The sequence below is a fragment of the Trachurus japonicus genome, chromosome 8 (genome assembly GCF_045865225.1).
Source record: "Trachurus japonicus isolate A0001 chromosome 8, Traja_1.0".
In the NCBI taxonomy this organism is placed as follows: Eukaryota; Metazoa; Chordata; class Actinopteri; order Carangiformes; family Carangidae; genus Trachurus; species Trachurus japonicus.
The window spans coordinates 1,652,659-1,896,451 of NC_140914.1; the positions used below are offsets into that span (position 1 = coordinate 1,652,659).

Sequence of the window (243,793 nt, forward strand, 5' to 3'; positions counted from 1 at the left end):
ACAAGGCGATTGGATTTCTGGCAAAAGCTCGCCGCATCAGCTTACGTAAAAGCCAGTGAGACTACGTGATGACGTATGTGATTGTTGAAGGGGCGTCCCAATTCGGAGGGGTTAGGGTTAGTCAAGGGCTAGGGGTAAAAAAGAGAAATGTGATTGGGCCTTTGACCCCTACGCTCCCCGCTGTGAGGGGGCGGAGCCTGCAGTCACCTGTCCCTCTGTGTGGTTGCAGTGGACGGCGTGTGGTCGGCGTGGACGCCGTGGGGCCCGTGTAAAGGCGACAAGGCCATCACCTGCAGGAACAAGGTGGTGGGACTGCAGACCAAAGAGCGGCAGTGTCTCCGCCGAGCGCACGGCGGCGCCATCTGTCCCGGGGTGAAGCTCTCCGACCTGCGGTTCTGCAACGACGTCAGCGACTGCCCACGTAGGTGACGCACACACACACACACACACACACACACAGTGGTGTAGTCTATATGTATATGTGATACTCAGGTATACTCAGTATACTGAAAATGCATAAATACTTCAGTATACCCAGTACAACAAAACTAGAGCAGTGTAAAAGAGAGTAAGGACACCACCATTGACTCCCGTGGTAAGGGTTTAAGGGTTTAAGGGTTTAAGGGTCTAAGGGTTTAAGGGTTTAAGGGTTTAAGGGTTTAAGGGTTTAAGGGTTTAAGGGTTTAAGGGTTTAAGGGTTTAAGGGTTTAAGGGTTTTGCCCCCTAGTGACAGGATATGGGTATTGCAAAAGCGCCCAGAAAACTCATTCACTCCAATGTATGTGTGTTGCCCACTTGCTTGTAAATTGATGAAAACGGCCGTGTTTTTGTTTTTAGGGGTCTTGGTCATATCAGATTATACTTAGAATTTGTTTATTACAAAATGTAGATTGAAACATTCATGTAGATAACTGTTTTATTTTTTTATTTTTTTACTCTCCGTGTTAATGTTTATCTGTAAAGGATCCTCAATGATGCTATTAACGTGGGTGATCTATAAATGTCCTTAAATTATTGAAAACACCACACTGCTCATTCACCAACAATGCAGAGATGTCAGTTCTTTAGTAAAACCCATATTCCTCCACCAGGAGGCGCTGCCATTGGACCGATGCTGTCCTTACTCTCTTTTACAGAGCTCTACACAAAACTATCTAACTAAAGTAAATGTTAATGGTTCTCAAAGTGGGAGGGTTGACAAGGTTCAAGGGGGGGCCACAACTTTTTCCTAGAATTTTTTAATGAGTGACTGACAGACCCGTGTTTCAGACCAAACACTCTATAGAAGTGATTGCTGTCGGAAGATACAACTATTTAAGACTTATAATAACACAAACATTCACCTTACTTCTGCTTTAAGTCACCTGAGAACTATTTTAATTGGTGGGAAAGGGGCGGGCTGTGTCACCTGCTCAGTTTACAGTCAGTACGTTTACGTACATGACACTTGAAAAAACCGAATTATTGCCTTAATCCGACTAGAACTGGACAACTGAAGTGCATGTAAACACCTTAGTCCGACTGAAATCGGAGTTGGAGAACTCCGATTAAGACACCCAGATAATGCAATTGGAATTAGATTTTCTCCGTCATGTAAACACCTTAGTCGGAGTATAACTGGACAATGCATGTCTGCTGCTCCACAACAGTAGAGACGGCACCAAGTGGAGCAGAGAAGCCGCCGAACCCCGCAAAGTAAAGAAAAAAACCCAACGTCAGCGCTGATTCAATGCATTTCACACAGCACCACCAGCAAGAGTGTTTTATTTAAAAATAAATTAAAAAAAGAGTGAGAGAGAGAGAGGAAAAAAGGAAGCCTGTATCCATCCTCAGCGTGAATCCGGCCCAGACTGGTGCGTCTGGTCGGGAACTACAGTTGAGAATTTATTATTAAGCTTATAAGTTGTTTATATTCAGTTTGAGGAGGTGACAGAAAAGTCAACAGGACAGGAGGCGTATTAACCCACTGAAACAACGGGTGACACCATGAGGGGGCGATGGACCCGTCAGTTATTACATTTTCTCAGTTGCATGTAAATTAAGACAAGGACAGAAGTCCGACTTGACGCCAAAATCTAATTTTGAGCCGAGCTGGATGAAGCTCTGCATGTAAACGTACTGACTGACTTCTCCTCAGGTGATTAACATCAATGACAGAGCAAAGAGGTGACAGCCAATCACATGCTTGTGTGTGTGTGTGTGTGTGTGTGTGTGTGTGTGTGTGTGTAGTTTCGGGCACCTGGAAGGAGTGGTCTGAGTGGAGTCTGTGTCTGCCCCCCTGTGGAGAAACCTCCCAACGCTCCCGGACCAGAGACTGTGAACCTAAATACACCGGATACAGGTGAGTGTCTGTGGCTCCGCCCCCCTTCTTTACCTGGCAGCCAATCCAAAACACTACAGCTATTCAGCCGCTGGCCCATAATAGAAAAACAGGACCACAGACCATGATGACACATTTATGTTGGTCCGATTGTTTTTGTTTGAAAATGGATTGGCAATATACAGCTCTGGAATAAATGAAGAGAGCACTCCCAAAATGATCAGTTTCTCTGGTTTTACTATTTATAGCTGTGTGTTTGAGTTAAATTCAACTTTTTTGTTTTTGTTTTATTCTATCAACTACCGACATTTCTCCCAAAATCGTTGGGATTATCGTTACGATGTGTGTATTTGTGTATTTGTGTATTTTCGTATCTGTCATACACAAGAGATTACGGGCGGGGTGTGTTAGTAGCGCGGACTCGTCTCGCGGTGCCGGTCAGTTTGAGCTAGTGATGTGCGGATCGATACTGAAATATCGATGCTTCCGCTACCAGGTCTGTGTGCTCTAGAATCGATTCTCAAATGAAAATATCGATACTTTTGATACTTAAGTCATTTGTGGTTATGCATATCATTAACAGGAACACAGTGGAAAGTAACTAAACTATTCAGATCTTGTCTAAATGACACGCGGCTGGTACTTTTTCTTCCGCCTGGGTAAGGGCGAAATGCGTAAGCACAGCGGCAAAGGAGTCATGTGTGGAGCTATTTCAGCTCCACAAACAGTGAAGACGAAGTCTGTAATATCTGTGGGAAAATTATAAATAATATTATAAATAAATAAACAATTTTGTTTCTTATTTTCTTATTTATTTTATGGTTTTATTATTTTACTTATGTTCTTTTTTAGTGTTTGAAACACCATTTTCACATATTTTGTATGATTGTGTCCTCTGTTTGGTTTTTAATGTTGAATTAGCTCGGCTATATTGTAAACGAGGCTGCTACCTCAATATACTTCAGAGTTTAAAATAAATACATACGTTACTTTGATGTCTTGTATCCTTAGGAAGCTATGACTTGAAATACACTACTTTTTTTTTTTTTTTAGATTTACCAGGCACATTAGGTGCATTTGCACAAAGTATTGGTATCGGATCGGTATCGCCAATACCAGCCTGAATTTTACTCGGTATCGGATCGGAAAGAAAATTTGTGGTATCGAACATCACTAGTTTGAGCTGTTTGAGCCTCCACTCTCTCTGTACAAGTTCCAGCTGCTTTCCTGTTAGGAGCGATATCGCCACCTACTGCTTTGGAATGCACATGACATTGTTTGAGACGGGTTTGTGGTTTCATGTGGACGGAGTTATTTTTTATCACACCGGTGGTGTGGACACAAATCTTTTTTTTAACCGGGGTCCATAAAATGATGTAAAAAAGTTTGAGAACCACTGCTCTAGTGTGTGTGTCACCTGCGGGCTCAGTGATCAGGTGTGTGTGTGTGTGTGTGTGTGTGTGTGTGTGTTTCAGGACCCAATTCGGTCAGCAGGGTCTGAAGGTGGCGTTCGTGGGGACACCGCGGGTCGACTGTGGCCCCGCCCCCGACGGCGGCGCGGAGGAGACGCGGCCGTGCCTCAACGCCCCGCCCTGCGACAGCTGGGCGTGACGGCGGCGGCGTTCACACTCACTGGACTCTGATCTGTGATTATTGCTTATTGATTCATTAAATGATTGATCAGAGGTTGTTTGCTTTTTTTATTCAATAAACTTCAATAAAATCACTGCCTCGGGGCTTTTATTGTGAAAGTCGTCTTAACAGGAAATGGCGGCAGTCCATCAATAATCAACGTGGGATGAAGCACTATGGAGGAGTTTGTATTTGGTTCTAAAAGAGTCTGAATCTACGTTACCACTTGTTAGCAGAGATGGACAGAGTACTCCACCCCAGTACTTCAGTAAAAGTACAAATACTACTGGTCAAAATGTACTCCGTTACAAGTAAAAGTATCTCAGTCCACATGTTACTCCAGTAAGAGTATTACAAGCAGCAAATTTCAGTATAAAATAAAAATATAAAATATAAAATCAATGAAACTGAGCTTAACATGTCAGCATTTCAATAAAGATTTAACACAGTAACAGATGGAACAGGAAAGCCATAAAATAAAAAATATATAAAAATTTAAAATTTGAGGTAAAAAATTCAAATAAATAGATATTTGATACAAAGAACATAAATTAAAATTTACAAATATAGGAAATTAGGATCATATACAACAAACCTCACATTAGTTTTCTGGGGTCTGATGAAGGGAGAGATCAAATAAATGTTGATATAAACGTGCATTCTTGGACTTAAAGCAGAAGTAAGTGGTCCGGTCGTTTTCGCTAATGCTGCGTTCCAGGCAGGCTTTTGAAATCGTAAATTACAGCTTCAAGTCACAACTTACGACTTTGTAGCGTTCCAGACAACCCACTCGTGTTTCTCCGACCTGTTTTACCTGTGAAAGTCACTATAACGGCCACTCGTAACTTCTGACCCGTGAACTCGTACCAGATCGAACTGGTACGAGTTCACGGTCGGAAAAATACGAGTTTCCTTGAACGCACCATAACAGTCCTCGTCCCTACGTCGCCACATTCACGGCGTTCCTTGGCTGCACACACAGCCCTGCATGCCGTTCTCTCTCCTCATTGGATAAAAACTGTAGGATACGATAAATGTTTTCTCCGGGGCTCAGAGCAGAGCAGAGTGACTGACAGACCCGTGTTTCAGACCAAACACTCTATTTAAGTGATTGCTGTCGGAAGATATAACTATTTAAGACTTAGATTAACACAAATATATCACTTACTTCTGCTTTAATGTTTTTGAGTGAGTCACAGAAAATAGAGAGCTCTTTTAAGAAAATAGAAACCATAGATATATATGGCGGCTAACGGAGCTAACGGAGCTAGCGGCTAACCATAGGGCTGCTAACGGAGCTAGCGGCTAACCATAAGATATATATGGCTGCTAACGGAGCTAGCGGCTAACCATAGATATATATGGCTGCTAACGGAGCTAGCGGCTAACCATAAGATATATATGGCTGCTAACGGAGCTAGCGGCTAACCATAGATATATATGGCTGCTAACGGAGCTAGCGGCTAACCATATGGCGGCTAGCGGAGCTAACGGCTAACCATAGATATATATGGCGGCTAACGGAGCTAGCGGCTAACCATATGGCGGCTAGCGGAGCTAACGGCTAACCATAAGATATATATGGCGGCTAACGGAGCTAGCGGCTAACCATAGATATATATGGCTGCTAACGGAGCTAGCGGCTAACCATAGATATATATGGCTGCTAACGGAGCTAGCGGCTAACCATATGGCGGCTAGCGGAGCTAACGGCTAACCATAGATATATATGGCGGCTAACGGAGCTAACGGCTAACCATAGATATATATGGCGGCTAGCGGAGCTAACGGCTAACCATAGATATATATGGCGGCTAACGGAGCTAGCGGCTAACCATAGATATATATGGCAGCTAGCGGAGCTAACGGCTAACCATAGATATATATGGCGGCTAACGGAGCTAACGGCTAACCATAGATATATATGGCAGCTAGCGGAGCTAACGGCTAACCATAGATATATATGGCAGCTAGCGGAGCTAACGGCTAACCATATGGCGGCTAACGGAGCTAGTGGCTAACGGAGCTAACGGCTAGCAGTTAGCTCGTCAGCTGCTGCTGCTGCTGCTGCATACGCATTAATACAAAAGGATCAGATCACAGACATTTGAAATTAATCAGTACACTTCAATTTCTGATCACAACAAAATAAAGAATAGTCTGTCTGCATGTCTGTCTGACTATCTATCTATCTATCTATCTATCTATCTATCTATCTATCTATCTATCTATCTATCTATCTATCTACCCGAGACCCCCCCCCTCTCTCTCTCTCTCTGAGTCACCTGATCAATTATCGATTATCCATAATAAGTAAATAAATGTGATTAGTTTAGTTCTTTGTTGTGTTGTTTCAGGTGATGCTGTCACTCTGCCTCCACGTGACCTCAGGTGTTGTTGTTCCTTATTATTACTTTTTTTTTTTTTTTTTCCTGTACAACTTTTCCCGCCATGGTCGGTGACGTCATTACGTGCGGGTATAAAACCGCTGTGAGCAGGGTTCGAACCTGCGCGGGGAGACCCCATTGGATTTCAAGTCCAACGCCTTAACCACTCGGCCATCACAGCTGCTACAGGTGAACCGGAAACAGGAAGTAGCGGACCGTGAGAACACACACCTGCGTCACGTGACAGGAGTTTTACCTTAAAGTCCCAGTCTGTAATTTATTTGTCTTTTTTATGATCAAAAATCAAACCTGTCTTTCATAAATCCGTATTTCACTGAAGTGGAATCACAGCTGCATCCAAATGAAAGCTTTACAAAAAAAAGGGTATGCAGGGCAATTTTTGAAGGCTACAAATGTTAATGTTTATTTAACTATATATTTAAATACTGTTAATCTTATTGGTTCTGGTCCTTTTTTGGTTTAGTTTTGCTTTGATGTTTGTTTGTTTTCTTGCTTGTTTGTTTGTTTTTCCACATTGTAACAATGTTGGGTAGCTTTATGTTTTGTTTTGTTTTGTTTTTGTTTGTTTCTTTGTTTTTCTCTGCTATTTAAAAATGTATTTACTACAATATATTTAAATACTGGTAACCTTATTGGTTCCGTTTTTTGTTGTTTGTTTGTTTGTTTTTTTCCTTTGGTTTAGTTTAGTTTGTTCATTAGCTTGTTTGTTTGTTAGTTGTTGTTTTATGTTTGTGTTTTATGTTTTATACGGTAAAAATGCTGGGTAGCTTAATTTGGTATGTAGGACAGGCATTAATATCAGCATCATGCTTCTGCCTTTTCAGTCACTATTTTGTCGATAATGTTTTGTGTGATGCGACTGAATAAAGAATTTCAATTCAATTCAGTTCAAAGCTTTCTGGTTCCTTAGAATGAGTTGTTAGAAGTCGTTACAAATACATAAGTGGGCGACGCACTGAACCGAGGCGGCCATAGACTAGAGCTTTATGCAAATGAGAATGACTGATGCATCCTGGGTAATTTAGGGGCAGCACCCGGCATTTTTAAATTGCACTCAGTGGCTTTTTGTGTTTTGATGGAGCGTAGACTAACTAACAATCAATGTGAATGTTTTATTTTGTGTTTCTTTTGTAGCACTATGTCTCATAATTATTTTGACACCCTCTTTGAAACCCACCGTTCACGCTATCTTGAAAAATGACAATGAATGAATCTAGCGGTATGCTCCTTTAGCCTCCCACAGTGACAACAGATTGGGTCAGTTGGGTCAAAAAGGAAGGAAGAAGTAAGGACGAAGTGAAGGAAGGAAGGAAGGAATGAAAGAAGAAAGGAAGGAAGGAAGGAAGGGAGGGAGGGAAAAGATTCGGTCAAGGAAGGAAGGAAGGAAGGGAAAAAGGAAAGAAATATGGAGGGAAGGAACAGATTCGTTCGAGGAAGGAAGAAGGGAAAGAAGGGAGGAAAAACGTAAGGGAAAAGGGATTGTGGAAAGAAGGAAGGAAGGATGGAGGGAGGGCACAGATTGGGTCAAAAAGGAAGAAGGAAGTAAGGACGAAGGGAAGGAAGGAGGGAAAAAGGAAGGAAAGAAAGATGGAGGGAGGGAACAGATTCATTCAAGAAAGGAAGAAGGTAAAGAAGGGAGGGAAAAGGGATTGTGGAAAGAAGGAAGGGAGAAAGTAAGGAAAAGGAACAGACTGGGTCAAAAAGGAAGGAAGAAATAAGGACGAAGTGAAGGAAGGAAGGAAGGAAGGAAGGGAAAAAGGATTGTGGAAAGAAAGAAGGGAGAAAGGAAGGAAAGGAACCGACTGGGTCAAAAAGGAAGGAAGAAATAAGGACAAAGTGAAGGAAGGAAGGAATGAAAGAAGAAAGGAAGGGAGGGAACAGATTCGGTCAAGGAAGGAAGAAGAAGGAAGGAATGAAAGAAGAAAGGAAGGAAGGGAAAAAGGATTGTGGAAAGAAAGAAGGGAAAAAGGATTGTGGAAAAGAAATATGGAGGGAGGGAACAGATTCGTTCAAGGAAGGAAGAAGGGAAAGAAAGGAGGAAGGGAACAGAACGACAGGTTTGCTTGTTGACACGTCAGAGCTGTGATGTCACCGTGATGTCACCTGTCCACTGGCTCCGCCCCCTCACGATGACATCAGAGACCAGCAGGTGGGCGTGGCCTCGTCACACCTGGGGAGGAACTTTTATGTTTTATTGTAAATGTTGTAATGTTTGCTCCCTCCCCTCCCTCCCTCCATCCCATCATCCCCTCCCGTTGCTAGGACACAGTTGCTAGGAGACGCAGCACAGCAAAGGCGTTTTCAGTACAATATAGACTTTTATTTTATTAGTTCACTAAAGTTGAATATGAAATAAAAAGCAGATTCGGCTTTTAAATGATTCACAATTTCAGAATAAAGTCGAGTCGCAGCGGGTTTTTCTTTCTCTCCGTCACGTCGACAGACAGGAAGTGCGTCGTCGGTCGGTCGCTCTGCTCTGCTCCTCCACAATAAAAGCCCCACGAGCGAGGCTGCTGCTGCTCCTTCACAATAAAAGCCCCGACGCTTCACTGTCCAGTTTGATTGATTGGATTGATTATTGATTATCAGAGTGAAGACGACGTCCACACTTCCCAATGTCAGACGTGATTCAGACCCGACCAAAACTCAACTCAACGTCCCCCCCCCCAAAAAAAAAAACAAAAACCAAAGAGCGGTCGTCAGGGGCGACGGCCGAGCTGCTGCTGCTGCCAAAAACAAGCCACAACAGGAAGTGAATTCACAAACAAAACAGAACAAAACCAACCAACCAACCAACCACCAACCACCGTGGGAGGGAGGGAGGAGGGAGGGAGGAGGGAGGGGGGGCGGAGCTAAAAGTTCAGCTTCCAATCAGCAGCAGAGTCCAGAACGCGTGACATCATCATCATCATCATCATCAAATCACCAGAGAGAGAGATAACCGCCGGGGGGAATGTTTCATATTTCACTTTATTATTATTATTGTGTTTTCTTTTTTTTTCACCTTTATTTTCATCAGCAATAATGGAAAAATAGAACCTTATACAAACGTCTTCAATTCTCTCAATCTGAGACAAGCAGAGCGCCGACTGCCCCCCCCCTTTTACCCCCCTCCCTTTCCTTTTCCTTTTCACCCCCTCCCCCCCTTTCCCTCCCTCCTTTAACCAACCAACCAACCAACAAAACCAATCACAATCAGGCGTCACCAGCAGCTCGCTCGTCGTTTTGTTTCGTGTGTTTGTTATTTTTTCCACATTTGGCACTCGCTCCTCTTGAGGAATCATCCTGGACTTTTATTTTGAAGGAATTTTCTTTTTCTGTTTTTAGTGCTGCTGTTGTTTTTGTTTTTGTCGTCATTCGTCGTCGTCGTTGTTGTTGGAGCGAGGGGACGCGGCGTCCATCCATCCGTCCGTCCGTCCGTCCATCGGGGACGTTGGCGCTCCGTCAGTTTAGTGCTCGGAGGAGAAAAAAGAAGAAGAAGAAGAAGAAGAGCAACAGAAACGTGAAGTTTTTTTTTTTTGTTTTTTTTTCTCTTTTTTCTTTCCACAAAGTCACAAAGTTCCGTCGGTTCTGATCCACTCAAAAGTCTTTTTTAAAGTTTCTCGTCGGGTTTTTTTTTGTAAATCCATGTTTGTTTCCCTCCTTCCCTCCCCCCCGGCGGCTGCAGCGGAGGGGGTCGGGGGGGGGCAGCGGGCGGCGGCGGTGGCGGCGGCAGGTCGGTGTGACGTCATCGTGATGTCATAGATAGGAGAGCCCGGCTACAGCGAGAGAGGTGCATTGTGGGAGGGGGAGGGGCTTAAAGGTGAGTTTGGTTTTATTTTGAAAAGGGAAGAGGAAGGAAGGGGAAGTGTCAAAGTCCAAGTCCACAGGCCGTTCAGAGAGGGGAGGGGGGGCGGGGGGAGGGGGGGGGTCGTCATGGTCGCCTGCTGGGTCAGAGGGTGGTGTGATGTCATCGTCTCTCGCTCGCTCACTCGCTCACTCGCTCACACGTCTCTCTCTCTCTCTCTCTCACACACTCGACTTCGTCTTCGACCGACACAAAGACAGAAGAGTTGGTTCCATGGGGCAGTTTGTGTCCTCATTGTTCACTGGTGTCGATCTCTCAGCTCGCTCTCTTTTCCCCGACCGGCAGCGCTCTGAAACACAACGTTTTACACAACATTTATTTAAATATAATATAAATTTAGATTTATAGTAAGTGTGAACAGGTGAAACATTATATAGTCTACTTGCCAACAATGAGTACCCAGAAATGTTGAGTACCCCAAAGTTTTATGTTAGAAATATAGTATGGGATAGTATGGGTCCCCAGTATTCAGAAACTGCCGGATGCTAACTTATATATATTGGGCAATTAGCATAACTGACACAATTAGCATAAATTAGCATAATTGCCTATATGGGCAATATTTAAACAAAATTGACTTGGCTGATCTGGGCAATATTAGTGTGGTTTTAGGGGTTATACCGGAAGTTTAGTTTTGAAATCCATAAAAATCGGCCCACTGGCGGTTTAAATCTGGTCCCTTCCGGTTTAGACAGCCATTTTGAATTTTGAAAATGTCAGAAATGGATTCAGCATCATCAATAACCCCTAAAACCACTCCAATATTGCCCAGATCAGCCAAGTCACTTTTGTTGAAATATTGCCCATATAGGCAATTATGCTAATTTATGCTAATTATGTCAGTTATGCTAATTGCCCAATATATATAAGTTAGCATCCGGCAGTTTCTGAATACTGGGGACCCATACTATATATTTCTAACATAAAACTTTGGGGTACTCAACATTTCCGGGTTCACAATGGGGCCCTATGGGCTGGCAAGTAGACTAATGGGGATTACGGCAATGGGCCAATTTGACAAAATGTTGAACTATCCCTATAATCATAGCAGTAGGTTCGTTACCTTTAATTGTCGGTGCAAGCTATTTTTAGAACGGCGGAGCAGAGCCGTGAGCTGCTCAGAGCTACGCTATGGAGGCTCATTATGGGATTTCTTTGGTTTCAAACTCATCAAACTCATCAAATACACAATCCAACAACTCCACAACGCTCTGGTGGACAAGTTGTGAGCTGCACATTCACCACGCTATGAGATAATAACACAACGTTACCACACAGAGTTGTTTTAGAGGGAAATTCATGCAAAACCACTGATGCACGTTGCCTTCAGGGACAGTTTTTCATCAACAGTCTCTGTATTTACCTCTAAAACAACTCTGTGTGGTAACGTTGTGTTATTATCTCATAGTGTGGTGAATGTGCAATTAAAGGTAACGAACCTACTGCTATGACTATAGGGGTTATGGCAATGGATTAATTTGACAAAAATGTTGAACTATCCCTTTAAACTAACAGATTTCACCATGAAACTTCCCAAGTTTATCACTTAAATTAAGATTTATAGTTTTTGTATTACAAGTTTTGTCTAATTTTATGTTTAAATATGTAAATTAGGTAATATCTAATTAAATATGCACTCATTTGCATATATTTTCAGAACAGAAATCTGAACAATTGATAAAACTACTTTGTAAAAACTTCTGACTAATATGTCAATAAATGAGAAAACACTGTCACCAGCCCTAAAACATCTAATGTCTCCATGTTTGTAGTAATAAAATGTTGTATAAATGAGGCTGTGAATGATATATCAACAATCCCCTCTGTAAAAACCTTCAGGATATAGAAAGAGATCAAAGTGGAAGGTTTGGTGTTTTTTCTGGTATGTGTAACAGTGGAGCAGCTGTTTGTCCGTACGACCCACTGTCGATAAAGTTCATTCAGAGAGAGTGTGTGTGTGTGTGAGTCTGACCAGGCCTGGCTCTTCAGCTTGCGCAGCTCCTTGGTGGCCCACGTGGCCAGGGTCTTGGTCTTGGTGGTCTTGGAGCGCCGGCCCTCCGTCAGCAGGTCGTTGATGAGCGGGCGGATCTCCACCAGCTTCATCACGTCTTTACCGAACGCCGTGCACAGGTCCCTGAACGCAACACAACACACACAACACGTCAGTTCATCATTATCATTATTAATCAATAAAAAACCCACAACATTATTTCATTGAAGGTGCAGAAACAGGCGACAGGTCGTAGCTGCATCGTTCAAGTCAAACACAAAACTAACTGGAACAAGATTTGTTTCTTGACTAGCTTCAAGTGTACATTTTCTTCCACAGACAGCGTCAGATGGCGACTCAAACATGCGCCGAGAAGTTTTGCACCTGAACACACCGAGCGTCAACTTGGGTCTCGACTCCGCCAGACTTTGAATTAGATCTAGTTTTACAAACATGTCGGCTTGTTGGAGACTCAAACATGCACCCAGAAGTTTATTTACTTCATCTGACGCTGTCTGTGGCTTTGAGGGATGGAAACAGCCTAAGCAGCAGAACTTCAATCCGCTCCCATTCATCGTTGCCGTGGCGACGCGGGGACAGACACAAGTACCGCACAACAGGAGAATTAAACTGAAAACCTTCTGATTCCTTCTGTTAGACCTGAATGATAGGAACATACAGCCTGAGGTGAATTCGCCTGGAATTGTCCTTTAAGTTTTATTTTACTAAGCTCCTGTGTATAACATGGTTACGGTTTCCTGCTCGTCTTCTTAAGTGACTCGCCCACTGATGATGTGTTTTTAGTGCGTTTTAACACCGCATTTCCTCCTCTTCTCTTCAGGCATGGTCAGCAGGATAGGTAGGCTGCTTGTCAAACGGCGTGTTATAGCCGTTGCTAAGCAACCGGACAGCGGCGTGAATGTTGATCACGGCACTAAACAGCTGTTTTCTATTGCGGTTCTAGGTATAAATGGTCATATTTTTATTTTTTTTTATCCCACAGACTTCAAAATTCACTAGATGATTAATGAACCCATTTTAGGAAAAGTCATGAACTGAGAGAAGTGCAGGTTTTGTTTTAACAGAGTTACACATATTTAAAAACACCAGGGGGGTAAAAATGACCCCTTGGCGGTTCTAGTGTTAAACGCGTTGGCCGGTTCAAAGTTGCGTTGGGGAACCAGAACCAGCACGGTGCCGGAGCGCTGCCAGAGTGAAACGGCTAAAAGAGACAGTGACAGACAGAGTGTGACTGACCCGATGAGTCCAGCAGCGTTGGCCACCACGCCGTCAGAGTGGTCCTCGTCCTCCGCTATGTGGTGGATGAAGGAGAGGATGAACTCCACCCGCGGCTGCACCAGCATCACGTCCGCTGAGGAGGAAGAGGAGCTTCATCATCATCATCATCTTCATTATTATCATCATCATCCTCCATACACATACAGCGGGGAAAATAAGTATTGAACACGTCAACATTTTTCTCAGAAAATATATTTCTAATAGAGCTATTGACATGAAATTTTCACCAGATGTCGGCATCAACCCAAGTAATGCACACATACAAAGAAATCAGAACATTAATGTCCATAAATTAAGTTATGTGTAATAAAGTGAAATGACACAGGGAATAAGTATTGAACACATGAAGAAAAGGAGGGGCAAAAAGGTATGGAAAGACAAGAAAGCAGCTGGAGTTTGTCATCCTGTCTCCTATCAGTGCAAAGTAATATCTGCTGGTTTAGTCCTGATTGATGCCTTTTAAAAAGGTTTCTCACCACCAAGGAGTCAGACAAGAAGCATTGCATGATGGGTAATAGCAAAGAGCTGTCTAAGAGCTGTCTAAAGACCTACGCAACCAAAGATTTCAGACAGAAGAGTCAAAACAATAATCAGAAAGGTTCCCTAACAGTCCAGGACACTGGTGGAGAGCTTCAGACAGACCTGGGATCAGCAGGTACAGTTGTTTCAGAGAAAACAATAAGTAATGCACTCAACCGCCATGGCCTCCATGTCTTGCATGGTGTGCGTGCATGGATGTCAATAGCTCTATTAGAAATATATTTTCTGAGAAAAATGTTGACGTGTTCAATACTTATTTTCCCCGCTGTATACACATATATATATATACACATTGTTAATCTGTTGGGTCCCGCAAAACCAGGAAGCCGTTGTCGTGGCAACAGCCTGAAGCTTCCCGGGTGAAAAGGACCCGAGTTTTATCTGCGACGTCGTAAAATCGTCCTGGTCGGACTGAAGCCAGGAGGAGGAACCGACGTCACGTCACATGACACACAGAGAGGGAGGGGGTGTGTGTGTGTGTGTGTGTGTGTGTGTGTGTGAGTGTGAGTGTGAGAGACAGAGTGTGTGTGTGTGTGAGATACAGTGTGTGTATGACAGAGTGTGTGTGTCTTACGGTGCACGTTCTCCTGGTCTCCCTTCAGGCCCTGGATGATGCCGGTGTAGGCCTCCAGACATCCCTCCCTCAGCTCGTTCAGGTAGTCCACCATGTCGTAGTCCGTCTGAAACACACACAGGTCGGTCGGTGTGTGGCCACTAGAGCAGGGCTTAAGACTAACTTTTTTCACTAGGAGCACAGTGGCCCCTAACTTAAAAGTATGGGAGCGCAAGCAGGAAATCTAGGGGCGCACATCAAAATCGACTTGCAAAGTAAATTTTCACATTTCCTCTAATTTTCACTGTATTACTGATAAATACTTTGATACATGCAGAAACTATAATGTTTTAAATTCACATTTTATTGTGAAACAGTTTAATAAAAAATATAAAGTTAATGTTTAGGCACACCACTTGTGGTAAACTCATCCTAGAACCCCCTCCCTTGGGGGATAAGGTGCCTGTGTAGGCCCCTTGTAATTTGGCCTCTTTTGGCGCATTTCCACTAGCTCGGCTCGGTACGGCTCGGCGCGCTATTTGCGTGTTTCCACTAGCACGTAGTACCTGCAACCAGGTACTTTTGGTATCACCTCAGCCCTGGTTCCAAGCGAGCCGAAGCGTTACTAAAACGTGACGTCAGCCGACTGCCTTCCACTGATTGGCCGATGAGTGTCGTCACTGGAAGCGACGACCGACAACGGAAATGTCCCTGCTGAAGCCTGAAGCCTGTTATTACCAGAGAATTTCTAATATTGAGACTGGCTCTGTTATTACGTGACTTTATTAAGTTTTAATATTTTTTCATGCGAGAAAGTAACTGTTTAGATCCCCATGTGCGGTTAGTTTATCCAAACGACGGCTGTTTAGAAGTTTGCCCCGATGTTTTTGGGAGAAGTGAAGCTCCAGGTCCGAGCAGCGACCGCGACATCACAGAGGCAGCAGCCCGGCTCCTGACGTGCTCCGCCGGCCAGCCTACCACCGTCACCCCAAGGAGAACAGACCGCTAATTAACTTACCCGATGGCTTTTAGAGGTTTACCACCGGCTGGTTAAACTCTTAAATGTTGGTCTCATTGATGAAATCTAACAATTGTGGCTGTAGCAGCAGTGTGTTTGTGGTTAGAAAGAAGAGCATCACTGCCTTGGGGTCTGAACGCACAGAAAACACCACATTTACATCAATAAATAAATGTTTTACAATGAACCAGGCCGATCTCAGAGCTGGTAGACTCTCCGGTAAGGCATATTGAACGGTTAAATGCCGTTAACGGGACGAGAGCAGTCAAAACGGCGGTTTAAAGCTAGCTACAGTGAGGGTAGGTTCACTTCCTGTTTACAAAGTAAAAGCACCAGTTCTATCGTAATGGCTTTCCTTATGATAAAAGGCAACAGGTGTTTTATTTTGTGAAAATAACCGGAAGTGCGTTGCTCACTACGGCTAGCTTTAGTAACGCCGACTTCGTTGAAACAAAATTGTAAACAGCTGGTATTTAGTCAGGTTTTCAACACGTTGGGGATCTAAACGACTACTTTCTCGCCTGAAAATGTTTCAAATGTTGCTAAAGTTATATATTTACAGAGTTTAGAGCGTTGCTCGGCGCCGTGTAAATGACGTCACGGCGGCACTAGTGATACTCAGTTGTAATGGAAACACAACCAAACCGAGCCGAGCCGTATCGAGCCGAGCCGAGCCGAGCCGTATCGAGCCGAGCCGAGCCGTATCGAGCCGAGCCGTATCGAGCCGAGCCGAGCCGTATCGAGCCGAGCCGAGCCGTATCGAGCCGAGCCGAGCCGAGCCGTATCGAGCCGAGCCGAGCCGTATCGAGCCGAGCCGTATCGAGCCGAGCCGTGCTAGTGGAAATGCGCCATTAGTCTGTTGACCCTGACTGAGCCACATGTGCACGGAGTCCTTCGCATCAAACTCGCATATTGGTTTTGAGTTCATTTTGACAAGACACGGCTCCAGATGTTTGTTTTTTCCTGCACCAATTGACCAATGAAATTTTGGTCGACCAGTGTGGTCGACTATTTGGGGGCAGCCCTAGAAAAGCAGTGATTTATGTTTTCTTTTTCAGGTTTGAAAATGCCATATCCAATACCCTGTACCGTTCAATTTAATTTAATGACATTTGTGTCAAAGATACAGGAGAGTGATAATACACACATAGCAGCCGATAAAATCTGTTGTTCAATATCTCATGACTGATGAAAAATTTGCCGTGTTGTGTGCAGTAGAATTTTGATGCATCGTAGAATCGAATCGACCCTCAGCAGGGAGCACAGCTGTGTGTGTGTTGTAGTGTGTTGTATTGTACTGTGTTGTGTAGTACTGTGTTGTACTGTGTTGTGTAGCAGTGTGTTGTATTGTGTAGTACTGTGTGTTGTGTTGTGTAGCAGTGTGTGTAGTATTGTGTAGCAGTGTGTAGTACTGTGTTGTGTAGCAGTGTGTGTACCTTGTCGACCTGGGCCTGAGACGCCTGCTGCAGCGTGTCCAGGACGATGTCCAGGTATTTCTTGAACTCTCCTCCGATGGCCAGAGCGATGTCGCCGAACGCCGACAGGATCTGAGGCTTCACCGACCGGTGCACGTTCTCGTTCTGCACACGCACACACAGACACACAGAGACACACACAGACAGACACACACACACACACACAGACAGACACACACACACACAGACACACACACAGACACAGAGTTCATTAAGCAGCAACACACACAGGAACAGGCTCAGAATAAGACAAACAGGAAGTGGAGGCTTCAGATAAACATGGCTGCTTTCACACTCACTAACACACTCTTTATCTCACACACACACACAGACACACACTCTGTCTCACACACACACACACACTCTCTCTGTGTGTGTGTCCCTCACCCCCAGGTTCTCCAGCAGCAGCTGCATGATCTCGTCACAGTAAGGCAGGATGTTGGACATCAGAGCTCTGCACAGGTCACACACCAGACCCACGGCCGCCAGACACACCTGTGACATCATCAACACCGTCATCATCACCATCATCGTCACCACAACCAACATCATCCTCCTCATCCTCCGGTCCTCATTCATCCTCCTGGTGCAGGTTCTGGTCTAACAGCAGCTGCTCCAGGTGTCATGTGATGTATATCATAGCGGAATGATATATGTGACCCGTTCCATCAAAATGAGTCGGAAGTCGCAACGTTCTATTTTTAGATAATCAGCTGATAACATGGAAAACCCATAGAAAATCAAAAAAAATGTTTTACCCTAATTTCAAAGCAATGACATTCAAAAACAATCTCCCAAAGTTTCACAGTCCAGATAATTGAGAAAAGGCACGAACATGATGATTAAAGTCGACCTGCAACTTAAACCCTCTGAAGATGAGTGTTGCATCGGTGCAAAACATGAAATATCTTCTGAACCGTTCATGATAGAGACGAGCTGTAAACTGCATCTGAATCGCGGGATTCTCCGCTTTCCGACGGTCATTGAATGGTGCCTCTATGACGAGAAGGGACGGGTACAGAAACAGATGCTAAACCAAGTAGCATCGATGCTAAACCGAACGTAGCATCGATGCTAAACCGAACGTACACGCTTGCACATGTTTTACAAAATGTCAACAAAACATGACAACTTCTGAACCGTTTATGATAGAGACGAGCTGTAAAAAGCATCTGAATTGTGAGATTCTCTGCTTTCCGAGGGTCATTGAATGTTGCATCTATGACAACAAGGGGCCGTATAGGGAGCGTGTAATCACGTGGTACAGGAACAGATGCCAGAGTCACTGGCAAAAACTTTAACTGCAGTTTTCTCAGGTTTTAGAACAGAATAAGAGAGTAGGAGATCGTAATTCAAATGGCCACATCTAGAAAACCATCAAATGTAGGACTTTGACTAGGTCATTTTAAAGCTTATTTTCTAATCTTTCCATTGATACCAAAATCTCAACTTTGAAATTTGGGTCACTGTGACTCATTTTGATGGATCGGGTCACATATGCGATCATAGCGGAAGTGATGGCAAACAAACACTGCATATCTCCAACATCAGGCAGGTTTCCATGATGCCAAGTCGCCTACTCATTTTAATGTAATAAAAAAAAATCGTTCACGGACTTCATGATTGATTACCATGGCAACGAATGAAACTTCGATTTCTTTTTGGGTCAGCCCTAATGACAACCCCTCACCCGCTGAGGAGGAACTATGAAGACCGGCCTGAACCGAGGCGAGTGGAGCTGTAACTGTAGAGGAGAAGGAGCGGAGTCATAGCAACTCGTAGATTATCGTTGTGCTTCGGCCCCGATGCTGAAGCAGCGGCCGCAGTAGTTTAGTTTAAAAAGGCATGTAGCAGAAACTCTGACCTCCTGCTGACAGGTAGACCAGAACCAGAACCAGAACCAGAACCAGGACCAGAACCAGAACCAGAACCAGAACCAGGACCAGAACCAGGACCAGAACCAGAACCAGAACCAGAACCAGGACCAGAACCAGAACCAGAACCAGAACCAGAACCAGAACCAGAACCAGAACCAGAACCAAGTCCTACCTGGTACTCAGCGTAGTTCTTCAGGCCGATGGCCAGGAACGGCTTGAAGGCTTCCATGTACTTCTGGAAGTCGCTGCCCAGCACTGCAACACAACAACAGTCACCATGACAACAGCACCACCATGTGGAGGGAGGAGAGAGGAAGGAAGGAGGAAGAGAAAGAGAGAAAGAGAAAGAAAGAACGGGCGGAAGAAATAAAGAAAGAGGGGGGAAGAGAAAGAAAGGGAGGGAGAGAGAGAAAGAAAGAAAGAGGGGGGAAGAGAAAGAAAGGGAGGGAGAGAGAGAAAGAAAGAAAGAGGGGGGAAGAGAAAGAAAGGGAGGGAGAGAGAGAAAGAAAGAAAGAGGGGGGAAGAGAAAGAAAGGGAGGGAGAGAGAGAAAGAAAGAAAGAGGGGGGAAGAGAAAGAAAGGGAGGGAGAGAGAGAAAGAAAGAAAGAGGGGGGAAGAGAAAGAAAGGGAGGGAGAGAGAGAGAAAGAAAGAAAGAGGGGGGAAGAGAAAGAAAGGGAGGGAGAGAGAAAGAAAGAAAGAAAGAGGGGGGAAGAGAAAGAAAGGGAGGGAGAGAGAGAGAAAGAAAGAAAGAGGGGGAAGAGAAAGAAAGGGAGAGAGAAAGAAAGAAAGAAAGAAAGAAAGAGGGGGAAGAGAAAGAAAGAAAGGGAGAGAGATAGAGGGGGAGAGAGGGAGGAAGAGAAAGAAAGAAAGAGATAGAGGGGGAGAGGGAGGAAGTGAAATAGAAAAAGAAAGAAAGGAAGAGAAAGAAAGAAAGGGAGAGAGATAGAGGGGGAGAGAGGGAGGAAGAGAAAGAAAGAAAGGGAGAGATAGAGGGGGGAGAGAGGGAGGAAGTGAAAGAAAGAAAGAAAGAAAGAGGGGGAAGAGAAAGAAAGAAAGGGAGAGAGATAGAGGGGGAGAGAGGGAGGAAGTGAAAGAAAGAAAGAAAGAAAGAAAGAAAGAGGGGGTGAGGGAGGAAGTGAAATAGAGAAAGAAAGGGAGGACATGAGTGTATATATAGTGTCTCTACCTTCCACCAGCGTGGACACGGCCATCAGAGTGTGTTTAGTGTATATATTATAGTATATATAGTGTATATATAGTGTGTGTACCTTCCACCAGCGTGGACACGGCCATCAGAGCGTCCTCCTGAACGCCTCCCGACCCGGCCGTGCTCTGGAACATGCGCAGCAGCGAAGCCATGACAACGTCAGAGATCTGCAGCGCGTCCTGGTGCTGCACCTTCCGCAGCACGTTCTGAAACACACAACACAACACACCGGCAGCATTCAGCATTCATTACACAACACACCGGCAGCATTCAGCATTCATTACACAACACACCGGCAGCATTCAGCATTCATTACACAACACACCGGCAGCATTCAGCATTCAGCATTCTTTATTAGTCACATTTTTTCTTTCTTTAACCTTTATTTAGATCTGGAAAGCCATTGAGGGTAAACCCTCATTTCCAATGACGTCGAGAGCACATCAAATCAAAACAACAATCACATAACAATTGCAGTAATCATAAAGATACATCAAACAGCAACACGATCACGCATTATCAACAGTTTTTAGGATTATTTTTGAAGCAGTTGCATTCAAAAGCGTGCATATTTATGTCTATGATGTTTTTAAACTGGCCCGCGGTAACAAACACATGCCTGGTTACAGTACGCACTCGAGTAAAAAACTATGCTAAAAAAACTGAGTAAATATATATGGTCTTCATATGGAGACAGGCTGATACGTCGGCACAGCAGAAGACGATAGAGTTTGTAGTTTATGTGACATCCAAGAGGTGGAGAATGAAATTCATTTAGTGTCCTACTGTCCTTTCACTAGCCATGTTTCCATCCAAAGTGATTCGAATTACTGGGAAATGCGCATTATAAGAAATTCGAATCGTGTGTGTTTCCATCTACGGACTTAAAATTGTTTAGTAAAGTAGATCAAAATAACAAATTTGTGTGGTTGGACGATGCTGAGAAGCTAAAACTTCTTTTTCATTTCAATATTTTTGCATTTTCTTTATTTCTTGAAAAGACTTGGGCAACGAGACAAAGAGCGATATATAGTTGAGTACTGAAAGTAATCTTAAAGTGTTTATTTATGTGTCACACCTGTGTGGCAGGTATCACCAACAGGAGGAACTGTCTAGGCTTTTTGTTTTTGTATTTGTTATTGTGTCTTGTAATCTCATATGGGATGGGCCACACTGGTTGTATGACACGAAAATAAAACATTCATTCATATATAAATAACAATTTTAAACTAGAGACAAAGTTAGAAAATAATTTCCTTAGTGCAGTAGTCTCAGTAATCTCAGTATAGAAGGCCTCACCTGCAGCGTGGCGCACAGCAGAGACTGCAGGTCGTTGAACTGGATTCGGTCCGAGGTGCTCTGGATGTGGGACTGGACACACACAAACACACACACACACAGGTTAGAGTCACACTAGATTCACACTAGAGCAAAGAGAGTAGTGACAGCATTGGTCCAATGGCAGCGCCTCCTGGTGGAGGAATATGGGTTTTGCAAAAGAAGTGACATCTCTGCATTGTTGGTGAATGAGCAGTGTGGTGTTTTCAATAATTTAAGGACATTTATAGATCACCCACGTTAATAGCATCATTGAGGATCCTTTACAGATAAACATTAACACATAAGTCAGTAAAAAAACACACAAAAAAAAACAGTTTTCTACATTAATGTTTCAATCTACATTTTGTAATAAACAAAAACAAATTACACTAAACGAGCGCTGCAGGCGGGTTGAGGAGTCACTCCTCCTCCGCTCCTCTGGTGCTGGCTGCAGCTGGCTGCACCTCACTTCTCCCTACGCGGAGCTAACTTCTAAACAGCCGTCATTTGGATAAACTAACCGCACATTGGGGATCTAAACCCTTACTTTCTCGCATGAAAAATTATTAAAACTTAATAAAGTGACGAAATAACAGCGCTACAGTGGAAAATAAAACAACCCGTAATGGCGGCGCGGCAGAAGTCGGGGTGGTGGAAGAGAGGTGTGTTTATGAAAGCAGTCGCCACGGTGACGTCACCGTAGGCGCAGAATCAAAATCTCGTAATGTTGTGGTGTGCAGCCTCATGAGCTGCTCTGGCTTAAACAAAGAGCCCAAACGAAAAAACTCAGCCACTTTCAAACCCCAGGTTTTCAGGCAAGTTTCCACTGAGGTCCAACACCAGTATACATGTTCTAACAAGGAAAAATGCGATTTCTGGGTGATGACTCCTTTAAACCCTTAAACCCTTACCACGGGAATCAATGGAGGTGTCCTTACTCTCTTTTACAGTGCTCTAGTTCACGCATACTGACTCAGGCCCCGCCCCCTTATCCCCACTAGCCCCGCCCCCACATCCCCACTAGCCCCGCCCCCCTCATCCACCTGGCCCCGCCCCCTCAGCCCTCACCTCCATCTGCAGGACCTGCTGCAGCCGCTCCATGATGACCAGCGTGGTCTTCTGCACCGCCGGGTAACAGTCCTTGGCGCTGTTCTTCACGATCTCCATCAGAGCCTCGTAGGCCGCCGAGCGCAGGTTGTTCTGGTGCCCGTCGGGCCTGGACCGGGACAGAACAGAACAGAACCACATCAGACCACATGAGCTGAGGCTTTGTAATTATTCTTTGCATAGTGTTGTTTTCAATAAATCTCAGTGTTTCCTCTACATTCATTTAGCAGTGGCGCACCGCCACAGCTAAATCCTAGCCGCCGCTGCTTCAAATTTCTTTCTTTCTTTTTTTAAAATTGTCGCTAATCCACCACCGCCACATGCCTCCACAGCAGAGTCCTGCACTGCACCTCGCGAGTAGCTACTAAGGTAAACTACAGATAACTATCTTGCTCAGTATCTACTCTTTGCACCCCCTCTGTACCTCGATGACAGACCACAGCCTGTTTTTCCACAGAATCATTGAACTCAGGTGACAGAATGACAACAGACTCAGGACAGATCAGTGGTCGCTGTTTTTTTTTTTTTTTAATTAGCGGGTTTGATTCTCGTGTCGGACGTCGCGCTCAGTGCTGGTGGAAAAGAAAAAAAAACTAAAAAGTGTGTGTCAGTCCGTCGGGCTTATGATGATGTTATTGTAGCGCATACAGTAAGTTTAACAGGACATATCCTCTACTGCGCTGTAACATAAACGTGCATAAACTCCCCCTCCTCTCCGCGGCCGTCCGCTGGTGCGAGTGGGAGGAGGGGTAACGGCGATGACGGCAGCGACACCGACAACGACGAGACGGCAGAACGATCCTGTGTAGGAGCTGTCTGTGCGGTTACTTAAAGGATCATAGGGCTGGATTTGTGAGAAAATACCAGAAAATACCCATGCGTTTTACGTTTTTTAAATAATAATGGGTGAGGAAGCGTTCAAAACCAAAAAGAACGAGCCCATCCGCGTATCTCTCCATTGCCCTGAACGGGGTCTGTGCTGCAAAATGCGCTGCAATTCAGGGGGTGAATTTCGCGCGCTGGCCAGCGGACCTGACGTCAGCGCGTCCACGACTGCCTTCGAATGGATCAATGGAACGGAGACATGAAGAGGGCAACCGCGGCAGAGCGACTGATACAGTAACAGAGTGGCGACACTCCCTGTTATATCAATCGCTCTACCGCGGTGGATCCAAATTACTGTTACTACCGGCAAACGACCCAGCACAACTGAAAGCCCTGTTAACCCCCCCCCCCCCCACTCTCTCTCCCCCTCCCTTCACACACGCTCACAGCAGCAGGCAGGTCACTAACTTACACACCCTCTCCCTCTTCACTACTGTCTTATTATTAGCCGTTAGCCGCAGCTAGCGGTTAAAAGCCGACGTTATAACTTTAATAACGTTATCAGGCAGGTGGACAAACGTCCTCTTTTGCCCGGACACGTCCACTTTTCACGTCCTGGCCGGCGTGTCCGCGACGCGTCCGTTTTTTTTTTTTATGAAATCATGAATATGTCCGGTGTTTATTGGTTTTCATGGGACCGCGGACCCTGACAGATGCGGTCCGACACCAGGACCCGGCGCGTTAATTCTCAGTACCGGCCTGTAGGAGTAGGAGCCCATACAGATCCATGAGGAGCTCAGAGGAACAGACAAGCAGCCTCCTGCTGCAGCACAGTGAAGGTGTGTGTGTGTGTGTGTGTGTGTGTGTGTGTGTGTGTGTGTGTGTGTGTGTGTGTCTGTCTGTCTGTCTGTCTGTCTGTGAGAGCTAGAACCTACAGTAACATACCTCCCCTCCGTCCCTAGATAGGAAAGAATGTAAAGAGTAAAGTAAACAGTGAAAAGTCTGTGCGCGCTCCCGTGCCGGTGGCTTCCCTGGTTGCTGTAGTTACGCGCAGCGGCCGTCGCGTCACTGGCCGTTCTCATTAATCCTGCCCTATGATCCTTTAACCAAAAGTCTCCTGAAGAAGGCCCAGGTTATCAAACTAAGAGAAATATGACCTGTGGTAGTTTGTTTGAATAGCAAAAATACATCATGACATGAAGTTGTCATGAAAAAAAAAAAGAGATGTTGATTCGGTGGAAACCCGGCTTTACAGGTGCGCGCGGCATATTTTTAGATATGTCTGTTTTGTTACATCTGACAGTCACTCAACTTTGGTTTGACTGATATCACCATAGATATCACCTTATGTAAATAAAAAATAAAGATTCTAGAATTTTTTAAAAACGGACTTATCTGCTTTTGCAAATGAACTCTTCATATATTTTCCTCTTTGTATTCTATTTATTTTTCCCTAACTTTTCCTCTGGAGCGGCCTGGCCTAATAATTTCCTTCGGGATTAATAAAGTTCTATCTATCTATCTATCTATCCATCCATCCATCCATCCATCCATCCATCCATCCATCCATCTATCTATCTATCTATCTATCTATCTATCTATCTATCTATCTATCTATCTATCTATCTATCTATCTATCTATCTATCTATCTATCTATCTATCTATCTATCTATCTATCTATCCATCCATCCATCCATCCATCCATCCATCCATCCATCCATCTATCTATCTATCTATCTATCCATCTATCCATCTATCCATCTATCTATCTATCTATCTATCCATCCATCTATCTATCTATCTATCCATCTATCTATCCATCCATCTAGACCGGGACAGAACCAGAACCACCAGAGAGCAGAGGATTCAGTAACTGACTGAGTCGCCTTCAGAATAAAATGAGTCTAAACTCTTCTCAGGTGTGTTTCCATGGAGACCGTTTCCTCTCTGAATGAGTCGTTCAGAGGTTTCAACCGTTTCATCTGACCTCGTTTGACCTGATCAGTAGTTTTGACTCTTTCATTCAAACATCTGAGGTGAAGAAACGTCGCTACACTAAAACTTTAACCACTTTTTCAAAAAATGTTTTACCAGTTTCTTCTAGAATTTTTAAACTTTCTTTTTAAAGAAATTTTTACCACTTTAAAAAAAAAATTCACCAGATTTTCTAGACTTTTCTTTTGAAAATTTTACCAGTTTCTTCTAGAATTTTTTTAAACCTTTGAGAAAATGTAACACTTTTCCTAGAAAATTTAACTTTTTTTTTTTTTAAATCTTACCACTTTTTTGTAGAATTTTCTTTAAAAACTTTTAATTTTTGAACATTTTCAGAACCACTGGTCTCACTCACCTGTCTGTGGTCTAATCTGTGTCAGTTTAGGGTCCTTGATGTAAAACATTTTCAGAACCACTGGTCTCACCCACCTGTCTGTGGTCTCCAGCAGCTTCTGGACGATGATCTCGAAGGAGGACGACAGGCAGTAGGTGCTCGGCTCCTCCTGGTCCTCGGCAGCGTCTGTGGCCTCGTAGGCGGCTTCAGCCAGAGAGGAGAAGGCCTGAACACACACACACACACACTGAGTTAATCTTTCATGTACAATCAGTAAATCTGCTGTTTAGTTTTTCTTCCCATGGTGACAGGTGAAGGGGACGACTCAGAGAACCTGGTATCCGTTACTACAGGACGATGAATGAAAAGGAAATGTGAATATTTGCTTTACAAGTAGATTTGTGTCAGTTTTCTGTTTGCGTTCCTAAAGCTTTGAGTTAAGGGTCGATGAGCTGCTAGTGAACAGAGTGAGTCTGTCTTAGTCTGTCTTAGTGCAGAGAAGAACAAGTAGCAGCATCCAGACTAAGAAAAAGGGAAACATTTACACACTTTGCAGTAACAACAGAAGTTCTTTACATGACAGTTTATTTTACTCTCTGTTCTGCGTTTTACTTAATTTGTCGAGTTTTTGTTTTTTGCCGTTAGTCAATATTGTGTCTTTTATCTCCATTATCTCTCAGGACAGCGGATGAGAAATAGCAGCATTGAACTCTGGTGTTTTTCTATCTGTTTTACCGCTGATGTTATTAATGTGTAATGTCCCTTTTTAAAACCTTTGGAAAGTCTGAGTGACAATAACTATTCATAACTATACGAAAACCTGGTTTAAAAACAGCTCATTTTGCTATCGAGGCACTATTGAGCCCACTGGGCAGGACAGTGTGGGCGTGGCAGATAACGCTCTGATTGACAGCTCCCTCGTCTTGATTGACACCTCTCTGGCCCCGCCCACTTCACACAATGTCATAGCAACACGTCAATGGCGACCATTAAAAAAAAGTCCTCACCGGAGGACGTGCATCGATTGATTGATGCTATTTAGCAGCTAACTAGACTACCAGCTTCGTTTTGGAGCGTCATAACCGTCTTTGGTCGTAGTCTCTAGGGGTGGGCAAAAATATCGATATGGCAATATATCGCGATACTTTATACCGCGATACGATATCGATATTTGATATTTAAATATCAATTTTTTTTTCCAAATAATAAATCATGTTTCAGACGTAAATCCAATTGAAATATGTTGTTGTAACTTGCACTTGTATAAAATGGCATGGATAATTTGAATTACACATTGTTTTGACTCAGTTTGTCCCATGAATTATCACTATCATCTGATGTACATACAACTCGGATTTTAAGAAGATGCATAATGCCCTTTACATTTCAGTGAACTATGTAGAATATCGTAGAATATCGCAATATATCGCAAAATTTGGATATCGCAATATTGTATCGTATCGTGAGGTCCTTGGCAATACCCACCCCTAGTAGTCTCACAGAAAAAAAAGCTTTTAACCGTCACTCAGGTCTGTGTGAGCGCCAGGAGGGGCTGACAGACACACACAGACACACACACAGACAAGGCAGGTCGCACTGGAAAGCTAATAAATGCTAAAAGCTAATCGCCAATTTACACACAACACAGCTTTTGTGGATTTGGGTTTCCAGAGGCTTTAAACTACTAATGTATGTGTCGTCATGCTGCTGTGCCGCCGCTCTCACCCAGCAGACGTTGGAGGCGACGCGCGGCTCGGCCCCCAGCCCTTCGATCAGGCAGCGGAGCAGCGGCGCCAGGTAGACCTCGTTGATGGCGGCCTCGGGCAGCAGCTCACAGATGCGGCCGACGGTCCAGGCGGTCGTGTCCCTCACCACCACGCTGGGGTCCTTCATCAGCTCGATCAGCGTGGGCATCGCCTGGGGGGACAGCGCCGTTACAACCACGAGACCACGGTGGCTAATTCTAATACCTTTTTAAAGGGATAGTTCAACATTTAGTCAAACTGGCCCATTGCCATAATCCCAATAGTCATCATAGCAGCAGTAGGTTCGTTACCTTTAATTGTCGGTGCAAGCTGTTTTTAGAACGGCGGAGCAGAGCCGTGAGCTGCTCAGAGCTACGCTACGGAGGCTCATTATGGGATTTCTTGGTTTCAAACTCATCATCAAACTCATCAAATACACAATCCAACAACTCCACAACGCTCTGGTGGACAAGTTGTGAGCTGCACATTCACCACGCTATGAGATAATAACACAACGTTACCACACAGAGTTGTTTTAGAGGGAAATTCATGCAAAACCGCTGATGCACGTTGCCTTCAGGGACAGTTTTTCATCAACAGTCTCTGCATTTACCTCTAAAAACAGCTTGCACCGACAATTAAAGGTAAGGTTATGACTATAGCGATTATGGCAATGGGCCAATTTGACTAAATGTTGAACTATCCCTTTTAGACTTTTTCAAGACCTTCTCAGTATTTTTCAACACCTCACCGCCACTTCAAGCTGTAACCATTTACATCAGTGACACTTTAAACTTAACAGTTTTAGTTTGTGATAAAGACTATAGACCACTATGATACAACAGAATTCAAAATAGTCTAGGATAATAAATCAAAGGCAAAGTTTATCAAAAAAAAAAAACCTTCTACAATGTTTTTTAGGACCCAAACTCTGGAAAAAGTCTGGAATTTGGAAAATTCAAATGTGTAGGAACCCTGTCAGACCCTAATTTCCAGACTTTTCTGTAAAAAATTCAAATTATTTGTGATATGAGTAAATAGTTGTGCATTATATAAAAAAAATTCATGCAATTAATCATTTGTTTTCATTATTCTGAATGTGTTTGTCATTATGTAACCAAATAATTTCCAGGAGAATAGTGCATACAAAATAATTAATCCAGATAACTTCTGATAAGACCAAACCAAGATAAGTTTTAAGATAAATATATTACAATAATTAAAATTTTCCATACTTTTCCAGACCTGGAAATGTATAAAATCAAATTCCATGCTTTTCCATACGTGCGTAAGGAACCCTGTAACAGCTAATTCAGAAAAAATACCTTCAAAATGTAAGAGTTTATAAAGTGGTGAATGGACTTCTTTAACACTGTTTAAGGGTCTTAATTCTCCCAACATTGATTAATTATCACCTGTTTCTAGTTTTCAAGGAAACCCCGGTCCCCCCCCCCCACCTGGATGACGAGCGGTTTGAGCTGGTTGAGCTCGGGCCCCTCCAGGATGGAGCCGAAGGCCATGACGGAGGCGTCGCGGTAGCGCCAGTCGGGGTGTTTGATGTGTTCCTTGATGAACGGCAGCACGTGAGGAACCACGTCGTCCTCGCAGCAGGTCGCCAGCAGCATCAGACACACGCCCGCCGCCTTGCAGGGGTTCCAGTCGTCGTCGTCGTCGTTCTCGTCCTAGAGGGAGGAGGGGAGGGAGGAGGGAGGGGGTGAGACATAAACACAACGGTGCTACGGCAACAAAGACAGTTTAGAAACCAAGACGCCCCATGAGGAGTCAGCTCCCTGTATGATGTCACGATGACTTGTTTTCACAATTAATCATGGTATTAATGAAATGAATTGGATTCAGAAAGTCTATTTTTGCCTATTTTTTCCTTTTTGACTCATGTCCGCCTGGATCTTATCATGAAAACACACTGCAGAATGGTCATACTATGTAGCCTCGTAAACCCGCCTCTCCCGGAACTGCATTTCATTTCATTCTGAGGGAGAGTCTGGCCTCATCCCCGCTCTAGGGTTGGGCATCGTTTAGATTTTAGCGATTCCGATTCCGATTCCGATTCTCTATATCGATTCCGGTTCTAAACGATTCTCGATTCCGATTCTTTGAGGTGCAGGTCAACAGGTCACAACTTATTTCACAGGATATTTTTTTATTTGACAAACTCTTCACACAGGCCATTTTTGCATGCATGCTTGGACTTCAAACATACATCTTACACAGCTTGTAAGACCTCCAAAAGGCCTCCAAAAATAGATTTTGCCAACTATGGTATTCAATTAAAAGGGAGGGTCCCTAACTGTAACTATAAAACTGAAACTTGGCAAGCAGTCTAACATACAAAGAGCTGCAGAACAGGTGAATGTATATGCAACAAAATAAAAACAAACACTGGAGCAGTCATGATGACAAATCAAAAACAGTTTTTGTTTAAGAAGATAATCATGTGTGCCTTCTCAGGCTGAGGAGGTCTGTACACTAGTGACGCGCGGTGCGGGTCAAGAAATGTTCACTTTATTTGCGGTGCGGGGCGCGGTGGGGCGGGTCATTAAAAACACTGATGATGAAGTCCAGAGTGTGTTATCAGGGGCGCGCTGATGTTGACGGGAAAAGCCGGCGGAGGTGTGAGGGAACCGGTGAGACGGCGGCTGGGAGCATCAGCAGAGCGGGGTTGGTTTCACTGAGAGGAGAGAGCAGAGCGGGGGGTCTGCTCTCTGCTCTCTCCCTCTCGCAGAGCGGGGAGAGAGAGAGGAGGCGGCGGCCGCGGCTGCTGCACTCGCTGCACTGTGACTCTCCCACTCCTCACGAGCTCCACACTGACAAGCTACCGGCAACACAGCGCCTCTGTCTGCCCTTTCAAAGTAAAAAGCCGCTGTATGACATTTAATAGCAGCGGGGAATCGGGGATGGTTGTGAAAATAGATGCGGTGGTGCGGGGCGGGTCAAATTACTTCAAACTAGTGTGAGCGGAGTAAAACAAACAAACTAGTGCGGACATTTAGGAACCGATAAAAAGGATCGAAATGCAAACGGCTTCTTAACGATTCCGGAACCGGACGTTAGGAACCGGTTCCTATTTGGAACCGTTTTTCGGTGCCCAACCCTACCCCGCTCTAAGCGTTTGGGGTGGGTGGGAGCTGGGTGGGAGTAGTAGCGTTGACAGACAACCCCATTCAGCCAATCAGCAAGTTGGTGTAGTGACGGGGCTTTGCACCAGTCGGTCCCTGATTGGCCAACGTGCTGTGTCAATCACAGCGGTGACGCTGATTGGCTCTAAGGCCTTCTGAGGGTTTCAGTCCAAACGCTTACAACGGGGATGAGGCCAGACTCTCCCTCAGAATGAAATGAAATGCAGTTCCGGGAGAGGCGGGTTTACGAGGCTACATACTATGTGCTATCTTCTTCAAATTTGAACCAGGTGTTCATTGATAATGTGCTTACAGACTCATAAAGATACACGAGCACTATAGAGGTATTTTAGGTGGATAAACTTGGTGGTTCTCAAACCCTTTTACATCAAGGACCCAAAACTAACACAAATTCGACCACGGGCCCCTCAATTTTCTGTTTGCGTTCCTAAAATTTTGAGTCAGGGCCACTGAGCTCCTCGTAAACCAAGTTAGTCTGGATGCCGCTACTTATTCTTCCCTGCACTAAAACAAAGGGATCCTATCATTAAAAACACACTGCAGAACGGTCGTTACTTTGTGCTATCTTCTTCAAATTTGAACCAGGTGTTCATTGATAATGTGCTTACAGACTCATACCTTCATTTACCTTTTAAGGATAAAGATAGACGAGCACTATGGAGGTATCTGGATGTTTTTTGGTGTGTCTTTTTGGACGAAGAAAAGTGAGCTCCGTTCTCAACCGTCATATGGACATGCAGTGCTGCACGGAGCCCCGCTGGAACTCAGAGAAGCCACGGAGGACTCTGAAACTTCTCCCAATTTAGCTGGTGCGGCTTATATTCAGGTGCGCTTAATAGTCTGGAATTTATGGTAGTCAAAGTGGTTCAGAAGCTACGCGTTTTTGCTTCAAAATAGGGTGAGAGTGGAAGAGGTTAAGTAGAAAGAGTTGCGTTTGTGTTGGTGTTTAAAAAAGAAAAGAAGAACGACTGTCATACATGTAGAGACGCTTTTAAGAAACATTTGTGAAATTGCTCTTATTTTGTTCCAGATCTATATGTATAAATCAGGGGTGGGCAATTATTTTTTCCAGAGGGCCACACTGACTCCGATAAATTGAGTGAAGGGCCACACGATTCGAAATCAAATTGAAACATCAAATATTTATTGCTGAATTATATATAATTATATATTAGCCTATATAACTACATATATTTGGTGGAAATGATTGCATTACAATAGGCTGACAGCCCACAATCCATGTAATCGCATTTTCAACTTTTATCCATCACAGATCACTGAAGAAACATGCTGTATTATGATATAAATATGGACTCAAGGCAGATTGTTTTATCAAAACTTAGTGACCATAAATGACTGCACCAATTAATAATGTTCACAGACACCTGAATATTATAATTAAGCACTCAGATCCTTTTCAGTTCTGATTCAGTGAGACTGTTCTATTTGTATGTAGATAACCTTTTATTTATGAAGAAACACAATACTCCTTTGCTGCTGCCTAACAGCACCAACATGAAGAAAAAGACTGATTTGATTACAAGCGTAGCCATTGGTGGATGGAGGCTTCAGACGCACGTGGCTACAATCAGTCATATGGTCGATCACGTCAGAAAACCCAGCGATCTCATAAAATGCTCTTTTAATCACAGTTTGCTAAACCTTAGTGTTGGGGAAATAATAATTAGGTGCCGCGATGTTGCTTTATAACCGTCAGCCGTTATGATTCGGCTGACGGAGGGTTGTGAAACACCGGCCCGGTCTAGGCTACCGCTGACAGGTCGCAGTGGTCAGAAACTCCGCTGTGGAGAAAAGCTGCAGCAGAGCGGCTCCTCTCTCTCCTCCGTCGGAGCTCCGGTGTCCGACAGAGAAAGAGACTGAGCAGCCGTCTGTCTTCTACCTGGAGGAGGTTACGTTGTTACTTTCTGTCTGTGATGTGCAGGCTCCTGTTCTAACAGGGCTGTCACTGTTTCAGACAGCTGATTAGTGCGCATCAACGTAATAAAAGCAATCGGGTCATAATACCAGTTCGGCTCGCACTTCGGCTCGCGGGCCGGATTGAGACGGCATGCGGGCCGGGTCTGGCCCGCGGGCCGTAAAATGCCCATGTATGGTATAAATAATATGTCACTTTCATCTTCCTACAAATGTTATAAATTCACAGACGAGGTGTGAGGTGGGGGGAGGGGCTACCTGTTTGGTGAGGGTCTGGGTGAGGATGGGGACCAGGTACTGCAGCGCTCCTTTGGCGTAGAACTTACTGGTGTGCTCCGGGGGCCGGCCCTGCTCCGAGGCCTGTCATTGGTCCACAGACAGGAAGAGAGAAGAGAGAGAGAGACAGCGCCGTCAGAAAGGGGGCGGGGCTTAACACAAACCAAGACTAAAACTAAAACAACCACAAACCAAGACTAAAACAACCAGACTACCGACCTCGGAGGCCTCGATGGCCAGGTCCATCTCCTCATCACACACGTTGGACCAGAACTCGATGCCCTGCAGTGCGACCTCGTCGATGTCGCTCTTCATCGCCTCGATGGTGATCTGGAGGGGAGGGGGGGGAATAATCAATAATCACTCCACTGGATGGATGGATGCGATGGTGGAGACGGCGTCCTGCGAGTCTAAGCTCTGTGGTAGGGGTGTTAACGATTCATCTACTACATCGATGAATGGATTTATATTCCTACGATCCAACTACATCGATCTGTGCTCGGCAAGTCTGCCTTCCTGGAGACAGATCGATCTAAAAGTCTTTAAAATGGTTTTAAAAAATCGATACTAGGAAATTGCACATTGGATTTAAGCACGGCAAACTTTATATGTTTTTTTTTTTTTTTTTTAGATACGTAGGCTACGTTAAACCAGCCATAGGCGGCCAAATGTCTGACCCTTATGGACTTTTTTTCCAGATATTTAATTAGATTTTATCATTTCATTCTTTATCTGATGTGTCTGAGGACGTCTACACCAAAAACTAAACCAACACATGTATCATTCATTTATAATTTATAAAAATAATTTATATGTTTCTCAAAAATTTAAAGGGATAGTATCATTTTTTTTAAAGTGTGGTAGTATGATCTACAAATAGCCCCTAAGTACTTTAGTTGCAGTAGAAGACTCTCTACACTCTTCCCGTTAGCAACGCCAGCCCATAATAGCCCTGCCCAGAGATTTACAACATACAGTGTTGTGAACAGACCCAAAGAAACGGCCTATTTTCACAGCCTAAAAGAGGTTTTACCTGAAAAAAATACACAGTTCCATTGTTCGCTATAATATAATTTTAAAACACAGTTTTTATTTGGACCTAACCAACTGCTGATCGGCGGGCGCTAACCCTGGGCGGAGGGATACGCGAGTTGGTTAGGTCCAAATAAAAACTGTGTTTTTCCTGCACTTTGAAGGGCTGGGCGGAGGAGGGGAACCGTAAGTTTTGCTTTTACCCACCACGTCTCTCCCTCGACGCAGAGGGGAAGGGGGAGGAGGGGGGGCAGTGATTCGTACCCGTGCAGGGAAGTTCCATAGTGCAGTTTCAGCCGACGCGACCCGGCTCAGGCTGCGGCGGCAGCACCATTCATCCTATTAACCATTTTTCTATCATTGCAGTGAGTCTGGAAACATTATTTGAAGGCCGAAAAACTCCGCAATGTTACTATTTGGAGATCATACAACCCCACTTTAAAAAAATGATACTATCCCATTAATAAAAAAATTTGACAGAAAAAACAGAAATCATCATTTCAGTGAGTGTTGATCTGAGGTTCAACAGGAGGTCAGGGGGTCAAAGCATCTTCAGCGTCTGAGTTTCCTGAGTTTCCTGAATGCATCACGCTGCAACAGGTGAAACCAGAGTTGTTGTGGTTCTTACCGCGAACAGAGCAGGACCCATGTACGTCTCCATGTACTGGTAATACAGGGACATGATCTTCACCAGGTTCTGCAGCGCCGCCACGCGCACCTGCAACACACACACACACACACACACACACACACACACACACACACACACGCAACACAGACACACACACACAGACACACACACACACACACAGAGAGAGACAGGTTGAGTCTGCAGCTCCACTGAGCTCCTCCTCCTCCTCCTCTTCCTCCGTCGGGTCGTTGATACTCACTCTGGTGTCTGGACACTGCGTCGCCTCACACACCACCTGCATGATGAAGTGTCTCTCCGTCTGAAACACAACCAGCACACACACACACATTACACACTCACACTACACACATCACACATTACACACTACCAAGGGTGTAACTTTGTGTTAAAGGAGAATTCCGGTCATTTTTGACCCCTAAATCGTTGTCCTGATGGTTTAGTCGCAAAAAACGCGACTAAAATTGCTGCAGGCTAACCGGAGTTACCATGGCTACCCGGCGCTAGGGATATTAGCCACAATGCTAACCCATGGGGGCAATTCTTTATAACCACAACAAACACTCAGAAAACAATCAAACATCTCTGGTACATGACTGGAATCCTTAGAGACACCACTGAACTCATATAGTGGAGAGTAGAAACAGTAGAAACTTTGTGTTTTTGCATGTAGCCGCTCACCTCAGATAGCCCAACTCTGAAACATCCCAGAAAGACATTACTATCCCATCACAGAGCGCCTGCTCTCCCCGCCACAGAAACTAACACTTTGTCCTTGTCCAAAAATATCTCAGACCGTTTAGTAATGTCTTTCCAGGACGTTTCAGTGATAAAATCCAATGGGGAAGATGTGAGCAGTCACATGATCAGCCAAAGATTGTTTATTTACATCTAGATGCTCTGTTGATGTATGATCAATACTATCAGGAAATCTCCTAATCTCATAAAAAAAAGGTAATCATTTGATAGTACTTATTTTTTAATATCGCAATATATTATCACGGAAAATCGCAGTAAATGAAAATATCGCAATGTCATTTTTTCCCCCAATATCGTGCAGCCCTAATCATAATTAGTTGAAAGAATATTTTTATCAGTAATTTTTTTTTAAATCAATTACAAGAAATTTCAGACGACCCCATGCGGTTGAAAAACACTGATTTACTCTGTAATGACTCAGCTCATTACAATTATCACTTTATCTTCCTGGTTGATGAAATGAAGTCAATAAAACTAAAACATAGCAGCAACATAGCTCATAGCAGCTGGTAGATGTTTCTGTTCACTGCAACTATAGCAGTGTTTTTCAACCATGTGGGGTCGTCTGAAATTCGAGTAATTGATAGACCAGAATCTTAAACAACTGTATTCTATATTAATTGTCCTTTCTCAAATACAAATCAAGTTCAAATAAAATGCAGATGCACACAGGAGGTTGAAGCCGTGTATGGCATTCATGCAATTGTGTCTCTTTGGCAGTTTCAATTGTTTTGTTTTTTTCTCACTACAGCTTTTTTTGGGGAAAACTCAATAAAAAACAATTTGAATGCCCAGGACTACGGCCTTTTTGGGACGATATTGTGAAAACCATACGACGGATACTGGGACAACACATTCCTCTACCATTTACAACTCCTTTTTTTAAGTGATTTCAAGATCCAATTGATAGCTTTCATGTGACGTCACGGCCCGTATGGAACGCCCCCCTGGCGGTCAAAACAATCCACTTCCCCGCTGTCCACGGCTTAGGACAAGGCAGAAAAACACACACTGCTCCCTGCTGCTTCAAAAATACCGGTGTTATGGCCCAACTGGTGTCTGATTTAACTGGTTACCGTACCGAACAACAGCTGTGCTGCACTTCCGTCCGCTGATTTGTCACAAATTCACAAATCAAGCTGCAGTTCACATGTTACTGCAGCGAATATGCTTCTGTGAGTGAACCTGTTCAGGCAATCTACAGTCAGTCAGCGCCACACTACTCTCACTCTGCACAACACTGCACAGTATGACAAAGCCTGTCATGTTAAAGTTACCAACTAATGGAAAACACTCTGAAAATACAATAACAACATCGTCCTCGCCGCGCCGCGGTCGGTGCTGTTGCCGTGTCCGGTGGCGGCGGTCCCGCCGGGTTACCATCGCCGCCGCCGGTCCTGCTGCTATCGGACCGCCGTCATCGTTGCCGTCGGTAGCGGTGCGTAGCAAAGCTCCGGGGGGTAAAGGGGGGGCAGCTGGTCACCGTGCAGCCCAGCTAAGGGCTCTGGTTTGTGGGTGAGAGGAGCAGGGAGCCTGGGCTCAGTGGGCTGGAGCTCAGACTGTGGAGCTCAGCGGAGCTGCGGTACCAGGACGGTGTTCCCACACAGGAAAGTTACAGGTACATTTCTACCACTTCAACGAGTTCAGAAACATTATTTTAAGATCAAAAAACTACAAAATGGGGCTTTTAATCAGACACCAGTTGAGCCATAACACCGGAGGTATTGGTTACAAGCGGTGGAGGATGATGGATTCTCCACCAGGTAAATGTAAACATCTCCCAACTGGAGCTTCGGCAGGGAACTGGTCATTTTAAACAGCTGGTATACAGCAGCTGGTGTTGAATATGGGTCACAAGTGCCCAAAACTTCAAAGTTGTTTTTATATCTTTCTTTCTCGGCTGCTGGCAGATGATTTAAGTCATTACTCGGTTGTTTGTCCATAGAAAGTCCGTTGTGGGGCCACTTTGGAATGTTGCTTTTGACCGCCAGGTCCCTGGGAGGTGACGTCACTGAAAGCTATCAATTGCCTGGCTATCTTATTTCTCATTTGAATGTACTGTGATATTGTCATGTTTGACTATTCCTGACACAAAAACTAATAAAAAATATAAGTATAGGGGTGGTGCGTGGCGCAGTGGGTAGAGCGGCCGCCCCATGTAGAGGCTACAGTCCTCTCCGCAGGCGTCCCCGGTTCGAATCCCGCATCGGGCAGACCTTTCCTGCGTGTCATTCCCCCTCTCTCTGCCTCCCCATTTCCTGTCTATCTCTACTGTCATCACTATCAAATAAAGGCAAAAAGCCGAAAAATATACTTTAAAAAAATATATATATATAAGTATAAAAAAAACAATTTGAAATAAAAATATCTCAGCTGGTGCATCTTGATTGACTTCACTAATTTATGGCGAACCTGCGATGTCAAAATGGGGTCACGAGCCAAAAAAGGTTGGGAACCACTGCAACTAAAGGATTATGTACTGTTCAGTCAGTGAGTGTGTGTGTGTGTGTGTGTGTGTGTGTGTGTGTGTGTGTGTGTCTCTACCTCCTTGTCGAAGTTGGCCTTGGTGAACTCCAGCGAGTTGAGCAGAGCGTTGGTAGCAGCCAGCTTCACGTTGTTGCTCGGCTCCTCCTTCCTCATGCCCTGGATGATCGCCGTCAGGATCTGGTTGGCGTTTTCCTGCAGCTGCTCCGGGTCCTGAAGGAGGCATCGTCACCACGGCAACCACCGCCATCAGCATCACCATCATACATACACATATATACACATTTATAAAACGTTAAGGTGAAATCCTGCGATCTGATTGGTTGTTAACCGTGGTATAATGAGCAGTTACCACGGCTACTATTCTAAAGCCTTATCACAGCGTAGGCTATCACTCCGCCTCAGGCACGTATGACTGGTATGAATGGAAGTTGTTGTCATGTATCCATGACAACGGACTGTTGCAGTCCGTAGCAACAGACAGTTGATGTTTTTAGGATGTTAAAAAATGTAGTGAAGTAGTGTAATTGACATGTTGAAGGTGAACTTTGACCTCCAGAGGGTTAACAATGGTAGAGGGGACTGAGCAGTGACAGAGCTACTTGGAGCTAACGTCTGGAGAGGTGGGACTAGTTTTTTATTGGATAATATGTATTTCTGGTTGAATAAAACTACATAAAATTGATGTGTATCCCTCTTTCATATTGTCATTATTGGTAACCGTTTTATAAAAGCAATATATCACTCCAGTCCGTGGTCTATGCTCATTCTACCACGGCTAAGGGGCGTTGTTCGGCCCGACGCGAAGCGGGCGGCCTGTCGTGATGTATTGCTTAAATACACATTGTTTATGTAGTATCCTGACTTTGCTTAGTCTTGACCTAGAGGGAGCTCTAGGCTCCAGGTGTGCTTTACCCTGCATCCAGGAAGTCTATATGAGGAAGAGCTTTTGTCTTGTACCCCTCCCCCTGTGTGTGTTTATGTCTGATGGCCTGAAGCCTAGTAAAAGAAAGCCTAAAGAACTTTGGTTGTCCTGCATCATCTTTTGCTTTTCCACGATGTTATTGTTTATCTGTTGGGTCCCGCAAAACCAGGAAGCCGTTGTCGTGGCAACAGCCTGCAGCTTCCCGGGTGAAAAGGACCCGAGTTTTTTTCTGCGACGTCGTAAAATCTTCCTGGTTGGACTGAAGCCAGGAGGAGGAACCGACGTCGGTCATGGGAAACTAAACTAACAGTCGACGGTCAAACATAAGCCTCGTTTCCACTCTGCGGGTCGGTCCGGGTCGGTACGAAACACCTAGCCTGACCATCCAGACTATAATATCATGAACATGTCTAGTGTGTCAACGAGCGGTAGACCTCGGCTCAATCCAGGGGGCGGGATGAAGGCTGTCTTTCAAACTGCCTCTGCACCAATAGGGCAGCGCTACGACCAATCAGAGCAAAGAGCAGGATGACGTCGCTAGATTAAACTTTTCCCATATCCCGTTGGCAAAACACCAAATCCATCCTTCTTCTAAATGAACGACTTCAGGTCAGTTTCTGGCTCAACTTTTAAAGAAAATGACAAGTTTAATTCTTTCAAAGTTGATGCCAACGGCCGATTCAAACGATTCCTTTGCCAAAGCCATCTCAGGGTTTCTGCAGGTACCAGCAAATCTAATTTAATGCTTTTTAATGCCCTTTTTAATGCCATTTCAAACATTTTTAATGCCCGTGACTGCAAATACTATACGTGTGCGTACATACACTTACCTATATACACATTCACAATTACCCAATGACTTGGTTCTGCATATTTATCACACCAATAGGGGTGCACCGACTGCAATTTTGACCTGCCGATTCCGATTTTTGCCGCTAGCGATAAAAAGAAAAAGAAAAGTCAACAGTAGCCTGCCACCACCTATAAATATAAATTTAGAAAATTCTCCATTTCTTCACCCACGTTTAATTTTACTGTAGATTAACTGTATAATCCCCCTATTTTTCTGCTCTTTGTGCTCTATAGAGATGTAATGATATCAAAATCTCACTGTATGAATCAATCAATTTTTTAAATCAATTTTTTAATGCCTTTGAGAATCGAATTTAATTCCTTTTAATGCCATTTAAGGCCTTAATTTTAGCAAAATATATTTAATGACTTTTAATGCTTTTTAATGACCTGCAGAAACCCTGCATCTATCTTCTTGTCATGTTTTTCACCGTCTCAAGTATGTCGTCATGGCGTTAAGCCGCCCGACGACTCTCTAAACAGATAGAGCGCTGTGATTGGTCAACACAATCGGTGTTCCAGACTCAAAAAGTTCCTATGGCTCGTTTCTAGACCCACCTACGGAGCAAAGAGATCTGCTGCTGCTAGGGGGCAGAGAGATTTATAGGCTTCACAACCGCGCCATTTAAAAGGAGGTTGGTGAGGAGCTGTGCAGAATGAGAAGGTTTTCTAGCTGGTTGCCGTAGAAATGGCAGAGAATGGGTTCAACCGGACCAGTGTCGCTACGTTAAGTCGGCGTAGTGACGCTTCGACACACACACTCCGCCTACCCCTGAAGGAAACGCAAAGCTGAACATATCCAACCCGACCCGAACCAATCTGTACTGACAGTGGAAACGAGGCTTAAAGTTCAACAAAACAAAACAAAACACACCTAGAGGGCTTTTAATGTGAAGGGCCAGATACAGGAAGGGCAGCTTCCTGTGATGTCACTGTTCACTACTCATCAGGTTTCTAAGCTGTGATGATGATGAGAATACATGAAATCCCTTACACTAATTGACACTAAACAAAGCATCACATCCATAGATATTTACGAGAGATTTTTCAAAGAAGAATAAAGCTTTTACATTCTCTCCCCTTTTTCTATTTTTTTATTCATTTATTTATTTTTCGTCTGTCATATTATTTGTTCATTTATTTATTTATTATCCTTCCTTCGATTGAATGTTTACTAACATTGCTAATAATTACCTTATTTTATTGTGATTTATTTATTATTTATGATTACTGACAGATATTGGAGCACCTGTCTGATGTTCTATTGTATAACTGTATGTACAACCCTGTTCTTTGTACATCTGTTTATATGTACAGCTGTTTTCAATAAAGCTTATTGAAAATAAATAAATAAATAAATAAGCTGTGTGATGAGAGAGACGTTAATGTGAAACACCGTCGTCATCATCATTATCGGTGACCACTGGTCCACAAGTTGTAAATATTTTTTTTAAATATAATATTTAGTCGTTAATCCATCTAATATAACCACAACAAAGTGTTTTTTATTGAGTGTGTGTGTGTGTGTGTGTGTCTCTCTGAGTGTGTGTGTACTGACGATGTCCTGGCAGATGTATCCGATGGCCTCCAGCGTGGACTCCTTCATGTGCTCGGTGCTGGAGGGGTCGGTGACGTTGGCCACCAGCTGGGGGATGAGCTCGGGCCACTGGTTCACTGGGATCTCTGCACAGGCGATGCCGGCTACGCACTGGGAGGCCGAGCTGGGCCGGTAGGTCTCTGTGCCCAGGGTCTGCAGCACCTGGAGGGGGGGGGGGGGATAGAGGGGGGGGCAGGGTCAGATACAGCTGCTACACACAGCAGGGGGCTCTAGCTGTTCCAGTTTCAGTCTGACAGACACTAGTTTTTACGCCGTGCACCGATTCATCTCCCATTCAAGCTTTGGAGAAGTGTTCTTTTTGACAGTGGTATAGCACCTTATTTTGTAAATTGAATCAGTTTGTTTCTATTAGAGCTGCAACAATTCATTGATTAATCATACAATAAGTGATTATTAAATAAATCCTCCTCATTCTGATAATCTAATAATCAGTTTGAGTAGTTTTTTAAAGAAAAAAAAAAAGCTCCAGATTCTCTGATTGCAGCTTCTTCAATGTGAATATTTCTGGTTTCTTTGTTCCTTTATGACAATAAACTGAGTCTCTCTTTGGTTTGTGGACAAAACAAGACATTAGAGGACGATGTCGTCTGGTGGTTTGAGAAACACTGGTTCATGTTTTTAACATTTTATTGACCAAACTATTAATCGTTTAAATAATCAACAGATTAATCGATAATGAAAATGATCGTTAGTTGCAGCCCTAGAAAGTTTCTATGTGTATTCCTCTCTCTCATTCTCTCTCCAGGAAATCTGATTTAAAGATGTGCATCTACAGCTCTAACTAATGAAATAATCTCTTAAATGCTTAGAAATTATGACAAATTTATCATAGAACAGCACAAACATGTTTTTTTTTTTGGAAACGAAATCCTTAAAAAATTCAAACAGAGCTCTGGTAGCTGTGATAAATCATTTTCCAGGACATCTGACTTTTTTCTCATTTTCCATGTGTTTTCTATGACTGGAAAATTGGTGAACCTTTTCCAGGTTTTCCAGATTTCCCAGGATGCGTGGGAACCCTGTTCACTTCTCCAAAAACATGGGAGCAGACTTCTGAACAGCCGTGGTTTGGATAAACTGGCCGGATGTTAAGGATCTAAACAGTTACTGTCTGACATGAAAACATAATAAAACTTCATAAAGTGCCGTAACAACAAGGTAATACAGCGCTACAGCGGGAAATAAAGCTGCATTCTGGGAACCTTGTATACTGTAATGTTACACCGCAGTGGGAACGCCGTCGGTCATCGCTTCTTCACAAAACCTGTTTCCATAGTAAAAGGTCGTATTTTACTTTTATCAATACGCTGACAAATCCTCCTGCCGGTGTAAAAACTTAAAGCAGATATCAGTGGCAGGGCCGTTTCGGCTAATGCTGTGTTCAAGGCAGGCTTTTGAAACCGTAAGTTACAGCTTCAAGTCACAACTACGACTTGGTAGCGTTCCAGGTAACCCGTAGCTCGTGTTTTTACCGTCCTGTTGTCTGTGAAAGTTCCCTATAACGGCCACTCGTAACTTCCGACCCGTGAACTCGTACCAGATCGAACTGGTATGACTTCACAGGAAGGAAAAACACAAAGTACGAGTTTCCTTGAACGCACCATGAGTTAGCAGCCCCCGCCCTTGTCAGGCATCAATTGGTCCTCGTGCTACGTCACCACATTCACGCGCATCCCTTGGCTGCACACACAGCCCTTCATGCCGTTCTCTCCCCTCATTGGATAACACTTGTATCCCACAAGGAAAATTTTCTCCTCGGGTTACAGCAGAGCAGAGTGACGGAGAGACTCGTGTTTAGGCTGAAATACTTCATGTAAGTGATTGCTGACGGAAAATAGGACTATTTAGGACTTATATTAACAAAAACATTCCACTGATATCTGCTTTAAAGCTTTTTTTTGGTGCAAATTTTCTGTCTTTTTTCACATTTCTGGCGTTTTCGTCCAAGTTTCTTTTTTTCTCCACGCAAATTCTGAAAATGTGAGTAAGAACAGGTGGATGCAGACGCTACTAGTGGTTGTTCTTACGTAGTTGATCTCGCGGCGGGCGTTGGCCTCGATGGCGAGGTACTGGGTCTAGTTCTGGTTCTAGTTTTAGTTCTGGGTCTAGTTCTAGTTCTAGTTCTGGTTCTAGTTCTAGTTGTGGGTCTAGTTCTAGTTCTAGTTGTGTTAGTATTGGTGTCAGTGTTGGTGTGTGATTCTTACGTAGTTCTTGATCTCGCGGCGGGCGTTGGCCTCGATGGCGAGCCATCTCTGCTGGTACTGGGTCTTGACGTCGGGGTCTTTGGAGGTCAGAGAGTTCTTCACCTGCAGACCTGCTGCCACGCGGGCCACCTGCGTGTTCCCGGGGTTGGCCAGCACCTTGGACAGCTCCACTAGGAACGTCGGCTGGAGGGGAGGGGGGAGAGGAGGAGAGGAGAGAGGGAGGAGAGAGGAGAGGGGAGGAGAGGAGAGGGTTAATGATGACAGGAAAGACACTGGAATGGTTTGGAGGTGGTTCTGAGGTCAACAACATCTTACACGTCCTTTAGAAAGTTACTGAAAAAACACCTTGTGTCATAATCTTTAGTGTTATTTTTCTGTTAATGTTAATTATGCATCCTTCTTCCTTTCTTTTGTTGTTTGTGTTTCATAGTCTTTCTATGTTGCACTGAACATTTTATTGTTCATTTTTAATTTTCTTTGCTGTATTTCTCATTGTTTATCTTGAGATAATGTAATTCTATGATGAAGGGAGTGGAACTTTGTACAAGCCTTCTAGGCTTCGTTCCCTCCTTGCACTGTTTTAAAATTGTGCTAAATAAATAAACTAAAACTAATGACAGCGAACCAAACAGACTCTTGAACTTAAATCAAACACTGAATCTGAACTTTATCTTTGTTGCTGCTGGTTTTGATCTGATCCGAGGGTCTAAGGACAGAGGATGTTGTTATGATGCCATGTAAAGCCCTTTGAGACAAACTGGTGGTAAAAACGGGCTATACTAATAAAATTGCCTTGCTCAAATTGCCATCCGTATTAGTGATGTCACCATTACTTGTTTTCATAATTAATCGTGGTATTAAACGCCACAATTAATTAATTTATTTATTAATTAATCGTAAAGATTCATAAATACCGTTACTTTCCAAAAAAAAGATAATATGTCAGAACCGTGTCGGCAGAGTAAAGGTAAATGCACAGATACTGGTACATTTACATGTATGTATGTACCTATATGTGCGTAACACTGAATTGGAAGAATTTAAATGTTAACGTGTCATTAATTTAAAAGAAAAATTGATTTCCTGGTCATTAATTAATTAATTAATCAATCAATCAATCAATCAGACTGGACTCAGCAGTGTCACATGACCAGCTCCACTTCCTGGTTCCTCAGCCTCACACTGCAGAACGACCACACACACACACACACACACACAGACAGGAAGTGTGAGCTCGGCCACATGTCAGCGTCTCCAGCCTGTGACCTTTGACCTCAGAGCAGGTTGATGTGAGCAGTTAGAGCAGCTAAGTCTGGGTCCAGATGTGGTCAGACAGATGTGCTGCTCTAAAACAACCATGTTCATGTTGTTAATGTTGTGTTTGTATTTAAAGGGACAACCAGGAGTTTCTATTTGGTTATAAAAAAGTCTGATATTAATGTGGATGAATCTCCGTTACCACTTGTTAATGGCTCCATTCTAGATAAATCTATGGTTTTGTCTCTATGGTTACTTTGTTATTATTAGATTATTAGATTAGATTGATGAATGAAAACATGAGTCTGTCTTGCACCGGTCAAAGAATTTCACGGTGCGGAGGCTCATAAATGTAGTGAGGAAACACTTCACTTTTACAAAACTCCTGGTTGTCCCTTTAAATGTTGTGTGATGTGATTATTTAACTGTGCAGTTTGTGAACTGGACTGAGACCAGCTGGACTCTTCTGGTCTACGACTGAGTCTGACTGGATCAGGATCAGGTCCACATGAGCAGAGATAATAATGATAATACATTTTACTTGTAACGCACTTTATATTTAACAAAAAATCTCAAAGTGCTAAAACAGAAACTGAAAAATAAGTTAAAAGCCGTTCTCAAAGTAACAGGAGCTCAGAACCACTTGGACCTGCACGGCTCAGTCCGACTCTGATGTTTCATCTACTTGTTCATGTGTCGTTTTGTTTTCAACGCTGGTGAAACGTAGAAGAGTCGACTCCAAGAACCTGGACTCAGTCATCACAGGAGTCAGACCCGTGTGTGTGTGGATGAAAAGGATGAAAATGTGAATATTGACCGACAGTGTGACTCTACATGTTCAGCTAAAGCTCCTAATATAAGTGTTACGTTGCTTCCTTCAGAGCTTCTCTCTCTGTCTTCAGTCAGTTCATGTTGTTTAACCTGTACACACCACTTCACTGCAGCCGTCTCGTATTACTGTAGAGTAATGGAGTGGTGGATAAAAGGTTTAGTTCTGCATCTAAACATCTGGATCTTCAGCCTGGTCCCTTGGTTTAGACGCTATGTAACCAAACTGACCCAATACTCTAATGTCTTTTTGTATTACTAAGGAACCTATTTCAACCCAAAATTCAAATTTCACTCATCATCTACTCCCTCTTATGTGGACTAACCAAATACCTCCATGCTGCTCGTCTGTAATGTCCCTCTGGTATTGAAGCCCCGACATGAGAAATTGTTCAGAAAAAAATTAAATAAGTCTATATTTTAAGCTTGTTTGTAGCGGAAGAAGTGAAGTCCCAGTGTCTCAGTTCACTGCTCTGCCTGTGTCAGTGCAAATCTCACGAGACAGTTTCTCATGTCGGGGCTTCAATACAAGAGGGACATTACATATGAGCAGCATGGAGGTATCTGGATGTTTTTTGGTGTGTCTTTTTGTTACGAAGACAGTTGGTATCCATTTGCAACCGTCATATGGACATGCACTGCTACGCCGAGACCCCCTGTAACTCAGAGAAGCCACAGAGGACTCTGAAACTTCTCCCAGCCCTTAGTCCACATGAGGGGGAGGAGATCATGAGGAGAAATTTTGAATTTTAGGGTGAACTATCCCCCTTTAAGGGTGGAAATCCTACAGAGTTCAGTTCCTCTTGAAGGTGTTAATGTCTAGTTTAGTTCTCTGATTCTTGATGCAACATTTCACAGATGCTGAAAACTTGTTTCCACCTCTGATGAGACAGATACTCAGTGTGTGTGTGGTACTGGGTGGTGGCAGCAGCAGCAGCATGGGAGGGTGGGGAGGGGGGGTATCCAGCTGTCTCCATCTCCATCCATGCTGCTACCTAAACCCCCCCCCCCCCACCACCACCAGCACCGTGACCCTCCAGACTCACCAGGTTCTCTATCGCCGCCTGCTCCAGAAACTTCTGAGCCGCCTCCAGTTCATTCCGATCTGAGGGGGGGGGGGGGCAGAGAGAAACAGAGAGGGGGGGTGATTCAGTGTAATGCTAGCTGATTAGCACGACAGACACAGTTAGCATGTGAAGGTGTGAGGCCCCCCAAAACCCCCCCTACCCACCGGTGTCACGGCCATTTTACACGAGTGACCGGTGGATGGATGTGTGTGTGTGTGTGTGTGTGTGTGTGTGTGTGTGTGTGTGTGTGTGTGTGTGTGCGCGTGTGCGTGTGTGTGTCCCACCAGCCTGCAGACTCACACCAGAGCCTCCAACGTGCGTGTGCAGCAGGAAGCTAGAGGCTAACAGCTAGCATGCTAACGTTAACTCGCTGCTACAGAAAAAAAAAAAGTGGCTGAAATAAAAGTTCAGTTCACAGATCAGAGTCAGACTCAGACCGGACTGGACCGAACCAGAACCGGTACCGGTACCGGAGAGCTGCTCAGCCCCCCCACGGTGCTGCCTGGTCCTGGTTCTGGTTCCTACCGAGCACCGGAGCTGCAGCCAGCGGCTCCACAGCCACCGTGAGCCCGGGAACAGGCGTGGGGCAGGCGGCTAGCCCACACGGAGCTAACGGAGCTAGCTAACGGAGCTAACAGAGCTAACGGAGCTAGCTACTGACTCAGGTCAGATAGTGGAGCACAGAGTTCAGACCAGACATGGTGAAGCAGCATTTAGCTGTTATGCTGCTCACACACACACACACACACACACAACTGGAACAAACTACCAGCAGAACTGAAATCAGCCCCAACTGTCAGCACTTTTAAATCCAGGTTAAAAACATTTCTCTTTTCACGTGCTTATTATAGCTGAGCTCTTTTAAGAACTTTACTTTTATTTGCTTTTGCTTTTAACTATGTTTTATGCTTCTTTTTTAATGTTTTGTCTTTATGTAAAGCACATTGAGTTGCCTTAGTATGAAATGTGCTATAGAAATATAAATAAAGATGCCCTGCCTTGGCTAACGGAGCTAACGGAGCTAGCTAACGACAGCGGGCAGCGTTGTGGCTCTGCAGCCGCCACACCCGCCTCCCATACCGGGTTAAGGGAGGGAGGGAGGGAGGATAGGGTGGTGGTGGTGGTGGTGGTGGGGGGGGAGAAGGGTTGTTGGTGGTGGCAAACACACACTACTGGGGTGTGACAACACAACACACACACACACACACAACACAGCTCCGGTTCAGCACCGCGGCTCAGCAGCAGCCACACGGCCACACGGGATTAGCGGCAGCGGGAAGCAGCGGGGTGAAGTCGGGGCAGAGCTGCTCAGTCAGGCCGCGGCGTTAGCGTTAGCATTAGCAGTTAGCATTAGCATCCGCCCGTTAGTTGGTTAGTTAGTTAGCACCGACATGGAGCCTTGTTGCCTCCCTCCCCCCCAACATCTGTGCAGTCAGTGCAAGTTATTTTTTCACCTACTTCCACATGTGCCACCATATCAGTAAATAGTTTAGCTTCTTTATTATTATTATTTTTATGTTTTAGCTCTCAGAGAATCCGGACTGTGTCATCACCATCATCATCATCATCACAGGTGTCAGGCCGATGAGTGGGATCATGAGCATCATGAATGAAAAGGAAACGTGTTGTTTGCTTTGCGAGGGTGTGAAACAACCACTACATGTTCAGCTTGAGCTGCTAAAATTTACAATTACAAGCGGGGGTTGGGTTGGGTTGGGTTGGGGGGGGGTCACTGTGCTTAGAGTTAAACAAAAATATAAAGAAAAGATAAAGCGAGTGTGGAGCCCTGCTGCTGACATCCACAGTTACAGTTAGCACGGTTAGCCTAGCTTAGTGGGATGAGCATCATGAATGAAAAGGAAACGTGTTATTTGCTTTGCGATGGTGTGAAAAAAACACTACATTTTCTGCTTGAGCTGCTAAAATTTAAAACTAGAGAGGAAGGGGTTGGGTTGGGGGTCACTGTGCTTAGAGTTTTAAAAAATAAAGCGAGTGTGGAGCCCTGCTGCTGACATCCAGTTAACAGTTAGCGCAGTTAGCCTAGCCTAGCCTAGCTTAGTGGGATGAGCATCATGAATGAAAAGGAAACGTGTTATTTGCTTTGCGAGTGTGTGAAAAAAAACAACACTAATTTTAAATTTTAGCAGCTCAAGCAGAAAATGTAGAGGGGGGGTTGGGTTGGGGGTCACTGTGCTTAGAGTTTAATAAAAAATAAAGAAAACATAAAGCGAGTGTGGAGCCCTGCTGCTGACATCCAGGTACAGTAGCCTAGCCTAGCTTAGCTTAGCCTAGCCTAGCCTAGCATCCGTAGCTAACGCATTGAGGCACATTTCATTTCCCTCCTTCAAACTTTCAGCGGAGCCGCCCAGCGCCGCTTCGCCGGGCTCAGCGCGGCTCAGGGCGGCTTCGAGCGGCCGCAGCTCCCGGTACTCCTCCCGGTAGTAGTCCATGTCTGGGTCTGTCTGTCTGTCTTTCTCCGGTAACTAACTAAACTCACCTGGAGAGACGGTTTTCTCGAGGATCGTGATGAGCTCCATTCCGTCCCCGGCGCGCGCTCTTCCCCTTCACTCGGTGTCGTTGCCGCGCAGCAACAACCCACTCACTCGGCGGCGGCGGCGGAGGGATTATATTTCTTCCACGGGACTCGGTCGGTGCCAGTCACGGGGAGGTTTTCTGTCTGTCTGTCTGTCGGTGAGGAGGAACTGATTGTTTTTTGTTTCTCTCTCCTCTCCTCTCTGGTGGTGGTGGTGTGGGAAACGGAAACGTTAACGGCCGCGGTGCAGAGTAGTAACGTCTCGTCGCTGCTCCGCCGCCCGTTTACATCCTGTGTGTGTGTGTTGTCGGGAGGGAAAGAGGGCCGCGCGCTTCTCTCCCGCGGAGGGATATTACGTACGAATTACGCACGATGACGCTTGACGTGCTGCATTCAAGGTGCGTCGGACATTATTATAACACCGTAAACGACTGAACTGAACTGAACTGAACTTCCTTGTTAGAAACATGTTTGAAACAAATTAATAATAAATTGTACACATTTATAGAAAATCGTAACCCCTTGTATTTGTTTAGTATGGACTTACTTGTTTGTTTGTTTTTTCAAATGCATTTACAAACTAGTCAGGCAAATATTATATCTGTCCAAAATTTAACAAGAGCAGACATCATGTTTCAGAGATAAGAATTAAGAATAACATTAAATAAACAAAAAATTAAGATAAGTGAGTAAAAAACAAAACAAACTCATATCAAATATAGAAGGGAAGAGAAAAAGTAAATAAGAACATACATTAAATCATCCAGGATTAAACAATTGTTACGCTACATTAGTCAGATCATTGTTGAACATTGAGTAGAGGTCTTTGGCATGTTTGGTCTTAATCAATTATAGGGACTTAATATGGAGATGGAATTCATTTAAAAAGTATGTGAAGATGGGTGGAGTTTTTAGATATTTGGCTTTGTGAATAAAGAATTTGGCTAAAGGATTAGTACGACATTTATCCTTAAATCCAATTGTTTGTGTGCGTCGGACATTATAACTTTGTAAACGACTGAACTGAACTTCCTTGTTACAAAAATGTTTGAAACAAATTAATAGTAAATTGTACACATTTATAGCAAATCTTAACCTGTCCTAACCCCTTGTGTTTGTTTATGGACTTACTTGTTAAAATATATTTCTTTCTTTTAATTGTTCCTTATTTATTTTATTCTCCTTTTTCATCTAAGATAGATCTGTCATATTTCAAAGGAGGTTAAATCGAAAGCAACTGGACTTAGTTATTTGTCTAGGAAGACGTTGTCATATGTTATGTGATAAGCGATGCACTACCACAATACTTTTCAGTTTGAATTATCTAAGGAGGTGTGAATTTAATTTATATGTATGTAAAAGAACTGTTTATCTTTTGATGTCGTTGTTCATGCAATGTGGCATGTTTAAAGGGGACATATTCTGCTCATTTCTGCTTCTTGACATGGTACCTTGATGTCTAACAGTAATGTTAGTAACATGCTTTGGTCAGAAAAACAGCTGGTTCTCTACACACCAGTTTCACAGCCCTGCTCTAAACGGTCGGTTTAGAAGCTTCGCTCTGGTAGCTGAGGTAACCATGGTAACCACGGGAGCAACATAACGTTGCAGCCGCAGTGTTGTGAGTGAATCATGTCGGGACAACCAGGCTTCATGAATCCGCTCCACAGACCCCGGTGCTTGGCCGCCGCCGCCGCCGCCGCTGCTGCTCTAGTGGCGGCCGGGCACCGGGGTCTGTGAAGCGGATTCATGAAGCCTGGTTGTCCCGACATGATTCACTCACAACACTGCGGCTACGTTATGTTGTGTGTGTTGTAGCCTACTTTTCACGGTTAAATTATCACCGCGACACACACACAGAGCGGCGAGTCAGTTAATACGTAGTAGCCCCCTGCTACGAACATACAGCGGCTAACCAGCTGCTACTTCCCCGTAAGCAGAAGCGATTGCACCGGGGAAACATGTTGCTTGGCAACCATGTCAACCACACATTCTATGATTATTTCATTATCACGAGAAAACGGTCTTTGTTATCTCGAGATAACGAAATAAATTAATTCGTTATCACGAGAAAACAGACTTTGTTATCTCGAGATAACGAAATAATAAGTCGTTATCACGAGAAAACGATAATAAAAAAATTTATACGGACTTGGCCCTTTAGGGCTTCCGTACTAAAGCTATGAAAAAGTGAGTTTTGCATAACATGTCCCCTTTAAATTAAAAAAAAATTGAACTGAACTGAAATTATATCATTATTTTGTTGATAGTGTGGGCTATAAACTGAAAATGTCTGTGCATGGAACAAATAAAAAATGAAAACGTACCTTTTTTACTAAGTTCTTGTACTTTACTCAAGTGTTTCTCTTTTATTCGACATGATAACTCCACATCCGTTATGTTTCAGACGGAAATATGCACTATGCACTGTATTTGACTTTTTTTTTTAACTTGTAAACCCGACCGATAAATAAAGGTTAAAGCAGAAGTCAGGTGAATGTTTGTGTTAATCTAAGTCTTAAATAGTTATATCTTCCGACAGCAATCACTTCTATAGAGTGTTTGGTCTGAAACACGGGTCTGTCAGTCACTCTGCTCTGCTCTGAGCCCAGGAGAAAACTTTCCTTGTATCCTACAACCTTTATCCAATGAGGAGAGAGAACGGCATAAAGGGGCAGTCCTCTCTGTGTGTGCAGCCAAGGGATGCGCGTGAATGTGGTGACGTAGGGACGAGGACCAATAGATCCATGACGAGGGCGGGGGCTGCTAACTCCATCTGCTGACAGGAAGTTAGACAAAACCACCGGATCGCTGGCTGAAGCTTTAAGAATCAGAAATACAAACAATTTAGAATCCACAAATACAAAGAGTAAAAAAATAGATAGTGTGTGGTCAATAAAATAAAAAGAATGAAGAGGTTCTGCCCAAATAAATCCAACATGATCAGTTTATTGATACTGAACAGGGAAATAAAATGTCACTGTTCATGTGATCGGTTTTTCACCAGAGCTCAGATTTACCTGGTGGCTCCTGAACGCACCGCGCTGAGCTGTGAACCAGTGAATGACTCAGGATCGATCATCTGATCGGAGACCAGCCGCAGCAGGAAGTAGGCCGCTTGAAACTGTTGATACAGGAAGTACTTTTACTTTTATTTTTAAAAGGACATTTGTGTAACTTCTCCTGTTCTCTCTTCACTAAATCGATTATCTGGTTCTTCAGTCTGTTTCTCATTAACATCAACAAAGTGAAGTGTTCCTTTCAGCTCTGAATGAGCCGTTCATATCATTCATATCTCCATGGAGCGGGTAAGCTCGGTGCTGCTGCCATGTGGTGTCTCCATGTTTTTACCTTCAGTGGCAGCCAAGGGGGCAGTTGTTGGTCTGAGAAGTGAAGTCACTTCCTCGTTCAACAAACTGCAATCCCCTCTTCTTCCTCTGGGGGCTGGTGTCAGAAAGCAGCATTCTCCATAGACCCCCATGTTAAAATCACCCACTTTACATCCTCAATAAACATGTTAAAAGTCTGGTGTCAGAACGTTTTCTGGTCTCAATCGATAGTTTCTACCCCCACACACACTCTGAGGGGTTTAACTCTACCGTTTGACCGTTATTAGGTTAAAACTCTGAGAGGTTTAACTCTACCGTTTGACCGTTATTAGGTTAAAACTCTGAGGGGTTTAACTCTACCGTTTGACCGTTATTAGGTTAAAACTCTGAGGGGTTTAACTCTACCGTTTGACCGTTATTAGGTTAAAACTCTGAGGGGTTTAACTCTACCGTTTGACCGTTATTAGGTTAAAACTCTGAGGGGGTTTAACTCTACCGTTTGACCGTTATTAGGTTAAAACTCTGAGGGGTTTAACTCTACCGTTTGACCGTTATTAGGTTAAAACTCTGAGGGGTTTAACTCTACAGTTTTACTGTTATTAGGTTAAAACTCTGAGGGGTTTAACTCTACCGTTTGACCGTTATTAGGTTAAAACTCTGAGGGGTTTAACTCTACCGTTTGACCGTTATTAGGTTAAAACTCTGAGGGGTTTAACTCTACCGTTTGACCGTTATTAGGTTAAAACTCTGAGGGGTTTAACTCTACCGTTTGACCGTTATTAGGTTAAAACTCTGAGGGGTTTAACTCTACCGTTTGACCGTTATTAGGTTAAAACTCTGAGGGGTTTAACTCTACCGTTTGACCGTTATTAGGTTAAAGGTGTACAGAAAAGAAAATTGAATTTGAGCCCACTCTGGGTCATAAAATTAGTGTAATAACTCATCTATCAGACGATGTAGGCCAAACTTTGTGCAAAATTCTATTTTTGAGTAAATCCGTGATGAAAGTGTGTATTTTAGTGTAGTTTTTTTTTTTCGTATTGGATAATGCAGGCGCACGGATTATACGTCAGCCTGTACACGATTCACTAGCCACTGATATTGGATCCGTAATCCGTCATTCAAACGTCTGACACACGCACACACACACGGAGCTCGGGCTCGCCCCAAACTTTGAATATCCCGCCCGCTCGATAACGACCAATCAAATTCATTTTCCTTACTCGGGTAAACTCGTGTTGCAGCTCGTGACAACTCGGCGCGACAAACGGGACAAACGGCCATTTCTGTACACCTTTAAAACTCTGAGGGGTTTAACTCTACCGTTTGACCGTTATTAGGTTAATACTCTGAGGGGTTTAACTCTACCGTTTGACTGTTATTAGGTTAATACTCTGAGGGGTTTAACTCTACCGTTTGACCGTTATTAGGTTAAAACTCTGAGGGGTTTAACTCTACCGTTTGACCGTTATTAGGTTAAAACTCTGAGGGGTTTAACTCTACCGTTTGACCGTTATTAGGTTAAAACTCTGAGGGGTTTAACTCTACCGTTTGACCGTTATTAGGTTTAAACTCTGAGGGGTTTAACTCCCGTTTGACCGTTATTAGGTTAAAACTCTGAGGGGTTTAACTCTACCGTTTGACCGTTATTAGGTTAAAACTCTGGCCAATTAGGGCGCGGAAACGTTGAGTGACAGGTCCGAGCAGCTCCGTGGACAGCTGCTTCGAGGCCAGTGGGCGGGTTCTCGGCCGGCCAATCCAACATGGCGCTGTTCAGGCCGCCATGTTGGAGTCACAACAACGACTCCCCACAACCAATGGGGGACGTCACGGATGCTACGGCCATGTTTGTTACAGTCTATGGTGGCAGCGTGACGGTAGGTAACCACGGAAACTCAGCGGAGACACCGGAGCTGTCGGCTCAGTCACCGCGGTAACGCAGTGAGGAGGAATGGAGCGTTACACTGATGCTGCATTCACCTGCAGTCGGGCAGACGGCCGTCGGTCGCTAACAAACCAGATGTCATTTTTTAGTCACAGAAGTCCAGAGAAAGACGGTAAAACAATACCACATCGCCATGACAACATATTGTCACGTGTATTGTTTTGCCTCGTACTGACGGACCACTTGTTTACATAGAGGCTTGTTTATGCCGTTACGTGCAGCGGCTGTCGTCCGTCTGCCGTCTGCCCAATTTCAGGTGAATGCAGCATGAAAAATACGATTGAGTTGCTTGAGATATACAACCACAACGCTAGATGGGAGGAATTCCTACACAATGTACCTTTAAACTGTCATTACAAAAAGTTCTTTCAATCAATCAATAGGGGTGGGAGAAAAAATCGATTCACATAAATATCGCAATATCTTTTTTGACGATTAAAAAAAAAATCTTTTGAAAATCTTTTTTTTTTAATTAAAAAAAAAAAAAAAATTGTGCAATGTGTATTTGTTCGCCTTTTTTACATACAAAGAGTCCAGGTTTTGAAAAGGGTTTAACCCTTGATTCTTGGAGAGAAATTGTTACATTCCCCATATTGTGGACAAAAGTGTCCACGGAGAAAACGCCATAAAAATAGTATACCTTCATATTTTTTTCCAATTTTTTTTGCATAGATCTTCTAGTCTACTTCTCCTCTATTGATCCATACCAAATATTCAATTAATTTCAGACGTTTAACCCCTTAAATGCCAGTATATAGGGTCCTATGAAAAAAAAAGGCTAAAAACGCACACAAAAAGGGGGGTATTTTCAAAATACTGAATGCAAACTGGATATGTTGGGTGGGGATTTTACCAGGCTTGGACATGTCATTGATTAGTAACACACTTGATTTGAATGGATTTTTATTTTTTTTGCAATCCCACTTCCTAGTTTTTTGTTACATTCCCCATATTGTGGACAAAAGTGTCCACGGAGAAAACGCCATAAAAATAGTATACCTTCATATTTTTTTCAAATTTTTTTTGCATAGATCTTCTAGTCTACTTCTCCTCTGTTGATCCATACCAAATATTCAATTAATTTCAGACTTTTAACCCCTTAAATGCCAGTATATAGGGTCCTATGAAAAAAAAAGGCTAAAAACGCACACAAAAAGGGGGTTATTTTCAAAATACTGAATGCAAACTGGATATGTTGGGTGGGGATTTTACCAGGCTTGGACATGTCATTGATTAGTAACACGCTTGATTTGAATGGATTTTTATTTTTTTTGCAATCCCACTTCCTAGTTTTTTGTTACATTCCCCATATTGTGGACAAAAGTGTCCACGGAGAAAACACCATAAAAATACCTATACCTTCATATTTTTTTCAAATTTTTTTTGCATAGATCTTCTAGTCTACTTCTCCTCTGTTGATCCATACCAAATATTCAATTAATTTCAGACTTTTAACCCCTTAAATTCCAGTGTATAGGGTGCTAGGAAAAGAAATCGCAAAAAACACGCACAAAAAGGGGGCTATTTTCAAAATACTGAATGCAAACTGGATTTGTTGGGTGGGGATTTTACCAGGCTTGGACATGTCATTGATTAGCAACAATATTGATTTGGTGGAATTTTTAGTTTTTTGGTAATGTCAGATTAAAAGAAAAGCTCCCATAGACTCCCATTATAATTTATTATAATGGAAGTCTATGGGAGTTTGACGACTATTTCCCCATTATCCTTTTAATGAGGAAATAGTGACATAAAAATACTATGAATCTCTTATATATAGATAAGGTGGCCTCAGACACACAGTCACGCATGCACACACGCATGCACACACACACACACACACACACACACACACACCCCTCAACAAGACTGCTCCCGTGAGCGACTGTACGTTATTTCTAATTCACTCTGATCCAGGTGTCTGTTTGAAGTAAGGATCAAAGTAATAGTTTAAATGTCCTTGTTTACACAGAGACCAGTACAGATACCAACATGACCCCCCCTCCCCCACTCCCACCCCCTATGCTCCCATCTAACAACAACAAATCACAAAATGTAAACACACCACCACTGGGTTCATTCAGCTGTGTGTTCAATTGTCATCATTCAGTCGTGGCACACACACACACACACACACATACTTGTGGCTAGAGTTATTGCCATCAAATTTGGTAAAAGTTCATAATTTTTCACAAAATTTGGAATTCCCTCCCAAAAATTGGGACGTTCCCCAACTACCCCAACTAAAAAAAGTTACACTCTTACCACTTGAGGACAAAAATGTCCTCGGAGAAAACGCTATAAAAATAGTATACCTTAATATTTTTTTCCAGGTTTTTTTGCATAGATCTTCTAGTCTACTTCTCCTCTAATGATCCATACCAATTATTCAATTAATTTCAGACTTTTAACCCCTTAAATGCCAGTATATAGGGTCCTATGAAAAACCACAAAATGTAAACACACCACTGGGTTCATTCAGCTGTGTGTTCAATTGTCATCATTCAGTCGTGGCACACACACACACACACAAATACTTGTTTTTCTTACATCATGGACACACACACACACAGACACCATAATTGGAGCTCTCTTCATGGGAGGTGGAGTAAAAAGAGGACAGTTGCAACGCCTCAAACTGGTTGGACTAGTGTATGTGTGTGTGTGTGTGTGTGTGTGTGTGTGCGTGTGTGTCTGTCCCCATGATGTCATAAAAACAAGTATGTGTGTGTGTGTGTGTGTGTGTGTGTGCCACGACTAAATGATGACAATTGAACACACAGCTGAATGAACCCAGTGGTGGTGTGTTTACATTTTGTGATTTGTTGTTGTTAGGTCATTGGAGCAGAGGGGGTGGGGGGGTGGGTTTGGGAGTGGGGGAGGGGGGGTCATGTTGGTATCTGCACTGGTCTCTATGGAAACAAGGACATTTAAACTATTACTTTGGTCCTTACTTCAAACAGACACCTGGATCAGAGTGAATTAGAAATACGTATAGTCGCTCACGGGAGCAGCCTTGTTGAGGGGTGTGTGTGTGTGTGTGTGTGTGTGTGTGTGCATGCGTGCGTGCGTGCGTGCGTGACTGTGTGTCTGAGGCCACCTTATCTATATATATGAGATTCATAGTATTTTTATGTCACTATTTCCTCATTAAAAGGATAATGGGGAAATAGTCGTCAAGCTCCCATAGACTTCCATTATAATAAATTATAATGGGAGTCTATGGGAGCTTTTCTTTTAATCTGACATTACCAAAAAACTAAAAATTCCCCCAAATCAATATTGTTGCTAATCAATGACATGTCCAAGCCTGGTAAAATCCCCACCCAACAAATCCAGTTTGCATTCAGTATTTTGAAAATACCCCCCTTTTTGTGTGTGTTTTTTGCGATTTCTTTTCCTAGCACCCTATACACTGGAATTTAAGGGGTTAAAAGTCTGAAATTAATTGAATATTTGGTATGGATCAACAGAGGAGAAGTAGACTAGAAGATCTATGCAAAAAAAATTTGAAAAAAATATGAAGGTATAGGTATTTTTATGGCGTTTTCTCCGTGGACACTTTTGTCCACAATATGGGGAATGTAACAAAAAACTAGGAAGTGGGATTGCAAAAAAAATAAAAATCCATTCAAATCAAGTGTGTTACTAATCAATGACATGTCCAAGCCTGGTAAAATCCCCACCCAACATATCCAGTTTGCATTCAGTATTTTGAAAATACCCCCCTTTTTGTGTGCGTTTTTAGCCTTTTTTTTTCATAGGACCCTATATACTGGCATTTAAGGGGTTAAAAGTCTGAAATTAATTGAATATTTGGTATGGATCAACAGAGGAGAAGTAGACTAGAAGATCTATGCAAAAAAAAATTGAAAAAAATATGAAGGTATACTATTTTTATGGCGTTTTCTCCGTGGACACTTTTGTCCACAATATGGGGAATGTAACAAAAAACTATGAAGTGGGATTGCAAAAAAAATAAAAATCCATTCAAATCAAGTGTGTTACTAATCAATGACATGTCCAAGCCTGGTAAAATCCCCACCCAACATATCCAGTTTGCATTCAGTATTTTGAAAATACCCCCCTTTTTGTGTGCGTTTTTAGCCTTTTTTTTTCATAGGACCCTATATACTGGATTTTAAGGGGTTAAAAGTCTGAAATTAATTGAATATTTGGTATGGATCAACAGAGGAGAAGTAGACTAGAAGATCTATGCAAAAAAAAATTTGAAAAAAATATGAAGGTATACTATTTTTATGGCGTTTTCTCCGTGGACACTTTTGTCCACAATATGGGGAATGTGATTTTTTTTAGTTAGGGTAGTTAGTGTAGCGTTCCAAATTTTTTTTTTTTTTTATTCCAAAATTTGTGAAAAATTATGGCTTTTTACCTAATTTGATGGCAATAACTCTAACCATTGCAAGACAATCAACAGTTGAAAACTGAAAATGGACACTTTTGTCCCTTTCAGAATCAAGGGTTAAGTTCACTTTATAATGGAGTATGTTCATTTATAGGCTCCTACAGTATTTGTGTGCAGATAAATGTTAAAAATGCTAAAGACTAAAAATCATAGAGAGAATCGGCAATATCGTAGAATCACAATTTAAATCGAATCACTATCCAAAAAATCGTAGAAGAATCGAATCGGGAGAAAAGCGTATCGTCCCAGCCCTATCAATCAATCAGTAATAAAGCTCCTCAGAGTTTAATGTTTGAATGAGAGGATGAGGTTTTATTTCTCCGGCTGCAGGAATGAAGAGACGCTCAGACGCTGTAAAAACAAACCCATTACTTCTTTATTAGTTAGTCATTTTACAGTAGTTCACTCATACGTAGCTGCCTTGAGTTGGTCTTTTTGTGTCTCTTTTTACTTTTTGTTCCAACTTCTTCCTCATTTTTCTTTCATCAACACAAACGGAAGAATCATGGACAAAGAATAAAAAAGAACAAAACAACAAACAGGAAGAAATAAACAGGAGAAATGCCCCTTTTTCACAACAAAACTACATTTGGCAAAAGGTGGAGGATGAAGGTGATGATGATAATCCAGTGCATCTTTAATTAATTAACACATCGTTCACTTTGCTTTTTTTTTTTCTTTACTAAGATAGAGACGGTTTAGATATGTCAGGGCGTCTGATTGGATAAGAGCTTTCAGGAGTCAGGGATTATCTTCCAATCAGCTTTGATCTCCTCACTTGTTGCTAGGCGAAGTCTGAAGCATCATGAGCAGTAAAAAAAAAACAAAAAAAAAAACTAACTCACAACAAAATGTACAAAAAACAACAGTAAAGTATAAAAAGAAGTGACCCATTCAGACTGAACACGGTGACACGTCGATCTGCTGAGGTTATGGCACAACATGGCGTCATCGTCATGGCGATTCCAGACTATAATAATACTTTATTTTAGATTTCATGGATTTAAACAGCAGCTCAGAGACGTCACCACCCACACACACACACACACACACACACACACACAGACCAACCGACCGACCAATCAGCTGCTTCCCCACCTGGCCCAGGCTCCGCCCACCTGTGACCTCATCACCAGACCATAATGTTAACGACTGATCGATTATCAGCTTTTGATTTATTTATTATTCACTGACTAATCGATCGTGATCCCGACGACCTCGTTCATTTTCCCGCTCTTTTTTTCCCTCTCTCTCTCTCTCGACCTCGTTCATTTTCCCGCTCTTTTCTCCCCTCTCTCTCTCTGTGATGTCAGAGGTGGGCGGAGCTTAACGACCAACCGGCGTCCAGCACAGAAACTGATCAATAATCTCCGTCGTCATGGCGACTGTAATCAATGCCACGCCCCCTCCTCCTCCTCCTCGCCGCCGCCACCACACCACACACAGGAAGAGAAGAGACAAACAGGAAGTTGAGGACGTGTGACGCAGCTGGACCAATCAGACGCTTCCGTGTGTCATTATGACATCATGAAGAGCCCGTGACATCATCAATCCAGATTTTTTTTTTTTTTTAAACGATGAGTCACTAAATTAAAAAGAAAAAAAAGGAAAGAAGGTGAGGATTATTCACCGACTCAGCGTCCAATCAGAGAGAGAGAGTCTGACGACGTTTGGCCGCGCCACCACTTCCTGTTTCTGGTTTGAATGAATGAATGAATGAATGAATGAATGAATGAATGAATGAATGAATGAATGAAGACGTTTGTTCGCGAACTCCAGCAGAAACAGGAAGTGACATCATCATCACGTCCTCATCATCACAGAGATCAATAAATTAAAAAACCTGCTTCAGAGACAAAACAAAAAAAACAAACAAACGAATAAAACAAACAAAAAAACTCCTGAGAAAAACACAATCGATCGGGTATTGATCAGGTATCGATCGGGTATCGATCGGGTTATTGATCGGGTTTCGATGGGAGGTGAAGGAGCCCGAGGAGGAAACAGCTGGAGGCAAAAACCAAAGGAACGACGAGAGATTGAGGCGAATGTTGAAGACAAGGAGGCTCAGATACACACACACACACACACACACACACACACACACACACACACACACACACACACACACGCACGCACACACACACACACACACACACACAGACACACACACAAAGAAAGGAGCATGTAGGAAAAACACATGGAACCAGAACCAGACCAAACCGCCCAGAGTGACACGTAGCGTAGCTTAGCACAAAGACTGGGAGTGGAGGGAAACTGTTAGCCTGCTGGCGGAGGGGCGGGGGGGGGGTTGAACAGATCATTAACAAACCCTCACACACACATATTAACACTGATGAACACACACACACACACCCTCTCTCTCAGGTACATTCTCTCTGACCTCTGACCTCAGTGATTATTCTGATACTTTTCTTCTATAAACTAAACTTTACTATTTACATTCTGCCGTTCATCAGGAGGAAACACTGATTGGCTGGCTGCCCCCCCCACCCAACCCCCCCACACCCCGACCCCCCCCTCAACCCCCCCTCAACACCTCAACCCCCCCCACCCCCCACCCCGGCCGTCAGGTCTGTGGTCACTGAGGGGCTTTGAACGCAACACTTTAGCTTAGCTTAGCACAAAGACTGGAAGCAGAGGGAAACTGTTAGCGCGGCCTCGGCTCTGACATCACACTGATGGAAACTGTGTGTGGAGGAGGAGGGGGGGGGGGGCCAAGAGCTGAGCAGGTGGACGATGATTGGTCAAAGAGTGGAAGGACGGAAGGAAGGAGGGAAGGAGAGAAGGAAGGAGAGAGGGGGTGAAGGAAGGAGTGTTTAGAGGGAGACAAGGTAGGAAGGAAAGGAGGTGTGTAGGAGTGTTTGAGGGGGGGAGGAAGGAGTGAAGGAGTAAAGGAAGGAGATAAGGAGTGTTTGAGGGGGATTGAGGGAGGGAGTAAAGGGGAGAAGGAGTAGAGGAAGGAGAGGAGGAGATAAGGAGTGTTTGAGGGAGGGAGTGAAGGAGAGAAGGAGTAAAGGAAGGAGAGAAGGAGTAAAGGAAGGAGATAAGGAGTGTTTGAGGGGGTTGGAGGGGATTGAGAGAGGGAGTAAAGGAGAGAAGGAGTAAGGAAGGAGAGGAGGAGATAAGGAGTGTTTGGGGGGGGTTGAGGGGGGATTGAGGGAGAGAGTAAAGGAGAGAAGGAGTAGAGGAAGGAGAGGAGGAGATAAGGAGTGTTTGGGGGGGGGTTTGAGGGGGGGTTGAGGGAGGGAGTGAAGGAGAGAAGGAGTAGAGGAAGGAGAGGAGGAGATAAGGAAGGAGAGGAGGAGATAAGGAGTGTTGGGGGGGGTTTGAGGGAGGGAGTGAAGGAGAGAAGGAGTAGAGGAAGGAGAGGAGGAGATAAGGAGTGTTTGGGGGGGGGGCTGAGGGGGGGTTGAGGGAGGGAGTGAAGGAAAGAAGGAGTAGAGGAAGGAGAGGAGGAGATAAGGAGTGTTTGAGGGAGGGAGTGAAGGAAAGAAGGAGTAGAGGAAGGAGAGGAAGGAGAGGAGGAGATAAGGAGTGTTTGGGGGGGGTTTGAGGGGGGGTTGAGGGAGAGAGTAAAGGAGAGAAGGAGTAGAGGAAGGAGAGGAGGAGATAAGGAGTGTTTGAGGGGGGGTTGAGGGAGGGAGTGAAGGAGAGAAGGAGTAGAGGAAGGAAAGGAGGAGATAAGGAGTGTTTGGGGGGGGGTTGAGGGAGGGAGTGAAGGAGAGAAAGAGTAGAGGAAGGAGAGAAGGAGATAAGGAGTGTTTGGGGGGGGCTGAGGGGGGGTTGAGGGAGAGAAGGAGTAGAGGAAGGAGAGGAGGAGATAAGGAGTGTTTGGGGGGGGGTGAGGGGGGGTTGAGGGAGGGAGTGAAGGAGAGAAGGAGTAGAGGAAGGAGAGGAGGAGATAAGGAGTGTTTGGGAGGGGTTTGAGGGAGGGAGTGAAGGAGAGAAGGAGTAGAGGAAGGAGAGGAGGAGATAAGGAGTGTTGAGGGGGGCTGAGGGGGGGTTGAGGGGTTCAGGTCATTTACAGTAAACTACAGATATATACACACACCCAGAATTGTACAGAGAACAAATATGTACATGCTCAGGTTCTATTAACTATTAACCACCAACGATCCCAGTATTCTGCTGCTCCTCCTGCTCCTGCTCCTCCTCCCCCAGAGGAAACGTCCACTGCTCCTCCTCCTGCTCCTCCTCCTCACCCGTGTGTAGTGTAGCGAGGCGTCACATGAGCTTAGCTGTTCTTCAGTAGCGTTCTGTCTTCAGGAGGACAGGAGGAGGAGGAGCAGGACGAGGAGGAGGAGGAGGAGGCCGACGTGGAGCAGGAGGAGGAGGAGGCCGAGGAGGAGGAGGAGGAGGAGGTGGTGGTGGTGGACGAAGCAGCGACGGTGGTGGAGGAGGAGGAGGAGGAGGAGGAGGAGGAGGAGGATGTGGTGGTGTTGGTGTTGGTGGTGGTTGAGGAGGAGGAGGAGGAGGAGGAGGAGGAGGGGGGGAAGGAGAGCAGCTGTCCAGTCTCAGAGGAGAGGAGGGAGCAGGAGCGCAGGTCCACCGTCTGCAGGGAGGAGCATCGCCGTAGCAACGGGACACACTGCTCCGTCACCTTCACACAACCTGACACACACACACAGATAAACACACAGATAGACACTGGTTAACGGCTTCACCAACTCAGATAGAAGACTTTTAAGACTTAAGACTTTTTATAAGAGTTAAGACTTTTTAAGACTTAAGACTTTTATAAGAGTTACGACTTTTTAAGACTTAAGACTTTTATAAGAGTTACGACTTTTTAAGACTTAAGACTTTTTATAAGAGTTACGACTTTTTAAGACTTAAGACTTTTATAAGAGTTACGACTTTTTAAGACTTAAGACTTTTATAAGAGTTACGACTTTTTAAGATTTAAGACATTTTTAAGAGTTACGACTTTTTAAGACTTTGTAAGAGTTAAGACTTTTATAAGAGTTACGACTTTATAAGATTTAAGACTTTTATAAGAGTTACGACTTTTTAAGACTTACGACTTTTTAAGACTTTAATAAGAGTTAAGACTTTTATAAGAGTTACGACTTTATAAGATTTAAGACATTCATAAGAGTTAAGACTTTTTAAGACTTACAACTTTTTAAGACTTAATACTTTAATAAGAGTTAAGACTTTATAAGAGTTAAGACTTTTATAAGAGTTACGACTTTTTAAGATTTAAGACATTTATAAGAGTTACGACTTTTTAAGACTTTGTAAGAGTTAAGACTTTTATAAGAGTTACGACTTTTTAAGATTTAAGACTTTTATAAGAGTTACGACTTTTTAAGACTTACAACTTTTTAAGACTTACGACTTTTTAAGACTTAATACTTTAATAAGAGTTAAGACTTTTTAAGACTTAAGACTTTTGTAAGAGTTACGACTTTTATAAGAGTTACGACTTTTTAAGATTTAAGAAATTTATAAGAGTTACGACTTTTTAAGACTTGGTAAGAGTTAAGACTTTTATAAGAGTTACAACGACTTTTTAAGACTTACGACTTTTTAAGACTTAATACTTTAATAAGAGTTAAGACTTTTTAAGACTTAAGACTTTTGTAAGAGTTACAACTTTTATAAGAGTTACGACTTTTTAAAACTTACAACTTTTTAAGACTTACGACTTTTTAAGATTTAAGACTTTATAAGAGTTACGACTTTAAGACTTTTATAAGAGTTACAACTTTTTAAGATTTAAGACTTTTATAAGAGTTAAGACTTTTTATGACTTAAGACTTTAGTAGACTTAGTAAGGAGTTTTTAGAGGGAGGGAAGGAGGAAATGAAGGAAGGAAGGAAGGAGGAATGAAAGAAAGAAGGAAGGAAGTAAGGAGTGTTTAGAGGGAGGGAGGAAAGGAAGGAAGGAAAGAGGGAAGGAAGTAAGGAGTGTTTAGAGGGAGGGAATGAAGAAAGGAAGGAAGGAAGGAAGGAGGAAGGAAAGAAAGAGGGAAGGAAGTAAGGAGTGTTTAGAGGGAGGGAGGAAAGGAAGGAAGGAAAGAGGGAAGGAAGTAAGGAGTGTTTAGAGGGAGGGAATGAAGAAAGGAAGGAAACTCCGTTCTCTGCTCCGTGTCCATTGCTGCTGTCTGAGTCTGTGATTGGTCGTCTGGTGTCGACACGTCAGACACGTCTGTTCTGATGACACCAGTCAGTTACCATAGTAACCAGCGGCCGGGCGTCTCACCTGCCAGGTTGACGTGGGTGAGGCTGTCCCTGAGCGGCGACAGCGGCGAGGACAGCGTGTGCACCGTCTGGTCCGTGACGCCGCCACACTGGCTCAGGTCGAGGCGGCTCAGGTGAGGGACGTAGCGCACCAGCAGCCGGGACGACGCGTCCGTCAGGTCCAAACCGGCCAATCGCAGCTCCGTCACGTTCTGGAAGCGCCCCGCTCTGGTCTCGCCGTGAGCTGCTCGACCAATCAGAGAGCAGAGAGCAGAGACACTTCCTCAGTGACACGTCGTTGGGATGAAAGCATCAGGTCACCTGTTAACCTGTCGCTCTCTGTCATTGGCTATCACCTGTGATGTCATCGTTACAGATCGTCTTGACTCAATAATCACTGTTTTAACGATTATTATGAATTAATTAATTTCACAACACTATGAATGGGTAAATTTTAGGGCTGACCTCCAAAAGTCGACTATTCGACGATTCGATTCGGAGGGGTCTGATTCGACTATGAACCTCGTAGTCGAATCTAACCAAGACCGTACCATTCTGACTATATGGGGGTGCCCACGGCTGCTGAGCATAAATTGTTACATAGAATGTCTTTTTTCGTTATAAAAAGACTATTTTGATACAAAATCTGCCTACTTTCTGTTAATAAAGAGTTCAAAATGATGTGTGCGTTTAAACGGTAGTCTTAGCTTCATACTACGTATTAATAAATCACCCACTGCAGTTGCACAATCAAATGAGTGGAGGTTTTTTTTTTTTTTTCAAATGAGGTGAGCAGTAGGACCGTCAACTTGTTTTTTTCCGACTTCCGAGTTGTCATGAACGCACCATAAGTGTCGGGAGTCACAGCTGTAATCTCGTCCCTCTGCAGCCTGTCTGTCTCTCTGCCGGTGCCGCGGTCACACTGTGTGTGTTACAGGATTGATTAACGTAATGTACGGATTGTCGAGTCCTTCTGACCTCAGTTTGTTTTGATACTACATGTTTTACCCGGTTTCTCTGTGTCCACGACCACCGCTATCCTTCATCACGTTGAGGGATGTTTGATCTGCCACTCACAGTCCGAGCAAAAGGAGCGTTGTCCAGGGCAACGTGACATAAACGCATACCCTGGCTCACAATGGCTACTAAAAATCATCCAAAGTGTGGAAAATAAATAGGCCTAAAGGTATTCGTTTTACACCTACCATATTTTTGGGGTGTTTTAGCTCTTTTGTTTGAAACGGGAAAAAGTCGCAAATTTGCTGCTATCTAAAAAAAAAAAAAAGGTTCGACGATCAGTCGACTACGGCAAAATCTGACGAATCAGATTCGACTATGAAAATCCTTAGTCGAAAACAGCCCTAGTAAATTTAAAGCCCCAGTACGTAGGAATTCCCTCCATCTAGCTTAGCGGTTGCATATCTGAACGTATTCTTGATGTTGCATTCAGGTGAAATGGGGCAGACGTCAGACAGACAACAGACGCTGCATGTAACAGGATAAACAAGCGTCTATGTAAACAAGTGGTCTGACAACATGTTGTCATGGTGATGTGGTATTGTTTTAGTAAAATGACATCCGGTTGGTTTGCCGACGGCCGTCTGCCTGACTGCACCTGAATGCAACACCGGTGCCTCCGTCCTTCCTCACACTACACAGTGGTGACGGTTTTAACAGGCCGTTTCCGTGGTTACCTACGGTCACGATGCAACATGGCCGCCTCGGTTCGGTGCGTCGCCCACTTCTGTATTTGTAACGACTTGTAACAACTCATTCTAAGGAACCAGAAAGCTTTACTTTGGATGCAGCTGTGATTCACCTTCAGTCAAATACGGATTTATGAAAGACAGGTTTGATTTTTGATCAGAAAAAGACAAATAAGTTACAGACTGGGACTTTAAATTTAATCCAAGTATAATGACATAACTAATTATAGACAATAAATATTTAAAATATCTATTAATATATAATCAGTTCTTGATGCTCCAGGGGAAACGCTGCACTCATCACGTCCTAAACGTTAAAATAAATTAGGGAAAAAATGCTAGTCTTAAGCCCTGCCTCCTCCAGCAAACTTTACCCCCCTCTCCCCCCCCGGTGTCTCACCTGTCCTGGTGTCGGGGGGCGGGGCCAGCAGCTCCCTCAGGTGAGAGTCCTTCAAGTCCTCCACTCGGCTCAGGTCCAGCAGCCGGAGACAGGGACAGACGGCCTGGCACAGCGCCGACACCGCCGCCCACGGACAGCCGGACACGTTCAGCTCCAGCAGCCCTGAGACGGGGGAGAGACGGGGGAGAGACAGGTGAGGACAGGTGAGACAGGTGAGAGACTATATATTATGTAAAACAAAACACAAAACAGTGAGGGAAAGAACATTAGCTATTACTTATTTCAAATTCAAAAGAAAATAAACTATGTACTATAGTAAACCTTTATATTTTATTGGGGAAGTTTCATATCCATAAATATAAATTTCAGTATTATTCGCCCTCATTTAAATCGTTTTTGTTTGAAGTTAATTATCATTTTAAGTCTCTTAATTTAATTACAAATAAGAAATGTATATCAATAATGAACAGACAGGTGAGGACAGAGAGGACAGGTGAGGCCAGGTTGCTAGGTTACCTTGCAGGCGGTTGATGAGCCACATGAGCTGCTTCTTGGAGATGTTGGTGTAGCCCAGGTTGAGGGAGACGGGCTGGCGCCGGATGATGCCGCTCAGCATGGGGGGGGTGATGGAGCGCTGCCGGCTCAGGTCGATCTGGGTCCACAGACGCTTGTCACAGCACCTGGGGAGACACACAGGACAGGCTCAGGCTCAGGCCCCGCCCACTCAGGCTCAGGCCCCGCCCACTGAGGCTCAGGCCCCGCCCACTTCTCCACACCTTGCTTTGCTTTGTTATGAAGTGATGATGTCATAGATGTGATGAGGTCATAGATGTCATACTTGTATTTTAGTTATTTTTCTTTTTGTACAATGAAAAAACATACACGTGAAATTAATGTTTCAGATGTCTTACATGTTTTTGAAGCCAAATTTAAAAACGGATAAATCACTGTTTTTCTTGAGAGATTCTCTTTCACAAAAACGTATTTTTCTCAGCTTTCTAGAAAAAAAGTGGTCTTTTTGGTGCAACCAGGCTCTATTCAACTTAAGATAAATCAAGAGAGTCTCCTCTTCCCTTTGAGCTATTTTGTGTTTTCAGAGTCATAGTACAAAATATTCTGTGGGTCTTGAAATATTACTCAAAATGCCCCAAAATGCTGGCACAAGGCACTGACAATTTTATAAAAGGGCTGGCACTCAATGAGTAAAAAAGTCATTGACCATCCCTAAAACATAAAATACTCTTAAAGGCTGAGGAGTTCCTCCTTGAACCGCCACCTTACCGTGGTGGAGGGGTTTGAGCACCTGAATGATCCTAGGAGCTATGTTGTCCGGGGCTTAATGCCCCTGGTCGGGTCTCCCAAGGCAAACAGGTCCTAGGTGACGGGTCAGACTAAGAGCGGTTCCAAAGCCCCTATGAAGAAGAAAACAGCAAGCTTTCCGTAGGCTCACCACCCGCGGGAGGTTTCAGAAGGGGCCAGTGCCGTGTGATTTGGGTGGCGGTCTTGGGCGGGGGCCCCGACGACCCAATCCCCGAACAACGACTCTGGCTTTAGGGACATGGAATGTCACCTCGCTGGGGGGGAAGAGCCTGAGCTCGTGCGGGAGGTTGAGCAGTATCGGCTAGAGATAGTCGGGCTCACCTCCACACACAGTCTGGGCTCTGGAACCAACTCCTTGAGAGAGGCTGGACTCTCTTCCACTCTGGAGTTGCCCACGGTGAGAGGCGGCGAGCTGGTGTGGGCTTGCTCATAGCTCCCCAGCTCAGCCGTGTTGTTTTGTTATTGGACTTCTGTGCTAGCCACAGTCTGTCCATAACAAACACCATGTTCGAGCATAAGGGTGTCCATCAGTGCACGTGGCACCAGGACACCCTTGGCCGGAGGTCAATGATCGACTTTGTAGCCGTGTCATCTGACCTCCGGCCGTACGTCTTGGACACTCGGGTGAAGAGAGGGGCTGAGCTGTCAACTGATCACCACCTGGTGGTGAGTTGGATCCGCTGGCAGGGGAGGAAGCTGGTCAGACCTGGAAGACCCAAGCGTATCATGAGGGTCTGCTGGGAACGTCTGGCAGAATCCCCTGTTAGGGAGGTCTTCAACTCCCACCTCCGGGAGAGCTTTGACCAGATTCCGAGGGAGGCCGGAGACATTGAGTCTGAATGGACCATGTTCTCCACTTCCATTGTTGACGCGGCTGTACGAAGCTGTGGTCGTAAGGTCTCCGGCGCCTGTCGCGGCGGCAATCCCCGAACCCGGTGGTGGACACCAGAAGTAAGGGATGCCGTCAAGCTGAAGAAGGAGTCCTACCGAGCCTGGCCTGGCTCAGGGGACTCCCGAGGCAGCCGACGGGTACCGGCAGGCCAAGCGGACGGCAGCCCGGGCGGTCGCGGAAGCAAAAACTCAGGTCTGGGAAAAGTTCAGGGAGGCCATGGAGGAGGACTACCGGTCGGCCTCGAGGAAATTCTGTCAAACCATCCGACGCCTCAGGAGGGGGAAGCAGTGCTCCGCCAACACTGTTTACAGTGGAGGAGAGGAGCTGTTCACCTCGACTAGGGATATCGTCGGCCGGTGGAAGGAATACTTCGAGGATCTCCTCAATCCCACTGACACGCCTTCCGTCGAGGAAGCAGAGGCTGAGGACTCAGAGGTCGATTCATTCATCACCCAAACTGAAGTCACTGAGGTAGTCCGGAAGCTCCTCAGTGGCAAGGCACCGGGGGTGGATGAGATCCGCCCTGAGTACCTCAAGTCTCTGGATGTTGTGGGGCTGTCGTGGCTGACACGCCTCTGCAGCATCGCGTGGCAGTCGGGTACAGTGCCTCTGGACTGGCAGACCGGGGTGGTGGTCCCTCTCTTCAAAAAGGGGGACCAGAGGGTGTGTTCCAACTACCGGGGGATCACACTCCTCAGCCTCCCGGGGAAAGTCTATTCCAGGGTGCTGGAGAGGAGAATTCGGCCGATAGTCGAACCTCGGATTCAGGAGGAACAATGCGGTTTTCGCCCTGGCCGTGGAACGCTGGACCAGCTCTACACCCTCCGCAGGGTGCTCGAGGGCTCATGGGAGTTTGCTCAACCAGTCCACATGTGTTTTGTGGACTTGGAGAAGGCTTTCGACTGTGTCCCACATGGCATCCTGTGGGAGGTGCTCCGAGAGTATGGGGTCGGAGGCCCTCTGCTGAGGGCTGTACGGTCCCTGTACAACCGGAGCAGGAGCTTGGTTCACATGGCCGGCAGTAAGTCAGACCTGTTCCCGGTGCCTGTTGGACTTCGACAGGGCTGCCCTTTGTCACCGGTTCTGTTCATTATTTTTATGGACAGAATTTCTAGGCGCAGCCAAGGGCCGGAGGGGGTACGGTTCAGGAGCCACTTGATTTCATCTCTGCTTTTTGCGGATGATGTGGTCTTGTTGGCTCCCTCGAGCCAGGACCTTCAGCATGCACTGGGGCGGTTTGCAGCCGAGTGTGAAGCAGCCGGGATGAGAATCAGCACCTCTAAGTCTGAGGACATGGTTCTCGACTGGAAAAAGGTGGCTTGCACCCTCCAGGTCGGGGGAGAGTTCCTGCCTCAGGTGGAGGAGTTTAAGAGTGTTTTCACACATGTTTAGTGCGCACCCTAGTGCGCAAATGTTAAAATGATACATTGTTTCATTTTTCAGTTAGTGCGGTTGCTTTCACACCTGCTTTTTGTCACTCGGGACCAAACTTGGAGAGTGTCATGTCTCCATGACTACCGGTTGAAATCTGGAAGCGCTGATTGATAAAACTTTCATGATGGCGACTCAAGTAGGGCCAGTTGTTAGTAGCTCTGGTCATTTATTTCTATATTGTTTGTATGTATAACTCTTGTCAAACGATAGTTCCGATCTACTTTTCTAGTTTGGTACTTCCGGCTGGTTTCCGGTTGCGTTCACCCGTTGTCAACGACTACGGGAGCCCTTTTAGCTCAAACCTATTGAGTTCGCCTGGCAGTTGGGTCGCACCAGAGTGCGGTTGCTTTCACACATCAACTAGTGCGCACCAGAGTTCAGCTGGAGCCGAACCGAGACCACCTCCTCAGGCCGCACTAGTTTTGGTGCATTAGAGTGCGATGTGCTTTCACACTGACCCAAACTGGACCAAATTTAGAGCGCATAGGTGTGATTGTGTTATAGATGTGATGATGTCATAGGTGTGATTGTGTCATAGGTGTGATGAAGTGATGATGTCATAGGTGTGATGAAGTGATGATGTCATAGGTGTGATGATGTCATAGGTGTGATGAAGTGATGACGTCATAGGTGCGGTGAGGTCACCTACCAGCGGCTCCATGTGCGACACACCCTCATGCAGACGCAGAGCTCTCGGTGGCTCAGGAAGCCGAAGACTCGCAGCCAGGTGTCGCGGGTCACGATGTGCGAGGCGCCGCCGGCGAGCGGCAGGGCGCTGGGCTCGGGGCAGGCGGGCGGCGGCCGCACCAGGTGGCGCTCCATCTGCACCGGCCGCGGCGGCGAGGGCACGGCGGGCGGGCTGCGCTTCATCATCTGCGAGCGCGGCGCGAGGCGGGACGGCTGCGAGCACGGAGACGCCGCCATCGCCGACATCATCAGGCCGCCGCCGCCGCCGTTGGAGGTGGGGAGGGAGGAGGAGGAGGAGGAGGAGGAGGAGGAGGAGTTCCTAGACGCCTGGTTCTTGCTGTTGCTACGGATCTTGTTGCCACGGCTCCCACCGCCGCCGCCGCCCTTGGTCCCGCCCCCTCCACCACCGTGTCTGTGATTGGTCAGAACTCCGCTGGCGTTCTCCTTCTCCCCGCCACCTTCCCTCCCGCCGCCCGTCCCTCCTCGTGTCCGCCCGTTCCGCGCCTCCTGCCCGTTGCTGCGCTGCTTCGCCGGGAAGCCGCCGCCGCCGCCGTCGTGCTGCGAGGACGGAGGCATCTGATTGGACGAGAGGGGCGAGGGCGGGGGGAGGGAGGAGGCGTTCTTACGGCCGGTCCGGTCCTCCTCCTCGCCAACGTCCAACAACATCGCTCCTTTCCGTCCTCGCGGCGCCGGCGGCCCCGTCGCCTCTCTCCTTCGGGCCTTGTCTCCTCCTCCCTGCTCCTCCTCGCGCTCCTCCTCCTCCCCCCCCCGCCCCCCTCCTCCCCCCTCCCCCTCCGACTCCTCGCTGGCGCTGAAGCCGAGCTCCGCCAGACGCCGCTCCCGCTCCCGCTCCCTCTCCCGCTCGCTGCGACTCCTCTCCCGCTCCGCCCGACCGCCGCCGCTGCTGTTGTTGTTGCCGTAGCCGACGACGGGAGGAAGAGGAGGAGGGGGCGGGGCCGGGGAGGAGGAGGACGGCGAGGAGCCCCCGCCCCCCTGCTCCCCTCCACCCCTCAGGGACTCGTCGTCGTCGTCGGAGTCGGACTCGGAGTCGGACTCGGAGCTGGAGGAGGAGGAGGAGGAGGAGTCGGCGCGGCGTTCCAGCAGACACATCCTCTTGAAGCGCTCCAGTTTCTCCCGGTGGTGGGAACGCTGGTCGGCGCTCGACGTGCCGCCCGCTCCTGCTCCCGCCCCCCCTCCGCCGCCGCCGCTGCCGCCACCGCCGCCACCGCCGGGCTGAGATGAAGATGAAGAAGAGGAGGAGGAGGAGGAGGAGCCCAGCGGTCCGGCAGCTCCTCCTCCCCCGGCCGAGGAGGCGGGGCCGTTGGACTCGGGCGCTTCCTGTTTGGGCTTCTGGCGGAGAGACGCTCACATTTAGTCACAGCACAGAAGGAAACACCTCAGTGGCAAGACATCCCATAATGACCCTTCACTAAGCCCCGTCCCCCTTGCTTACTGTCACTATGTCTGTCAAGCTTTCACTCTCGCCGTGCTCCTCTAAGAAACATGGGTTGTGTCCTAAACCCCTCCCTCATTCCCTCCTCCCTACTCACTAATATATAGTGAATTCAATATAGTGACTCACTGGTCAAATAAAAAAACACTTTCGGACACTACTCCGCCGCACAGTTAATGACGAATTACGTTGCGTAATTAAAACGTTCCGACCGCGATCGTAACGGCCGGTGTAGTTACCATGGATACAACCATGGTAACGGCCGGTGTAGCAACATAAAAAGAGGAGTAAAGCAATATATTAAGCGGTAATATATATATATATATATTTAAGCATCAAAATTTGTTCAATCAAACCCACATAGTTTGAAACCACGTTCAAAACACACACAGCCACTCCGCTAGCTTAATGCTAATGTATAATGTCAAATCTCATAGACGGGCTAACAGAAATTAGCATGTGGTCAGTTTATAAAGCTTGTTAGGAAATTTGCTCCGACGTTTGTTGTGGGAGTCTGTGGAAGCTGCAACCGGACAACTCTGACAGCTGGACACATTTATTGAGGCTGCTGCACTACTGCATTTATTTGGTAGCTACACCGGTCGCTACTGCATTTATTTGGTAGCTACACCGGTCACTACTTCATTTATTTGGTAGCTACACCGGTCACTACTTCATTTATTTGGTAGCTACACCGGTCACTACTTCATTTATTTGGTAGCTACACCGGTCACTACTGCATTTATTTGGTAGCTACACCGGTCACTACTGCATTTATTTGGTAGCTACACCGGTCACTACTGCATTTATTTGGTAGCTACACCGGTCACTACTGCATTTATTCGGTAGCTACACCGGTCACTACTGCATTTATTTGGTAGCTACACCGGTCACTACTGCATTTATTTGGTAGCTACACCGGTCGCTACTTCATTTATTCGGTAGCTACACCGGTCACTACTTCATTTATTCGGTAGCTACACCGGTCACTACTTCATTTATTTGGTAGCTACACCGGTCACTACTTCATTTATTCGGTAGCTACACCGGTCACTACTGCATTTATTTGGTCACTACTTCATTTATTTGGTAGCTACACCGGTCACTACTGCATTTATTTGGTAGCTACACCGGTCACTACTTCATTTATTTGGTAGCTACACCGGTCACTACTGCATTTATTTGGTAGCTACACCGGTCACTACTTCATTTATTCGGTAGCTACACCGGTCACTACTTCATTTATTCGGTAGCTACACCGGTCACTACTGCATTTATTTGGTCACTACTTCATTTATTTGGTAGCTACACCGGTCAATTGTGGGATAGATTCAGTCACTATATAATGAACATTAATAATCACTAAACATTCAGACACCACTACAACATGGCCTGGTCACTATATAGTGAGTAGCGGGGATTTCGGACACAACCATGGAGTTTCCAGCAACATCGGCGAGCAGCAACAAGGAGCAAGGAGTAACTGTTTTCCATCAAGTCCTTGAGAGTGTTCAACAAGGTCCCCAAGTTCTTCTTGAAATTTTACCACTTTTTCTAGAATTTTTAAACTTTTTATTTTTTGGGGGAGACATTTTTACCACTTTTTTTTATTTTTTATTTTTTATTTTACCACTTCTATCTAAAATTTTGAAAAAACTTTTGAGAAATTTTACCACTTTTTTGTTTTAAACAGAAATCTTACCACTTTTTTTTTCTTTCTTTTATTTAACAGAAATTTTACCACTTTTTCTAGAATTTTTTAACTTTTTATTTTGGGGGGAAACATTTTCACCACTTTTTTTTTTTTTTACCACTTTTTTCTAGAATTTTTAAAAAAGGTTTGAGAAATTTTACCACTTTTTTTTTTTTTAAATAGAAATCTTTCTTTTTTTTTTACCACTTTTTTCTAGAATCGGCTTTAAAACTTAACCAGTGTCGGGCTTGCACATCGCTTCAGCACATTGTTCTCTGCTTAAACCTCGACAGACCTCTCGCGCATAGTTACGGTTGCTAACCTAGGATTGGACAGTGGCCGTTTGAGGGAGGGGCTTAGCGAACGGTCAATAACCAATATTAAAGGAGCTCAGTCGCTAAACTTTATTTAAGCTGTCCACACTGACAGCTCAATAAAGTTTCACTTTGTTTGTCCACAGTGAGGTGTGTGTGTGTGTGTGTGTGTGTGTGTGTGTGTGTGTGTGTGTGTGTGTGTACCTTTTTCAGACGTTTCTCGTGAGCTCCTTTCGTCTGCAGGAAACAAGAGAGGAGAGTCAGTAACCTTCAAAATAAAAGCCCTGCAGTGATGTCCCTCTGTGCTTCAGGTCACTGTATTCAGGCTTTTATTGTGAAGCAGCAGCAGCAGCAGCAGCAGCTTGTACAGGAAGTCCTGCATCGCCGTGGTAACGCACCTTCTTCTTGGGCCCAGAGTCCTGCGGCAGCTCCTTCTCCTTCTTCCTCTTGTGCCCCCCCTCGGTCCGCCCCCCCTCGTCCACGGAGGGGGGGGCTTTCTTCTTAGGAGGGGGGTCGTCGGTCAGCTTCCAGCGACCGACCTCGCCGTTGTCCAGCCGCCGCTTCCCCGAGCCGTCCGCCTGGTCCTGCACACAGAGTCAGCATGTGGATTAATAACGATTATTGATTGGACTTTCTATTATTATCGATTATTGATTTTCCATTTGACAGTAACTGTAACTAAAATACAAAACAAACTTATTGCACCATTAAAAAACAGTCAAACTGCTGAATTACTTAACTTCTCTTTTACTGAGTTTGACCTCACTGCACCTTCAATTTGTGTAGCGCATAGATGTAACTTCCAAATTATTATTCCTTTTTATTTATTTCCTATATTTTTTTGTTTTGTTTTAGATGTATGGTAGTCTTTACAATCAAAAGAACAAAACAGAAACAAGATCTACGCTGTCTACGGTCCTAAAGGTGAAGTCAACAAAAAACTTATGGACGGAGAAAAAGTAGTAGTGGAAGTGTAAACATTTTATGACACCACACACTCCTGAATGGGATTTCTTGGTTTCCCTCATCATCAAACTCATCAAATACACAATCCAACAGAGATAATAACACAACGTTACCACACAGAGTTGTTTTAGAGGGAAATTCATGCAAAACCGCTGATGCACGTTGCCTTCAGGGACAGTTTTTCATCAACAGTCTCTGTATTTCCCTCTAAAACAACTCTGTGTGGTAACGTTGTGTTATTATCTCATAGCGTGGTGAATGTGCAGCTCACAACTTGTCCACCAGAGCGTTGTGGAGTTGTTGGATTGTGTATTTGATGAGTTTGATGATGAGGGAAACCAAGAAATCCCATAATGAGCCTCCGTAGCGTAGCTCTGAGCAGCTCACGGCTCTGCTCCGCCGTTCTAAAAACAGCTTGCACCGACAATTAAAGGTATAACGAACCTACTGCTATGACTATAGGGATTATGGGCAATGGGCCAGTTTGACTAAATGTTGAACTATCCCTTTAAAACCCTGGTGAAAGGTGGAAGCAGCGACTCACCTTACTGGTCTTGCCCTCCTTGTGGCACTTGGGACACTCCCAGCAGTTTGGGATCTCGTCGTTGATGATTCCTTCAGCTTTGCCCATCTGAGGAGAGAGGCGATGACATCATCAATATAATTAAGTAAGTAATTAAGTATAATTTAATAATTTAAATTGGAGGAAGGGGACAACAAGACTGAAGCTCGATTTCAAACATACATTTGCAAGGTTAAGCTTAAAACAAATGTGTATTTCTGTTGCAGGTGTAAAACTACGGCATTCACAAAGCAAGGAATTGAAAAGTTGTACAAGTATGTCTCAGCTTAAGAAAATGTTTAAAAAAGAAAAGATAGGTATCTACAAAAAAGAAGGAGAAAAAGAGAAAAGATAGATAGGCGAGTGGTGTCTACCGTTATTTTGTGTGTTTGTTTTTTTTGTCATTACTATGTTTCATCATCTTTAATATTTTGAAACAGAGAATAATAATGGTGTTGAAGTAAGCCAATGAAGTTTGTAACAACAGAGAGGAGCAGGTATTATAAGTTTTTTCTTCATCCTGCTCCTTTTCATTCATGGTGAAAATGTGTACACTATGTATATGTGCAATTATGTGAGAATACCATGAATGAAATAAATCAAAATGAAATGAAATACCTTATCAATAATACACAGTAAAGTATTGATGTGTGATTGAGGCGGGGTCTGACCTTGAGGCAGCTGGGGTGGATGATCTCGTTACAGATGGTGCACTCCATCAGAGAGAGGCTGAACTTCTCCTCCTCAGAGTCCACCGTGTCCTCCTTCCCCGCCTCGCCGCACGCAAAGCACACCGCCGTGTGAGGCAACACCGGCTGAGGGACAGAGGGACGGACAGACAGGTAGGTTAGAGACAGACAGGTTAGAGACAGACAGGTGAGTCAGTTTCATTTATTCTTGATGCTTTGGCAACATTTTTTATTTTCAACCTTTATTTTACCAGGAAAGTCCCTTGAGATTAAATATTAAATCTCTTTTGCGAGGGAGACCTGGCTAAGAGATTGCACTGGTAAAGCAAAGATAGAAGCAGGTTACATAACAATACAAACACTTAAATATAATACAAACATATCATCATTCAGGTGGAGAGACAGACAGACAGACAGACAGACAGACAGACAGACAGACAGACAGACGAGTCAGTGTTTCTTTTGTTTCATTTATTCTTGATGCTTTGGCAGCATTGTCGCTACCCGATCTGTGACAGCCACGTACGGCAACTCCACTTGGACAAACTTAGTTGAATTGACTTAGGATCACTGCCCTGTGTGCGTCGCCAGAGACGGTTTATCTTTTTATTTATTTTTTTTAATACTTTATTAGTAATGTAACTGAGGGTTGGTTGTGGTGGTCTGGATCTTGATGCTCAGAAAACAGGAACACAGGCGGACTTTTAATGTTTACTGTCCTCTTTTCTCGCCGGCCTCATCACCATGACAACCACAAACAATCACAACTACCACAACACTCACTGAATAAACGAGTCTGCCGCGGCTGTCTTATGACGGACCTCCGCGGTTTTTATTTTATTTTATTTTATTTTTTAATCATTTTCACAGTACCGTATTTTAAATTCACAGAACTTTAAGCATGTACGCAAATCGGGCAGTGCCCAAATGAAGTTTGTCCAAGTGGAGTTGCCGTAGGCAGCTGTCCAAGATGGCGGCCGGTCTGCGCATGCGCAGACCAGTTTTTTCACAGATCAGGTAGCGTCGCAAATCGGGTAGTGACAAGCATACCGTGAATTCCGGACTATAGAGCACCTGAGTATCAGCCACACCAGCTAAATTTTAAAAGAAAATACATTTCGTACTTGAATATAAGCAGCAGGTTTTTCATGTTGTAACATGAGATATTTACACAGAAAGACAGTAGGAACTGTGCAAGTCCGCTCGCTTTTACTCTGTTCTGGTTACGCTCCTCTCCTCCATGTGCATTTGTTGACAACGAAAAATCAATAAATGGAGCGGTGGATAAAGTTACATAACATATACCATGTTACGACGTGTGTGTTTCTGTACTCTTAACCGTCATGAACAAAACATTATGGTTTACAAAGTATGTTACGTTTGTGTTTGGGGTGCAGAGATGAGAGCTGGGACACCTAGTTACTACACTGATGTTACACAGCCGTGAGACGCCAGGTGGAGACAGAGAGCCTCCGTTCTCACTCGTAACAAGTCACAAGTCAGTGAGTAGTTAACCATCACAATTACTCCGGAGCTTTTTAATGAAGGTAAAAATGTAGCAGAGCCACAGGGGAAATCCTGCTTATGCTTTCTTTCAAACTGTGCCTGAATGGCATCAACACAGCACCAACAGACAGTAACATGCCTGGTTAGAAAATAAAACGCTGCACCAACACTCTAAACTAGTGTCTTCTTCGGTGCATAATCTTTCCCCACATGTCTGTCTCACTTGTGCTTCCTGCTAGAGCGCCCCCCGGAGGCCGTTAGCCAGTAAACATCTATAAATTAGCCGCATCGTCCGCAGGGTTCAAAGCCTGTGAAAAAAGTAGCGGCTTATAGTCCGGAAATTACGGTAGTTCTGGTAACATTCATGTCAATAAAGCAAATTTATATTGAACTGAGGTAGAGAGAGAGAGACAGGTGAGTCAGTGAGGTAGAGAGAGAGACAGGTGAGTCAGTGAGGTAGAGAGAGAGACAGGTGAGTCAGTGAGGTAGAGAGAGAGACAGGTGAGTCAGTGAGGTGGTTGTTCTCCTCTGACCGGCCACCAGGGGGCGTCGCTTCAGAACGGAACAATAGACACATCAATGATATGAACACCAGCACATCTACAGGCTGTGTGTGTGTGTGTGTGTCTGTGTGTGTGTGTGTGGCTGTGTGTGTGTGTGAGCATCTCTATGAAACCACGGCGATGGATGGATGGATCAAAGCCAACCCGCAGCTCCAGCAACCATCTCTGGTTACCATGGAAACCCAGCATCGTCGCCTGCTGGGCTCCAGCAGCTCTCTGCTGCTATTTGAAGAATCCACACAAATAAAAAACATCACACCTTCAGTTTGAAGATGGTTTTAGTGTGTAGGTGTGTGTGTGTAGGTAGGTAGGTGTGTGTGTGTGTCTATGTGTGTGTGTGTGTGTGTGCGTCCATGTTTGTGTGTCTATGTGTGCGTGCGTGTGTGTAAATAAATGTGTGTTTCCAACATCTGTTTCTGTCATTTCTGCATCAATGTGATGAACTCTGATTGGTTGGATGAAGTGTGTGTGTGTGTGTGTGTGTGTGTGTGTGTGTGTGTGTGTGTGTGTGTGTGTGTGTGTGTGTGTGTGTGTGTGTGTGTGTGTGTGTGTGTGTGCGCTACACTAGGTTTGTTCGGTGGTTATTTGAACACGTCCTGTCTCTTCACATCCTGCTGAGCTGATGAACATGTGACTTGTACTGAGCCAACAGGAAGAAGGCTGAGGTGCTGCACACACACACACACACACACACACACACACACACACACTCTACAGACACACACACACACACACACTCTACAGACACACAGACACACACACACACACACTCTACAGACACACTCCCTCTCTAGAAAGTATCTCATGTTTTTACTGGTTTAACAAAAAGCAGCTGATGAAGGTGAAGCGCTGACTGACTGATGTTTCTGATAATAACATGGAAACATAGAAAACACTGTCATTGTTCTGTATCAGTAATAACTAGTGAAATGTGAATTATAGAGTAGTAGAGAGCCGAAGCGGAAGCAGGAAGTAATATAGCGTCGTCATGGGAACTCAACGATCTCCATGTGAGTGAACGGGAGTCAAAGTTTTATTTCTAATGTGAGTGAATAGAGTGATGATAAAACTCTCTGAGCTCTGTCCTCTACCTGTTTAAAACACCACGGTTCATGAAGAGAAACCAGCAGTTTGTTGTCAAACTTTGTAAAATAAAACATGATTAACCCTTTAACCGATAACAAGAACTTTGACCCATTAACACTATTGGTTTTTAATTTTTTTTGTATTAGCTCCTTATGTCGTCAGCTCATGGGGGCGTGTCGACACCTGCAGACTTCACCTGCCTTCAGTCGTATTTCACAGCTAAAAGTCCCACAGGACTGACAGTATGAGCAGCAGCAGCAGCAGCCGCCGACATGAAGGAAGATCAGACAATACATGAAGCTACACGGTAGACTAGTAGTCAAGACCGCCTGAACCGAGACCAAGACCAGTTGAGCTCAAGACCGAGACCGAGAACGAGAACGAGAACAAAAAACAACAACTAGTTGCACCATATTTTGCTATTTCGCATGAGTTGTAGAACGCGAGAGGACGAGCGCCAACGCGTCTGTAGTTGGGTTTCCATCCACCTTTTCTTATGCGCATTTTGTGAAAATGCGCATAAATACTTGAATGGAAACGCCAGAAATTCGAATAAAGGCAGCAAATGCGCATAAAAGTTTATACCCTTGGAGGGGGGGGGGATTTGTCAGCGTATCGAATAAAGGAAATGCGAGTTTTTGTGATGGAAACAGGTTACGTGAATTGAGGCAGAGTTTGTGGGTGAAGCTGCTGGACTTCACCCAGCGACGCCCCGGTCTCCCAGCTCTCCTCTCTGCACCGCGACACAAACGCTCCGTAACCCATAATCTTTTGTTTATGACGGTTAAGACGACACAAACACACGCCGTAACATCGTTATGTAACGTTATCCACCGCTACATTTATTGATTTTTCACCGGCTTCGTATGTAAACAGATGCACATGGAGGAGAGGAGCGGAACCAAAACAGCTGAAAAGCGAGTGGACTGTCACAGTTCCCTACTGTCTTTCTGTGTAAATATCTCATGTTACAACATGAAAACCTGCGTCTTCAAGTGCAGCCTATATGTACAGTATTTTCTTTTAACATGTAGCTGGTGCAGATTATACAGGTGCGTGCCGTCTATAGTCCGGAAAGTACGTAAATTGTCCATGATGTTGAGAGTCAGCTGAGTGTCAACTGTTGGATACATTCACGCTCTCTTATGACGTAATCTCACGGTGCACCACTCCTAATCGCAAAACACTAATGAATGGAAACGGGCATAAATTCGCTTTGCTTTTTGCAAATTTTTACAAAATCCGCTTTTAAATTCGATACGACTTGGATGGAAACCAAGTATGTGTCACAAAGAGCCTGTGATTGGTTCCACTTGAAGGGGGCGCACCCCGCTGTCTGTCACATGACTCTCTGTATCAGCGCAATCTCGTTTACATTACATTAAGTCGACATCAGGAGATGACGCAACGGTAAAGTAATGAAAATAAAAGTATGATAATATACAGATATAAATATATTTGTTTCAAAACCTTGGGGGCAATTTTGGCCCCTGGATCATGATTTTTGGGGGCATGTTACCTTTATATTGTAAATAAATTATTTAAATGTGACCATTAGTGCCTAATGTGATACATTATGGAAATTGCATCACTTATATGTATCCCATCTTTTGAAATAAGATTTACTGTACAAAATGTTATGAATAAAACCAATGATCGTAGACTAGACTAGTCTGAAAATAGCATAGGCCTCTGTGCTGTAAGAAAAAGAAAAAAAAAAATCGAGAATCAAATCGAATCGTGACCCTAAAATCGAAAATCAAATTGAATCGAGGATTTGAAGAATCGTGACACCCCTAACAGATATAAATATATTTGTTTCAAAACCTTGGGAGCAATTTTGGCCCCTGGATCATGATTTTTGGGGGCATTCTTGGTAAAATTGTTACCTTTATATTGTAAATAAATTATTTAAATGTGACCATTAGTGCCTAATGTGATACATTATGGAAATTGCATCACTCATATGTATCCCATCTTTTGAAATAAGATTTACTGTACAAAATTTGATGAATAAAACCAATGATCGTAGACTAGACTAGTCTGAAAATAGCATAGGCATCTGTGCTGTAAGAAAAAGAAAAAAAAATCGAGAATCTAATCGAATCGAGGATTTGGAGAACCGTGACACCCCTAGTAATGATATCCAAAAAAACAGCATGGCTGCCTGGATGTTGTAGACTACAAATCCCTTCCAGACCGTTCTGCCAGTCCCAGACATTGCAAGACCGAGAGACCTGAGACAAGACCGAGACCAAACACTGTCGAGACCGAGACAAGACCAAGACCGGTCTCAAGAACTACAAGTCTACTACACGGACATAGATGTGCATCACCTGTAACTACGGCGCTGAGAAAATGAAAACAATAAAAGCAGAATAGATAACGTTGCTGCTCTCCAGTCGTTCACCTGCAGCTCCACAGAGGAGCTCTGCTGCTCCTTCAGTCTGCTGTTTGGCTGCTGCTTTATATAAACACACTTCTACTGGACCGTCTAACCTCCATATGAACCATCAGCTGAGACAGAGCACGTGTGTGTTTAACGGCAAAAAACAAAAAATTGGAGTGATCGTTTTTTGTTTTTTTTCCCGTGCGCCACCAGCATCATAATCTTATCGGTTAGCGGTTAATAATCGGTTAACGAGTGTCGGTTATCGGTCAGAAAAAAAGGGTTATTTATTCTAAATGTGCATCTCTAGTTGTCACATTAAATCCATTCTTCTGTTGCCGTTTGACAACAAACTGCTGGTTTCTCTTCATGAACCGTGGTGTTTTAAACAGGTAGAGGTCAAAGCTCAGAGAGTTTTATCATCACACTATTCACTCACTTTAGAAATAAAACTTTGACTCCCGTTCACTCACATGGAGACCGTTGAGTTCCCATGGCGACCAATGTTCCCTCTAATTTTCAAAACTCCTGAGCAGAAATTCAACTCCCCTGATGAGCTGCTGGAGCAACTGTGAGACAGTACGTCCACATGCTGGTGCTATGGCCTCACCTCTCTAACTCCACATATCAATACTATTGGCTTTTACTATAATGATTAATAACAGATTATTTTGACAACATTACCTAGGCTGCTCCATATCTAGGTCAGTAACAGAATATAATATTGTTTTGGCAAAATAGAGTTTGCATGTATTGCCATATGAACAATATGAAAAAAATAACTAACATCAAGTTGGTGTCATCAACTCTTGGCACAGAATCATTCTTGATATGAACAGTAATAATAATTCTCAAGCAAAAACTTAAATCATAGTTGCACTACAGACCACGGTTAAGGTCACAGATTTCACAGTTCAAAGCCACATGAGGGAGAAATAAACAGTAAACTAGTCGGGGATATTTGAGTGTGCAACTTTTTTTGTCTTCTGGGCAAAGAGGTGGAGCAGTAAAACACCTGAGAGGGAGCAGTAGTTGCGTTTCCATCCACCTTTTTTTATTCGCATTTTCAAAAATTGCGAATAAATACTTGAATGGAAACGCCAGAAATTCGAATAAAGGCAGTAAATGTGCATAAAAGTTTATACGCTTGGAGGGGGGGGATTTGTCAGCGTATCGATTAAAGGAAATGCGAGTTGTTGTTATGGAAACAGATGATGTGAATTGAGGCAGAGTTTGTGGGTGAAGCTGCTGGACTTCACCCAGCGACGCCCCGGTCTCCCAGCTCTCCTCTCTGCACTGCAACACAAACGCTCTGTAACCCGTAATCTGTTGTTTATGACGGTTAAGACGACACAAACACACACCGTAACATCGTTATGTAACTTATTGATTTTTCACCGGCTTCGTATGTAAACAGATGCACATGGAGGAGAGGAGCATAACCAAAACAGACTGTCACAGTTCCCTACTGTCTTTCTGTGTAAATATCTCATGTTACAACATGAAAACCTGCAGCTTATATTCAAGTGCGGCCTATATATGTATAAATGTAGCTGGTGCGGCTTATACAGGTGCGTCTATAGTCTGGAAAGTACGTAAATTGTCCATGATGTTGAGTGTCAGCTGAGTGTCAACTGTTGGATACATTCACGCTCTCTTATGATGTAATCTCACGGTGCACCACTCCTCCTCCTTTCCCAATAATCGCAAAACAATAATGAATGGAAACGGTCATAAATTCGCATTTGCTTTTTGCGCATTTTCACAAAATCCGCTTTTAAATTCGATACGACTTGGATGGAAACCCAGCTACTGATGGTGACGTTACTTCCTGCTTCCTCTGAGGCTCTCTATAACCTCTCTCTGTCCGACTGCTGCGACCTAAAAGCTCGTCGGAGATGAGGAGGAGCGTTCAGGACCACGGACAGGACATCCCAGCCAGACACAGAGCAGGTGATGATGGGCTTACAGGGTGTGTTACCATAGCAGCCAACAGCTTGTGTGTGTGTGTGTGTGTGTGTGTGTGTGTGTGTCTCACCGCGGTGCACTGCCTCAGCAGACAGGACTGCTTCATGCGGCCGGGCCCTCCGAACTTCTTCATGTCCTTACAGAAGTGACACTCTCCACACTCGGTCCTCATGCAGGCCTGGCAGCGCCGGCAGCGCGTCCGCCTGCGCCTCGCCCCCCCGCCGGCCCCCCCACCCAGCGCCTTACTGCCCGACATCCCACAACAAGTCAGCTGGTAGGGAGAGGGAGAGGAGAGGAGAGAAAGAGTCAGTACTCGTAGTTCATATTAAATGATGATAATGCACAGAATAAAGAAATTAAAAACAACGACAACAACATTATATGACATCAATAGCAGCTTTCATGTGTCTCTCTAGTCTCATGGCCTTCATCAGCTGTTGTTAACATGTCCATGTTTCTCACATTCTCTGTCATAAACTATAAACTGTTTTCTTGTCTGTAACAACATCTCTGTCCCGTCTGTCCGTCCTGGGTGATGATCCCTCCTCTGTTGCTCACCCTGAGCTTTCTCCTGGTTTTCCCTGTTAAAAGGGTTTTCCATGGAGTTTTTCCTCAGTGGATGTGAGGGTCTAAAGCCTGTTTATGCTTCTGCGTCGCGGTGACGGTTAGGGATGGGAACGACACAGGATTTGGATTGTCGATTATCGAGGCCCATGTGTCGACTTTTTGTCGAATTGTCTGCCCTTTTTTTTTTTTTTTTACAGCAGCAGCAGATATGCGGGCGGGCGAGGGGGGGGCTACACGTGCTTTTGTTGTGGTTTATTAACGATGCTGTCGGCACAAGCGGACGAGGCAGCACGCATTCGGTTTCTTTTTTCTTTTCTTTTTTCCGTGCATGTCCACGGTCCTCTACGAAGAATGCAACCATGGCATCCTGTTTTGCCGATGGTTTTGCCCTTTTTGTGGAGGCGGACTCGTCATCAACAGCACCATCACCTAGACTGCAGGGAGCCCAGACAGCTGATCTCTTGACTCTGTCGCCTGTCAGCATGCGCACACATCCGTCACATGTGAAGCAGAATGAGGGTCAAGTAGCCTAGCTATCCTATCCCATTTAGAAAAAGTGGATTTGTTTCATTTAAAATATTTTATTTCATTAGGGGAAAAGTGGCACTTTCTGCTGTTTATTTGAATAGGAAATATTGAAAGACAAAATGCAATTTACACATGGAAATCCCACAAGCCCCGCACCCCTCGACATGTCGACACTCCATTTTTTTTGTCGAGGGGAGTATGTGTCGATTTTTTGTCGATTTGTCGACAAAAAGTCCCATCCCTAGTGACGGTGTAGCTACGCTGTAGCCTGACGTACACCTCTCAAAAATCCTGACTACGCGACGCGAACCACAAGTACTGTGATTGGTCCGCTCAGAACGTCAGTGTGGTAATTCACCCGTTCAGCCTCGACTGGTCGGACAGACGACAGACCATAACCTCCACAAACGTCTTCTCCGTCGCCTGCGCTTCAACATTTGCAATAAAAGCGTTTGTTTTTCAGTTGCCGTTGTTTACTGTGACCGGAAGCAACGCGTTCCCTCGACGCAGAACTTCCAATGCTCATCGACGGCGTCGGGTCTACGCCGTAGGTCGGCCGTCGCTGCCACGCAGAAGCATAAACCAGGCTTAAGGACAGAGGATGTTGTTATGATGGGATGTAAAGCCCTTTGAGACAAACTGGTGGTAAAAAACGGGCTATACAGATAAAACTGCCTTGCCTTAGGAATCTTTACGATTAATTAATTGTGGCGTTTAATACCACGATTAATTGTGAAAACAAGAAGTAACAGTGACATCACAGGCGTCATGTTGGTCTGGTCACTGATCTGATCGACTGATCGATCGGCTGCTGATTGATCAGTTCTGACGCTACGCAGCTGAGCTGTGTGTGTGTGTGTGTGTGTGTGTCTGCTGTGTTTTCAGTCTCACACACACACACACACTCACATGTGGCTGTGTTTTGGTGTGGCTGGCGACGGGGGCGGGGCTTCACCACACACACCTGCCGACTCTGTTCTACTCTGAAAAGCCTCAACCCGTCTTTTACTTTGAAAACTCTCGGGATGTTTTATTTTGAAAATCAGTTGAGGGTTGGACATGACGATGTTGTCGACACGTTGCAGCGGCGGCGGGGGCTTCTGATTGGCTCTGACGGTCGGGCGCCTCTCCCTACGTGATGATGTCGTCACGGTGACCGGTGTTCACTCACAGCTGATTGGTTTTTTAACCGATCATTGATCAGAAGCATTGTCAGCTCTGACGCATCCCCACAGGTGAGTCCTGCTCTCCATCACACCTGTGGAGACGCCGAGTTATTGATCAGTGTCAGCTTTAAAGGGACAGTTCACCCGGAATTCAAATTTCACTCATGATCTCCTACTCCCCCTCATGTGGACTAAGGGCTGGGAGAAGTTTCAGAGTCCTCCGTGGCTTCTCTGAGTTACAGGGGGTCTCGGTGTAGCACTGCATGTCCATATAACGGTTGAGAACGGAGCTCACTTTTCTTCGTCCAAAAAGACACACCAAAAAAACATCCAAATACCTCCATGCTGCTCGTCTGTAATGTCCCTCTTGTATTGAAGCCCCAACATGAGAAATTGTTCCAAAAAAAATTAAATAAGTCTATATTTTAAAGGGACAACGAGGAGTTTCTATTTGGTTATAAAAAGTCTGATATTAATGTGGATGAATCTCCGTTACCACTTGTTAATGGTCCATTTTAGATAAATCTATGGTTTTGTCTCTATGGTTATTTTGTTATTATTAGTGGTGGTGGAAATGCTGGGCGAGCCGACCGGCGTTTCTTTACTTTCGGTTTCGTGGCGAGTCATGAGAATAACGCCGCCGTATGAATCTCCGTTTATGGTGGGAACTACGACGGTATGTGATCGTCTTCCAACCTCTGACTTTAATTCTTGATGAATGAAAACATGAGTCTGTCTTGACCCGGTCAAAGAATTTCACGGTGCGGAGGCTCATAAATGTAGTGTGGAAACACTTCGCTTTAACAAAACTCCTGGTTGTCCTTTTAAGTTAAAAAAAGATAATGTTGGAACCGTATCGGCAGATCTGCACCAAAATAAAGGTTAATAACTTTGAATTGGTAGTTCACGGCTCCGCAAATCACGCGAGATTCCGGCAGGGCAACACTGGGAGCTTCCGCTACAAACAAGCTTAAAATATAGACTTATTTAATTTATTTCGGAACAATTTCTCATGTCGGGGCTTCAATACAAGAGGGACATTACAGACGAGCACTATGGAGGTATTTGGATGTTTTTTGGTGTGTCTTTTTGTTATGAAGAAAAGTGAGCTCCGTTCTCAACCGTCATATGGACATGCACTGCTACGCTGAGACCCCCTGTAACTCAGAGAAGCCATGGAAATTTGAATTCTGGGTGAACTATCCCTTTAAATCTGACAGAACTCATCTAAAACCCTGTGTTCCCTCTGGACCTGCAGACATGTCTCTCTGCTGCTTCCTGACGTTTTATGGACAAATGGAAGATAATAATAACAGGTCCAGTTCAGTCATGATCCAAATATAATTGATCAGTGAATGGGAGCTGATCAGAGAGTCTGTGATCGAACTGTCAGTCCAACAGCAGCTGCAACAAACACATTCACACCTTATCAATACTTTAATATCGTGTAGCATAGCTGAACAGAGCAGGTTATGGGCTCACAGCAGCAGCAGAGGTTGTTGACATGAGAGGAACTCAACACTTCACAATGATCGATTAAACTGACAGCTATTTTACAGCAGCTAACTGAAACATTTGCCGATTATTGATCCGTGCTGGGTGATCGATCCGTGGACACTGGATCTAGGAGGACCCCCCCGCCCCCCTCCTCACATGCCCCCAGATGATCCGGATGATCGATCACTGATCAACCTGCAGCACAACAATAATGGAGCTGCGCATCTGGCTCCACTTGGGAGATGATGATGCTAACGGCTAGCGGCTAACAGCTAGCAGCTAGCCCCGTCAGTCTAGTCACTCACTGCGGCCGAACATGAGGCACCTGCGGCCGGATTACACACCGACCGACACAGGCTCGGTGATTAAACATCCACACATCTGTACTGACACATCTGTACCCCCCCTCCCCCTCATTTAAAACGGTATCAGCGCTACGCTACAGATGCTAACCTGCTAGCACCAGGCTAACAACAGTCCGTGACGCTTCCTCTTTCATTATGTTTCATGATGTGTGTGGAAACCAAACCCAAACCCAACCCCCCCCACTGGACACCTGGGGGGGGCGGGGGGGGCAACACCTGTGTGCCCCCCCCTCCCACCCCCCCAGTCCGTCAGGTGCTGCTGCAGGTGCTGCTCACCACTACTACTCACCTCTTCGTATCAGGTCGCATGCTCCTCGGTGGTCGCTCATTAGAAACAACAGTTAGCCACCAGGTAGTTAGCCGACAGTTAGCTCCAGCTCTCCAGCTCTCCAGCGCTTCCTTGTTCCTCCTCCCTCCGCCCGGCCGGCTGCTGCTGCTGCTGTTAGCCCCGGGCTTGGTGCTGCTGTTAGCTCCTTTAGCTCCGTTAGCTCCGTTAGCCCCGGGCTTGGTGCTGCTGTTAGCTCAGTTAGCCCCGGACTGCTACTGTTGTTGTTGCTGCCGTTAGCCCCGGGTTTGGTGCTGTTAGCTCCGTTAGCTCCGGACTGCTGCTGCTGTTAGCTCCAGGTTTGGTGCTGTTAGCTGTTGTTAGCTCCGTTTGCTCTGTTAGCTCCAGGTTTGATGCTGTTAGCTCCGTTAGCTTCGTTAGCTCCGGACTGTTGCTGCTGTTAGCTCCGTTAGCTCCAGGTTTGGTGCTGTTAGCTGCGGACTGCTGCTGCTGTTAGCTCCGTTAGCTCCGTTAGCTCCAGGTGTGGTGCTGTTAGCTCCGTTAGCTTCGGACTGTTTCTGCTGTTAGCTCCGTTAGCTCCGTTAGCTCCAGGTTTGGTGCTGTTAGCTCCGTTAGCTCCGGACTGCTGCTGCTGTTAGCTCCGTTAGCTCTGTTAGCTCCAGGTTTGTTGCTGTTAGCTGCGGACTGCTTCACACGCGTCCCATCGCTGTAGCCTCTTGGTGGTGGTGCTGCTGCTGCGGCTGCGTTAACGTTAGCTCCCGGGGGCTAAAGCTATAATAGATAGCACTAACAGCTAACGAGGCTAACTGCTGTGGCTTTAATGTCTCGATTACCCAAACTGATCGATATCGATAAGTGAAGGGCGCAGTGAGTCGTGCCCATTCACTCCTCTCTCTCTCTCTCTCTCTCTTTCTCTCTGTCTCTCCAGTGTGACTCTACCTCTCTCTCCCTCCTCAGCGCGTTACAACGTGTTCCTCTGCTCCTCTTCCCGGGAGGAGGAGGAGGAGGGGGGTGGAGGAGTGACTGAGTGTGTTGGTGGGGGTGTGGGGGGGTCAAAACACTATGCAAAACACCTACAAACGGCTCTGTTACTGTAGCAGCAGCAGTGGTTTAATAATATATATAGTATAATAATAATAATAATAATAATAATAACCCTCCGCAGGAACTAGACCCGCTCATATTATAATGACTGACTGAGTTGTAGCTGCTATTGTTCTCCGGCTCTATTGTTGCTGCTGCTGCTGCTGCTGCTGCTGCTGCTGCTGCTCGGTGTTGTGAGTCAGCTGGTCTCCTGTGACACATTAACCCCCCTCTCTACACACCCTCCTCCCCCCTCCCGCACTGATTACATCACACAGGTGACCACACGCACCGCGCTCCCTTTTCCTTTTTTCCTTTTTTCCTTTTTTTTACCTAGGAGGAAGAGAGAGAGGGAGAGAGGGAGTGGGTAAATATATATAAATAAATGTAATAAATAAAATATGGGCAGCGAACGAAAACATGCGCATCCCGCCTGTACGCGCTTACGTCACGCTGCGTCGAAAGAAAGGCCTTCTGGGACTTGTAGTTTCTAGGCAAGGCATCTTTATTTATATAGCAGCGCATTTCATACCAAGGCAACTCAACGTGCTTTACATAAAGACAAAACATTAAAAAAAGAAGAAGCATAAAACAGAATAAAAACACTAAAAACAGAGTTAAAAGCAAGAGCAAAGAAAAGTAAAATAAAAGAAAATAGATAAAGTTTTAAAGGGGACATATTCTGCTCATTTCTGCTTCTTGACATGGGACCTTGATGTCTAAGAGTAATGTTAGTAACATGCTTTGGTCAGAAAAACCAACAGATTGAGCACAGCTGGGTTCTCTACACACCAGTTTCACAGCCCTGCTCTAAACGGTCGGTTTAGAAGCTTCGCTCTGGTAGCTGAGGTAACCATGGTAACCATGGGAGAAAGGGCTTGGATATTCACATCACCCGGCTTGTGATGTAATAAGCCGGGTGAAATTAAGACGGCTTGTTAAGAGACACATTTTCTGACTTTGGCAGTTTACAAAATGTTGACAAAACTTATGTGGGTGAGGAGGCAAATACACACTAAAGTTATGAAAAAGTGAGTTTTGCATAATATGTCCCCTTTAAGTTCCTTTAGCTCAGCTATCCACCTTTTTCCGAACGTCAAAAACGTAGCCTGTTTTGCCGGTTTTGGAATGTTATGTTTACGTTTCCATGGTTTCAGTAGCCGCGGTAAATGCATGGATTTTTTTTTTTTTTTCCCCCAATGAAAATCTGTAAAACGCATGGATCATCACAGCAGCTTTTAACAGTGGATATCACACAGACTGACATCCGTGTTAAAAGCCAGCGTTAATAGATCCATGCGTTTACCGCAACTATGACAACGCCTGAAAACCATGGAAACGTAAACGTACAATTCCACCAAACCGGCAAACCGGAAGCCAGTTTTGATCATAGATGACGTTCGGAAACTTGTGGATAAGTAGGCTACCTACGTGAAAAAGAGAAAAGATTTTAACCTGGATTTAAAAGTGCTGACAGTTGGAGCTGATCTCAGTTCTACGGTTTGGTTTTTATTGACGTACATTTTAAAGCAGAAGTCAGGTGAATGTTTGTGTTAATCTAAGTCTTAAATAGTTGTATCTTCCGACAGCAATCACTTCTATAGAGTGTTTGGTCTGAAACACGGGTCTGTCAGTCACTCTGCTCTGCTCTGAGCCCAGGAGAAAACTTTCCTTGTATCCTACAACCTTTATCCAATGAGGAGAGAGAACGGCATAAAGGGGCAGTCCTCTCTGTGTGTGCAGCCAAGGGATGCGCGTGAATGTGGTGACGTAGGGACGAGGGCCAATAGATCCATGACGAGGGCGGGGGCTGCTAACTCCATCTGCTGACAGGAAGTTAGACAAAACCACCGGATCACTTACTCTTTTTTTTTTTTTACCTTGGAGGAAGAGAGAGGGAGTGGGTAAAAAAAAAAAAAATTGTAGTAAATAAAATATGGGCAGCGAGCGAAAACATGCGCATCCCGCCTATCATTCCAGTTTTATCCATTTTTTAATTTTTATATATTTATTTATTTACTCACTCGTTGTTACCTTCATTATTTATATTATGACTTCTTATTCAAACTATATTTTGTAATTGACTCCATCATTGTACCGTACCTTGTTGGTTCTGTAGGCTACATACAATATTTGCTAATAAGGTTTAAAAAAAAAAAAAAAAAACTTTCTACGGTTTTGTTTTTATTGGTGTACGTTTTAACACAGTAAAATGAAACAAAAGTGTTGAAAACATTTAAGGAACTAAAAAGAAAAATGAGGAAATGAATTTGGCCCATTATAACTGTACTGAATCCCTGTTGTTGTTGATGGTGATGTTCCTTCCTTCCTTCCTTTCACTACAAACTGTTAATTGTGAGTTTATCTCAAACACTTGACCTTTTCTAGAGTAAATGCTGTCTCATATGTGCTTTTTTATTTATATATGTATGGTATGGTTTCTGTTGTTTATGTCAACTTTTTTATCATCACTTTCTCCTTGAGAAGGTTCAAGGAGGTCCCCAACGTTTTCTTTACATTTTACCAGTTTTTTCTGGTGTTTTTTTTTTTTTTTTGAGAAAATGTAACACCTTTTTCTAGAGTTTTTTTTTTAGGGATTTTTTTTTACCACTTTTTTTCCACAATTTTTTTTACGTGCATTGACTAAAAAAGTAGTGTTCTTCAGTCTCAGAACAAATATTTGTGTATTTCTGGTGTTTGCTTCAAAATTGTGTCTAATGGGGGTCCGTGGTCTAATTTGTGTCAATTTAAAGCAGAAGTAAGCGATCTGGTCGTTTTGGCTGCGTTCCAGGCAGGCTTTTGAAACCGTAAATTACAGCTTCAAGTCACGACTTACGGCTTTGTAGCGTTCCAGGCAACCCACTCGTGTTTCTCCGACCTGTTTTACCTGTGAAAGTCACTATAACGGCCACTCGTAACTTCTGACCCGTGAACTCGTACCAGATCGAACTGGTACCACTTCACAGGTCGGAAAAACACGAGTTACGAGTTACCTTGAACGCACCATAACGTCTTGTCAGCAGATGGAGTTAGCAGCCCCCGCCCTCGTCATGGATCTATTGGTCCTCGTCCCTACGTCACCACATTCAGGCGCATCCCTTGGCTGCACACACAGAGAGGACTGCCCCTTTATGCCGTTCTCTCTCCTCATTGGATAAAGGTTGTAGGATACAAGGAAAGTTTTCTCCTGGGCTCAGAGCAGAGCAGAGTGACTGACAGACCCGTGTTTCAGACCAAACACTCTATAGAAGTGATTAGTGATAGTAAGGTGAATGTTTGTGTTAATCTAAGTCTTAAATAGTTGTATCTTCCAACAGCAATCACTTCTATATTTTCGAATTTTTTGAACGTACATTGACTAAAAAAGTAATGTTCTTCAGTCTATGAACAAATATTTGTGTATTTCTGGTGTTTGCTTCAAAATTTTGTCCAATGGGTCCGTGGTCTAAATTGTGTCAGTTTAGGGTCTTTGATGTAAAAAAGTTAGAGGACCACTGGTCTACTGTATGTAGCTACTTCCTCCCATTCTTTATCTGCCTATTAAAAACTTTTTGAGAAATTTTTACCAGTTTAGAGTTTAATATATATATATATTTTTTTTAGAAAATTTACCACTTTTTTAGAGAAATCTTACCAATTTTTTCTAGAATTTTTTTTTACCACTTTTTTCCAGAAATTGTTGAACGTACATTGACTAAAAAGGTAGCCTAATGTTCTTCAGTCTATGAACAAATATATGTGTATTTCTGGTGTTTGCTTCAAAATTGTGTCCAATGGGTCCGTGGTCTAATTTTTGTCAATTAAGATTCCTTGATGTAAAACAGTTAGTGAACCACTGGTTTACTGTATGTAGCCTAACTACTTCCTCCCATTCTTTATCTGTCTTTTAATTTCCTTAATTGTCATATGAACTATGTGTCTGAAATAAAGAATTATATAAATATATTTGTATTTATGTGTTTAACTCTTGTGTGTTATTTCAGCTCTATCACTCCCTCACCGACAGCCCTCCCCCTCCCCCCGCACGGCCTCCCCCTTGTAGCTAACAGGCTCTACTTGACCTTTTCTAAAGTAAATGCTGTCTCATATGTGCTTTTTTATTTATATGTATGGTTTGTGTATAGCTATCTACGTTTCCGTTGCTTACATCAACTTTTTTTTATCATCAAATAAAAAACTTTTTTTTTTTGAGAAATTTTTACCTCTTTTAAAAAAAAAATCTTTTATTGTTATTATTTTTTTATTTTACCACTTTTTCTAGAATTTCTTTAAAACTTTTTGAGAAATTTTAGAAAGTTTTTATTTTTTTTTAAATTTACCACTTTTTTGAGAATTTTTCTAGAGAATTAATTTAAAAAAATCTTACCACTTTTTTCTAGAATATAACAAAACAAATTTTACTTTTTTTTTTAACACTTTGTTCTAGAAATGTTTGAACGTTTTTTGAACTTTGAATTTTTGAACGTACATTGACTCAGAACAAATAGTTGCGTATTTCTGGTGTTTGCTTCAAAATGTTGTCTAATGGGTCCGTGGTCTAATTTGTGTCAATTTAGGGTCCTTGATGTAAAAAAGTTAGAGGACCACTGGTCTACTGTATGTAGCTACTTCCTCCCATTCTTTATCTGCCTATTAAAACTTTTTGAGAAATTTTTACCAGTTTAGAGTTTTTTTTTAGATTTTTTTAGAAAAGTTACCACATTTTTTTTTGAGAAATCTTACCAATTTTTTTTAAACTTTTTTTTTTTTTTGAGAATTTTTTTTACCACTTTTTTATTTATATAATATAATATAAATATATTAGTATTTATGTGTTTAAGTGTGTTATTTCAGCTCTATCATCACTCAGTCACCGCCAGCCCTCCCCCTCCCCTCCTGTAGCTAACAGCTAGGCTAGCTCGGCAGCTAGCAGCTCCTCAGTGTTGATCAGCAGCGACGCACCGGCTTCATCCGCAGCTCGGTGCCGTTAGACCGAACCGAGCCTCCTGAAACCCCCCACCCCCTCCAGGGCAGACACACACACACTCACACAGACACACACAGACACACACACAGCCCAGCCAGCCCGCAGACAGCACCGGAGCGATCCTGTGACCCACCGACTGAAGATGATTAAGCTCTTTTCCCTGAAGCAGCAGAAGAAAGACGAGGAATCTGCTGGAGGAAACCGAACCGGGGCCGGGGGGAAGAAAGCCAGCGCGGCCCAGCTCCGGATACAGAAAGGTAGGCTCGGTACCGACCCAGCGGACCGGGGGTCCCTATAAACCCCCGGCTGTGCCCCCCCCCACCCCCTCCCTCCGCCGCCATACATAGGTACACAGAGGAGAAGCGTGTGTTTATAACTCACTGCTGCTGCGGCTAACAGCTAGCAGCTAGCAGCTAGCGCGCTAACGTTAGCCCGGAGGAGCTAGCTGCGGCTAACTGCTGCTAGCCGCGGCTACGTTGGAAAACAACAGGCAGAAAGCGAGAGGCTAACGGCGTTAGCAGCACCAGGGCTAACGACAAACAACAGAGGCTCCACATCACATGACAAAGCTGCTAACTGGTTGTTATTGTTATTATCACCACCAACATCAGTTAGTTAGTTAGTTAGCAGCTCCCAGGCTAACCAGCTGCTAGCCTGCTGCTAGCCTGCTGCTAGCCAGCTGCTAGCCTGCTGTGTCAGTGGTTCTGTCCGTCCACCTGCACAGGTGAGACGGGCCGTGACGTCACCGGCACCGAGTCTGAGACGTCATCAAACACACCTGAGGACAAGACACCACACACCTGCACACAGACATGACGTCAGAGCAGAGCAGAGCAGGCAGGTAGAGGACACCTGAGGACTGAAGGACTAGAGACCAGGACCAGAACTAGAACCAGGACCAGAACCAGGACTAGAGACCAGGACCAGAACTAGAACCAGGACCAGGACTAGAGACCAGAACCAGAACTAGAACCGGGACCAGGACCAGAACTAGAACCAGGACTAGAGACCAGGACCAGGACCAGGACCAAGACCAAGACCAGAACTAGAACCGGGACCAGGACCAGAACTAGAACCAGGACTAGAGACCAGGACCAGGACTAGACCTAGAACTAGGACCAGGACCAGGACTAGAGACCAGGACCAGGACTAGAGACCAGGACTAGAGACCAGAACCAGAGACCAGGGACCAGGACCAGGACCTGGACCAGAGAACAGGACCAGGACTGAAGGACCAGGACCAGAACCAGAACCAGAACCAGGACTGAAAGGACCAGGACCTGGACCAGGACCAGAACTAGAACTAGAACTAGGACCAGGACCAGGACTAGAGACCAGGACCGGGACCAGGACTAGAGAACAGGACTAGAGACCAGGACTAGAGACCAGGACTAGAGACCAGGACTAGAGACCAGGACTAGAGACCAGGACCAGGACCAGGACTAGAGAACAGGACTAGAGACCAGGACTAGAGACCAGGACCAGGACCAGGACTAGAGACCAGAACCAGGACTGTGGTGTTGTTAGATCTGAATCTGAATCCACGGTGGACCTGGATGTTGTAGAGCTGCAACCAACTAACGATCATGTTCATCATCCATGAATCTGTCCATTATTTAAAGGATTAGTCAGTCAGTGTTTCTCAAACCACCAGACGACATCGTCCTCTAATGTCTTGTTTTGTCCACAAACCAAAGAGAGACTCAGTTTATTGTCATAAAGGAACAAAGAAACCAGAAATATTCACATTGAAGAAGCTGCAATCAGAGAATCTGGACTTTTTTTTTTCTTTAAAAAACTACTCAAACTGATTATTAGATTATCAGAATAGTTGAGGATTAATTAAGGCGGCTAAGGGGGTTTTATAATTGATTACTGTGCGATTAATCAATTAATTGTTGCAGTTGTAGATTGGTTTTCTTGTCCTGTAGGGAAACTTGTCTTGGGCTCCGAGCCACGACGTTACAATGTAAACATCACACATAGACAATAATCAGAACCAGTCAAATGAACAAACAGTTCTTCAATAAAGCTGCGTTCACACTGGACCTTTTATTTTTGTCGCTCGTGTCGCTCCAAAAAAAATCGCTCTGTCACTCAAGTCCCACAAGCGCCGGACAACGACGTCCAGCCGGCTTTGCTCTGCCGGACCGGTGGAGTTGTTTTACGTTTCCATGGTTTCAGTAGTTGTCGCTAGTTGCGTTTCCATCCACCTTTTTCTATTCGCATTTTCAAAAATTGCGAATAAATACTTGAATGGAAACGCCAGAAATTCTAAAAAAGGCAGTAAATGTGCATAAAAGTTTATACCCTTGGAGGGGGTGGATTTGTCAGCGTATCGATTAAAGGAAATGCGAGTTGTTGTTATGGAAACAGATGATGTGAACTGAGGCAGAGTTTGTGGTGAAGCTGCTGGACTTCACCCAGCGACGCCCCGGTGTCCCAGCTCTCCTCTCTGCACCGCAACACAAACGCTCCGTAACCTGTAATGTTTTGTTTATGACGGTTAAGACGACACAATCACACACCGTTAGGGCTGTCACTTTTTATTCGACATTCGAATATTCGTTCGAATGTGGGGGGAAAAGTTCGTATTCGAGCAGTAATGACCTGCTCGATATGCAGGCTGCAGCAAAGATTCTCTATTTACCGTCTTTGGCTGCAGTGCCCGGTGCCTGCATAGCGCCGCGGAACGTCCACCGGACGCGGAAGGGCCGCGAACAGCCGAGAAACGGAGCCAGTTTACTTTCTGTGCCCATATTAACCATGGATGTAACCGCTGGTGTGGTGTCGCGGCGTGCAGCTCCGCGGCCGGCTCGCGCCGTGCAGCGTCTGGTCTATTTTGTGCGAGAGCTGCGAGCGACCGCGTCAAGCTGGGCAGGAAGTCAAACATGAAACAACAAGAGTATCCGGTCAATTTTCAAAATAAAACACTGCGACTGTGTGTCGACGGCGCGGCGGGGTAATATTCGAATATATCCGAACGAATTACGGGTCATTCAATAATCGTTCGAACCTCATTTTTCTAAAAACTGACAGCCCTACACACCGTAACATCGTTATGTAACGTTTTCCACCGCTACATTTATTAATTTTTCGCTGGTTTTGTTGTCAACAGATGCACATGGAGGAGAGGAGCGTAACCAGAACAGACTGTCACAGTTCCCTACTGTCTTTCTGTGTAAATATCTCATGTTACAACATGAAAACCTGCAGCTTATATTAAAGTGCGACCTATATGTACAGTATTTTCTTTTAAAATGTAGCTGGTGCGGCTTATACAGGTGCATCTATAGTCCTGAAAGTACGTAAACTGTCCATGATGTTGAGTGTCAGCTGAGAGTCAACTGTTGTCATGGATACATTCACGCTCTCTTATGACGTAATCTCACGGTGCACCACTCCTAATCGCAAAACACTAATGAATGGAAACGGTCATATATTCGCATTTGCTTTTTGCGCATTTTCACAAAATCTGCTCTTAAATTTGATACATTTGGATGGAAACCCAGTTACAGTTACACACAGATTACAGCAGCCAATCAGCGCTGAGCGACGAGCAACTGACGGCCAGAGACTTGGGATTTTTCATCTCGAGCGACAGAGCGAAAAATCACTCAGTCGCTCGTTTGCATCGACTTAACATGTCAACTTATCGGCAGCGACAGAAATAAAAGGTCCGGTGTGAACGCAGCTTAAAGGACAATTCCAGGCGAATTCAACTCAGGGGTGTATTTTCATATCATTTTAGGTCTAGAAGAATGAATCTGAAGATTTTCAGTTTAATGTCTCCTGTTTTGCGGTAGTTGTGTCTGTCCCCGCATCGCCACGGCAGCAATGAATGGGAGTGGATGTAAGTTCTGCTGTTTAGGCTGTTTCCAGCCCTCAAAGCCACAGACAGCGTCAGATGGAGACTCAAACATGCAGCCAGAAGTTTATTTACTTCAACAAGCCGACATGTTTGTAAAACTAGATCTAATTCAAAGTCTCCCGGAGTCTCGCGCGAGACCCAGTTGCTGCTCGGTGTGTTCAGGAGCAGTGGGAAAAGCTACCGTTTGTGTCATAAACACAGGAATATCAACTCTGGACTTGCTTCAAGTAAAAAAAACTTCTCGGCGCATCTTTGAGTCGCCACCTGACGCTGTCTGTGGAAAAAAATGTACACTTGAAGCAAGTAAAGAGTTGATATTCCTGTGTTTATGACACAAGCGGTAGCTCCTACTGCGCCCGAATGCACCAGCACTGCAACTGGGTCTCGCGAGACTCTGGGAGACTTTGAATTAGATCTAGTTTTACAAACATGTCGGCTTGTTGAAGTAAATAAACTTCTGGTGCATGTTTGAGTCTCCATCTGACGCTGTCTATGGCTTTGAGGGATGGAAACAGCCTAAGCAGCAGAACTTACATCCGCTCCCATTCATTGCTGCCGTGGCGACGCGGGGACAGACACAACTACCGCAAAACAGGAGACATTAAACTGAAAATCTTCAGATTCATTCTGTTAGACCTAAAATGATAGGAAAATACACCCCTGAGTTGAATTCGCCTGGAATTGTCCTTTAATATGTGAACTTATCGGCAGCGACAGAAATAAAAGGTCCGGTGTGAACGCAGCTTCAGGTGAAGGTCTACATGTTGCTGTTTAGTGGATGAATGAGTCCCCGGATCACTGAGGGACCACCGTGGATCACCGTGAGATTGTTCCAGTGTTGATGTGACAGAGAGCCAGCTGCAGGAAGGAGGCGTCTGATTGGTCGGCCGTCTCATCCAATCAGTGAGCTGCTGGAAAGGAAGATCTAAAAGACCCGATCAGTTGACCGGTCGACGGCGGATCAATAGAGCTGACTGACATTCAGAGTAATCAGTCAGTCGATCAGGAAGCAGGGGATTGTTTCACATGAATAAGGTTTAGTTGTCGAGTCGACCAGTTGTCATGACGTCGTTCAGTGATGTCATAATGTCATTAACCAATAATCACCAGTGGATCGATCAATAACCTGAGAGCTGCTGTGTGTTTCAGACATCAATGAGTTAAACCTGCCAAAGACGTGTGAGATCAACTTCCCCGACGACGATGACCTGCTCAACTTCAGACTCATCATCTCACCTGACGAGGTGCACACACACACACACACACACACACACACACACACACACACACAAAGTAACAATTTAACAATTTAAAGTGCAGGAAGAGGCCTATTGTTAACCTATAATTAACAATAAAATATAATATCATACTAAAGAAAAGAAAATATACAAATGAGCAATCAGAAATATATAGATGATAGAAATAAATGAAAATTTACAAGGAAATTACACGAAAAGAACAATGATGGAAATATATGAATAACAATAAAGAGTGCAATTTAAAAATTAAGAAAGAAAGACTAATGAACAAACAAGAAATAATTTCAAGGAGATAAAATAAGTGTCATGTCAGAACATCCATCACTTATTAGTTCCATTTACAAAACAGAAATTAAAAGGTGTTTCAGACGTCCTTTATAACCTTGTATTGCTAAGTGGGAATATGTATCCATCCCATAGTATAACCCCCCTGTACCGTATTGGTTGTAACACCAGGGTTTCCGCTACATGTAATTGATCGTGGCGCACCGCCACGGCAAAATAAAAGCCGCCACACCTTCAGAATGATGATTTTTTTTAATTTAAATATTTTAATGTTAAAACAATGTAAAGCAGGGTTTCCACAACCAGTTACCATTAGGTAGCTACTTTGCAGCCCTTTCCACTACACAGTTACAACTTTCGACTCATGCTTTTCAATCACAGCTGAGTTCTTTATTTCCTCCTCATTAAAAACGAAACTTATCAACCAGCGCATCCAGCGTTTACCATTAATTAATGACTCTGTGGCGGCCGGGGGACAAGCGCTTCCACCTCAGCTCTGTGTGTGTTCATCTGTCGCGCTCTGTTTCGATTATTAAATAGGCTACAAACGTACACACATTGGCCTCACGTGTTTGTCATTCGCGGTGTTTTATTTTGAAAATTGACCGGATTCTCTCGTGTTTCTTTGTGTGACTTCCTGCCAAGATTGACACGGTGGCTCGCGGCTCGTGCACAAAATAGACCAAACGGCGAAATGATCGCTGCATGCCGCGGAGGATTGGACGCCGAAATGCCCGCGCATCTCCGCGCAGCTCCCCCCCGCCCCCACCCCCCCCCCCCCGGTCGGACAATTTGGTCCCGCGCGCGTGCAACCCCCCCCCCCGTTGATCAGACCACCCTAGCCGCCACTCTTTAAAAAAATCCTGGAGGAAACACTGAACACATATAAGAGGCTGTAGATCTAACGCTCGACGGGTTGAATAAGTAGTCTGTAGTGAAATAGTCTTTGAGATGTGCAGGAATGCTGCTTTCCTCCTTTAAGACCTTAGAAGTAAAAAGACATGTCTGATACATATTTATATTATAAATGTTAAGAATATGAAGTTTCTGAAACAAAGGAGTGGAGGGGCTGTATGAATCTGACATCCAAAATGTTTCTGACAAACCAAACTTTTATGTATATTCATATATGTATATATGTATGAAAGATAATGGGTAAATTAGACTATTATTATAATAGAGAGTGAGAAGACAATTAGTTTGAACAAAATGTCTAATCCGTCTAATAATGCCAACAGATTTATGAATTATTGTGTTGACCCAATCAATTTGATCTTTCCATTTAAAGTTCTCATCAACAAGAACTCTTTCTTTCTTTCTTTCTTTATTAGGATCCCCATTAGCACCTGCCACAGCATCGGCTATTCTTCCTGGGGTCCGACATACACACAACATACACATAAACATTCACATCAACACATAAGAAACTCCCAGGAATCTAACTGAAGATGTGTGTGTGTGTTTGGTTGTTTTTTATTTTTTGTATTTATTCATTTGCACCATAATAAAAGACAATTACAAAAAACAGAAATGAAACAAGAATAGTAAGTGCAGGAGAGGTTGAAAAACCCTATATGGGCTTATTGTATAAAAAGCACCTCCACAAGAAATATACATACATTCAGAAGATAAATCAACAACAATAGGAGAAAGCAACAACAAATAACAACAAAAAGAAAGCAATACAAGTGCCATTTTATAGCAACACTCAAAGAAGTCAGAAATAAAAACATGGGTGTGTATAAATATAAAATAATTGTATTTAACTGAGTGAGTGTATGAGCATGTAAAGAGATAATGATCCAATGACAAATATACTGGAAAAGAAACTATTAAGAACCTTGATTTAACAGGTTTCAGTCTTAAAGGGATAGTATCATTTTTTTTTAAAGTGTGGTTGTATGATCAACAAATAGCCCCTAAGTACTTTAATTACAGTAGAAGACTCTCTGCACTCCTCCCGTTAGCAACGCCAGCCCATAATAGCCCTGCCCAGAGATTTACAACATACAGTGTTGTGAACAGACCCAAAGAAACAGCCTATTTTCATTTGGACCTATAACCAACTGCTGATCGGCGGGCGCTAACCCTGGGCGGAGGGATACGTGAGTTGGTTAGGTCCAAATAAAAACTGTGTTTTTCCTGCACTTTGAAGAGCTGGAAAAAATTATATTACAGCGAACAATGGAACTGTGTATTTTTTTTCAGGTAAAACCTCTTTTAGGCCGTGAAAATAGGCCGTTTCTTTGGGTCTGTTCACAACACTGTATGTTGTAAATCTCTGGGCAGGGCTATTATGGGCTGGCGTTGCTAACGGGAGGAGTGCAGAGAGTCTTCTACTGCAGTGGTTCTCAACCTTTTCTACATCAAGGACCCCTAAACTGACACAAATTAGACCACAGACCCCCATTGGACCAAATTTAGAAGTAAACACCAGAAATACACAAATATTTGTTCTGAGACTGAAGAACATTACTTTTTTATACATTTAAATTAGGGCCAAATTTCTGGAAAAAAAAGTGGTCCAATTTCTCCAAAAAGATTAAAACATTTTAAGGAAGAAGTGGTAAAAATTCTCAAAAAAAAAAAATATAAAAATGTTCTTGAAAAAAAGTGGTAAAATTTCTCGTAAAAAATAAAAATAAAAAAAGGAAAATTTTCTAGAAAAAAGTGGTAACATTTCAAGAAAAAATCGGGGACCCCCTTCAAATCTCTCAAGGACCCCTGGGGGTCCCCGGACCCCACGTTGAGAACCACTGTTCTACTGCAATTAAAGTACTTAGGGGCTATTTGTAGATCATACAACCACACTTTAAAAAAAATGCTACTATCCCTTTAAGTTAAAAGTACTGAGGGATGAAGATAATTTAACTAATGAAGATGAGAACTCTAAAGTGTGGAGCCTCTGGAAGCAAAATAAAACTGATGTGTGTTGGTTTGTGTAACGGTTGTGTTTGTGTGTCTGCAGGGTTTTTACAAAGGAGGGAAGTTTGTCTTCAGCTTTAAGGTGAGACTCTCCTGTCACTTCCTGTGGTGGTCGTCATGGAGACTGAGGAGGAGACAGAGTGACAGCTGTGTGTGTGTGTGTGTGTGTGTGTGTGTGTGTGTGTGTGTGTGTGTGTGTGTGTAGGTAGGACAGGGATACCCCCACGACCCCCCCAAGGTGAAGTGTGAGACCATGGTGTACCACCCCAACATCGACCTGGAGGGAAACGTCTGCCTAAACATCCTGAGGTGAGTTAAAGGGACAGTTCATCATCTCACACTGAGGACGGGCAGCGTTAAAGGGACAGTTCAACATCTCACACTGAGGACGCACAGCGTTAAGGGGCGTTCACACGTCTGGAGCGACGCAAATAAAGTTTAAAATATTGAACTTTTCAGGCGGCATCGCGCCACGACATCCAATCAGCGACGAGTTCAAGCCGACGACGTCACTTCTCTGTACGGTTGATACTCTCAGACCAACATGAAAGAGAAGCTGATTGTATATGAGCTGTGTTTGATAGGGCTGACCCACAAAAATCGAAGCTTCGAAGCTTCGTTCGTTGCCATGGAAAATCGATCATGAAGTCCGTGATCGATTGTTTTTTTTTCCTTCCTTTTTGACACCGGTTCTCATCGGCAGTTGTTACATTACAATGAATAGCTACTTGGCATCCTGGAAACCTGCCGGATTGTAGAGATATGCAGTGTTTGTTTGCCATAACTTTCATTATTTACACTACAAACGCGCATCGCTTCTACACAGAGTGAACAACAAAAAAAAAAAACACAGAGTGAACCCAGACACGACGGCGGGTGGTTTTCCGGTGTTTCTGAGACTTGTACAGCGGTAGTACAGTGCAGCAACGGTGGTGATATCAGCCACGATCGACGTGGAAAGAGAAAGTTGAGAAATACCGGTTCAAACATGAACGGGCGGAGCGTCTAGCGCGACAAGCTCAAATGACACGAATAATCCAAAATAATCAAGCGGCGCGATACAAGCATCTGAAGCGTTTGTATTCGTATTGTAGTCTGTCACGTCCGGTGTGAACGCCCCATTAAAGGGACAGTTCAACATCTCACACTGAGGACGGCGGCCCAGAGGCTCAGAGAGAGGGGGGGTTATTTATGGGAAAGCTCATGGTACAAACACACCAAAAGATATCAAGTCTACGGATCCCATTCATCTCTATGGAGAGCGGGAGACGCAGCCGCGCGGTGCATGATGGATACAGAACGTCGAGTTGACGGACCGGTCGCCGTATGTGAATTTGCGTAAAGTAGACTGGACCTGTACTTTATGTAAATGACGTCAAACAAATTGACAAACTCCGTTCAAACCATCAAACGAGGCAAAGTTGATCAAATATGAATCAAGATTCTGTTACTGCACTGCCCGTTTCCCGCCTCAGTGTTTTCAGAAACAGACTTTAGTGTGTTGTTTAGCTGTAAAATTAGATCGTATGTGACCCGGCCGTCATGTTGAAACCGGCAGAGCTAAAATGAAGCTCCGCCCACTCGCCGGTGCGTTCGGTGATCCGTGGCATCGAGATACGTCGCTGCTGGGTTTGATGAGTCTGCACCATCAGAGTCACACTGAGGCTGCGTTCACTCCAGCCTCGTCTAGTCCGTTGAACCAGGAGAGTTTCTCCCTCGGTGTGAACGCCGGCCGTGAACTCAGAGCGGACCAATCAGCCGCTCCCTGGTCCGCCTCGTACAGGTGGTCTCGGCCCGCTACCACGGCAACTCAGAGCGGACTGTTTCTGGTGAGAACTAGGGATGTGAACGTGTGCTAAAATATGTACACGTGTAAACGGTAAGGTATAGAGGCCGATGCACACCTAAAAAAATCTTTAACAGACAGGTGCGTTGGAGCATGGGATTGGAGTCAACACAGGAAAACAGAGTCTCCTGTACACTGTCCAGTCACTGGCAAAAAACTTTATTATAAAAGAGACAACGTTTCGATCCTCAGGACCTTTTCCAAGCAGAGATTTCTTTTTTCTTTTTTGCCTTTAATAGACAGCACGGTTGAGAGAGGCAGGAAATGGGAGGCAGAGAGGGGGGAATGACAGGCAGGATAGGGCCACTCGACGCAGGATTCGAACCTCACCTGCAGTGAGGACTATAGCCTCAATACATGGGGCGGGTGCTCTACCAACTGAGTGAGCTGAGGACCGAAACGTTGTCTCTTTTATAATAAAGTTTTTTGCAAGTGACTGGACAGTGTGTTGACACGTGTAAACGGTGCAGTGCTTTCCATTTAAACGTGTACCCGGCAGGTTTGGTCCGGTCCGCTATCCGCCCCCTCCCGGACCTGTTGTTATTCTGACACATGAGCATGGGCGGCGTGGCTACGGAAAGTTAGGCCACAAATAAATTACGTCCACCACGAATAGATTTTTCGACTTTCGTAATATCACCGCATAGCGCTCTTTCGCCGTTATTGGCGTTCACACAAACACAGAGAGAAGCGTGCATGCATGACAGCAGTGCGCGGTAAAAGCAAATCTCCGATAACCCCCTTCCCAAACGTCAGTGTCACCTGCCGCCTATGCTCATGAGTTAAATGTCAGCTGTGGTTGGTTCTCGCGGTGCAGAAGAGTGAGTTTGGAGCCGACGAAAGGAGAGAAAAGAGAGTCGTTTGGCTGTTTGGTGTCATTTGCATAGGTACATACACATCTAGACCCCGAATATAAGACGACCCGTCTTCTTCAGACTGTTTTTGACGGAAAAATACCGTCTTATATTGGGGTCAGTGTATAAAAATATATAAAATTGCGCATATCGTTTAGGGACTTTTATTAAACGTTTACTGTTTCATTCGGTGTAAACGTTAACACATGTACATGATCACATCCCTAGTGTGAACCACATCCGCACCGTGTTACGCCTCATCTCAGGTTTGGGCAGCGGTAACTTTTGAAGTAGTTTGTCTTTATATGTATATGACTATATATTAGAGAGATAAAGAGTAGTGATAATATATTAGAATAAACCCAGCTAGATAAACTTATAAATTAACTTATTGTCTAGATTATAATGACAAGGAAGCTTGATAGCTCATTTATGAATAGGGCGTACAGGGAGTAAATAAGTTTTACTTCTTCCCACTCCTTCTCGGATATGAAAAAAAACCCCAACAAATTATCTTTATTTTCATTTTTTTTTTTTTTTTTTCATGTGTTGTCTTTGCAAAGTATTTATTTGTTATGTCTGTCCATTATTGTATTATGTTTTATTTCCTTTAACATGTCCAAAATAAACTTAAACTAACTAACTAAAAAAAAAAGCAGAGAGGAAGTGAGGTGTGTTTTATTTTGAAAGCAGAGAGGAAGTGACGTGTGTTGTGTTGTGTGTCCACAGAGAGGACTGGAAGCCTGTGCTGACAATAAACTCCATCATCTACGGTCTACAGTATCTATTTCTAGTGAGTCTCTCTCCACTATCTACTCACTGTTTCCATGCCGATGACTCCATCATCAATCATTTGATTTGATTTGATTTTTTTGGATTTTTTCAAACAGTATATGTAAAAAAAAACAAAAACAATAATGACCATGACACACTGTGCAAAGCTTATCAAGTTCAGCCCCCCCCTTACATTGTCATAGTGTCATACATATATAATTCCTTACAATTTAAAAGATTAAAACATATAACTTTAATATGAAAGAGCCATGATTATAAACATACTGACTGAAATCCTTTCTAAAAAAGAAGTGTTATTTAAAATTATCTGTCCAGTTCTTTATAGCTGACCAAGAGTGTGTGTTTGTACTTACTTTTAAATTGTTTTAAGTTGATGCACATTTTTATATCCTCATCTAGTCTATTCCACATTTTTACTCCACAAAAAGAGATGCTAAAACTTGTCAGAGTAGAATGGATGGTAGGCTGTTTAAAGTTACAGTTCCCTCTAAAATCACATGTGCCCTCTCTGACCATAAACATTATTTGGATGTTTTTTTGGTAACAACCTTTAAACAAAATCTGACCCGTTTTGAATTTGACTAGGTCCCCAAATTTTAAAATACCCGATTTTAAAAACAAAGGATTTGTATGATCAAGGTACCCAGCATGATGAACCATCCTTAGGACTCTTTTTTTATAAAATGCTAATCTTTTGTAAAGTGCTTTTGTATGTGTTTCCCCCCATACCTCTAGCCTCGTAAACCAGCCTCTCGTGGAAAAGCATTTCATCTCATTTCATTTCTCAGAGAGTCTGGCCTCATTCCCGTTGTAAGCGTTTGGGGCGGGAGTAGTAGCGTTGACAGACAACCCCATCCAGCCAATCAGCAAGTTGGTGTAGTGACGCTTACAGCGGGAATGAGGCCAGTCTCTAGCCTCGGAAACCAGCCTCTCTAAAGGCATTTCATTTCATTTCATTTCATTTCATTCTGAGGGAGAGTCTGGCCTCATCTTTATTCTAATCGTTTGGCCTGAAACCCTCAGAAGGCCTAAGAGCCAATCAGTGTCGCCGCTGTGATTGACACAGCACGTTGGCCAATCAGGGACCGACTGGTGCAAAGCCCCGTCACTACACCAACTTGCTGACTGGCTGAATGGGGTTGTCTGTCAACGCTACTACCAAAGATATTAAACCGTCTTTGCTACTACTCCCGCCCAGCTCCTGCCCACACCAAACGCTTACAGGGGGGATGAGGCCAGACTCTCTGAGAAATGAAATGAAATGAAATGAAATGAAATGCAATGCAATGAAATGAAAGGCATTTCCGGGAGTGGCTGGTTTACAAGGCTAGTGGACCTCAACACAGTAGGATAAATACACATCAATGAGTGCATAGTACAGCATTTGACTTCTGATCTAAAACATGTTTATTAGTTTTACCCAGAGTACCAATGCTTCTGGATACTTTGGAGCACAAATATTTTTATTAGGGCTGGCACGATATGCTTTTCCTCCCGATTCGATTCTTCTACGATTTTTTGGATGGCGATTCGATTTAAATTTTGATTCTACGATATTGCAGATTCTCTCTGATTTTTAGTCTTTAGCATTTTTAACATTTATCTGCACGCAAATACTGTAGGAGCCTATAAATTCACATACTCCATTATAAAGTGAACTTAAACCCTTTTCAAAACCTGTACTCCCTGTATGTAAAAAAGGCGAACAAATGGCACATTGCACAATATTTTTTTTTTAAATTCCAAAAAAAAAAAAAAATTGATTTTAAAATCGTCAAAAAAGATATTGCGATATTTATGTGAATCGATTTTTTCTCCCACCCCTATAAACCATCCTTATGACTCTTTTTTGTAAAATGCAAATCTTTTGTAAAGTGCTTTTATATGTGTTTCCCCCCCATACCTCAACACAGTAGGATAAGTACGGATCAATGAGTGCATAGTGCAGCATTTGACTTCTGATCTAAAACATGTTTATTAGTTTTACCCAGAATACCAATGCTTCTGGATACTTTGGAGCACAAATATATATTTTTATCAATCATTAATTAATTAATCAATCATCACCCCCCCCCCACTAGGAGCCGAACCCCGAGGACCCGTTGAACAAGGAGGCGGCGGAGGTCCTGCAGACGAACCGGCGGCTGTTTGAGCAGAACGTCCACCGCTCGCTGAGGGGCGGCTACGTCGGCGCCACCTACTTCGAGAGGTGTCTCAAATAACTCGGCGGCGTCCCATGATCCTCCACTCCCCCTCCTTCCCCCCTCCTCCTCCCCTTCCTCCCCCCTCCCCCCTTCACTCCTCACCCCCCCCTCCCCCTCCTCCTCCCTCCCTCCTCCTCGGCTGCAGCAGGAAGCAGCTCGCCACAACAACAACAACAAGACGCTTTTCTGTTTGAAAACTAAAGAAGAAAAAGAAGAATAAACCCCCCCTCCTCCACCCCCCATCCTCCCCCCTCCCCCCTCCCTTCTCTGTTTTACTTCCAAGACGCAGCATTCAACCGTTTACACGCCACGGGGGGGGTGGGGGTGGGGGTGGGAGGGGTGGGGGGGGAAACGCCGAAACAACCACAACAACAACAACACAGAGGACTTGAAAAGACGCCGACGCCGACAGACAGCGAGCGGCGGCGGTCGAGGAGGAGGATGATGATGATGATGATGATGATGATGATGATGAAGATGGTGGGGGTGGGGGAGTGGGGGGGGGGGCAGGTGTGTGTGTGTGTTCAGTGAATGTTGCTCAGGTGAGTCAATGATTCAGTGAACGCCACGACGACGACGACGATGATGATTAAGATGATGATGATGATGATGATGAGACCCACACGATTCTTTCTTTGGTTGTGTGTGTGCGTGCGTGTGTGTGTGCATGTGTGCGTGTGAGTGTGTGTGTGTGTGAGAGACGTCGACACCTGACATCACACAGGTGGTCAGAAGGACACGCCCCCTCCTCCTCCTCGCCCTCTCTCTCGCCGCCATTTTACTTCTGCACGCAAACTCCAAACCAATCAGCAGCCACAAGTCCATGGGGGCACGCCTCAAAGGGATAGTTCAACGTTTTAGTCAAATTGTCCCATCACCATAATCCCTATAGTCATAGCAGTAGGTTTGTTACCTTTAATTGTCGGTGCAAGCTGTTTTTAGAACGGCAGAGCAGAGCCGTGAGCTGCTCAGAGCTACGCTACGGAGGCTCATTATGGGATTTCTCGGTTGGTTTCCCTCATCATCAAACTCATCAAATACACAATCCAACAACTCCACAACGCTCTGGTGGACAAGTTGTGAGCTGCACATTCACCACGCTATGAGATAATAACACAACGTTACCACATAGAGTTGTTTTAGAGGGAAATTCATGTGAAACCACTGATGCGTGTTGCCTTCAGGGACAGTTTTTCATCATCAGTCTCTGTATTTCCCTCTAAAACAACTCTGTGTGGTAACGTTGTGTTATTATCTCATAGTGTGGTGAATGTGCAGCTCACAACTTGTCCACCAGAGCGTTGTGGAGTTGTTGGATTGTGTATTTGATGAGTTTGATGAGGGAAACAAACAAGGAATCCCATAATGAGCCTCCGTAGCGTAGCTCTGAGCAGCTCACGGCTCTGCTCCGCCGTTCGACGAAACGTAACGACGACGAACCTACTGCTATGACTGTAGGGATTATTATATGGCAATGGGGCCAATTTGACTAAATGTTGAACTATCCCTTTAAAGCCTAAAGTGCTGGGGGGGGGGGGGCTTGTGGTTTTAAAGAAAGAAGACACGGCTGGTTTTGTCTTGTCTTGTCTTCGTCTTTTGAGGTGTGATGATGTCACCACTGAGGGCGGAGCTTGAGTCAGTGGCCTTAACGATTTTCGCGTTGGAGGTGGTGACATCACGGTCTCCATGGCGACGGAGGGGCCCAGCCCAGCTGTTGAGCCACGGTGAAACCTGGTTGGCTGGTTGGTCACATTATCGACGTCAGCAGAGTCGATGGGTTTGTTTGGAGTTTGTGTCCACTACATCTACTACACACGACGCGCATCGTTGGGGGCGGAGCTATGTTTCATGTGGGCGGAGCTGTTGCGTGGTGGGGGGGGGGGTCGGGGAGGGGGGAGGAGGGTTCAGTGTGTTTGTTTAGAGGAGTGGAGGAGGGTGGGAGGGGTTTACAGGGGGAGGGAAGGGGAGGGGTTTTGTTTTTGCTCTGGGGTTGGAGTGGGAGGGCTATTGTGGGCGGGGTTAAAAGAGGGGGCGGGGCTTAAAATGTTATGATTCTATTGTGTATATTGAAACCCCAGCTGTTCACATTGACTGCAATATGATTTATGTTAAATAAAATATGAACTTGAATGATTATAACTGTCGTGGCGTCTGTTCAGCATCATCATTCACTTCCTGTTTACTCAGCTGGTGGTGGTCAGAGGTCAGAGGTCACGGCTGTAATCCCCCGGGGTCACAGGTCGCTACGGTGACTCTGATACAACCGAGTTAAACTGACTGAAAGTTTAAAATCCACGTTTTTATATCAACACGTTGTTTTGATCCATGAGAACCCGACAACTGTGAAACGGCACAACAGCATCAATGAAACGAAACCAACTGGAAGAGGTGGAGAAAGTCCCTATGTTGCAAGTCCAAGTAGAGTCTCAAGTCTTTGCTCTCAAGTCCCAAGTCAAGTCCAAGTCCTAAGATTTTTTTCGAGTCCCAGCCAATTCCTAAGACATCTCTGGCTGGCTGCTACAGTATAACATTGATGTGACACTGTTTTAAATATTTTAATATTTGTGCTAGCTGCTTGTGACTTGACTTGAATTCAAGTCAAGAGGGTTAAGTAGAGTCTCAAGTCTTTGGCATCAAGTCCAAGTAGAGTCTCAAGTCCAAGTAGAGTCTCAAGTCTTTGGCATCAAGTCCAAGTAGAGTCTCAAGTCTTTGCTCTCAAGTCCAAGTAGAGTCTCAAGTCTTTGCTCTCAAGTCTCAAGTAGAGTCTCAAGTCTTTGCTCTCAAGTCCAAGTAGAGTCTCAAGTCTTTGCTCTCAAGTCCAAGTAGAGTCTCAAGTCTTTGTCATCAAGTCCAAGTAGAGTCTCAAGTCTTTGCTCTCAAGTCCAAGTAGAGTCTCAAGTCTTGTCTCAAGTCTTTGCTCTCAAGTCCAAGTAGAGTCTCAAGTCTTTGCTCTCAAGTCCAAGTAGAGTCTCAAGTCTTTGCTCTCAAGTCTCAAGTCTTTGCTCTCAAGTCCAAGTAGAGTCTCAAGTCTTTGCCATCAAGTCCAAGTAGAGTCTCAAGTCTTTGCTCTCAAGTCCAAGTAGAGTCTCAAGTCTTTGACATCAAGTCCAAGTAGAGTCTCAAGTCTTTGGCATCAAGTCCAAGTAGAGTCTCAAGTCTTTGCTCTCAAGTCCAAGTAGAGTCTCAAGTCTTTGCTCTCAAGTCCAAGTAGAGTCTCAAGTCTTTGACATCAAGTCCAAGTAGAGTCTCAAGTCTTTGCTCTCAAGTCCAAGTAGAGTCTCAAGTCTTTGACATCAAGTCCAAGTAGAGTCTCAAGTCTTTGCTCTCAAGTCCAAGTAGAGTCTCAAGTCTTTGGCATCAAGTCCAAGTAGAGTCTCAAGTCTTTGGCATCAAGTCCAAGTAGAGTCTCAAGTCTTTGGCATCAAGTCCAAGTAGAGTCTCAAGTCTTTGGCATCAAGTCCAAGTAGAGTCTCAAGTCTTTGCTCTCAAGTCCAAGTAGAGTCTCAAGTCTTTGCTATCAAGTCCAAGTAGAATCTCAAGTCTTTGGCATCAAGTCCAAGTAGAGTCTCAAGTCTTTGCTCTCAAGTCCAAGTAGAGTCTCAAGTCTTTGGCATCAAGTCTAAGTAGAGTCTCAAGTCTTTGGCATCAAGTCCAAGTAGAGTCTCAAGTCTTTGGCATCAAGTCCAAGTAGAGTCTCAAGTCTTTGGCATCAAGTCCAAGTAGAGTCTCAAGTCTTTGATATCAAGTCCAAGTAGAGTCTCAAGTCTTTGCTCTCAAGTCCAAGTAGAGTGTCAAGTCTTTGGCATCAAGTCCAAGTAGAGTCTCAAGTCTTTGGCATCAAGTCCAAGTAGAGTCTCAAGTCTTTGCTCTCAAGTCCAAGTAGAGTCTCAAGTCTTTGGCATCAAGTCCAAGTAGAGTCTCAAGTCTTTGGCATCAAGTCCAAGTAGAGTCTCAAGTCTTTGCTCTCAAGTCCAAGTAGAGTCTCAAGTCTTTGATATCTAGTCCAAGTAGAGTCTCAAGTCTTTGCTCTCAAGTCCAAGTAGAGTGTCAAGTCTTTGGCATCAAGTCCAAGTAGAGTCTCAAGTCTTTGGCATCAAGTCCAAGTAGAGTCTCAAGTCTTTGCTCTCAAGTCCAAGTAGAGTCTCAAGTCTTTGGCATCAAGTCCAAGTAGAGTCTCAAGTCTTTGGCATCAAGTCCAAGTAGAGTCTCAAGTCTTTGGCATCAAGTCCAAGTAGAGTCTCAAGTCTTTGCTCTCAAGTCCAAGTAGAGTCTCAAGTCTTTGCTCTCAAGTCCAAGTAGAGTCTCAAGTCTTTGACATCAAGTCCAAGTAGAGTCTCAAGTCTTTGCTCTCAAGTCCAAGTAGAGTCTCAAGTCTTTGGCATCAAGTCCAAGTAGAGTCTCAAGTCTTTGCTCTCAAGTCCAAGTAGAGTCTCAAGTCTTTGGCATCAAGTCCAAGTAGAGTCTCAAGTCTTTGCTCTCAAGTCCAAGTAGAGTCTCAAGTCTTTGGCATCAAGTCCAAGTAGAGTCTCAAGTCTTTGGCATCAAGTCCAAGTAGAGTCTCAAGTCTTTGGCATCAAGTCCAAGTAGAGTCTCAAGTCTTTGGCATCAAGTCCAAGTAGAGTCTCAAGTCTTTGCTCTCAAGTCCAAGTAGAGTCTCAAGTCTTTGCTCTCAAGTCCAAGTAGAATCTCAAGTCTTTGGCATCAAGTCCAAGTAGAGTCTCAAGTCTTTGCTCTCAAGTCCAAGTAGAGTCTCAAGTCTTTGGCATCAAGTCTAAGTAGAGTCTCAAGTCCAAGTAGAGTCTCAAGTCTTTGGCATCAAGTCCAAGTAGAGTCTCAAGTCTTTGGCATCAAGTCCAAGTAGAGTCTCAAGTCTTTGCATCAAGTCCAAGTAGAGTCTCAAGTCTTTGCTCTCAAGTCCAAGTAGAGTCTCACGTCTTTGGCATCAAGTCCAAATAGAGTCTCAAGTCTTTGCTCTCAAGTCCAAGTAGAGTCTCACGTCTTTGGCATCAAGTCCAAGTAGAGTCTCAAGTCTTTGGCATCAAGTCCAAGAAGAGTCTCAAGTCCAAGTAGAGTCTCAAGTCTTTGCCCTCAAGTCCAAGTAGAGTCTCAAGTCTTTGCTCTCAAGTCCAAGTAAAGTCTCAAGTCTTTGTTCTCAAGTCTTTGCTCTCAAGTCCAAGTAGAGTCTCAAGTCTTTGGCATCAAGTCCAAGTAGAGTCTCAAGTCTTTGGCATCAAGTCCAAGTAGAGTCTCAAGTCTTTGCTCTCAAGTCCAAGTAGAGTCTCAAGTCTTTGCTCTCAAGTCCAAGTAGAGTCTCAAGTCTTTGGCATCAAGTCCAAGTAGAGTCTCAAGTCTTTGCTCTCAAGTCCAAGTACTGTCTCAAGTCTTTGATATCAAGTCCAAGTAGAGTCTCAAGTCTTTGGCATCAAGTCCAAGTAGAGTCTCAAGTCTTTGGTATCAAGTCCAAGTAGAGTCTCAAGTCTTTGGCATCAAGTCCAAGTAGAGTCTCAAGTCTTTGCTCTCAAGTCCAAGTAGAGTCTCAAGTCTTTGCTCTCAAGTCCAAGTAGAGTCTCAAGTCTTTTTTTGATTTGATCAAGCAAATATATTTGCTGCTGCTAGGGGGCAGATAGATTTCTAGGCTACCAAATTGAAATATTTTGACTAAAATGTCAAGAGTTGGATCAGAATCAATCGACAACACTATTTCATACCCAAATATATTTGTATTCAGCAGAAAAAAGTGGTTTAGGGGTTTAGTTACTCTTTAAGTCATCAGGAATACTTAATGATTCTTGTTATAAACCATAAAAGTCACGTGTTTATTCACCAACTCATGTCACACACACGTTTTGTTCTTGATTCTTCTGCCTCAGAGTTGAACACAGTGACTCATCAACATGTGCAGTGACAGTTTAAACCAGTTAAGTCCAAACTGTTCCATGAAGGGCCGCTTGGCTGCAGGTTTTTGTTCCTAACACTGACTGAGATCAGTTTGAATGAGTCCAGTCTGGAGCTGCTGCTGCTGCTGCTTGGTGGGAAAGAGAATCTGCATCCTACCTCTATTAAGTGTCAGGATTTATTTCAATAGTTTTGACTTGTCCAAGATAAACCGACAACGTTTCACATCAAACTTCTGGTTTTTATTCAGTATTTCATAACTTTGCAACAGCCTCCATAATGTTTATAAATCCAGACATTTCAACACAATGTTTTATTTTTGACATTTACATGTTTCATCTATAAATACCAAATCTAAACATCTGACACGGGTTCAGTATTTCATTCATAAAATATAATGAAGGGTCACAGACAGGTGAGTCAACACGCTCATTCTGATTGGCCGATGCATCTTGTTTTACTTCACAATAAAAACATCTGAATATCTAAATATTCATATATATATATAATAATAACTCATCACATGTTCCAGTCCAGGATCAAGTTCCTCTCTCTGCTTCTGATTCTCTAATTAAAGGGATAGTTCACCCAAAATTGAACTGGGAGAAGTTTCAGAGTCCTCCGTGTCTTCTCTGAGTTCCAGCGGGGCTCCGTGCGGCACTGCATGTCCATATGACGGTTGAGAACGGAGCTCACTTTTCTTCGTCCAAAAAGACACACCAAAAAACATCCAGATACCTCCATGCTGCTCGTATGGAATGTCCCTCTGGTATTAAAGCCCCAACATGAGAAATTGTTCCGAAAAAAATCTATATTTCAAGCTTGTTTTGTAGCAGAAGCTTCTCGAAGCGCCTCTCTTCGTCCAAATTTGGGACAATTTCTCGATTTCTCAATTTCGAAGACAGTTGGTATCCATTTGCAACCGTCATATGGACATGCACTGCTACGCCGAGACCCCCTGTAACTCAGAGAAGCCACGGAGGACTCTGAAACTTCTCCCAGCCCTTAGTCCACATGAGGGGGAGGAGATAATGAGGGAAATTTCAATTTTGGGTGAACTATCCCATCCCTTTAAATTAATAATGAGAGGTCAGTGTTTTTTTGGTAACACTTTACTTGAATAGGTATTCATCAGATTGACATAACAGCTGTCATAACCATCAATGAATACTTCTGACAGCTGTGGTTAAGTGTCATTCGGTAAGTTATGTCACTTTTGATGCAAAGTTGACATTGTTTGAGATGTTTTTGTTCTGAGAACTTGACATCATTTTTAAAGTTTGTCCATTAGGTCTGCTATGACAGTTTAAATTGTCTTTATGTCAAGTTGTCAGAACAAAAACATCTCAAACAATGTCAACTTTGCATCAAAAGTGACATAACTTACCGAATGACACTTAACCACAGCTGTCAGAAGTATTCATAGATGGTTATGACAGCTGTTATGTCAATCTGATCAATACATATTCAAGTAAAGTGTTAGCGGTTTTTTTTAACTCTTCCTTTGATTTCCCATCAGTCACTGCTGCTGTTTCTGTCTCTGCTGGTCTCTGGTCTGTGCTGGTCTGTGCTGGTCTCAGGCCAGGTGGTCTCAGGCCAGGTGGTCTCAGGCCAGGTGGTCTCAGGCCAGGTGGTCTCAGGCCAGGTGGTGCTGTGCGGTGACGAGGACCAGAGGGACCTCCTTGTCCCCGGTCCCCAGCAGAGGGAACATCCTCTCGGTGAACTCGGCGGCGGCGGTGAAGCTGTAGATCTCCGATCCAGACTTGGCGTTGTAGAAGGACACCTGTCCCTCCTCCACGTCCAGGAACACGCCCACCTGACGCAGCCGCTGGGGACTCTTCAGCTGCAGGACACACACACACACATACACAAAGACATACGCATACACACACACACACACACACACACAAAGATATACACATACACATACAGACTTTAGATCAAGGGTGTCAAACATGCGGCCCGTGGGCCAGAACCGGCCCTGCAAAGGGTCCAATCTGGCCCTCAGGATGAATTTGTCAAGTGTGAAAATGTGAAATTGCACATATTTTTATCAAGAAATTTCAGGTGGTTCATAATATGTTTTGTAAAAGGATAATTCAGTAACTGTAAACATACAAAAACAGAGGAAAATTTCGATTTTTAAAATATATTTAAAAGTTATTATGCTATTATTCTACTGGTCCGGCCCACTTGAGATTAAATTGTGCTGTTTGTGGCCCCTGAAATAAATTGAGTTTGACATCCCTGCTTTAGATCATGTTAAAGTGTTGGTGTTCAGTTCAGATGACGTCAAATCGTCTTCAAGGGAAAGTTCACCCAAAATAAAAATTTCTGGGAGAAGTTTCAGAGTCCTCCGTGGCTTCTCTGAGTTACAGGGGGTCTCAGCGTAGCAGTGCATGTCCATATGACGGTTGAGAACGGAGCTCACTTTTCTTCGTCCAAAAAGACACACCAAAAAACATCCAGATACCTCCATGCTGCTCGTCTGTAATGTCCGTCTTGTATTGAAGCCCCAACATGAGAAATTGTTCAGAAAATAATTAAATGAGTCTATGTTTTAAGCTTGTTTGTAGCGGAAGCTCCCAGTGTTGCTCTGCCGGAATCTCGATCTCGATTTGCGGAGCCGTGAACTGGGCGTCAATGCAAATCGTGCGAGATTTCGACGGACCAGGAAGAGCAGTGAACTGAGACACTGGGAGCTTCCGCTACAAACAAGCTTGAAATATAGACTATTTAACTTTTTTTCGGGACAATTTCTCATTTCAGGGCTTCAATACAAGACGGACATTACATACGAGCAGCATGGAGGTATCTGGATGTTTTTTGGTGTGTCTTTTTGTTACGAAGACAGTTGGTATCCATTTGCAACCGTTATATGGACATGCACTGCTACGCCGAGACCCCCTGTAACTCAGAGAAGCCACGGAGGACTCTGAAACTTCTCCCAGCCCTTAGTCCACATGAGGGGGGGGAGGAGATAATGAGTGAAATTTCAATTTTGGGTGAACTATCCCTTTAAATCAGCAATAAGACCTTTCATCTGGGAACCGTCAGCATTTCCAGGTGAGTATTGATGATAGATTGTGTGTGTCTGACCTTGGTGAGGGGCGGGGCCGTCAGCGCCCTCAGCTGGCTGCCGCTCCACCAGACGGCGTAGTAGCCGTTAGCTGGACTCATGTCGAACAGACCCTTCCTCTGAGCCGACTCACTGACCACGCCCACCTTCCAGTCCTTGTTCTCCCCCACACACACCTGCACAGGCCACACACACACACACACCTGAGCACGCACAACGTTGTGTGTGTATCTGTTTTCAATTCAAATTCAAAACAACTTTATTAATCCCACAAGGGGCCATTCATTTTGAGCAGCAGGTTGTGGTGGTTTATATATAGAGCCTACATGGCCACAATAAATAGACAGTACAACACACATCAGATAACATGGAGCTTGGAATGGATAATAATATATTAGGGCCGGGCCTTTAACGCGTTAATTACGATTAATTAATTACACAAAAATTAACGCGTTAAAAAAATTAACGCATTTTAATGGTTTGCAGAGCAGAGAAAGTTTGGGAACCACTGGGTTACTGAGTTTTATTAATGTTTACATCAGGCTGAGTTCAACTAATCAGTTTATGCTTCTGTGATTGAAGTAGCCTAGTTAAATACTACAGTAATCATCATAGTGTATTGGAAGGAAAGACCATTTAATCTGTATGTATCAAATATCCATTAATGAATTAATGGATAATTAGCATCCCTAGTCTGTTGGTCTTGGTTAAGTACCACCTTGAATGCTTAAGCTTATGTATTCAGTCATTCAATGGTATACTAAAATCCATGTGAAAAAAAAAAAGCTTCTCACTGTTCTCAGGTCAAATATTTATATGCGATTAAAATGCGATTAATTGCGATTAATTAATTACAAAGCCTCTAATTAATTAGATTTTTTTTTTTAATCGAGTCCCGGCCCTATAATATATATATAGCTACTATATATAAAAAGCTTAAAGAAATAAAGAACAGAATAAAATAAAATAAAAACTCTGAGTCTGAGTGCAGAGGACGAATGATTTAGAGAAGCGATTTGTTTTACACATAGGAAAAAGGAAGAACATAACGGTGCCCTGAAGGCAACAGAGAGGATTCACCCACTAGGACTGGACTGGACTGGGGGGGCTGAAACACTTTCTGCTCTTCGGAGGATTTGCTGGTTGCAAAAGGAACTTAAATCTCTTAGTTTCACTCTGGTTAATCTTAGAGCAGGACTCAACGATACTGGTCAGGCTGTTTCTGTCTTTAACTGAAAGACAATGAAACCGACAAATAAAGGAAAAACACATAACGCTCTCAATAAATGACTGATTGATAAAAACGACAGAGTATAACAGGTCCGACAGAGAAAGAATTTAGTTTCCTGAGAAGACGAATTCTCTGTTGTCCGATCGCTTCACTAGAAAATCTGTCTTCACATCAAATTTGAGGTGGTCGTCAAAAAAGGTCCCCGAGTATTTATCTGATGAGACAATTTCAACTTTTTTGTTACCGTAAAACACCAAATAAAGGCCCGGGCGTTTATTTGCTTAAATCACTTAAATCAACAGGCGTTTATTTGGGACCTGCGTTTATTAACAGTGTGTCCGTGGCGGCAGGCTGTGGTGGAACGATACGTGTTTCTCAAGACATTATACGGGCGGGGCGGACTAGTTCTCTGTCTCGCTGACCTCCGTGGTCCGGGCCCACACAGGTACCAGGAGACCGAGACCCCCGGTCATCCGCCACAAGCTGCAAAACCCCCGCGGACGCCCAATCTCTCCACCCCTCTCCCTCACTTCAGTACCTGTGTTGGCTCGCTCCTCCGTCCATTTTTTTTTGAGGGAATGAAGTATAGCTTATAATAATGCAACGTATAGGCTAAACACGCGTATGAGATCAGAACAGTAAATTGTCTACTTTTAGAAGGAGTAATAAGTCATTTAAATGAGGAGTAGCGAGCCCAGCCGAGCCGAGCCGACACGGTGCAGCCAGGACAGGTGGTGAAGTGCGGATGAGAGGAGTGGACAGACCGGGCAGGAGCAACCAGCCCAGAGGCGTCTCGTCGGTCCTCGGCCGTCTTTAATGTCTCGAGACACTTTCAATCTCCATCCATCCATCCATTTTCGTCCGCTTATCCGGAGTCGGGTCGCGGGGGCAGCAGTCGGAGCAGGGATCCCCAGACTTCCCTCTCCCCGGACACTTCCTCCAGCTCTTCCGGGGGGACCCCAAGGCGTTCCCAGGCCAGCCGAGTGACGTAGTCACTCCAGCGTGTCCTGGGTCTTCCTCTGGTCTCCTCCCAGTGGGACATGCCCTGAACACCTCACGAGGGAGGCGTCCAGGGGGCATCGATACAGGTGCCCGAGCCACCTCAGCTGGCTCCTCTCGATGTGGAGGAGCAGCGGCTCTACTCCGAGCTCCTCCCGGGTGACAGAGCTCCTCACCCTCTCTCTAAGGTAGCGCCCCGCCACCCTGGTGACAGAGCTCCTCACCCTATCTCTAAGGGAGCGCCCCGCCACCCGGGTGACAGAGCTCCAGATCTCTTAAGGGGCGTTCACACCGGAAGCGATAGACGCGAATGGAGCGGCAACTCTACATTGAAAATCAATGTAAATGGCGCAATGACACGCGATTCAGGCGGAGGCGGCGCGAATGGAGCGTCTGGAGCGATGAGACGCGGCGCGAATGAAGCGGCGCGTCTGAAGCGGCGCGAATAAAGTTGAAAATATTGAACTTTTCAGGCGGCATCGCGCCGTGACATCCAATCAGCGACGAGTTCAAGCCGACGACGTCACTTCTCTGTACGGTTGTTTACACTCAGAACAACATGAAGGAGAAGCTGATTGTATTTGAGCTGTGTGTGGGCACCGCTGCCGTCTTCTACACAGAGTGGACAAAAAAAACAACAACAACACACACACACACAGTGAACCCAGACACGACGGTGGGTGGTTTTCCGGTGTTTCTGAGACTTGTACAGCAGTAGTACAGTGCAGCAACGGTGGTGATATGAGCCACGATCGACGTGGAAAGAGAGCAGGTTGAGATCACCGGTTTTCAAATGAACGGGCGGAGCGTCTAGCGCGAATGACGCGATGGACGCGAATGATCCACAATGACCAAGCGGCGCGATGGAAGCGTCTGGCGCGATTATATTCGCGTCTATCACGTCCGGTGTGAACGCCGCTTAAGGGAGCGCCCCGCCACCCTGGTGACAGAGCTCCTCACCCTCTCTCTAAGGGAGCGCCCCGCCACCCTGGTGACAGAGCTCCTCACCCTCTCTCTAAGGGAGCGCCCCGCCACCCTGGTGACAGAGCTCCAGATCTCTAAGGGAGCGCCCCGCCACCCTGGTGACAGAGCTCCTCACCCTCTCTCTAAGGGAGCGCCCCGCCACCCTGGTGACAGAGCTCCTCACCCTATCTCTAAGGGAGCGCCCCGCCACCCTGGTGACAGAGCTCCTCACCCTATCTCTAAGGGAGCGCCCCGCCACCCTGGTGACAGAGCTCCAGATCTCTAAGGGAGCGCCCCGCCACCCTGGTGACAGAGCTCCTCCCCCTATCTCTAAGGGAGCGCCCCGCCACCCTGGTGACAGAGCTCCTCACCCTATCTCTAAGGGAGCGCCCCGCCACCCTGGTGACAGAGCTCCTCACCCTATCTCTAAGGGAGCGCCCCGCCACCCTGGTGACAGAGCTCCTCATCCTCTCTCTAAGGGAGCGCCCCGCCACCCGGGTGACAGAGCTCCAGATCTCTAAGGGAGCGCCCCGCCACCCTGGTGACAGAGCTCCTCACCCTATCTCTAAGGGAGCACCCCGCCACCCTGGTGACAGAGCTCCTCATCCTCTCTCTAAGGGAGCGCCCCGCCACCCGGGTGACAGAGCTCCAGATCTCTAAGGGAGCGCCCCGCCACCCTGGTGACAGAGCTCCTCCCCCTATCTCTAAGGGAGCACCCCGCCACCCTGGTGACAGAGCTCCTCATCCTCTCTCTAAGGGAGCGCCCCGCCACCCGGGTGACAGAGCTCCAGATCTCTAAGGGAGCGCCCCGCCACCCTGGTGACAGAGCTCCTCACCCTCTCTCTAAGGGAGCGCCCCGCCACCCTGGTGACAGAGCTCCTCCCCCTATCTCTAAGGGAGCGCCCCGCCACCCTGGTGACAGAGCTCCTCACCCTCTCTCTAAGGGAGCGCCCCGCCACCCTGGTGACAGAGCTCCTCACCCTATCTCTAAGGGAGCGCCCCGCCACCCGGGTGACAGAGCTCCAGATCTCTAAGGGAGCGCCCCGCCACCCTGGTGACAGAGCTCCTCACCCTCTCTCTAAGGGAGCGCCCCGCCACCCGGGTGACAGAGCTCCAGATCTCTAAGGGAGCGCCCCGCCACCCGGGTGACAGAGCTCCTCACCCTCTCTCTAAGGGAGCGCCCCGCCACCCTGGTGACAGAGCTCCTCCCCCTCTCTCTAAGGGAGCGCCCCGCCACCCGGGTGACAGAGCTCCTCACCCTCTCTCTAAGGGAGCGCCCCGCCACCCTGGTGACAGAGCTCCTCCCCCTATCTCTAAGGGAGCGCCCCGCCACCCTGGTGACAGAGCTCCTCACCCTCTCTCTAAGGGAGCGCCCCGCCACCCTGGTGACAGAGCTCCTCACCCTATCTCTAAGGGAGCGCCCCGCCACCCGGGTGACAGAGCTCCAGATCTCTAAGGGAGCGCCCCGCCACCCTGGTGACAGAGCTCCTCACCCTCTCTCTAAGGGAGCGCCCCGCCACCCTGGTGACAGAGCTCCTCCCCCTATCTCTAAGGGAGCGCCCCGCCACCCTGCGGAGGAAACTCATTTCGGCCGCTTGTATCCGGGATCCAGTTCTTTCGGTCATGACCCAGAGTTCATGACCATAGGTGAGGGTGGGAACGTAGATCGGCCGGTAAATCGAGAGCTTTGCCTTTCGGCTCAGCTCCTTCTTCACCACGACGGACCGATACAACGACTGCATTACTGCGGCCGCTGCACCGATCCGCCTGTCAATCTCACGCTCCGTTCTCCCCTCACTCGTGAACAAGACCCCAAGATACTTAAACTCCTCCACCTGAGGCAGGAACTCTCCCCCGACCTGGAGAGTGCAAGCCACCTTTTTCCGGCTTTCAATCTGTTTAAGGTTATTTGTTTGTATTTAGGGAGACTAGCTATATTTGCATAGAATATTTTTGGCAACCAGAAAAACAATGTTTGACCCGGCGTTTATTTGGGATGGGCGTTTAATATAAAAAATATTTTGCTACACCCGGCGGTTAATTGGGACTCGGCCATTATTTGAAGTTTTACGGTAAGTCTGATGCACTCAGTAGGAATTTCCTTCTTACGTCTAAAATCAATGATGAATGATCATCTGTGTGTGTTTTGTAATGTCTGTGTGTGTGTGTGTGTGTGTGTGTGTGTGTGTGTGTGTGTGTGTGTGTGTGTGTCTGACCTCCCAGTAGTGTGTGTGTGTGTGTGTGTGTGTGTGTGTGTGTGTGTGTGTGTGTGTGTGTGTGTGTGTGTGTGTGTGTGTACCTCCCAGTAGTGTGTGTGTGTGTGTGTGTGTGTGTGTGTGTGTGTGTGTGTGTGTGTGTGTGTGTGTGTGTGTGTACCTCCCAGTAGTGTGTGTGTGTGTGTGTGTGTGTGTGTGTGTGTGTGTGTGTGTGTGTGTGTGTGTGTACCTCCCAGTAGTGCCTCCCTGAGTTGAATCCCTCCTTGGCGCTGACACAGGACCAGACGTCGAAGCGGTGCGAGCTGTTCCTGTAGAACTGCAGCTTCTCTCCTCTCTTCACCTGCTTCCTGTCCTCCGACAGGATGAGGAAGGGATACGCCGTCACCGGGTTCAGCGTCACGTCCTCTACACACACACACACACACACACACACACGCTATAGCATTTAGCTAAGTTTCTTATCAATAAAGGTAGTCCAGGCCATCCAGCTCATTCTGGACCCAAAAATAGAACTAATTGTAACAGAATGTTTTTCACCATACATCATTTCTATGAGGTGTCTAGAACAACATACTAAAAGTCCTAAGAAATCCTAGTTGGAGAAATATGTTTAATTCTCATCATTATTTACTGTATAAAGTCTATGGTGCCGATAAGGTCCCATAGACGAATGGTGGGAGTAAAGGAAGAAAAGAAGCCTATTCGGGTGTATTTTGGGCATACAGTAGGCTATTACATTAGTGTTTTGCTCATTTGCATATTCAAATTCATTTTCAAAGAAACTTGAAATACAAAAAATTTTAACTTTTCATTTCTACTTTCATTGTGTAAAGTTTCATTGTGGTAGGAGTAAAGGAAAAAAACAGCTCCACTGAGGTGTATTGTATTGGCACCATAGACTTTATAGTCCAGGAAAAATAGCGTTTTCCGACAGACTAATTGTAACAGAATGTTTTTCACCATACATCATTTCTATGAGGTGTCTAGAACAACAAACTAAAAGTCCTAAGAAATCCTAGTTGGGGAAATATGTTTAATTCTCATCATTATTTACTGTATAAAGTCTATGATGTCGATAAGGTCCCATAGACGAATGGTAGGAGTAAAGGAAGAAAAGAAGCCTAATCGGTTGTATTTTGGGCATACAGTAGGCTATTACATTAGTGTTTTGCTCATTTGCATATTAAAATTCATTTTCCAAGAAACTTGTAATACAAAAAATGTTACTTTTCATGTCTACTTTCATTGCTTAAAGTTTCATTGTGGTAGGAGTAAAGGAAAAAAAACAGCCCCATTGAGGTGTATTGTATTGGCACCATAGACTTTATAGTCCAGGAAAAATAGCGTTTTACGACAGACTAATAGTAACAGAATGTTTTTCACCAGACATCATTTCTATGAGGTGTCTAGAACAACATACTAAAAGTCCTAAGAAATCCTAGTTGGGGAAATATGTTTAATTTGCATCATTATACCATAGACGAATGGTAGGAGTAAAGGGAGAAAAGAAGCCTATTCGGGTGTATTTTGGGCATACAGTATTAACATTAGTGTTTTGCTCATTTGCATATTAAAATTCATTTTCCAAGAAACTTGTAATACAAAAAAATGTTACTTTTAATGTCTACTTTCATCATGTAAAGTTTCATTGTGGTAGGAGTAAAGGAAAAAAAATAAGCCTATTCGGGTGTATTTTGGGCGTATTTGATTAGTGTATGGCTCATTTGCATATTCAAATTAATTTTCAAAGAAACTTGAAACACAAAAAATGTTACTTTTCATGGATACTTTCATTGTGTAAAGTTTCATTGTGGTAGGAGTAAAGGGAAAAAACAGCCCCATTGGGGTGTATTGTTGTCAGCACCATAGACTTTATACAGTAGATAATGATGAGAATTAAACATATTTCCCCAACTAGGATTTCTTAGGACTTTTAGTATGTTGTTCTGGACACCTCATAGAAATGATGGATGGTGAAAAACCTTCTGTTACTATTAGTCTGTCATAAAAAAAAACTAAGGAGGAAGAAAGGAATTAAAACTTGGACTCTGAGTTGTGAAAAATGAATTTAACGGCGTCAAACTGAGAAGTTACAGGTCAGCGGAAAGAAAGGAACTGAACTGTAACAAAAGTTATTTGTCCGTGTTTGTCGATCATGTGACATTAGAGACATTAGAGTTGTTGTTTTAGAGGGAAATGCAGCCGGGACTACATTCCAGACACGGCTGCTGCTGGGCGGAGGGATTTCAGAAGAGAAAGTAGTTCAGAGTATTTGCTTCATGTGTCGTAAATGTTACGTAATGATTAACTCATAGCGTGGTGAATGTGCAGCTCACAACTTTTCCACCAGAGCGTTGTGGAGTTGTTGGATTGTGTATTTGTTGAGTTTGATGAGGGAATCCCTTTAAAGGGATAGTTCAAAAAGTGGCCCATTGCCATGATCCCTATAGTCATATCAGTAGGCTTGTTACCTTTAATTGTCGGTGCAAGCTGTTTTTAGAGAAATACAGAGACTGCTTGATGAAAAACTGTCCCTGAAGGCAACGTGCATCAGTGGTTTTACATGAATTTCCCTCTACAACAACTCTGTGTGGTAACGTTGTGTTATTATCTCATAGCGTGGTGAATGTGCAGCTCACAACTTGTCCACCAGAGCGTTGTGGAGTTGTTGGATTGTGTATTTGATGAGTTTGATGAGGGAAACCAAGAAATCCCATAATGAGCCTCCGTAGCGTAGCTCTGAGCAGCTCACGGCTCTGCTCCGCCGTTCTAAAAACAGCTTGCACCGACAATTAAAGGTAACGAACCTACTGCTATGACTATAGGGATTATGGTGATGGGCCAGTTTGACTAAATGTTGAACTATCCCTTTAACAACAGTGATGACATCATCACAGCAGTTGATTGACAGAGATGATGAAATAAAAGTCAGACTCACCCATGTACACTCGAGCTTTTTTATGTCCTGTAACAGAAGAAACAGGTTTTTACCACCGTCCCTGAACACATCACCTGTGTTAATAATAATAAGAGACAGAACAGAAACACACCTGAGGCTCCTTTGACCTTCTTCAGGTCTGGAGAGAGACAGGAAACACAGTCAGTCCCTTTCACATTAAAAGCTCAAACAATAGGCGCGTTTCCACTGCAGGAACTTGGGGGTAATTTTACGGGTTCGGCCTCGTTGGTGCTTGTCTCCACTGCAGGAACCTCTTACAGGAACTTTTACGGGGCCGAACAGAGTCCCTGCCTGGCGGTCGGTACTCGGATCGGCCCTGAAGAAGTCCCGGTGGGGCTTGAGATTTAGGCTACTCTGTGCTGATTGGTCAGACTCAAAGCAGGATCATGTGACGCTAACAGTGCGTTCACACCGGACGCGAGTAAAATATTCGCCTCGCTCTACTCGCTCGAGTTTGCCCGCTGGAGTATTTGTTTTTACTCGTGGCATTCGCGTGAATATTTCGCCTGAGTTCAATATTTTGAACTCGAGCGAACGGGCGAATTTCGCGTTTTCGCTTCATTCGCACCGCGCCATTCGCGCCGCCGGCACAAATTTGCGTCCATTCGCGTCTGTACATTGACTTTGTATGTAATCTGGTCGCGCGAAAAATTTGCCTTGCGCCCGCTTTGTGCTCGCGTCACACCGTAAGAGAAAGCCCCAAAATAAGATGCATTTTTACAACCCAACGTTACTAAAAACAGAAAAACGGCCGGAAAAAAGAGAGAATAACTCAGTAAAAGACGAGAGTAGCAGTAGGCCTAGTTATAAAAAAAAAAAAAAAAAAAAAAGGAGTGGTAAATAGCCGATCGCGGGATTACGTGACGATCGAGACGGCATGTTTTTTTTTTAAGAAAGTGTCTATAGCCTACTGACAGAAAAAAACAACAAGAGCAGTAAAAAAAAAAAAAACGCTGTTCGACGGTTCGATTCCCGGCTCCCCCTGTCTGCATGTCGAAGTGTCCTTGGGCAAGACACTGAACCCACACCTGCCCTGTGTGTATGTGTGTGAATGATTATCTCCTAAAAGCCTGTTTACGAACAGCGCTGTATGAATGTGTGTCAAAGGGGGAATGCGACCATTACAGTGTAAAGCGCTTTTTAGGCTGTTTCTCTTTGTCATTAGCATTTCTTGTCTCTGTTTTCATCTGATATCCATAGATACATCTGTCACATCACCATAGCTGGTCATTTTCTATTTTTTGTAACTGAGAATTACCATCGTTGGTATTACATCTGCCACTGTTGCCACTTTCATGTTTTACCTTTATTATTACTTTATTTATTATTATCGATACTATGAATAAATCATGCTGCTATGAGAACTTTGCACTTTGCCTACCTCATACATGTTGTTGTCTAAGTGTTGTCCATTGTCTAACTGTGTCTGTTTATGCCTCATCTTTGTATAATAGCTTGTATTCTGTGTATTTTACTACTTTTATGTTATGTGTAGAGACTACAGATGGAAATTAGCTGGGAGCTAAATCTGGTGCAACCATCTTTTCATTTTTTTCCCCTTTAAATGATTAATGTAACTGCACATTGTCCCATATTCAACTAATAAACTATAAACTAAACTAAACTTTGAGTGGCCCGAGTGACTAGAAAAGCGCTATATAAGTGCAAGTCCATTTACCATTCACCATCCATTCCTGTAGAAGTCCCTACCCCCTCCCTTTACCAGGAACTCCTGCAGTGGAAACGTGGCTATTATGTGTGTATTGTTAGGGGACAGTGATCTCACCTCTCAGAGACCAGTGACTCTTCCTCAGGTTGGCGCTGCTTCCTCTCAGACTCATCATGCTCTCTGCTGCCATGAGGTCACCGGACGAGACTGATGAGACAGGTAGAGACAGACAGGTGAGGACAGACAGGTAGAGACAGACAGGTGAGGACAGACAGGTAGAGACAGACAGGTAGAGACAGACAGGTAGAGACAGACAGGTGAGGACAGACAGGTAGAGACAGACAGGTAGAGACAGACAGGTAGAGACAGACAGGTGAGGACAGACAGGTAGAGACAGACAGGTAGAGACAGACAGGTAGAGACAGACAGGTAGAGACAGACAGGTGAGGACAGACAGGTGAGGACAGACAGGTAGAGACAGACAGGTAGAGACAGACAGGTGAGGACAGACAGGTAGAGACAGACAGGTAGAGACAGACAGGTGAGGACAGACAGGTAGAGACAGACAGGTGAGGACAGACAGGTAGACAGACAGGTAGAGACAGACAAGTAGAGACAGACAGGTAGACAGACAGGTAGAGACAGACAGGTAGACAGACAGGTAGACAGACAGGTAGAGACAGACAGGTAGAGACAGACAGGTGAGGACAGACAGGTAGAGACAGACAGGTGAGGACAGACAGGTAGAGACAGACAGGTGAGGACAGACAGGTAGAGACAGACAGGTGAGGACAGACAGGTAGAGACAGACAGGTGAGGACAGACAGGTAGAGACAGACAGGTAGAGACAGACAGGTAGAGACAGACAGGTAGACAGACAGGTAGAGACAGACAGGTGAGGACAGACAGGTAGAGACAGACAGGTAGAGACAGACAGGTAGACAGACAGGTGAGGACAGACAGGTAGAGACAGACAGGTGAGGACAGACAGGTAGAGACAGACAGGTAGAGACAGACAGGTGAGGACAGACAGGTAGAGACAGACAGGGGAGGACAGACAGGTAGAGACAGACAGGTAGAGACAGACAGGTGAGGACAGACAGGTAGAGACAGACAGGTGAGGACAGACAGGTAGAGACAGACAGGTAGAGACAGACAGGTGAGGACAGACAGGTAGAGACAGACAGGGGAGGACAGACAGGTAGAGACAGACAGGTAGAGACAGACAGGTAGAGACAGACAGGTGAGGACAGACAGGTAGAGACAGACAGGTGAGGACAGACAGGTAGAGACAGACAGGTAGAGACAGACAGGTGAGGACAGACAGGTAGAGACAGACAGGTAGAGACAGACAGGTGAGGACAGACAGGTAGAGACAGACAGGTAGAGACAGACAGGTGAGGACAGACAGGTTAGAGACAGACAGGTAGAGACAGACAGGTAGAGACAGACAGGTGAGGACAGACAGGTAGAGACAGACAGGTAGAGACAGACAGGGGAGGACAGACAGGTAGAGACAGACAGGTAGAGACAGACAGGTGAGGACAGACAGGTAGAGACAGACAGGTAGAGACAGACAGGTGAGGACAGACAGGTTAGAGACAGACAGGTAGAGACAGACAGGTAGAGACAGACAGGTGAGGACAGACAGGTAGAGACAGACAGGTAGAGACAGACAGGTAGAGACAGACAGGTAGAGACAGACAGGTAGAGACAGACAGGTGAGGACAGACAGGTGAGGACAGACAGGTAGAGACAGACAGGTAGAGACAGACAGGTGAGGACAGACAGGTGAGGACAGACAGGTAGAGACAGACAGGTGAGGACAGACAGGTAGAGACAGACAGGTAGAGACAGACAGGTGAGGACAGACAGGTAGACAGACAGGTAGAGACAGACAAGTAGAGACAGACAGGTAGACAGACAGGTAGAGACAGACAGGTAGACAGACAGGTAGAGACAGACAGGTAGAGACAGACAGGTGAGGACAGACAGGTAGAGACAGACAGGTGAGGACAGACAGGTAGAGACAGACAGGTGAGGACAGACAGGTAGAGACAGACAGGTGAGGACAGACAGGTGAGGACAGACAGGTAGAGACAGACAGGTAGAGACAGACAGGTAGAGACAGACAGGTAGAGACAGACAGGTAGAGACAGACAGGTGAGGACAGACAGGTAGAGACAGACAGGTAGAGACAGACAGGTAGAGACAGACAGGTGAGGACAGACAGGTGAGGACAGACAGGTAGAGACAGACAGGTAGAGACAGACAGGTGAGGACAGACAGGTAGAGACAGACAGGTAGAGACAGACAGGTGAGGACAGACAGGTAGACAGACAGGTAGAGACAGACAAGTAGAGACAGACAGGTAGACAGACAGGTAGAGACAGACAGGTAGACAGACAGGTAGACAGACAGGTAGAGACAGACAGGTAGAGACAGACAGGTGAGGACAGACAGGTAGAGACAGACAGGTGAGGACAGACAGGTAGAGACAGACAGGTGAGGACAGACAGGTAGAGACAGACAGGTGAGGACAGACAGGTAGAGACAGACAGGTGAGGACAGACAGGTAGAGACAGACAGGTGAGGACAGACAGGTAGAGACAGACAGGTAGAGACAGACAGGTAGAGACAGACAGGTAGACAGACAGGTAGAGACAGACAGGTGAGGACAGACAGGTAGAGACAGACAGGTAGAGACAGACAGGTAGAGACAGACAGGTAGACAGACAGGTGAGGACAGACAGGTAGAGACAGACAGGTGAGGACAGACAGGTAGAGACAGACAGGTAGAGACAGACAGGTGAGGACAGACAGGTAGAGACAGACAGGGGAGGACAGACAGGTAGAGACAGACAGGTAGAGACAGACAGGTAGAGACAGACAGGTGAGGACAGACAGGTAGAGACAGACAGGTAGAGACAGACAGGTGAGGACAGACAGGTAGAGACAGACAGGGGAGGACAGACAGGTAGAGACAGACAGGTAGAGACAGACAGGTAGAGACAGACAGGTGAGGACAGACAGGTAGAGACAGACAGGTGAGGACAGACAGGTAGAGACAGACAGGTAGAGACAGACAGGTGAGGACAGACAGGTAGAGACAGACAGGTAGAGACAGACAGGTGAGGACAGACAGGTAGAGACAGACAGGTAGAGACAGACAGGTGAGGACAGACAGGTTAGAGACAGACAGGTAGAGACAGACAGGTAGAGACAGACAGGTGAGGACAGACAGGTAGAGACAGACAGGGGAGGACAGACAGGTAGAGACAGACAGGTAGAGACAGACAGGTGAGGACAGACAGGTAGAGACAGACAGGTAGAGACAGACAGGTGAGGACAGACAGGTTAGAGACAGACAGGTAGAGACAGACAGGTAGAGACAGACAGGTGAGGACAGACAGGTAGAGACAGACAGGTGAGGACAGACAGGTAGAGACAGACAGGTGAGGACAGACAGGTAGAGACAGACAGGTAGAGACAGACAGGTGAGGACAGACAGGTAGAGACAGACAGGTGAGGACAGACAGGTAGACAGACAGGTAGAGACAGACAAGTAGAGACAGACAGGTAGACAGACAGGTAGAGACAGACAGGTAGACAGACAGGTAGACAGACAGGTAGAGACAGACAGGTAGAGACAGACAGGTGAGGACAGACAGGTAGAGACAGACAGGTGAGGACAGACAGGTAGAGACAGACAGGTGAGGACAGACAGGTAGAGACAGACAGGTGAGGACAGACAGGTAGAGACAGACAGGTAGAGACAGACAGGTAGAGACAGACAGGTAGACAGACAGGTAGAGACAGACAGGTGAGGACAGACAGGTAGAGACAGACAGGTAGAGACAGACAGGTAGAGACAGACAGGTAGACAGACAGGTGAGGACAGACAGGTAGAGACAGACAGGTGAGGACAGACAGGTAGAGACAGACAGGTAGAGACAGACAGGTGAGGACAGACAGGTAGAGACAGACAGGGGAGGACAGACAGGTAGAGACAGACAGGTAGAGACAGACAGGTAGAGACAGACAGGTGAGGACAGACAGGTAGAGACAGACAGGTAGAGACAGACAGGTGAGGACAGACAGGTAGAGACAGACAGGTAGAGACAGACAGGTGAGGACAGACAGGTAGAGACAGACAGGGGAGGACAGACAGGTAGAGACAGACAGGTAGAGACAGACAGGTAGAGACAGACAGGTGAGGACAGACAGGTAGAGACAGACAGGTGAGGACAGACAGGTAGAGACAGACAGGTAGAGACAGACAGGTGAGGACAGACAGGTAGAAACAGACAGGTAGAGACAGACAGGTGAGGACAGACAGGTAGAGACAGACAGGTAGAGACAGACAGGTGAGGACAGACAGGTTAGAGACAGACAGATAGAGACAGACAGGTAGAGACAGACAGGTGAGGACAGACAGGTAGAGACAGACAGGTAGAGACAGACAGGGGAGGACAGACAGGTAGAGACAGACAGGTAGAGACAGACAGGTAGAGACAGACAGGTAGAGACAGACAGGTGAGGACAGACAGGTTAGAGACAGACAGGTAGAGACAGACAGGTAGAGACAGACAGGTAGAGACAGACAGGTAGAGACAGACAGGGGAGGACAGACAGGTAGAGACAGACAGGTAGAGACAGACAGGTGAGGACAGACAGGTAGAGACAGACAGGTAGAGACAGACAGGTGAGGACAGACAGGTAGAGACAGACAGGTAGAGACAGACAGGTAGAGACAGACAGGTGAGACAGACAGGTAGAGACAGACAGGTAGAGACAGACAGGTGAGGACAGACAGGGGAGGACAGACAGGTAGAGACAGACAGGTGAGGACAGACAGGTGAGGACAGACAGGTGAGGACAGACTGGTAGAGACAGACAGGTAGAGACAGACAGGTGAGACAGACAGGTAGAGACAGACAGGTAGAGACAGACAGGTGAGGACAGACAGGGGAGGACAGACAGGTAGAGACAGACAGGTAGAGACAGACAGGTGAGGACAGACAGGTGAGGACAGACAGGTAGAGACAGACAGGTAGAGACAGACAGGTAGAGACAGACAGGTAGAGACAGACAGGTGAGACAGACAGGTAGAGACAGACAGGTAGAGACAGACAGGTGAGAGACAGACAGGTAGAGACAGACAGGTGAGGACAGACAGGTAGAGACAGACAGGTGAGGACAGACAGGTAGACAGACAGGTAGAGACAGACAAGTAGAGACAGACAGGTAGACAGACAGGTAGACAGACAGGTAGAGACAGACAGGTAGAGACAGACAGGTGAGGACAGACAGGTAGAGACAGACAGGTAGAGACAGACAGGTAGACAGACAGGTAGAGACAGACAGGTAGACAGACAGGTAGAGACAGACAGGTAGAGACAGACAGGTAGAGACAGACAGGTGAGGACAGACAGGTTAGAGACAGACAGGTAGAGACAGACAGGTAGAGACAGACAGGTGAGGACAGACAGGTAGAGACAGACAGGTAGAGACAGACAGGGGAGGACAGACAGGTAGAGACAGACAGGTAGAGACAGACAGGTGAGGACAGACAGGTAGAGACAGACAGGTAGAGACAGACAGGTGAGGACAGACAGGTTAGAGACAGACAGGTAGAGACAGACAGGTAGAGACAGACAGGTGAGGACAGACAGGTAGAGACAGACAGGTGAGGACAGACAGGTAGAGACAGACAGGTGAGGACAGACAGGTAGAGACAGACAGGTAGAGACAGACAGGTGAGGACAGACAGGTAGAGACAGACAGGTGAGGACAGACAGGTAGACAGACAGGTAGAGACAGACAAGTAGAGACAGACAGGTAGACAGACAGGTAGAGACAGACAGGTAGACAGACAGGTAGACAGACAGGTAGAGACAGACAGGTAGAGACAGACAGGTGAGGACAGACAGGTAGAGACAGACAGGTGAGGACAGACAGGTAGAGACAGACAGGTGAGGACAGACAGGTAGAGACAGACAGGTGAGGACAGACAGGTAGAGACAGACAGGTAGAGACAGACAGGTAGAGACAGACAGGTAGACAGACAGGTAGAGACAGACAGGTGAGGACAGACAGGTAGAGACAGACAGGTAGAGACAGACAGGTAGAGACAGACAGGTAGACAGACAGGTGAGGACAGACAGGTAGAGACAGACAGGTGAGGACAGACAGGTAGAGACAGACAGGTAGAGACAGACAGGTGAGGACAGACAGGTAGAGACAGACAGGGGAGGACAGACAGGTAGAGACAGACAGGTAGAGACAGACAGGTAGAGACAGACAGGTGAGGACAGACAGGTAGAGACAGACAGGTAGAGACAGACAGGTGAGGACAGACAGGTAGAGACAGACAGGTAGAGACAGACAGGTGAGGACAGACAGGTAGAGACAGACAGGGGAGGACAGACAGGTAGAGACAGACAGGTAGAGACAGACAGGTAGAGACAGACAGGTGAGGACAGACAGGTAGAGACAGACAGGTGAGGACAGACAGGTAGAGACAGACAGGTAGAGACAGACAGGTGAGGACAGACAGGTAGAGACAGACAGGTAGAGACAGACAGGTGAGGACAGACAGGTAGAGACAGACAGGTAGAGACAGACAGGTGAGGACAGACAGGTTAGAGACAGACAGGTAGAGACAGACAGGTAGAGACAGACAGGTGAGGACAGACAGGTAGAGACAGACAGGTAGAGACAGACAGGGGAGGACAGACAGGTAGAGACAGACAGGTAGAGACAGACAGGTGAGGACAGACAGGTAGAGACAGACAGGTAGAGACAGACAGGTGAGGACAGACAGGTTAGAGACAGACAGGTAGAGACAGACAGGTAGAGACAGACAGGTAGAGACAGACAGGTAGAGACAGACAGGTAGAGACAGACAGGGGAGGACAGACAGGTAGAGACAGACAGGTAGAGACAGACAGGTGAGGACAGACAGGTAGAGACAGACAGGTAGAGACAGACAGGTGAGGACAGACAGGTAGAGACAGACAGGTAGAGACAGACAGGTAGAGACAGACAGGTGAGACAGACAGGTAGAGACAGACAGGTAGAGACAGACAGGTGAGGACAGACAGGGGAGGACAGACAGGTAGAGACAGACAGGTGAGGACAGACAGGTGAGGACAGACAGGTGAGGACAGACTGGTAGAGACAGACAGGTAGAGACAGACAGGTGAGACAGACAGGTAGAGACAGACAGGTAGAGACAGACAGGTGAGGACAGACAGGGGAGGACAGACAGGTAGAGACAGACAGGTAGAGACAGACAGGTGAGGACAGACAGGTGAGGACAGACAGGTAGAGACAGACAGGTAGAGACAGACAGGTAGAGACAGACAGGTAGAGACAGACAGGTGAGACAGACAGGTAGAGACAGACAGGTAGAGACAGACAGGTGAGAGACAGACAGGTAGAGACAGACAGGTAGAGACAGACAGGTGAGGACAGACAGGTAGAGACAGACAGGTGAGGACAGACAGGTAGACAGACAGGTAGAGACAGACAAGTAGAGACAGACAGGTAGACAGACAGGTAGACAGACAGGTAGAGACAGACAGGTAGAGACAGACAGGTGAGGACAGACAGGTAGAGACAGACAGGTAGAGACAGACAGGTAGACAGACAGGTAGAGACAGACAGGTAGACAGACAGGTAGAGACAGACAGGTAGAGACAGACAGGTGAGGACAGACAGGTAGAGACAGACAGGTAGAGACAGACAGGTGAGGACAGACAGGTGAGGACAGACAGGTAGAGACAGACAGGTGAGGACAGACAGGTGAGGACAGACAGGTGAGGACAGACAGGTAGAGACAGACAGGTAGAGACAGACAGGTAGAGACAGACAGGTGAGGACAGACAGGTAGAGACAGACAGGTAGAGACAGACAGGTGAGGACAGACAGGTAGAGACAGGTAGACAGACAGGTAGAGACAGACAGGTAGAGACAGACAGGTGAGGACAGACAGGTAGAGACAGACAGGTAGAGACAGACAGGTAGACAGACAGGTAGAGACAGACAGGTAGACAGACAGGTAGAGACAGACAGGTAGAGACAGACAGGTGAGGACAGACAGGGGAGGACAGACAGGTAGAGACAGACAGGTGAGGACAGACAGGTGAGGACAGACAGGTAGAGACAGACAGGTAGAGACAGACAGGTAGAGACAGACAGGTAGAGACAGACAGGTAGACAGACAGGTAGACAGACAGGTAGAGACAGACAGGTAGAGACAGACAGGTGAGGACAGACAGGTAGAGACAGACAGGTAGAGACAGACAGGTAGACAGACAGGTAGAGACAGACAGGTAGACAGACAGGTAGAGACAGACAGGTAGAGACAGACAGGTGAGGACAGACAGGGGAGGACAGACAGGTAGAGACAGACAGGTGAGGACAGACAGGTGAGGACAGACAGGTGAGGACAGACTGGTAGAGACAGACAGGTAGAGACAGACAGGTGAGGACAGACAGGTTAGAGACAGACAGGTAGAGACAGACAGGTAGAGACAGACAGGTAGAGACAGACAGGTAGAGACAGACAGGTAGAGACAGACAGGGGAGGACAGACAGGTAGAGACAGACAGGTAGAGACAGACAGGTGAGGACAGACAGGTAGAGACAGACAGGTAGAGACAGACAGGTGAGGACAGACAGGTAGAGACAGACAGGTAGAGACAGACAGGTAGAGACAGACAGGTGAGACAGACAGGTAGAGACAGACAGGTAGAGACAGACAGGTGAGGACAGACAGGGGAGGACAGACAGGTAGAGACAGACAGGTGAGGACAGACAGGTGAGGACAGACAGGTGAGGACAGACTGGTAGAGACAGACAGGTAGAGACAGACAGGTGAGACAGACAGGTAGAGACAGACAGGTAGAGACAGACAGGTGAGGACAGACAGGGGAGGACAGACAGGTAGAGACAGACAGGTAGAGACAGACAGGTGAGGACAGACAGGTGAGGACAGACAGGTAGAGACAGACAGGTAGAGACAGACAGGTAGAGACAGACAGGTAGAGACAGACAGGTGAGACAGACAGGTAGAGACAGACAGGTAGAGACAGACAGGTGAGAGACAGACAGGTAGAGACAGACAGGTAGAGACAGACAGGTGAGGACAGACAGGTAGAGACAGACAGGTGAGGACAGACAGGTAGACAGACAGGTAGAGACAGACAAGTAGAGACAGACAGGTAGACAGACAGGTAGACAGACAGGTAGAGACAGACAGGTAGAGACAGACAGGTGAGGACAGACAGGTAGAGACAGACAGGTAGAGACAGACAGGTAGACAGACAGGTAGAGACAGACAGGTAGACAGACAGGTAGAGACAGACAGGTAGAGACAGACAGGTGAGGACAGACAGGTAGAGACAGACAGGTAGAGACAGACAGGTGAGGACAGACAGGTGAGGACAGACAGGTAGAGACAGACAGGTGAGGACAGACAGGTGAGGACAGACAGGTGAGGACAGACAGGTAGAGACAGACAGGTAGAGACAGACAGGTAGAGACAGACAGGTGAGGACAGACAGGTAGAGACAGACAGGTAGAGACAGACAGGTAGAGACAGACAGGTGAGGACAGACAGGTAGAGACAGACAGGTAGAGACAGACAGGTGAGGACAGACAGGTAGAGACAGACAGGGGAGGACAGACAGGTAGAGACAGACAGGTGAGGACAGACAGGTAGAGACAGACAGGGGAGGACAGACAGGTAGAGACAGACAGGTAGACAGACAGGTGAGACAGACAGGTAGAGACAGACAGGTAGAGACAGACAGGTAGAGACAGACAGGTAGAGACAGACAGGTAGAGACAGACAGGTAGAGACAGACAGGTGAGGACAGACAGGTAGAGACAGACAGGTGAGGACAGACAGGTAGAGACAGACAGGTAGAGACAGACAGGTAGAGACAGACAGGTGAGGACAGACAGGTAGAGACAGACAGGTAGAGACAGACAGGTAGAGACAGACAGGTAGACAGACAGGTAGAGACAGACAGGTGAGGACAGACAGGTAGAGACAGACAGGTAGAGACAGACAGGTAGAGACAGACAGGTGAGGACAGACAGGTAGAGACAGACAGGTAGAGACAGACAGGTGAGGACAGACAGGTAGAGACAGACAGGTGAGACAGACAGGTAGAGACAGACAGGTGAGGACAGACAGGTAGAGACAGACAGGTAGAGACAGACAGGTAGAGACAGACAGGTGAGGACAGACAGGTAGAGACAGACAGGTAGAGACAGACAGGTGAGGACAGACAGGTAGAGACAGACAGGTGAGGACAGACAGGTAGAGACAGACAGGTAGAGACAGACAGGTAGAGACAGACAGGTGAGGACAGACAGGTAGAGACAGACAGGTAGAGACAGACAGACAGGTGAGGACAGACAGGTAGAGACAGACAGGTAGAGACAGACAGGTAGAGACAGACAGGTGAGGACAGACAGGTAGAGACAGACAGGTAGAGACAGACAGGTAGAGACAGACAGGTGAGGACAGACAGGTAGAGACAGACAGGTGAGGACAGACAGGTAGAGACAGACAGGTAGAGACAGACAGGTGAGACAGACAGGTAGAGACAGACAGGTGAGGACAGACAGGTAGAGACAGACAGGTGAGGACAGACAGGTAGAGACAGACAGGTAGAGACAGACAGGTGAGGACAGACAGGTAGAGACAGACAGGTGAGGACAGACAGGTAGAGACAGACAGGTAGAGACAGACAGGTAGAGACAGACAGGTGAGGACAGACAGGTAGAGACAGACAGGTGAGGACAGACAGGTAGAGACAGACAGGTGAGGACAGACAGGTAGAGACAGACAGGTAGAGACAGACAGGTAGAGACAGACAGGGGAGGACAGACAGGTAGAGACAGACAGGTGAGACAGGTGAGACAGGTGAGGACAGACAGGTGAGGACAGACAGGTAGAGACAGACAGGTAGAGACAGACAGGTGAGGACAGACAGGTAGAGACAGACAGGTGAGGACAGACAGGTAGAGACAGACAGGTAGAGACAGACAGGGGAGGACAGACAGGTAGAGACAGACAGGTGAAGACAGACAGGTAGAGACAGACAGGTGAGACAGGTGAGACAGGTGAGACAGGTGAGGACAGACAGGTGAGGACAGACAGGTAGAGACAGACAGGTAGAGACAGACAGGTGAGACAGACAGGTAGAGACAGACAGGTAGAGACAGACAGGTGAGACAGGTGAGGACAGACAGGTGAGGACAGACAGGTAGAGACAGACAGGTAGACAGACAGGTAGAGACAGACAGGTAGAGACAGACAGGTAGACAGACAGGTGAGACAGGTGAGACAGGTGAGGACCTACAGGAGCTCCTGGAGCCTCTGGACCGTCCGTCCTCCATCCTGATGTCGTCCATCTTGTCCTTCACCTCCGTCAGAGAGTTCTTCACGTCTCCCATCTCGAAGTGGAGGGAGAAGTCTGAGTCCTCGTCCGCGTCGCTCTGCTCCTCGGCCAGAGGCGCCGCCGCGTCCTCGAAGCTCTGAGGGACCAATCACAACACCTGATGGTTTAAGCCCCGCCCACTGAGGGAACCAACCAGAACACCCCATGGTTTAAGCTCCGCCCACTGAGGGAACCAACCAATCACAACACCCCATGGTTTACAGTGATGGCAAGTAACGAAGAAGGACAATTCCAGGCGAATTCAACTCGGGGGTGTATTTTCCTAACATTTCAGGTCTAACAGAATGAATCTGAAGGTTTTCAGTTTAATGTCTCCTGTTTTGTGGTAGTTATGGTCTGTCCCCGCGTCGCCACGGCAGCAATGAATGGGAGTGGATGTAAGTTCTGCTGTTTAGGCTGTTTCCAGCCCTCAAAGCCGCAATTTTTTTCCACAGACAGCGTCAGATGGAGACTCAAACATGCACCGAGAAGTTTATTTACTTAAACAAGCCGACATGTTTGTAAAACTAGATCTAATTCAAAGTCTCCCAGAGTCTCGCGCGAGACCCAGTTGCCGTGCGCGGTGTGTTCAGGTGCAGTCGGAAAGCTACTGTTTGTGTCATAAACACAGGAATATCAACTCTTTACTTGCTTGAAGCTTGAAGTTAAAAAAACTTCTCAGCGCATGTTTGAGTCTCCATCTGACGCTGTCTGTGGAAAAAAATGTACACTTGAAGCAAGTCAAGAGTTGATATTCCTGTGTTTATGACACAAACGGTAGCTCCCACTGCACCTGAACACACCAGCACTGCAGATCTAGTTTTACAAACATGTCGGCTTGTTGAAGTAAATAAACTTCTGGGTGCATGTTTGAGTCTCCATCTGACGCTGTCTGTGGCTTTGAGGGCTGGAAACAGCCTAAGCAGCAGAACTTACATCCACTCCCATTCATCGTTGCCGTGGCGACGCGGGGACAGACACAACTACCACAAAACAGGAGACAAACTTCTGTTAGACCTAAAATGTTAGGAAAGTACACCCCAGAGTTGAATTCGCCTGGAATTGTCCTTTAAGACTTTATAAAGTCGTGAAAAGACTTTTTAATACTTTTTAAGGGTCTTAATTTTCCCAAAATTGATTTATCACCTTTTAATACTTTTCAAGACCCCGCGGACACCCTGAGGTAACATCAGACTCCACCTGTGGTTGCTAGGTAACATCAGACCAGTGGCCTCTCACCTGCAGGAAGCCGATGTGGTCCTGGCTGACGGCCTGCGCCTCCAGCTCGATCCTCCGGTCCGTCAGCTCGCTAAGCTCCGCCTCCAGACGGCCCGCCAGCCCCTCCCCCCGTGACATCACGGCGTCCAGCTGGCTCTGCATCCGGCCCACCACCTCGGTCCGGATGCGGTCCAGCGAGGCCGACACGTCGTCCAGCAGCTGCTGCACCTCGCCGCGCTCTCGGTCCCCGTAGCTCTGGAACACAGCCGGCCGCGGTCACGTGATCGCACCGTTTACTATGACATCATCACTCATTTAACCCAGCCTCAGAAGAAGAAGGTTGCTATGGTATTAAAACAAAAACCAACCCTCTATGCTACGCTGCATTATGATGCCAGTGGGGGAAAAATGTCTGGAGTGTTTTTATGTCTCAAAATAGACTAAATAAACATCATCTAAAGACATTTTAAAAAATTATTTATTTTTGGAAGTTTTTGGGATTTGTTTCCTGTAGCAACATTGAACCATCACGGTTCATCATCTACTGTATTAGAAACACCGACCAGTCTCTGTAGACTTTACCCTTCACTGGCCTCATCCTCATCTTCCTCATCATCATCATAATAGCCTGATGTTTACTTTACTGCATCCAAAATCACATTTATTAAGGATAAAAAACTAAATTATGATGAATTATATGTTTTTGAACATTATATTTACACCTAAACACACACTACCATAGTCTCATAATGTAATATTGATTCCATAATGGTCCACTGTCGCCTCAAGGCAACGTTGCAATTTTCTATAATGGTACGTTGTTGCTTTGGGGCAACAGCTGCATTTTAACAAGTTTCCATTATTTAATAAGTAACTAAATTGCATGGAACTATTAAAAATGAAACTTTACTAATCTATTAGTGAAATATATTTTTTTCCAGATGAAAAAGGGCCAGGAAGTTACTGTATGTTTTCAGACCGTTTTAGTGGAGCAAAATGGCAAACCTGTTTCCTTTGAAAAAGTCTGCAAAAAGGGTTTCAGTGGCTTCTTGAAAGTCATGTGATAAATTAAAGCATTGTTATTGGTTCTCTAAGGTCTCCTCTCTTTTTTAAAGTATTACAGCATTAAATGATGAATTGTGGAGATGTGACAGGCCAGAAAGTGGTATGTTGCTGCCTGAGGGCAACATGGTACCATAGAGGGTTAAAAGGATAGTTCAACATTTAGTCAAACTGACCCATTGCCATAATCCCTGTAGTCATAGCTAGGGATGTCACGGTTACTTGTTTTGACAACTAATCGTGGTATTAAACGCCACAATTAATTAATCGTAAAGATTCCTAAATACCGTCACTTTCCAAAAAACATGATGGTGGAACCATATCGGCAGATGTGGCGCAAAAATAAAGGTAAATGCTCAGATACTGGTCCATTTATCTAACGTAACATGAATTGGTAGGAATTTAAATGTTAGCGTGTCATTTATAATAATAAAAAAAAGAAGCAAAACAAAACAAAAAACGATTAAAATAAACGCAAATATTTGGTATAGATAAGAATTTATGACCTGAAACATTTCCCCTGGGGATTAAGAATTGGTCATATATTAATAGATACTTGAAACATTTTGTATTAATAATGAGTAATGTAATTATATTTTGACTGTATTTGATTTTACACATTCATAGTGTTGTGAAATTAATTAGTGCATATTAATAATCGTGATAATCGTAGTACCGTGATTATTTCTCTGACAATAATCGTACCAAGAAAATTTATAACCGTGACATCACTAGTCATAGCAGTAGGTTCGTTACCTTTAATTGTCGGTGCAAGCTGTTTTTAGAACGGTGGAGCAGAGCCGTGAGCTGCTCAGAGCTACGCTACGGAGGCTCATTATGGGATTTCTTGGTTTCCCTCATCATCAAACTCATCAAATACACAATCCAACAACTCCACAACGCTCTGGTGGACAAGTTGTGAGCTGCACATTCACCACGCTATGAGATAATAACACAACGTTACCACACAGAGTTGTTTTAGAGGGAAATACAGAGACTGTTGATGAAAAACTGTCCCTGAAGGCAACGTGCATCAGCGGTTTTGCATGAATTTCCCTCTAAAACAACTCTGTGTGGTAACGTTGTGTTATTATCTCATAGCGTGGTGAATGTGCAGCTCACAACTTGTCCGCCAGAGCGTTGTGGAGTTGTTGGATTGTGTATTTGATGAGTTTGATGATGAGGGAAACCAAGAAATCCCATAATGAGCCTCCGTAGCGTAGCTCTGAGCAGCTCACGGCTCTGCTCCGCCGTTCTAAAAATAGCTTGCACCGACAACTAAAGGTAACGAACCTACTGCTACGACTATAGGGATTATGGCGATGGGCCAATTTGACAAAATGTTGAACTATCCCTTTAAGGGGCCGAGTGCACAGGGAGATTTGACGGAGTGTGTGTCTTAGGCTGTCTTTACACTGCACGGTTCAAGTGGCCCAATTCCGATTTTTTTCTCTGAAGTGGCTCAGATCGGATCTGTAACATGAACGTGTAAACGGGACAAATGCGCATGGAATCGGATATTGTCAGATCAGATTCAGGCCCCCGTTATATGTGGAAATAAATCAGATACAAATCGGATCTCTGCCAATGCGTCTGCAGTCTAAACAGACAGATCGGATCTTCCCTGGCAATGCGTGTCATACGTCATCAATGATAATATTAATTCACGTGCTCACGCGTCTCGCTGAACCTCTGTAGTCCGTGATTGACACGTGGGGCTGACCTGGACTACCGTGGCCAGCTGTGGCCAGCTGTAATCACTGTCACAGGCGTTACAGTGTTTAATAAACTCGCCGTCCCTGTAAATGAGGGAAACCTCAATGACCAACGAGTTAAAATAAAGGTTTAAATAAATAAAAAAATAATTTTTGTGGTGTCCGCGCGTCTGTTTTTTTCCCCCTCACTAGTTCTTGTTTTCATATAGCCACTACAGTAACATTCATTTCTATGCGGATCGATACGAGGGCAAGCGAGGGAGCGCGAGATAAACACCAGATTTCACGTTTTCCTACCGGCAAAAACTGAACGGAGCCGATAAGAAATCAAGAGAGGAAAAACAAACATTGTATACAAATGTGTGAGGCTGTCCCCGTCCTCACGACGTGAGCGACGGAGGATCAAACGGTGGCACAACTGTCACCGTCACCTTCGCTGTCTCATCTCACAGCAGCTCTGCTCCACGCAGCCACTTCACTAACGTTATTTTGTAACGTTCACTTTGTAAGTGACGTGTTGGATATAAACTCTGAACACCAGACTCACCTTTGTTTAAAAATATTCTTATATTATTACGTGACAATTTCCTGAAATCACTAGTTTATTTCCAGCGGGTCGTTTCATGCAAGCACAGCAGGTGTAAATGCAGATTATCAGATCTGGGTCACTTCTGATAGAACATGTAAATAGACCGTCAAAAAAATCGGATATAGGCAACAAATCGGAATTGGGCATCAAGACCTGCAGTGTAAAGACAGCCTAAGAGTGTGTGTGTGTGTGTCTGACCTTGACTCCGCCCAGTTTCCTCTTCAGCTCAAACAGGAACGTCTCTTTCCCTTTGATGCGGTTCAGGATCTCCTGCTCCGTCCTCGCCACCTGTTTCTGCACGCACAGGTGAACACGGGCTCGTCTCATTGGCCGACGCTCACAGTGACATCATCATCATTGTGTAGCTACTACGACCTTTTACCTGTTTGCTGACTCTCTCCGTCTGGACCGAGACCGTTTTGTGTGTCCGGTGTTCCTCCAGGACGCAGATGGCACAGATGCAACTCTGGCACGTCCGACAGTACACCTGCACAGTGAACGCAACGTACACACACGGTGAACGCAACGCACACACACGGTGAACGCAACGCACACACACGGTGAACGTAACATATACACACTGAAGCCCAAAACTATTTATACCCTGTCAAATACAAGGAATTTCTTCTTTTTTTCCCAGTATTTCAACTTTACTTAAAGGGATAGTTCAACATTTTGGCAAATTGGCCCATTGCCATAATCGCTATAGTCATAGCAGTAGGTTCATTACCTTTAATTGTAGGTGTAAGCTATTTTTAGTACAGCGGAGCAGAGCCGTGAGCTGCTCAGAGCTACGCTATGGAGGCTAATGGAATTTCTTGGTTTCCCTCATTAAACTCATCAAATACAAAATCCCAAAACTCCACAGCGCTTTTGTAGACAAGTTGTGAGCTGCACAACCACCACGCTATGAGATAATGACGGAACGATACGAAACTGAGCCGTTTTCGAGGTAAATTCATACAAAACCGCTGATGCGCGTTGCGTTCAGGGACAGTTTTTCAGCAAGCAGTCTCCGTATTTACCCTGTATTTACCTCGAAAACGGCTCCGTTTCGTATCGTTCCGTCATTATCTCATAGCGTGGTGGTTGTGCAGGTCACAACTTGTCTACAAAAGCGCTGTGGAGTTTTGGGATGTTGAATTTGATGAGTTTAATGAGGGAAACCAAGAAATTCCCTTAGCCTCCATAGCGTAGCTCTGAGCAGCCAGCTGCTGCGCTCCACCGTACTGAAAATAGCTTACACCTACAATTAAAGGTAATGAACCTACTGCTATGACTATAGCGATTATGGCAATGGGCCAATTTGCCAAAATGTTGAACTATCCCTTTAAAGGGGAATTTCCATTTTGTACAATCTGGACCTTATTTCTAGCATAAAATTAGATCATTTCCTCACCCAGATAACTATGGTGCCACAGACAGCGTCAGATGGAGACTCAAACATGCACCCAGAAGTTTATTTACTTCAACAAGCCGACATGTTTGTAAAACTAGATCTAATTCAAAGTCTGGCGGAGTCGAGACCCAAGTTGATCTATCTATCCATCCATCCATCTTTCTATCCATCCATCCATCCATCCATCCATCCATCCATCCATCCATCTATATATCTATCTATATATCTATTCATCTATCCATCCATCTATTAATCTATCCATCCATCTATCTATCCATCTATCTATCCATCCATCTATCTATTCATCCATCTATTCATCTATCCATCCATCCATTTATCCATCTATCCATCCATCTATCTATCCATCCATCTATTCATCTATCCATCTATCTATCCATTAATTCCATCTATCTATCCATCCATCTATTCATCTATCCATCCATCAATCCATTTATCCATCTATCCATCCATCTATTCATCTATCCATCCATCTATTCATCTATCCATCCATCTATCCATTAATCTATCTATCCATCCATCTATTCATCTATCCATCCATCTATCCATCTATCATCCATTCATCTATCCATCCATCTATCTATCCATCCATCTATTCATCTATCCATCCATCTATCTATCCATCCATCTATCTATCTATCTATCCATCCATTCATCTATCCATCCATCTATCCATCTATCCATCCATTCATCTATCCATCCATCTATTCATCTATCCATCCATCTATCTATCCATCCATCTATTCATCTATCCATCCATCCATCTATTCATCTATCCATCCATCTATCTATCCATCCATCTATTCATCTATCCATCCATCTATCTATCCATCCATCCATCCATCTATCCATCCATCTATCCATCCATCTATTCATCTATCCATCCATCCATCTATTCATCTATCCATCCATCTATCTATCCATCCATCTATCCATCCATCTATTCATCTATCCATCCATCTATCTATCCATCCATCTATTCATCTATCCATCCATCTATCTATCCATCTATCCATCCATCTTTCCATCTATCCATCCATCCTACATGACAGTGAGTCAGGAGGAGCATGTGACTGTGACATCACAGCAGCAGCGTGCGGTGTGCAGTGTGCTCTGACCTCCAGCAGGCGGCGGTGTTGGCAGCAGGTTCGACCCCTCAGCGCGTCCCGCGGCTCCATCAGCGGGTGTTTGGCGTAGAAGGCCGTGGTCTGGTGCGGCTGCACGTGCTCGCCGCAGTACGAGGCGGTGCAGGTGAGACAGGAGCTGACGGCCGGACGCTTCACGCCCGTGCAGACGTCGCACCACACCACGTCCTCCCCCCCCGCCGCCGCCGCCGCCGCCGCCGCCGCCTCGCCCGCCGCCATCGACAGGAACGGGTTGGTGCTCACGCTGGTCGCCATGGCGCCCTCTGCCACCGTGCCCGTCCCGTTCCTGACGGGCACGGGGAGCCCGGCGGCGGCGTAGCGAGCTAGCTTGTACTTGTCCGTGATCACAGCGAAGACTTTGTTGACGCTGAGGCGAGGACGTTCGTCAAACTGGCGCTTGCAGAGAGGACAGGTGCAGACGGGGCTGGACGCCCAGTAGCCGCCGATACACGCCTGGACAGAGGACAGGAGACGGATTTTAGTTTCACATCCACGTGGCGACTGTTTATCCACCACTTTCAGGAGAACGACGCTGGGTGTCGCCATGACACTCCATTCATTGCATTTTAGATTAACGTTAGCTGGGCTAACCGTTAGTTGTTAGCCGTTAGCCGTTAGCAGTGTCTTAAATAACTCAATAAACGGCCCATGAACAAATATTTTCTCCAGCGGATATCCTAGTTCCAACATGACTGAGCTAACTGGAGTAGTTTCATGTCGTGTCCCACAACGGGAGGGTTTTAACAGCTGACGTCCTGATGTTAGCTTAGCTGTCAGCAGCAGCTAAGCTAACAACAACGATAACCACGACTAATTACAAAAACGTGCACACAGAAATAGTAATGTTTGTTCAATAATTTGTGATTTGGCGCTCCTGTTTCCCTGCTTTTATTAGTGCATTCTGTCAATTTTTTAAATATTATGGTTATTATGTCCTATTTCAATTAATCTTAATATTGATCTGTTCCCACTTTACCTGCCCAGGGACGACAGGCGGAAATTAGCAACTGTTGTTATAACCTGGCTCAAAGCATCTCTTCTTGTTTTACAAGATTAATGTTTTTTTGTGCATTGTCCCTGTTTTAAATAAATAAATTCATTCATTCATTCAACAAACATCAGATTTAGTCCAAACGGTTTTGGCAGCCCGGAGCCCCCACATTTGGTACCTACACCGGTGGCTAACGCTACCAGTTAGCCGCTAACGCTACCAGTTAGCCGCTCACTAGAATGCTACTAAAACCCACTTCCGTTGTGGTGTGACGCAATGGATCATGGGAAAATAAAGTGGTGGATATTAGATCAAAGCAGCCGGTCTTTTACATGTGAGACTATTTGTTGTGTTCGTGTGTAACGCTGGGACACGGGCGGCGTGCGAGTGATGTCACGGTCGGCGTGGGGATGTCACCTGGCAGAAGTTGTGTCCACACGGAGTGGAGACGGGTTCGTCAAACAGGTCCAGGCAGATGGAGCAGGTCAACTCCTGCTCCGAGAACAGATCTGGAGCCGCCGCCTCCGCCATCGTCCTACGGCCACAGACAGGAAGTCTTTACACAGCGTCACGGCAACCACCAGAGACACAGGAAGTCTTCACACAGCGTCACGGCAACCACCAGAGACAGGAAGTCTTTGCACAGCGTCACGGCAACCACCAGACACAGGAAGTCTTCACACAGCGTCACGGCAACCACCAGACACAGGTGACAGACCAGTGAGAGGAGAGACAGGTGAGGACGGAAAGGTGAGAGGACAGACAGAGGACAGACAGGTGAAAAACACAGTAAATGACATGAAGCATAAGAAGGCAGGTTAAGACAGAAGGACACTGTCCCCAGATATAGGCACCATAGACATCCAAGTAAAAATAAACATGGAAACATTCGTCCTAATAAAAAAAAAAAGACAACAAGCTTTTTAGAGTGTACAGTGGAGGTATCCGTGTCTCAGCGCCACTTTCTATAGAAGAATGACAATAAAATAATGATAAAGATAATAATGAATAGTTAAAACCTTCTATTTGGCCCTGACTGAGGCTAGAGGTTGTTTAGGCTGCGCACAGCACAGGAAGAAACTGCCTGTGAACCGGGAGGAAGAGCATTTAATGGAGCGGTAGCCTACCGTCTACCGGAAGGAGAGGAACAAAGAGACTAGAGGCAGGGCCCGAGCCAGGAGCCTGGAGTTGTAAAGTGCATCAAGTTTAGGCAGATCATATGTATATATATATATATACACACACACAGTATGTAGCTTTATTTCACAGACTCCAAGTCCAACAATTGACACAAACAAACATAGACAAACAATATAGACAGCACACAGTCTGTCCACACACACAAACTAAAAACAGTACAGTTGTTCAGACCAGTGTTTCCAAAACATGGAAGTGTATTTCGTGTCACTCTGAGTTGGCTCAGTCAGAGACATTAGTTATAATTCCATTTTTTGATTGATACAGTCTGCAGATAAATTTATAAATATAATTTCTTAACAAAGCATTGAATGTGGGGACATTACAGGGCACAAACTAACAGCTGCACTTTCCCACCGTAGAAACTTCAGCAAGATACGAAGGGCGTCATTATACGCAACCTTGTTTTTATTCATCTTACCTTGACTATAATTGCACCAGAGGTGTGCTGTATATAGGCTAGTGGTGTACAGCTCTAAAGAGAGCAGTGGTCAGTGATCAGTAGACTACCAATGGTTTTCTGAGCCAGATCGACTGTTCTGGTCAGAGATTTCTGGTCCTGAACAGTGAGGTTACTGAACCAAACTGTGGACAAAAAAGGAAGAATACTTTCTATTATGCACCTATAAAAGTTACAGTAATCAAGATCTGACAGTTAGAAGTAAAGTCTTTCATCTTACGAAGGAAGAAAAGTCGTTGCATGGATCTTTTGACAATAATACTGGTGTTCAGGTGCCAGCTGGGATTGTTTGTAATAGTGACACTAAGGAATTTGAAACTTTTAACCATCTCAACCTCTGTGTTGTTTACAATGAGAGGGAGATGGGGTGGTTTATTCCTGTGGAAGTCCATTAGAATCTACTTCGTTTTGGAAGCATTTAGAATAAGGTTGTTCATCTCACTCCATTTAACTGGGTTCTGTACCTCGGCTCTGTAGAGCCACTCATCGTTACAATTTATTAGGTGAGGACAGAAATTATTTGGGACTAAATATAACTTGAGTTGTTTAACAGCACTGACTGATAATCCTGAATTAACCATGGGGGGGGGCATTGGGCCCAACTTTTGGAACTGGTATGAAGCAGGAATTTACCATATTCATGACCTTTGGGATAGGGGAAAATTTAAAACATTTGAATCATTACAGGCTACATACAAACTACAAACAAAACAATTTTACAAATACCTCCAGGTCAGACACTATTGCCTAGTCCACACGAGCCCGGGTATTTTTGAAACCGTGAACATATGTTCCCGGTTGTATGTCCTGTCCACATGCAACCGTGCTTTTGGAACCCTGAAACCGTGGTTTTTTGAAACCGGAGTCCAGGGTGGGGTTTTCGGCCGGGGTTGGTTTCACCGGGTGCGTGTGGACACTGCAACCGTGATTGTTTTACTCGTTTACGTCATAGCTGCACACGTGCTGATGTAAACACTGCCAGCTGCAGAGGTTGTTTGCAGCGGTTTGCAGGTGAGCTCGCAAAAATGGAGGTGACAAAGTGGATTTTTATCACTTTTTATTTTTATCTTTTATTTTTTTACATCATCTAAATGCTAGATGCACACAGCACAACAACACAGCGCACAACAACACACAGCACAAGAGTCAAGACACAGCGCAGCAACATGTGCAGGCTGCTGCAGCAGTGCACGTCAAAGGGACACCGCCGAAAATAAAATAAATAGGCTACACATTTTTATTAAATTAATTAATATTTAATTGTTGGACTTGGAGTCTGTGAAATAAAGCTATAATAACACGTAGTTTTGAAATGGTTTTTGCGCATGTTTACATCCATAAAATGACCAAAAATGAACACTATAAGCGGATTTCTTGATAACGAATTATTTAAACAGCATTTGTATAGAAATGATTCCGTCCCAAGCCTTTTGATCCATAAGCGGTTTCCACTGTATTTTGATTGGTTAAAACAGCCTTCCACACGTGCATTGCGTCACTTGGTAGCGGATTTCACGGTTGCGTGTGTACGGAGTGTTTTTATTACAGCACTGGTGTGGACGCGAAGCAAAACTCCGGTTTCAAAAATACCCGGGCTCGTGTGGACTAGGCCTATGTGTATACTAAAATGGATACGCTCAATCTTCCAGATGACTTTAACTCGTTAGAAAAGACTCTTTTAGACAGTCTTAAACAAGGTCACTTTGTCTCCAAATTTTATTCCAAATTGCAATATTTGAAAACAGACAGATTATCATTCCTCAGACAGATTATCATTCCTCAGGAAACTATGGGAGACCCAGTTGAAAACAACGATAGACGGTGAAATATGGGAGGAAATCTTACTTTTACCTTCGAAAATATCCATATGTAACAGATTCAGAGAAATGCAATATAATATCTTACAAAATGTTTATATATCTCCATATATGTATAGTAAATATACAGCAGGGGCCTCTCCAAACTGTCCAAAATGTAAGACTATTTCAGGGACAAGATTTCACTGCCTCTGGGAATGGGAAAAGATTCAACGGTTTTTGGCAAACTGTACAGTATGTTCTGAGGTTAGTGTGATAATTAAACAGCAGCTACAGCCTATTCCAATATTGTGTTTATTGGGTTACATCCCTGAATCAATAAGATCACATAAAAACACTGTACACTTTCTGCTTCTGTTGGGCCGAAAGGCTGTTATGACCAAATGGGTAGGAGATGAACCTGCTTCAATACATCTGTGGAAGTCTTTGATATCAGACTATATTTCTCTGGAAAGACTAAGATTTTGTATCAGCAAAGTTTGACAAAGTGTTAAAGTAGCTGGGAACTCAGAATGCAACTGGCTGAAATGTTAAGACCTAACAAGGACCTTTGAGATCATTGTTGTGGAATATATTCTGGATTTGCTACATACTGTATCTATAATCTGTATGCACTGTACTGGACTGTTATCATTTTCAGAAAAAGACAGGTGAGACAGACAGAACGAGGACAGACAGGTGAGAGGACAGACAGAACGAGGACAGACAGGTGTCTCTACCTGTGGTGTGCAGCTTCCTGTGTGAGATCGGGCTGATAACTCTGTACAGGTGAGGACAGGTAAAAGGGGGCGGAGCCAACGTCACCTGTACAAAACACAACACAACAGAGGAACTGAATGAGACAAACACAGGTTTTACGGCTGAAGCTCAGTGGTTTCTGACCGACCAATCAGCTCTGTTGTTCAGCTGAAACCGTCCAATCACAGCGTCTCGAGTGGGGAAAAAAAGAACCCTTCACAATAAAGGGACATCAGAGAGAAGACAGGACAACTTCATCTTCCTTTGACACTGAGCTGCTTCCTGATTGGCTCCTGCAGCCAACGCCTGTGTTCACTGATGCTAAGCTAGGCCAGGCTAGGCTAGGCTAGGCTAAGCTAGGCTAGGCTAAGCTAGGCTAACCATGTGCTGCTGCAGACAGGAGCCTGATCTACCTGTGGAGCTCCGACCAATCACTGCTCAGCTGCTCTGACACAAACAGGTGAAGCTGAAACCAAACACAGTGAAACTAAACGACACAAACCAACCAACAACAGGAAGTGGAGAACGGGTTCAAGTCTCTAAACGTTCGTCCTCCTCCAACATGAAGAGGGTTTAAAGTCTGAAAGCAGCTGAAGTGAGAGCAGAGCAGCAGCAGCAGCTCCTTACCTTCCTGCTGGTCCAGCTGTCAACACACTGATCCTGAAACTCAGGTTAGAGGCGGCCTGTGACGTCACGGTGGGCGGGGCCTCGCTCTGTGACGTCACGGTGGGCGGGGCCTCGCGGCAGAAAGTGGCCAGGTGGGTTTGGGTGGTTTGTTCACTGCTGCTGCCGTTTGAACAGACTCACACACAGAGATGGACAGAGTACTCAACCCCAGTACTTGAGTAAGAGTACAAATACTACTGGTCGACATTTACTCTGTTACAAGTAAAAGTAGCTCAGTCCACATGTTACTGCAGTAAGAGTACAAATGTACTTGCTTTTAAAGGTAGGGGAGAGTGGGGTAAAGTGAGACACTTTTTACATTTGCTCCCCTCTAAGCGAGCTAAAATGATTTATCAGTCAAATTTACACATTTCCCATTAATTCAGGATGTTTCCTAGCAATGGAAATTATCAGAATGTATTTAGAATGAAGGACAGTGAAAATATGATTGTTTTAAAAAAAGTGGTCTTGTGTCTCACTTTACCCCAGCTCAGGGGTAAACTGAGACAGACTAGAGAAATCAAGGGGGTAAACTGATCCACTTACTTGTTCCACTCTGAAACCACCATAACAACACATGTTGTAACAGTTAGAGTCCTGACAGCTGGACAACCACACATCCCAGAACTAATGTCGGACTAGTAGCAGAATCATGGGGATTGGTCAATTAAGCACTTTTTTTTCTAAACACAAAGTGACTCAAGAACAAAATCAAATACAACACAGAATGTTTTAATTAACATTCAAATGACAGATAGAACCAGTTAGATAGTCTGGGGGTCAGGTTGTAGGACCCGACAATCGTGACCATTTTGATCAAAAGTCCTCTTTTATGTGGGGGGAGCCGACAAAGTGGAATGTGACTAAAATTGAATGTAACCAATAAAGAAGTGAGCTGACTGAGAGCACATAGCATAACAAAGCAGTGTGGCTACAGATCATGTTTGATCACGCGAGATTTCTGGCTTGGGGGACGAGATTCTAGTGTAAATCTTTGTGTGTGGTGCTCACAGTCTCACTCATGGATTTATTATAATACATCCATGGTCTCACTTTACCCCGCAGCATTTGTCTCACTTTACCCCAACACCCCCATTTTAGAAAAAACAACCTCTCTTAGAAATTCAGGCTAATTTTCAGCCAGCATCATCACATGGTTTTATGTGTTGGTAGTTCATCATCATGTATCATATACGTTTTTCTACCTGAATCAATTTGCTTTGGCACAACAGTTGATTAAGTTGACAGCAAGAAAATGTACTTTTACATGCAATAATCATATTTTTGTGAAAAGAACATGCTTTCCACAGCATCATGAGGTCCTCTCCTTCATGGCCATGGGGAAATGGAAGGGGCTTGAAAACATAATGGTCACATGACCAAAAATGTGTTCCGTTTTCTAGATACAGGGGGTGTCTCACATTACCCCACTCTCCCCTACTTATGTATCCAAAAGTTCGTGCTTTTAAATGTACTTTAAGTCAAAGTCAGAGTCAGAGTAAATGTCTTATTCTTCACATCAATGAATGACTCTAATAGTTTGTAAATGAATGTAAGGAGCTTTTAACTCTTGTTAGTGAGAATGAACTCTTTGCTGCTCAGCTGCACTGATGTGCTGCTTTTAGGGGTTAGGGTTTCCTTCACAGACAAACACAGCTTACCCAGGGGGCAAAAATCCCAGTTTTTTGAAAAACGGACACGGAGCGTTGTAAAAGGTTTGACACCAGAAATGATATCTAGGAACTTCAAGGATTAAAACCTGGGTGGACAACCCGGTCAACTAGCTGCTGGAAAGCTACAGGGGGCCAAAACCCCTTTCTTGGGTCATTTTGCTGGCGAAATGATGTAAATGCAAATATTTAGGTACTACAATGGCATAAATAGTCATACAGCTATAACATTTGGCAGAGAGTATCTTGACACATAGGGGGAGGCAGGAAAAAAACATTCTGGGGTTTGTTGCAACTCGATTTTAAGATATCACCCTCAACATCCCAAAAAAGACCAAAAAAAGTACTGTTCGCCTGACAAATTCTCATGAAAATTATTATTTTTCAGCACTTTATGGAGAATATCTATGCTTAACATGTATATAGAAAGATTCCTTAATTCATAAGCTTCCATTTAAGTCCAAGATAGCCTTTCTACTAGCTACTGGAAAGCCACAGGCTGTCTCCAAACAATGCAACACCTATTGTGAAAAACTATGTTAACTGGCCTGATCAGAAACCATTCTATTTCTGGTCTCCCCAAAGTGAACATATAGATAGAGAAGACCGTTGGCCACAGCAAGTGGAGCTTTTGAGATAGAAAGGCTATCTTGGACTCAAATGGAAGCTTATGAATTAAGGAATTTTTCTATATACATGCTAAACATAGATATTCTCCATAAAGTGCTGAAAAATAATAATTTTCATGAGAATTTGTCAGGCGAACAGTACTTTTTTTGGTCTTTTTTGGGATGTTGAGGGTGATATCTTAAAACTGAGTTGCAACAAACCCCAGAATGTTTTTTTCATGCCTCCCCCTATGTGTCAAGATACTCTCTGCCACATTTTATAGTTGTATGACTATTTATGCCATTGTAGTACCTAAATATTTGCATTTACATCATTTCGCCAGCAAAATGACCCCAGAAAGGGGCTTTGGCTCCCTGTAGCTTTCCAGCAGCTAGTTGACCGGGTTGTCCACCCAGGTTTTAATCCTTGAAGTTCCTAGATATCATTTCTGGTGTCAAACCTTTTACAACGCTCCGTGTCCGTTTTTTTGCTTTGCCCCCTGGGTAGCTTGTGTCCAATAGGATTTTAGAAAAAGACCTGAAAGTAACCAGTACTTTTCAGCCTTCCTACTAATTAACTCCAGTAAAAGTACTAATATTTGTCTTGGAAATGTATTCAAGTAAGAGTAATAAGTACCAAAGAAATCTAATACTCAAGTAAAGTACAAATCCTCTGGATATGTAGCTACAAGTACAGTCCTCAAGTAAATGTACTCTGTTACTGTCCACCACTGCTCACACAGAAACCAGCCGGTCTAAACCTGCTCACAGCCAAACCGACCAATCAACAACCAGCTTCATGTTTCTGTCTGTTTTCATTTCAACGTTAATGAACGAAACTAAACTTTCATTCCTCCGTGTCGCGGTTTCTTCTTCTCCGTTTGGTTTTTATTCAGATTAAACTGATTCAGTGTCAGTTTGTTGCTCGGATCAATATTCAGATTTTTATTTGATTGATTTTAGGCCAAAAATCAAAGTGAAGACGAAGTGAGAGCTGAAAACCTCAGAGTGAGTGTTTGTCATAGTTTAGCTGAGGACGAACTGGACCGAGCACATTCCTCTGTGTGTGTGTGTGTGTGTGTGTGTGTGTGTGGTGAATCCTGTTGGGTGAGGTCTGGCCTGTGATTGGCTGCTTCTTCCTGTCACTTCCTGTCTCTTATTGAATAACTCTGACGACATTAAAACTGCTGAGTCACTGTAAAACACTCAGCCAGTCGTAGATTCTAACTTCACTTTAAAGGTGAATTCATTTTTTTAAAAGTCGTGACTAAAAATATCAAATGAAAACATTTTGATTTTAAAATAAAAACAAAATAAATGTTTAAAGTTGAAATAATAAAGTTTGGTTTTAATCAGAAGCTGTAACATTACAGCTCAGAGACGATGTAATCATGATGACATCACAACCAGTTTTAAAAAGACAAACTCATTTTTATTTCAAACTTTCAAACAGGAAGTCACTTTAATGAGACGGTGAGGTCACAACTGACTGATGATGTCACAGCTTCATCAACCTGCGAGGAGGAGGAGGAGGAAGAGGAGGAGGGAGAAGAGGAGGAAGAGGAAGAAGAGGAGAAGGAGGAAGAAGAGGAGGAAGAGGAGGAGGAGGAGGAAGAAGAGGAGGAAGAAGAAGAGGAGGAGGAGGGAGGAGGAGGAGGAGGAGGAGGAAGAAGAAGAGGAGGGGGAGGAGGAAGAGGAGGAAGAGGAGGAGGAGGAGGAGGAAGAAGAAGAGGAGAAGGAGGAAGAAGAGGAGAAGGAGGAAGAGGAAGAAGAGGAGGAGGAGGAAGAAGAGGAAGAGGAGGAGGAGGAAGAGAGGAGGAGGAAGAGGAGGAGAAGGAGGAGGAGGAAGAGGAGGAGGAAGGAGGCAGACAATTGTCCAAGTCCCTCCGATCCGAGTCCCAAGCGAGTCTCAAGTCATTTGGTTCAAGTCTCAAGCAAGTCCCAAGTCTTTTCTTTTGTGAGCAAGTCAAGTCAAGTCCTGCACCAGTGTCCCCCAGCCAACCCACAAAGCACCCGGGTTTATATCTTGAAGAGAAAAACCTTATCTTCCTAATGTCAATGTCAAAAAAGAGCGTGCAGACTAGTGTGCATGGTTTTTTTTTATCTCAAGTGGGCCGGACCAGTAAAATAACAGCATAACAGCCTATGAATAACGAGAACTCTAAATTCTTCCCTTTGTTTTAGTGCAAAGAAGTAGGCTACAAGTAGCTACATTATTAAGATGTTTACAGTTAATTAACTATACTTTTACAGAACATTATGAACAACCTGACAATTATTGAAAAAAAATATGTGCATTTTCAACATCATCAAGCCTCTTCTGTCTTCTATGTAATTTTCCCACTTGGCAAATTCATCCTATGGGCCGGATTGGACCCTCTGGCGGGCCGCTTTGAAGAAATGCATCATAATGAATGTAATGAAACGATAGCAACGCATTAGACGTATATTATAGCTCCTTTCTTTTAAAGTAAACATGTAAAATACACTGTAGGGGAAACAATGGATCAGTAAACGCATGCAATCAAGCGCAAAAGTGCGTGCTCCCGCTTCGGGGAAAACAAAAACAAAAACAGAGCCCGTCTGAACCTGCTAGAGCGCGCGCTGTGCACACAAACGGACTGCACTGGGCATACTTGAATGATAGATAGAAAGAAAATATACAATGAAAAAATATAGAAAATATACAATGAAAAAATATACAATGAAAAAAAACAGGCCTATAAGTCGTCTGAGTCATCTTGTCTCAAATCGAGTCGAGTCTGGAGCCATTAGGCGCGTTTCCATTGCAGGAACTTCGGGGTAATTTTACGGGGCCATCCCCGTTGGTGCGTGTTTCCACTGCAGGAACCTCCCCCACAGGGCCATTTACAGGAACCTTTACGGGGGGCAACGGAGTACCTACTCCAGGGTAGGTACTCCGTTCGGCCCTGAAAAGCTCCTGGGTGGGGCTCGAGGTTAACCCGGCACTGATTGGCTAAAGCTAGAGCAGCTCGGCACCGAGGAGATTCGCACCTCGACACACTGGGGATCCATCACGCCACAAAACAATGCCGTGAAAAGTAAAAAAAAAAAAAAAAAAAAACTCAAGCAGGATTGCAATCAACCGCTGTGTGCACAAACACACAAACCAGAAACGCGGCTACCGCCTCAGCTCCTTCCATCCTTCTTCGTTGTTGTTATGATTTTTGTGCATGTGCTTGTGACCTGCCTGGGTGACGTCACGGTCGAAACTGTCGCACAACGATTTAAGCGGCGATTGAAACTCATGACGTCGCCGCGGGGTCCGACTCTGCAGTGGAAACACGACCACTGAGAGGACGGTTCCTGTAGAAGTTCCTACCCCCTCCCTTTACCAGGAACTCCTGCAGTGGAAACACGGCTATTGTCTCCCAAGTCGAGTCAAGTCGCAAGTCGTTAAATTTGCGACTCGAGTTGACTCGAGTCCGAGTCCCTATGACTCGAGTCCGATTGTCTGGAAGGAGGAGGAGGAGGAGGAGGAGGAGTAGGAGGAGGAGGAGCAGAGAGTGTGTAGAGGATCAGATGAGTCCAGAGACAGTGATGATCTCTGTCAGGTCCAGAACACACAGGGAGGATGGTGGACTGGACTCTGAGAGAGACAGTGGAGCTGCTCTCAGATCAGATCAGGAGGTTCAGGACTAGAGGAATGGAGGAGTTTAGTCCCATCTGAGAAGAGAAGCAGAGGACAGAGGTGATGGATCAGTGATTGTCTCTCTCTCTGCTCTGATTGGCTGACTGTTGTCTCTCTCTGCTCTGATTGGCTGATTGTTGTCTCTCTCTGCTCTGATTGGCTGACTGTTGTCTCTCTGCTCTGATTGGCTGACTGTTGTCTCTCTCTCTGCTCTGATTGGCTGACTGTTGTCCCTGTTATTGTCTCACACTGACTTTAGTCCAACAGTGCTGAAAGCAGCACAGACTGACTCCGCCCCCCGACTGACCGCAGAGTCTCCAGTCTACAGTCTGGACTCTTCACAAGATCACTCAGATCCTTCAGGTCTGAATACTTCAGGTTGTTCTGACACAGGTCCAGGTGTCTCAGGTGGGAGAGGTTGGACTTCAGAGCTGAGACCAGAGAAGAACAGCTGATCTCTGACAAACTGCAGTTCACCAATCTGAATAAAGAATAAAAGAAGAAGATAAATTCATTGATGATCAGAGAGAAGAGTTTTTTCTTCAACAGGTGAATTTCAGTGTCTTTGTCCAAACATGAGTTGTGAGGATCTTGTGCACATTGTTGTGATAGAGATGAAGTGAGTTGATGAGCTGATACTGGACATTTTCTCCAGAGTTTCTAGAAAACATGAGTCGTCTGACTGAGAGAAATACGAGTGTGTGTGAAGGTTGAACTGAAGTGATCAGACATTATTCATGACCACTGAGTGAAATGAGCGGAAACTGAAGAATCATTCTCACACAACAACAACTGCAAATATTCAGCAACCACTATTTCAGATGTCATTCATCAATTCAATCAAAGTCAAAGATTCAAGTTCTGAGTGAAGATCAATCAGGTTCAGTTGTGGATCAAAGATCTAAGATCTACAACAGTAACAGTCAGTGAACTGACCTCAGAGTCTCCAGTCTATAGTCTGGACTCTCCAGAAAACCACTCAGAACCTTCACTCCTGAATCCTGCAGCTTGTTTCCACTCAGGTCCAGGTGTCTCAGGTGGGAGGGGTTGGACTTCAGAGCTGAGACCAGAGAAGAACAGCTGATCTCTGACAAACTGCAGCCCTGCAATCTGAATAAAGAATAAAAGAAGAAGATTAATTCATTGATGATCAGAAAGAAGAGTTTTTTCTTCAACAGGTGAATTTCAGTGTCTTTGTCCAAACATGAGTTGTGAGGATCTTGTGCACATTGTTGTGATAGAGATGAAGTGAGTTGATGAGCTGATACTGGACATTTTCTCCAGAGTTTCTAGAAAACATGAGTCGTCTGACTGAGAGAAATACGAGTGTGTGTGAAGGTTGAACTGAAGTGAACAGACATTATTCATGACCACTGAGTGAAATGAGCTGAAACTGAATGAGTGAAGATCAACCAGGTTCAGTTGTGGATCAAAGATCTAAGATCTACAACAGTAACAGTCAGTGAACTGACCTCAGAGTCTCCAGTCTCCAGTCTGGACTCTCCAGAAAACCACTCAGAACCTTCACTCCTGAATCCTGCAGCTTGTTTCCACTCAGGTTCAGGTGTCTCAGGTGGGAGGGGTTGGACTTCAGAGCTGAGACCAGAGAAGAACAGCTGATCTCTGACAACCTGCATTTCACCAATCTGAATAAAGAATAAAATAAGATAAATTCATTGATAACTGATCAGACGTGTCCTGATCAATAATCAATAGAGGGACTTTGTCCTTGTGTTCTTGTGGATCTTCATCATGTGGCCTTCTACACACATCATCCACATGTCAGCACAGATTCATCAGCTGCTGCTGACCTCAGCTCAGTCTGTCAATACTAGGGGTGTAACGGTACACAAAAGTCACGGTTCGGTACGTACCTCGGTTCGGTACGGTTTCGGTACAACAGACATTATTGAATGTAAAACTAAAATCTGTCTTGTGTTATAAAAGTAAAAAAAAAAAAGAAAGAATATAAAATCGAACAAGTGCATTAGGAGTGTTATCATGCCATTCATTAATTCTAGAGGGGAAAAAAGCTTGCACTTGACAACTGACAACCATTACAAACAAAACAAAACAAGAAACTAACATCAATGTTGGTTTACTCAGTTAATTTAGACTAGATGCCAGCTGCTTTGGTGATGTTTCTGGTGTCTGTGTTCATGTCAAGAGGCTTAAAAGCAGCGGGATAAGTTGTTACACACACAACTTGTCTTTTTCCTTGCACCAGTGATTGACATGTGGGAGGGAGAGAGGGGAGGCGGGTGAACATGCGCTAACGTGTTTGATGCGTTTCTAGCGACGCAGCGCGCATCCGTGAAACATCGCAGACGGACTTTGTCCGGTCGACCAGTCGCGAGCTGCTTTCTATGGTCGCGAGTCGTCGCCACCACCGTCGCCGTAGTGTTTCATTGAGAAGTCACACGGTGACATTAATGAAGCAGCAGCTCCTCACTTCACTCTCTCATCACTTCTCTTCTTCGTCTGTTATGGCGGTTGTGGCAGCTTTGGGGCTCATTACCGCCACCTGGGTTGGAGTGAGGACTCTACTTTTTTTTTTAAATAATTCATTCAGACATATTCGTCGTGTGACTGTGTGCACCGAACCGTGACCCCCGTACCGCGACGGCACGGGACGAATACATATACCGTTACACCCCTAGTCAATACACAATCAATATCTGATCAATACCTGTTGGACTAAACACTGACTACAACTCTCTGATTTAGAGATTCTGATTCTTTTAGACAGATTTATATTTGTACCATTTCATGTCACTAACTTTGTATTTTTATTCTTCTCTGTTGTTATTATTATTATTATCAATAACTTTATTGATCAACTGGTATCAGGGTTAAATCAATAAACTAACAGCACAGGGGTCAATGACGTGATGAAACCCAGTGTCAAGTGGTGTAACTTTGATTTTTGATAAAAATCTGAATAAAGAGGAAAATAAATCTGGACTCAAATGAGGAATTAATACAACTCTGTGTTTCTGGACTCATTTTACATCATTTGTCACAGATTATTTAGAAGAAGAGTTTTTTGTTTTGAGGACATGTCCTGCTCAAGATGCATTAAAATCTAAATATAGAAACACAGAAAAAATGTATTTCTATTTAATGTTTTCAGAAGAAAGTATATTTTTATAAGTTTACTTTAATCCACTGTAGGTGGATCAGATACAACAGTCAGTGAACTGACCCCAGAGTCTCCAGTCTACAGTCTGGACTCTCCAGAAAACCACTCAGATCCTTCACTCCTGAATCCTGCAGGTCGTTTCCACTCAGGTCCAGTTCTCTCAGGTGGGAGGGGTTGGACTTCAGAGCTGAGACCAGAGAAGAACAGCTGATCTCTGACAAACTGCAGCTCATCAATCTGAATAAAGAATAAAAGAAGAAGATTTATTCATTGATAACTGATCAATAATCAGACGTGTCCTGACCAATAATCAATAGAGGGACTTTGTCCTTGTGTTCTTGTGGATCTTCATCATGTGGCCTTCTACACACATCATCCACATGTCAGCACAGATTCATCAGCTGCTGCTGACCTCAGCTCAGTCTGTCAATATACAATCAATATCTGATCAATACCTGATGGACTAAACACTGACTACAACTCTCTGATTTAGAGATTCTGATTCTTTTAGACTGATTTATATTCGTACCATTTCATGTCACTAACTTTGTATTTTTCTTCTTCTCTGTTATTATTACTATTATCAATAACTTTATTGATCAACTCGTATCAAGGCCTCGAGCAGGGCTGCTGGCGACTCAGCCACGTGTGTGTGTGACTGGCTGTGATTTACGTTGTTTTTATGTTTTTAAGTGTTTTGATTGACCATTTGCCACTGCTACCGGCGTGATTGATCACCAACGACATGATTATGGCTGTACTCAACAATCATGTGTCTGCCTGCCTCCTGTGGCTGGGGATCTTTATTGTCTGTAAAGTTGCGCAAACATATCAAGCCTGCAGGGAGCCGACACCGGGCTAGCCTGTCACCTATACCCGGGAGGAGCTCCTTCACCTGCGGCCCCTTGCTCCGGTGGATCCCGGTTTGGAGTTCCTGGAAATCAAACCTAAGGCAGGTGCACGAGTAAGGAAGAGAGGCCAAAGAGGCGGTATCCGGGCCAGGAACCGCCGGCGTGGATATAAACCTGCCTTGCCCTCTGTTATTATGGGGAATGTCCGCTCACTAATTAATAAGACGGACGAGTTGACAGCCTGTCTTAAGAGTGATCGGATGTACCGGCAGTGCAGCTTGCTCTGTTTTTCAGAGACGTGGATCTCGAATAAAATACCGGAGTCTCACCTAAACTTGGACGGATTTTCACTTCTTCGGATGGACAGAGACCCAACTAAGACAGGCAAGAAGCAGGGCGGAGGTGTTTGTGCCTACGTCAACCAGCGATGGTGTCACCCTGGACATGTCACGGTCAAGGAGAGAGTGTGTGACCCTAACATCGAGCTTCTTGCGGTGAGCTGTCGTCCTTATTACTTGCCACGGGAGATCTCCCATGTGATCGTCCTGGTTGTCTATATTCCTCCATCGGGCAACGGGAAGCTGGCTGCAGGGTCAATATCGAGGATTACGCATGACTTGCAGTGCGCCTCCCCGGACGCACTGGTTATAATAAATGGGGATTTTAACCACAGCTCTCTCTCCTCCGTTCTCCCGTCTTTTAAACAAATTGTATCTTTCCCCACGAGGGGCAACAAAATTCTCGATTTGTTCTATAAGAACATTAAGGAGAGTTTTGTGGCCAAGTTGCTTCCGCCGCTGGGCAACTCGGATCACAACTTAATATACTTGATGCCGAAATATTCACCGGTGATACGGAAACTTCCTACTACGTCCAAGACTGTGCGCGTCTGGTCGGATGACGCATGTGACGCTCTAAGAGGATGTTTTGAATGCACTGACTGGAGCATATTTTTTGATGGTGACAGTGACGTGAACAGTATACCCGACAAAGTGACTTGTTATATTAACTATTGTGTCGATTTGGTCATTCCTTGTAAGAAAATTAGAATATTCCCTAATAACAAACCATGGGTGACAAGCGAGGTGAAAGCTGCTATTAACATGAAAAAAGCAGCTTTTAACAGTGGTGACAAAGATAGAATCAGAGATGCACAAAGAACATTGAAAGCAGTAATCAGACAGGGGAAACGTGAATATAAGAATAAAGTTGAAGGGCTCATGTCAGGAAGCAACACAAGAGGGCTCTGGAACGGTATGAAGTCCATCACTGGTTATGGGACCAGCAATCAAAGTCGCTGTGGCTCAGGCATAACAGCAAATGATGCTAATGCATTCTTTGCCAGATTTGACAATCTTGACCATTCTGAGACACATAAAAACATTTTCTCTTCTCTTACGCAGAGTACTTCTACCTCTGAGGACTGTAGTCCATGTATTGTTTTAAACACTGAGGAGGTGCGCCAGCAATTAAAGCGTATTAGGGCCAACAAGGCTGCTGGCCCTGATGGTATTCATCCCCACACCCTAAAAGTTTGTGCTGATCAGCTGTGTTCTGTCCTTACCTCAATGTTTTCCTTGTCACTGTCGTCTACTAAGATTCCGGCAATGTGGAAAACTTCTTGTATTGTTCCCATTCCTAAGAAAGCCAATGTGACTTGTGACCTTACTAACCTGAGACCAATAGCCCTTACGTCTCATATCATGAAGTGTTTTGAGAGAGTGCTCCTGCATCATCTCACTAGGCAGGTGTCTGTTTTTTTGGATCCTCTACAGTTTGCTTATAGAAGGGGTGTGGGAGTAGATGATGCTTTAATTTTTATGTTGCATAACATTTACAGTCACCTTGAAACCACAGCCAGTTCTGTCAGGATCCTGTTTTTTGACTTTTCTAGTGCTTTTAATACAATACAGCCACACATTTTAGCCGATAAATTAAGTAATTTTAAATTGCATAACAAAACCATTGCCTGGCTTTTAGATTATCTTTTAGCCCGTCCCCAGTATGTCAGGCTTGATAAAGCCTCAGACATCATTTTAACCAATACAGGAGCTCCACAGGGGACAGTTTTATCTCCTTTTTTATTTTCGCTTTATACAGCTGATTACAGGCATAGTCAGCCATCCTGTCTAATACAAAAGTTTTCAGACGACACTGCACTTGTGGGTCTGCTTAACCATGGCAATGACGTGGCCTATAAAAAAGAGGCACACTCTTTTGCCAAATGGTGCGATACAAATTTTTTACAGCTGAATGTGGGTAAAACAAAGGAGCTAATTATCGATTTTAGAAAGAAAAAAGAGGAGGCTGTCCCAGTGACAATTAATAATCAGAGAATAGAAATTGTGGAGTCCTACAAATATCTTGGTGTCCATTTGGACAATAAGCTCAACTGAAAGGAAAACACTGGGGTCCTTGTAAAAAAGGCTCAGTCCAGGCTTTTCTTTCTAAGGAAACTTAGATCCTTTGACATTAGCCCAAGGCTGCTAGGCATCTTCTACCAGGGCATCCTGGCTAGTGTCTTATTTTATGCTGTTCTGTGCTGGGGAGGCAGTATATCTATTGACGACAAGAACATGATTGCCTGATCCTCACTTGCGCACACTCTTACCACCTGGGACCAAAAATGGCCTCGGAGAAAACGCTATAAAAATAGTATACCTTCATATTTTTTTCCAGTTTTTTTTGCATAGATCTTCTAGTCTACTTCTCCTCTATTGATCCATACCAATTATTCAATTAATTTCAGACTTTTAACCCCTTAAATGCCAGTATATAGGGTCCTACGAAAAAAAATTGCTAAAAACGCACACAAAAAGGGGGTTATTTTCAAAATACTGAATGCAAACTGGATATGTTGGGTGGGGATTTTACCAGTCTTGGACATGTCATTGATTAGTAACACACTTGATTTGAATGGATTTTTATTTTTTTTGCAATCCCATTTTCCACTTTTTACGCACACTCTTACCACATGAGGCCAAAAATGGCCTCGGAGAAAACGCTATAAAAATAGTATACCTTGATATTTTTTTCCAGATTTTTTTGCATAGATCTTCTAGTCTACTTCTCCTCTGTTGATCCATACCAAATATTCAATTAATTTCAGACTTTTAACCCCTTAAAATCCAGTGTATAGGTTACTGGGGAAAAAAATGGCTAAAAACGCACACAAAAAGGGGGCTATTTTCAAAATACTGAATGCAAACTGGATTTGTTGGGTGGGGATTATTTCAGGCTTGGACATGTCATTGATTAGAAACAATAATGATTTGGGGGAATTTTTAGTTTTTTGGTAATGTCAGATTAAAAGAAAAGCTCCCATAGACTCCCATTATAATTTATTATAATGGAAGTCTATGGGAGCTTGACGACTATTTCCCCATTATCCTTTTAATGAGGAAATAATGACATAGAAATACTATAAATCTCATATATATAGATAAGGTGGCCTCAGACACACAGTCATGCATGCACACACGCACCCACACACACCCACACACACACACACACACACCCCTCAACAAGACTGCTACCGTGAGCGACTGTATGTTATTTCTAATTCACTCTGATCCAGGTGTCTGTTTGAAGTAAGGATCAAAGTAATAATTTAAATGTCTATTTTTACATATAGGCCACTGCCCCCCCACCCCCCTCCACCCCTCATGCCCGCTCCCATGACCTAACAACAACAATATGAGCCATAAATCACAGCAGGGCAAAATGTAAACACAGCTTGGGAAGCACCAGTCTGACCTGCCTGTCCTTCCACATCCACACGAGGGCGTTCCTCATTAACCACTGAGGGCGTTCCTCATCAACCACTGAGGGCGTTCCTCACTGACCACTGAGGGCGTTCCTCACTGACCACTGAGGGCGTTCCTCACTGACCACTGAGGGCGTTCCTCACTGACCACTGAGGGCGTTCCTCACTGACCACTGAGGGCGTTCCTCATTCACCACTGAGGGCGTTCCTCACTGACCACTGAGGGCGTTCCTCATCCACCACTGAGGGCGTTCCTCATCCACCACTGAGGGCGTTCCTCATCCACCACTGAGGGCGTTCCTCACTGACCACTGAGGGCGTTCCTCATTCACCACTGAGGGCGTTCCTCACTAACCACTGAGGGCGTTCCTCATTCACCACTGAGGGCGTTCCTCACTAACCACTGAGGGCGTTCCTCACTCACCACTGAGGGCGTTCCTCATTGACCACTGAGGGCGTTCCTCACTAACCACTGAGGGCGTTCCTCACTAACCACTGAGGGCGTTCCTCATTCACCACTGAGGGCGTTCCTCACTAACCACTGAGGGCGTTCCTCACTAACCACTGAGGGCGTTCCTCATTCACCACTGAGGGCGTTCCTCACTAACCACTGAGGGCGTTCCTCACTCACCACTGAGGGCGTTCCTCATTAACCACTGAGGGCGTTCCTCCACTGAGGGCGTTCCTCATTGACCACTGAGGGCGTTCCTCATTGACCACTGAGGGCGTTCCTCATTAACCACTGAGCTGTCAGACTGAGCTGTCAGGCCGGGGGGGAAGGGCATTCAGCACTGGAGATCTCTTCATGGGAGGTGGAGGAAGGAGAGGACTCCAGACTCCATTCTCCAGCTCATCCTCAGTTTACGTACACATTAACCACTTGACGGACAAAAATGTCCACAAACAAAAAGGCTGTGTGTGTGCCATCCCTGAATAAGCTGAATGAACTCAGTGGTGGTGTGTTTACATTTTGCCCTGCTGCGGGTCATATTGTTGTTAGGTCATGGGAGCAGGGGGGTTGGGGGGTGGGGGTGGTATCATGTTGGTATCTGTACTGGTCTCTGTGTAAACAAGGACATTTAAACTATTACTTTGATCCTTACTTCAAACAGACACCTGGATCAGAGTGAATTAGAAATAACATACAGTCGCTCACGGGAGCAGTCTTGTTGAGGGGTGTGTGTGTGTGTGTGCGCGTGCATGCATGCTTGCGTGTGTGCATGCATGACTGTGTGTCTGAGGCCACCTTATCTATATATGTGAGATTTATAGTATTTCTATGTCATTATTTCCTCATTAAAAGGATAATGGGGAAATAGTCGTCAAACAAGGTGGAGCAAAAATTAACATCTGGAAATGCAAGGGAAGCATGGCAGGGTCTAAATATTATGATGGACAGAGTTGCCAAACCCGTAGTGGCCAGCCGTCCGGACCCCGCCCCCTTTGCAGAACAACTCAACATCTTCTTCGGCCGGTTCAACAACAACTCTCCATCCGACTTTGACTGCTCAACCACCATCTCCCCCCACCCAGCCATCACCATCAACGAGCAGCAGGTAACCTCCATCCTTCGCCGGGTCAAACCACATAAAGCCTCTGGCCCTGACAAGCTCAGAGGCAGGGTACTTAAGGACTGCTCTGCTCAGCTAGGTGGAGTGGTCACAAGACTGTTTCAGTGCCTTTTGGATTCGGGAAACGTTCCTAATAATTGGAAGGAATCCACCATAATTCCCATCCCCAAAAAAACACCAGCCAAGGAGCTGAAAGACTACAGACCAGTGGCCCTGACCTCCGTGCTGTGCAAGTGCATGGAGAGAGTCCTGTGTGACCTCCTGGCTAAAATGCTGTCACACAAAATGGATCCTTTTCAGTTTGCCTACAGGGCAAAAAGGGGTGTCGAGGACGCAAGTCTCACATTGCTGAATACTGTCACTAAACATCTGGACTCTCCACACCCTCACACCAGGATCTTATTTATGGACTTCTCCTCTGCTTTTAATACTGTGCACATAGACACCCTGCTGTATGCTCTTTTAGATCTCCAAGTTCATCCCACACTGGTTTTATGGATCAAGAATTTTCTAAATGACAGGCCACAACAGGTGCTTTTAAATGGTTTTAAATCAAAGAAGCTGATTTTAAACACAGGTGTTCCCCAGGGTTGTGTTTTATCTCCTGTTCTCTTCTCTGTGTACACAAACAACATCACCTGTGACAGCGAGGGGATCAGCCTTTTTAAATATGCGGATGACATGGCCCTGGTGGCTCACCTGACCGACACCACTGCTCTGGACCGGTATCAGCAGGCTGTTGAAAACCTGGCACAGACTTTTAACCAGCTTTGTCTTGAGCTAAATGTCCAGAAGACCAAAGAGCTGTGCTGTGGGGGCAGAAGGGAGTCAGCAACTGCTTTTTTTAAACCACTCAGCATCCAGGGTCAGCTGGTGGAGCAGGTTGAGTCTTTTAAATACCTTGGAACTGACCTGGACAACTGCCTCTCCTTCTCTCAGCATGCAGACACCATTTTTAAAAAATCACAACAGCGCCTCTACCTGCTGAGGAAATTAAGGACTTTCAACGTCAGCACACATGTTTTAACTCTGGTCTACCAGTCCCTCATTGAATCCCTACTCACCTTCAACATCTCTTCCTGGTACAGCCTCCTCTCATCCAAACACAAGATCAAACTTTCCCGCACAGTTAACCAGGCCAGCAAAATCATTGGAGCACCACAAACCCCCCTCTCAGAACTGTATAGCCGGTCTGTGATCAGGAAGGCCACCCTGATCACAGAAGACTCCTCCCACCCCCTTCACCACTGCTTCCAGCTGCTGCCATCAGGCAAACGCCATAAGGTCCCACTGGCCAGGAAAAACATCTACAAAAAATCCTTCATCCCCTCTGCAATAACCATCCTGAACAATAAGAAATGAACATTCTGCTGCTTTTAACAGCCCCCGTCCTCCCCTTTTTAGAATGATTGCACAACATTGTTGTTTTTAATGTCTGTTTGTTTCTTAGTGTTTTTATTGAGCCTGTCAAAGATGAATTTCTGTCACTCGTGACAGACAATAAAGTTTATCTATCTATCTATCTATCTCCCATAGACTTCCATTATAATAAATTATAATGGAAGTCTATGGGAGCTTTTCTTTTAATCTGACATTACCCAAAAACTAAAAATTCCCCCAAATCATTATTGTTACTAATCAATGACATGTCCAAGCCTGAAATAATCCCCACCCAACAAATCCAGTTTGCATTCAGTATTTTGAAAATAGCCCCCTTTTTGTGTGCGTTTTTTGCGATTTTTTTTCCTAGTACCCTATACACTGGATTTTAAGGGGTTAAAAGTCTGAAATTAATTGAATATTTGGTATGGATCATCAGAGGAGAAGTAGACTAGAAGATCTATGCAAAAAAATCTGGAAAAAAATATGAAGGTATACTATTTTTATAGCGTTTTCTCCGAGGCCATTTTTGGCCTCATGTGGTAAGAGTGTGCGTAAAAAGTGGAAAATGGGATTGCAAAAAAAATAAAAATCCATTCAAATCAAGTGTGTTACTAATCAATGACATGTCCAAGCCTGGTAAAATCCCCACCCAACATATCCAGTTTGCATTCAGTATTTTGAAAATACCCCCTTTTTGTGTGCGTTTTTAGCCATTTTTTTTCGTAGGACCCTATATACTGGCATTTAAGGGGTTAAAAGTCTGAAATTAATTGAATAATTGGTATGGATCAATAGAGGAGAAGTAGACTAGAAGATCTATGCAAAAAAAACTGGAAAAAAATATGAAGGTATACTATTTTTATAGCGTTTTCTCCGAGGCCATTTTTGGCCTCATGTGGTAAGAGTGTGCGTAAAAAGTGGAAAATGGGATTGCAAAAAAAATAAAAATCCATTCAAATCAAGTGTGTTACTAATCAATGACATGTCCAAGACTGGTAAAATCCCCACCCAACATATCCAGTTTGCATTCAGTATTTTGAAAATACCCCCCTTTTTGTGTGCGTTTTTAGCAATTTTTTTTCGTAGGACCCTATATACTGGCATTTAAGGGGTTAAAAGTCTGAAATTAATTGAATAATTGGTATGGATCAATAGAGGAGAAGTAGACTAGAAGATCTATGCAAAAAAAACTGGAAAAAAATATTAAGGTATACTACTTTTATAGCGTTTTCAACGAGGCCATTTTTGGTCCCAGGTGGTAAGAGTGTAACTTTTTTTAGTTAGGGTAGTTAGGTGTATCGTTCCAAATTTTTTTTTTTTTTGTGAAAAATGATGACCGTTTACCAAATTTCATGGCAATAACTCTAACCACTGCAAGACAATCAAGAGTTGAAAAATGAGAAAGGCCATTTTTGGCCTCATCAGGCATAAGGGTTAATAAAATAATCAAGAGGGCTGGCTCAGTGATTGGTTTTAACCCAGATAAGCTTGAGGTAATAGTGGAGAAGAGAACAAGGACCAAGTTGAAAACAGTCCTTCTCTATGATAACCACCCACTCCACAATATATTTAGGGATCTTAAAAGCTCCTTCAGTGAGCGTTTAGTGATGCCTCGGTGTTCTACTGAACGACTCAGACGCTCCTTTGTTCCTGCAGCAGTCAGATATTTTAACCACAAATAGCGGCTGTCTGTTGTTGTTGTTGTTGTTTTTTAATCTTCTGGAGGTGTATATTTTTCTTATATTTATTTATTTATCCTTGCCTATATTAATATCAATTTAAATCACTTGCTTTGAGCAGCCTACTCTGTTGTATGAAGTATCCAATCATGTTGATAAGTTTTGTGCAATGGTATGGAAATGTTTGTATTGTTTGTTAAGTGGATGTTTGTGTTTTTATTGCGTGGCAAAGCAGTTTCCCCTTGGGGATCAATAAAGTTTTCTAATCTAATCTAATTCTAATCTAATCAGGGTTAAATCAATAAACTAACAGCACAGGGGTCAATGACGTGATGAAACTCAGTGTCAAGTGGTGTAACTTTGATTTTTGATAAAAATATGAATAAAGAGGAAAATAAATCTGGACTCAAATGAGGAATTAATACAACTCTGTGTTTCTGGACTCATTTTACATCATTTGTCACAGATTATTTAGAAGAAGAGTTTTTTGTTTTTAGGACATGTCCTGCTCAAGATGCATTGGTAACCCTTTAATTTCCAGGCCGTTAATTACGTCATAATGTCAAGAAATAACCAAGAAATAATAATTAATTGCGTAGTAATGTCAAGAAACGGTCAATTTCATAGTAGCTAATGTTGAGAAATATAGCCAGGAAATAACTTTTAATTGTGTAGAAATAGCCCAGTAATAATGGTCAATTGTGTAGTAATGTTGAGAAATATAGCCCAGAAATAACAATTAATTGCATTGTAATGTCAAGAAATATAGCAAAGAAATGACAGTCTAGTAAAATAGACAAGTTGTAGTAGAATTATTATAATAGAGAAGTATTGGGTAATTACAGAGTAAATAGCCTGTCGTTTCCAAGTACTTTCAGTGTGATTAACCTGATGTAATTGTAATTTCCACAGTCTTACCTTATGGTTAGCTGCAATATCTGTTTCCCAAAAGCAAATGGTAGAACTTAAAACACATCATCTGATGGATTTTGGTGAAATTAATAACAATAAAATGTGTAGTTTCCTTTTTCTATCTGTTACACAGGCACCGATCCGATACCACGTGTATCTGTTTATCTGTGGGTTATAAATACAACATGCAGCTAGAATAGAATAATAATTATGATAATAACAATTAAAACTGTTTTCTGTTGTGTAGTGTGTTTTAAGAGCTGTTTTGAGCAAGAGAGAGACAGTTATTTTGCCACGATTTCTCCCGTGTGTGTGTGCGTGCGTGCGTGTGTGTGCATGTGCCAATGCGTCCTCCATGTACTAGCCTACATGCTGAATGTATTTTATTTTTTTGTGTGGTAGGACTTTTATGGAGAAGATGACCATTTCATTCACATCCATTTTGTTTTATGTTGCCATCATACAGGAATGTGTGTGGTTGCTCAGCCTCCATTGTTATGTTAGAGATGTTTACTTGTGTGTTTTACCATGTGAAGAGATGTGATGTGTGTGTTTTTTGGAGAAATAGTGCTGCATTTGTCAGTCTGCGCTGTTCCTGATTGAGAGAGGACTTTTATGGAGAAGATGACCATTTAATTCACATCTTTTTTGTTTTATGTGGCCATCATACAGGAATAAACAGAACACAATGCAGTAGTCGGGGCCTGCAGACCGTCCCGGCCACACCTGGACTCCAGTACTGCTGATACCGATGCCAACATTTTCGGTGGAATCGGAGGCATTTCCAATACTGGTATCGGAAACGGCTGGGAAGGTTCCAATACGCTAACATAAGCAGGGAAATGATTAAAAACAACTGAAAACAGGTAATGATAGGACAGTCACTGATAGGAACGATGCAGTGGAAGGCAATTTTTTGTGAATGTAGGGCCTAAACTGGCAAGTGAAATAAAACCTCCACTGGGGGGAGGCATTGAAAAATATTTCAGTGAAAGAAACCCAGCCACAATTTTTCTGCGAAATACAGACGGAAACGAAATAATGGACATTGTTCGTAATTTCAAGAACAAAACATTGCAAGACTGTAATGGAATTGACATGAATTTAATTAAGCAAGTGATCGATACTATTGTGGACCCTTTAATATATATATGCAATCTCTCGTTTAAATCAGGCTGTTTTCCTGACAAAATGAAAGTGGCTAAAGTAATTCCACTATACAAATCTGGGGAAAATTATCTGTACACAAATTATAGGCCAGTATCAATGCTTCCACAATTCTCTAAAATACTGGAGAAACTTTTTGCGGTTAGGTTGGACAGCTTCATTGATAAACACATGGGGCCCTAGTTTCCTAAACCGAGCGAAGTCTAAGTGCAGCGCAGCTTCGCCACGCCAACGGGGTGTGGCCCAGGTCCATTTCGCAAGATTGGTGGGCCGCGCAGTCAGACTTAGACCAGCGCAGCCCCTCCCCTCGTCCCTCCCACCGGCGCAAACGGTGAAGAGGGAGGAGACAGGGCGGGAGGGAGACAGGAGGAGGAGAGAAAGGCGTGGAGTGGGTTTGACACAGCCGAGTCAGATCTTCACCAATCAAAGGAGCTCCTCTCCTCACCTTTAACTGCGCGGCGGGCGATGCGCGCTGCAAGTTTGTCATTTTATACTTGGACATGGGCGGAGGAAACAGCGACGCCAGAGGCCGAACCTCTCCCAGGAGGAAACAGCTGTTTTGGTCCGGAGGTCCGAGCTCAGAGTGACCAATAATGAGTTTACTAATATACTTAACCAGGATTGATCTGATACACTGAGAACCCCTGCCCAATGTAAGAAACAACAACTAATAAACTAATAAAGAAACTCACATTTATTCAAACCCTGTGTATAAGATGAGAGGTGTAGGCTACACTAATCACAACATGAACAAACACCATGTGGATGAAATCAGCGTAAAGGACGCTCTCTCTCTCTCTCTCTCTCTGTCCTCCTCTCTCTCTCTCTCTGTCCGTCTCTTTTTTTCTCTTTTTTTTCTGTGATAGAGATGCTGAGTATACTGTAGTAGGCTATATACTGACTATCTGATACCGAGGCTGTTGTGGTGGACTAAGAGAGATGATGATTTGTGTTTTGTTTTTCATTACGGCTGCGTGATGCGGTCGCTCGCGCGAATGAATTAATAAGTAAATAAATAAATAAAGCGATCATCACAAGGGCAGAGTGGTATCTCAACATGGCAGCGACATGCAGTCATCCACCCTCAGTCCTGCTTTTGGGACATCCACAGCTGCTTTTCAGTGCCAGTTCGTCCCTGCTGTGTTAATTCAGGTGGAGTTTCCATTACGCGTGCCACAGCCTTTGATCTCTGCTTTGATCTGACGTCAGATGTGACGGGACAATCTATATAGATATAAATTCACGTGTTGATTCCGTTAGTTGCATTAAATAGTGGTTATTGTGGATATTTATTGCATTGAAATGTGTCTGGAACTGTGGAGATCTGCCTGTGAGGTCTTGGTGACGTGTGTGCACTGCAGGTCAGTCAGTTAAACTTCCACTGCACCTGCTGCGCTTCGCCCTGCGCTGAGACTAGACCTGGTTGGAGGTGGCGAGCTTTCAGCGCAACCTCGGCGGGACATTTTCGCACAAAACTTCCACTGCACCAAGCTGAATCTGTGACGCCTCCCCCTGCTGCGCGGCCACGCCTATCTCAGCGCAGCGCGATCTGCCAATCTTCCAATCTGACTTTGCGCTAGGCTGCGCTGGTCGAAACTTGCATTAGACCGGCTGCGCTACCTTGCGCCACCTGCGCTGCGCCAGCAAACTAGGGCCCATGTTGCTAATGGAAAGTCAGTATGGCTTCAGAGCAGGCAGATCAACAGCAATGGCATTGATGGAACTGGTTGAGGAGTTAACAAGTGCAATAGATGACAAGAAGTATGCAGTGGGTGTTTTTATAGATCTAAAGAAAGCGTTCGATACTATTGACCATGCAATTTTATTACAGAAACTGGAGAGATATGGGATCAGAGGGGTAGGGTTGAATTGGTTAAAAAGTTACGTTGAAAAGAGACAGCAATTTGTACAGATGGGTGTCACAAAGTATACTCTCGCAGAGATTGTATGTGGTGTACCGCAAGGGTCAATAATCGGACCAAAACTATTTATTTTATATATCAATGATATATGTAATGTCTCTAATATATTTAATTGTGTGGTTTTCCTGATGATACGAATGTCTTCTGTGCTGGGAAGAACCTCCATCAACTTTTGAAGGTTGTCTCTGGAGAGCTAGAAAAGCTCAAGTTGTGGTTTGATGCTAAGAAATTATCTTTAAATATTAAAAAAAACAGATATATGATTTTTGGAAAGCGGGATAAACATCTAGATATACAGACGGAAGTAGAAATTGACGGAGTTAAGCTCGAAAGAGTATATGAGAATATATTTTTAGGTGTGATCATTGACCATAACTTGTGCTGGAAGCCTCACATTAAATATGTTAGGTCCAAGCTTTCACGCACAATAGGTATTTTATGTAAGACAAGACATATACTTAATTATAAATCGTTATACTCACTGTACTGTAGGGCATTGACGAATACTGGATTTTAGTATTCGCCGAATACTTCCCAATAGTCGACGAATAGTCGAATATTCGCCAGATTTTTTTTTTTCTAAATCCATATGGCACCTCAGCTTCCAGCCATAACCACACTGTTTGCTTCTGTTATAAATACACAATGTATTCGCTGTCATCCATTGTGGATAAGCATTTACATGCATTTAATATTTTATACATTAGGAAGTCTCACTATTATTTGCTATTCATTTCGACACGTTCTAAAATAAATATTTTTTTAATCTGCCGGTCATAAGCAGAGCAGAGCTGCGTCGGACACTCCTTCGCTCGAAATAGCCATATAGCCTAACTTAAGTTATATCCACCTTCGGTCGTTGTTACATGCTATAGAATTAAGAAATAAGATGTCATGTTGACTGATTGTAAAACATTTATTTATTGATGTAAATGTGGTGATTTTTGTACAGAGCCCCGGGTAACAGCGCAGCTGTTCTGTCCATTACACACCTGAAGCTTCACTTTTCATTCAAACTAATGTTGCTGATACAGTTGTTAGATTTCATCAATGAGAACAACATTTATCTCCTAAAAAATAATTTAACTAGCCGGCGGTAACCCTCTAAAACCTGCGGGTACGTTAATCAGCGATCGTCGTCACGGACGTCAGGCGGCCGACCAGCTCTGCAGCCTGGGAAAGGTGACTGGCTGCTCCCGGGTGGCTGCTCACACAGGCGGAGCTTCACTGATCCGAAAAAAGTCGGAGCAAATGTCCAAGCAGGCGTCATTTGGATAAACTAACCGCACATTAAGGATCAAAACGGTTACTTTCTCTCATGAAAAAATATTAAAACTTAATAAAGTGACATATTAACAGTGCTACCACGGTAACTTTTAGCTGCTTTGATTTAGCAGCTTTTAGCTGCTTTGGCTTCACCGGCCGCAATGCATTCTGGGAACCACAAGCACTACACTAGTCTCACACACGCCCACAGCGCCCCCTGCTGCATATCTGCTGTAGAGCATTAATGTAGATGCCATTCCACGGCTTTATTACAGCACCGGGCTTTTGAAAAAAGAAAAAAAAGGAAAAGGCGAATACTCGACTATGACTCGAATAGTGGTTTTGATAGTCGAATATTCGAATATTCGACTATTCGGTGAAACCCCTACTGTACTGTACTCTTGTTCTTCCTTATCTGACCTATTGTGCCGAAGTTTGGGGTAACACATATAAAAGCACCTTACACACGATATGTGTCATGCAGAAGCGTGCAATAAGAATAGTGCATAATGTGGGGTACCATGAACATACCAATGTATTGTTTTTAAAATCAAGAGCATTGAAATTTAGAGATCTAGTGGACTGCAAAACTACACAATATTTGTATAAAGCAAAGCACAATCTACTTCCAGGAAAAATCCAAAAAATGTTTGGGGAAAGAGAGGGAGGGTACAACCTAAGAGGGAGAGGGAAGTTAAAGCAACCTTTTGCTCGTACCACGTTGAAAAGTATGTGCATATCTGTCTGTGGAGTGAAACTTTGGAATAGCTTACCAGAAGATATTAAAGATAGTAAAAAAATGTTGCCCATTTAAAAACAATGTTTAAAAATAATATTTTTGAAAAGTACAAAAGAGAAAATGTTGAGAGCAACAAAGGGAAATAATTAACTTAATTTTGCAACAAACATGAAGTTTTCTTGTTTGTTTGATTTGGACTGTTTTTTGAGCATATGTTTGTAGTTGAGGATTGATATGGGTTGTGTAATGTAACATAGGAAATTTCGACCTATTTTGTTTTTGAGTTGTGAAGGTTTGTGGATATAGGATGGTCGGTGGGGGACGTACTGTGTAGGTATATGTATGTATGTATGTGTGTATGTATATGCACCATTCTGATCAGACTGCTTATGGTTTTTTATAATGAAATGAGAAACGAGGGTGCGGCTCCTCCATCATTTGGAAATGGCTTCTATGTTCCTAAAAAGAGTTCATGTTGTGACATTTCATGGTACGTAGCTTATCTTTGTTGGAAAATATTTACACATTTGATCCAAATGGGTGACTGGGCAAGACTATTACAGTGTAAGATCTTATTACCGTGTTAGTTATGTTGAAACTACCCATACGTTTCTAAGGAACAAAGCCCACTACACTTTGCAGGCAGCAGAAAGGTAATTATGGGTTAACTACGGTGACATTTACAGCAGTTGCCAGATCTACCATTTGCTATTGGGAAACAGATAACCATAAGGTAAGACTGGAAATTACAATTACATCAGGTTAATGGTTAATGACACTGAAAGTACTTGACTATATCATGGAAACGATACTATTTACTCTGTAATTACCCAATACTTAGCAGTAATTCACATGCAATTCTACTACTACAACCTGTCTATTTTACTAGACTGTCATTTCTTTGCTATATTTCTTGACAACCATGCAATTGACCTTTCGCAAAACCCCGCCCCCGAACGGTCATTGTCCAATCAGACATCATAGCAACCGTTACTATGTAAACAAGGTCCGTCAAGCTTCGGACCTCCGACAAGCAAAGTGTATTGTCGGACAGTAGTTACCCGAAGAGTTTGGCTGGGGGAGTTGTGTTTTTTCCCTTCCCAAAGCTGAAAACGCAACAGGAGAGGTGCCTACAATGGGTCAAACCGTGTGGAAGCCCCCCCCCCACCCCGCAGCCGGACCCTTCTCCCACTCCCAGCTAAATGTCATGAAAATAAACAAGCATACAGCCTACATCTGCTCCAAGGTAAGCTAGCAGGACTAGGGCTGTATCCCAAATCACTCACTACCACAGTGTTTCCTCTAGGATTTTTTTAGGGGGGGGGGGGCGATCGGACCTTACAACTTTCCCTTTCACCAAGCACTGCTGCAGCATTCGCGCTTCTCTCTCTCTCTCTCTAGCTCTGTGTCAATAACAAACAGCGCTATGAGGAGATGAATGAACGGAACACATGCAGCGGTGTATTTGCGACAATTTAAAAAAAATAGAAGGAGCTGTACGTATGAGGAAACACTGTAGGCCTACTATAGTGTACTTCCACAGATTGAATCCTCTCGGTGGGGAGAAAAGAAGAAGCTCTGGTTTCGGTGCGCGACACAAACACCACGTCCTGTTACCCGTATTCTCTTGCAGATGTGCCACATGATGCAATTTATGAATCGATAAAAGCCGTATTTTGATCATCATTATGTTTACATTGTGACTACGCAATTTTGTAGTGGTGTCAGAATGTTTAGTGATTATTAATATTCATAAATATAGCGCTCATATGCCTCTGAGACTCTGATGCCTCAAGACGCTCAATATAAAAACACTGTTGACACTCGGGCAGCATCGAGAAGCTTGTCGGGCTAGCAACGGTAACTAAGGGGGGCGGAGCTTTTGCGAAAGGTCAATTAATTGTTATTTCTGGGCTATATTTCTCAACATTACTACACAATTGACCATTATTACTGGGCTATTTCTACACAATTAAAAGTTATTTCCTGGCTATATTTCTCAAAATTACTATGAAATTGACCGTTATTTCTAGGCTATTTCTTGACATTACTACGCAATTATTATTATTATTTCTTAGTAATTTCTTGACATTATGACGTAATTAACGGCCTGGAAATTAAAGGGTTACCAATGCATTAAAATCTAAATATAGAAACACAGATAATAATCTATTTCAATTTAATGTTTTCAGAAGAAAGTCTATTTTTATAAATTCACTTTAATCCACTGTAGGTGGATCAGATACAACAGTCAGTGAACTGACCTCAGAGTCTCCAGTCTACAGTCTGGACTCTCCAGAAAACCACTCAGATCCTTCACTCCTGAATCCTGCAGGTCGTTTCCACTCAGGTCCAGTTCTCTCAGGTGGGAGGGGTTGGACTTCAGAGCTGAGCCCAGAGAAGAACAGCTTCTCTCTGACAAACTGCAGGCCTTTAATCTGAATAAAGAATAAAAGAAGATTAATTCATCGATGGTCAGAAAGAAGAGTTTTTTCTTCAACAGGTGAATTTCAGTGTCTTTGTCCAAACATGAGTTGTGAGGATCTTGTGCACATTGTTGTGATAGAGATGAAGTGAGTTGATGAGCTGATACTGGACATTTTCTCCAGAGTTTCTAGAAAACATGAGTCGTCTGACTGAGAGAAATACGAGTGTGTGTGAAGGTTGAACTGAAGTGAACAGACATTATTCATGACCACTGAGTGAAATGAGCTGAAACTGAAGAATCATTCTCACACAACAACAACTGCAAATATTCAACAACCACTATTTCAAATCAAAGTTCAATCAAAGTCAATGATTCAAGTTCTGAGTGAAGATCAATCAGGTTCAGTTGTGGATCAAAGATCTAAGATCTACAACAGTAACAGTCAGTGAACTGACCTCAGAGTATCCAGTCTACAGTCTGGACTCTCCAGAAAACCACTCAGATCCTTCACTCCTGAATCCTGCAGCTTGTTGTCAGTCAGGTCCAGGTGTCTCAGGTGGGAGGGGTTGGACTTCAGAGCTGAGACCAGAGAAGAACATCTGATCTCTGACAACCTGCAGCGCTCCAATCTGAATAAAGAATAAAAGAAGAAGATTAATTCATTGATAACTGATCAATAATCAGATGTGTCCTGATTAATAGATTCTGATTCTTTTAGACAGATTTATATTTGTACCATTTCATGTCTCTAACTTTGTATTTTTCTTCTTCTCTGTTATTATTATTATCAATAACTTTATTGATCAACTGGTATCAGGGTTAAATCAATAAACTAACAGCACAGGGGTCAATGATGTGATGAAACCCAGTGTCAAGTGGTGTAACTTTGATTTTTGATAAAAATCTGAATAAAGAGGTAAATAAATCTGGACTCAAATGAGGAATTAATACAACTCTGTGTTTCTGGACTCATTTTACATCATTTGTCACAGATTATTTAGAAGAAGAGATTTTTGTTTTGAGGACATGTCCTGCTCAAGATGCATTAAAATCTAAATATAGAAACACAGAAAATAATCTATTTCAATTTAATGTTTTCAGAAGAAAGTATATTTTTATAAGTTTACTTTAATCCACTGTAGGTGGATCAGATACAACAGTCAGTGAACTGACCTCAGAGTCTCCAGTCTACAGTCTGGACTCTCCAGAAAACCACTCAGATCCTTCACTCCTGAATCCTGCAGCTTCTTGTTGTAGCTCAGGTCCAGGTGTCTCAGGTGGGAGGGGTTAGACTTCAGAGCTGAACCCAGAGAAGAACAGCTGATCTCTGATAAACTGCAGTTCTCCAGTCTGAATAAAGAATAAAAGCAGTGAGTTGAGGACAAAGCTCCTTGTTGACAGCGTTCAGTGTCTCATCATCTGTTCAGAGCTGAAGAAGCTTCAGAAAGAACAAGTTTAGAAAATCAAAGTCCAACAGCTGAAGCAACAGGAAGCAGGTTAAACAGTGACAGAGAGAAAACAGCTCATTAATATTCATGAGAAGCTGCTGCTGCTTCAACACAGACGCAGTGACTCCGCCTCTTCACCTGTCAGCTCCACCTGTGGCTCCATCCAGACAAACTCATGTTGTGCAGCCACATTTCTCAGAGACTCTGTCACTGAGCTCCTTCTCACTCCAACAGCTCATCTGGACTCACACAGTGTGCGTTAGGGCTGTCAGAACGAACTTCGCTATTCGAATACAATTCGAATGTTAGTCAAAATGAGAACATTCGAAGGTGGAAACTGACGTTCGAACGTTTGCCTTCCGTAACGAGGCAAATTAACGTAATGCGTCGCGACGTTCGGAGTAGTACACATGTTGATAAAACAAAATGCAGTTGTTGTTGTGCACAAGGTAAAGCTGCAGCTTCAAATATACGAGCAGAGTTTTTTTAAATTGCCCGTTCATTCGGCCGCCACGGTGCATGTATGTGTCCCCCACACTACACGCACACGGACCACTTGTGTGCTGATCACGGATCAGCTATGATCTGTTGCACCACTACTCTGTGCCCTAACCGGTTACACCCCGCCTTTCCGAAGCCCCGCCTTTCCGACAATAGACTTCCATTCATCGTAATAGCGGGGTTTTCTATTTTTTCTGAAGACCCCGCTATTCCGAAAAGGCCAGTGAGGGAAACCCCCAGTGCGCAGTGCGCATTGATCCTTTTTTCCTTTTTGGGGTCAAACTGATCATGTGCATAATTAACTGCAAAACAAGCAAATACTTAATATTAATGACATATAGCCTAATGTTCATTATGCTTCTGGCCTGTCTAGCCTCTACCTGGTCTTTTTACTAAACTTAACCAACTCCTTTCTTCATTGCCTAAGCCCAACCAAAGCATCTCCCTCAGTCAGCTGTCAGCACGAGCGGCGGCTGCAGCCTCGCGCCCCTGTGAGCTCAAGCCGGGTTCAGCCACGCTCGAGCGGAGCAGGGGGGGGGAGTATTTCTATTACTGTGTGGAGATCTCCAACAACGGAGTCTGGGAGAAAGCAAGTGGGACAGATCTGCCCAGTCCCTGAGCAGCACGTTTCACAGACAAGCCACAACACAGAGTGTAAACAACGTCACGCGGTTCAGCACCGTGGACATTGGACAGCTGCGGGGGGGAGGGTGTCAGAACAGCGGTGTTTCGAAGTGGGGGTGTTTCGGAACAGCGGGGTGTCGAAGTGGAGGTGTGTCGGAATGGAGGGTTGTCCCCGCCCTAACCCCGCAGCCCCCGCGAGGTGGGGGAGGGTGGGGACGCCGCCCCCGCCTGTGAAGCCGGGTTTCCACCGAATCAACGATCCTCTTTTTTTTTCCTTTTTTTTTATATCGCAACATATGGTTCACGTCAAGATAACTTCTGTATTTTTGCTATTCAAACTTCCACAGTCCATAGTTCTCTTTGTTTAACACTTAAAGAGACTTTTGGTTAAGTAATCATGGACAGCTCCTATGCAGGATTGTTCTGCTGTGTCGTTGTCGCCACCGTCATCCCTGCCCCCCCCCTCGTCTATAATGAGGTAAAAAAAACAAAAAAACATTAACAATTCGAATATTATTTGAATATTTAACATAAGATGGGTTAGAAATTCGAACCTGATTTGGGGGGAAGATTGACAGCCCTAGTGTGCATCATAGTGCGCGTGTGCGTAGCGATACGCCGCTTCGATGGCCGACAAACACGGCTCCAGAGTTCAGGGCTGTTTGACAGCAACATCAAGTTGTGACAATCTTCAGAACGACGTGGTCAGCTTTTCTCTGTGGGCGTTTTGAAAGTGTGTGAAGCAGGTTGTTGGTGGCGAGCCCGTCCACAGCAGCTCATCACTCAGCTTCTGTGCTGCTGCTCTGCTCTGCTAACACACTGACTGTGTTCAACAGCTCACACAAGCCCACGTTCAAGAAGCTCAGCTGTCACTTTGAGCTGCTTCTGACTCCTGCCCTCAGCCAAGCACTGAGTCAACACTCTGAGCCTGAGCCGCCACATGAAGCAACAACCTTCAGCCCATCTTGGTGAGCCTCCAAACAAACCAGCTGAGCCTCTGCAGCTGCTTCATGTCAGCAGCAACAAGACCAACACTAGCAGCTCTGCTCTCACCTGTCTCACCTTGATTCTCAGCATTCACAGTCATTGACAGGAAGTGGCTGCAGTGTGTGCCGTGCTCTTCACTTCCTGCTTCACACTCCAGCCTCTCCCAGCCAGTTGAGCTACCAGGGAGCAGACTTTAGCTGCCAACAGCTCCCTACAGCCAGCCTCCACTGGAGCGCAGCTTTCCAGCCTCCTCTGCCTCTGCTGCCAGCTCTGTGGATCTCAGCTGCTTCCTCTCATGCTTCCTCCCATGGTTCTGTCAGCTCCACAACATCCACCAGCTGCTGTGTTTCTGACCACAACTCAACATCTGCTCTCAGATCAGTGCTGCACGTTGCTTCAACAACAAGTGTCTGAGTTGAAAACAACAGTTGTAGAAGCTGAGCTCGTTCTCTGCTGCTCTGAATCACAAACACTACGACTGCTCTCACCTTCTTCTCTCTGGACTCATCTCAACTGTTTTCTCTCTTCAGCTTCTTGAGAAAAATCCTCACACACAAATCCTGACATGTATGAACCAATGAGAAGCTGAAGCTTCAAACAACTACAACAGCTCCAGTCAGTGAACTCACCTCAGAGTCTCCAGTCTACAGTTTGGACTCTCCAGTCCAGCACACAGAAGCTTCACTGATGAATCATCCAGGTCGTTGTCACTCAGGTCCAGGAGTCTCAGGTGGGAGGGGCTGGACTTCAGAGCTGAGGCAACGACTTCACAGTGAAGCTCTGAGAGTAGACAACCACCAAGTCTGTGATTAGAGAAGAAACAAAATGTGTGAGAGTAAAATCAGACAATTTGTACTAAACACACACAACATGTCATCATGTGATCAACATGTGCTCTTCACACTCTGGTTCAGTTCATCTTCTCTCTTTGTGTTGGACATGAAACGATAATCCTCATCAGGGCTGGGCTGGAAAAACCCATTCAGATTCAGATCCACCTCCTCTTGAATCCTCCAACATCCATTCATCAAAGCCCAGATGGATGTTTAATCCAGGCTCCTGCGGCCGACACAGGTAGATGTGGTCAGGTGAGCTCAGGTGTAGAGCTGCAGGTGTCACCTGAACAACGCTCACACACATTGATTTTCTCCAAACATGAAATGAAGTCAAAGAAAATCAAGGTGAAATGTAGAAACATCTTTAGTCAGAAGATCTGACCACTAAAGTGTGTGTCCTGCACAGATCTAATCCACACTAAGGACACGCTGCAGGTTGTCATGGTGACATTTAAGGTGGACTGATTGATTTCCATGGGTCACTGAGCAGCACACAAGAAAACATTCCACCTTAAAAGTGTGTGAGAGCTGGCGGCTGCACAGTGACTGAGATGGTTGATGAGTAAAAAGAGAGAGAAGCTGCTTTGATCGTCCTTCACTCTTCTGACAGTTTGTGTGTCTGTGCTGATGATGGACACACAAACATGACACAGTCAGTCTGTTACACTGGAGCTGCAGCTGCTTCGACTTCACAACCAGCCACAACTGAACCAGCAGGTGAAGCACAGGTGTGTTAGCGCACACAAACACACAACACTAGCAGCACACACACAGCAGCCTCTAGACTCCAAGGTAACAAGTGTCCAGTCAGGTAGAAACTGTGTGGAGCTGAATGGAAGCAGATCTATGTGCAGGATGTGAAGAAGCAGCTGTGACTGTTGACACACAGTGGAGCTGCTGCTGCTGCTACATCTGCTATCTGTTGCCATGACGACTCCACTGTTGCTCATGTTCAATAGAAAGTGCATTAAAGGAACTGCTTTGGCTCCATTCATCATGTCAACATTCATGGTTTTAATAATGCAACAATTTACAGCATCAGTTCTCTGAGCGTCTCATTCATGTCCAAGTCAAACTGGAGTTGGACTGAAATCTAAAACACAATCATGATGTTGAATCAGGAATCAAAGTGAATCAGAGATCAGATGGATTCAGGTGATCAGTGATCAATACCCAGCCCTGACCCTCATCACTCTGTCAGACCTGCACATTGTTCATGTCCATCTTTGTTGGACTTTAATCTTCAGCTTGAAGCTCAAACTGAAACATCTGCAAGTTTAAAACTCAGTGTTAAAACATCTGGAGAAACAACACAACTGACCTGAGACTGTGTGTGTGTGTGTGTGTGTGTGTGTGTGTGTGTGTGTGTGTGTGTGTGTGTGTGTGTGTGTGTGTGTGTGTGTGTGAGAAACTAATTGATGGTATTATTGATCATGTCTGGACTCACACAGCCTTCCTGCAGTTCCTCACAGCTGGGATCAGTCTCCATCGTCCCCGATATGATGTGTTGTACTTCTTCAGGTCCAACTGGTCCAGAACCTGCTCTGACATCTGCAGCATGTAGGCCAGAGCTGAACACTGGATCTCAGAGAGTTTCTTCTCTGATCTGTTCTCTGACTCCAGGAACTGTTGGATCTCCTGATGAACTGACTGATCCTTCATCTCCGTCAGACAGTGGAAGATGTTGATGCTTCTGTCAGGAGAGATTTTATCACTCTCCATCTCCTTCAGGTTGTTGATGGTTCTCTGGATGGTTCCTGGACTGTTGTCTGTCTGACCCAGCAGACCTCCTAACAGCCTCTGGTTGGACTCCAGAGAGAGGCCATGAAGGAAGCGAACAAACAGGTCCAGGTGACCGTTTCTACTGCTGAGGGATTTCTGCATGGCTCTCTTCAAGAAGTCATCCAGGGTTAAATCATCATATTGTTTTCTCAGGAACTTCTTGAGGACCCCTCTCTTCCTGTTGGTGAAACAGTGGAACATGTAGACTGCAGCCAGAAACTCCTGAACACTCAGATGAACAAAGCAGTAGACTGTTTTCTGGAAGATCACACTCTCTCTTTTGAAGATCTCAGTACAGAGTCCTGAGTTCACCAAGGCCTCTGTGACATCCAGACCACACTGCTCCAGGTCTTCTTGGTAGAACATGATGTTTCCTTCCTCCAGCTGTTCAAACGCCAGCCTCCCCAGCTTCAGAAGAACTTCCCTGTCGGCCTCCGTCAGCTCCTGTGGACTCGTCTCATGTCCTTCACCGTACTTGTTCTTCTTCCTCTTGGTCTGGACCAGCAGGAAGTGTGAGAACAGGTCCGTCGTGGTCTTGGGCAGCTCTCCTCTCTGGTCTGTGGTCAACATGTGCTCCAGAACTGTAGCACTGATCCAGCAGAAGACTGGGACTTGACACATGATGTGGAGGCTCCTGGACGTCTTGATGTGTGAGATGATTCTTCTGGATAGATCTTGTAACGCCCGCCAATGTAATAATGCCCACAAACGTAATAAACCACAAACGTAATAAAAATATGCAGCTTTCAATGTAATAATCCTGCAAACGTAATACATTTTCCACAAACGTAATAGCCGCTGCCTACTACAAACGTAATACGCGATTTCCCACAAATGCAATAACTATTACGTTTGCGGAGCTTTATTACATTTGTGGGGAAGTGAAAATCTTCAATTTTCAATGTAATAAAATGTAATAACGCAATGACTAATGGTCGTTGTGTTGGTTGTTGTTGTTTATATCTACTAATAGCCTACTGACTGTGCGAAATCCAGCTGCTGACTCTCCGCTCCACGATCACGGAGAGCCCACCCCACCCTGCCCACCCCTCAAACAGCGCATCTCTCTCTCTCTCTCTCGCCGCTGTCTGCGGGAAAATTGAATTGAATTAATAAACCTTTAGATGCCTATTTAGACTTATAAGTGTTGTGTTTACCTTTTTTTAAAAATCAGGCTATCTCCCTCTGTCAATCACAACGCGTTTCCCAGATTTGTTAAGAAGCTCTTAGCGCTAAGATCTTCTTTGGAGCGCTCTTAAGAACGCTGTGAAAGAAGAACGTGTTTCCCAGAGTCGCTCTTAGCTTAAGAAGATCTTTCACTAAGAAGGAAACGTAAGATCGAGCTGACCCACTCTTTCGAGTCTTCTTAGCGACTTTTTAGCACTTTTTCAAGGCAAATCAATATCACACTAAGCAAGATTTAAACAGTGCACATCGTATGTTTAAAACATATTAAATATGTGCCGAAATAAAAAATAGAGATAAAAAATAAAATAAGAACAATAAATAACCTAAATATGAGGAATAACGTGTGCTCTGCACATCAGGCACACAAATAAAATTAATCATCATGACTATCATTTATCATATTTTTTACGCACACATCCACGTGCCATATCTGCATGAACATCAAAAACACAGCCGTTCTTAAATCAACCCCTAGTGTCGCTGTTGCATCGTGTTTTTATGCAGTGGGCAGCTTCTTGGTGTGGTGGGGGCATCGCAAGCAAGGGTCAGTGTCACGGAGTGTGGCAGCCGTGACACCGATCCTCCCGTGCCATGTTATACTGGCACTAAAAAGACTGTCACGCATTAACACTCCACTACCTAAATATATATGTAGCCTATATACATATGTATAGCATTGATCATTCAGTGATGATGAGAAAAGAAAAACGTGTTGACCACCAAAATAATTTTCTATTGGGTGAATTTGAACCCAGACCACAGCAATGCTTCAACTTGCAGTGGGGATACTCTATGAGGTGAGCTATTTGCTACCTTGTGTTTTCATCCTTTCCAGAGTTGTCTGGCTGTAAACCAGCCAGCCCCTGCGCACATTTTTATTTTCACACACATCAATCACATGGTCAAGCAGCCGTCTGGCCGCATCATTACGCGGCTGTGCCGTGTCACCTACGGCCAGTCCGTCGCTGCCCGTGACCAACGCGGCAACAACAGCGGAGAAGTTTCTAATCAGGCCCGCCGACACCTGTGTTAACCCCATGTTTGACAAGTGGAAATCCCGTTTTCGGTTTATTCATCGCCCGTCGGTGCAGCTGCGCTTGTCACTGTGTGTGATTTATGCGCTTAATAGGTGGCGTGTGATATAATAATCGATTTGCCTGGCATCGATTGATTCAGTTTCAGTACTCTGGTGGTGGACAGCTCCCGTTAAGAGCTTCTGAAGAAGCTTCTTTGGCGTGATCTTAAGAAGGCAGTTAAGAACGCATCTGGGAAACACCCGTATCTTAGCGCTCCTTCTTAGCCGAACCCTTCTTAAGAGCCTTCTTAAGTCCTTAAGAAAGATCGAATCTGGGAAACGCGGCCAATATCTGTCCTCTGTCATTATCAGCCCTGTCAATAAACAGGTAGGGGGAAAACCCTCCGACCTAATGTTAAACTAACTTATCATTGGAATGTACACGAGGGTGTGCGCTATAGCTACGCTCTCCACCTGGCTGAGCTCTGTTGTCCCCCACTTTAGCCCCCAAAAAATCACAAGCACTTTCATAATGTGATGCGTGTGTGTTACTTTGTTATTTCTGTATGACAGACCGTTACCAACACACCGCTATGGACACGATCTGGTCAGAGGAGCAAAAGAGAAAATATGCAGGATATTTACCTTATGTTTCATTTTTTAAACTGCTTGGGACTAATTGTACTGACAAATGACTTGTAGCTTGTTACAGGGAGAGTGGAGGCTCCTGGCTAAAAACCAAACCTGCTGATCAGAGGCTCGGACCCGGTGTCATTCTCCTCTCGTCTCGGAGTCCGCGGCTCAAACGCGCTCTGTAAACTGTAATCTCTTGTTTGACATATATGACATATGATGTTTTAAAACTAATAATCACAAAGTCTCGGCATCCGAAGGAGGCGATACGTGAACGAGGAGCAGACCGTGGTGGTTTTCAATCACACACTCCGACCCCGCTTGTTGCATCTTTAGAAAATATAATTCAGGGGAAAAAAAGACTTACAAACATGGACCAAAACGGCTCCATAATACGCACAAAAATCCAAAAGAAACGAAAATTAACAAAAAGATTAACTAAACTGCATGAAGTGGTTGTTGTATGCCTGACAGAGGCATGCGTAAAACTATCCAGGCTATCTATTTAAAACACACACCATAGGCTACTTGCAAACTGCAAAACGGGGGTCTTATATAGTCATTATTATTATTATTATTATTATTATTATTGTTACTGTACGGAGTCAAATACAACGAAGAGCCAGTCGCTCGAAACGTTGTCTTTATCATATATTTATTTATTTATATAATATTGTTCTACTTCGGGAGAAGACAGTGTTGAGTTCTCTTTCTGCCTCATAACTATGTACAGTGCCATGGATTTATCGGGGAACTGCTGATATTTTGTCTTAGTAGTTTGTCTCGTAGTGCTGAATATGACCAAGTCGCTGTCCGCTGTCTCAGTGCTGAAATATGAATGAATGACAGCGTGTCACTGCCAGAGAGAGAGAGAGAGAGAGAGAGAGAGAGAGAGAGAGAGAGAGAGAGAGAGAGAGAGAGAGAGATGCGCTGTTTGAGGGGTGGGCAGGGTGGGGTGGGCTCTCCGTGATCGTGGAGCGGAGAGTCAGCAGCTGGATTTCGCACAGTCAGTAGGCTATTAGTAGATATAAACAACAACAACCAACACAACGACCATTAGTCATTGCGTTATTACATTTTATTACATTGAAAATTGAAGATTTTCACTTCCCCACAAATGTTATAAATCTCTGCAAACGTAATAGTTATTACATTTGTGGGAAATCGCATATTACGTTTGTAGTAGGCAGCGGCTATTACGTTTGTGGAAAATGTATTACGTTTGCAGGATTATTACATTAAAAGCTGCATATTTTTATTACGTTTGTGGTTTATTACGTTTGTGGGCATTATTACATTGGCGGGCGTTACAGATCTTCATCACTGGACCTCCTCCTGAAGTACTCCTCCATCTGGGCGTCAGTGAAGCCTCGGACCTCTGTTACCCTGTCGACACATGTAGGAGGGATCTGATTGGCTGCTGCAGGTCTGGAGGTGATCCAGACCAGAGCCGAGGGAAGCAGATTCCCCTGGATGAGGTTTGTCAGCAGCACGTTGACTGATGACGTCTGTGTGACATCAGACACAACCTCCCTGTTGTTGAAGTCCAGTGACAGTCGGCTTTCATCCAGGCCGTCAAAGATGAAGAGAAGTTTACAGACAGCCAGCTGCTCTGCTGTGACCTTCTGTAATGTTGGATGGAAAACATGGAGCAGCCTGAGAAGACTCAACCGCTGATCTCTGATCAGGTTCAGCTCCCTGAACGAAAGCAGAACCAGCAGACTGACATCTTGGTTCTCCAAGCCCTCGGCCCAGTCCAGAGTGAACTTCTGCACCGAGAAGGTTTTTCCAACGCCAGCGACGCCGTTGGTCAGAACCACTCTGATGGGTCTCTGTTGGACAGGTGAGACCGTAGAGACGTCCTCTCTCTGTTGGACAGGTGAGACCGTAGAGACGTCCTCTGTCTGTTGGACAGGTGAGACCGTAGAGACGTCCTCTGTCTGTTGGACAGGTGAGACCGTAGAGACCTCCTCTCTCTGTTGGACAGGTGAGACCGTAGAGACGTCCTCTCTCTGTTGGACGGGTGAGATCGTAGAGACGTCCTCTCTCTGTTGGACAGGTGAGACCGTAGAGACGTCCTCTGTCTGGACAGGTGAGACCGTAGAGACGTCCTCTCTCTGTTGGACAGGTGAGACCGTAGAGACGTCCTCTCTCTGTTGGACAGGTGAGACCGTAGAGACGTCCTCTCTCTGTCTGGACAGGTGAGACCGTAGAGACGTCCTCTGTCTGGACAGGTGAGACCGTAGAGACGTCCTCTCTCTGTTGGACAGGTGAGACCGTAGAGACGTCCTCTCTCTGTTGGTCAGGTGAGACCGTAGAGACGTCCTCTCTCTGTTGGACAGGTGAGACCGTAGAGACGTCCTCTCTCTGTTGGACAGGTAAGTCTTTAAAGATGTCGTTGCACTTGATTGGAGTGTCCTGGAGGATCTTCTTCTTCTTGGACGTTGTCTCCAGCTGTCTCACCTCATGTTGGGTATTAACCTCTTCACTCTGTCCCTCTGTGATGTAGAGCTCAGTGTAGATCCTGTTGAGGAGGGTTTCCCTTCCTGTTCCACTTCCTGTTTCCTCAGTTCCTTCAGTCACTCGTTCACATCTGCTCCTCAGACTGATCTTATGTTGATCTAAAACCTCCTGCAGACCACGATCTGCTGAGAGAGAAGAGACAGAGTCAGACTGAAGACAGAGAGTCTGACAATCTGATCAGATTATTTTCATCAGCTACAGAAAAACTACAGACAACAAAGAGAAGGTTTGAATCATCATCTTAAATGTCAGTGCTGTGTGATGGAACAATGACTCTGGAGAAAACAACAGGTCCTGGTTTCACTAATGACCACATCAGCAGACAGATGTTCAGTCTCACTTTGTCCACAGCTGCTCTGATTGGCTGTCTGCAGCTCACCTCTGGTTCTGGGTCTTTGTCCATGATCCTTCAGGACGTCAGAGTCACCACTCCTCTTCCTCCTGTCAAGACATTTCTGGATCAACAACATGTCACAGTCTCAGCTCCACATCTCTGATCTGTCTGATGGATCTGGTTCCTGGTTTCTCTCTGACTCAGGCTTCAACCTTCACTGACTCCATTTACTGCATTTAGTCCCTTCACTGAAGAATCTTGTTTCCTGACTCATTAGACATCATCTCTGTGAACAAATCCAGATGCTGCTGCTCAGACAGTGTCTACAGTGAAGCTCTAACATGTGAAACTCATCATTCAGGCTGTAAAATGATCCTGCAAACTGCTGTAAACTCTGTTAGAAACCAGCTCATCAACGTTCACCAAACCACCTGGAATCAGCCACGTCTTTAAAGCTCATGTTGATCAGCTGCAGGAAGAACATGGAGGAGGAACAAGTCCAGATGTTCTTTCATCAGATCAGTTCAGAAGAAACATGAAGAGACCTGAGCAGTTAGTATGAAGACACTGATCAACCACAAGAACCAGTTCCTGTTGACTCACAGTCACTATGAGCTGCAGAACCTCAACACACTCAACACTGCTAAAGAGGCTGGAGCAGGTCTCTTACCGGGAGTCTGACGCTCCAGGTCCAGGTTCAGGACTTAAGTCTGGAGGATTTCCTATGGACTGGTCACTCTTCAGAGATGGACAGGTGGATCCTGGAGACTCTGGTCCGTCCTCCTCTTCCTCCACATTAACACTCATCTTCAGGACTTCAGTCAGTCTGAGAGAGAAACCAGAAACACTTAACAACACTGACGTTAGCTTCAGATTCAGCAGTTAAATGGAAAGTTAAGGGGAAATTAAATTCAACAGCTGAGCTCTGAATCCTCTGTTTATTTCACCTCTTAATGTGAAAACTGTGTTTAATTTTGTGTTGAGTGTAAAACGTTAACACTTTTCCAGAGAAGATAACGAGTCTTTAAAACAATAAAAGTTTTGTGTCTTATTCCTTTGGTTTTTGATCAGAACCTGGTCTGATGTGGATCAACTGTGTTTCAGACTCTTTATCTTCTCTGGGTCAGTGTTAAACTTTTATTTTGAAGGTCAAACACACACAGTTTTCACATTAAGAGGTGAAATAAACAGAGGATTCAGAGCTCAGATGTCTCACTTAAGTTCCCTTAACTTTCCTCTTAACTGCCTGTTTACACTGACTGACACACACACACACACACACACACACACTATGCTGGTACAATCGTGTCATATTACGTGTGCACCTATCAACTGGACATGTCACACCCACGTGCTTTGACGCCTGTGCAGCAGACAGCGCCTGACGTGTAATGTAGTTTCCTCATTGACTTATAATGGCCCCCCGTTCACTCGCACGTTCACGCGTGATGGCTGCTGCACGCCGGTAATCACACTACGCGTAGTGACCACGTGTAACATTCATGCGTTATTTAGCGAACGCACGCATTAACGCTCGTGTGAAGCTGATAGAACACTTTTGTCAGGCGCTCACGCGTACGCGGAAACGACGTGCGCAAACTGTGTCACGCGTGACAAGAAGCTGCGTTCGTATGAAGCAGATTGTGCACGTCTGTCTGTCACTGTTTGACTAATGTTGTTACGCGTTCACACACGCAGACTATTGCTGCGCAGCCGGAAGTTGATCTGCCCGGTGCGCACCACTACGTGTAACGTGACGCGTAGTTGTTCTGTGTTCATTTTCATCCAGTAGATGGTGCAATCGATCCAATACGAGATACAGATATATAGGCTGCTGCATGACATGATTTATTTGTTCAATGAAGACAGAGAGAATAATCCGTGTCCCAGCTGGCCACAGCGGCCGGCCGGAGCCACTCTCTCCACACCTTGCGTCTGAGCCGCTGTAGACCGTGGTCCAGATGCCATCCCCGGGTCAAGCTGCTGCTCCGCCCCGCTGACCAGGCAGCTCACAGCAGCAGTGGCGGCTGCGGCGACGTCGCTCCCCGGTCCGGGACGGAGCGATCCGCTGTAGGAGCAGGCCGCTGCCTGGTCAGCGGGGCGGATCAGCAGCGTGACCTGACTCTGATGGCATGGACCACGGAGCTCCGGCCGGGGGGTGGGGGGTGGGAGCGGACGCAAGCGGGGGGTGTGGAGAGAGTTGCTCCAGGACGGAAGTTTCCAAATATCATAATAACAAAACAATAAAAAAGTCAAAGACTTATTCTGTTTTTTATTTTAAAACAGAATAACAGAAAAACAATGTTTTTTTTGGTTTTGAAACGGAAAAACGAAAGAGTTCTGTTTCTGTTTCTTTTACTTTGCTTACACATGGCCTGCAGACACAAATTAATACAAACATTTGTAAGTTAACCACGCCCCCCGCATGTAATCAGTTCATTGACAACTGCTGGGACAGCTGGAGATGTGCGTTAGGTTTGTGTACCTGAATAGCTGCAACACACTCCCGGCCGAGTTTTTTTTTTTTTTTTTTTTTTACACTTTATTAATAATTTTATACATACTGTAACAAAACTGTCGAGCCATCAGGAAGGTTGAAATTGAAATATCAATGCAGAATCAGTGTCAACCATGGAGCATTAAAAGACATGACATCACTGAGCCTCCTCCTGTCTATAATATAATTATCTCATGGGTCTTTTCCATGGATGTATTATATTGGTCTTTTCCTTTCTCCTTCTCCTTCTCCTTCTCCTTCTCCTCCTCCTCCTCCTCCTTCTGCTTCTTCTTCTTCTTCTTTTGAATTTCCGGTCCGGCAGGCAAAGTCTGGCTCACTGCTGCCTCCCCTGGTTGACTAAAATGAAAAGGCCAACGACATTACACGTTATGTTACGCGGAGTGGTGCGCACGGTGCAGATCAACTTCCTGCTGCGCAACAGCAAAATCTGCGACCGCACGTGTGAACGCGTAACATAATTTGTCAAACAGTGACTGACAGACGTGCACACGCTGCTTCATACGTACGCAGCTTTTGTCACGCGTGAAATACAACCTGCGCGTAACAACGCACGCACGCGTAACAAAGTAACCATGCGTGCACACACACGTCGCTGCACGTCTTGGGCGCATGACGTCTGTCCGACTACCCATTTCTCCGACCATACATTTCTTTATTTTTGCGTCCATTAGTCCGACCTCCCATTTCTCCGACTTAAGTAGCCCTAACCCTTAACCTTACCCTAAACCTAACCTCAACACTGTTGAATGGGTAGTCGGAGAAATGAGCCGTCGGACTTTTGGGCAGTCGGACTGATGTATGCTCCCCACGCGTCTTTCCGGTTGTTTTGATATCGATTTCACCCCATACACACACACACACACATACAGAATACAGTATGTTAACAGTTTTTATTTCTCATATCAGCGTTTTGTCCTAAAACTGTAAACCTGGTCCCAGTGTGAGTAAATCTCCAAACGCCGCCTCAGAAAAAAACAAACAGATCTTTAGTGAAACGATGACGTCATAGCCTCAGCTCTCTAACCTGTAACAGAGCCAGTCTACGACGAGCCTTACCACTCTCCATAAGCCCCATTGCATCGAACTTGGTTGCAGTTCCACCAGAATTCCACTAGTTGTGCTGGCGGGCAAGTGCAGAATGAATGGGGTCCTATGGAGCTAGAAGGCTAAATTTGTCCCTTTCACCTGGTAATCGTCGAAAAACCGCAAATATTGTTGTATTTTCTGAAATGGATTATAGGTTAGAAGTGAAATTGTTGATAAGTTTTGTCCTTTCAATTTCCTACAGGTTGGGCTGTTGTTGGCCGTAACACACTAGCATTCTGCTAATGAATGCTGATTGGTCAGTGACGGACTTGCGACTATTTACGACCAGAGATCCCACCTGATGACACAATAGCTGTAAAACGGGCAAAAAGCTGTTTTATTTCCTTCTGTAACGCTGTTATTATGCACTTTATTAACTTTTTATTTTAACTTTTTTTTTCAAGCGAGAAAGTAACTGTTTAGACCCTCAGTATGCGGTCAGTTTATCCAAATGACGGCTGTTTAGACATCTGCTCCGATGTTTTTGTAGAAGTGAAGCTCCACCTGTGGAGCAATGAGCCGGTCTGCTGACGTGCTCGGCCGGCCAACCTCCGTCGTCATCCCGGGGGAGAAAACGATCGCCAATTAACTTACCCGTAGGTTTTTAGAGGTTTACCAGCGGCTGGTTAAATTCTTTTTAGGAGATAAATGTTGGTCTCATTGATGAACTCTAACAATTGTGGCAGTAACATTAGTTTGTTAAATGTAAAGTGAAGCTTCATGTGTGTATTGGACCGAAGAACAGCGCTGCCTGGAGGCTCTATAGCCTACATTCACCACATTTACATCAATAAATACATGTTTTACACTGAACCAATCGTCTGCATTAAATTCTTTTTTTTAAATTATGTTATATAACATGATTACAGTATGCGGTTCCGTAGACGGGCTCTCATCGTGCTCTGAGGTGACTCAGAAACCGTAAAGCAGCACCTTTGGCTGTGACGTCATCATGTTTTTTTGAACGGCTTTTTAGAACAGATAAGTGAACTTAAAAAATCCAATATTCAGCCAAGTGCATTTTATTGCTCCCCCCTTTTAATAATAACATTCAAATTAATTCACAAAAAATTATTTCCAGAGAAAAGTGGATTTTTAGGGGTGTATCCCCATTGACTCCCATTCATTCTGCACTCGCCTACGAGCGCCCCCACATGGACAGAGACGTGTTCCGAGAACCCGGAAGTTGAACGAGAGTGGCACTTCTCAATATTAGAAGTTCTGTGTCTGTAACCTGAGCAACACCGCTGGACAGAAACTACAACAACAACAATGTTGGACTAGTGTAAAGCTTTTGAAGGACGAAGCAGAAGCAGATGTTTTAGTGAAAGTGTCGGTGTGGACAGGGCCTGAGTCAGACTGAGACAACAGGGAGTAGCTGTCCTCCTGCTGTCCCCCCTTTAGTCTCAGTAGTTCACTCTGACTCCTCTTCCCTCCACACTTCACAGGGACTGACACTCACACACTTTAACGGTGAAGAATAATAATAAAGTTGTTTAACACTCACCTAACGCAGCTTCTCTCTTACTCCTTCTGTCATCTTAAAATGGCGTCTGAACTAACTACTTTCACTTTCTATCTCCTCCCTCTGTGTGTTTACAGGAAACAGCTGACACTGTTACTGACAAGGAAAACTAATGTCTGAGAAAACAGGAACAGATTTTACATTTTATAAATGTTGAAAGTTCCTGTTGAGTTGTACTTGTTGATTTTCAGAACAAACAATAACTCTGTTTAATAAAATCTTTACAGTAAAAGGTTCTGCAGTTCCTCACTCTGACCACAGGGAGGCAGTCAAGTCCAACTCCAGCACTTCACCACAATAAAGGTTCATTCCCACAAGTGGAGAGCACACTCCAGAAATGTTACATTAGTCTGATCTGATCACAGAAATAAGGACAATGATGTATTTTCCTCATTAACCTGTTGCCATTCCGACCGTCGGGGGGGTTTTAATCAGGGAGGTGTCATAGAGGATGTCACCAGTCACTTGAAATAGTCATGCCACATATCGTTGGAAAGCTAAAACTCTTGTGATTAAAGATATGCCGACCATTCCTAAATATAATCATCACAGCAACACTCGAATCAGACTATAAACATGCTAACAAAGTTCGTAAAAAGCCGATATAACTCACGATTTGTGTCAGGGCAGGCTCAGGATCACAGGGTTTCCCCACAAACTTGGTGTCGTTACATTCAGAAAAGTCCAGTAAATCCAATCCAGTAAAGTATTTAGTCCAAAACACACGGTTGTACCGGTAGATAACCTCATCCCGCTGCTGCATCTTATGAAATTACGCATTGTATATCCAGTAAATCCGTTTATTTCTCCTCATAAGTCCGGCGTTTACATGAAAACAATGTTTATTTCACTTCACAAAATGGCGCTGCACTCTGAGCTTTCGATTGACAGCTCACTCGACCAATCACAAGCTCCCTCTCCCCGGCTGCCGCCTGCAATAGCGAATGAGTGGCTGTGTCTGTATGAGGAACATCCCCTCCGACAGCGCTGAATGGCTTCAGCCAATAGAAACCGATCCCGATGACACTGATGCATTGAATAGCCAATGAAATTCCGAAAAAAACGATGTGCTGCATTCACGGTCCCTGGGAAAAGGCAGCACTGCCATTTCCATGCGTAACTTTGCAAAAGCTGCACTTTGGCGCATGTATTGTTTCTCAATGGCAACTTTAGGAAAACGCCTAGATATACACTTAGAAAAACATGTGTAAAATACTCATTTTTAGCAGGATTGTTATCAAATTTGAACTGGGGCCAGGTAAGGCTTCATGCTGTAGTCCCATTGTGTTTTCCAGCTAAAATTCTCAGCTACACTCATCTTCAGGCATCTGATTGCAACAAAAAAATTCAGGCGAGAATAAAAACATTCTAATTCAGTGTGCTCCCACTTAGATTACTCAATGATAGTAGCACTTATAGTGATTATTTCAGTTTGGGGAAAAACTTCAGAGTGTTACCTTTCAAAAGAGACCAAGCCCATCCATATTCTCCAAACAGTTCAAGAACAGCATTCAATTTACTTTGGGTACGCCTTGGATAGGCGAATATTACAGAATTTATAGGAGTGACAAGGGGTTAATCTGATCTGACTTCTGACCAAACGTCACATTCATAAATGTCAGAAACAAACAAGACGACACGTTTCTTGGTTTATCAACACAGAAATGGAGCAGCAACATTTCAATAGTTTCCTCTGTACAAAACAAAAAGCAGCTGAAACAGTTGTGCACTATGTTTAATGTCTTTACTTGAATTATTATTCACTAATCATGTGTTTTAGGTTTTTTTTATATTTGTGTTTATTTATATATTGTTTTAATATTATGTTATTAATTTATTTCTTCAAATTTCTCTTTGTCTATATTTGTTTTTATTTGACCACAATGATTTTGAATGATTTCTCAAAATAAGCGATCTCATGTTGCCTTTGTCAGTGCTGGTTGACTGTTTGAAATAAAGTTTTTAATTATTAAAGCAGATATCAGTGGCACGGCCGTTTCGGCTAATGCTGTGTTCAAGGCAGGCTTTTGAAACCGTAAGTTACAGCTTCAAGTCACAACTACGACTTGGTAGCGTTCCAGGTAACCCGTAGCTCGTGTTTTTACCGTCCTGTTGTCTGTGAAAGTTCCCTATAACGGCCACTCGTAACTTCCGACCCGTGAACTCGTACCAGATCGAACTGGTATGACTTCACAGGAAGGAAAAACACAAAGTACGAGTTTCCTTGAACGCACCATGAGTTAGCAGCCCCCGCCCTTGTCAGGCATCAATTGGTCCTCGTGCTACGTCACCACATTCACGCGCATCCCTTGGCTGCACACACAGCCCTTCATGCCGTTCTCTCCCCTCATTGGATAACACTTGTATCCCACAAGGAAAATTTTCTCCTCGGGTTACAGCAGAGCAGAGTGACGGAGAGACTCGTGTTTAGGCTGAAATACTTCATGTAAGTGATTGCTGACGGAAAATAGGACTATTTAGGACTTATATTAACAAAAACATTCCACTGATATCTGCTTTAATTATAATAATTTGAGAGCACATTTAACACATGTGAACACCCTCACTTGCTCTCACATTATGAACTCCTTTAACACAGAACATTATCAGGTTTTCTACCTTAAACTTACATCATGTAACCTAATCTTATCTGTGACTCTCCAAACACAAACTTTACAAACTTCCCAACTTTAACTCTGTTGCAGGTTTTGTCTTCACATCTGCTGCCATCTTGTCTGTTGGACAATACTTCAAGCTTTATTTTTCCTTCGTGATCAGTCGACCTCAAAATGATCTTTAATATCAACGTGCTCACATCTCTGTCTACTCACAGCTTCTTCTTTTTTATTGTGTAAAGACAAACAACACAAGACACACGTGGTGTTAACAAGAATAAAGGACAAACAAAACAAAAACATACAAGAAAATACAGAATAGCAGGTGCAACGAACATGGAACGTAAAGACAAGATCACGATGAATCACGCAAAAGAGATAAAGAAAAATACATCAATAACAATATAATGATAATAAAAAAAATAGGCCTACATAATAGTAGAAGGGTAATATTGATAAATATAGCGAGTAATAGAAGTAATAGAGTGATGAGAGGTTTCATGTGTGAGAGAGGAGAAAATAAGTAACAGAAAAAAAGAGGAGATAATAGCCTTGTAATATTAACAATAATAATAGTTAAACAAACGACAAAAAAGAGAGTGAAAGAAGTGAACGAGAGAGAGAGAGAGGAAGAAAGAAACAAACGAACAACAACAAAGCTTCTTAGCGCTCCTGTTCCTTGGTTATCTCCATAAACCATAGGTGGTGTGTAGCTGAGTCAGTATTTAGATTTAATGTGTTTTTAAGTTGATATTATCTATGTGAACTTCAGCTAAAACTAAAACCCACTCCACATATGATTCAGACCAGTGGTAAATATGTTAACCAGCTAAACTGTTGTTGCTGCAGCAGTTTGGTTCAGAGAACGATGGTTCCTGGTTCCAGCTGTTGTTGCAGGTGGGGCGTTAATTAGCGGTGCACCCCCCAAAACGCGCCAAAACGTCGCTGCTGCTGGAAGAGCCGAGACACACGGTGAAACTCTCTCCGTTATTTGTAGATAATATGCTCTTAAAGTCCTTACTTACCATGAATATCACACACACACTGAGTGATGAGGTGGCGGCCATGTTTAAAGTGTGTGTGACTGTGTGTTGTTTTTCTTTGTTCACGGTGAGACGAGGATTTAACGATCTCATCTCATTAGCATACATGTGTTTGTGTTGTGGCTTTGTTCTGTGTGTTTAAAGTTCATCTGCTGTGGATCCAACTGAAACTGCCACTATACGATCTCATGTCTACAGAAATATCTGATTGATCAGTGAACATTCAGTTTGAAACTGGAAACTACAGCTGCATCTCAATAAATCTGAATATCATGGAAAAGTCCATTTACAGTAGTTCAAGTCAAATAACCACAACCAAGTATTGAGTGCATATACATGGTCTAACTTTTCACAAGGACAATATTTCTGTATTAAAAATGCTTTTAAAAAAAAAGAAAAACAATTGGTCTTTTGTAATATAGTTGTTTTTTTTAGAAACTGAATTTTATGTCTGTATTAAACTTAAGCCATAATAATGGATCTATATAAAGTGTGAATTGAATTGAATTACTGACATAAATCAACTTTTCCAGGATGTTCTAATTTATTGAGATGCACCTTATTTATTAGTGAATATTCTGTTAGAACTGTTACGAATTATTGTTATGAATATAGATAATTAATTGTATGTATACAGACTGTTTACGGCTGTTGTAACCTGCCCATTGCATTTGCACTTTAGGCCCCATGATGTTTATTATTTATTTGTTTGCACATTATTGGCACTTTTTAATCATATTTTATCTTGCAGTAGGTCCTTTTAATCTGCCCATGATATGTTACATGTTATCTGGTGTTGTCTATTTGTGTATGTGTTTGAATGTGTGGATCTTTCTGGCTGCAAATCAATTTTCCCTGTTGGGGACAAATAAAGACACTTAGACTTTGAATGAGATAAAACATAAAAACATAGTAGATGCAGCTAATGTGCTCCTACTGTTGTGTGCAGAATAAAATCCTGAGATGGTCTCCAACAACGTCCTGTTTCCTGTGAGGTGAGTGGTGCCAGTGGGTTGCAGTCTGCTACAGGTGAGTGTTGGTGTCTGTCAGCAGCTTCAGGTAGTTGCACCAGCTACATCAGCGTTTCTCAAACTTTTTTCAGTCAGGGCACCTTTCAAAAGTGAATAAAATCTCAGGGCACCCCTGTGTAAAATGTAATTCAAAATAACACTGCATAGCCTAAATGTAAATGTCCTGTTTATTTAGATGAGACAGTATTATTTAACAGAGCATAATACAAACTGTAAATGCAGGGTGCATAGGTGCCTCTGTAGCCTACATATGCACACACACGCACACGCACACAATAATCCGCAATGTGAGAGGAAGAGAGAAAGGTCTACATGCGCGCAGCGCGCAGGCACGCGCTCAAATGAATCCACCGGCGTCTCCGCTCCGTTCTGACTCTCTCAATCAGAGAGTTTCTACCGTGTCACTGCAGAGTGTTTTTATACATCAAACGCACCGGAGTCGGAACAGAGCGGACACAGATCCACTGGAGAGAGGAGGGGGGGTGACTCGTGATGTGTGCCTGTCTGTACGACGCATTTTTTTCATAGCGTCCTGTGTCCGGTGGACACGGCCCCTGCTGCTCTGAGCGCCCGTGACCAACGACTGTGTCCACGGAGCGGTCTCTCTCTCTCTCCCTCCCTTTCCCTCTCTCTCTCTGAACGCTGCTGAAACGAGCCGCCTCACGTCCGAGCCGCTTGATAAGTGCGGCGCTGTTCCAAAAGTTGATTATTTCAACTCTGAGCGCTCTGAGCGCCGCGACAAAAAAAGAGAAGCCCCGACCCGAGAGCTTTTTTTCCGCCGAGGGCGGGTTAAAAGGGCGTCCGGTGGACACGGCCCCTTTGCATAGGCCTATATGTAAAAAGAATGTATTCTATGAAATGTCAGAAGTTTTTTTCACGGCACCCCTGACGCAGTCAGACGGCACCCCAGGGTGCCGCGGCACCCACTTTGAGAAAGGCTGAGCTACATCACTCCTGTGTGCTGGCCTGGGCCTTGGATTTGTCACATCTGTAGACATTTTATTCTTCTTATGACTCATTTACACCAACACATTCATTATCTCCAAATAAAGTTCCAATCCAATGAACATACAGACACTATAAATCATATTACAGTGATATTTGTGCATAATCATCAACCTTATTTAACCAAGTTAACAAAGACCACATTCTTATCAGTGGCAACAGCCTGGTAATAAACTCTTCAGCTCATTAATTAACACTCCAGAACTTATGCATTAACTTTTCATAACTTAGGTTCAGTTGTTAACAACAATTTCACAACAAAACAAGTTCATGGACCCACAACACACACACATCACACAAACTCCCACAGACAACACTGGAGACACAGCGTCACATTTTATCAACAAAAACAAACCTTTATTCATAGAGCACTTTTCATACAAAAGGAAGCAGCTCAAAGTGCTTTATGCAATAAAATAAACAGCAGTCAACATCCTCTGTCATTCAACATTCACAGTTACTCACACACACAAATGTTCTCCATGTAAACGTAGGCACATGCCCCACCACAATCCCTGCTCTAATTCTGCCCCCTAGTGTCCAAACAAGAGAACTCCTCCTACTGGAATCAGCTCCAGGTCAACAAACCAGATCATACAGACATAAATATTCTTTCCTCCATAAATATGATAAAATGCAGTTACATTAAAACATTATGAGTTAAATGTAAATAATTTATCTGCTCACACCATAGAACAGGTTTGTCTCTGTCATTTGTAGCCCAGAGCGATTAAACAGTTATGCATTCAGTGGAACTCATCATTTTAACTCATGTCTAAAAAACACACTTGACATAAATAGTTTCATATTTTACATAAAAACACTTTAGATAAACACACTCATTTAAAAATGATTCCACACCCCTGGGCTTAGAGGTTCTGTGAGTGTTAAAGTTTGATTTCACAAAAACATCGGCATCACCAACCATCAACTGTCTGCACAAACATTTATAATAACAGCATGAGCACAGAAAAACAGCAACAGATCAAAGTAGGAGTTTGTTATGCGTTGTATGTAGCATAGTTAAGGTAAAAAACAAAACAAATCTTGCATAGTTCCTCTTTAACCGTCTTCTCTGTCAGCGATACTGAAGGTTGTGAACAGCACCAACCCGCCCCAGCACCACGGCAACCGTCTCACCAACAGCTGCAGACACACAACTGAGTCTTCCATGGCGATGAGGAAAACCCATCCAGACATGCCCCACCACAATCCCTGCTCTAATTCTGCCCCCTAGTGTGCAAACAAGAGAACTCCATCACCTCTAGGTCAACAAACCATATCATACAGACATAAATAGGCTTTCCTCCATAAACATATGATGAAATGCAGTTATATTAATACATTATGAGTTAAAGCAGAAGTAAGTGGTCCGGTCGTTTTCGCTAATGCTGCGTTCCAGGCAGGCTTTTGAAATCGTAAATTACAGCTTCAAGTCACAACTTACGACTTTGTAGCGTTCCAGACAACCCACTCGTGTTTCTCCGACCTGTTTTACCGGTGAAAGTCACTATAACGGCCACTCGTAACTTCTGACCGGTGAACACGTACCAGATCGAACTGGTACCACTTCACGGTCGGAAAAATACGAGTTTCCTTGAACGCACTATAACAGTCCTCGTCCCTACGTCGCCACATTCACGGCGTTCCTTGGCTGCACACACAGCCCTGCATGCCGTTCTCTCTCCTCATTGGATAAAAACTGTAGGAGAAATGTTTTCTCCTGGGCTCAGAGCAGAGCAGAGTGACTGACAGACCCGTGTTTCAGTCCAAACACTCTATAGAAGTGATTGCTGTCGGAAGATATAACTATTTAAGACTTATATTAACACAAATATATCACTTACTTCTGCTTTAAATGTAAATAATTTATCTCCACAAATGTCCCACTCTGTCAGCATGAACCAGTTCTAGAGCTGCTTTGGCTCTAACATCCTGAACACACACTTCACACTGTGGGACAGGTTTGTCTCTGGTCATTTGTAGCCCACAGCAATTAAACAGTTTTGCATTCACTTCAGTAGAGCTCAACATTTAAATTCATGTTTAAAAATGCACTTGAAGTAAATAGTTTCATTACATAAAAGCACTTAAAATAAACACACACATTTAAAAATGATAAAGTGGGTCAAATAGCAGAGTCAAGTGGAGGTGCACGGTAGCCAGTGAAATGCTTCATCCACTTCCTGAGTGAAGACCAGCTGGTCAGGTGAGGACAGGTGAGTTTTAATATGTAGTCAGCTGACTCATGTTTCCGTTAACCATGATGATAATTGTTGCCGTTGTAAACTGTGTCGGTCCATGCTAGTGCTAATACAATCCACTCGCTGTGATGCTAATTACTTCAAGTTAAATCCTATTGGGTTAGCCTAACAGTGTTAATGGCTTTGAAGTGGTGAGTGAGAATATCTTAGTAAATACTGCTGAGCAGCAGACATTTTCTGACTACATGCTGTGTAAAAGAAACTGTTATTCAATGTGTTCTGAAATACTTTGTGTAAAGTACTGCAGCTGGCTGTGGGTTAACACGGGTTCATATCAAACATTTACTGTTAATGCTGGTATTTCTGTAGCTAATAAAAGTTAAATGATGATCTGAAGATTCATAGTCTTTGTAATTCATTAGAGTTTAACCGTATATTTAAAGGTGCACCGGTGAGTTAATCTTTGAGATCTCCCTTATGTATTTGACCTGCAACTGAAATGTAGTAAAAATGTCAATTTGCTCACAACTTAGCATCAAGTAATTGTATCTTGACCTTGTCTCAGGTCCCAGAGTGAATACTTTTCAAAATGCCACCCTGCTGAGATCGTGGAGCCGACCTAGAGTGATCCAGAGATTTGTGAAGATTTCAACAGTTTCCAGAGAGAGAAGATGTTCCAGTACTGGATGACGAGCCAAGCCCAGAGAGATACTGAACCACTGGCTTTCAGCAAGGAGACAGCAAACTAGGTAACACTTATGTATTCCTCCTCTTTGTCAAGAATGGTTACACTTTACATTAATCATTTACTGTGTGTTGATGATGTAATACATTTTGTCTGAGGATTTTAAAGGTCGTGGAAAGTTCCCACCACCTTTGTTAACCTGGTCTGGTCCTGTGAAAGAGGATCCACCACAGACACAGGTAGGTGTACAACAAAAACAAGTCTTTATTATAGTGAGTCATTCATGAAGAAATACTTGTGACATCTGAAACTGCAGCCAGCCCCACAGAGGGCCAGGCAGCTGCTGCACAACCCTGCAACACACAGCACCACAAATGAATGAGAGATTTACACAGACACACTGCACACAATACTAAATGCACAGCAACCTTTACACTGCACACAGAGGGAACTCAGTGACAAAACACACATCAATACAGACCAGTCCACTCTGGAGGCAGCTCAGAACCACTTCTACCACAGAAACACCTGCCACAATCATTTTTTATATCAGTCGATATCGATATTTATCACAATATAACTCAAATCTCTATTTTTGTCAAGGCTAAATGTTCCCTCATACTCACAAGTGAGATTTGAAGATATCAGAAGGTTATTTCTGATTTAAATATTTATTTTCCGTCAAAAATTGAACATGACAGATGTAATGATGAACATATAGGCTAATGAACATAGATTATTTTGTGCAGATGCATTTTAATGTGATGTCCCTGCGTTTCAAACCATGGTAAATCACTGTTAACAATTATTGTTAGGAATCATTAACATGTGCACATGTGACAGCCTCTGCACGTAGGATATAGGCCTATGAAAATAATTATTATATGTAAGATGGATGTTGCAACTTTATTTATTTTTTGATCAAACACGTAGCCCTTTGTGAAGTTTTTCAATTGTGTTGAAAATTGAAAAAAAAGTCATGTAGAATTGAAATACTTTACATGTAAAAATGTGAACATTTGAAAACACAAGTGTCGCCTTGGTTTTACAGTCAGTCGTCCGAGTTCTCCTTCATATTTTCTTTCGAGGCAACACTCATTCTCTCTCTCTCTCTCTCCTTTTTTCTCCGGCGATGTCCCACTGCTGACGTGCACGGCTGCAGCAGCCCAAACATTACCACGTGTTGTCGTGTTGTGTCTTCCTGTGCCGTGTCAACCTAACCTGGCTGGCTCAGCGTTCAAGCCACTCACTTCTCCGTCGGTCCCTCGCTACCTAAAGGAGGTGTAGAGCCCCCCCTCCTAACAGATGATGTGACACAGCTCCCCTATTTAACCGTCTTCTCTGCCGGTGACACTAAAAGTCGTGAACAGCACCGAGCCGCCACGGCACCACGGCCACCGTCTCACCAACAGCTGCAGACAGACAACATTTCCTGTCTGTCTCCGACGCCGTCCAGCCTCCTCCTCCCCATCCACTGATACAGGTGAGTGTGATTACTTCTCATACCAGAGATGTTCAAGTCTTTTTTTGCAAGTCCGAGTCAAGTCTCAAGTCTTTGAGGGGTGAGACTTCATCAAGTCTCAAATCTTTGGTCACGAGTCCAAGTCAAGTCTCAAGTCTCTAAAAAATAAAAGTCTCCTGTCTCTTCTGGTTGTAATGACCCTTCTATCATCTGCTGCTATCCAGTCTACTAAGGATACTGCACAGCTATATCTAAGCGATTCAAAGCATTTACTGTAGGTTATTATCACTCCTTTATCTATACAGTAGCCTATTGATTAGTTGTTTATTATATGATCACTTTAAACAGGATATTGCAATGCAATATGAAGAAAACGCAACCTCGAGTCCCCATCTCTGTCTCTTACAGATGAACATCATCAGTCATTCATTCTCTCAGAAAACTCTCCTGGAAGCTCACAGGGAGACAAAACACTCCCTCACTACACTGATATAGTCGGTTACTGAGTCGTGAATGTTGAGTTTTGTACCATCTTGTACCATCCGGAGGCAGCAGCAGCTTAAACAGAAAAGACGTGCTGCGGGTATGATGGGATGTAGCCTGCAAAGTCTGTCTTAGTGTTGCATTGTGGCGCTGTTTCCTGTCGTTGGAGCAAACCTCTGCATCTACTCTGTGCTCTGCAACTCCAGTGCACTGTCATAAGCCAAGTCCACTCAGTGTGTCTCTGCCTGGGAAGAGTCCTAGACATTCTTGAACTTTGAAACGTTGATGGTCAGGCTCTGTCGCTCATCTCAAACACATACTTGTTGCCGCTCGCACATCCTCGTCTTACCGCCGCTGTTTCCGTTCTTGGTGTGCGTTGCTTTTGCACTGGCTACACCACTGCTTGCATTGACAGGCTCTGACTTTGTCTCCTTTCCAGTCTTTACGTCTGAAGACCACGATGTCGGCGCTCTCAGCTCTTCCAGTGACGGGTTTAATTTTCGGTTGCATTTGAACTTTAATTGTGTTGTCGTTGCTGCTCTGCGCATTTTTTCAGTGTCCTTGAACCTCCATCATGTTTAGAAAAACTGAATAATGTGGAAATGAGCTGCAATTCTTCATCACACCACAAGATGGAGCTGATTAATCAGAATGGATGACTTGCCTGTTTTCACCTGTGTGTGTGTGTGTGTGTGTGTGTGTGTGTGTGTGTGTGTGTGTGTGTGTGTGTGTGTCACAAACACCATCATTATTAATATTACTAATAATATTATTGTTATATTAATAATATTATCAGGGCTGCAACTAACGGTTACTTTTATTATCGATTAATCTGTCTATTATTTAAACGATTAATTCATTAGTTGTTTCGTCAATAAAATGTTAAAGAACGTTGAAAAATATACATACAAACAAGAAAATGTCTTGTTTTGTCCACAAACCGAAGAGAAACTCAGTTTATTGTCATAAAGGAACAAAGAAACCAGAAATATTCACATTGAAGAAGCTGAAATCAGAGAATTTTGACTTTTTTTCTCAAGATAATTGACGAGTAATTTAATAATCGATTATTGTTCGATTAATTGATTAATTGTTGCAGCTCTAAATATTATTATCGATCAGTCTGTTTCATGCTGTTTTGGACTCTGAGCTTTAATGTGTGTGTGTGTGTGTGTGTGTGTGTGTGTGTGCGTGTGTGCGTGTGCGGCCTCAGTTCGGGGGGGCGAGGTCAAGGCTCAGATCCCCTGCTCCTCTCAGAGCCTCAACACGCTGCAGCTCAACACCAACAGCACCGAGCACCGGGTGAGTCCCTGAACGCAGCACGGCCTCTGGTCCTGATCACAAACACCATCATTATTAATATTACTAATAATATTATTGTTATTATTAATAATATTATCAGGGCTGCAACTAACGGTTACTTTTATTATTGATTAATCTGTCTATTATTTAAACGATTAATTCATTAGTTGTTTGGTCAATAAAATGTTATAAAATGTTGAAAAATATACATACATACAAGACGACGTCCTCAGATGTCTTGTTTTGTCTCAGTTTATTGTCATAAAGGAACAAAGAAACCAGAAATATTCACATTTAAGAAGCTGGACTTTTTTTTCTTAAGAAACGACTCAAACTGATTATTAGATTATCAGAATAGTTGACGATTAATTTAAAGGGATAGTTCACCCTAGAATGATATTTCGCTCATTATCTACTCACCCTCATGTTGACTAAGGGCTGGAAGAATTCTCAGAGTCCACCGTCCCTTCTCTGAGTTACAGGGGGTCTTGGCGTAGCAGTGCATTTCAATGCAACGGTTGCAAAGGGACACCAGAGCTCTTCGTAAAAAAACACACACAAAAAAACATCCAAATACCTCCATGATGCTCGTATGTAATGTCCGTCTTGTGCTGAAGCCCCAAATCGCGTGATTTGCGCCGGCGTCAGTGCGGTTACTGCGAATCACACGAGATTTGGACGGACCAGGAAGAGGAGCTTTGAGAAGCTTCCGCTACAAACAAGCTTAAAATATAGACTTATTTAATTTTTTTCGGGACAATTACGCAATTTGGGGCTTCAGCACAAGACGGACATTACATACGAGCAGCATGGAGGTATTTTTTGTGTTTTTTTGTGTGTGTTTTTTTACGAAGAGCTCTGGTGTCCCTTTGCAACCGTGGCATTGAAATGCACTGCTACGCTGAGACCCCCTGTAACTCAGAGAAGGGACGGTGGACTCTGAAACTTCTTCCAGCCCTTAGTCAACATGAGGGGGAGGAGATAATGAGCGAAATATCATTCTAGGGTGAACTATCCCTTTAATAATCGATTATTGTTCGACTAATAATAAAGACCAGCGCTGCTTGAACTAGCAAACCACACTTGACGCTAACACCGTGTGTGTGTGTGTGCAGGTGCTGACGGTCGGAGGCAGCAGCGACCACATCGACGTCTTCACTAACCTGTCGTACAGAGCGTTTTCACTCAGCTTCTGAACACACACACATACACACGTTGTCATTTATGATAATAAAATATTTTTGTCATTTTGTAACTTGTTGGTCCAAAGTTATTTAAATAGACTTTATGAAGTTTCTTGTACCTGCACACACACCTGTATTGTTCTGAGGTCTCAGAATCTGGATATTTTTTCTCCAGACCTCAGCTGCAGTCACAACTTTTTATTTTAACCACAAATGTCTCTGTGTCTCTGTCTCACTTTGGTTTCTGTGACGTAATCCTCAAGCTAAAGTTGGTAAATCATTGATCCATCACCACAGATTGAACTGGTTTGTAAATTCCAGCTGTAAAACTATGGAATTACTTTTGTATCAAATCGATCCAAACAAAACCTCTTCAACGTCAAACAGAAACAAGAGCTTGAGAAAGAATCAAACTTTATTTAAGAGAGAAAAAAACTCCCTGAAGCAAAAAACTGTCGTCTCAAAAGCAAAATGTGTGACTTGAAAACAAATTACAAATCTCTTGGTTCCTTTAATTGTTTAGATAAACGTGTTTTTGTTGCTTCATGTTCAGTAAACAGGGTTTTGCTCTTGCTGTTGTCACCTCTCTCTCCTCTGCTCCCTGAGAGGCCAGAGTCACATTAGAGCCAGAAAAAACTACATAGAAAATAATATACATCATTGATCATTATACAAAATAAACAGTGTTTACGAACATGGTGCTTACATTAATGTGTTAACTGTTGTCATAGCAACCTGATCTGAACCTCCATCATGTTTAGAAACACTGAATAATGTGGAAACGGAAATGGGCTGCAGTTCTTCACCACACCACAAGATGGAGCTGACTGATCAGAATGGATGGAGGAGGAAACAGGAGGAGGAGGAGGAAGAGGAGGAGGAGGAGGAGGAGAAGGAGGAGGAGCAGAGAGTGTGTAGAGGATCAGATGAGTCCAGAGACAGTGATGATCTCTGTCAGGTCCAGAACACACAGGGAGGATGGTGGACTGGACTCTGAGAGAGACAGTGGAGCTGCTCTCAGGTCAGTTCAGGTTCAGGGAGGTTCAGGACCGAAGGAGGTTTCCAGCTGAGAAGAGAAGCAGAGGACAGAGGTGATGGATCAGTGATCGTCTCTCTCTGCTCTGATTGGCTGACTGTTGTCTCTCTCTGCTCTGATTGGCTGACTGTTGCCTCTCTCTCTGCTCTGATTGGCTGACTGTTGTCTCTCTCTGCTCTGATTGGCTGACTGTTGTCTCTCTCTGCACTGATTGGCTGACTGTTGTCGCTCTCTCTGCTCTGATTGGCTGACTGTTGTCTCTCTCTGCTCTGATTGGCTGACTGTTGTCTCTCTCTGCTCTGATTGGCTGATTGTTGTCTCTCTCTGCTCTGATTGGCTGACCGTTGTCTCTCTGCTCTGATTGGCTGACTGTTGTCTCTCTCTCTGCTCTGATTGGCTGACTGTTGTCTCTGTTATTGTCTCACTGACTTTAGTCCAATAGTGGTGAAAGCAGCACAGACTGACTCCGCCCCCCTACTGACCTCACAGTCTCCAGTCTACAGTCTGGACTCTTCACAAGATCATCCAGATCCTTCACGTCTGAAGACTTCAGGTTGTTTCTGCTCAGGTCCAGGTGTCTCAGGTGGGAGGGGTTGGACTTCAGAGCTGAGACCAGAGAAGAACAGCTGATCTCTGACAAACTGCAGTCCTCCAATCTGAATAAAGAATAAAAGAAGAAGATTAATTCATTGATGATCAGAAAGAAGAGTTTTTCTTCAGCAGTTGAATTTCAGTGTCTTTGTCCAAACATGAGTTGTGAGGATCTTGTGCACATTGTTGTGATAGAGATGAAGTGAGTTGATGAGCTGATACTGGACATTTTCTCCAGAGTTTCTAGAAAACATGAGTCGTCTGACTGAGAGAAATACGAGTGTGTGTGAAGGTTGAACTGAAGTGAACAGACATTATTCATGACCACTGAGTGAAATGAGCTGAAACTGAAGACTCATTCTCACACAACAACTGCAAATATTCAAGAACCACTATTTCAAATGTCATTAATCAATTCAATCAAAGTCAATGATTCAAGTTCTGAGTGAAGATCAATCAGGTTCAGTTGTGGATCAAAGATCTAAGATCTACAACAGTAACAGTCAGAGAACTGACCCCAGAGTCTCCAGTCTACAGTCTGGACTCTCCAGAAAACCACTCAGATCCTTCACTCCTGAATCCTGCAGGTCGTTTCCACTCAGGTCCAGGTGTCTCAGGTGGGAGGGGTTGGACTTCAGAGCTGAGAGCAGAGAAGAACAGCTGATCTCTGACAAAATGCAGCCCCACAATCTGAATAAAGAATAAAAGAAGAAGATAAATTAATTGATTACTGATCAATAATCAGATGAGTTCTGATCAATAACCAGATGTCCTGATCAATAATCAGATGAGTCCTGATCAATAATCAAAGGGACTTTGTCCTTGTGTTCTTGTGGATCTTCATCATGTGGCCATCTACACACATCATCCACATGTCAGCACAGATTCATCAGCTGCTGCTGACCTCAGCTCAGTCTGTCAATATACAATCAATATCTGATCAATACCTGTTGGACTAAACACTGACTACAACTCTCTGATTTACAGATTCTGATTCTTTTAGACAGATTTATATTTGTACCATTTCATGTCACTAACTTCGTATTTTTATTCTTCTCTGTTATTATTATTATTATTATTATCATCATCAATGACTTTATTGATCAACTGGTATCAGGGTTAAATCAATAAACTAACAGCACAGGGGTCAATGACGTGATGAAACCCAGTGTCAAGTGGTGTCACTTTGATTTTTGATAAAAATCTGAATAAAGAGGAAAATAAATCTGGACTCAAATGAGGAATTAATACAACTCTGTGTTTCTGGACTCATTTTACATCATTTGTCACAGATTATTTAGAAGAAGAGTTTTTTGTTTTGAGGACATGTCCTGCTCAAGATGCATTAAAATCTAAATATAGAAACACAGAAAATAATCTATTTCTATTTAATGTTTTCAGAAGAAAGTATATTTTTATAAATTCACTTTAATCCACTGTAGGTGGATCAGATACAACAGTCAGAGAACTGACCCCAGAGTCTCCAGTCTACAGTCTGGACTCTCCAGAAAACCACTCAGATCCTTCACTCCTGAATCCTGCAGGTTGTTTCCACTCAGGTCCAGTTCTCTCAGGTGGGAGGGGTTGGACTTCAGAGCTGAGCCCAGAGAAGAACAGCTGATCTCTGACAAACTGCAGCCCCACAATCTGAATAAAGAATAAAAGAAGAAGATAAATTAATTGATTACTGATCAATAATCAGATGAGTTCTGATCAATAACCAGATGAGTCCTGATCAATAATCAAAGGGACTTTGTCCTTGTGTTCTTGTGGATCTTCATCATGTGGCCTTCTACACACATCATCCACATGTCAGCACAGATTCATCGGCTGCTGCTGACCTCAGCTCAGTCTGTCAATATACAATCAATATCTGATCAATACCTGTTGGACTAAACACTGACTACAACTCTCTGATTTAGAGATTCTGATTCTTTTATACAGATTTATATTTGTACCATTTCATGTCACTAAATTTGTATTTTTATTCTTCTCTGTTATTTTTATTATTATTATTATTATTATTATTATTATTATTATTATCATCATCAATGACTTTATTGATCAACTGGTATCAGGGTTGGATCAATAAACTAACAGCACAGGGGTCAATGACGTGATGAAACCCAGTGTCAAGTGGTGTCACTTTGATTTTTGATAAAAATCTGAATAAAGAGGAAAATAAATCTGGACTCAAATGAGGAATTAATACAACTCTGTGTTTCTGGACTCATTTTACATCATTTGTCACAGATTATTTAGAAGAAGAGTTTTTTTGTTTTGAGGACATGTCCTGCTCAAGATGCATTAAAATCTAAATATAGAAACACAGAAAATAATCTATTTCTATTTAATGTTTTCAGAAGAAAGTATATTTTTATAAGTTCACTTTAATCCACTGTAGGTGGATCAGATACAACAGTCAGAGAACTGACCTCAGAGTCTCCAGTCTACAGTCTGGACTCTCCAGAAAACCACTCAGATCCTTCACTCCTGAATCCTGCAGGTTGTTTCCACTCAGGTCCAGTTCTCTCAGGTGGGAGGGGTTGGACTTCAGAGCTGAACCCAGAGAAGAACAGCTGATCTCTGACAAACTGCAGCCATACAATCTGAATAAAGAATAAAAGCAGTGAGTTGAGGACAAAGCTCCTTGTTGACAGCGTTCAGTGTCTCATCATCTGTTCAGAGCTGAAGAAGCTTCAGAAAGAACAAGTTTAGAAAATCAAAGTCCAACAGCTGAAGCAACAGGAAGCAGGTTAAACAGTGACAGAGAGAAAACAGCTCATTAATATTCATGAGAAGCTGCTGCTGCTTCAACACAGACGCAGTGAGTCCGCCTCTTCACCTGTCAGCTCCACCTGTGGCTCAGTGGCGGCTGGTGACTGAAAAAATTGGGGAGGACAGGAGGAAAACCAGTCCACGGCGTCATGTTATTTTCTACTAGTTGACTACTTATCCCTACTTTCTGATATTCAATGAAAATTAAACAGTAAAACAATGTCTTACAAGATTTTTTAAAAACAAGATCATTTTATTCAATTATACTGTTTTCAGATTAACACAGGCCTAATGAAAAAGACAGAGCCTTTCTCATGTGGGATGTAAAAAAAAAAAAAAAGCAGGCCAGTGTTCAACACCTGTAAATGTCACAGTGGGGAAAAAGTAAAAACAAAAACCATGGAGATCTGTAAGCAAAGTGTTCCACTCAAATTACATACATATTTGGCTAGCTATTCTTTTACCTGAGCTGACGGCCCAGGTCACGTATCTGAAAACTATGAACAATCTCTCTGACTGCTTCTCTCTGATATCTCCTAACAGTTTATCCAGAAATCTGCTGATATTTCCTTTCAAATTGATGCCAATGTCGCTGAAAACTCCGTATTTCTTGTGCTAGGAGCAGCAGGAGCAGCACGGCTGGGAGTGAAAGTTTGGCGCACATAGCAACAGTAACCAAGGGGGGTTGGAGAACTGTAATTGGACCAACCTGGTGTCAATCTTGTGTTCTGGTTGCTGATTGGTAAGGGAGGACGTCCACCCTTAGTGCGTCATTTTACGCGTCTTAGCCAATCACAGATCAGCATGAAAAAATCCTAAATGCATTGAGAGAATGGAAGGAGATCCCGCCCCGAGGTGTCTAGAGGAGGACAGAAGCCCTCTGTCCTCCTCTAAGCCCCCCCCTTCCTGCTCCCTGCTCCTCACACAGACTACTCTGTCTCCTCCGTCTGCAGGCGGCGCTGTTGAGCTGTTTTAAGTGGATTTAATGGATTTTCTTCCATAAAAGAGATTTAAAAATATATTATAAATGGTTTGGTAAAGGTTTATTTCAACCAGTTACTCTTTATTAAAAATATGTTGATCTTCCTGTGGCCTCTCAAAAATAGAGGAGGACCAACCTCCTCTGCCTCTATGGACCAGCCTCCACTGCTGTGGCTCCATCCAGACAAACTCATGTTGTGCAGCCACATTTGTCAGAGACTGTGTCACTGAGCTCCTTCTCACTCCAACAGCTCATCTGCACTCACACAGTGTGCGTCATAGTGCGCGTGTGCGTAGCGATACGCCGCTTCAATGGCCGACAAACACGGCTCCAGAGTTCAGGGCTGTTTGACAGCAACATCAAGTTGTGACAATCTTCAGAACGACGTGGTCAGCTTTTCTCCGTGGGCGTTTTGAAAGTGTGTGAAGCAGGTTGTTTGTGGCGAGCCCGTCCACAGCAGCTCATCACTCAGCTTCTGTGCTGCTGCTCTGCTCTGCTAACACACTGACTGTGTTCAACAGCTCACACAAGCCCACGTTCAAGAAGCTCAGCTGTCACTTTGAGCTGCTTCTGACTCCTGCCCTCAGCCAAGCACTGAGTCAACACTCTGAGCCTGAGCCGCCACATGAAGCAACAACCTTCAGCCCATCTTGGTGAGCCTCCAAACAAACCAGCTGAGCCTCTGCAGCCGCTTCATGTCAGCAGCAACAAGACCAACACTAGCAGCTCTGCTCTCACCTGTCTCACCTTGATTCTCAGCATTCACAGTCATTGACAGGAAGTGGCTGCAGTGTGTGCCGTGCTCTTCACTTCCTGCTTCACACTCCAGCCTCTCCCAGCCAGTTGAGCTACCAGGGAGCAGACTTTAGCTGCCAACAGCTCCCTACAGCCAGCCTCCACTGGAGCGCAGCTTTCCAGCCTCCTCTGCCTCTGCTGCCAGCTCTGTGGATCTCAGCTGCTTCCTCTCATGCTTCCTCCCATGGTTCTGTCAGCTCCACAACATCCACCAGCTGCTGTGTTTCTGACCACAACTCAACATCTGCTCTCAGACCAGTGCTGCACGTTGGTTCAACAACAAGAGTCTGAGTTGAAAACAACAGTTGTAGAAGCTGAGCTCGTTCTCTGCTGCTCTGAATCACAAACACTACGACTGCTCTCACCTTCTTCTCTCTGGACTCATCTCAACTGTTTTCTCTCTTCAGCTTCTTGAGAAAATCCTCACACACAAATCCTGACATAATGAACCAATGAGAAGCTGAAGCTTCAAACAACTACAACAGCTCCTGTCAGTGAACTCACATCAGAGTCTCCAGTCTACAGTTTGGACTCTCCAGTCCAGCACACAGACGCTTCACTGATGAATCATCCAGGTCGTTGTCACTCAGGTCCAGGTGTGTCAGGTGGGAGGGGCTGGACTTCAGAGCTGAGGCAACGACTTCACAGTGAATCTCTGAGAGTCGACAACCACCAAGTCTGTGATTAGAGAAGAAACAAAATGTGTGAGAGTAAAATCAGACAATTAGTACTAAACACACACAACATGTCATCATGTGATCAACATGTGCTCTTCACACTCTGGTTCAGTTCATCTTCTCTCTTTGTGACATGAAACAATAATCATCATCAGGGCTGGGCTGGAAAAACCCATTCAGATTCAGATCCACCTCCTCTTGAATCATCCAACATCCATTCATCAAAGCCCAGATGGATGTTTAATCCAGGCTCCTGCGGCCGACACAGGTAGATGTGGTCAGGTGAGCTCAGGTGTAGAGCTGCAGGTGTCACCTGAACAACACTCACACACATTGATTTTCTCCAAACATGAAATGAAGTCAAAGAAAATCAAGGTGAAATGTAGAAACATCTTTAGCAGCAGAAGATCTGACCACTAAAGTGTGTGTCCTGCACAGATCTAATCCGCACTAAGGAGACGCTCCAGGTTGTCATGGTGACATTTAAGGTGGACTGATTGATTTCCATGGGTCACTGAGCAGCACACAAGAAAACATTCCACCTTAAAAGTGTGTGAGAGCTGGCGGCTGCACAGTGACTGAGATGGTTGATGAGTAAAAAGAGAGAGAAGCTGCTTTGATCGTCCTTCACTCTTCTGACAGTTTGTGTGTCTGTGCTGATGATGGACACACAAACATGACACAGTCAGTCTGTTACACTGGAGCTGCAGTGTGTGTGTGTGTGTGTGTGTGTGTGTGTGTGTGTGTGTGTGTTATTGATCATGTCTGGACTTACTGAGCCTTCCTGCAGTTCCTCACAGCTGGGATCAGTCTCAGTCGTCCCTGATCTGATGTCTTGTACTTCTCCAGGTCCAGCTCGTCCAGAACCTGCTCTGACATCTGCAGCATGTAGGCCAGAGCTGAACACTGGATCTCAGAGAGTTCCTTCTCTGATCTGTTCTCTGACTCCAGGAACTGTTGGATCTCCTGATGAACTGACTGGTCCTTCATCTCCGTCAGACAGTGGAAGATGTTGATGCTTCTGTCAGGAGAGTTTCTATAACTCTCCATCTCCTTCAGGTTGTTGATGGTTCTCTGGATGGTTTCTGGTCTGTTGTCTGTCTGACCCAGCAGACCTCCTAACAGCCTCTGGTTGGACTCCAGAGAGAGGCCATGAAGGAAGCGAACAAACAGGTCCAGGTGACCGTTTCTACTGCGGAGGGATTTCTGCATGGCTCTCTTCAGGAAGTTAACCAGAGTTAAACCATCATGTTGTTTTCCCAGGAAGTGCTTGAGGACCTGTGTGTTCCTGTTGGTGAAACAGTGGAACATGTAGACTGCAGCCAGAAACTCCTGAACACTCAGATGAACAAAGCAATAGACTGTTTTCTGGAAGATCACACTCTCTCTTTTGAAGATCTCAGTACAGAGTCCTGAGTTCACCAAGGCCTCTGTGACATCCAGACCACACTGCTCCAGGTCTTCTTGGTAGAACATGATGTTTCCTTCCTCCAGCTGTTCAAACGCCAGCCTCCCCAGCTTCAGAAGAACTTCCCCGTCGGCCTCCATCAGCTCCTGTGGACTCCTGTGTGATGACTGAAAGAGTGACCGTAGTTTTGAGAGGACAGAGGCCGATGGGCTATTACCTACAAAGAAAAAATTAGTTTTTTTTTAAGATTTGAATAGAGATAGATAGATAGATGGATGGATGGATGGATGGATGGATGGATGGATGGATGGATAGATGGATAGATAGATAGATAGATAGATAGATAGATAGATAGATAGATAGATAGATAGATAGCAGCTGATGATCACAAAACTTACAACTTTGTCACAAACTCTACATTGTGTTTTCCCAGGTCTTAATGTCTAAAAGATGCTATAACACAACCTCGTCATGCTATAGTTTGTGGATGAAGTGGTCTCAGATCATCAGCCCATCACTCACCATACTTGTTGTTCTTCCTCTTTGTCTGGACCAGCAGGAAGTGTGAGAACAGGTCCGTCGTGGTCTTGGGCAGCTCTCCTCTCTGGTCTGTGGTCAACATGTGCTCCAGAACTGTAGCACTGATCCAGCAGAAGACTGGGACTTGACACATGATGTGGAGGGTCCTGGACGTCTTGATGTGTGAGATGATTCTTCTGGACAGATCTTCATCACTGGACCTCCTCCTGAAGTACTCCTCCATCTGGGCGTCAGTGAAGCCTCGGACCTCTGTTACCCTGTCAACACATGTAGGAGGGATCTGATTGGCTGCTGCAGGTCTGGAGGTGATCCAGACCAGAGCCGAGGGAAGCAGATTCCCCTGGATGAGGTTTGTCAGCAGCACGTTGACTGATGACGTCTGTGTGACATCAGACACAACCTCCCTGTTGTTGAAGTCCAGTGACAGTCGGCTTTCATCCAGGCCGTCAAAGATGAAGAGAAGTTTACAGACAGCCAGCTGCTCTGCTGTGACCTTCTGTAATGTTGGATGGAAAACATGGAGCAGCCTGAGAAGACTCAACCGCTGATCTCTGATCAGGTTCAGCTCCCTGAACGAAAGCAGAACCAGCAGACTGACATCTTGGTTCTCCAAGCCCTCGGCCCAGTCCAGAGTGAACTTCTGCACCGAGAAGGTTTTTCCAACGCCAGCGACGCCGTTGGTCAGAACCACTCTGATGGGTCTCTGTTGGACAGGTGAGACCGTAGAGACGTCCTCTCTCTGTTGGACAGGTGAGACCGTAGAGACGTCCTCTCTCCGTTGGACAGGTGAGACCGTAGAGACGTCCTCTCTCCGTTGGACAGGTGAGACCGTAGAGACGTCCTCTCTCTGTTGGACAGGTGAAACCGTAGAGACGTCCTCTCTCTGTTGGACGGGTGAGACCGTAGAGACGTCCTCTCTCCGTTGGACGGGTGAGACCGTAGAGACGTCCTCTCTCCGTTGGACGGGTGAGACCGTAGAGACGTCCTCTCTCTGTTGGACAGGTGAGACCGTAGAGACGTCCTCTCTCCGTTGGACAGGTGAGACCATAGAGACGTCCTCTCTCTGTTGGACAGGTGAGTCTTTAAAGATGTCGATGCACTTGATTGTAGTGTCATGGAGGGTCTTCTTCTTGGACGTTGTCTCCAGCTGTCTCACCTCATGTTGGGTATTAACCTCTTCACTCTGTCCCTCTGTGATGTAGAGCTCAGTGTAGATCCTGTTGAGGAGGGTTCCACTTCCTGTTCCACTTCTTGTTCCCTCAGTTCCTTCAGTCACTCGTTCACATCTGCTCCTCAGACTGATCTTATGTTGATCTAAAACCTCCTGCAGACCACGATCTGCTGAGAGAGAAGAGACAGAGTCAGACTGAAGACAGAGAGTCTGACAATCTGATCAGATTATTTTCATCAGCTACAGAAAAACTACAGACAACAAAGAGAAGGTTTGAATCATCATCTTAAATGTCAGTGCTGTGTGATGGAACAATGACTCTGGAGAAAACAACAGGTCCTGGTTTCACTAATGACCACATCAGCAGACAGATGTTCAGTCTCACTTTGTCCACAGCTGCTCTGATTGGCTGTCTGCAGCTCACCTCTGGTTCTGGGTCTTTGTCCAGGATCCTTCAGGACGTCAGAGACACCACTCCTCTTCCTCCTGTCAAGACATTTCTGGATCAACAACATGTCACAGTCTCAGCTCCACATCTCTGATCTGTCTGATGGATCTGGTTCCTGGTTTCTCTCTGACTCAGGCTTCAACCTTCACTGACTCCATTTACTGCATTTAGTCCCTTCCCTGAAGAATCTTGTTTCCTGACTCATTAGACATCATCTCTGTGAACAAATCCAGAAGCTGCTGCTCAGACAGTGTCTACAGTGAAGCTCTGACATGTGAAACTCATCATTCAGGCTGTAAAATGATCCTGCAAACTGCTGTAAACTCTGTTAGAAACCAGCTCATCAACGTTCACCAAACCACCTGGAATCAGCCACGTCTTTAAAGCTCATGTTGATCAGCTGCAGGAAGAACATGGAGGAGGAACAAGTCCAGATGTTCTTTCATCAGATCAGTTCAGAAGAAACATGAAGAGACCTGAGCAGTTAGTATGAAGCATAGACTGTAAAAAAAATATGGCCGTAGCATCCGTGACGTCCCCCATTGGTTTTGGGGAGTCGTTTTTGTGACTCCAATATGGCGGCCTGAACAGCGCCATGTTGGATTTACCGGCCGAGAACCCGCCCACTGGCCTCGAAGCAGCTGTCCACGGAGCTGCTCGGACCTGTCACTCAACGTTTCCGCGCCCTAATTGGCCAGAGTTTTAACCTAATAACAGTAAAACGGTAGAGTTTTTAAAAAGTGTGTGCGCGGGTAGAAACTATCGATTGAGACCAAAAAACGTTCTGACACCAGGCTTTGATCATGTTTATTGAGGATGTAAAGTCGGAGATTTTAACATGGGGGTCTATGGGGAATGCTGCTTTCTGACACCAGCCCCCAGAGGAAGAAGAGGGGATTGCAGTTTGTTGAACGAGGAAGTGAAGAAGCTTCACTTCTCAGACCGACAACTGCCCCCTTGGTATGAAGACACTGATCAACCACAAGAACCAGTTCCTGTTGACTCACAGTCACTATGAGCTGCAGGACCTCAACACACTCAACACTGGTAAAGAGGCTGGAGCAGGTCTCTTACCGGGAGTCTGAAGGTCCAGGTTCAGGTCCAGGACTGAAGACTGGACCCTCTCCTTTGGACCGGTTACTCTTCAGAGACTGACAGGTGGATCCAGGTCCAGGTCCAAGACTGAAGACTGGACCCTCTCCTTTGGACCAGTCACTCTTCAGAGATGGACAGATGGGTCCTGGAGACTCTGGTCCGTCCTCCTCTTCCTCCACATTAACACTCATCTTCAGGACTTCAGTCAGTCTGAGAGGGAAACCAGAAACACTGACGTTAGCTTCAGATTCAGCAGTTAAGGGGAAAGTTAAGGGGAAATTAAATTCAACAGCTGAGCTCTGAATCCTCTGTTTATTTCACCTCTTAATGTGAAAACTGTGTTTAATTTTGTGTTGAGTGTAAAACTTTAACACTTTTCCTGAGAAGATAACGAGTCTTTAAAACAGTAAAAGTTTTGTGTCTTATTCCTTTGGTTTTTGATCAGAACCTGGTCTGATGTGGATCAACTGTGTTTCAGACTCTTTATCTTCTCTGGGTCAGTGTTAAACTTTTATTTTGAAGGTCAAACACACATTTTTCACATTAAGAGGTGAAATAAACAGAGGATTCAGAGCTCAGCTGTCTGACTTAAGTTCCCTTAACTTTCCTCTTAACTGCCTGTTAACACTGACTGACACACTCACACACACACACACACACACACACACACACACACACACACACACACACACATACAGAATACAGTATGTTAACAGTTTTTATTTCTCATGTCAGCGTTTTGTCCTAAAACTGTAAACCTGGTCCCAGTGTGAGTAAATCTCCAAACGCCGCCTCAGAAAAAAACAAACCGATCTTTAGTGAAACGATGACGTCATAGCCTCAGCTCTCTAACCTGTAACAGAGCCAGTCTACGACGAGCCTTACCACTCTCCATAAGCCCCATTGCATCGAACTTGGTTGCAGTTCCACCAGAGTTCCACTAGTTGTGCTGGTGGGCGAGTGCAGAATGAATGGGGTCCTATGGAGCTAGAAGGCTAAATTTGTCCCTTTCACCTGGTAATCGTCGAAAAATCGCTTTGTTGTATTTTCTGAAATGGATTATGGGTAAGGAGTGAAATTGTTGATAAGTTTTGTCCTTTCGATTTCCTACAGGTTGGGCTGTTGTTGGCCATAACACACTAGCATTCTGCTAATGAATGCTGATTGGTCAGTGACGGACTTGCGACTATTTACGACCAGAGATCCCACCTGATGACACAATAGCTGTAAAACAGGCAAAAAGCTGTTTTATTTCCTTCTGTAACGCTGTTATTATGCACTTTATTAACTTTTTATTTTAACTTTTTTTTTCAAGCGAGAAAGTAACTGTTTAGACCCTCAGTATGCGGTCAGTTTATCCAAATGACGGCTGTTTAGACGTCTGCTCCGATGTTTTTGTAGAAGTGAAGCTCCACCTGTGGAGCAATGAGCCGGTCTGCTGACGTGCTCGGCCGGCCAACCTCCGTCGTCATCCCGGGGGAGAAAACGATCGCCAATTAAGCACCTTTGGCTGTGACGTCATCATGTTTTTTTGAACGGCTTTTTAGAACAGATAAGTGAACTTAAAAAATCCAATATTCAGCCAAGTGCATTTTATTGCTCCCCCCTTTTGATAGTAACATTCAAATTAATTCACAAAAAATTATTTCCAGAGAAAAGTGGATTTTTAGGGGTGTATCCCCATTGACTCCCATTCATTCTGCACTCGCCTACGAGCGCCCCCCACATGGACAGAGACGTGTTCCGAGAACCGGAAGTTGAACGAGAGTGGCACTTCTCAATATTAGAAGTTCTGTGTCTGTAACCTGAGCAACACCGCTGGACATAGAAACTACAACAACAACAATGTGGGACTAGTGTAAAGCTTTTGAAGGACGAAGCAGAAACAGATGTTTTAGTGAAAGTGTCGGTGTGGACAGGGCCTGAGTCAGACTGAGACAACAGGGAGTAGCTGTCCTCCTGCTGTCCCCCCTTTAGTCTCAGTAGTTCACTCTGACTCTTCTTCCCTCCACACTTCACAGGGACTGACACTCACACACTTTAACGGTGAAGAATAATAATAAAGTTGTTTAACACTCACCTAACGCAGCTGCACCGTTATTCCCTCTGTCATCTTAAAATGGCGTCTGAACTAAATACTTTCACTTTCTCTCTCCTCCCTCTGTGTGTTTACAGGAAACAGCTGACACTGTTACTGACAAGGAAAACTAATGTCTGAGAAAACAGAAACAGATTTTACATTTTATAAATGTTGAAAGTTCCTGTTGAGTTGTAGGTACTTGTTGATTTTCAGAACAAACAATAACTCTGTTTAATAAAATCTTTACAGTAAAAGGTTCTGCAGTTCCTGGGGCGGAGTTTAGCTCAGTTGGTAGAGCACCCGCCCCATGTGTTGAGGCTATAGTCCTCGCTGCAGGCGGCCCCGGTTCGCGTCCCGCGTCGGACGGCCCTATCCTGCATGTCATTCCCCCCATCTCTGCCTCCCATTTCCTGTCACACTCTCAACTGTCCTATCAAATAAAGGCATGAAAAGCCAAAAAAAAAAAAAAAAAAAAGGTTCTGCAGTTCCTCACTCTGACCACAGGGAGGCAGTCAAGTCCAACTCCAGCACTTACTTTTTCAATGAACTTTATTGAAAAACAACTGTAGCTACTACTTGCTAAATAAATTGGTTATCTAGAAGTGGATGTGTAGCTATGTATTTGTTAAGTATTTAAGTCAGTGAGTGCGCTGTTTATGCTAATTACTTACACTGCATATAATATACAGAAAGGTGTATGTTTATTACAAATATTAAAGGTGCACATGTCCAATATACAGGATGTTTTATGTAATGTTGTCCAGATGATATGTTTTTCCTTTTTTCTGGACAGAGCCACTCACGCAAAGCTATGCCCATGTTCTGTATTGTTGCTTGAGCTTATTAAAGAGTCCAGAGCAGCATCGTTTACTAGTTCAATCAGCTCCCATTCAACTTCTAATATATAAATGTGTAGCTCCGCCCACAGACTGTGGATCGGTTCAGCTGGAGAGGCTGGAGGAACCCGGGTCGGCTGCTGAGCAAAATCAAACATTTTGATTTTAAAGGGATAGTAGCATTTTTTTTTAAGTGTGGTTGTATGATCTACAAATAGCCCCTAAGTAGCCTACTTTAATTGCAGTAGAAGACTCTATGCACTCCTCCCGTTAGCAACGCCAGCCCATAATAGCCCTGCCCAGAGATTTACAACATACAGTGTTGTGAACAGACCCAAAGAAACGGCCTATTTTCACGGCCTAAAAGAGGTTTTACCTGAAAAAAAATACACAGTTCCATTGTTCGCTATAATATAATTTTTTCCAGCCCCTCAAAGTGCAGGAAAAACACAGTTTTTATTTGGACCTAACCAACTCACGTATCCCTCCGCCCAGGGTTAGCGCCCGCCGATCAGCAGTTGGTTAGGTCCAAATAAAAACTGTGTTTTTGAGGAGTGCAGAGAGTCTTCTACTGCAATTAAAGTACTTAGGGGCTATTTGGAGATCATACAACCCCACTTTAAAAAAAATGATACTATCCCTTTAAAGTAAAAAAAAAAAAAAGCTGATTCTTAAAGTTGAAATAATAAAGTTTGGTTTTAATCAGAAGCTGTAACGTTACAGCTCACAGACGACGTAATCATGATGACATCACAACCAGTTTTAAAAAGACAAACTCATTTTTATTTCAAACTTTCAAACAGGAAGTCACTTTAATGAGACGGTGATGTCACAACTGACTGATGATGTCACAACTGACTGATGATGTCACAGCTTCGTCGACCTGCAGATGTTCAGATCCCATGATGCTTTGCTCCGTTGACTGACAGCTCAGAAGTCTTTGTAGTGCAGCAGCCTGGACACACAACAGGAAGTCGTTACACACACACACACACAGATTAACATCAGCAGGAGGAAGAGAGAGCTGATTGGCTGTCTGACCTGAAGAGGGGGGCGTGTCCTTTGTTGTTGGCCAATGAGAAGAAGCCGCTGTGAGGAGAGAAGTCGAGGCAGCTGGCCCGGTACACGAACTTCCTGTTGGACACCGGGAAGTTGGAGAAGACGCTGAGACTGGGCAGGTGGACCTGAGGGGACAGAACCAGGACAGAACCGGGTCAGAACCAGAACCGGGTCAGAACCAAAAGGAACCGGGACAGAACCAGGAGGAACCGGGTCAGAACCAGAACTGGGTCAGAACCAGGAGGAACTGGGTCAGAACCAGAACCAGGGTTCCTACAGCTTAAACCAACTTAAATTTAAGACTTTTTAAAACATTTTTAAAGCCACTTGAAATGAAATTTAAGACCGACTTCACAATAAACACAAATGCAAAAAAAAACAAAAAAACGTCACCACATCTATTACATAGGGTTAGGGACAATTTGACCCACTTTCCTATGTGGTCCAAGGTAAAGTGACTGCTACATGAATAATTGGGGGGGGGGGGGGGGACTGACTGGGGAGCTGGTGGCAGTAAGAGATTTAGCGTTGACGGCCGCCACTAACTTCTCTATGTCAGAATGTTACCAGTTATTTAGAGATTTGAGACTAATTACAACTATAAAATACCACTTACTATGTGTTAACATTTTTAAGACTTTTGAAACATTTAAGACATTTTAATGCCAATTAAAGCCTTTTTTTTAGATGAATGAATTCAATGCCTTTTAAGACTTTTTAAGGATCCGTAAGAACCCTGAGAACAGAACCGGGTCAGAACCGGGTCAGAACCGGCTGGGCCTCGGCCTCGGCAGCGTACCAGGCGTGCGGCTTCGTCCTCGGCGCCCGAGGCGACGGCGAGGATCTCGGAGGAGGGGTTAAAGGTCAGCGAGGTGGCGGCCGTCAGCAGGTTCATCACGGCTCTCAGAGGCTTCGGATTGGCCGAGGTCAGACACGCCTCCTGGGAGTAGATGTTGACCACGCCCGACTGAGACCTGCAACACACACACACACACACACACACACACACACACACACACACACACACACACACACACACACACACACACACACACACACAACACACACACACACACACACACACACACACACACACACACACACACACACACACGGGATCAACGCTGACACGCTGGCGGCCAATTACAAAAACCTTCTCACAGAAATTGGTCCATGTAAAAAAATAAATACATTGACATGTGATTTTGTTGTTATTCTTTTTTTGCCAGTGCTTTAAAGCAACAACAAGGCTTGGGGATATGTGGTCTTTTATATATTTGAAAAGAAAATATTGTAGCCTACTGTAAGATAGTCACTTTCATAGAATTCTTTATTTTATAAAATATCTACAACAAATATTAACAGTAGAATCAAATCGTCCTACATTGTATCGAATCAGATCGAATCGGTCTGTAATAAAAGGAGATTGTTTTTGAATCGAATCGTAATCTGTGTATCTAGATTCCTATGGAATCGTTTATCACAGAGATGTGCAGCCCTGGTGCTTCGGCGGTGGAAGAGCAAAGAACCGGTGCCAAGCAGCACTGGCTTCGAACCAGCACCGGAAGCGATAGTTTTTTTCGTAGGATGAGTCCGGGAAAGTCTTGCCTTTCCCGCCTCTGATTGGCTAGATGGGCTCCATTTTCGACTCTGATTGGCTAGAAGGACTCTCGCCTGATTGGTTGTTTGTTTTGGCTGTGAAACGGCTGTGAAACGGCTGTGAAACGCAGCGTGATAAGTGCCTAGATCTACCTGGACTCTCTCTACTTATCTGGCCTGTCTAGCCTCTACCTGCTCTTTTTACTAAACTTAACCAACTCCTTTCTTCGTTGCCTAAACCCGACCAATGGCACAATTACACTTCTCTCAAACTCAAAATGTAAACTTGGAATATAAATTTAAAAACTAAATTTTTCGGAATGTGAAACCAGCGGGGATCGAACTCGGGTTCACCACACCTAGAGCACTGGAAAAGAGAGTAAGGACACCTCCATTGACTCCCGTGGTTAAAGCCTCATGCCCCCTAGTGGCAGGATATGGGTATTGCAAAAGCGCCCAGAAAACCGTATGTGTGTTGCCCACTTGCTGGTAAATTGATGAAAACGGCCGTGTTTTTGTTTTTAGGTGTCTTGGTCATATCAGATTATACTTAGAATTTGTTTATTACAAAATGTAGATTGAAACATTCATGTAGAAAACTGTTTTTTTTTTACTCTCCTATAGGACGAATCTCCTTGTTGTTTACAACTACTTCCTGGTAGAAAACCAGCATTTAGACTAATCTGATGTTTGTAAAGTTCATAAAACCAATGATTGGACAAACATTACTATTTACGTGTGCACATTTTTGTAATTAGTCATGGTTATCATAGATTAGCCGGGCTAACGGTTAGCTACCTGTTTAACTTTAATAACTCAGTGACTCAATAAACGCTCCATGAAAAAATATTTTCTCCAGCGGATATCTGAGTTCCAACATGACTGAGCTAACTGGAGTAGTTTCATGTGGTGTCCCACAACGGGAGGGTTTTAACAGCTGACGTCCTGCTGTTAGCTTAGCTACCGCCGTTAGCTTAGCTACCGTTAGCTTAGCTACCGCCGTTAGCTTAGCTACCGTTAGCTGTCCCTGTCAGCTGAGCCACTGATGCTTTCTAGACACTGTGATTCCCCCAAACTGAATAAATACAACACATAGCAACACAAAACACACACACAGAAATAGTAATGTTTCTTCAATCATTTCAGATTTGTCTAAACGGTGATAGGGCGTGAAAAATATGAAATATAGCTAAACTCTCGTTCGTTACTATTGATCTCATTCACATTACAGCTGGTTTTCTACCAGGAAGTAGAATGTAAACAACAAGGAGATTCGGTCTACGTGTTAATATTTATCTGTAAAGGATCCTCAATGATGCTATTAACGTGGGTGATCTATAAATGTCCTTAAATTATTGAAAACACCACACTGCTCATTCACCAACAATGCAGAGATGTCAGTTCTTTTGCAAAACCCATATTCCTTACTCTCTTTTACAGAGCTCTAACCACACCGCAGGCGATAACGCAAACCGCTTCACCACGGCGTCTGATCACACCTAGAGTTTCAGTTGTGTGTATTTTATGTTACTACAGTACTGTTGTGAGATGACGTCAATCGGAGGAGAACTCATCCAGCCAATCAGAGGCGGGGAAGGCCTCTAGGGACTTTCCCAGACCTATCCTACGAAAAAAAATATTGCGCACCGGAACCAGCTGGGTGGAGAAGAGGCATCAGAGACCAATCACAGAGCAGATAGATAGATAGATAGATAGATAGATAGATAGATAGATAGATAGATAGATAGATAGATAGATAAAAAAATAAAAAATAAAATATATCCTGCTATGTCTAGACAATATACACAACAAAGGAGCAACCTAGATATAAGTTACAAGTTAAATACAGTGCAACATTAATGTAAGTGTGGGGGCGGGGCTTACCCGCAGGCCAGGTACTGTCCGCTGGGCGACGCGGCGATGCAGGTCGACCTCACGCAGCCGTCGTCTGAGAACCGGCTGACACACCGACTGCTGCGCATGTCCCACACATACACCTCGCCCTCCTCTACACACACACACACACACACACACACACACACACACACACACACAGAGTCACATGACCGAACGTGTGTGATGTCACCTGTGTGATGTCACAGGTCTGGACTCACCTGAGCTGACGAAGACTTTGCTGCCGTCGCGTGTGAACGCCACGCCGCTGACGTCACCGTTGATCTTCATGCTGCGCACAACCTCCTTCGTCTGAACACACACACACAATGACGTCATTTTCAAAGTTTGTCCTTACGTAACTTCCATGAATTCACTTTGCTTTATTTATTTTATTATTTTTTTAAAGTATATTTTTTGGCTTTTTGCCTTTATTTGATAGTGAGATAGACAGGAAAGGGGGAGGCAGAGAGAAAATAATTAAATGGTGTAGGTGGAGATTTGGACGGACCAGGAAGAGCAACACTGGGAGCTTCGGCTACAAACAAGCTTGAAACATAGACTTGTTTAATTTTTTTCAGAACAATTTCTCATGTCGGGGCTTCAATACAAGAGGGACATTAGAGACGAGCAGCATGGAGGTATCTGGATGTTTTTTGGTGTGTCTTTTTGTTACGAAGAAAAGTGAGCTTTGTTCTCAACCGTCATATGGACATGCACTGCTACGCCGAGACCCCCTGTAACTCAGAGAAGCCACGGAGGACTCTGAAACTTCTCCCAGCCCTTAGTCCACATGAGGGGGAGGAGATAATGAGTGAACTATCCCTTTAAGGGAGTGAACAGACTGTTTTCACCTCCAGGCGTCATAGAACGGCCACAGGAACACATAGGACCGCTACAAAACCTGTAGGAAGTGGATTTTACATAATATAGACCTTTTAGAATGATGAGGGGTGATGACGATTGGACGACTGGACCCAGAGAGGTTCTGATTGGACGATCAACATCGACGTCGAATCGTCACAGGATGTGGTTGTGAAAAACAGATCGATGGAGGGAAAAATAAATTTGGGCGTAAGGTTTTAAGGATATTTTTTGGGGCTTTTTCACCTTTAACGGACGGAGAGTTGAGAGAGAGACAGGAAGTGGGAGGCAGAGAGCGGGAATCGAACCGGCGCACCAAGTGGCCCACCGATACTAATAATATTTAGATTTCCCTTCTTGAAGTTTCATATGGAGTCGGTGAAGCTGAAGTGTGTGTGTGTGTGTGTGTGTGACCTTGAGTGTGAGCAGGTGCAGGTATCCTCTGGTGCCGGTGAGGAGCAGAGCGCCTCCTTCAGGACAGACGGAGAACTCCTTCACTCTGGCTTCATTCAGACCTGAACCACAACGACACAAAGGCTTTTATTCTGAAAGGCTTCGGGCAAGGCTTTTATTCTGAAAGGCTTCAAGCACGGCTTTTATTCTGAAAGGCTTCAGGCAAAGCTTTTATTCTGAAAGACTTCGGGCAAAGCTTTTATTCTGAAAGGCTTCGGGCAAAGCTTTTATTCTGAAAGACTTCGGGCAAGGCTTTTATTCTGAAAGGCTTCGGGCAAGGCTTTTATTCTGAAAGGCTTCGGGCAAGGCTTTTATTCTGAAAGGCTTCGGGCAAGGCTTTTATTCTGAAAGGCTTCGGGCAGAGGAGACTTGTGATGAGTAACGGCGCTACTTTTATCAGTACCAGTAATCATAAAGTTACAGTTACTGACTCAACAAGTCTCATCACTGAGTAATAAAACAGCTGTTAAAGGGAAGTTACGTGTTTGTTTCAGCTCATCGTTAACAGGAACTAACCAACTCACTCAGTATCCCTCCTCCCAGGCGGAGGGATACTGAGTGAGTTGGTTCAGGGGGCGAGTCCAAGTAATTTAACATAATTGATCATTTTATTAAAAAGTGGTTACTCTCCTGGGGCCGGAGTCACCGATTTGTTCTTAAGACAGATCTTAGGAAATGTCTTAAGATCTAAAATTAAAGGAATAGTTCACCAACGAGCAGTGTGGAGGAATATTAAATGGTTGTTGTGTATTTTTATGGACATTTTTGTGTCAGGCCCTATTGACTCTCATATAAAGTTTCTGTTGGACTAGGAACCGGCCTCCCGGGTCTCCAGACGAACTTTGAGGAATAAAAAACTACTCCGGAGTATTCATCAGCATGAGGGGGAGGCAACAATGACTGAATTTCATTGTTTGGTGAACTATTCCTTTAAGAAGTTCATAAGAAAAGTGCAATTCCTCAATATTTTCTTAAGATTAAGAACAGTAATTTCTTATTTTTCCTTCTTTAAATACGTCACTGCATCGCACACGACAGGTCGAGGTTGTCTTAGGAAAAAAGTAAAGAACAAATCTGATTTCAAGAATAACATTTATTCTTAGAAAGAAAGTTGAGAGAATACGTAAGAACTTTTTTGGAGAATATAACTTCTTCTCTTTTTTCTTCTTAAGACTAATTTAAAGGGAAAAAAAGACACTTCAGTTGGGTTTTTTTCTTAAGAAGGTTTTGTGAATCTGGCCCGTGTGGTAATCAGTTACTTGTATCATGTAGTAACTGAGTAGTTTTGGGGTAAAGTAGTACGTGTAGGAGCGTGCTACCTCTGACGGAGTGGACCGGTGTGACTCGGCCCTCCATCATGTCGTACAGGTAGAACATCTTGTTGTTGTTGCTAGTGGCGATGAGCGAGTCTCCGCCCACGGAGAAGCGCGCCTTGTGGACCGGGAAGCGCTCCAGGTGGAGGCTCTGGATCTTAGGGTTGGTCCGACCGTCCACCTGCACACACACACACACACACACACACACACACACACACACACACACACACACACACACACACACACACAAATCTGTCTTTGTGAGGACATGTCATTGACATAATGTATTCCCTAGCCCCTAACCCTAACCTTAACCATCCAAAACAAATGCCTAAACTTAAAGCAGAAGTAAGCGATCCGGTGGTTTTGGCTAATGCTGCGTTCCAGGCAGGCTTTTGAAACCGTAAATTACAGCTTCAAGTCACGACTTACGACTTTGTAGCGTTCCAGGCAACCCACTCGTGTTTCTCCGACCTGTTTTACCTGTGAAAGTCACTATAACGGCCACTCGTAACTTCTGACCCGTGAAGTCGTACCAGATCGAACTGGTACGACTTCACAGGTCAGAAAAACACCAGTTACGAGTTGCCTTGAACGCACCATAACAGTCCTCGTCCCTACGTCGCCACATTCAGGCGCATCCCTTGGCTGCACACACAGAGAGGACTGCCCCTTTATGCCGTTCTCTCTCCTCATTGGATAAAGGTTGTAGGATACAAGGAAAGTTTTCTCCTGGGCTCAGAGCAGAGCAGAGTGACTGACAGACCCGTGTTTCAGACCAAACACTCTATAGAAGTGATTGCTGTCGGAAGATACAACTATTTAAGACTTAGATTAACACAAATATATCACTTACTTCTGCTTTAACCATTACTCTAAACCTAATTTAAACTCTAAACCTGGTCTTAAATAGTTGTATCTTCCGACAGCAGTCACTTATATAGAGTAGGGCTGCCACGATTAGTCGACTAGTCATGACTACGTCGACAACTAATTTAATAGTTGACGCGTCATTTTTTTTTTCACTTTGTTTTTCACTCAAAGCTGCTGCAGCACCTTCCACACACACACGTGCACTCACTCACTCAAGGTGAGTTACTACAGGTGTTCTCTCTCTTGTCTCTCTCTACCTGTCTTGTCCCTCATCAAGCGGCACCGGTGTAACCGGCCAAAACATTTTATTGTGAACAATTCCTTAGTTTCAGGTGTCCACCTCATTTTATTCATATATGTTTAATGCCAGAGACAAATGAAGGAAAGAAAAACCTAAAAAACCTTTAAGTATTTATTTTGGTGTTGTTTAGGCCAGTGCCTTATCCTTATTTTACTCAGCTGTTTGCACTTTATGCTACAGTTAAAGCTGCATATTTCATTAAAAGTTTAATGAACTATCATCTTAATTGTCTTTATTTTTAGTTAGCATATACCTTAAACACTTCAAGCTGAAAGCTAATGATGGTATATAAGAGCAGCTGCTGCTGGTGCCATAAGCTTCATGTTTTACATTCAATTTACTTATGATCCCATTAGTCGACTAATCGAAAAAAATAGTCGGTGACTAGTCGACTATCAAAATAATCGTTTGTGGCAGCAGCCCTACTATAGAGTGTTTGGTCTGAAACACGGGTCTGTCAGTCACTCTGCTCTGCTCTGAGCCCAGGAGAAAACATTTATCGTATCCTACAACCTTTATCCAATGAGGAGAGAGAACGGCATAAAGGGGCGGTCCTCTCTGTGTGTGAATGTGGTGACGTAGGGACGAGGGCGGGGGCTGCTAACTCCATCTGCTGACAGGAAGTTAGACAAAACCACCGGATCGCTGGCTGAAGCTTTAACCGTTTCGGAGTGTGCAACAAATTAATGACTTTTTTTTTTTTTATCATTCCATGGTTGAATCGGTGCTGACCTTTGCCATCATCTCTTGGTTTGGCCGTCTCAAACTTGAAGATAAAAAGAGGCTGGAACACATTGTCAAAGTGGCCAGTAAAATCATCGGGGTCACATTACCCGATCTGTCTATAATCTCTCACAGGAGAATCATCTCTAAAGCTCAGGACATCGTTCAGTGTCCTGACCATCCTCGCTTCAGATGAGATTCAGTCTGAAAAACTCATTCATAACACAAGCCATCACTTCATTCAAATTCTAAACAGTCATGATACACTCCACTTACTTATCTATTTACTTATTTACTTACTTATTTATTGTCGATTGTATGGAACAGTTTGCCCTCTGGGATACTTGTCATTTCAATGTTGTGGATGTGCTCTATATGTTCTGTGTTTTTTTTACCTTTCTGCAATGTAGGTGCCGTGTGACTGATAAAACAGTTCAAAGTAATTTCAGTACATTAACGAGTATAAACTTTGTATTTCATAATTGTTAAATAATTTAATTGCATTCAAGAAAATAAGTTAATTGAAATTATCATTGTTAGTTAATTATCATTTGCACAAACTCAGATAATTCATTTTTGATGTTTACAATAACTGTGGTGATACAGATGAAAATAGGTGCCTGTGTCTTTAAGAAAGTAGCTTCGGCACGGGTAGCCTATCGTTAAAAGCCCGTGGAAAATGTAAGCTTTTATTTTTTGTATTTTGGAGAATAAACCTGTAACACCTGCTGTCGTGGAGGACGCACTTTTTTCTGTTTTGGACAACACGAGTCAGCCACGATAAGCTCCGGGGGAACTTCCTTAGAAAACCTACATGCAACATGAATTTCCCCTCGGGGACAATAAAGTTGAAGTGACCCCCCCCCCCACCCCCCCACCCCCTCCTCTGTGTGACATCATAGTGCAACTTTCCGTCCGTACCTGGAACAGAGACACTGATTGGTCGAGGCCCGCCGTCATGACGACCTGGGCGGTGGGATGGAACTGGACGGTGGTCAGTCTGTCCTCTGAGGGGCGGGCGCTGTTGGCATGGGGACACTTCTTCATCTGAGAGAGGAGGGACGACATCATCATCATCATCATCATCATCATCATCATCATCATCATCATCATCATCATCATCATCATCATCATCATCATCATCATCATCACCCATCATACACGTTTCCTTTGTAATCTTAAAGGGACAGTTCAACATTTAGTCAAACTGGCCCATCACCATAATCCCTACAGTCATAGCAGTAGGTTCGTTACCTTTAATTGTCGGTGCAAGCTGTTTTTAGAACGGTGGAGCAGAGCCGTGAGCTGCTCAGAGCTACGCTACGGAGGCTCATTATGGGATTTCTTGGTTTCCCTCATCAAACTCATCAAATACACAATCCAACAACTCCACAACGCTCTGGTGGACAAGTTGTGAGCTGCACATTCACCACACTATGAGATAATAACACAACGTTACCAGACAGAGTTGTTGTAGAGGGAAATACAGAGACTGTTGATGAAAAACTGTCCCTGAAGGCAACGTGCATCAGAGGTTTTACATGTATTTCCCTCTACAACAACTCTGTGTGGTAACGTTGTGTTATTATCTCATAGCGTGGTGAATGTGCAGCTCACAACTTGTCCACCAGAGCGTTGTGGAGTTGTTGGATTGTGTATTTGATGAGTTTGATGATGAGGGAAACCAAGAAATCCCATAATGAGCCTCCATAGCGTAGCTCTGAGCAGCTCACGGCTCTGCTCCGCCGTTCTAAAAATAGCTTGCACCGACAATTAAAGGTAACAAACCTACTGCTATGACTGTAGGGGTTATGGTGATGGGACAATTTGAGTAAATGTTGAACTATCCCTTTAACCTCCTCCTATAAGCGTGTGGCACAGTAAAATGTAAAAGAAATCCACCAGGTGTTTAAACTCATCGATTCGATGCTTCGTGCTCGTGCTCACAGCCCAAAGCGTCGCCGTAGCAACGGGCCTGTGTCTCACTGACCCTCAGGACGCCGCTGGGCAGACCGTCTGGAGACGCCACCAAGTTCCCCGTCCTCCTCATCAGGTCGTCCTCCTCGTCTTCATCATCATCATCTTCATCATCTTCATCATCATCGTCGTCTGCAGGGTCAGAGTGAGAGCTTCAGGTGCGTCAGGAAAACTCACAACTCTCAACATGACCATGATCAAATTACATCACCTAGCCCAAAATCCAAGGCTTTGGAAAGGACGGGTATCTTTCCTGCCATCGAGTTTTGGAAGCTTTGGAATAACTGCCCCCCCCCCCCCCCACCCATATACGACAATCTAACAGCACGTCTAATACCATCTAATAGGGGTGTGACGATACACTCATCTCACGAGACGAGACGAGACGAGATTTTAAGAAAACTACAATGACAAAATCTGACTGGACCAACAGACTTTTATTTAACCGAGTTGCACATGCATTTTGAAATGTTTTATTGTAACTATTTACATGCATGATGTCAGCATGAGCTTTAAATACATTTCTTCTTCCACAAATTGAAACTAAAACTACCATTTATAAAAGTTAAAGCAGAAGTAAGTGATATATTTGTGTTAATATAAGTCTTAAATAGTTGTATCTTCCGACAGCAATCACTTCTATAGAGTGTTTGGTCTGAAACACGGGTCTGTCAGTCACTCTGCTCTGCTCTGAGCCCAGGAGAAAACATTTATCGTATCCTACAGTTTTTATCCAATGAGGAGAGAGAACGACATGCAGGGCTGTGTGTGCAGCCAAGGGACGCCGTGAATGTGGTGACGTAGGGACGAGGACTGTTATGGTGCGTTCAAGGAAACTCTGATTTTTCCGACCTGTGAAGTGGTACCAGTTCGATCTGGTACGAGTTCACGGGTCAGAAGTTACGAGTGGCCGTTATAGTGACTTTCACAGGTAAAACAGGTCGGAGAAACACCAGTGGGTTGCCTGGAACGCTACAAAGTCGTAAGTTGTGACTTGAAGCTGTAATTTACGATTTCAAAAGCCTGCCTGGAACGCAGCATTAACCAAAACCACCGGATCACTTACTTCTGCTTTAATATAAATTAAATTAAATTAAATATTCATTTCTTTTTTCAAGTGCAAACAATATTATGTGCAGTGTTTCCTCTAGGATTTTTTTAAGTAGTGGCAACAGCGCGACGTTGAGTAGAGTTATAACTGTAGTGGAAACAGGTGCAAAGTGATGGTAACTGGTAGTGCAAACCCTGCTTTACATTTTTTAACATAAAAAAAAAAGAAAAAAAAGAAAATCTTGCGAGACAGATTTTTAACGCGACGAGAAATATTGTCGAGTTTAATCTCGTGGGATGAGATCTCGTCACACCCCTACCATCTAACCATCTACCATCTCTTTATGTAAATTTAGATTAGATTAGATTATATGAGATTAGATTAGATTAGATTGCCTTTATTGTCATTGAAAAAAAGAATTCAACGAAATTCACGTTGCTTCCCCGCTGTGATACCACACAACACACACAAGACAGAATAAATACAAGACATAAAACCTATAAAAACATCATGAAATATCGATATAAAAGCACAGGGAACATTAGTCCACAACAAAAAGATATTGCATATCGCTCGCTGGGGGATTGCACAACCCATTGTTGCCTATCTGTCCTTTAGGCTGCTGTTCACTTCTTTAATGGCACAATGAGCACATTGATATGAAATGTGCTGTATAAATAAAGACGCCTTGCCTAAGAAAGCACTGTTTAACAGCTGAGTAATGATCCAGTCTGGCAGGTACAACATCTAATCCCTGTTTTGTTCCTGTTAGATGAACGACTGATATGAAGACGACCACCGACTGGTTTAAATGCAGTCAAATGTAAAAATGTAAGATTTCACAGCAAGTATTCTCTGAGTTATGGGGGGGTCCGGCAGCAGTATTTGTCCATATAATGGTTGTGAATGGATACCACTTTTCTTCGTAACAAAAAGACACACCAAAAAAACATCCAGATACCTCCATGCTGCTCGTCTGTAATGTCCCTCTTGTATTGAAGCCCCGACATGAGAAATTGTTCCGAAAAAAATGAAATAAGTCTATATTTTAAGCTTGTTTGTAGCGGAAGCTCCCAGTGTCTCAGTTCACTGCTCTGCCTGTGTGACCGGTGGAACAATTTCTCATGTCGGGGCTTCAATACAAGAGGGACATTACATACGAGCAGCATGGAGGTATTTGGATGTTTTTTTGGTGTGTCTTTTTGTTACAAAGACAGTTGGTATCCATTAGCAACCGTCATATGGACATGCACTGCTACGCCGAGACCCCCTGTAACTCAGAGAAGCCACGGAGTCCACATGAGGGGGAGGAGATAATGAGTGAAATTTCAATTTTGGGTGAAGTATCCCTTTAAATAAATGAACACAACATCCTGTTAGTTTCTACCTGTCGCCTTCTTCTTCTTCTTCTTCTGGGCGTCGCTCTGCGCCCACGCCGGAGCTCCGCCCATCGCCTTCTGGAACCTGAAACACAGCGGCGGGGGGGGGGTCGCGAGCGAGTTCATTTTGTAAAGTCCTGGGTATTGTCAAAGATGTTAAAATTGAAAAAAAAAAACCTATAACAAGTAGTACTAGTTTGTCCTGTTGGCATAATGCACAAATAGATATTCCAATATATTCGAATTATGTGTTATTTTTAGAACGAATATTCAAACGTCATTTTGGAGCAATTTTGACCCTAGTGTGTAGTACAGGTGTGTAGTAGTGTGTAGTACAGGTGTGTAGTACAACAACAACTATTTTATTTATATAGCACATTTCATGCGACAAGCACAAACTCAATGTGCTGTCACAAAAATAGAACAACATTACAGCTGGTAAAATACGTACAGAAAAAACACAAGAAGAAAACAATGAGAAGAAAGTGTTGCAGATTAAAAACTATTTAAAAACTAAAAAACTTGTTAGGAAACAGTAGAGGGAAATGTTGCAAATGAAAGAAAAACAACAATTAAAAACTAAAAGCTTGTGAAAAAAGAAATGTTTTTAGTCGTCTGCTTTTAAAAGAAGATACTGTTGTTGTAGCCTGCAGACCTGAGTTGGTGAGGTAGGGAGTTCCAAAGAGTAGGACAGACCATAATGACTGAAGGCACCATGAGCTGAGTAGTAGTAGTGTGTAGTAGAGGTGTGTAGTAGTGTGTAGTAGTGTGTAGTAGTAGTAGTGTGTAGTAGTGTGTAGTAGTAGTAGTAGTAGTGTGTACTCACTGCTCCCTCATCCTCTGCTGCAGCTTCTCTTTGCTCATGGTGACCTCAGCGTCTCCTCTGACCAGGTGTCCACGGTAACGGTGCTTCATGTCCACCCTGAAACACACAGAGGAGGGGGGGGGGGGGGGGTCAGTCCCATAGATATATAAACTAGGGCCGGGACTTTAACACGTTAATTACGATTAATTAATTACACAAAAATTACCGCGTTAAAAAAATGAACGCATTTTAATCGCACTTATTTAAAAAAAAATTTTTATTTTTATTTTTTTTCTATTTTTTTATTTTTATTTTTTTCTCCCGTGTGTCTACGTGCGGTGCGCCCGCACGCGAGAGAGGCGGCAGTTTGAGAGGCTGACTGGCAGAGATGAGAGCTGGTGAAACACTAGCATGGTTATTTAAAACACCATCTCTGATCTCTGCCTGCACATAGATACACAGACACGGCGCACGCTAAATGCGCTATGTAGCGCTAACTGCTCAGCTGCAGCGCTGTATCTATGAGCTGTCACTGTCACAGGTGCAGCTCATCTCATTATGACAGGACTTCACCCTCAGAGCTCTGTCTTCAGACTGTCCTGACCTGTCCCTGAACATCACACAGGGACAACATGGAGCTGCTGTGTGATTGGTTACTGAGTTTTATTAATGTTTACATCAGGCTGAGTTCAACAAATCAGTTTATGCTACTGTGATTTAAGTAGCCTAGTTAAATACTACAGTAATCATCATAGTGTATTGGAAGGAAAGACCATTTAATCTGTATGTATCAAATATCCATTAATGAATTAATGGATAATTTGCATCCCTAGTCTGTTGGTCTTGGTTAAGTACCACCTTGAATGCTTAAGCTTATGTATTCAGTCATTCAATGGTACTAAAATCCATGTGAAAAAAAAATGCTTCTCACTGTTCTCAGGTCAAATATTTATATGCCATTAAAATGTGATTAATTGCGATTAATTAATTACAAAACCTCTGATTAATTCGATTAATTTTTTTAATCGAGTCCCAGCCCTAATATAAACATAGATGCCGCGTTCTATATCTGGCGATACGTCAGCGGGGCCGCCATATTGTGCAGGACACAGAACGTCTAAGCCTGTGAATATTCTCATTTGTCCAGGTCCAAGAGGCTTCATCAGTTGCTACATGAACTGATGAAGCCTCTTAGATGAGAGGTGAAACGTCTTCCTAGACAAAATAACCGAGTCCAGTTGCGTTTGATTTAAATTTCTTTGGGGATATCTACAGGTCTACAGCTCTAGGTCACTGAATTGTTAGACTACAAACTAAACTAAACTAGGTCATTTCAATTTGCGCGTCTGTGTTTTCCTTTTTTTTTTTTTTTTTTATTCATTTATATGCGGATCAAGAGTGAGCGAGTGAGCGCGAGAGAAACAGCAGATGCACCAGATGCAGGTTGACCGGGAAAAAACTGAAACGAGACGGTTAAAGAGGAAAAACACAGAATAGAGCTACAATAAGAGACTTTGAGTGGATCTGATGGCTCAGGTTTAGTGATGAGGAAACTGTCACTGTCAGCTGCTGCTCCAAACTCACTAACTTTAATTTGAAGGGACAGATTAGATGTTGATTTTGTTAACAGGGACTTTGTTGCACCCATATCACCGTGGTGCGTCTTTTTTATACAGTCTATGGGTGCGTCTTGAAATCCCTCTTTGTCCACAGCGGGAGATGACAGAAAGAGTCAGAGAAGTGAACGACTTAACTGAAGCTACGTTGTTGTGAGTTGGCTCCGGCGTACAGGAAGCTCTGCGCCGTGCTCAGTGTTTCAGCTGCTTCTAGGATCATGTAGTTAACGTCCCCAGCGTACATGACGATTTAATCAAAATCTGGGGTTACAACCATGGTTACAGCGTTTAGAACGGCAGTCCTTTAGAACTTCAGCCCTGCACAATAATGGCGGCCAGCAGACGCATGGTGGCGCTGTTCGGAAGTATGGAACGCTGCATCTACGTTTATATATCTATGGTCAGACCAGCTGAAGCTCCGCCCCCTGACCAGCTGAAGCTCCGCCCCCTGGTCCAGCTGAAGCCCCGCCCCCTGTCAGCTGAAGCCCCGCCCCCTGGTGGCGTGTCATACTCACTCCTCGTCCTGCTGGTCGTCGTGGTCGACCCAGACCGGCCCTCTTCTCGCCGGGCGCCGTCCGGCTTCGTCCTGGTCCGACGCTCCAGACTCCGCCCCCTCGGCCTCCTCCACCAATAGGGACGCAGGCTGCTCCTGCACCTGCTGCTGAGCCAACCAACAGGCAGCGTCAGAATGAACCCGTTCATAACAAACAGGACGTAACAGAGAGGAAGGAACAAAACATCTGGCTCCAGCTGTTCAAAAGTAATCTGATCTAATCCGATTGGATTCTGGATCACGGATCGGATCAAATCTTGAAAATGGCAGCCTAGAAATCTATCTGCCCCCTAGTGGCATAGATATATATACTGACTAGATGCTGGTTCCCAGGCAGCTCTATTGAGTGGAATACGTCATCGCGACTGCTGGTCAGACGTTTATATGTCTATGGTCAGAACCCCGGACCAAGATGGCTGCCGTGTTGACGTACGCTGAGAAGCAGAACGCGGCGTCTAGTCAGCAGAGATGGGGACTCGAGTCACTGTGACTTGGACTCAGTTTGAAATAACCCTCAGTTTGTGTTGTTCAAAAACTTTTTAGTGGGATCAGGAAAACTTTGATCCAGAAACACAGGATGATTCTGATCCAGCAGTCTGGTGGATTCAGGAACAACATGGGATTTAGATTAAGTTAAAACTGGTCAAATAAACAACATTTATAATGTTGAATATAAACATTTATTGATTTATATTTTGAACTTTTGAAATATTCACTATTTCACTAATGTAGCTACTGTATTTAACAGCCCAACCAGAGTCACTGAAGAAACAACACACACACTCTGACCTCATGCTGCTGCTCTACCTGTTGTTAACAGACCAATCAGCTTCATTCTACCTGTTGTTAACGGACCAATCAGCTTCATTCTACCTGTTGTTAACGGACCAATCAGCTTCATTCTACCTGTTGTTAACGGACCAATCGGCTTCATTCTACCTGTTGTTAACGGACCAATCAGCTTCATTCTACCTGTTGTTAACGGACCAATCAGCTTCATTCTACCTGTTGTTAACGGACCAATCGGCTTCATTCTACCTGTTGTTAACGGACCAATCAGCTTCATTCTACCTGTTGTTAACGGACCAATCAGCTTCATTCTACCTGTTGTTAATGGACCAATCAGCTTCATTCTACCTGTTGTTAACGGACCAATCGGCTTCATTCTACCTGTTGTTAACGGACCAATCGGCTTCATTCTACCTGTTGTTAACGGACCAATCGGCTTCATTCTACCTGTTGTTAACGGACCAATCAGCTTCAGTCTACCTGCTGTTAACGGACCAATCAGCTTCAGTCTACCTGCTGTTAACGGACCAATCAGCTTCATTCTACCTGTTGTTAACGGACCAATCAGCTTCATTCTACCTGTTGTTAAACAGACCAATCGGCTTTCATTCTACCTGTGTTGTTAACGACCAATCGGCTTCATTCTACCTGTTGTTAACGGACCAATCGGCTTTCATTCTACCTGTTGTTAACGGACCAATCGGCTTCATTCTACCTGTTGTTAACGGGACCCAATCGGCTTCATTCTACCTGTTTGTTTAACGACCAATCGGCTTCATTCTACCTGTTGTTAACAGACCCAATCGCTTTCATTCTACCTGTTGTTAACGGACCAATCGCTTCATTCTACCTGTTGTTAACGACCCAATCAGCTTTCATTCTACCTGTTGTTACAACGGACCCAATCGGCTTCATTCTACCTGTTGTTAACGGACCAATCGGCTTCATTCTACCTGTTGTTAACGGACCAATCGGCTTCATTCTACCTGTTGTTAACGGACCAATCGGCTTCATTCTACCTGTTGTTAACGGACCAATCGGCTTCATTCTACCTGTTGTTAACGGACCCAATCGGCTTCATTCTACCTGTTGTTAACGGACCAATCAGCTTCATTCTACCTGTTGTTAACGGACCAATCGGCTTCATTCTACCTGTTGTTAACGGACCAATCGGCTTCATTCTACCTGTTGTTAACGGACCAATCGGCTTCATTCTACCTGTTGTTAACAGACCAATCGGCTTCATTCTACCTGTTGTTAACAGACCAATCGGCTTCATTCTACTCTTCATTTACTCTGTTACAAGTAAAAGTAGCTCAGTCGACGTGTTACTCGAATAAGAGTAAAAAAGTACTTGCTTTTAAAGGTACTTAAGTATCCAAAAGTACATGCTTTTAAATGTACTTTAAAGGAGTATTATCGCAAATCCAAATTCTTAATTCGGCCACTAGATGGAGCCAGGCGGAGCATATCAGATATAAACAAGCGGGCAGCTGTCAGAGAGAGAGAGGAGCCTCGTTTATTTATTTATTTTTTGTAAATTTAGTTATGGCTCCCCCCGACCCATCTTTTGCATATTTCAGTTTGTTTTATGCTATTACTGCTGTATTTGCGATAATGCTCCTTTAAGTAAGAGTAAGAGTACATTTCTTATTTTTCACATCAATGTATGAAGATCTAAGCCTCACATCTGTATTTAGGTTATTGCATTAGAACACACCCTATATTTTCTATGAAGTTTTAATGTGTTGAGAAGGAGCGAGTGTCTGTCAGATGTCAGATATCGACCTTCAAACTAACTTCACTGCAGTTTCAAGTCAGAGTAATGAGGACCAAAGAAATCTACTACTCAAGTGTTGTGATATTACCCCAAAATCGTATATTGCTATAATGTCAATATCCCAAACATTATAGCAATATACGATTTTGGGGTAATATCACAACACAAGTAAAGCCCCCCCCCTCCCCTCCTCACCTCCAGCAGCTCCTCCCCCCCTCACCTCCAGCCTCCCCAGCTCCCCCAGCCCCCCCCCCCCCCCCCCCCCCCCCCCCCTCACCTCCAGCCGCCCCAGCAGCTCCCCCCCCCCCCTCACCTCCAGCCTCCCCAGCAGCTCTCCCCCCCCCTCACCTCCAGCCTCCCCAGCAGCTCCTCCTCTCCTCCGAACAGCTGCTCCTCCAGCAGCCGGACCGAGTCGTCCTCCTCCCCCAGAGCCCAGACCCGCTGCTGGTTCCTCCGCTTCTTCTCCTCCTCCTCCTCCGGGCTCTTCCTCCGCTTCTTCCGCTTCTTCGCCTTCTGGGCCTGGGCCGGGACCGGGACAGACTCTGGTACCGGTACCGGGACCGGGACCGACTCTGGTACCGGTACTGGTTCTGGTTCCACCTGAGTGTCCGCCATGCTGTGTTTAGTTCTAGTTGTTTAGTTGTAAAGAACTAAACCAGAGCTGTGATCCGACCTGAACCGCAGCAGCTGATGTTTTCCACATGTGCGACGCGCTGTGTTTTCCTTCCGGTCTGTCACGTGCTTCCGGAAACGTCACTTCCGCCCCCGAGGATAGAGTAGAGACAGCATTGGTCCAATGGCAGCGCCTCCTGGTGGAGGAATATGAACTGACATCTCTGCATTGTTGGTGAATGAACAGTGTGGTGTTTTCAATAATTTAAGGACATTTATAGATCACCCACGTTAATAGCATCATTGAGGATCCTTTACAGATAAACATTAACACATAGGAGAGTAAAAAAA

The 243,793-nt window shown here is 44.4% G+C and overlaps 8 protein-coding genes, 1 long non-coding RNA gene and 3 other non-coding genes across 15 annotated transcripts in view; 2 read left to right on the plus strand and 10 right to left on the minus strand.

Moving 5' to 3' along the window:
- LOC146982276 (properdin-like) overlaps positions 1-4,046 on the plus strand; it is a 26,071-nt gene extending 22,025 nt beyond the window's left edge. Inside the window, exons 9-11 of the mRNA XM_085783298.1 lie at positions 230-421; positions 2,230-2,341; positions 3,796-4,046. Coding sequence (XP_085639424.1) covers positions 230-421; positions 2,230-2,341; positions 3,796-3,931 — 440 coding nt within the window. The 3' untranslated portion in view covers positions 3,932-4,046. The remainder of the gene's footprint in view (positions 1-229; positions 422-2,229; positions 2,342-3,795) is intronic.
- Positions 4,047-6,438: 2,392 nt separating this feature from the next.
- On the minus strand, positions 6,439-6,520 carry trnas-uga (transfer RNA serine (anticodon UGA)). The gene has a single exon. It is a non-coding gene; the product is annotated as a tRNA-Ser (tRNA).
- A 3,196-nt stretch (positions 6,521-9,716) lies between these two features.
- kpnb1 (karyopherin (importin) beta 1) lies at positions 9,717-49,367 on the minus strand. Its single transcript, XM_085783286.1, has 22 exons — positions 49,035-49,367; positions 46,517-46,575; positions 43,386-43,568; positions 41,122-41,322; positions 37,847-37,999; positions 34,785-34,844; positions 34,523-34,612; positions 33,082-33,192; positions 32,845-32,946; positions 28,951-29,175; positions 27,474-27,665; positions 25,844-25,974; positions 22,555-22,702; positions 21,466-21,537; positions 20,228-20,372; positions 19,132-19,214; positions 17,470-17,577; positions 17,044-17,187; positions 14,611-14,716; positions 13,455-13,569; positions 12,180-12,341; positions 9,717-10,496 (listed from the first exon to the last, which is right to left on the minus strand). Coding segments are annotated over exons 1-22 (2,631 nt in total). The 5' UTR covers positions 49,075-49,367; the 3' UTR covers positions 9,717-10,495.
- Positions 14,335-14,475, minus strand: LOC146982279 (small nucleolar RNA SNORA79). Its single transcript, XR_015036493.1, has one exon. It is a non-coding gene; the product is annotated as a small nucleolar RNA SNORA79 (small nucleolar RNA).
- On the minus strand, positions 38,857-38,998 carry LOC146982280 (small nucleolar RNA SNORA79). Its single transcript, XR_015036492.1, has one exon. It is a non-coding gene; the product is annotated as a small nucleolar RNA SNORA79 (small nucleolar RNA).
- Positions 49,368-63,013: 13,646 nt separating the features above from the next.
- fbxl19 (F-box and leucine rich repeat protein 19) lies at positions 63,014-89,183 on the minus strand. Of its 2 annotated transcripts, none has more exons than XM_085783285.1 (11): positions 89,020-89,183; positions 84,678-84,878; positions 77,078-77,221; positions 76,389-76,475; positions 75,277-75,462; positions 75,083-75,115; positions 71,381-72,765; positions 67,602-67,765; positions 67,086-67,247; positions 65,002-65,223; positions 63,014-63,405 (listed from the first exon to the last, which is right to left on the minus strand). In XM_085783285.1, the coding sequence occupies exons 2-11, from the start codon at positions 84,861-84,863 to the stop codon at positions 63,029-63,031; spliced, it is 2,946 nt and encodes a 981-aa protein (XP_085639411.1). In that variant the 5' UTR covers positions 84,864-84,878; positions 89,020-89,183; the 3' UTR covers positions 63,014-63,028. The 2 variants fall into 2 exon arrangements, with proteins under 2 accessions (XP_085639411.1, XP_085639410.1); XM_085783284.1 differs by having other exon boundaries at positions 71,381-72,768.
- A 5,822-nt stretch (positions 89,184-95,005) lies between these two features.
- On the plus strand, positions 95,006-109,207 carry ube2m (ubiquitin conjugating enzyme E2 M). The gene is made up of 6 exons (XM_085783319.1): positions 95,006-95,322; positions 100,086-100,180; positions 103,449-103,487; positions 103,611-103,714; positions 106,835-106,898; positions 108,982-109,207. Exons 1-6 carry the CDS (start codon positions 95,208-95,210, stop codon positions 109,120-109,122), a joined length of 558 nt encoding a protein of 185 aa, XP_085639445.1. The 5' UTR covers positions 95,006-95,207; the 3' UTR covers positions 109,123-109,207.
- Positions 109,208-116,635: 7,428 nt separating this feature from the next.
- On the minus strand, positions 116,636-151,926 carry btr30 (bloodthirsty-related gene family, member 30). The gene is made up of 13 exons (XM_085783296.1): positions 151,908-151,926; positions 148,132-148,249; positions 146,697-147,176; positions 144,544-144,648; positions 144,360-144,455; positions 140,817-141,050; positions 139,500-139,674; positions 128,233-128,322; positions 126,538-126,564; positions 126,426-126,452; positions 123,717-123,892; positions 118,099-118,254; positions 116,636-116,842 (listed from the first exon to the last, which is right to left on the minus strand). Exons 2-13 carry the CDS (start codon positions 148,243-148,245, stop codon positions 116,636-116,638), a joined length of 1,887 nt encoding a protein of 628 aa, XP_085639422.1. The 5' UTR covers positions 148,246-148,249; positions 151,908-151,926.
- Positions 151,927-158,345: 6,419 nt separating this feature from the next.
- Positions 158,346-221,090, minus strand: LOC146982284 (uncharacterized). Of its 2 annotated transcripts, XM_085783278.1 has the most exons (16): positions 220,863-221,090; positions 219,726-219,826; positions 218,152-219,510; positions 216,997-217,846; positions 216,049-216,222; positions 213,425-213,598; positions 212,463-212,636; positions 211,506-211,679; positions 180,522-180,698; positions 179,804-179,977; positions 179,185-179,358; positions 161,728-161,901; positions 159,995-160,168; positions 159,459-159,632; positions 158,830-159,003; positions 158,346-158,557 (listed from the first exon to the last, which is right to left on the minus strand). In XM_085783278.1, the coding sequence occupies exons 1-16, from the start codon at positions 221,072-221,074 to the stop codon at positions 158,548-158,550; spliced, it is 4,449 nt and encodes a 1,482-aa protein (XP_085639404.1). In that variant the 5' UTR covers positions 221,075-221,090; the 3' UTR covers positions 158,346-158,547. The 2 variants fall into 2 exon arrangements, with proteins under 2 accessions (XP_085639404.1, XP_085639406.1); XM_085783280.1 differs by lacking the exons at positions 158,346-158,557; positions 180,522-180,698 and having other exon boundaries at positions 158,777-159,003.
- On the minus strand, positions 168,616-169,155 carry LOC146982285 (uncharacterized). The gene is made up of 3 exons (XR_015036340.1): positions 169,098-169,155; positions 168,917-168,944; positions 168,616-168,836 (listed from the first exon to the last, which is right to left on the minus strand). It is a non-coding gene; the product is annotated as an uncharacterized LOC146982285 (long non-coding RNA).
- LOC146982286 (uncharacterized) lies at positions 187,893-192,044 on the minus strand. Its single transcript, XM_085785493.1, has 4 exons — positions 191,890-192,044; positions 191,265-191,326; positions 190,534-191,007; positions 187,893-187,954 (listed from the first exon to the last, which is right to left on the minus strand). Exons 1-4 carry the CDS (start codon positions 192,024-192,026, stop codon positions 187,893-187,895), a joined length of 735 nt encoding a protein of 244 aa, XP_085641619.1. The 5' UTR covers positions 192,027-192,044.
- A 3,515-nt stretch (positions 221,091-224,605) lies between the features above and the next one.
- utp18 (UTP18 small subunit processome component) lies at positions 224,606-243,531 on the minus strand. Of its 2 annotated transcripts, none has more exons than XM_085783301.1 (13): positions 243,179-243,530; positions 240,224-240,366; positions 238,114-238,209; positions 237,296-237,372; positions 234,871-234,989; positions 233,802-233,927; positions 230,987-231,161; positions 229,629-229,729; positions 228,572-228,662; positions 228,342-228,465; positions 225,658-225,832; positions 224,841-224,983; positions 224,606-224,754 (listed from the first exon to the last, which is right to left on the minus strand). In XM_085783301.1, the coding sequence occupies exons 1-13, from the start codon at positions 243,443-243,445 to the stop codon at positions 224,730-224,732; spliced, it is 1,662 nt and encodes a 553-aa protein (XP_085639427.1). In that variant the 5' UTR covers positions 243,446-243,530; the 3' UTR covers positions 224,606-224,729. The 2 variants fall into 2 exon arrangements, with proteins under 2 accessions (XP_085639427.1, XP_085639426.1); XM_085783300.1 differs by having other exon boundaries at positions 224,611-224,754; positions 240,224-240,369; positions 243,179-243,531.
- Between the last annotated feature and the right edge of the window lie 262 nt (positions 243,532-243,793).

Excerpts from the sequence above, each read along its gene's own strand:
- LOC146982286 (XM_085785493.1), bottom strand. The coding sequence starts at position 192,026 with ATGAGTGTTAATGTGGAGGAAGAGGAGGACGGACCAGAGTCTCCAGGA. Across the intron at positions 191,008-191,264 it reads ACAAAGACCCAGAACCAGAG|ATCGTGGTCTGCAGGAGGTT; the intron begins GTGAGCTGCAGA and ends CTCTCTCAGCAG. Across the intron at positions 187,955-190,533 it reads AGAGAGAGGACGTCTCTACG|ATCACGCCAAAGAAGCTTCT; the intron begins GTCTCACCTGTC and ends TGCCTTCTTAAG.
- LOC146982284 (XM_085783278.1), bottom strand. The coding sequence starts at position 221,074 with ATGAGTGTTAATGTGGAGGAAGAGGAGGACGGACCAGAGTCTCCAGGA. Across the intron at positions 213,599-216,048 it reads TGTAGACTGGAGACTCTGAT|ATTGTATGGCTGCAGTTTGT; the intron begins GTGAGTTCACTG and ends TTCTTTATTCAG. Across the intron at positions 159,004-159,458 it reads TATAGACTGGAGACTCTGAG|ATTGGTGAACTGCAGTTTGT; the intron begins GTCAGTTCACTG and ends TTCTTTATTCAG.
- fbxl19 (XM_085783284.1), bottom strand. The coding sequence starts at position 84,863 with ATGTCGGGCAGTAAGGCGCTGGGTGGGGGGGCCGGCGGGGGGGCGAGG. Across the intron at positions 75,116-75,276 it reads ACTCTGGGCCCAAGAAGAAG|ACGAAAGGAGCTCACGAGAA; the intron begins GTGCGTTACCAC and ends TGTTTCCTGCAG. Across the intron at positions 63,406-65,001 it reads CACCCACGTCAACCTGGCAG|GTTGTGTGAAGGTGACGGAG; the intron begins GTGAGACGCCCG and ends TGTGTGTGTCAG.
- kpnb1 (XM_085783286.1), bottom strand. The coding sequence starts at position 49,074 with ATGGAGCTCATCACGATCCTCGAGAAAACCGTCTCTCCAG. Across the intron at positions 17,578-19,131 it reads AGAACTACGCTGAGTACCAG|GTGTGTCTGGCGGCCGTGGG; the intron begins GTAGGACTTGGT and ends ATGATGTCACAG. Across the intron at positions 17,188-17,469 it reads TGCTGCTGGAGAACCTGGGG|AACGAGAACGTGCACCGGTC; the intron begins GTGAGGGACACA and ends GTGCGTGTGCAG.
- btr30 (XM_085783296.1), bottom strand. The coding sequence starts at position 148,245 with ATGGCGGAGGCGGCGGCTCCAGATCTGTTCTCGGAGCAGGAGTTGACC. Across the intron at positions 128,323-139,499 it reads CAGAGGCTCCAGGAGCTCCT|TCTCGTCCGGTGACCTCATG; the intron begins GTAGGTCCTCAC and ends CTGTCTCATCAG. Across the intron at positions 118,255-123,716 it reads CAGGGAGGCACTACTGGGAG|GTGTGTGTGGGGGAGAACAA; the intron begins GTACACACACAC and ends TGGCCTGTGCAG.
- ube2m (XM_085783319.1), top strand. The coding sequence starts at position 95,208 with ATGATTAAGCTCTTTTCCCTGAAGCAGCAGAAGAAAGACGAGGAATCT. Across the intron at positions 100,181-103,448 it reads TCATCATCTCACCTGACGAG|GGTTTTTACAAAGGAGGGAA; the intron begins GTGCACACACAC and ends GTGTGTCTGCAG. Across the intron at positions 103,488-103,610 it reads AGTTTGTCTTCAGCTTTAAG|GTAGGACAGGGATACCCCCA; the intron begins GTGAGACTCTCC and ends GTGTGTGTGTAG.
- utp18 (XM_085783300.1), bottom strand. The coding sequence starts at position 243,445 with ATGGCGGACACTCAGGTGGAACCAGAACCAGTACCGGTACCAGAGTCG. Across the intron at positions 229,730-230,986 it reads ACCGGTCCACTCCGTCAGAG|GTCTGAATGAAGCCAGAGTG; the intron begins GTAGCACGCTCC and ends GTTGTGGTTCAG. Across the intron at positions 224,984-225,657 it reads AGGACGAAGCCGCACGCCTG|GTCCACCTGCCCAGTCTCAG; the intron begins GTACGCTGCCGA and ends CTGTCCCCTCAG.